General features: G+C 43.7%; 3 protein-coding genes and 2 non-coding genes across 8 annotated transcripts; 3 read left to right on the forward strand and 2 right to left on the reverse strand.

Annotated features, from left to right (window-relative positions):
- The first annotated feature begins 39,824 nt into the window (after positions 1-39,824).
- On the forward strand, positions 39,825-39,906 carry TRNAS-UGA. Its single transcript has one exon. It is a non-coding gene; the product is annotated as a tRNA-Ser (tRNA).
- A 13,681-nt stretch (positions 39,907-53,587) lies between these two features.
- Positions 53,588-88,252, reverse strand: DNAJC12 (DnaJ heat shock protein family (Hsp40) member C12). The gene is made up of 5 exons (XM_029059839.2): positions 88,070-88,252; positions 82,422-82,500; positions 77,303-77,442; positions 64,429-64,627; positions 53,588-54,156 (listed from the first exon to the last, which is right to left on the reverse strand). The coding sequence occupies exons 1-5, from the start codon at positions 88,145-88,147 to the stop codon at positions 54,062-54,064; spliced, it is 591 nt and encodes a 196-aa protein (XP_028915672.1). The 5' UTR covers positions 88,148-88,252; the 3' UTR covers positions 53,588-54,061.
- LOC114810715 lies at positions 79,354-79,492 on the forward strand. The gene has a single exon (XR_003758410.1). It is a non-coding gene; the product is annotated as a small nucleolar RNA SNORA7 (small nucleolar RNA).
- Positions 88,253-113,369: 25,117 nt separating the features above from the next.
- On the forward strand, positions 113,370-148,122 carry SIRT1 (sirtuin 1). The gene is given in 10 exon segments (XM_029059838.1): positions 113,370-113,882; positions 117,128-117,244; positions 122,020-122,132; positions 122,134-122,262; positions 127,269-127,421; positions 136,106-136,253; positions 138,124-138,203; positions 139,373-139,559; positions 141,578-142,162; positions 145,889-148,122. Coding segments are annotated over 10 exon segments (2,328 nt in total). The 5' UTR covers positions 113,370-113,404; the 3' UTR covers positions 146,227-148,122.
- Positions 148,123-152,712: 4,590 nt separating this feature from the next.
- Positions 152,713-241,920, reverse strand: HERC4 (HECT and RLD domain containing E3 ubiquitin protein ligase 4). Of its 4 annotated transcripts, none has more exons than XM_029060286.2 (25): positions 241,755-241,920; positions 227,191-227,498; positions 209,562-209,721; positions 203,150-203,226; positions 197,284-197,505; positions 196,084-196,175; positions 193,628-193,758; positions 191,627-191,787; positions 184,422-184,498; positions 180,528-180,652; positions 179,459-179,518; positions 179,243-179,354; positions 177,846-178,035; positions 176,859-177,031; positions 174,743-174,862; positions 166,731-166,754; positions 166,149-166,247; positions 164,240-164,407; positions 163,281-163,424; positions 162,232-162,398; positions 160,388-160,454; positions 159,672-159,754; positions 158,431-158,614; positions 155,812-155,914; positions 152,713-153,391 (listed from the first exon to the last, which is right to left on the reverse strand). In XM_029060286.2, exons 2-25 carry the CDS (start codon positions 227,414-227,416, stop codon positions 153,183-153,185), a joined length of 3,174 nt encoding a protein of 1,057 aa, XP_028916119.1. In that variant the 5' UTR covers positions 227,417-227,498; positions 241,755-241,920; the 3' UTR covers positions 152,713-153,182. The 4 variants fall into 4 exon arrangements, with proteins under 4 accessions (XP_028916119.1, XP_028916117.1, XP_028916118.1 ...); XM_029060284.2 differs by lacking the exon at positions 241,755-241,920 and adding an exon at positions 230,307-230,434; XM_029060285.2 differs by lacking the exon at positions 241,755-241,920 and adding an exon at positions 230,245-230,434.
- Positions 241,921-242,312: the final 392 nt, after the last annotated feature.

Raw genomic sequence — 242,312 nt, forward strand, 5'->3', positions numbered from 1 at the left:
TGTTTATAGACAGGTGCACATGCAAATGAGTATATATCCATGCATGTGTATGTGTGTGCATGAGTGACTGAGTGAGTGTATTTATTGCCTGACCCTGTGTGCATGTTTGTCTATTTTTCCCTCTTTTCCTCTCTCTCCCTAGTCTCCACCTCCATATCTCTTTGTTGGTTTAACTTTCACCTATTCATTTCTTTCGTATCTATCTGTGCGTAATCAAAGTTCCTTAGTAGTTAACATATTTCCTTTATATTGACATTTGTCAGTTACTGTTTGGGACTTGAAAGACACACATCACATGTATTTTTTTTTCCTAAAGAAAGCAAAATTAACCTCCTTCCACAATAAAGCATAAGTTCTTGCATCTATCGGAGTCCTTAAGCACACTGTTCTAATGGTGTGTGAGGAAAGTGGAATCAGAGAAACTGTACCAAATGGGGTCCCAAGCAGCCAGGATGACATGCTTCTGCCTCTGGGGCTTGTCTTTCCTACATCCAAAGCAGCCTCAATCAATCAGTATATTTATTGAGTGCTTACTGTAAGCAGCGTGGCTCAGTGGAAAGAGCTTGGGCTTCGGAGACAGAGGTCATGGGTTCGACTCCCGGCTCTGCCACTTGTCAGCTGTGTGACTGTGGGCAGGTCACTTCACTTCTCTGTGCTTCAGTTACCTCATCTGTAAAATGGGGATTAAGACTGTGAGCCTCAAGTGGGACAACCTGATTACCCTGTATCTACCCCAGTGCTTAGAACAGTGCTCGGCACATAGTAAGCGCTTAACAAATACCAACATTATTATTACTAAGCCCTTGGGAGAGTTCTCTATCCACAATGAGCTTACAGTCTAGAGAGAGATGTACACATTAATATAAATAAATTACAAGTCAGTACATAAGTGCTGTGGGGCTGAGGGAAGGGTCAATGAATAAAAGGCACAAATCCAAGTGTAAGGGTGACACTGAAGGGAGTGGGAGACGAGGAAATGAGGGTCTAGTCGGGAAGCCCTCTTGGAGGAGATGTGCCTTCAATAAGGTTTTGAAGGCTGGTAGAGTGGTCATCTGTGAGATATGAAGAGAGGACAATTCAGGCCAGAGGCACCATTCATTCATTCAGTAGTATTTATTGAGCACTTATTATGTGCAGAGCACTGTACTAAGTGCTTGGAATGCACCACTGACGAGGGGTCAATGGTGAGATAGATGAGATCAAAGTACAATGAGTGGGTTGGCATTAGGTGTGCTGGCTGGTTTGTAGTAAATCAGGAAGGTATGATTGGAGAGGATAAAGTGATTGAGGGCTTTAAAACTGATAGTAAGGAGTTTCCATTTGAAGTGGAGGTGGATGAGCAACCAATAAGAGGTTCTTGAGGAATGGGGAAACGTGGATTGATTTTTTTTAGAAAAATGGTCTGGGCAACAGAGTGAATTACAGATTGGAGTGGGGAGAGCTCTGTGGAAGCATAATGGTTAAGGTCTTGCATTTACCCCCTTCTCTCTCTCTGAACCTTTTCAACTATAGACCAGCCTCTGATTACCAAGGCAGTCCAGTTCATAACATATCTTCGCTTTGTTCTCCAGCAGTAGCTGAAAACGAGATGTAACTGCTCCTTTAATGGGGTCGAGTGGGTTTAATTACCTTAGAGACAAGGTAGAAAACCCCACCCACGGGGTGTTTGTGCCCATCCTGATGTATTTATCCTGTATTGTACTTTAATTAAATTAGATGTCGTACTGTATAAAAGAAGCTCTGGTTTACTCAAAACAGAGGTGACCTTGAATAGCAGGGGAATCTCTGCCTCTCAACCACCTTTTCCTACTATGGCTGGAAGAAGTGCTAATAGTAATAAACTCGTCCCTGACATATGCCTTTTAAACACAATGCAGAGTTTGTGAAGTTTTTCTTCCACAACAGGAGGCAGGGAGGTCAGTGAGGAGGCTGATGCAGTGATAGAGAGCGGGATAAAATAAATGCTTGGATTAACACGATAGCGGTTTGGAGGGGGCAAATTTCAGTGATGCTAAGAAGGTTGAACACACAGTATTTTGTGGAAGTTGAATATGGGGATTGAATTAGAGAGATGAGTTGAGGGTAATGTTAAGGTTACAGGCTTGTGAGACAAGGAGGATGGTGGTGCTGTTTACAGTCTCCCTGATAGTACCACAGAACTGGACTGGCTCCTGGAAGAGTTGGGGACACTGTGGTTTCCCAGGCAACCACACCATGTCACTGCAACATCACACATGCTTTGGACTCAATCAGTGAATACATAAATGGCATTTATTGAGCACTTACTGGTTGCAGAGAGCTAAGTACTTGGGAGTGTACAATACAGCAGAGTTGGCAAGATACGTTCCCTACTCACAAGGAGATTGCAGTCTAGCGAGGGAGACAGACCTTAACATACATGAATGAATTGCGGATATGCTCGTTAATGCCATGGGGCTGAGGGTAGGGTGAATATCAGTTGCTAAAAAGACATAGATCCAAGTGCATGGGTCACACAGAAGGGAGAGGAAGCTGGGGAAAACAGGGCTAAATCTGGGAAGTCCTCTGAGTTATCAGTTGAAGCTTGCTAGGATACAATGCAAACCAGTTTTTTGTTTCCTAACATGTTTTCCTAACTTGGCCACGATAGGTCTCTGGGTCAGGGGTCAAGGTATCTGTGTAAATTCCTTGTGGGCAAGGAAACATGTCTACAAACTCTGTTGTACTGTACTCTCCTATGCTCTTAGTATAGTGCTCGGCACACAGTAAGTGCTCAATCAGCATCATTGATTAAATTACAGTACTGGCTTTGCCGATGAGCAGCTGTAAAGCCTTGACCCAGAACTGCAGCTGGGCAAGCAAGCAGAGTAGCTGGGACCCAGAATTTCCATTACACAACTTTTCCTTTAGAGGCAAGTGAAGACACAGCTCAATAAAATCTCTCAGAAGTAACAATCAGTTGTGTCACTCTCTGAACAAGGCATAGGCCCCCTCTATTCCTCATTTTCCCTCTCTGGAAAAAATTTAAATGGCATTTGTTAAGCATAAGCACTTACTATGTGCCAAGCACTAGACACAAGATAATCAGAGTGGATACCATCTCTGTCTCATATGGGGTTCACAGTCTAAGTATGGGGAGAACAGGTATTTAATCCCCGTTCTACAGATGAGGAAACTGAGATCCAGAGAAGTGAAGTGATTTGCCCAAGATCACAAAGCAGGCACATGGTAAACCAGAATTAGAACTCAGGTCCTCTAATTCCCAGCCCCATGCCCGTTCCACTAGGCCACACAGCTTCTAGTCATGCTATCTGTAAGAGAGCAGAGAATGTAAGTCAGTCATTCAGTTTATTGAGCACTTATTCTTACAGAGAACTGTACTAAGTGTTTGTACAATATAACAATAAACAGACACATTTCCAGTCTCCCTCTGAGCTTAAAATCTGAGGGGAGACAGACTTTAATATAAATAAATAAATGACAGATAAGTACATAAGTGTTGTGGGGCTGGGCAGGCCAGAATATAGCCCAGTATTATTATTATGGCATTTAATAATTAATAATTATGGTAATAATATAACAATAATTATGGCATTTGTTAAGCTTTCAATGTGTGTCAGGCACTGTACTAAGCACTAGGGTGGGTACAAGCAAATCGGGTTGGACACAATCCCTGTCCCACATGGGGCTCACAGTCTCAATCCCCATTTTACAGGTAATAATAATAATAATAATGGTACTTGTTAAGTACTTACTATGTGCCAAGCACTGTTCTAAGCATTGGGGTAGATACAGGGTAATCAGGTTGTCCACGCAGGGTTCATGGTCTTAATCACCATTTTACAGATGAGGTACCTGAGGCACAGAGAAGTTAAATGAATTGCCCAAAGTCACACAGCTAAGTGGCAGAGCCAGGATCAGAACCTACAACTTCTGACTCTCAAGCCCATGCTCTTTCTGCTAAGATACACTGCTTCAGGGAACTGAGGTCCAGAGAAGCAAAGTGACTTGCCTAAGATCACACAACAGACAAGTGGTGGAGGCAGAATTAGAACCCATGATCTTCTGATTCCCCGGCCCGTGCTTTTTCCGCTTCCCCATGCTGCTTCCCTTGTTAAGCATTTACTACAAGTCAAGCCCTGTTCTAAAATAATAAGTTCAGACACCATCCCTATCCCATATGGGGCTCACAGACTAAGTAGGAGGAAGCACAGGTATTTAATCCCCATTTTACAGATGAGGTAGCTGAGGCACAGAGAAGTGACCTTCCCAGTATTGCATAGCAGGCAATTGGCAGAGTCGGAATTAGAACCCAGGTCCTCTGATTCCCAACCCATGTTCTTTCCCACTAGGCCACACTGCTTCTCAAACACTAAGTTTGGTGAAACACTAAAGGCTTCAACTGTGTTCCAGTATGAATTATTTGGAAGCCTCTAGGTTCCTTCCACCGAGTTTCACTACCGTGCCATACATCACAATGATCAGGAAGGGGAGCAAAAAAGATCTGGAGCAGGTGGAGGCTCAGGTGCAGGTGGAGAATTAGTCAATCAATGGTATTTACTGAGCACTTACTATTTGCAGAGTACTATACTAAGAGTTTGGGAGAGTCATGTCTTGTCTTATGCTGTCGAGTCATCTCTAACAAATAGTGACTCTATAGACCCATCTCTCTCAGAACGCCCCACCTCCATCTGCAATCGTTCTGGTAGTGAACTTTTCTTGGTAAAAATACAGAAGTGGTTTACCTTTGCCTTCTTCCACGCAGTAAACTTGAATCTCTGACCTCGACTCTCTTCCATGCCGACGCTGCTACAAGTTTTGACTTATAGCAGGTGGCCTTCCACTCACTAGCCACTGCCCAAGCTAGGAATGGAATGGGTAGGCCTCTGCTTGACTCCCCCTCCTGTGAAGGCAGCCAGTGTGGAGTGACAACTTGCCTGACAGGGTATGTCTTGATTCCCTGGAAAGTGATAACGATCTTCTCTTGAGGATCTCTGGCTGAGGTCCTCAGCTACAGTAAGGACATTTTTTTTCCTTTCAGGCTTGCCTGTATTGTATACTGGAAAGTGGATTAAAAAGATCTAAAATGCTTTGAAATCTTCCGAGAAAAAATGTCATGCTGAAAGACTTCTTTGAAAGGTATTTCAAACCATCTCTGCAGGATTCACTCCGGAATCCCAAATTGTGGTATAAATGATCAAATTGAACTGGGGAGTCAAATAAGACACTCCATGGCTAATGATTCACATGCTAAACCACGGTTAACTGGTTTTTCTTTAGCTCTTTCAGTTATAGTGCTTAGCTGACCAAAGTCACAGATCACCTAGCTCACATTTTAATGGCTAACTGCAGGGTCGAAAAGCAAACCCAGAAATTCAGCTTTCCCCTGGTTGAGGGCACTAAATGCCCTCTAAAAACTGCCTGGGCCATCCACCTGATTGTCACAGGAATTCCATGTGTCATTTAGTCAAGTATGCTCAAGGTGTGTTCTCCTTCCCTATTTCTGTTTCTTTTTATTTTCTGGGCACGCTTCTCCAAATAGAAAATCCTTCGATGGTGGGAAAGAAAAGGGCATGAAAAAGAAAAACTAATAGCCATTCCACCCTAGAAAACAAAATGTCCTCTGACTTTGGGGACCAAGATTGATTTTAGACAAGGAAAGGCTCCACTTCTTTGTTAGCCAACCCCTAAGTGTGGGGGTGAGAAAAGTCTCCAAAGAGGACATCTAATGAGGTTGGCAGTTTTTCTCCTTTACAATTAAATCCCTATGAGGGTGACACTAAAGCTCTGAGCTAGTTTATTTTTTTAAGCATATTGCTTCAAAGTGTTAGTGATTTTGCAGTTAAATTTCAAGTTGATGCAGTAATAAATATGTGATCTCTTTGCTCAGTAATAGCCTATTTAAAAAATGAGTTTTGGAACCTGAGGAAGATTATTAACATAAATCAAATTTAAGACCAAGGAGGATGGATAGTAAACTAAATCCACTTTTTAGGCTGGACTAAATTGTATGATTTGGTTCATTGATTTCTAATTTTTAAAACCTATATTATTGCTGATCTGAACTGGGTCACAGGTAAATAGAGCTGAGTCTGCATAAGCAAAGTAAAAGAGGCAATTATCAAGATCCATCAGCAGGAAAAAAAACCCTATTCTTGAGGAAAACTGCCCATTTTTCTATGAATTATCCAGATTGTTTATATTGACTGAAATCACCAAATTATTTTTCTCATTTTTCCATTTCATTTTTCCTCTGTAAATCCATTTGGTGACAGGAGAGCAGTATTTTCCTGGCTAGAAAATGTGCTTTGTTATGACATGCATATTATTTCAGACCAAGTTAAAGTATGGGTACACATTTGACTTTATTGGTTTGATGGTTAACGTGGGGATTGCTTAAGAACCTAAACGTTTGTTTTTTGCATTCATTTTTCTCATTTAGTTTACCCGAGGGTGCCAGGTCTTGCTTTGACATTCTATCTTGCCATTAGTCAATAACTTTAAATAAGCTCAGTAATTACAATCAGTCACATCTGCTTTAGGTTCATTGATTATTTTGTAACCTCTTTTTCAACTCTTTAATGAAAATGACCAGCACAGACCCTCTGGGTGACATTTCTGATATTAATTAACTCTATCTTGTCAGGGCTCTGAATATATTAATACAACAAAGTAGCGTATACTGATGACTTTTAAAATTAGTTAAGCCTGGAGTTCTTGAAACCACAATAATTTCCAGAGGTTCGGAGCAACAAGAATTGAACATGCATTCACTGTTGTCTGACGAGTTTATTTTTCATTTCAAAATACAATAACTCATTTCCACATAGTTGAACAACTCAGCAACCCCTCTCTCTCTCCAGAGAGCCTCAGCTTCTCTCACTCCCTCTGATTCAAGGGAGTGGCGCTGAATGAAGTTAAGTTCCCCATACTACTGCCAAACCACCATCTATCTCTCACCTGCACATTTTCAATCAATTCATCCATCATTCAATGTACAGAACTCTGTTCTAAGCACTTGGGAGAGTATGACATACTCATTGGTAGACATGAGCCCTTCCCTCAAGGAGTTTACAATCTATTCATTCAATAGTATTTATTGAGCGCTTATTATGTGCAGAGCACTGTACTAAGCGCTGGGAATGAACAAGTCGGCAACAGATAGAGACAGTCCCTGCTGTATGACGGGCTTACAGTCTAATCGGGGGAGACGGACAGACAAGAACAATGGCAATAAATAGAGTCAAGGGGAAGAACATCTCGTAAAAACAATGGCGACTAAAGAGAATCGAGGCGATGTACAATTCATTAACAAAATAAATAGGGTAATGGAAATATATACAGTTGAGCAGACAAGTACAGTGCTGTGGGGATGGGAAGGGAGAGGTGGAGGAGCAGAGGGAAAAGGGGAAAAAAGAGGGTTTAGCTGCGGAGAGGTAAAGGGGGGGTGGCAGAGGGAGTAGAGGGAGAAGAGGAGCTCAGTGTGGGAAGGCCTCTTGGAGGAGGTGATTTTTAAGTAGGGTTTTGAAGAGGGGAAGAGAATCAGTTTGGCGGAGGTGAGGAGGGAGGGCGTTCCAGGACCGCGGGAGGACGTGACCCGGGGGTCGACGGCGGGATAGGCGAGACCGAGGGACGGTGAGGAGGTGGGCGGCAGAGGAGCGGAGTGTGCGGGGTGGGCGGTAGAAAGAGAGAAGGAAGGAGAGGTAGGAAGGGGCAAGGTGATGGAGAGCCTTGAAGCCTAGAGTGAGGAGTTTTTGTTTGGAGCGGAGGTTGATAGGCAACCACTGGAGTTGTTTAAGAAGGGGAGTGACATGCCCAGATCGTTTCTGCAGGAAGATGAGCCGGGCAGCGGAGTGAAGAATAGACCGGAGCGGGGCGAGAGAGGAGGAAGGGAGGTCAGAGAGAAGGCTGACACAGTAGTCTAGCCGGGATATAACGAGAGCCCGTAATAGTAAGGTAGCCGTTTGGGTGGAGAGGAAAGGGCGGATCTTGGCGATATTGTAGAGGTGAAACCGGCAGGTCTTGGTAACGGATAGGATGTGTGGGGTGAACGAGAGGGACGAGTCAAGGATGACACTGAGATTGCGGGCCTGAGAGACGGGAAGGATGGTCGTGCCATCCACGGTGATAGAGAAGTCTGGGAGAGGACCGGGTTTGGGAGGGAAGATGAGGAGCTCAGTCTTGCTCATGTTGAGTTTTAGGTGGCGGGCCGACATCCAGGTGGAGACGTCCCGGAGGCAGGAGGAGATGCGAGCCTGAAGGGAGGGGGAGAGGACAGGGGCGGAGATGTAGATCTGCGTGTCATCTGCGTAGAGACGGTAGTCAAAGCCGTGAGAGCGAATGAGTTCACCGAGGGAGTGAGTGTAAATGGAGAACAGAAGAGGGCCAAGAACTGACCCTTGAGGAACTCCAACAGTTAAAGGATGGGAGGGGGAGGAGGCGCCAGCGAAGGAGACCGAGAATGACCGGCCAGAGAGGTAAGAGGAGAACCGGGAGAGAACGGAGTCCGTGAAGCCAAGGTGAGATAAGGTATGGAGGAGGAAGGGATGGTCGACAGTGTCAAAGGCAGCAGAGAGGTCAAGGAGGCTCAGAATGGAGTAGGAGCCATTGGATTTGGCAAGAAGGAGGTCACGGGTGACCTTAGAGAGAGCAGTCTCGGTAGAGTGGAGGGGACGGAAGCCAGATTGGAGGAGGTCTAGGAGAGAATGGGAGTTAAGGAATTCTAAGCATAGACAATCTAGACGGGGAGCAGTATGGCCTAGTGGAAAGAGCATGGCCCTGTGATTCGGGGACCTGGGTTTTTATCCTGGATACTCAACTTGTTTGATTTTGTGACCTTGGGCAAGTCACTTTACTTAAAGAAGCAGCATGGCTTAGTTGAAAGAGCATGGGCTTGGAAGTCAGAAGTTATGGGCTCTAATCACAGATCACAATCACAATATATTCAGCACTTATCCTATCCCATCTTGATTACTGCATCAGTCTCCTCACTGACCTCCTTGACTGTCCCCACTCCAGTTCACAGTTTGCCCTGCTGCCTATATCATTTTTCTAAAAAAATATTCAGTCCATGTTTCCCCAATCCTCAAGAACCGCTAGTGGTTGCTCATCCACCTGTCTCATCAAACAGAAACTCCTTACCATAGACTTTAAAGTACTGAATCACCTGGTCCCCTATGCCCCTACATCCCTGCTTTCCTTTCATTCATTCATTCATTCATTCAATTATATTTATTGAGCACTCACTGTGTGCAGAGCATTGTACTAAGTGCTTGGAAAGTACAATTTGACAACAAATACAGAATATAGTTTCCTACTCAAAACTAACCCACAAACTTCACTCCTCTAATGCCAACCTACTCACTGGACTCTGATCTCATCTATTTCACCACTGACTTCTTTACCACATCCTGCTTCTGGCCTGGTACATTCTCCCTCTTCATATCTGACAGACAATCACTCTCCCCACCTTCAAAACCTTATTAAAAGCACCTCTCTTTCAAGAGGTCTTCCCTGACCAAACCTACATTTCCTCTTCTCCCACTCCCTTATATGTCACCCTTGCACTTCAATTTGCACCCTTTATTCACTCCTCTCTTAGCCCCACAGCACAGCACTTATAGATCCATAATTTATTCATTTTTATTAATGTCTGTCTCCTCCTCTAGACTGTAACCTCACTGTGGGCAATAATATTAATAATGTTGGTATTTGTTAAGCGCTTACTATGTGCCGAGCACTGGGGTAGATACAGGGTAATCAGGTTGTCCCACGTGAGGCTCACAGTTAATCCCCATTTTACAGATGAAGTAACTGAGGCCCAGAGAAGTGAAGTGACTTACCCACAGTCACACAGCTGACAAGTGGCAGAGCCGGGATTCAAACTCATGACCTCTGACTCCCAAGCCCGGGCTCTTTCCACTGAGGCAAGGAAAGTGACTCTCAACTCTGTTTTATTGTACTCTCCCAAACACTTAGTATAGTGCTTTGCACACAGTAAGTGCTCAGTAAATACTAATGATTGATTCCTCCCCTATCTCATCTCCTTCCCCTCTGCAGTCTATCCTCACCTTTCTACAAGATCATTCAAATGCAACACTCTCTCCTCAAAACCTCTTTATTGCTCTCTCTCCCTGTTCCTCTGCTTGGCAACATTAATTCCCCATCCTTATTGACTCCCCTGCCCATTGCCCTCACCAGTTGTTTCAGGCATTTAACTCCCTCCTCAAAGTTCCCTAACCCCCAAACCCTGCATCTCTTGCCCCTAATGACCTGGCAATGTAATTTATTGAGAAAATGAAAAATCGAATGGCTACCCATTTCTTTCCACATCAAACAAATTCCTAACCACTGGAACACTGTCAACTCCCTCTGAATGTAAACTCCCTTTGGACAGGGAGTATATCGACCAATTCTATTGTATTGTATGCTCCCAAGAGCTTAGTACAGTGCTCTGAACACCGTAAGTGCTCAGTAAATACCACCGACTGATTGATTTAAGGCTCTATGCCAGTTGTTTTCTTCTTACCTTTCTTTTTCTCCTCCAAGCTCACACTCTTTGCTCCTTTTAAACTATCTTTCTCTTGACTCTCCTGTCTCTCATCCATTACTCACATCTTTCTCACTGCAGTGGAATTCCCTCCTCACTCCAATCTGCTAAAACACATACCTGCCACCTTCAAAGTTCTTCGACAACCAATTCCTCCAGTAGGTACTGATAATAATGGTACTTCTTTTTAAAATAAACTTTAAAAACTTTAGGAAGCATTGTACCCATTTTGTGATACCATTTTCAAAAATTCAAATGTGACAGCAACACTTTGACTTTTGGATTATTGGACAGGAATTTTCCCTAGAAAAAAGGATTTTCCTAAGGTTCTCCACTTGTGTCCCCTTCCTGCCCTACCCCCAACCTCCCTGTACCCTATCAAACAACCGGGAGAGGGAGAAAGGTCAGATGTTGAGCCCCCGGCTGAGTGGGATTAGTCTGCAACTTGCTGCTCTTGCCATATATTTGCCAAACTCTGGCTTGGTTCTCCCCCACTAGACTGTTAGCTCTTTAATAATAATAATAATAATTTTGGTACTTGTTAAGCACTTACTATATGCCAAACACTGTTCTAAGCTCTGGAGTAGATACAAGTTAATCAGGTTGGACACAGTACCTCTCCCCCACAGGGCTCACAGTCTAAGTAGAAGGGAGTAGGATTAATCTCCATTTTACAGATGAGGAAATTGAGCCATAGAGAAGTTAAGTGACTTGTTCAAGGTCACGCAGCAGACACGTGGCAGAGCCGGGATTAGAATCCATGTCCTCTGGCTCCCAGGCCCGTGCTCTTGCACTAGACCATGCTGTTTCCTACTAGGCCATGCTGAGAATGAGCTCATGTGAATGAGCTCACTGTGGGAGGGAACCTGTCTACGATCGCTGTTTTATTTGGACTCTCCCAAGCACTTAGTATAGTACTCTGCACAAGGTAAGCACACAATATATGCAATTGATTGATTGATCGATCCACAGTCTTAAAGCTGGGGGTGACCATTTCCTCAGAATATTTTTTCTTCACTTAACTGAAACTGTTCACTAGTACAGTAGCAAGACAAAAGAGAAACAAGAACACTTGCAGTGAATATGAAAGAAGAGAGATTAGGGTCATTTGGGATGATGAAGTGAATCAAAGTCAAGTGCCTAAAAGCTAATAAGCTATTGGATCAAATGCCAAATATTACATAAAGGCAAAGCATGACTGGGGTATCAAACTTGCAAAATTAGGAAACTTCAGTGAGATGCTTTCAAAGGTTATGACAACTCAGGCAGGGTGCCCACGGCAGTCTCCCATTTATAGTCAGTGACAGTTTGCCACTTAAGTAATAAAATATTCACCAATTCATTTTGCAGAAATGACCAAAAAGCTATTAGGTTATTATAATGCTCCATTGCTGCATACAGCACTTAATTTATTCACATGACCAGAAGTAAAGGAGAGCATTACTATCTGATAGATTTTGAAGTAGTCTAGAATCTCAAAAGCCTTGAGTTTTAGTCCTAGTCCTGATTCTGCTTGAAACCCATTTAGGAACTTGGGCGAGCTGATATTCCTAATTCATTCATCCATTCTGATACTTGTTAAGCACTTACTATGTTTCAAGTATCGTTCTAAATGCTGAGCTAGATACAAGTTAATTAGGTTGGACACAGTCTCTGCCGCTCATGGAGCTCACAGTCTAAATAGGAGAAATCGATCAATCAGTTGTATTTATGGAGCTTTTACTGTGTGCAGTACACTGTACTAAGTGCTTGAGAGAGTAGAATACAACAGAGTTGGTAGACACACTCCCTGACCACAATGAGCTGATGGTCTAGAGGGTTGTAGGATTTAATCCCCATTTTACAGATGAGGTAACTGAGGCCCAGAGAAGTTAAGGGACTTGTCCAAGGTCACACAGCAGGCAGATGGCAAAATTGGGATTAGAACTCAGATTCTCTGACTCCCAAGCCTGTGCATTTTCCACTAGGCCGTGCTGCTTTTCGATCACCTCAGTTAACTACTACCGGAGCCTCACCTGTTAACTGAGGGTTGGTTTCGGAAGGTAAGCAAGTGAAGTAGCTGTCACAGGGTGCATCATAGGGGGTGGGGAGAAGTGGCCAGAAGCAGAAGACGGGGGGATGGCAGCAGACCAGGGGCTATTGAAAATTTTAAAGCATCCCACTGTCAGAAGCAGCATCTGGGAGAAGAAGGACCTGGAGGGGGAATATAATAGCTCCGGAGCAAGAGAGGCAAGTTAGGGTGCCCTCAGAGAAACTCCATTTGGTATCAGCACATCACGCTGCAGCACCTTGACATCTGAAGGTATGGGTAGGTCAGGGCTGCAAAATTTTTCTTGCCTCAGGGGGTGAAATGACTGAAGCCAACCCTGCTGGAAACAGGTGGTAGTCAAGGAGGTCTGGATTAGTGGAAACAGTACAGGTTTGGGATTCAGAGGTCAGGGTTTTAATCCCAGCTCCTCCACTTGCCAGCTGTGTGACCTTGAGCAAATCACTTCTCTGTGCCTCAGTTACCTCATCTGTAAACTGGGGATGAAGACTGTGAGCCCTACGTGGAACGACCTGATTCCCTTGCATCTATCCCAGCACTTAGAACAGTGCACATAGTATGCACTTAACACATACCTACATTATCATTATTATTATTATGAATATTACATCTCAGAAACTAATGTAAGGCAAAGAATGGAGCCTCGTAAAAACCCACCTGTCTGTATTAAAACTTAATAAGATCTCAAATAATAATGATAATTGCGGTATTTGTTAAGCACTTATTACGTGCCAGACACTGTACTAAGCACTGGGATAAATACAAGGTAATTGGATTTGAGAGAGTTCCTACCCCACATAGGGCTCTCAGTTTTAATCTTCATTTTACAGATGAGGTAACTGAAGCACAGAGAAGTTAAATGACTTGCCCAAGATCACACAGCAGATAAGTAGTGGAGCCAGAATTAGAACCCAGTTCCTTCTGACTCCCAGGCCCATGCTCTATCCAAAAGGCCACAGTGCTTTCATACATTCGTTTATTCAATCGTATTTACAGAGCACTTACTGTGTGCAGAGCACTGTACTAAGCTCTTGGGAGAATACGATATAACAATAAAAAGACACATTCTCTGCCCACAGTGAGTTTACAGTGTAGAGGGGGATCAAATTAGGTTCTTTTTCCAGAAAATGCCAAGAAAAGGGGGATGGGAAATGTGTCTTTGGCCGCTAAAATTCAGGAGATAAGAGAGGAGGAGGAACTGGTACAGTATTGTCTTCTGTACTAGCGTGGCCTAGTGGCCAAGAGCATAAGCCTGGGAGTCAGAGGATGTGTGTTCTAATTCTGGCTCTGCCACTGATCTCCTGTGTGACCTTGGGCAAGTCACTTAACTTTTCTCTGCCTCAGTTACCTTGTCTGTAAAATGGGGATTAGAACTGTGAGCTCCGTGTGGGAAAGGGACTATGTACAACCTGATTACCTTGTATCTACCCCAGCTTTGAGAACACTGCTTGGCAGATAGAGTTTAACAAATAACAATAATTATTATTATTATTCCATCACCATTTCCACCAAAGTCACAGTACCAGATCCTAGCATTCATTCATTTATTCAATCGCATTTATTAAGCACTTACTCTGTGCAGAGCACTGTACTAAGCGCTTAGGAAAGTGCAATACAACAATAAACAGTAACATTGCCCGGCCACAACGAGCTCACAAAGTGGGGGGAGACAGACATCGATACGTGTCAGGCGAACTCCAAGGATATCAGGCCCCTGAGCAGCAGAGCTTTGAAGGACAGGGCTTCTCCAGATTGGGAACTTTCCACATATCTGGTGGGTAGGCCTAAGACTGTGCCAAAAGTCCCACCTGAAAACATGGTAATAGTACATGAAATGGCCTGATGCTTTCTGGGGACTACCCTTCTAGAGAGGGGAGGACAAAACTATTTCTTTCCAATCTACTGTCACCAAAAAGAAGATGCTGCTTAATGAATGAATGACTGATGAATCATCATGATGGAAACGATGAGGCTGAAAATGGGATATGGATGAAGATGATGTTGATAGTGATGCTGCTCCTTGACACACCCTTTGGCATCCTTAAAATTTTATAAAGATTTTAAAAAGACAAATAATTTTAGCTATCTGCCTTGTAGAAGAAATGTAACCGAAGGTTGATATTCCAAAAGAAAGACTGTCAAGGCTGAGTGGATTTAATGGGAAATGTAGCTTTGAAAACACATCGGTATTCACTCCTCATATCTTAATGAAATGAAAAAAAAATGATGCCAGAAAAAAGACCTGGAATTGAGTAGTAGAAGTTCTAAAACCTTTATAAATGTTATCATCTTTTTTAAAAAAGAATCAATAACTAATGCCTACATTGTTTTAAAGGAGTTTTTATCTTTTCCCATGTCACATATAAAATACTTGTAAAATCTATTAAATGGTTTCTTGTTTTAATATATAGAAATTATATTTTAGCCATTCTAGGATGACAGAATAATTAAATCCATTCTAAGCATGTCCTAAGTGCTAAGGTTGATTAGAATGACCCAGAAATGTTCTACTGGATCCCAAATGACATTTTATATAGACACATTTTTGGTCAGCAAACTTGGAATTATGAATTTAGAGTGCATTAAACCAAGTTAAACTCATAAAAAAAAATCACTTTCCAGGTCAGTTATTTAACCACCAGCACACCTCAATCTTTAAAGAGAGGTTTTCCCCAGTAACACTTTCTGAAGTGTGAAGGAGGGAATTTCATTGGATTTCAAGAAGCCAAGATGCGGAAGGGATCAAGCTGACCATTAGGCTCAATTAGTTTGTGAAAAGTTTAAAAGGGAAAAGAGAAATGTGCTAGACCTTCAACATACAGCAGAGATTCAGGGTGGGTGAAATATCATTTCTGGTGTGCATAAAAGATAATCTGGGGGAAGTGTGGACTTTTGAGATATAAGCATCCCAAGCACTTAGTACTGTGCTCTGGGCAAAGTAAGTGCTCAATAAATATGATTGGTTGATTTGGGACAAACAGTGGCTCCCACCAGCCTCGCGGATCAGAGGAAAACCCTTCAAGTTCTCCACATATTCTCCTTTAATTCTGGATTTTTAATGCTCCACCCACTTTTTCAAAAGAGGAACTTCCTCCCTCACTCCATGTTGTTGTGAATGAAACTCTCCCATCACACATGAGAAGTTGAATCGTTCTAATCAGAGTGATCCCTCAAGGATTTTGATTTAAGAAATTCTAACTTCATGACTTGAGACTTAGAAAGTAATTGCAAATCACTTACTGCATCTGAATTGAGCTTTCCTGGATAAATACAATGTTTCTGTTAGTGGTACTAGGAAGAGGAAAAGCAAGTCTTTAGGAATCTTAGATAGTCATTCCATTTATTTCAAAAAATATTTCCCCGAACATGAAACTCATACTCTACTCTATTCACATACTCATTCTTTTAATCCTCAAGAGGCTCACACATCTTTTCCAGAAACAGCTACAAGAAGCTGGGCCTCTTTCCACTGATAAGTTTGTGAGTTCCATATTTGTGACATTCCCAGCCAGACGATGTTCCACAACATTGCCTTTTATGGGAAATTGTTAACCCCACTAGAACTTCTTACTGAAGAATATTTTGGAACCATAGGTATTTTTTTTACCTCATTTACTAAATGATTTGCAGAAAATACAGGTAGCTTATTTTTTCATCCCTAGTTTTAAATTTGTCTTTATCCTCATCTGACTCCCTTGCAAGACCTATACTATACTCCTTGATCTTTCAAGTGCAGAATGTAAGTTTTTTTTTGTTTTTTGCCAGGGAGAGGGAGGCATGAGAGGGTTGGGTTTTTTATAGTATTTATTAAGCACTCACTTTCCGGGCACTGTATTAAGCACTGGGGTAGTTACAAGCTAATCAGCTTGGACAAAGTCCCTGTCCCACAAAGGGCTCACAGTCTTAATCCCCATTTCACAGATGGGGAAACTGAGGCACAGAGAACTTAAGTGATTTGCTCAAGGTCACGCAGCAGGCAAGTGGCAGAGCTGGGGTTAGAATCCAGATCCTCTGACCCCCAGGCACATGCTCTTTCCACTAGGCCATGTTGCTTCTGAGTTTTGTTTTAGTTTCCTCATTCAAGTTTCATTTTCTTCAAAGATGATTTGGGATTTGGAAAAGAATATTCCCAGTTCTAACTGCCATTCTTTCTCTGCAGGTATCAGTATAAATGGTTGACTGGTTGTTTGGGTATGAGAATCAAAATTAAATGACTATTAAAACATTGCAAAGTTCAACACATTAACAGAGCTGCTATAAATAACAACATTCTTTCATAGCAGTAGATTCATGCCATAGCAAATGAGAAAATTATCTCCATATTAAACCTACCAGAGATTTGTAAACCATTATAAAGAGAGGAGTGTGTCTGTGTCAGTCAGGTGAACTGGGGACATGTAAGTGCATGCTGCAAAACTTTCAAAAGGGCTTCAAATGCCTTGAAGCCTAAAACCAGCCAGGCTGCTTGCTGCCCCAAATCAAAGGCACACATCAAATTTGTTGGATGAAAATGCCTTGAGAAGAATATTTTAAACACAGAAAATAGTACTGTGGAGAGCAGAGAGTGAAAGCAGCAGACCAGGACTTGACACAGGCTCACTAATGAAAAGTTTAACCATATTAAACAAAAATGTTTTTGGTTTCCTAAAACCTGCAATAACTGGTTTGCTTCTCAGTGGAAACATTCAAGATGCAAGCAGGAATGAGTTGGCTACCAAATGTACATGGGCAAAAGAAAAAAACTCCCACACCAAAGAGTAATGTTAGGAAGACTTTCTATGAAGAGCTTGGAAAAAGTCGTGAAATGTGCTGATGTAACATTTGCCACAAAAATACAAATTGTCAACTCTGTGGTGTTGCCAGTAGCAATGTATGGATCCAAAAGCTGGACAGTGAAAAAATAGGATAGAAAGAACATAGATTCTTTTGAAATGTGGTGTTGGAGAAGGCTTTTGAGAATTCCATGGACGTCCGAAAGACAAACAAATAAATTTTAGAGCAAATTAAACCAACGTGGTCTTTGGAAGGTCAAATGACTCGACTTAGATTAGCATATTTTGGACACATAATCAGGAGGACTAAATCTCTGAAGAAGACACTAATGTTAGGAAAAGTCCAGGGGAAACCTGGAAGAGGTGGACTGGCAGCTAGATGGATAGAGACCATAACAACGATAACGGAAGAACCATTAGAAAAGTTGCGGATTATGGCAGAAGACAGGACGTTCTGGAGAAAGTTTATCCATGGAGTCGCTATGAATCGGAAATGATTCGACGGCACTTAATAATAGCAATTAGAATGGAACCTAGAATTGAGCACTGAGAGGGAATGCTGAGAGGATCTGGAAATGATTTCTACAGTTAATCAGTGGTATTTACTGAATGCTTGCTGTGTGCCGAGCTGTACTAGGCGCTTGGAAGAGAAAAACACAGTGGAGTTGTTATACATGTCCCTTGCCTGCAAGGTGCTCCCAGTACAAGAGCTTGGACTATTCCTGAACTAAAGTGGACTAAATTTACAAGCAGATCCTCGGAAGTTTGCATATCCCTAAATATACCTATTTAAATAAGGCACCAATATACATCTATGTATATCCACATTTCACTTCCAAAGATGTTGCTGCTGACACTGATCTTTTCCGTTCATGCCAGCATGGCCAAAAACGCCAGTGAATGACTCATACTCCCTTCTTCATTTTGTGCGTACGAATCTAGTTCCACCACTCTCCTTCCCCAAAACCCTCCTAAAATCACATCTCCTCCAAGAGGCCTTCCCAGACTAAGCCCTTTATTTCCCCTATCAACCTCCCCTCTGCGTCATTTATGAACTTGGCTGTATACCCCATAAGCACTTTGCATTACTGGCCCACAGTATCTAATGTAAATATTCTTATACTCTTCTATGTCCCCTCTGCCTAATATATCATATTGTAATAATGATAATAAAAATTGTGGTAATCGTTAAGGGCTTACTATATGCCAGGTACTGTACTAAACACTGGGGTAGACACAAGGTAGTCAGGTTGGACACAGTCCCTGTCCCACATAAGGCTCACAGTCTTAATCCCCATTTTACAGTTGAGATAACAGAGGTTTAGAGAAGTTAAAGCAACTTGCCCAGGGTCACATGGCAGACAAGTGGCAGAACTGTGATTAGAACCGAGGCCTTCTGGCTCCCAAGCTTGTACTCTATCCACTAGCCCACATCCGTGGACTATGGATTTTAGACTTCTTCATTCTCTCATTCATTCTTTCAATCATATTTTTTAAGCACTTACTGTGTGTAGAGCACTGTACTAAGCTCTTGGGTTAGTGGAAAAGCAGCATGGTTTAATGGAAAGAGCACAGGTTTGGGAGTCAGAGAATGTGGGTTCTAATCCCCGCTCTGCCACTTGTCTGCTGTGTGACCTAGGTCAAGCCATTTTACTTTTCTGAGCCTCAGTTACCTCACCTGTAAAATGGGGATGAAGACTGAGAGCCCCACGTGGGACAACCTGATTACCTTGTATCTACCCCAGCACTTAGAACAGTACTTGCCCCACGTGTGACAACCTGATTTCCCTGTGTCTACCCCAGCGCTTAGAACAGTGCTCTGCACATAGTAAGAGCTTAACAAATACCAACATTATTATTATTATTACCCAGACCTTCAGAAGGCCTGTGCCCAAGGAGACCCACCCCTCTGCTAACAGCTACCTGCCAAGACAATCCATCTGCTCGGGCTTATCCCCACAACCAACTCCTCTGTCACATTGAGAATGTGCTTCAGTAGATCTCTAAATCATTTATTCTGCTGGCCCAGCTGTGAGTGTTCCCTTTCGGTTTCCAATCCCACAGATACTTGTTGATCCTGCTGTCAGCCGCTCCCATGACAGCTCAGCCAGTGGGGCCAGGTTGCTATCAGCTATAACCGTGAGCTGACGGCGTTCCAGCACCTTGTCCCCTGTGATCTATGCCTGCCATTTGATGCTGAGTGGTTCCTAGGTGATGCTGACGAAACTGCTCAAGAAGTCAGATGTATCCTCTTTCCTGGGACCAGATCTCTCGGCCATACAGAGGGTCGGAGATCTACAAGTTGGCTCGAAGCTTGATGGTCCATGGTCATCCCATTCTAACCATATGCCAAAAATAATAATGAGCGTAGTGTTTGTTAAGCACGTACTATGTGCCAAACCCTGTGATGAGTGCTGGGGTAGATACTAGATCATCAGATCTGTGTCCCTGTCCGACACAGGGCTCATAGGTGTTTAAGCCCCATTTTCAGATAAGAAAACTGAGGTACAGAGAAGCTAAATGTTTTCCTCCAGGTCACATAACATAGTAGGTGAGCGGCAGAGCCAGGATGAGAATCCAGGTCTTTCATTCATTCATTCAATAGTATTTATTGAGCGCTTACTATGTGCAGAGCACTGTACTAAGCGCTTGGGATGAACAAATCAGCAACAGATAGAGACAGTCCCTGCCGTTTGACGGGCTTACAGTCTAATCGGGGGAGACGGACAGACAAGAACAATGGCACTAAACAGCGTCAAGGGGAAGAACATCTCGTAAAAACAATGGCAACTAAATAGAATCAAGGCGATGTACAATTCATTAACAAAATAAATAGGGTAACGAAAATATATACAGTTGAGCGGACGAGTACAGTGCTGTGGGGATGGGAAGGGAGAGGTGGAGGAGCAGAGGGAAAAGGGGAAAATGAGGCTTTAGCTGCGGAGAGGTAAAGGGGGGATGGCAGAGGGAGTAGAGGGGGAAGAGGAGCTCAGTCTGGGAACGCCTCTTGGAGGAGGTGATTTTTAAGTAAGGTTTTGAAGAGGGAAAGAGAATCAGTTTGGCGAAGGTGAGGAGGGAGGGCGTTCCAGGACCGCGGGAGGACGTGACCCAGGGGTCGACGGCGGGATAGGCGAGACCGAGGGACGGCGAGGAGGTGGGCGGCAGAGGAGCGGAGCGTGCGGGGTGGGCGGTAGAAAGAGAGAAGGGAGGAGAGGTAGGAAGGGGCAAGGTGATGGAGAGCCTTGAAGCCTAGAGTGAGGAGTTTTTGTTTGGAGCGGAGGTCGATAGGCAACCACTGGAGTTGTTTAAGAAGGGGAGTGACATGCCCAGATCGTTTCTGCAGGAAGATGAGCCGGGCAGCGGAGTGAAGAATAGACCGGAGCGGGGCAAGAGAGGAGGAAGGGAGGTCAGAGAGAAGGCTGACACAGTAGTCTAGCCGGGATATAACGAGAGCCCGTAATAGTAAGGTAGCCGTTTGGGTGGAGAGGAAAGGGCGGATCTTGGCGATATTGTAGAGGTGAAACTGGCAGGTCTTGGTAACGGATAGGATGTGTGGGGTGAACGAGAGGGATGAGTCAAGGATGACACCGAGATTGCGGGCCTGAGAGACGGGAAGGATGGTCGTGCCATCCACGGTGATGGAGAAGTCTGGGAGCGGACCAGGCTTGGGAGGAAAGATGAGGAGCTCAGTCTTGCTCATGTTGAGTTTTAGGTGGCGGGCCGACATCCAGGTGGAGACGTCCCGGAGGCAGGAGGAGATGCGAGCCTGAAGGGAGGGGGAGAGGACAGGGGCGGAGATGTAGATCTGCGTGTCATCTGCGTAGAGATGGTAGTCAAAGCCGTGAGAGCGGATGAGTTCACCGAGGGAGTGAGTGTAAATGGAGAACAGAAGAGGGCCAAGAACTGACCCTTGAGGAACTCCAACAGTTAAAGGATGGGAGGGGGAGGAGGCTCCAGCGTAGGAGACCGAGAATGATCGGCCAGAGAGGTAAGAGGAGAACCAGGAGAGGACAGAGTCCGTGAAGCCAAGGTGAGATAAGGTATGGAGGAGGAGGGGATGGTCGACAGTGTCAAAGGCAGCAGAGAGGTCAAGGAGGATCAGAATGGAGTAGGAGCCATTGGATTTGGCAAGAAGGAGGTCATGGGTGACCTTAGAGAGAGCAGTCTCGGTAGAGTGGAGGGGACGGAAGCCAGATTGGAGGGGGTCTAGGAGAGAATGGGAGTTAAGGAATTCTAGGCATCGATTGTAGACGACTCGTTCTAAGATTTTGGAAAGGAAGGGTAGTAGGGAGATAGGACGATAACTGGAGGGGGAAGTGGGGTCAAGAGCGGGTTTTTTTAGGATGGGGGAGACGTGGGCATGTTTGAAGGCAGAGGGGAAGGAGCCCTTGGAGATTGAGTGGTTAAAAATAGAAGTTAAGGAAGGGAGGAGGGCAGGGGCGATGGTTTTAAGAAGGTGAGAGGGAATGGGGTCCGAGGCGCAGGTGGAGGGGGTGGCACTTGCGAGGAGGGAGGAGATCTCCTCTGAGGATACTGCAGGGAAGGATGGGAAAGTAGGGGAGGGGGTTGTTGGGGGGAGGTCTTCTTTCCAAGGCCCAGCCTCTTTCCACTTCTCACGCTATCTGGCCATTTTTATTCTGTTTTCTACTTCGTTGTCAATGCATCATTGGCAACTGTACCACCTAGGTAGCGGCACCCAGTGACAGGATGAAGTCCTGTGTCATCAATGAAATCTTTGTGTGCAAATTTTCCTGGGTGAAGGCAGGATTATAATTTAAACTTTCTTCAAACTGTCAGCCCATAGCACTGTGCTATATCTGCAAAGCACTGGATGATTAAGTGCTTAGTACGGTGCTTTGTATACAGTAAATGCTTAATAAACACTATTGAATAAATGATGATTATTTGCACGTCTTTCTGTATAAGTGTCTCAGGAGTAGTCTTCTGCATTCCTTAAAAGCTATGCCAAAGATTTTTGATGATGTTCCCATGTTGCTGAAATGGAAGATTCCAGATTGATCAGAAGATTATTCTCTCTCTGGCATCCAATATCTCATTGTATCTTCAAGCAGGTCAGCTCAGAGCATGATAATAATAATAATGATAATAATAATGGTATTTGTTAAGTACTTGTTATATGCCAAGCAGTGTTCTAAGAGCTGGGATAGATACAAGGTAATCCAGTTAGATACAGGTCCTGTCCCATATGGGGCTCACAGTCTCAATCCCCATTTTACAGATGAAGAAAACGAAGTACAGAGAAGTGAAGTGAGTTGTCCAAGGTCTCACACAGCAGACAAGTGGCAGAGCTGGGATTAGAACCCATGAGCTTCTGACTCCCAGGACAGTGGTCTATCCACTACACCATCTGGAGGCTTCATCACTCTCATTTTTCACTCCGACAGTGTTAGGCAAAGTGTCACAAGTCTTCAACTCTAACTGGACCAACCACACTCTCTTGGAGAAGTCTTGAAGCAGTATCCCCAAGTGGAAAGAGCACTTAGAGTCAGAGGACCTGGGTTTCTAATCCCAGCTCTGCCACTTGTCCACTGTGTGATCTTGAGCAAGTCATAAGACTTCTCTGTGCTTCAGTTACCTTACCTGTAAAATGGAGATTAAAACTGTGAGCCCCATATGGGACAGGGACTGTGTCCAACCGGATTATCTTGTATCTATCCCAGCTTTTAGAACAGTGTCTGGCACATAGTAAGCACAGCGTGGCTCAATGGAAAAAGCCCTGGCTTGGGAGTCAGAGGTCGTGGGTTCTAATCCCAGCTCTACCACCTGTCAGCTGTGTGACCTTGGGCAAGTCAGTCACTTAACTTCTCTGTGCCTCAGTTACCTCATCTGTAAAATGGGGATGAAGACTGTGAGCCCCACGTGGGACATCCCAATTCCCTTGTATCTACCCAACGCATAGAACAGGCTTGGCACATAGTAAGCGCTTAATAAATACCAATAATTTTTGAGAAGCAGCATGGCTCAGTGGAAAGAGCACAGGCTTGGGAATCAGAGGTCATGGGTTCTAATCCCGACACCACCACTTGTCAGTGTGTGACTTTGGGAAAGTCACTTAACTTCTCTCTGCCTCAGTTACCTCATCTGTAAAATGGGGATTGACTGTGAGCCTCATGTGGGACAACTTGATTACCTTGTAATCCCCCAGCATTTAGGACAGTGTTTGGCACATAGCTTGGCATATGCCAACAAATGCCATCATCATCATCACTTAACAAATACCATTTTTAAAAGGTCTTCAGATAATAATAACTGTGGTCTTATTGTTGAGAATGATACTCAGATTACCTTTGCAAGGATTGAATGGGGTTGGGAGAAACAGGAGCAACTCCTATTTTATTAGGAAAAAAACTGGGGAAAAAGAGAAAACCAGAACAAAAATAAAACGGTGACCAACAGTAACAGCAAAAAATAAAAAAGAAACACAGTTGCCCTTCGGACAACGTTCTAGGGAACAGAGAAAATACTGCTGTATAGAGCAGAGTTTTGGGTTTCCTGGGACGCTTGAATGTACTTTTCCCGGTCACGGGCTTTAAATTTGAAGCCTATCTCGGCTTTCTTGGGAGTATTAAAGTCTTCTTTATAGAAATGCTTTGTTCTCAGTAAGCGCTTAACAAACATCATTATAATTATTTAAAAACTTGCATTTCGCAAAAGGTTTAGAGCCCAGAGGATTGGTTTTCGGAAGCACTCTAAGAGTGCAGCACTAGAGGGGGCACTAGTATTGAATTTACTCCATCTGCTTAGAAATAATATTAATGATAATGTTGGTATTTGTTAAGTGCTTACTATGTACAGAGCACTGTTCTAAGCGCTGGGGTAGATACAGGGTAATCAGTTTATCCCACGTGAGGTTCCCAGTCTTCATCCCCATTTTCCAGATGAGGTAACTGAGGCCCAGAGAAGTGAGGTGACTTGCCCACAGTCATACAGCTGCCAAGTGGCAGAGTCAGAATTTGAACCCATGACTTCTGACTCACAAGCCCAGGTTCTTTCCACTGAGCCACACTGCTTCTCTAAGACTAGGAAAGACTAGAAAAAGCAGAAAGTATTTCCAGTATTGAGTGTGATCCCAATATCAGCTCCTAGTGGGGATCATAAAGCGATATTAACTTTATGGTTTGCTTTGTGGTTGGGAAAGACCTACTACTTTTTCAGGGAAACTCTTCCCTTTTAAGAATAAAATCAAGACAACTGCTTCACTGAGGAATATAATAATAATGTTGGTATTTGTTAAGCACTTACTATGTGCAGAGCACTGTTCTAAGTGCTGGGGGAGATGCAGGGTAATCAGGTTGTCCCACGTGAGGCTCCCAGTTAACCCCCATTTTACAAATGAGGTAACTGAGGCACAGAGAAGTGTGTAAGCAAAGGCAGTTGGATAATGAGTGGCGGACCCAGAAGTCGATAATCTTGAGGGGAGGACCCAAGGGAAGACCTCTTTTGCCCAGGAGGAAGCCCCAAGCCACTGAACTGAACCTGGGGGGACATCTGATCCCCGGTTTAGAGGGACTTTCTGGGAAACAGGGAGGTTGTTCTGAACCTCTGATGGAGAAGTGGGAGGCAGATTGGCGTAGTGGATAGAGCACAGGCCTGGGAGTCAGAAGATCATGGGTTCTAGACCCAGCTCCGCCATTGGTCTGCTGTGTGACCTTGAGCAAGTCATTTAACTTCTCTGTGCCTCTGTTACTTCATCTGCAAAAAAAGGATTGAGACTGTAAGCCTCACATAAATGGTGGTATTTGTTAAGCACTTACTATGTGCAAAGCACTGTTCTAAGCTCTGGGAGAAACAAGGTGAACAGGTTGTCCCATGTGGGGCTCACAGTTTTAATCCCCATTTTACAGATGAGGCAACTGAGGCACAGAGAAGTTAAGTGACTTGCCCAAAGTCACACATGGGACAGAGACTATGTCCAACCCGATTTGGTTGTATCCAGCCCAGTGTTTAGTACAGTGCCTGGCACATAGTAAGCACATGCTTAGTACAGTCCTGGCACATAGTAAATGCTTAACAAATACCATAGTTATTATTATTATCATTATTATTATTATTAAGGGAGGTCTCCAAATGGTTCTACAAAAGTCTGGTCAAATTCGCTTCTTGACTTGGGCTCAGCAGGCCACATCTGGGGTTTGCTTGAGACCAGGAAACTCAGCCATTCCCCTCTCCTATCCCTCTCTTTTTTTGAATCTCCAAGGCAACTTTCCTTCTCCATTCCCTGCATCCAATCTCACCCCCAATCCTGCTCCCAAGACCCCCTCTCCCCAGCCAGCACTGCATCCGTATAGTGTTCTTTTTGTAATTTTGTACTTATTTCCTTTAACAGAGGAGTGGTCCTGGGGTGGGGTTGGGGGTTGGGGAGGACTGTTGCTGCCTGCTCTTCATTGTTCTAATCCAACCCCAGCCCCCAATCCTGGACAGCCCCAGAACCAGAGACCTACAAGCTAGAGAAGCGTTCGGGGCAGGGAGGAGGTTGGGTGGAGGTGGAAGTAGCCCTGATGAAGGCCACAGACCAGAGATCAGTGTTTTGTCAATCCTCTGAGAAGCAGCGTAGCCCTGTGGAAAAATACAGGGCTGGGAGTCAGAGGACCTGGGTTCTAATCCTGACTCTTCCTGGTTGCCTGCTCTGTGACCTTCAGCTAGTCATTTACCTTCCCTGGGCCTCGGTTTCCTCGTCTGCACAACGGATACCTGTTCAATACCTGCTCATCCTCCCTCTTATACTGTGAGCCCCATGTGGGACCAGGGCCGTGACCAACCTGATACTCTGGCATCTATTTCACTGCTCAGTACAGTAGTTGGCTCATATTAGGCTCTTAAAAAATACCGTTATTATTCATTCATTCATTCAATAGTATTTATTGAGCACTTACTATGTGCAGAGCACTGTACTAAGCAATTGGAAAATACAATTTGGCAACAGATAGAGACAATCCCTGCCCAATAACAGGCTCACAGTCTAAACTATTACTGTATGATCACTGTAGCCATGTATAGCCATCAGAAGAGTTCTGGACTCATCTTGGAACTAATAAAAAACTCTATATAGCCATATAATCTGAATTGTTTGAGAATAAGTGTGTCCTAACAGAAATAGCAGGGGCCTGAGAGTCAGAGGAACTGTGTTCTAATCCCGACTTTGCCACTTGCCTGCTGTATGACCTTAGACAAGTCACTTAACTTCTCTGTTCCTCAATTACCTCATCTGTAAAATGGAGATTATGACTGTCAGCCCCATGTGGCTCATGGATTGTGTCCAATCTGATGGGCTTATATCTACAACAGAGTTTAGTAACAGTTGCTGGCACATAGTAAATGGTTAACAAATACTATTAATAATTCCATGAAGGGAAAGGGAGAGAAACAGAGTTTTTAAATTCTGGGAGTCACAGTTTTCAGTTACCTTCTATTATTTGCTGTAATTTTTAAAAGATCAGTCACAAAAATTTGGTGCCAGCCAAAATATGTGCCGGGCACAATATCCTGCTGCAGCGAGATTTTGTTTTGAGAATCACTGAACTACAGATGAAATTTCAAATAAATAGAACTGATTCTCTAAGAGCTCAGGGATAAGACCTGTTTAAACTTTGAATGACAAGTAAGATGGTGTCACACTGTCTATACCATTTTATTCCACTCTGGCTTTTTGTGTGTATGAAAGGGCCGTTAGCAAATTTGATGGAATAATAAAGAAAGGGATGTATCAAATCCTGTTATTGCGGGCAACAGCTACCCAGGCCTACAGGGAGAACGTCTGCTCTACCCAGGGGATTGCATTCTCCAAAATGACATGATGAATTTTTCAAATCTCACTTGAAAAATGGTAAGAAAAGGGAAACCATCGCCAAGATTTTTTTTTTAAAGAATAAGCGCATTTCAAAAAGTCTTTTTGGTTCTTTATGAAAAATCTGGGTTAAACAATAAGCAAAATGAATGTGATTTATTTCCCTTCCTCTCCTCCCTCTAGCCCATCCTCTTCCTGGAGGTACTGGAGCTGAGAACCTGGGAGACCCTTACCTACATCCTACCCCCCATTGAAGTTCCTAGCATTATGAGGCAACAACCACTCCCATCCCTAAGAAAAGTGACAATACAATAGTCACCAAAAAAATGGAACTTGCATAAGAAGCAGGGTTGTCTAGTGGAGGGAGCATGAACCTGAGAGTTAGAAGGCCCTGTGCTCTGATCCCGGCTCCATCACATGTCTGCTGTGTGACCTTGGGCAAGTCACTTATCTTTCTGTGCTTCAGTTACCACATCTGCTAAATGGGGATAAAAGTGTGAGCCCCATGTAAGAAAGGGACTGTGTCCAACCTGATTAAGTTGTATCTTGCCCAGTGTTTAGAACAGTGTTTGGCACATAGAAACTGCTTAACAAGTACCATTATTATTATAATAGATATTTTAGTTTATTTTTTAAAGGAAACATATCAAAACCATTTCTTTTAGTGTCATGTTTGTGTCTGTAAAGGCTGATTCTGTAGATCACTCAATTTCCCAGCACTTAGAACAGTGCTCAGTGCTTAGAACAGTGCTTGGCACATAGTAAGTGCTTAACATATACCATAATTACTATTATTATTAATTTAATAATAATGTTGGTATTTGTAAAGCGCTATGTGCCGAGCACTGTTCTAAGCGCTGGGGTAGATACAGGGTAATCAGTTGTCCCACATGAGGCTCACAGTCTTCATTCGCATTTTATAGATGAGGTCACTGAGGCCCCGAGAAGTTAAGTGTCTTGCTCAAAGTCACACAGCTAACAGGTGGCAGAGTCAGGATTAGAACCCATTACCTCTGACTCCTAAGATCTTTCCACTGAGCCACGTTGTTTCTGGGCTCCTTGTCTGAGGGCTCTTCCTTCTCCTTAGGAGCTACTTTGGCCCTCACTGTGTCCAGATGAGCCTGGATAGCTTCAGGATTACTGTCTATTTAGAATTCTAGGAAGAAGATAGCAATTTTTTTATGATGTTTGTTAAATGCTTACTATATGCCAGGCAGAGTACTAAGCACGGGTGTAGATACAAGTGAATCAGGTTGGTCACAGTTCTTGGCCCACAAAGTGCTTATCAGAGGAGGAAACTCAGGCCCAGAGAAGTTAAGTGACTTAGCCAAGGTCACACAGCTGGCAAGTGGCAGAGCTGGGATTGGAACCCAGGTCCTTCTGACTTCCAGCCCCACACTCTATCGACTAAGCCAACCGGCTTCTCGATATTTCTGTTTGCCATTCGCGACATAAAATGACATCCAAAGCAGCTCAAAAAGGAGCAACGCCCCTGCAAATATAGAATACCAAATGTATGTGTGTGATCTTGTTCACCCCACACATCCAATCCGTCACCAAAACCTGCCCATCTTGCCTTCACAACATCGCCAAGATCCACCCTTTCCTCTCCATCCAAACCACTACCTTGTTGATACAGTCTCTCATCATATCCTGACTGGATTATTGCATCAGCCTCCTTTCTGACCTCCCAACCTCCTGTCTCTTCCCACTTCAGTCCATACTTCACTCTGCTGCCTAGATTATCTTTCTACAGAAGCCCTCTGGGCATGTCACTCCCCTCCTCAAAAACCTCCAGTGGTTGCCTATCAACCTCCGCAAGAAACAAAAACTGCTCACTCTTGGAGACATCACCTGGCCCCCTCCTACCTCACCTTCCTTCTCTTCTTCTACAGCTCACCCTGAACACTCCGCTCCTCTGCCGCTCACCTCCTCATGGTCCCTCATTCTTGCCTATCCCGCCGTCGACCTCTGGCCCACATCCTACCGCTATCCTGGAATGCCCCCCCTCCTCACATCTGCCAAACTAGCTCTCTTCCCCTCTTCAAAACCCGAGAGCTCACCTCCTCCAGGAGGCCTTCCCAGACAGATCCGCCCTTTCCCTCTGCTCCTCCTTCCCTCCCCATCACCCCTACTCCCTCCCGTTGCTCTACCCCTTTCCCCCCACAACAGTACTTGTGTATATAGGTACATATTTATGATTCTATTTATTTTATTAATGACGTGTGTATATCTATAATTCTGTTTATCTATTTTGATGCTATTGATGCCTGTCTACTTGTTTTGTTTTGTTGTCTGTCTCCTTCTTCTAGGCTGAGAGGCCGTTTTTGGGTAGGGATTGTCTCTATCTGTTGCCACATTGTACTTTCCAAGCACTTAGTACAGTGTTCTGCACACAGTAAGCACTGAATAAATACGAATGAATGAATGAATGAATGAATGAATGCATGCATGCATGAATCACTATTAGTATTTACAGCAACCCTCCATTGTAGGTAGGAAACGTGTATCAACTCTGATGAACTGTACTCTCCCAAGCACTTAGAAGAGTGGTCTGTACATATAAAGTGCTCAATAAATATGATTGATTGATTATAATGTCCTTTTAGCACATTTTGGTGACAACACTAGAGACTATTCATTCCTTCCAAAGCTCTCAAACATGCATGTGCCCTCTAGGGCAAAAATGGGCCCACTGCCCAGCACCAAAATTCACAGATCCAGCATTTTCTACTGAAGGGAGCTTTTCATGCCTTAAAAAAAAAAGTATAGTGTTTCAGTCATTTGCAGGGGAATCTTGGAAATAAATTAATACGCTTTACATTATTTCTACTGGGCAACTATTCATTAACATTCGTTTAATGTTCTTTTTTCATGGAATAAATTAGGGGTGCTAACTAGGGCTTTTTAGCATTGAAGCCTACTGTGTATAGCACTTTATTAAACACTGGGGAGTGTTCCAGAGATGTAGCTGTAGAAATAGCAGGTATTAAGTGCTTACAGAGAACAGAGCACTGTACTAAAAGCTGGGAAAGAATATAAAGGCGGAAATTAGACCCAGACCTTGTCCAGGGGGTCTCCATCTATCAAGATGGCTGGGGGGGGGAGGGGCGGGGAAGATTAAAGACATTCATTCATTCAATCAGTCGTATTTATTGAACACTTAGTGTGTGCAGAGCTCTGTACTAAAGACTTGGGAAAGTACACTACTACAATTAATAGATACATTGCCTGGCCACAATGAGCTTACAGTCTAGAGGGGAAGACAGACATCATTACAAATAAATTACAGGCATGTACATAAGTGCTGTAGGGCTGGGAGGGGGAAAGAACAAAAGCAGCAGGCCGGGAGACACAGAAGGGAGTGGGAGAAGAGGAAAGGGGGCGCCTAGTCTGAGAAGGCCTCTTGGAGGACATGTGCCTTCAATAAGGCTTTGAAGAAGGGGAGAGTAATTGCCTTTCAGATTTGAAGAGGGAGGTCTTTCCAGGCCAGAGGGAGGACGTGGGCAAGGGGTCGGTGATGAGACATGTGAGGCCGAGGCACAGTGAGAAGATTAGCACTCGAGGAGCAAAGTGTGTGGACTGGATTATAGAAGGTGAGTAGCGAGGTGAGGTAGGAGGGAGCAAGGAGGTGGAGTGCTTCAAAGCCAATAGTGAGGAGTTTTTGTTTGATGTGGAAGAGGATGGGCAACTACTGGAGTCTTTTGAGGAGTGGGGTGACATGTCCCGAACCTTTTTTGTAGAAAAATGATCTGAGCAGGAGAGTGAAGTATGCTCCTCTTCTCCCTCTACTCCCTCTGCCACCCCCCCTTTACCTCTCCGCAGCTAAACCCTCTTTTTCCCCTTTTCCCTCTGCTCCTCCACCTCTCCCTTCCTATCCCCACAGCACTGTACTCGTCCGCTCAACTGTATATATTTCCATTACCCTATTTATTTTGTTAATGAATTGTATTCTATTCATTTGATTCTATTTAGTTGCCATTGTTTTTACGAGATGTTCTTCCCCTTGACTCTATTTATTGCCATTGTTCTTGTCTGTCCGTCTCCCCCGATTAGACTGTAAGCCCGTCAAATGGCAGGGACTGTCTCTATCTGTTGCCGACTTGTTCATTCCAAGCACTTAGTACAGTGCTCTGCACATAGTAAGCGCTCAATAAATACTATTGAATGAATGAATGAATGAATGACTGGAGTGGAGAGAGACAGGAGGCTAGGAGGTCAGCAAGGAGGCTGATGCAGTAATCTAGGTGGGATGGGATGAGTGACTGTATTAACATGTTAGCAGTTTGGATGAAGAGGAAAGGGCAGATTTTAGCAATGTTGAAAGTGAGATCGACAGGATTTAGTGATGGATTGAATATGTGGTTTAATGACAAAAAGGAGTCAAGGATAACACCAAGGTTACGGGCTTGTGAGACAGGAAGGATGGTGGTGCCATCTAGAGTGATAGGAAAGTCAGGGAAAGGACAGGGCTTGGTGGGGAACATAAGGAGCTCTGTTTTGGACATGCTAAGATTGTCGTGACAAGCGGAGGACATCCAAGTAGAGATGTCTTGAAGTCAAGAGGAGATGCGAGGGTGGAGAGAGAGAGAGAGATCAGGGCTGGAGAGGTAGATTTGGGTATCATCCACATAGAGGTGTCTGTTGAAGCCATGGGAGTGAATGAGTTCTCCATGGGAGTGTGTAGATGGAGAATAGAAGGGGACCTAGAACTGAACCTTGAGGGCTTCCCAGCAGTTAGTGGGTGGGAGGCAGAGGAGAAGCCCGTGAAGGAAACTGAGAATGAATGACTAGAGAGATGAGGGAGAACCAGGAAAGGACAGAGTCAGTGAAGCCAAGATTTGAGAACATTTCCAGGAGAAGGGAGTGGTCCACAGTGTCAAAGGCAACTGAAAGGTCAAGGGGATTAGGATGGAGTAGAGGCCATTCATTGGATTTGGCAAGGAGATCATTGGTAACCTTTGTGAGGGCGGTTTCTGTGGAGTGTAGGGGACAGAGGCCAGATTGGAGGGGGTCAAAGAGAGAATTGGAGGAGAGGAATTTGAGGTAGCGGGTGTTCACACCTTACTCAAGTAATTTGAAGAAGAATGGTAGGAGGGAAATAGGGAGATAAATGGAGGGAGCCATGGGAACAAGGGATTTATTTTCAGGATAGGGGAGACATGGGCATGTTTGAAAGAAGTGGGGAAGAGGCCATTGGAGAGTAAACAGTTAAAGCTGGCTGTTAGGGAGGGAAGAAGGGAGGGGGTGAGAGTTTTGATAGATGTATGGGAATAGGGTCAGATGCCCAGGTGGCTTTTGAGAGGAGGCAAGAGATCTCCTCTAAAGTTACTGCTCGGAAGGATGGAAGAGGGGGCCAGAACGGTGTAGTACTGAGGAGGGGCAGGAGTGATTTTAAGGAGCTCATGCCTGATAGTGGCAGTTTTCTTAATAAAGTAGGTAGCCAGGTTATTGGGGGCAAAGGGATGGGGGATGCTGGGGGGCAGGGAGCCTAAGGAGGGAGTTATATGTCTGGAACAACAGGTAAGGATGATGGGCATGGGTGTCAATAAGGATGGAGAAATAGTTTTGTCTGGCAGAGGAGAGGGCAGAGTTAAAGCATGCAAGGGCAGACTAAAAGTAGAAGTTGGCCTGATATTAAGATTTCTGCCAGCAGCGCTCTGCAGCTTGAGCACAAGGCTGAAAGAGGCTGATTATGCAGGTAATCCAAGGTTGTGAGTTAGTGGTACGAGATCAACGAAGGGATAGTGGAGCAAGTGAGTTGAGTTCAGTAGAGAGGATGGGGCTGAAATGTCTACTTGGTCAACAAGGGAGGGTAATTTGGGTATGGAAGCTAAGGCAGACACACTGAGAGCGATGAAACACTAAAATTCTAACACTGCATGAGGGACAAGAACAAATATGTAAATGACACGGTCTTACTCTCCTCCTCCAGAAGGCCTTCCCAGACTGAGCCCCCCTTTTCCTCTGCTCCTCCTCCCCTCCTCATCACCCCCACTCCCTCCATCTGCTCTGCCCCCCTCCCTGCCCCACTGCACTTGTGTATATAGGTACATATTTATTATTCTATTTATTTTATTAATGATGTGTATTCATCTATAATTCTATTTATTTTTATGCTATCGATGCCTGTCTACTTGTTTTGTTTTGTTGTCTGTCTCCCCTCTTCTAGACTATGACCCCGTTGTTGGGTAGGGATTGTCTCTATCTGTTACCAAATTGTACTTTCCACGTGCTTAGTTACAGTGCTCTGCACACAGTAAGTGCTCAATAAATACAACTGAGTGAATGAATGAATAGTTAACAATGTGATTGGGAGTCAGACAAATACAAAATTATTTACAAATAGTGAGGTCAGGCAGAGGAAACGATGGAAGAGGTGCTAATAGAGAAGAGAAAGAGTTAATACAAGATGAAATGGTACAGTCATTTCGGCTACATGTAATAGTTGTGTTTTTTCTTTCAGAACCTCATCTCAAGGGGGAAAGTATGGAATAGCAACCATTCATTCAAATGGGAATTATTGGTTAAAGAAGTAGATGGTTTGAAGATGGTTTGGCTGACATTTGTTTAGTACAAATGCCTAAATTATTATTGTGTCCACCACCACTAAAACGTTCAAACTGTTGCCATTCAATTATTCACTGTTTAAAATACTGCGGAGTTTCAAAAACACAAAGTACTGTAGAGGACAATAAGGCTGAGAAGTGTAGCATCTTCTCCCAAACCCCCAGGGGCCCTGCGCTACCTCGCCAGGATCTTTCCCACTCCCCATCCATCCATCTCCTCCTGGATCCTCACTCCCGGCTGGCCGCGAGCCAGTCTGAAGTGCACCAGCAGAAGCCTGTGAAGCCTTCACGCATCTCTCTCATTCATCCCGCAGACACAATCTGTTGCCAAATCCTATCATTCTCCATACACATCTCCAAAATCTGCCTTTTCCTCTCCACTCAAACTGCCATCACGCTGATCCAAGCACTTACCTTATTCCACCTGCATCAGCCACCTCACTGACCTCCTTACTGAGGACTACTCCTCTAGACTGTAAACTAGTTATGGGCAGGGAGTGTGTCTGCTAATTCTGTTGTATTGTATTCTCCCAAGCGCCTAGTGCAGTGCTCTGCACATAGTAAGTGCTCAGTAAATACCACTGATTGATCGATTAACCTGGAAAAAGTCATGAAATGTGCTGATGTAACGACTGTCACAAAAATACAAATACTCTATGGTATTTCCAGTGACAATGTAAGGATCTGAAAGCTGGATAGTGAAAAAACAAGATAGAAAGAATATCTATTCTTTTGAAATGTAATGTTGGAGAAAGCTTTTGAGAATACCATGGATGCTCGAAAGACAAATGGATTTTGGAGCAAATTAAACCAAAATGGTCTTTGGAAGGCCAAATGACTCGACTTAGATTAGCATATTTTGGACACATAATCAGGAAGACTAATTATCTGGAGAAGACACTAATGCTAGGAAAAGTCCAGGAAAAACCTGGAAGAGGCACACCGGCAGCTAGATGGATAGAGACCATAACAACGATAACGGAAGAACCATTAGAAAGGTTGCGGATTATGGCGGAAGACAGGACGTTCTGGAGAAAGTATATCCATGGAGTAGCTATGAATCGGAAACAACTCGATGGCACTTAATAATAATAACCCCTCCTGTCTTTACTTCACTTTTCTGCCCGGATCTTTTTTCTGAAAACTTTTCAGTCCACATCTCCCCACTCCTCAAAAACCTCTAATAGTTACCAATCCAACTCTGCCCACATCGAACAGAAACTCAGCTCACTCTCTTCTTCCTTACCTCATTATCTCCTAGCACTTAGTACAATTTTTGGAGCCTAATAATTCAATCATATTTATCAATGCAAATAAATAGACATCAGTACAAACAAATAAATTACAGCTATATGCATAAATGCTATAGGGCTGGGAGGGGGAGAAGAGGAAAGGGAGCTAGTCGGGGGATGCAGAAGGGAGTGGGAGATGAGGAAAACTGGGGCTTAGTCTGGGAAGGCCTTTTGGAGAAGATGTGCCTTCAATAAGGCTTTGAAATGCGGGGAGAGTAATTGTTTGAAGAATTTGAGAGGGGAGGGTGTTTCAAGCCGGAGGTAGGACGTGGGCCAGGGGTTGGCGGTGGCACAGACGAGAATGAGGGACCATGAGGAGGTGAGTGGCAGAGGGGTGGGCAGTAGAAAGAGAGAAGGGAGGTGAGGTAGGAGGGGGCAAAGTGATGGAGAGCTTTGAAGCCAAGAGTGAGGAGTTTTTGTTTCGTGCAAAGGTTGATAGGCAACCACTGGAGGTTTTTGAGGAGGGGAGTAACATGCCCGGAGCATTCCTGTAGAATGAAGAATAGACTGGAGCAGGGAGAGACAGGAAGATGGGAGATCGGAGAGGAGGCTGATGCAATAATGCAGTCGGTATATTAGGAGAGATTGCACCAGCAAGGTAGTAGTTTGGATGGAGAGAAAAGGGTGGATCTTGGCGATGTCATGAAGGTGAGACCGGCAGGTTTTGGTGACGGATTGGATGTGTGGGGTGAATGAGAGAGCAGAGTCAAGGATGACACCAAGGCTGTGGGCATGTGAGACGGGAAGGATGGTGGTGCCATCCACAGTGACAGGGAAGTCAGGGAGAGGACAGGGTTTGGGCGGGAAGACAAAGTGCTCAGTCTTGGGCATGTTAAGTTTGAGGTGACGAGAGGACATCCAAGTAGAGTTGTCTTGAAGGCAGGAGGAGAGTGGAAGAGAGATCGGGGAGGAGATGTAGATTTGGATATCATCTGCAGAGATGGTAGTTGAAGCTATGGGAGCAAATGAGCTCTCCAAGGGAATGAGTATAGATGGAGAATAAACGGGGACCCAGAACTGAACCTTGAAAGACCTCCACAGTTAGGGGGTAAAAGGCAGAAGTGGAGCCCGTGAAGGAGACTGAGCACTTAACAAATACCATCATTATTATTGAGGTCAGGGATCTTGACTACTCACTCTACTTACTCACAGGTGCTTAGTATATTCTCTCAGGTGCTTAGTACAGTACTCGACTGTAAGCCCGTCAAACGGCAGGGACTGTTTCTATCTGTTGCCGACTTGTTCATCCCAAGCACTTAGTACATTGCTCTGCACATAGTAAGCGCTCAATAAATACTATTGAATGAAAGAGTAGGCAATCAATAAATATGATTGATTGCCTCATTCTCTCCTCAGCTGCCCCTTTCTAAGAACCCTATTCCAAATTTACTGCTGCGCCCAAAACGGAATGTTGGCAGCTTCAAATGTCAATTCTTTTCTTAAAATTCAATGGGGACAGAAACTCCATAATCTATTTCAGTATCATAGCACCCTGACTGCCAAGAGTTTCCTTGTCCTCCCCAAAATTTCTTCTGCTGCAAGGTAGCTCCATTTTCTCTTGTTGGATTAATCAATCCATCAATCAGTTATATCTATTGAGTATTTACTATGGGGAAGCAGTATCACATACCGGATAGAGCACGGGCCTGGGGTTTACAAGGTTATGGGTTCTAATCTCAGCTTCACCATCTATCTGCTGTGTGGCCTTGGGTAAGTCACTTCCTCCATACCTTATCTCACCTTGGCTTCACGGACTCTGTCCTCTCCTGGTTCTCCTCTTACCTCTCTGGCCGGTCATTCTCGGTCTCCTTCGCTGGAGCCTCCTGCCCCTCCCATCCTTTAACTGTTGGAGTTCCTCAAGGGTCAGTTCTTGGCCCTCTTCTGTTCTCCATTTACACTCACTCCCTCGGTGAACTCATTCGCTCTCACGGCTTTGACTACCATCAATACGCAGATGACACGCAGATCTACATCTCCGCCCCTGTCCTCTCCCCCTCCCTTCAGGCTCGCATCTCCTCCTGCCTCCGGGACGTCTCCACCTGGATGTCGGCCCGCCACCTAAAACTCAACATGAGCAAGACTGAGCTCCTCATCTTCCCTCCCAAACCCGGTCCTCTCCCAGACTTCTCTATCACCGTGGATGGCACGACCATCCTTCCCGTCTCTCAGGCCCGCAATCTCAGTGTCATCCTTGACTCGTCCCTCTCGTTCACCCCACACATCCTATCCGTTACCGAGACCTGCCGGTTTCACCTCTACAATATCGCCAAGATCCGCCCTTTCCTCTCCACCCAAACGGCTACCTTACTATTACGGGCTCTCGTTATATCCCGGCTAGACTACTGTGTCAGCCTTCTCTCTGACCTCCCTTCCTCCTCTCTCGCCCCGCTCCGGTCTATTCTTCACTCCGCTGCCCGGCTCATCTTCCTGCAGAAACGATCTGGGCATGTCACTCCCCTTCTTAAACAACTCCAGTGGTTGCCTATCGACCTCCGCTCCAAACAAAAACTCCTCACTCTAGGCTTCGAGGCTCTCCATCACCTTGCCCCTTCCTACCTCTCCTCCCTTCTCTCTTTCTACCGCCCACCCCGCACGCTCCGCTCCTCCGCCGCCCACCTCCTCACCGTCCCTCGGTCTCGCCTATCCCGCCGTCGACCCCCGGGTCACGTCCTCCCGCGGTCCTGGAACGCCCTCCCTCCTCACCTCCGCCAAACTGATTCTCTTTCCCTCTTCAAAACCCTACTTAAAAATCACCTCCTCCAAGAGGCCTTCCCAGACTGAACTCCTCTTCCCCCTCTACTCCCTCTGCCATCCCCCCTTTACCTCTCCGCAGCTAAAACCTCATTTTCCCCTTTTCCCTCTGCTCCTCCACCTCTCCCTTCCCATCCCCACAGCACTGTACTCGTCCGCTCAACTGTATATATTTTCGTTTTCCTATTTATTTTGTTAATGAATTGTACATCGCCTCGATTCTATTTAGTTGCCATTGTTTTTACGAGATGTTCTTCCCCTTGACGCTGTTTAGTGCCATCGTTCTTGTCTGTCCGTCTCCCCCGATTAGACTGTAAGCCCGTCAAACGGCAGGGACCGTCTCTATCTGTTGCCGACTTGTTCATCCCAAGCGCTTAGTACAGTGCTCTGCACATAGTAAGCGCTCAATAAATACTATTGAATGAATGAATGAATACAATAATGATAATGATGATGGCATCTGTTGAGGTCTTACTATGTGCAAAGTACTACTCTAGGCGCTGGGGAGGATACAATAATAATAATGATGGCATTTGTTGAGTAGTGACTAGTGCAAAGCACTGTTCTAAGCGCTGGGGAGGATACAATAATAATAACGATAGTGGATTCTAATCCCGGCTCCGCCACTTATCAGCTGTGTGACTTTGGGCAAGTCACTTCACTTCTTTGTGCCTCAGTTACCTCATCTGGAAAATGGAGATTAAAACTGTGAGCCCCACGTAGGACAACCTAATAATAATAATAATAATGTTGGTATTTGTTAAGCGCTTACTATGTGCCGAGCACTGTTCTAAGCGCTGGGGTAGACATAGGGGAATCAGGTTGTCCCACGTGGGGCTCACAGTCTTAATCCCCATTTTACAGATGAGGGAACTGAGGCACAGAGAAGTTAAGTGACTTGCCCACAGTCACACAGCCGGCAAGTGGCAGAGCTGGGATTCGAACTCATGAGCCCTGACTCCAAAGCCCGTGCTCTTTCCACTGAGCCACGCTGCTTCTCAACCTGATTGCCTTGTATCTACCTAGTGCTTAGAACAGTAATAATTATTATTATTATTTGTTAAGCGCTTACTACGTGCAAAGCACTGCTCTAAGCGCTGGGGAGGATACAATAATAATAATGATGGCATTTGTTGAGCGCTTACTATGTGCAAAGTACTTTTCTAAGCCCTGGGGAGGATACAGTAAAAATAATGATGCCATTTGTTGAGCGCTTACTATGTGCAAGGCACTTTTCTAAGCACTGGGAGGATACAATAAAAATGATGGCATTTGTTGAGCGCTTACTATGTGCAAAGCACTGTTCTAAGCGCTGGAGTATACAAGGTGATCGGGTTGTCCCAAGTGGGGCTCACAGTCTTATGCCCATTTTTCAGATGAGGTGACCGAGGCCCAGAGAAGTGTCGGCTGTGTGACTGTGGGCAAGTCACTTAACTTCTCTGTGCCTCAGTTCCCTCATCTGTAAAATGGGGATTAAGATTGTGAGCCCCACGTGGGACAACCTGATTCCCCTATGTCTACCCCAGCGCTTAGAACAGTGCTCGGCACATAGTAAGCGCTTAACAAATACCAACATTATTATTATTATTATTAAGTGACTTGCCCAAAGTCACACAGCCGCCAAGCGGCGAAGCGGGGTGGGTCTCGCTGCTGCGGCCTTGCCCCGCAGAGGACGTTCGGCTGGGCTCGTCAGGGCTCGTCTGGGTTCGGCTGGGTTCGGCTGGGTTCGGCTAGACTCGGCTAGACTCGGCTGGGCGCGGCTGGACTCGGCTCGGCTTGGGCTCGGCTGGGATGGACTCCTGGGCTCGGCTGGGCTCGGCTGGGCTCGGCTGGGCTCGGCTGGGCTCGGCTGGGCTCGGCTGGGCTCGGCTGGGCTCGGCTGGGCTCGGCTGGGCTCGGCTGGGCTCGGCTGGGCTCGGCTGGGCTCGGCTCGGCTGGACTCGGCTCGGCTGGACTCGGCTGGGCTCGGCTGGGCTCGGCTGGGGCCCCGCCTCTCCCTTGCCCCAGCGCCCGCCGGATTGGTGCTTCCACAGCGAGTCTGCGCGCACTTCTTACTAGAAGCAGCGATGGCCGAGTGGTTAAGGCGTTGGACTTGAAATCCAATGGGGTCTCCCCGCGCAGGTTCGAACCCTGCTCGCTGCGCTCGGGGGTGGGCAACCCTAATTTTAGGCTTTTGTTCTTCTGTATTTCCCTTAGTTTTAATTTAATTAAATAGTATTCATTTATTGAGCGCTTACTGTGTGCAGGGCACTGTACTAATGTGATAGCTGGATGGCGGATTCGTCCTTCCCTGTCGTTCATTCGATCTCTGTATTTCCCTTAATTTTAATTTAATTCAATAGTATTCATTTATTGAGCGCTTACTGGGTGCAGAGCACTGTACTACTTTGATATCTGGGTGGCGGTTTCGTCCTTCCCTGTCGTTCATTCGATCTCTGTATTTCCCTTAATTTTAATTTAATTCAATAGTATTCATTTATTGAGCGCTTACTGGGTGCAGAGCACTGTACTAATTTGATATCTGGGTGGCGGTTTCGTCCTTCCCTGTCGTTCATTCAGTCGTATTTATTGAGCGCTCACCGTGCGCAGAGCACTGTGCTAAGCGCTTGGACTGTCCAATTCGGCAACCGCTAGAGACCATCCCTGCCCAACAACGGGCTCACAGTTTAAAAGGGGGAGACAGACAGCAAAACAAAACAAGCAGTCAGCCATCAATACCGTCAAGATAAATAGAATCACAGATATATATACACACATCATTAATAAAGCGGAGTAATAAATAATATATACAAATAGGCAAAAGTGCTGTGGGGAGGGAGAAGGGGAATGGGGAGGGGAGGAGGAGCAGAGGGAAAGGGTGGGCTCAGTTTGGGACAACCAGGCTCTGTTCATTCATTAATAATAATAATAATGTTGGTATTTGTTAAGCGCTTACTATGTGCAGAGCACCGTTCTAAGCGCTGGGGTAGACACAAGGGAAACACAGTCTTAATCCCCATTTTACAGATGAGGTAACTGAGGCACAGAGAAGTGAAGTGACTTGCCCACAGTCACACAGCTGACAAGTAGCAGAGTCGGGATTTGAACCCATGACCTCTGACTCCAAAGCCCGTGCTCGTTCCACTGAGCCACGCATTCAATAGTATTTAGTGAGCGCCTACTATGTGCAGAGCACTGGACTAGGCGCTTGGAATGAACAAGTCGGCAACAGATAGAGACAGTCCCTGCCGTTTAACGGGTTTACAGTCTAATCGGGGGAGACGGACAGACAAGAACAATGGCAATAAATAGAGTCGAGGGGAAGAACATCTCGTAAAAACAATGGCAACTAAATAGAATCAAGGCGATGTACATTTCATTAACAAAATAAATAGGGTAATGAAAATATATACAGTTGAGCGCCCGAAACTCTGGGGCGGCCTTCTAAGGAAACTCAAAAAATAAAAATAATAATGTCGGTTTCTGTTAAGCGCTTACTATGTGCGGAGTACTGTTCTAAGCGCTGGAGTAGATACAGGGAAATCAGGTTGACCCACGTGGGGCTCACAGTCTTCATCCCCATTTTACAGATGAGGGAACTGAGACCCAGAGAAGTGAAGTGACTGGCCCACAGTCACACAGCTGACAAGTGGACTGTGGGCAAGTCAGTTAACTTCTTTGGGCCTCAGTTACCTCGTAACACAAATGATTTGCCATGCAGCAACTGAAAGAAAACTTCCTCTTCTAATCCCCAGGGTCGGGGGTTCTTAGTGGAAAAGAGCCTGGGCTTCGGAGTCAGAGGTCATGAGTTCGACTCCCGGCTCTGCCACTTGTCAGCTGTGTGACTGTGGGCAAGTCACTTCACTTCTCTGTGCCTCAGTGACCTCATCTGTAAAATGGGGATTAACTTTGAGCCCCACGTGGGACAACCTGATTCCCCTATGTCTACCCCAGCGCTTAGAACAGTGCTCTGCACATAGTAAGCGCTTAACAAATACCAACATTATTATTATTATTGTCAAATGGGGTATACAGGGCAGATTGGAAAGAGGAAAGGAAAGAAAAAGGAAGGGGTGAGGATGGGTGTCTGTGGGACAACAGACTTGAAACTAAGCGATGAGGCAAATATGGGGCAGCTGACCTCCTCACACCCTCTCACCCAAGGCAGTCCCCGGGGGTGGGCAATCCGGCAATGCCCTAAAATGCTAATAGGATCAGGGCCTACTACACATGGAGGTGATGGGTTTAGTGGAGGCAGACTACTGGTTTGGTTTGGTTTTGTTGTCTGTCTCCCCCGTTTAGACTGTGAGCCTGTTGTTGGGCAGGGATGGGCCCTATCTATTGCCCACTTGTCCATTCCAAGCGCTTAGTACAGTGCTCTGCAAGTGGCTCAGTGCAAAGAGCCCAGGCTTGGGAGTGAGAGGTCACGGGTTCTAATCCCGACTCTGCCACTTGTCAGTTTGTGACTTTGGGCAAGTCACTTCTCTTCTCTGGGCCTCAGTGACCTCATCTGGAAAATGGGGATTAAGACTGTGAGTCCCATATGGGGCAACCTGATTACCTTATATCCCCCAGCGCTTAGAACAGTGCTTGGCACATAGTAAGCGCTTACATCATCATTATAGCAAGCGCTCAATAAATACAATTGAATGAATGAATTAATGAATGAATTAATGAATTAATGAACGAACGCTGCAGATTGACGTTTTGCGCGTGCGCAGAGGCTCGTCAGGCCAGAACCCCGCTCTGGGTTTTGAGCATGCGCAGAGGCTGGAACATTTCTGGCGTCTTGGTAGCGCCACTTTGGGCTTTAGCTCAAACCCCCTGCCTATAGTTTGGGAATATTGAATTTTCTTTTAATTTAAAACTCAAAAAAATCCGACTTTAAAGTAGTGATCTGCATAATTTTAAAAAAATCGAGGTGCGTAAATCCTGCTAATTTTTCCTCCATAATATTTCCTGAATCTGCACTTTCCCTCTTCACTTTTAAATAATAATGTTGGCATTTGTTAAGCGCTTACTATGTGCAGAGCACTGTTCTAAGCGCTGGGGAAGATAGGGGGTAATCAGGTTGTCCCACGTGAGGCTCACAGGCTTAATCCCCATTTTACAGATGAGGGAACTGAGGCACAGAGAAGTTGTGACTTGCCCACAGTCACACAGCTGACAAGTGGCAGAGCCAGGATTCGAACCCATGACCTCTGACTCCCAAGTCCGGGCTCTTCCCACCGAGCCCAGCCACCACCCTGGCTGTACCCCCAGGTTGGATTACTGGATCAACTGCCTTATAATAATAATAATAATGGTATTTGTTAAGCACTTACTATGTGCCAAGCACTGGTCTAAGCGCTGGGGTAGATACAAGGTAATCAGGTTGTCCCACGTAGGGCTCACAATCTTCTTGCCCATTTTACAGATGAGGGAACTGAGGCCCAGAGAAGTGAAGTGTCTTGCCCAAGGTCACACAGCTGACAAGCGGCGGAGCTGGGATTAGAACCCCTGAACTCTGACTCCCAAGCCCGGGCTCTTTCTTCTGAGCCATGATAATTGTGGTCTTTGTTAAGTGCTTAATAATAATGGTATTTGTTTTTAAGTGCTTACTATGTGTAAAGCACTGCTGGGAGTAGATACAAGGTAATCAGGTTGTCCCATGTAGAGCTCACTGTCTTAATCCCCATTTTACAGATGAGGTAACTGAGGTACAGAGAAGTTAAGTGACTTGCCCTAAATCACACACCTTACTGTGTGCCACACACTAATCAGGTTGGACATAGTCCCTATACCAATATCATATAGGGTTGCTGTGAGCTTCACAACCTGTGCACAGTTGTTTCAAAGCCTAACATCTCACATGTCATTTACAAGGCACAGTCATCCTAGAAACTTTCAAGACAGGTCCTTGACAGGACCCCAGTTACCTTATCTATAAAATGGGGATTAAGACTGTGAGCTCCATGTGGGCTGTGTTATCAAACAAAAACTCCTCATTATTGGCTTCAACGGTCTCCATCACCTTGCCCATTCTTACCTCACCTCCATTCTCTCCTTCTGCAGCCCAGACCTCTCACTCTGCTTCTCTGGTGCTAACCTCCTCACTGTACCTCGTTTTCACCTGTCGACCCCTAGTCCACCTCCTACTTCTGGCCTGAAACGCACTCCCTCCTCAAACAATCACGCTTTTCCACCCCCTTCAAAGCCCTACTGAAGGCTCACCTCCTCCAGGAGGCTTTCCCAGAGAAGGCCCCCCCCTTTTCCTCAGCTCCCCTCCACGTCACCTCAGTTCACTCCCTTTGTTCTACCCCCCTCTCCCCACCCCACAGCACCTATGGATATATGTACATATCTATAATTCTATTTATTTATATTGACGTCTGTTTACTTGTTTTGATGTCTGTCTCCCCCCTCCTAGACTGTGAGCGCGGTGTGGGCAGGGATTGTTTCTATTGCTGAATTGTACTTTCCAAGTGCTTAGTACAGTGCTCTGCACACAGAAAGTGCTCAATAAATACGATTGAATGAATGAATGAATGTCATATTGTACTCTCTCAAATGCTTAATACAGTGCTGTGCACAGAGTAAGTGCTCAATAAATACCATTGATTGATTGATTGGTTCTTCAATCCCATCTGAAAGGCTGTTTCATAGTTGTTGGAAATCAAAGACCTTGTAGGAGCCAAGAGCCAGTGAATTTTTCAGCAGAGAGAGCAGCACCCTCACCCACTGCCAAGCATTCGAGCTTGAAAGTCTCAGCCTGCAGTGCTGCAATTCTCAGGCCTCTGTTTGCCAGGGGTGGACTGATAATAATAATGGTATTTGTTAAAACCATCATTATTTTAATGCCAGTACTGTATTAAGCACTGGAGTGGAATACAAGATAATCAGGTCCCACATGGGGTTCACAGTATAGGAAGAACAAGGATTGAATCCCCATTTTGCAGATGAGAGAAGTGAGGCCCTGAAAATCAATCAATTAATGGTATTTATTGAGTACTTACTGTGTGCAGAGCACTGTACAAAGCATTTGAGAGAGTAACAGGGTTGGTAGGCACAGTCCCTGCCCACAATGAGTTTACAATCTATAATGTTCTTTGGAGTATTTGAGTCCTTTAGATGGAGAGAGGAAAGGATGGGAGAGGCTTTATTTTTCAAGTGAGTTGCCCCAGGTCACTCAGCACACAAGTGGTGGTGCAGGGATTAGAACCCAGGTCCTCTAGCTCCTCATCCCATACTCTTTCCATAAAACCACACCACTTCTCACTGAAACTGGACTGAGAGAATTGTCCTTGCCTGAATTTCCAAAGGGAATAAACTGGAACCTCTACTTCCCAGACCGTGCTACCCAGTACTACACCTGAGCGCTTAATACGGTGCTCTGTACACAGTAAGCTCTCCTTCAATACGATTGTTGATTGATGTGATAATAATAATAATGTTGGTATTTGTTAAGTGCTTAATATGTGTCAAGCACTCTTTTAAGCGCTGGGGTAGATGCAAGGTAATCAGGTTGTCCCATGTAGGGCTCACAGTCCTCATCCCCATTTTACAGATGAGGTAACTGAGGCACAGAGAATGAAGTGACTTGCCCAAGGTCACACAGCTGACAGCGGCAGAGTCAGGATTAGAACCCATGACCCCTGACTCCCAATCCCAGGCTATTTCCACTGGGCCACACTGCTTCCCATAGAGAAGCGAAGAGCAATGCTCTCATTCTGATGCTGGGAGATTACACACATTCATTCAATCGTATTTATTGAGCGCTTACTGCGTGGAGAGCATTGTACTAAGCACTTGGGAAAGTCAATACATCAATAAAGAGAGATGATCCCTGCCCACAACGAGCTCACGGTCTAGACGGGGGGAGACAGACATCGTTCCGAGTAAACGGACGTCAATATAAATTAATAAAATGACAGATATATACATAAGCGCTGTGGGGCTGGGAGGGGGTGAAGAGCAAAGGAAGAGAGTCAGGATGATGGGGAAGGGAGTGGGAAGTGAGGAAGAAAAGTGGGGCTTAGTCTGGGAAGGCCTCTTGGAGGAGACAGGCCTTCAGCAGGGCTTTGAAGACGGGGGAGAGTCATTGTTCGACGGATTTGAGGAGGCAGGGCGTGGGCCAGGGGTCAGCGGTGAGACAGGCGAGATGGAGGCCCTGTAAGAAGGTTTAGAGAAGCAGTGTGGCTTAGTGGAAAGAGCATGGGCTTGGGAGTCAGAGGTCGTGAGTTCTAATTCTGACTCTGTCACTTGTCAGCTGTGTGACTTTGGGCAAGTCACTTCACTTCTCTGGGCCTCAGTTCCCTCATCTGTAAAATGGGGATGAAGACCGTGAGCCTCACGTGGGACAACCTGATCACCCTGTATCTACCCCAGCACTTAGAACAGTGCTCTGCACATAGTAAGTGCTTAACAAATACAAACATCATTTTTATTATTATTAAAATGGGGCTTAAGACTATGAGCCCCACGTGGGACAACCTGATTACCTTGTATCTCCCCCAGAGCCTAGAGCAGTGCCTGGCACATAGTAAGCGCTTAACATATACCATCGTTATGATAATAATAATAATGTTGGTATTTATTAAGTGCTTACTATGTGCCAGGCACTGTTCTAAGCGCTGGGGTAGATACAGGGTAATCAGGTTGCCCCACTTGAGGCTCACAGTCTTTCTTAATCCCCATTTTATAGATGAAGTAACTGAGGCATAATAGTATTTGTTTTTATTATGTAAAATTTAGCACCAGAGGAGCGGAATGTTCTGGGGTTGGGTTGGAGAAGGGTTGGGTTGGTCAAGAGGTCCCCGGTTCACAACCGGGTGCCCCCTCGTCTCTCCTTTCCTCCCTCTACCCACTGCTCCTCCCCCTCCCCCTTCCTCTCCCCTCAGCACTGTGCTCATTTGAATATATCATTTATTACCCTATTTATTTTGTTAATGAGGTGTTTATGTCCTTGATTCTATTTATCTTGATAAGGTGGTCTTGTTTTCATCTTGTTCTCTTTTGCTCTGCCGTCTGTCTCCCCCATTAGACTGTGAGCCCGTCAATGGGCAGGAATGGTCTCTATCTGTTGCCCAATTGTCCATTCCAAGCGCTTAGTACAGTGCTCTGCACCTCGTTAGTGCTCAGTAAATACTATTGAATGAATGGTCTCTGTTGACGAGTTGTCCATTCCAAGCGCTTGTTACAGAGTATTGCACCTAGTAACTGCTAAGTAAATAGCGTGGCTCAGTGGAAAGAGCGCGGTCATGGGTTCGAATCCAGACTCTGCCACTTGTCAGTTGTGTGACTGTGAGCAAGTCACTTGAACTCTGTGCCTCAGTTCCCTCATCTGTAAAATGGGGATTAAGACTGTGAGCCCCACGTGGGACAACCTGATTCCCCTGTGTCTACTCCAGCGCTTAGAACAGTGCTCGGCACATAGTAAGTGCTTAACAAATACCAACATTATTATTATTATTATTAAATACCTCTGAATGAATGAATGGTCTCTCTCTGTTGCCGAATTGTCCATTCCAAGCGCTTAGTACGGTGCTCTGCACCTAGTAAGCGCTCAATAAATACTATTGAATGAATGAATAAATACTATTGAATGAATGAATGGTCTCTGTTGCCTAATTGTCCATTTCAAGTGCTTAGTCCAGTGCTCTGCCCATAGTAAGCGCTCAATAAATACGAATGAATGAATGAACATTATTGAAGGAATGAATGAATGGTCTCTGTTGCCTAATTGTCCATTTCAAGCGCTTAGTCCAGTGCTCTGCACATAGTAAGCCTCAATAAATACTAATGAATGAATGAATGAATACTATTGAAGGAATGAATGAATGAATGAATGAATGGTCTCTGTTGCCCAGTTGTCCATTCCAAGCGCTTAGTCCGGTGCTCTGCACATAGTAAGCGCTCAATCAATACTAATGAATGAATGAATGGATGAATGAATGAATGAACATTATTGAATGAATGAATGGTCTCTGTTGCCTAATTGTCCATTTCAAGCGCTTCGTACAGTGCTCTGCACATAGTAAGCGCTCAATAAATATGAATGAATGAATGGATTGATGAATGAATGAATGAATGAATGAGAAGCATGTGTGGGGCTTCTGGAGGGGGGACGAGGTTGGGGGGGTTGGAGAGGGGGAGGGGCTTCCCGGGCCGACGGAGGAAGCGCTCAGTAAATAGGATTGACTGGATGGCGCGCGGGAGCGCGGGCGGGCGGGCCCACGATTCGCCCGACGCTGCTGCCATCGTGCGGCCCTTCCGAGAAACGCACCCCCCCTCGGGCGCCCACGCTCAGGCCGTCAGGCGTTCAATCATTCATTCCTGCATTCAGTCGTATTTCCGGAACGCTTCCTGGGCGCGGAGCACTGTGCTAAGCACTGGGAAAGTACAGCGTGGCTCAGTGGGAAGAGCCCGGGCTTGGGAGTCAGAGGTCCCGGGTTCGAATGCTGACCCTGCCATTTGTCAGCTGGGTGACTGTGGGCCAGTCACTTCTCTGGGCCTCACTGACCTCCTCTGGAAAATGGGGATGAAGACTGGGAGCCCCACGTGGGACAACCTGATTCCCCTGTGTCTCCCCCAGCGCTTAGAACAGTGCTCTGCACAGAGTAGGCAGGCGCTTAACAAATACCAACATTATTATTATTATTATTATTTAATTCAGCAAAATGGAGACCATCCCCAGGCTCATAGTCTAGAAGAGGGGGGAGACAGACAGACAGCAAAACCAAACAAGTAGACAGGCGTGGTTTAAATGAAAGAGCCCGGGTTTGGAAGTCGGAGGTCGTGGGTTCGAATCCCCTCCACGCCATTTGTCAGCTGTGTGACTTGGGGCAAGTCACCTCCCTTCTCTGGGCCTCAGTTCCCTCCTCTGTTTAATGGGGATGAAGACTGTGAGCCCCAGGTGGGATAACATGATTACCTCGTATCTCCCCCAGCGCTTAGATAGGTGCTTCATTCAGTAATAAGTATTTATTGAGCGCTTACTATGTGCAGAGCACTGTACTAAGCGCTTGGAAGGGACAAATCGGCAACAGATAGAGACCATCCCTGCCCAATGACGGGCTTGGCACGTAGTAAGCGCTTAACAAATACTATTAGCATTATTAAGAGAAGCAACGTGATTTAGTGGAACGAGCCCGAGCTTGAGAGTCAGAGGTTGTGGGTTCTAATCCCGCTCCGCCATTTGTCAGCTGTGTGACTTTGGACAGGTCACTTAACTTCTCTGTGCCTCAGTTACCTCATCTGTAAAATGGGGGTTAAGACTGTGAGCCCCATGGAGACAATCTGATTACCCTGTATCTACCCCTGCGCTAAGAACAGTGCCTGGCACATAGTAAGTGCTCATCATCATCAATTGCATCAATATAAATAAGTAGTTTTATAGATCTATACACATCATTAATAAAATAAATAGACATTTATATGTACATATATACACAAGTGCTGTGGGGCAGGGAGAGGGGTAGAGCAGAGGGAGGGAGTCAGGACAAAGGGGATTCAGTGGTAATTATTGAGCCCTTACTGCGTGCAGAGCACTGTACTAAGCGCTTGGAAAGTACAATTCAACAACAGAGACAATCCCTGCCCACAACAAACTCAGTCTTAAAGGGGGGAGACAGACTTCAAAACAAGTAAACAGGCATAAATAGTGTCAATATAAATAAGTAGAATTATAGAAATATACACATCACTGATAAAATAAATAAAATAATATGTGTATATATATATACACAAGTGCTGTGGGGCACGGAGGGGCGTAGAGAAGAGGGAACGAGTGGGGGTGATGGGGAGGACAGGGGGAGCAGAGGAAAAGGGGGTCTTACTAGGAGGGCCTCCTGGAGGAGGTGAGCTTTCAGTCATCATCATCATCCGAAAATGGCTAGCCAACGGGAATGTCATTCATTCATTCATTAATCGTATTTACTGAGCACTTACTGTGTGCAGAGCACTGTACTAAGGGCTTGGGAAAGTCTTGCCTTCCATCACATCTTCATCAAGTATATCTTATTGTACTTATTCATGAGATCTCCCCAGGAACAGTAGGTCACATTTTGTGGCGGGACAGGGACTGGGTCTGATCTGGTAATAATAAATAATAATAATTATAATTAAGATATTTGTTAAGCACTTACTATGTGCACTGTTCTAAGCATTGAGGTAGATACAAGGTAATCAGATAGGACACAGTCCCAGTCCTGCATGGGGATCACAGTCTTAGTCCCCATTTTACAGATGAGGTAACTGAGGCCCAGAGAAGTTAAGTGATTTGCCCAAGGTCACACAGCAGCCAAGTGGAAGAGCCAGGCCTGGAACCCACAACCTCTGACTCCTAAGCTCATGCTCTTGATACTAGGCCCTGCCAAGGCCACACAGCAGATGAGGGGCAAAACAACAGGCAGGTAGTTCCACATCTTACTTGATGGGACCATATCTTCCCCGCCAGCACTTAGCACAGTGCCTAAGCACATAGTAAGTGCTTAACAAATACCATAATTATTAGGTAAGAGTTCCTGTAGACTTACAGTTACCAAAAGAGATTCATTTATTTTAAAAAATTTTAAATAATAAAAGTAAATTCAGATACTGTTTTATTGGACCTACTTAGAATCTTCTTTTTGGAACACAAGTGCCTAAGGACAGTACCTTCTCTGTAGCCTTTTAGCACCTTCATAATATAAAAGTGGATATTCAGTGAATATTAATCGATGGTGAAGGGGTAACAGTAACTGTCAGTCTCTAAAGACTAATGTACAGATAATCATTTGGCATTTCTCTCTCTCTCTCTCTCTCTCTCTCTCTCCTCCCTGTTTATCCTGATTTCCAAGGATATATCCATCAAAATTCTAATCATTAGGACTGTTAGCTTTCTCACTGGAGAAAATCCTCCTGTTTGCAAAGAACGCCTCCAGCCTTTCTCTTAGTCCTCAGGCAGAATAAACTTAAGAAGCATTAATGTCACAACCCTAATAAAGTGGGCTCAAGCACTGAGTTGCATTTGTGATTTATTTTTCATAAAAGTGTATTACGTGACTAATGGCTAATACCGATTCCCTTTGACAGGAATCGGGAACCTAGGGTTTGTGAGCCAAATCTGGGTCCTGGTTCACCAGGACCCAGATGTGTTCTCAGCATAGGTATCCACTCAGTACTCTAAGGGAGAAGCCGTTCTCTTTATGCAGGGAGCCGTTAGGGAAACTTAACGGCTTCTCCCTTAAAGTACTGAGTGGATACCTACGCTGGAGAACCAGTTCGGTTCCCCTAACGGCTCTCTGCACAAGAAGTAGCTGCCAACCTTACCGTTTTGAGCCAGGAAAGGATCAACAGGAGGAGTCAAGATGGCAGCTCCATTTCCTAACCTCTGCCAAGAGGATGCGGCCCTGCCCAGAGCTTGGCGGGGATCTCCCTGTCCCCAACTCCTGGAAGGGAGGGTGAGCTGTTGGACCTCCCCTTCCCCGACCACACCAGTGTGGGCAGCAGCGGCAAGGAAGGAGATTGGACGTCGAGCCCAAAGGCGGTTAGCAGTTGCACGTTGGGCCGGGAAGTGAGGTGGCAAGAGCCAAAAACAGCTCCCTCTCCAAGTGTCGTGCTCCCCACACGTGCTAAAGGAAAAGATTTACCCCCATTGCAAGCTGGACGCAAGCTGGGTCCAGAGTGGCAGCGGGAGTGGTGGTGGAGGAGGAAGAGGAGGTGAGTGAGACACAACAACAGGAACTTTGGTCCCCTGGTACCTTCCCACCCTCTTCCCAGATGAACCAGGCATAAATTTGTTCTCTCTCTCTCTCATAATAGTAGTATTTATTGAACCCCCATTTGTTATGATACATTGCACTCAATATTTCGAAAGTACAGAAAATTAAGTGACATGTTCCCCTCCCTCTCCTTTCCCCATCTTTTTCTTCCCTCCTCTCCTTTATCCTCTACTTCTGTTTAAATAATGGGACTGGCCCTTTGCACACCAACTAAAAATTATGGGATTGGCTCTTTGTGCACCAATTTAGTAATCCTGCCATTCACTTTCTTGGTTCGGTCTCTATTGTTTTTATCTAGTATTCTGCAGCATCCCCAGTATTCTAGGGGTGGACATATCATGGTTTAATAAAGCGGCAAAACGGGTTTGGTTTTGTTTTCAATTGCTATTCTTATTCATTGCCACCCCTATCCTTTGGATCAGTGGTTCAAGGGAAAATTGAACTCAGAGCTCATGTCCCGTTAGCTCTAGTTAAACTAATCACATCCTCAATCCACTGGGAAAACATCCCCTCTTCCCGGGAGAAAGAGCCAAACCTAAAGCACTGAGGCTCAGATAAACAGGGAGGAAGGGACACGGAAAGAGCAAAATACTCACAACAGTGATAGTGAGATGGCACAGTAGCTGAGAAACAGTAATAACATGAAACCCAAAGCCACACCGATGTGTATCGCAGATGCCTGAAATGGTGGAGATTAGAACCTTCTATTGGGAGGCACTTTATCATTTTCTTTGTAATTGCATCAGCTCCTTTCTTGGCTTCTCCTCATTGACAATACGCAGGTGGAGAGTAATGGTGTTTGCCTCCAGGAAATTAAAGACTATCAGTAACTGAATTAGTCATCAGCACTTTCTACTCTTATTGGGCTTGAACTATTATCAGATTTGGGTGGGGGAGGAGATAGAAACGAACCACAGAAAACAATTCTGTGCCTTTCCTAGCTGTCCTTTTCTGTGGTATTTGCAATTTTTAACTTTTTTCTTTTCTTCCGCTGTTGAAATACATTGAACCAGACTTCGACTTGATCATCTGGGTCTAAAACCTCCTGCTTACAAGAGTTTTCTGAATTTCACCCAGCATCTTCCCATGAAGCCCTGAGTTTCTGAAGCAGGGATTGTGAATTGGCTTTACTAGGGCCCTTATATTCAGAAAGATTAGAATTGCTTCAGGGGATAACCCCACCCCTGTATGGAACTCAACAGAACTCCATCTATTTATTGTAATACAAAATAAAAGGTCTTCCATCTTTTCCTACCTCAGTAATATCTCCCTTCTGCCACAGATCATCTATATCATTTTCATTCTAAGCCCCGGTAGAGGAGTGTGCCGTGGCTCGGAGCAAGTCACGAGCACTGTAATCAACTCTGCAAGGTACTTTTTCCAACAGGAACCAATGGGTACCAAAGCTCATCTGTCATTCTCTATGGGACATTCACTCAAATAAGTTACCCTGATATGGGCATGCTCCAAACTTCCACCTCTTAAACTCCCTTCCCTCCTGTACCCTCACCCAGCTCTTGCCATGACAGCTGGGAGAAATGTTCAGTACAGTGTAGTGGATAGAGCACAGGCCTGGGAGTCAGAAGGTCATGGGTTCTAATCTTGACTCCGCTGCTTGTCTGCTGGGTGACCTTGGACAAATCACTTCACTTCTCTGGGCCTCAGTTACCTCATCTGGAAAATGAGGATTAAGACTGTGAGCCCCACACAGGGCAGGGACTGTGTCCAACCTGATTATTTTGTGTCTGCCCCAGTGCTTAGTATAGTGCTCGGCACTCAGTAAGCGCTTAACATATACTATTATTATTATTATGTTCAGCTCACAAAAGTTTGAAAATTTCACAAATGACCTTCCAAGCTAAAATATCACTCTCCCTTGGTTTACCCTGACCCTTAGGAAAGCCAGTCCAAAGAAAATTGCTTCACAGCTTTATCTTTAGGGTTGTTATGTCATGATTTATATAACTTCATCACTTCGGTTTAGAAAAAAAGCAAGCTAGAAAAAGTAAGCATTTCTCTTCAATCCTTTCAGGCGTACAAGATTAAAATTGAATAATTAATTGAATTTAATGAATTTGTGCTATAATTGCACTGAAAACTCATTGCCAACTTTTGAAAATTATTTATTTCATTCACAGGCTCCTGGATACAGAAATTTCCACACATTTTTAGTCAGGACTGACAATACATTCAACGCTAACATTTTATACTCACTGACACAAATACGGTGAATATATTAGCTGGATTTTACAATATAGATCTAAAATGAAAACTTCAGAAAAATGAACAAAAGAGGCTCCTTTAATCTGGCTGCATGAGGCAAACTGAACTCACAGTAATACCGAACGCAGCAAACTCTTACTCTTCCAAAATGTTCTCAACAGGTACGCATATTTGTGGTGACGGCACTAAGGAATTGAGAAACACATCTACTAATGCTCAGCTCTAGCTAAGCCCAAATACAATCACCATGTTTTAAGGACACAGGCCAAGGACTGCAGCAGGCGAGCACAAGAGAGGATGAATCTGCTGGTGCTCTCCCTCTCTGATTCTCTGTGCTCTACTGGAGGTGGGGTTCATATCTCATAGTTTCTGAACTTCCTCAGAAGTTCTGAAGGGGTGTCACCAGACCAGCGGAAACGCAGGTGCCAGCAGTTTACATCTGGAAAGCCTTGGCAAAAGAGAAAAAACGTTGAAATCAGAGATAGGACACAAAAGAGCACAATTCTGAGAGGCACATTAGCTTCACAGAGAAGCAGCGTGGCTCAGGGGAAAGAGCACGGGCTTGGGAGTCAGAGGTCATGGGTTCTAATCCAGGCACCGCCACTTGTCAGCTGTGTGACTTTGGGAAAGTCACTTAACTTCTCTGTGCCTCAGTTACCTCATCTGTAAAATGGAGATTCAGACTATGAGCTCCACATGGGACAACCTGATTAACTTCTATCCCCCTCAGTGCCTAGAACAGTGCTTGGTATATAGTAAGCACTTAACAAATACCATCAGTATTATTATTCATTAGAAAAGTGAAAAACATCCCAACTCTAGGCAAGAATGAACGCTTGTTTTGTCTTATGCCCTCGAGTCATTATCGACCCATAGCGACACCATGGACACATCTCTCCCAGTATGCCCTGCTCTCCATCTGCAATCGTTCTGATAGTGTATCCATAGAGTTTTCTTGGTAAAAATACAGAAGTGGTTTACCATTGCCGCCTTCCGCACTGTAAACTCGAGTCTCCGCCCTCGACTCTCTTCCCTGCAGCTGATGCCCAGCAAAGGTGAGTTTTGACTTGTAGCAGATTGCCTTCCACTGCTAGCTGCTGCCCAAGTTAGGAATGGAATGGGTAGGCCTCTGTTTGACTCTCCCTCCAATAGCTGAGACTGGTAGAGTACTGGAAATTCTCGAGGCGCGACCCTGAGAGGGGAAGAATGACAGCTAGGGCTGCTAAATTCACCTCTCTCTACTTGGCTAGAAGAAATTCACTCCCCCAAGATGAATCGTTATTGTTTTATTGTACTCTCCCAAGGGCTAGTACAGGGCTCTGCACACAGTAAGCACTCAATAAATATGACTGGATGAATGAATGAACGAATGAATCTTCCTCCAGTTATGGAAAAGAAACATGAAGAGCATGCCAAACTGTTGCTTACTAGCTCTTCAGGAGCCCTCAACTCAGAGGTCCATATTCTCATTCCGAATTTTTTGGCATTCCTCATCGGGTCCATTTCAGAATCAGTTCTGTGGACCAACAGAGAATGAGAGGGAGCGAAGGCAAGGAGTGGACAAAGAGGAGCATAGCGAGACAAAGTGCAATAAACTGAGGATTTGGTGGGCTATTTAGTTACCCTACAAATAAGATTTAATCAGCTTGTTGTTGTTTTTTCCCTCTGGAATGAAACTGCTATTGGAGGGCATTTTGATGGCCACTGAGCTTGGCAGAATTGCTAAATTCCCACCACCCATATGCCACCCTCAAAAGCTGGTCTTGTCCCACTAAGCATCACACAAACCCAAGGATATCTGGGCGAAGGACACCTTCAGAGTTACACCTGGTGAAAGAATGGTTCCCGACCTCCCCAGCGTAAAGCTATGGATACACAACAAACTCATTTGGTGCTTGGAAAGGGTTAAAGAAGAAGAAGCTGGAAAGTGATAGACAAGAAATATCTCTGGCCCTTATCAAAAATTATGTGAAAGTGTAAGAAAAAAAGCAGCAAGGTGTAGCGGATAGAGCACGAGGCTGGGAGGCAGAAGGTCATGGATTCTAATCCTGGCTCTACCACTTATCTGCTGTGTGACCCTGGGCAAGTCACTTCACTGGACCTCAAGCCCCTCATTTGTGAAATGGGGATTGAGACTGTGAGCCCGATGTGGGACAGGCACTGCATCCAACCTGATTTGCTTGTAGCCACCCCAGTGCTTAGGAGAGTGTGTGGCATATAGTAAGTGTTTAACAAATACCAAAATTATTATTATTATTATTATAAAACAAAATTACAAATGGTTGCTGTTTTGTTTAAACTATATTAGTCTTCTAAAAAGCATTTGAAAATATATTATTAAGCCTAACCTCTCACAGAATTTCATAATTCCCCTTTATCCTCCTATCTGCTTACCAAAACTGAGAGTGTTTAAACAACCTCGTTCTCCAAAATTCCATCTCTCCATCCATGTGATCAGTTTGTTACACTGTAACCATTTCTAGTTAATAAGACTGATGCAATCAGCCCAAGATTTTTATTTCCCCACAGAATAAAGGGGACAAACATTCCTGAAGTCCCCAGACTAATTACAAAGGAAACCCGTCTACATGTATTCACCCAGTAGATGTTTTAGGTCTGTTTGCAAAAGAGTACCCTGGAACAAGAAGTCTAAACATTTTTACACATTTCTACACAACCTGTGCAAACTCTGTTCAAAGGGCCCAATTCTGACATTGTTACGCCATATCCTGGACGGTCAACAAACATGGCTTTGAAGGCCAGCAAAAGGAAGTAATCATCCTATCAAGGACGTGCTGGTAGGAATGTCCAAAGTTCAGAATCTGAGGTCCACTAAAAGATCAGGTTCAGGTTGGAGACTATCCAAGTCCGCTACACTGTAAGCTTCTAGACTGTAAGCTCATGGTGGACAGGGAATGTAGCTACCAACTCTGTTGGACTCTACTCTTCTAAGTGCTTAGTGCAGTGTTCTGCACACAGTAAGCACTCAATAAATATGATTGATTGATCAATACCCAGGAGAACTGAGAGGCCTGCTAATTTGGGCGCGGGAAGGACTTCGAGATCAGCCTAGCCTCATCTCTCCCCTGCCACTGCAGCTCCCAGAAGAGAAGCAGAACTGCCCACCAGGGATCCCCCATTTTCTTCCCACTCTCATTAGTCACCCGCAGAACATCAAGGTTATTTGCCGGCATCGCTGACCTTTGCTGGAAGGAACTAATCCCATCCACTCCCAATCACTTTCTTCCTCCCTGCCGCTGTCAGCCTGCAGCTAGTGTAGCCTTACCATCTGCTTTCTCTGCTTCCTGACCTCATCCCATGAAACCCTATTCTTTCTCTTGCAGGAGGTGGAAGGCTGAGGTCAGAGAGGGCTACAGAGACTGCAGCAGGAGTTAATCGCCCTAGGCAGAGAAAGGCTGACCACTCAATCTTTCTCCAGCTAACTTTTCACTGGGCCTTACTCTCATCTCTCCCCTACACCAACCTCTTCTCATGCCCTCTCCTACCTACAATGCCCTCCTCTCTCATATCCAACTCACCACAGCGCTACTCATCCATCACCTCCAGGAAGCCTGACCCAATTAATTTCTCTTTTCCTCACTTTAAATCCCCCAACGACCATGGTACCACTTTCACACCACCTAATCAATCCACCATATCAACCTAAGCTCGTTAAGTACTATTATACTCTTGTCTTATGCTGTTGAGTCATCTTCGACCCACAGAAACGCCATGATCACATCTCTCCCAGCACGCCCCACCTCCATCTGCAATCGCTCTGGTAGTGTATCCATAGAATTTTCTTGGTAAAAATATGGAAGTGGTTTACCGTTGCCTCCTGCAATGCAGTAAAGTTAAATCTTTGCCCCTGATTCTCTCCCATGCCGCTACTGTCCAGCACAGGTGAGTTCTGACTTGTAGCAGATTGCATCCACTTGCTAGCCACGGCCCAAGCTAGGAATGGAATGGTTAGGCCTCTGCCTGACTCTCCCTCCTGTAGTCGACACTGGTAGAGCACTGGGAACTCTCCAGGTGTGACCCTGAGGGGGGACTATTATATTCGCAACCCCCCATATCACTTAAATACATATTTTAAATATTCTATTACTTCTTCTATTACTTGTGTAATATTCTATTACTTGTGTCTCTCTCACTTGCTAGATTAAAAGATCAATGAAGTCCAAGATTACATATAATAATAATTATTATTATATTATTATATGTAATTATATAACCCCCTTCCCCGCCCCACAGCACTTGTGTATATATGAACATATTTATTATTATATTTATTTATTAATGATGTGTATATATCTATAATTCTATGTATTTGTTTTGATGCCATTGATGCCTGTCTACTTGTTTTGTTTCATTGTCTGTCTCTCCCCTTCTAGACTGTGAGCCCGTTGTTGGGTGGGGATTGTCTCTATCTGTTGCCGAATTGTACTTTCCAAGTGCTTAGTACAGTGCTCTGCACAGAGTAAGTGCTCAATAAATATGATTGAATCAATGAATGAATAATAATGATGGAAATTGTTAAGTGCTTACTATATGCCAAGCACTATTCTAAGATAATCAGATTGCCCCACGTGGGGCTCACAGACTTAATCCCCATTTTACATATGAGGTAACTGAGGTACAGAGAAGTAAAGTGACTTGCCCAAAGTCACAGAACTGATAAGTGGCAGAGCAGAATTGGAACCCACGATCTCTGACTCCCAAGCCTGGGCTCTTTCCACTAAGCCACACTGCGATAGACATGAAAATCATGTCGAACATAGTTCCTGTCCTACATAGGGCTCCAAGTCTAATTAGGAGGAAGAATGGCATTGAATGGCAGCCTCTAGACTGTAAACTCACTGGGGGCAAGAAATGTATCTGTTATATTGTACTTTCCCAAGCGATTAATACAGTGCTCTGCACACAGTAAATGCACAATAAATATGATAGACTGATTTTACAGATGAGGAAACTAAAGCAGAGAGTTATTAAATTATTTTCCTAAGGTTACTCAGCAGGTGAGTGACAGGAATCCTCTGATTCCTAAGGTCATGTTCTTTACACTATGTCAAACTGATTCTCAGAGAGGAAAATATTTCATAAAATATTAGCTCTTTCTAAAAGTTTCAATTTTTAAAAATCCACTGTACTAATTTATTGTACTCTCTTAAGCACTTAATACAGTGCTCTGCAATCAGAAGGAACTCAATCAATATTGTAAATTTCTTGATTCAGATCTTGGTTCCAGTGAATATTCAGGTAAACAAAGGCCCAGAAAGGTAAAAGATTGAGGAGGAAAGATCCCCAGGGATGATGTTAAATCGCCTATGTTAGAAAGTGGGTAACTTTGCATATGGGAGAGGGAGAGAGGAAAAGAAACAGAGGGAGAGAAGGAGGAAGAAAAAGGAAGACAGAGAGAGGGAGGGAGAGAAATGCAGAGAAAGAAAGATAGAGAGAAAAAGGGAAACAATGTTGCCTAGTGGTCAGATCATAGGACTGGCAGTCAGAAACCCTGGCTTCTAATCCCAGCTCTGCAACTTGCCTGCTGGGTGACAGCGCAAGTTACTTAACTTCTCTGGGCCTCGGTTTCCTCATATGTAAAATGGGGTGTAATAGCTGTTCTCCCTTCCCCTCAGACTGTGAGCCCCATGTGGGACTGAGAAAGCATCCAATTTGATTGTATTGTGCCTACTCCGGTGCTTAGCATAATGCTTAGTACATAGTGTTTAAGCAGTATTAATACTATTTCTGTTATTACAGGGAAAGAGAGGAAGAAAAATGGGGGAAGGGAGAGAAAAAAAGGGAAAGGGGAGGAAGGAAGAGGGGCTCTGTGTGTGTGTGTGTGTGTGTGTGTAAGAAGAGATGACAATAGAAGGCAGAGAATAAAAAGTTAAAAGGAGCAATGTTTTTATGGTATTTGTTAAGCACATGCCAGAAACTATACTAAGAACTGGGGTAGATAAAGCTAATCAGGTTGGATACAGTCCACGTTCCACAGAGGGCTCACAGCCTTAATCCCCATTTTACAGATGAGTAACTGAAGCCCAGAGAAGTTAGGTGACTCACCCAATGTCACACAGTGGACAAGTGGCTGAGCCAGGATTAGAAGGCAGGTCCTTCTGACTCCCAGGTCCGTGGTCTATCTCAATTTTCTTAAATTTTCTTCCTTGCACCTGGCCACTGGGACAAAAAACTACTAAGAGTATGAGAACAGCTTTTGTAATTGAGGTAGGCCTTGGAAAATGCAAGGGACTGGAAGCATTTGCATAAGAGGGCCCTAAGTAAAATAAGATGGAAAACACTGATATTGAGTATGGGGAAAACAGGTTCAAGAAATATAGAGATACCTAAAAAAGTTTAAAAGTATACTCATTAAATGCAAGTCTTGGAACTGTGGACTTTCAAACCCAAACCTGTGAGTCTGAGGACAGAGGAAAGGACCGTGGGAGAGGGAGGTAAGATTCTCAGTTATACTCATCCCTGAGATTAAGGTTTAGAAGTGTTATAGTTTGGTGGTGGGGGCATGTCAGGGTGGCTCTTAAAAAATCTTCTCCCCTAATTTATCAACTCCTTCCTCAGTTGCTCTGGTTCCTACTGTTAACTCTTTACATTTATGGATTATTTACACTGGGTGGTTTTCACAACCCTATTAACCAAGGGACTGTGATGCCATTCTTGAGTGTTCACCCCCAGAAAGATGGATGGATCCTAGTTCCCTGCTGTGGCCCCCAGGTGAGGGGGAGTCTACTGACCGACTATTGGCTTGGTGTCTCGATGAGGTCTGCAAAAGGTGCCTTCTTGAATGTCCCAAGCAGCAGCCATACAGAGGGTTCAGAGGCACACTGTTGTCTTTTCCATGATTTGTCCTACATTAATGATGGTGGAATTTCTTAAGTGCTTACTATATATCAAACACTGTGCCAGACACTGGGGTAAATACAAGATAATTAAGCTGTGTACCTGTCCCTCATCGGACTCACAGTCTAAGCAGCAAGGAGAACAGGCATCGAATTCCCATTTTACAGATGAGATAACTGAAGTAGAGAGAATTTAAGTGATTTGCCCAAGGTCACAGTGGAGGTATGTGGTGGAGCTGGGATTAGAACCCAGGTCCTCTGATTCCCAGGCCCATGGTCTTTCTACAAGGCCATGCTGTTCCTTCTCATATATATACGTACGTAAGTGCTGGGGGCATAAGGGTGGCATGAATAATGGACACTAATCAAATCAATCAATCAATCATATTTATCAATCATCATATGAGCACTTACTGTGTACAGAGCACTGTACTAAGCCCTTGGGAGAGTACAACACAACAATATAACACATACATTCTCTGCCCACAACGAGCTTACAGGCCAGAGGAGGAAACAGACATTAACATAAATAAGTAAATAATTGATGGATATATATATGGATGTATATAAATGCTGTGGGGCTTAGGGTTGGGGTGAATAAAGGGAGCAAGTCAGGGCAACGTAGAAGGGAATGGGAGAAAAGGAAATGAGGGTTAAGTCAGGGAAGGTCTCTTGGAGGAAGTGTGTTTTCAATAAGGCCTTGAAGGTGGGGAGAGTCTGTTGGATATGAAAAGGGAGAGCATTCCAGGCCAGACAGAGGACGTGGGCGAGAGGTCGGTGGCACGATAGATGAGATGGAGATTCAATGAGTAGTTGGCATTAGAGGAGCGAAATGTACAGGCTGGGTTGTAGCGGGAGAGTAGCAAGGTGAGGTAGGAGGGGGCAAGGTGATCCAGTGTTTTAAATCCAACTGTAAAGAGTTTCTGTTTGATGTAGAGGTGAATGGGCAACCACTGGAAGTTCTTGAGGAGTGGGGAAACGTGAACTGAACATTTTTGTAAAAAATGATCTGGGCAGCAGAGTGAAGTATGGATTGGAGTGGGGAAAGACAGGAAGCAGGGAGGTCAGCAAGGAGGCTGATGTAGTAATCAAGATGGGATAGGATAATAGGATAGGATAATACTATATAATTCAAGTGCAAGGGTGATGCAGAAGGGAAAGGGAGTAGAGGAATTGAGGGCTTCATCAGAGAAGGTCTCTTGGAGACGTGATTTAACAACGCTTTGATGTTGGGTAGAGTGATGATCTGTCGAATTTGAAGGGGGAGGGAGTTCCAGGCAAGAGGCAGGACATGGGTGAGGGGTCTGCGGCAAGATAGATGAGGTCAAGGGGTACAGCGAGTAGGCTGACGTTAGACGAGCAAAGGGAGCAAGCAGGGTTGTAGTAGGAAATCAGTGAGGTACCTCCTACTCATTGCAAAAGGCATAGGCGGAGGATTAACTAGTGTGTGTGTATCCTAGATATTTGCATTCTCAAGGAAGTGTGCTGTTGAAGCTGGCAATAGCAACATCAGCAGGGAGCTGCCTCTGGCTCCTCCCTCTTCATTTCCTGCCATTTCCCGCAACCTGCCTGCCAGGGCTCCTGGTCCTACAAAAGAGAATTGTGCACCTATCAGGTGCCACTGCCTCCATCCAACTTCCCAACCATCTGGCAGTGCACTGAGCAGATGCACTGTTCCTTCTTGCTGTCAGCCTCTGGCTCACATCCTCCCTCTCTTTTCTAGAACTACCTCTAGCTTCCAATTTGGCCGACCACCACTCTCTTCAACCTCAAAGTCCTACTAAAATCACATCTCCTCCAGGAAGCCTTACCTGACTAATCGCACAATTCTCCATCCTATTTTCCCTCCCTCCTGTGTCACCTATGCACTTGAGTCCTTACCCCCTAATCACTTGGGTACTTTTCCTATAACACTTATATACTTATCTTTATACTTGGTTGCTTTCCCTACTGTAATTTATTTGAGTGTCTGTCCAACACACTAGACTTTAAACAAATTGAGGACAGGGACTGTCTGTTAACACTATCTTTTCCCAAGTGCTTAGCATGGCACCCTGCACAGAGTAAGTGCTAAATAAATATGATTGATTGATTGAGTGAGTGAGTGATTTCCTATGATGTTTCTTCTAAGAAGACTGGAGCAGAGACCAGAGGAAAGAAGAACTCAAACTGGATTTGCCCTTACCCAATATGGACCAGGAGTGTCGGCTGGGGGTCCCAGTACAGTAGCCCAACCCCGAGGCTCAATCGTATTTACTGAATGCTTACTGTGTGCAGAGCACTGCACTGAGCACTTGCAAAAGTACAACAGAACAGAGTTGGTAGACACTCTCCCTGTTCATAATGAGCTTCTGGTCTAGAGAGGGAGACAGACATTAATATAAATTAATAAATGTAGGATATGTACAAAAGTGCCGTTGGGCCGGGGGAGGGGTAAATAAAATGTGCAAATTCAAGTGCAAGGGTGATGTAGAAGGGAGTGAGATAAGAGGAAATGAGGGCTTAGTCAGGAAAGGCCTCTTAGAGGAGACATGCTTTTAATAAGGCTTTGAAGGTGGGGAGAATGATTGCATGTCGTATATGAAGAGGGAGGGCGTTCCAGGCCAGAGGCAGGAGGTGGGCATGAGGTTGGTGGTGAGATGGATGTGATCGAGTAGGCTGTCATTTGGAGGAGTGACGTATGTGGGTTGGGTTGTAGTGGAAAATCAAAGGGTTAAGGTAGTAGGGGGCAAGGTGATTGAGTGCTTGAAAGCCAACGGTAAAGAGAAAACTGTTCCTCAGAACGGTGGAGGTGGCAGGAGAGGCAACCATGTTTTCTGGGCTCTACCTAATCGGAGCAGCTGCTCATCCCCCTAACAACTCAGTTAGGAGGGCTGCTGCAGGGCTGTTTTAAATGCCAACAAATTACCGTTTTTCCTTTGAGACATGGGAGTTGGGTACTGTTTGGCTACCCAGACCCTCCACTCCTCATTCAGTGGAACTTTTCTTTTTAATTTAATGGTATCTGTTAGGAGCTTACTATGTTCCAGTCACTGTATTAAGCCCTTGAGCAGATATAAGTTAATCAGGTTGGACACAGTCCATGTCTTACATGGGATCACAGTCTCAGTCCCCATTTTACAGATGAGGTAACCGAGGCCCAGAGAAGTGAAGTGACTCACCCAAGGCCACATAGACAGGTGGTACAGCTGGGATTAGAAACCGGGCCCTTCTGGCTCCCAGGCCCATGATCCAGCCACTAAGTAAAGCTGCTTCTAATCAGGCCGTGCTGATTCTCTGTAGCTTCCCTCTGCCAGCTAATCAGAGACCTGGCCATCTATGCCAATCAATCTGAAACTAGGAGAGGTTTATGCCTCTGAAGACTGAAAGTCCTTAATATGGAATAAATAGGTATGTTACCTATGCCCTTCTCTTCCTTCTCCCTATCTTCCCATCCTCCCCCTTATAAGAGGCAATTCAGGAGTTTGTGGTCCTCTGGTAAACAGATATCATCATCAATGATATTCACTGAGCGCTTCTTATGTGCACTTTGGAAAGTACAATACAACAGAGTTGGCAGACACATACCCGGCCCCACCACAAACTTACAGCCTAAAGGGAGAGAGAGACATTAATAAAAATAATTTGTAATGATTCCCCTGCTACAGAAAACACCTCAAAATCTTCCTCAGGAAAAGGCAAATACTATGAGTAGGAAATTGCCTTCTGGTTTCCCTGGAGACAGTAGTTTCAGAATGGTCCCTGAAAATTTAATAAACAAATAAGGAACACAAAGAGATGGCTATGATGATTGGGTGAGTCAGGCCCCTTCCAGATCAGCTCTTGGGCCATTTGGAATCTGAGGAATTAATCACCCGACTTACTTGGGGAATCTGGGTTGTGGGGAGTCAGAGGCTTCTCAAAGGATTCGGATTCTCTCTGCTCCACTCTCTCGGCTTCAAGTCCCTCTTTCTTGTTTGCTCTCGACTGGGCCCAATCCTCATTCACCTGGTTGTCTGTGTTTGCCGAGTCAGATGCTTCCAGCATCCTCTCTTTTTTGCTTCTGATGGCCCAATGCATCGACTAAAAATGTAAAAGCAATAACACATTCCAGAAACAAGAGAATCAGCATATATGCTCCATGCTGTTGCACTTTATATTTAATAAGCAATGAAAACAATGCAGTAGTCTGGTCCAAAACAGCCAAAATCACAGTATAATACCAAACATCAAATATTTGCCAGACAGTACCTAAAAGTGAGGAAGAAGAAAGATATTTCTCCACATCATGGTTTCTGGGGCAGAAAGCATAACAATGGGATTCAGTGGAGAGGAAGAGAGGAGCAAATAAGAAGGGTGAGAATTGAGCCATGCAAGCACACAGAATAAGTCACAAAGGTGCTGAACCATAGTCCCTGACATCATTCATTCACTCAAACGCATTTATTGAGGACTTACTGTTCAGAGCACTGTTCTAAGTGCTTGGAACATACAATTTGGCAACAGATAGAGACAATCCCTGCCCAACAACAGGCTCACAGTCTAAAAGGGGGAGACAGACAGCAAAACAAAATAATCCAAGCATTGGCTGTGAAAAACCAGGGTGCACAGTTTTAGGGGGTAAGGGGGAAATATTTCCTCCCACTGAAGAAAACAGTGGGAAGCAGCAGGGCCTAGTGGAGAGAGCATGGGTGTGGGAATCAGAAGACTCGGGTTTTAATCCTGCCTTGGCCATTTGTCTGCATTGTAACCTTGGGCAAGTCATTTCATTTTTCTGTGCCTCAGTTCCCTCACCTGTAAAATGGGCATTAAGACTATGAGCCTCATGTGAGACATGGACAGTGCCCAACCTGATTAGCTTGTATCTACCCCAGCTCTTGGTACACCTCTTGGCACCTAGAAAGCATTTAACAAATACTATATTTTTTAAAAACTAAAGGATACTTTCAAGAAAAGTGTTAGCACCAAGCTGTGGTAAATGGTGTCAAACTTGCCGAATCCTGGCAGAGGGATCTCTTCCACTTTGTCAAGATATTCCTTCCAAGTTTCATAGATGAAACAGCAAAATTTCTGGTGGTGACAGTCAAAATAATAGTTCCTCAATTATTTGAGAACTTCAGGCAAAAGTGGAAGATGAAGGGAAGAAATTTGGTCTGAATTATCCAGATAACTGCAGCTATGTAAAGAGAGTCTTCGAATGATTTCTTGGCTGCTTGGAGAAATGGAACAAGAGTAATATCTTTTAAAGCCCTTCTTGCTCACATTCCCCCAGCTCCCACCTGGAACTCCCTCACTGTCCCCTCTTCATATCTGATAGACCATCACTCTCCCCATCTTCAAAGTCCTAATAAAATCACATCGCCTCCAGGAAGGCATCTCTGACAAGTCTCTCATCTCTCCACCATATTTTCCCTCCCTTCTACATCACCTATGCATTTGAGTACTTAACCACCCCCCTTAGCACTTATGTTCATATTTGTTCATTCAATTGTATTAATTGAGTGTTTACTGTGTGCAAAGCACTGTACTAAGCTCTTGACAAATCCTAATACTTTGTGTAATTTATTTTAAAATCTGTTACAACAGAATAGAATGTATCCTTGAGGACAGGGATAGTTTCCACTAACTCCACCATATTCTTCCAGCTGTTATGATAATGATGATGATGGCATTTGTTAAGTGCTTCCTATGTGCCAAGCACTGTTCTAAGCACTGGGAGGGATACAAGGTAATCAGGTTGGCTCATTGGAAAGAGCCCGGGCTTTGGAGTCAGATGTCATGATTTCGAATCCCAGCTCTGCCACTTGTCAGCTGTGTGACTTTGGGCAAGTCACTTAACTTCTCTGTGCCTCAGTTACCTCATCTGTAAAATGGGGATTAAAACTGTGAGCCCCATGTGGGACAAGCTGATTCCCCTGTATTTACCCCAGCGCTTAGAACAGTGCTCGGCACATAGTAAGCGCTTAATGAATACCAACATTATTATTATTATTATTGTTCCACGTAGGGCTCACAGTCTTCATCCCTATTTTCCAGATGAGGGAACTGAGGCCCACAGAAGTGAAATGACTTGCCCAAGGTCACACAGCTGACAAGCAGCAAAGCCAAAATTAGAACCCATGACTTCTGATTCCCAAGCCTGGGCTCTTTCCACTGAGCCACGCTGGTCTGCACACAATATGTGTTCAATAGATAGCACTGATTGATTGACTGATCATAAGTCTCCCCATCAGCTCACTAATGAAGACAAAAATATATGAGGAAGTTTTCACTGATTTCTATGTAACCAAATTTGTGATTTGTAATGTGTCAGGTTTTTTTTATGTGCCATTCTTTACTTAAAATTGTTTTTGAAAGCCTATGACAATAGTCAAAAAAGAGGCCATTCACGTTTCCATTAGCATCAGAAGAGATCTGGATCAATGTTTGCAGATTGAAGCAATGTTTACTCAAATTTTGTCACACTGAAAGACAATTCAGTTGTTCAATCACATTTCAGGAGAAGAGAGCAGGAAAATATAAAGAGAAGGCTTAGGGTATCACTTTTGAAATATGAAATATGACATACGAATTAATGTCTGCCCTCCTCCCCTAGACTGTAAGCCCATCGTGGACAGGGAACGTAATTCTGCTAATTCTGTTGTATTGTGCTCTGCACATAGTAAGCTCTCAATAAATTCTACTGATTAATTTATTAAAAAGTGTGGAATCCCTTATCTAGCATATATACCATGATTATCTTGCATGATTGAGATGTCTCATACCTTCTCTTGGCCAGAATTATTTGGGACACATAACTGAATTAGAGTTTATAAAGACGGGGGAGGTCTAGGTGTCTCAGGACACTGGAATACAAACAGTAATCACTAGGGCAGAAAGTGCAAAAGAGGTTAATTATTAAATCTGACTTCAACTGTTACTGAATAGTGAGAAGACACGAAGAACTGAGTATGAATGTATTTCTGCTAGATGAGGACATAATTAACACTGATCTGTATGTTACCCATATATCTGTTTATTATTCTCAAGTAATCTTGATCAGATGCCAGATTCAGGTTGACTGTTTGGAATTTATTTTTATGGAGAGGAATACATTGTTTGTGAATGTTACTTTAATATAGAATAATGTGATTTTGATGGCGGGGACTGGGAAGAAGGAAGTCTGAAATCAGGATTTTATTCTGGGTTTTGCCACTAACTTAATAATAATAATAATAATGTTGGTATTTGTTAAGCGCTTACTATGTGCAGAGCACTGTTCTAAGCACTGGGGTAGACACAGGGGAATCAGGTTGTCCCACGTGGGGCTCACAGTCTTCATCCCCATTTTACAGATGAGGGAACTGAGGCACAGAGAAGTTAAGTGACTTGCCCACAGTCACACAGCTGACAAGTGGCAGAGCTGGGATTTGAACTCATGAGCCCTGACTCCAAAGCCCGTGCTCTTTCCACTGCGCCACGCTGCTTCTCGTAACTTGCTCTGTTACCTTAAGCAAGTCATGTAATCTCATTGTGGAACAATTTCCAAGGTAAAATTGTCATTAGGCAGGCAGAGCTCCTACCCAGGACCCCAGGCAGTTGGGAAGGGGAAATCATTTCTAGGCCACTTCTACCCTGACTTGCGACCATTTCTGCTCACCAAGGTGGCTGGAAGTAGCTTCAACGTAAGACTGTGAATGATGCCATGGCGGGGAGAGTAAATAAGCTCCCTTTACCTCCATCCCTATCAACACCTAGAGAAGGGAAGGGAGGAAATATAAGCCATTCTATGCTCCAGAAATACAAATCGCCTCCTGTCAGTTTTCCCGTCTGTAAAATGAGCTAATGCTATCTGCCTCATCCCATTTATGCACTGATAAAATTGGCTCAGAAAATAGTATATTAATAAAAACTTGCAAGAATACACTGGTTACCATCTATAATGAACTTCATTCTCCTCAAGGAAAAGTAAACTACAAAAAAAGAGGACTTTTAAAATTATATTTGCTTGGGAGAAGTGGTGGTGAGAATTTTTGTTGATCCACTTCATTTCATTGCATAGAGACTCTGACTGTTGACTGGGGGAAAAATAAGACCTGCTCTCTCTCATGAAAATTAATCAATGAATCATTGGTATTTATTGAACACTTACTGTGTGCAGAGCACTGCCCTAAGTATTTAAGGGAAGAACAGACTAGAGGGGGGAGACAGGGAGCAGGATAAGTGTTGTGGAGCTGGGGTGGAGTGAATATCAAAGTGCTTGAGGGGTACAGATCCAAGTGCACACGTGATACAAAAGGAACAAAGAATAGTGAAGGTTTAGTCAGAGAAGGCCTCTTGGAGGGCTTTGAAGATGGGGAAAGTGGTGGTCTTTCAGATAAGAAGCAGCATGGCCTAGTGGAAAGAGCATGGGCCTGGGAGTCAGAAGGTCTTGGGTTCTAATTACAGCTCTGCCAGTTGTCTGCTGTGTGGTCTTGGGCAAGTCACTTAAATTCTCTGTGCCTCAGTTCCCTCATCTCTAAAATGGGGATTAAGAGTGTGAGCTCTCTGTGGGACCAGGACTGTGTCCAACCCAATTATTTTGTATTTACCCCAGCGCTCTGAAAGGTGCCTGGCACATAGTAAGCACTTAACAAATGCCATAATTATTATTGTTGTTATTATTACATGAAGGGGGGGAACGTACCAGGCCAGAGGGAGAATTTGGGCAAGGGGTCGGCGGCAAGACAGACAAGATAGAGGGACAGTGAGTTGGTTGGCTTTGGGGGATCAAACTGTGCAGGTTGGATTGTAATAGATCAGGGAGATAAGGGCAAGTGGGAGAGGACTGACTGATGCGTAATGAAGAAGGCACATGGATGTACTTCCAACACTCCTCCCCCAGTGCAAAGCTTCAAAACGCCATATCCTTGAGCAACATGCCTTGCTGCCTGCCCCTGAAAGGCTTGAGTGCAATTTATAGTTGGGGCCGTTACCTGGGTTCTGGTGGCCACTTTACCACCAATGCTTTCCTTTGGAGACAAGACAGAGGGTGTAGGAGGCTCATGAACCTTAAAGGTAAATTAGAGGGGCTTCTGGGGGCATCCTGGGAAGTTTAGCTCAATCCAGTCCCGACCAGACTGGGCAGTATCCCTGCAAAGCCACTGAGGCACTCTGAGTTGACACAGCGTTTGGGAATCCTGTCTGGTCAGTGAAAGTCCGCAACCACGTTCTAGGTCACAACTGGCACCTAGAGCCCACCTGCGCTTGTAGAGATCCCGCCACTGAAACAGACGTACACCGGTGGACCGGCACCTCTGAAGAACATCCTGCTTCATAGATAGAATGAAGGAGGAGTTTAGCTGTAGCCCCTGGAGTCCCAATGGGGAAAATCAGGGAAAACTCTGAGTATTATTATTAGTAATAATAATAATAAGGCATTTGTTAACTGTTTACTATGTGTCAAGCACTGTTCTAAGAACTGGGGTAGATACAAGCTAAAGAGGTTGGACACTGATCCTCTCTCACAAGGAGCTCGCAGTCTTAATGCCCATTTTACAGATGAGGTCACTGAGGTCCTGAGAAGTTAAGGAACTTGCCCAAGGTCAACACATCAGTCATGTGGTGGAGTCGGAATTAGAACCCAGGTCCTTCTGACACCTAGGCCCATGCTTTTTCCACTAGGCCATGCTGCTTCCTATTAGTGACAGACCTGTCCTCAGTGCTCACCCTAGAGCTCACCCTAGGTGCTCTTCTCCTAGAGGCAGGAGTGGAAGTAAGGTGGAATGGCCCAGAAGGGGCCATGATTATAAGAATAGAAAAACAACACATCTTAGAGGCAAGATCAAAGGTTTGATGGTCAAAGGGCGTGGGTTCTAATCCCGAATCTACTACTTGTCTGCTGTGCGACCTTGGGCAAGCCACTCTACTTCTCTGTGCCTCAGTTACCGCATCTGTCAAATGGGGATTAAGACCATGAGCCCCACTTGGGACAACCTGATTACCTTGTACCTACCCCAGCGTTTAGAATAGTGCCTGGCACATGGTAAGTGCTTAACAAATACCATCATTATTAAGCAGTTAGTACAGTGCTCTGCATAGAGTAAGCACTCAATAAATACAGTTGAAAGAATGAAGGAATAACTGCCCAGGGTGTTTGTTCCAGTTTGAATGATTTCACCGTGTCTGCTATTCTCTTGGTTCACACCTAGCCACCTGGACCAGGGGACTCTCTGTCAGCACAGGGGCTGGGCTTCCTCTCCCGGGAGTATACCCTAAGGAACGGGCTTGGTCCCGACACTGCACCGGCCCCTGCTCTAAGCCAGGCCCAAAACTACAGAGGGCCAAGCAGACACCTGTCTGCTTCTTCTTGGTTGGCTGGCTCCAGGGGTCAGGGGAGGAAGAGGGAGAAAAGGAGGCCTTTGTGGCCGGGTGGTAACGAGGAGTAGCCAGCCCATGCTGCTGCCATTCTTTTTCCATCAGATGAGACCTTTAAATCCCTTGGCCCTGCCCCTCCCGTTCTGATATAAATCGATTTTTACTTTTACCCTGGCATAGAGGGCAGAAATATAATAATAACTGTGGGATTTGTTAAGCACTTACTATGTGCAAGGCACTGTACTAAGCACTAGGGTGATAGAAACAAATCTGGTTGGACACAGTCCCTGTCCCATGTGGAGCTCGCAGTCTTAATCCCCATTTTACAGATGAGGTAACTGAGGCCCAAAGAAGTGAAATGACTTGCTCGAGATCACACAGCAGACAAATGGTGGGAACCAGGATTAGAACCCAGGTTCTTCTGACTCCTAGGCCCATGTTCTCTCTAATAGGCCACGCAGCTTCTCAACTATATATCTCTTCCTCAGACTTGATTTGACAGGACAAAGCTAATCATTATTCTTCTGCTACTAGAAATTCCGGTCAAAGAAGACAAGCAGGGAAAGCATTGAAGCTACCTTTAGCCCACGGAGCAACACCTCTGATGATTTGTGATATCATTAAAGGGCAAACTCTTCCAAATGGAAGAGTACAATCAGACAGTTAGCTTTATCCATATAAATCATCTTTTCAGAGAGCTTGTGTTTCTGCAGAACATCACTGACCTCCACAAAACTGAGAGATGTTAGAATGACTCACCCCTATTCAGTGAGCATCTATAAAAACCACAAAATGAACTTGTCCTTACAAACTAAGAGGAAGAGGAAAAATCAGTCCAGCAAAACAATGAAATACCCAGAGTGGGAAAAGGGTGTCATCTTTTTATTTGAATTAAAATATAATGGGTACCCAGGAGCCTAAAGGACAATGTAATATCCAGATCAATAACTTCTGGGAATATTTTAGCATGTTTTTAACTTTATCTATAAGTGAAATCATTCTTAAACCTTTAGCTAACAAATTATCTAAGATGTGGGAGATGGTGACTTTTTAATGTATTTTTCTGACAATTTTCACCAAGGTGTACTGGCAAATTTACCCTCTTAATATATTCACTAAGCAACTCAAATGTTATTTTACTATCTTTACAAATTGCAAGTTTAAGAGTGTCAGGAAGAAACCCTATTAAAAAACAGCAAGAAAAGGAACAAAGTCCCAAGACATATACTAACATTTGAATTTCATTAATAATAATAATGATGGTATTTGTTAAGCACTATGTGCCAAGCACTATTCTAAGCACTGGGGTAGATACAAGGTAATCAGGTTGTCCCACGTGGGGCTCACAGTCTTAATCCCCATTACACAGATGGGGTAACTGAGGCACAGGGAAGTGAAATGACTTGCCAAAAGTCACACAGCTGATAAGTGGCGGAGCCGGGATTAGAACCCACGACCTCTGACTCCCAAGCATGTGCTCTTTCCAATAACACTGCTTCTCATAACTTAATGAATGGATAGTGGATAGAGGATTTAATTATTAATTTAATTATAAAAAACCCAATCTGGCTTATGTTTCCCCACTCCTCAAGAACCTCCACTGTTTGCCCATCCATCTCTGCATCAAAAGGAAACTCCTTCCATTGGCTTTTAAGCACTCAATCACCTTAACACCTCCTACCTTACCACCATGATTTCCTACTACAATCCATCCCTCATACTTGTTACCCTAATGCTACCCTACTCACTGTACCTCAATCTTCTCTATCTCACCGCCGACCTCTAGCCCATGTCCTCACGTCTCATGTCTCCCCTATATTTAAAAAAATCTTCCATTGAATCCGTGGCTCCCCCTACTACCATTCCTCTCCCAACTCCTTGAGCAAGTTGTCTGCACCTGCTGCCTCCATTTCTTCTCCCATTCTCTCCTTGACCCCCTCCAATCTGGCTTCCTCCCCAAAACCATCCTCTAAAAGGTCAATGGTGATCTCCTTCTTGCCAAATCTAATGGCCTCTACTCCACCTAATCCTCTTTGATCTCTCAACTGCCTTAGACACCGTCAACCACCCCCTTCTCCTGGAAACATTACTATGCCTTGGTTTCCCTGACACTGACCTCTCTTGGTTCTCCTCCTCTCTCTCTGACTGCTCATTCTCAATCTCTTTCTTGGGCTCCTCTTCTGCTTCCACACCCTAACTGTAGGAGTCCCTCAAGGTTCTGGGTCCCCTTCTATTCTCCATCTGCACCCACTCCCTTGGAGAACTCATTTGCTCCCATGGCATCAACTACCACCTTTTTGTGGATGATTCCCAAATCCACATCTCCAGCCCTGCTCTCTCTCCATCGCAGCAGTCTCGCATTTCCTCCTTCCTTCAGGACATCTCTACTTGTCCTTCAGGACATCTCTACATCTCTAGAGAAGCAGCGTGGCTCACTGGAAAGAGCACGGGCTTTGGAGTCAGAGGTCTTGGGTTCGAACCCCAGCTCTGCCACTTGCCAGCTGTGTGACTTTGGGCAAGTCACTTAACTTCTCGGTGCCTCAGTTCCCTCATCTGTAAAATGGGGATTAAGACTGTGAGCCCCACGTGGGACAACCTGATTCCCCTGTGTCTACCCCAGTGCTTAGAACGGTGCTCGGCACATAGTAAGCGCTTAACAAATACCAATATTATTATTATTATTATTACTTGGATGTCCCATCAACACCTCAAACTTAACATGTCCAAAACAGAGCTCCTTATCTTCCCACCCAAACCCTGTCCTCCCCATGACTTTCCTGTCACTGTAGACAGCACCACCAACCTTCCTGTCTCACAAGCCCATGACCTCAGCGTTAGCCTCAACTCATCTCTCTCATTTAACCCACATATTCAATCGGTCACTAAATCCTGCCGGTTAAACCTTTGCAATATTGCTAAAAATCCACCCTTTCCTCTCCATCCAAACTCTACCACATTAATCCAAGCATTTATTCTTTCTCACTTAGATTACTGGGTCAGCCTCCTCACTGCCCTCCCCGCCTCCTCTCCCCACTCCAGTCCACACTTCACTCTGCAGCCTGGATCATTTTTCTGCAAAAGCATTCACTCCATGATTCCCCACTAATCAAGAACCTCCAGTGGTTGCCCATACATCTCCACATCAATCAGAAACTCCTGGCCGTCGGTTTTAAAGCATTCACTCACCTTGCCTCCTACTAACTTACCTCCCTAATTTCCTTCTACAATCCAGCCCACATACTTCATTCCTCTAATGCTAACCTACTCACTGTACCTCGATTTCATCTATCTGGCCGCTGACCTCTTGTCCACATTCTGCTTCTCAACTGGAATGCCCTCCCACTTCCTATCCAAAAGACGATCACTCTCCCCACCTTCAAATCCTTACTGAAGTTACATCTCTTCCAAGAAGCCTTCCCCAACTAGGTCCTCATTTTCTCTTCTTCCACTCTCTTCTGTGTCACCCTTGCACTTAGATTTGAACCTCTTATACACCTCTCCCTCAGTCCCAAAGCACATATGTACATAGCCATAATTTATTTATATTAATGTTTGTTTCACCTTCTAGACTCTAAGCTTGTTGTGGGCAGGGGATGTGCTTACCAACTCTGTTATACTATACCCTCCCAGTGCTTAGTATAGTGCTCTGCACATAGTAACTGCTCAATAAATGTGATTGATTGATTAATTGGTCAAGTTATAATAGAAAATAACGTTTTAGGGTTGGAAAGTGAGAGAAGAAATCTGAAAGGATGCAGAAATTCATTCAGGGGGACATATGGATGACGATTTCAAAATAGCAGATACAAAAGTAAAAATCAGTAAGGCGATATCAGGAAAAAAACCCTGTACATCTAAGAGATCAGTTTGAAACAATTAAGAGGCATGCATTTAATCCTAGCTGAAAAAGTAGCCGAGAAGCAGCATGGCCTACTGGATCGAGTACCAGCCTGGGAGTCAGAAGGACCTGCGTTCTAATCCTGGCTCCGCCGCTTGTCTGCTGTGTACCTTGGGCAAGTCACTTCACTTCTCTGGGCCTCAGTTACCTCATCTGTAAAATGGGGATTAAGATTGTGAGCCCCAGGTGGGACATGGATTTTGTCCAACCTGATTAGCTTGTATCAATGCCTTAGTATGCCTGTAACATACTAAGGACTTAACAAATACTATAAAATAGATAGGATAAAACTTCATTCAAATAAGACCAAGTGCAGGGCTATACTGGGTCAGATTAATGCTCTCTGTAAATCAGTAATGGCCCCATCAGAGTCATCAAAAGGATGCTGTGGAAATGTGGTGGTAGTAATGACTTTGTCCTGAAATAATCTATCAAGGACCCATCATCCGTGTTATCTTCTCAAACCTTAAAATGCCCCATTAGCTTTCCCTTTAGCAACCTATTACGGGACTCTCATTTTGTGAATTTATCCAGGCTCTCTGAACCTGCTGTTATTTTCAGTCTGCGCAATTTCCTGTGTAACAAATTTCATAGGCTTACCACTTTCTGAGTGAAGCAGTAGTTTTTGTTTTAAACTTGCCACGTTTAATCCTCGATGTGGTCTCCTGTATTCCGGTGTTGTGGGATTTGCTTATAAAAACAATCCCATGTTCAACCTGCCCATATTCTTTATGAGTTTGTGGATATTGTCCCCTCTTAGGCTTTGTCTTTCTATACTAAACAGTCCTCATCTCATCAGTCTATCCTCATAATGAAGTTGCTCCAACCCCCTAATGTTTTATGTGTGGAATTCACATGAATGACACTGAAGTAAGACAAGTAGAAGTGAAAAGCAGATATATGTCTTAGTTTTCAATGGGTACAGTTCAGATGGGTGTCACCTGAGTTATTTGTGCAATGACCCACAGTCCCAAAGAAAGTGCCACACATTTGATATGCTCCCTATTAATAAAGAATGAAATGGCAATGCTTTCGATAGCTCCACTTGGAAAAAATCATTTTGATAAATTAGAGATGAAGAAAATATTCTGTGTGCTTTCTGCCTTGCTTTAGTATGGAACACTAGTTCCTAAAACAGCATAGCTTAGTGGAAAGAGCCCGGGCTTGGGAGTCAGAGGTTGTGGGTTCTAATCCCGGCTCTGCCACACTTATCAGCTGTGTGACTTTGGACAACTTCTCTGTGTCTCAGTTACCTCATCTAATAATAATAATAATAATAATAATAATAACGTTGGTATATTTGTTAAGTGCTTACTATGTGCAGAGCACTGTTCTAAGCACTGGAGTAGATACAGGGTAATCAGGTTGTCCCTCGTAGGGCTCACGGTCTTCATCCCCCATTTTACAGATGAGGTAACTGAGGCACAGAGAAGAAGTGAAGTGACTTGCCCACTGTCACACAGCTGACAAGAGGCAGAGCCGGGATTCAAACCCACAACCTCTGACTCCCAAGCCCGGGCTCTTTCCACTGAGCGACGCTTCTTCTAAAAATAAAAATAATCTTCTATAAAATGGGGATTAAGTCTGTGAGCCCCACGTGGGACAACCTCATTACCTTGTACCTACCCCAGCATTTAGAGCAGTGCTTGGCACATAGAAAGTACTTAACAAATACTATCATTATTATTCTGGCTACAGAAGTGGCCTTTTGTTTTGTTATGTTATTACCAGTACGAGCACCACCCATAGGTCTAAAGGAGAAGAGGGACTGAACCAGTGTAGGAAATACTTCCTCTGGCCCTGTGTTAATCAATCAATGCCATTTCCTTTCAACCACTTTCCTTTCGATTTTAACCCTGTCTTCCAAAACAGTGGCAACCCAATCCAATCACATAGCATCCAGTATAATCTTTTACGGGACTGTCAGAAAGGAAAGCGAACAGAAAAGAGTCAGCAGGCTGGGGAGGTGAAGGGGAGGGATGAGTCTGAGTGTTTCCTGAGGTGTGTCTGGGTGAGTGGAGGAGTGTTAGTGAAAGGAAGGGAAATGAAGGGTACGTATGTTTGCATTTGGGTAAGTCTGTGCACTGGCAGGAGTCTGGTGTGTTAGTCTGTGTGGCTGTGTGGATGTGTGCTTTTCAGGGAGTGACTATATAGCTAGAAGGAAATGTGGGTTTGGGGGAAATGCGTAGCAAAAAGATGCATCGCTGAATATGGTTCTGAATAAATTATCTTTTTGTGTGACTGAGGCAAACGTGAAAAGGGACTGATGCATTGTGCTTTGCTGAATTGTGTACGTTGGAGGGTATCCTTGTGTGAAACCTTCCCGAAGCGACGATCATATTGTGCCCACATAGTCACACCCAACAAGAGCATAAGGGGAAAACATTATGTAGAATTCTAGCCTTTCCGTTACCTTCCGGCCTCCCCAGCTCTACCACCCCCCCCAAACCATCCCAAGACTTGGCTCTGCAGCCACCCCAAGCTCCTTGAATGCACCATCAAACCTGGAAAGGGGAGAAACCCACCGTTTTGACCGAGTCACTCAGCACTTCCCACTTCTGGAACGGGATAGGGATTCTGCTCCGTCGCCAGTAGTCATAGCGTCCCCGACTCTCTTCATTAGTCAGAATCTCTTTTGCCTGTTGTAGTCTCTGAAAGTTCTCCACTGAAAAACATAATAATAAAAAACATTTTTTTTCCTCTGTCTTTTAATCCTGAATACGGGTTTTTCTGCCTCTGATGATGAAGCACAGAAGCCCTCTTTGCTTCAGAAAGCCTGCTATACCTTGTTAGGCTCTGAGCTGCAATCTCCCTGGGACTCAGGGAGTATTTTTCAGGATCAGCCAATTTGCTGAATTAGTCCTATCCCTTCATTACACTTCCATTCATCAGGAAGCGAACACCTTCTTGATCATCAACAATGGGGGGCCTGCCATGAAAGCTCCTCCCTTTCACCTATAAGCTCCTTGTCAGCAGGGATTGCAGCTACCAACTCTACGGTGCCTAGCACCTAGTAAGTGCTTAACAAATACCTTTATCATTATTTTCCCAAGCACTTAGTATAGCGACCTGCACACAGTAAGTACTCAATAAATACGAATCATTGATTGATATCCTGGAGGCAAGAGGAAATGTGAGACTGAATAGCAGAATTCTGAGCTAGGGAGGGAGATTTGAAAGCCAACCAATCAATCAATCAATCATATTAATTGAGCACTTACTGTGTGCTGACCACCCAAGGAAGCTTACAATCTAGAGGGGGAGACAGACATTAAAATAAATTATGGATATGTACATAAGTGCTGTGGGGCTGAGGGTCGGGTGAATAAAGGGTACAAATCTAAGTGTATGAATAACACAGATGGAAGAGGAAGGCCTCTTGGAGGAGATGTGAAGATGCGAGGCTTTGAAGCTACAGAGAGTGATGGTCTGTCATATAGGAAGAGAGAGGGCATTCCAGGCCAGAGGCAGGACTTGGGTGAGAGGTCGGTGGCCAGATAGTTGGGATCGAGGTACAGTGAGTAGGTTGTCATTAGAGGAGTGAAGTGTGGGGGCAAGATTGAAATAGGAAATCAGGAAGGTAAGGTAGGGGATTCAAGGTGGTTGAGTGCTTTAAAACCAATTGTAATGGATTTCTGTTTGACGCAGAGCTGGATGGGCAACCACTGGAAGTTCTGGGGACTGAGGAAACATGAACTGAATATTTTTGTAGAGAAATGATCCAGGCGGAAGGAGAAAGATGACACATTCTGTTGTGGATGTGTTACGTTTGAGGTGTCAGCAGAACGTCCAAGTAGAGATGTCCTGAAGGCAAGAAGAATGCAAGACTGCAGAGATGGAGAAAGAGTAGGGCTGGAGTTGTAGATTTGGGACTCAACCACATAGAGATGGTAGTTGAAGCCATGGGGAAATGAGTTCTCCAAGGGAGAGGGTGTAGATGGATAATAGAAAGGGACCCAGAACTGAGCCTTAAGTGACTCCCAAAGTTAGGGGGTGCGAAGAGGAGGAACCCGCAAAAGAGACTGAGAATGAATGGCCAGAGAGATAGGAGGAGAACCAGGAGAGGATAGTGTCAGTGTAACCAAGATAAGATAATGTTTCCAGGCGATGGTACTAGGTGGTAGCTGAAATTCTGATCAGACTAACTCCCCAAGAAATTGAATGCACTAAAGAGTAGAGGGTTGAGAAGTGGAGCCAGTGAATTAAGCTGAGAAAGATAAATTGGAGAGGTTGGAGAACTAGGGTTAGTATCTAGTTGGTGAAATCAAGATCTGATAGAAAAGGGATAGTCAATGGTGACAAAGACGACTGAAAAGTCAGAGTAGAGCCCTTTGGATTTGGTAACTTTGGAAAATGGGAAGCAGCATGGCCTAGTGGAAAGAGCATGGGCCTGGGAGTCAGAGGATGCGGGTTCTAATCCCGCTTCTGCCACTTGCCCACTGAGGGCCCTTGGGCAAATCACTTCACTTTTCTGTGGCTCAGTTACCTCATCTGTAAAGTGGGGATTAAGACTGTGATACCCATGTGGGACACAGACTGCATCCAAACTGATTAGCTTGTACATACCCCAGCACTTCCCCTCTCATGGTCGCACCTGGAGAGTTTCCAAGTACTCTACCAGTCTCTACTACGGGAGGGAGAGTCAAGCAGAGGCATATCCATTCCATTCCTAGCTTGGGTAGTGGCTAGCGAGTGGAAGGCAATCTGCCACAAGACAAAAGTCACCAGTGCCGGGAAGCAGCGGCATGGGAGAGAGTCAAGGGCGGACACTCAAGTTTACCGCACGGAAGGAGGCGATGGTATACCACTTCCGGATTTTTACTAAGAAAACTCTCTGGATACACTACCAGAACGATTGCAGATTGAGGTAGGGAGTACCGGGAGAGCTGTATCCATGGTGTTGTTATGGGTCGGAGATGACTTGAGAGCATAAGACAAGACCACAGCACTCAGTATAATATGTGGCACATATGTAAGACCTTAACAAATGGCATTTTAAAGAATACAGTCTCAGAGGAATGGAGGAGGAAAAAAACCTGACTGCTGTGGGTGAAGGAGAGAGTTGGTGAAAAGGAAGTGAAGGCAGGAAATGTAATGCAACCTATTCGTGGAGTTTGGACAGGTGATACGAATGAGATAGTCTTTTTCTCCACCAAAAGAAAATCTTCACTAAATGGTCACTATGGATGCAATTACCAGTTACTATTTGTGCAGCACTGTGAAGAGTTACGTGTTTCTCTGAGTCAACCTCTGCATTATTCATTACTGTCGTCATTTTTACACAGATTCTCCAGAATGTTTGGAACAGCTCTGATGTCAACCACTGAATAACACTGATAACTATAAATCAAATGATTGATAATGTTCCCTGTTGAGCATTCCCTACCTTCATTACATTTAAAAAAAAAAGTTTTGTTTGATATGTCCTTCAATATGTCAGATAATTAAATGAATCACATAATGCAAACATTCTCCATCCTTGGAAAAATGAAGCTTATTTAATAGCCTGTATAAGCAGATGATGCAGAAAGCCTGTTGTAAAGACACTACTCAGATGACTCACCCTCCCCTCTTTTGATTTGTGAACACAGGGAATTCATTTTTTTAAACTCCCGTTTAATGAAATAAATTATAAATAACAGGGTCGTGCTTGTGTCAGAGATTAGATAACATGGGACAAAGAGTTCGATTTATAGATGCGAAGGTTTTAAAACTGAATACCAGTGATTGCACCAAATTTCCCAGATTCACAGTGCTGCAGAGAATGAAGTAGTTTGCTCAGTCACATGACTTTCACAGTACAAGCTCTCTTTTAGGTGACTGCTTCTGAAAGCTAGAGACAAATAGCCAACATTTTAAATTCCATTTCAACATGAAAGGACTGACCGGGACTAGACTAGATTATGACTAGATCCCCATAATCAAAATTTTTCCATTATATTTTCAACTTCAATCAATCAATTAACAGCATTTACTGAATATCAACTGTGCACAGAGCACTGTATTAAAGCACTTGGGAGGGTACCAAAGAGTAAATAGGTATGATACTCATCTCAGGGACCTTACGCTAAAACAGGAGCAATGGATACTAAAATAATTTCAATGTACACTAAAATACTTTGCAGATAGAAGGAAAGAAAAGAGCATATGTATGCAAGTTAGTGCTTATGTAACAGGATGTGTAAAATATGTTCAAAAATCCTGCAGGCAGTTGTAACACCAAAGTGTAATAATAATAATAGTATCTGTTAAGCGCTTACTATGTGCCAAGCACTGTTCTAAGCACTGGGGTAGATACAAGGTAATCAGGTTGTCCCACTCAGGGCTCACACTCTTCATCCCCATTTTACAGATGAGGTAACCGAGACACAGAGAAGTTAAGTGACTTGCCCGAAGTCACACAGCTGACAAGTGGTAGATCCGGGATTAAAATCCACAACCTCTGACTTCCAAGCCTGTGCTCTTTCCACTAAGCCATGCTGCTTCTCAGGTGTACTGGATAGAGCACGGGTCTGGGAGTCAGAAGGTCATGGGTTCTAATCCCGGCTCCACTACTGGTCTGCTATGTGAACTTGGGCAAGTCACTTAACTTTGGGTGCATACTTAATATTAATTAATGAGTACTCAGGGTACTATCTGGAAGAAGTCAAGACCTTCGTTAATGCAGCCAGTGATTAATAAACATTAACTGTCACAGCAAAGGAGAAACACCTAAGCTAAGACAAGAGGCATAGAAGAATTTTAAGAGCAGCTTGCCCCTGTTAGTTTCCCCTACCTCTAGCTTCCAGAACCAATACTACTGAAGAATTTAATGCCCTTCCCCTACCAAAGCCAGGCTTGGACTAAAGGTTGGCAGTTACAGGACCACTTTTGTAGAAAAAAAAATGCTGATAAGCAGATCCTCCTTTGTAAATAAACAAGTCAACCAGCCAGTTCAACCAACATTGAAATCATGATAGTAATCTTAAAACAACTCTCTTAACTCCACAAAAATATCGAATACTAACTGAAATAGGAAGAGATTTTCATCCCGTTCAAGATGCAACAGGCCAAAAAGCAAAATCTCTAAGTTTTACCTTGATAACAAGAAAATATTTGATGATAAAATCCAACATCTCCAAGACCAAGTATTCAAGTAAGAAATCCCAGGACTCTTCAGGTCTACCACCTCTGTTATACTCTCCCAAGCCCTTAATACAGTGCTCTGCACTCAGTAAGCACTCAAAAAAATACCATTGATTAAATGATTTGTTGAAAGCACCGCAGTAAGGCAATCTTGCCCTAAGTGGTAGTAATAGCATTTACTAAGCATTTACTATGTGCAGGGCACAGTACTAAGTGTTGAGAAAGAAAATTCAAGAGAGAAACAAGGGACCTGGCCCTACCAGGGCTCACAATCTAAAAATAAGGTTGGTAAAGATTTGGTAATAGACACAATAGGAAAGAATTATATAAATACAAAACAACAGAGAAGACAAAGTTCAGGTTCCAAAAGGTCTGCACCTTTAGGGGCCTCCAAGTGTCGCCACACCACAAAATGAAGGATAAAGAAATGCAACTTTACTGAAGACTTTTATATCTCTGAATGAATTTTCTCATTGTGAAAGCAACATCTTGTTGGTTGATTCAAAGTAAGGTACATACCTGCTTTGGGGTTTTCAGGATGTTTGTCAGGGTGACATTCTAGGGCTCTCACCTTAAATTCCGCAAGGATTTGTTCAACCTAAAGAGGACATTAATATTTAACATGAGGAAAAGGTTTTTGTGACAAAAAAAGTGTATTCAAAGCACCTTATAGAAACTGATGTAGAAACAAACCTGACGTGTCTATTTTGTTTTCTCAAAGTTTAACCTTAAATCTTTTCTCCAAGAAATTATTTTCTTCCTCTTGACTTCTGGTGTCTTTAGGTAAAAACCTCTTCTTTAAAGTAATACTCTTTCTATCTATCTTGTTGCCTACTTCAAATGACATGCAAAGGATCTTATTAGCTTAATATAAATATTGTCACTCTCCAGAGCATCAAATGTGCTTCTTGTAGGGATTCCTAAAGGATAATTACACACTCCTGAGCTTTTCCCGAAGAGAACAATAGTCCACTTTAGCTTATCCATGAGCTGATTATTCCAAACACTGATCATTCAGTTCCTCTGTATCTCAACCACCTTTCAGGTGCTGGACTTTATGGCAATTTGGGCTATTTCAGTCAATCAATCACTAGTATTTATTGAGCACTTCTTACTGGGTGCAGAGTACAACAGAGTTAGAAGACATGTTCCCTGACAACAAGGAGCTTACAGTCACTGTTTACTAGTTACTTCACCAGAGACGAAAGCAGCATAACCTAGTGGGAGCCAGGGGACCTGGGTTCTAATATCTGCTCCACTAGTCAGCTGTGTGATATTGGGCAAATCACTTAACTTCTCTGTGACTCAGTTACCTCATCTATAAGATAGGAATTATGACTGTGAGTGCCACATGAGACACGGACTGTGTCCAACATTGTATCTACCCAAGTGCTTAGTATAATGTCCAGCACATAGTAAGCCCCTAATAGATACCATTAAAAAGAAACAAGCTTAAGAAACTGAAGGATATATGCCAAGATTGATAACTTGGCCTGCATTCCAATAAGATCTCTGGTCCAATGTTGATTAGGTTCGTAGTGCAGAACTCCTAAATCTTCTCTCAACCCCTTTAAGCTCTCCTTTTACGGCTGCTATTATCAGGTGGTTTGGACAGATCTCTCAAATTGGCATTTGGAAGGGTCAAGGTTGCTTTACGTAGGTTCTTATTGCTGGGATTCTGTGCTTTATTTCTCATATTTTCCAATGCCAATGTGTCTCCCAAACATGAACCTAAACCAGTACATATTTCCCTTGGGGTTTATTTTAATTAATCAATCAATTACTGAGCACTTAACTAACTGTAGGGCACTGTACTAAGCATTTGGGAGAGTTGTAACACAAAATAGTTGGTATTTTAAAGGACAATTCAGTGATTTATTTTTAAGTTAAAAATTAGGGACTATTTACTAAGAGGAAAGGAAAGAAGACTAATCAGAATAAGAAATTTGCTAGATTTTTTCAAGCACAGATAACTCCTCTAGATGTCCCGTGCCTGGGTTTAAGCAGTACGAAGTAGAAATACATATCACCTCTCAGGCTTCCCCACCCCAACTGTCTATCAAGGCTGCCTTTGGCTCTGGACCTTTTCCTCTGTTATATATATATATACATACACACTCTCTCTATGTACACACATATGTACATATTATATATAATATTATAATATATATGTACATATGTGTGTACATAGAGAGAGTGTGTATATACAGCATATATACACAGTATTTTTATGGTATTTGTTAAGCACTTACTAGACTAAGCCCTGGGGTAGATACAAGCTAATCAGGTTGGTTACAGTCCATATCCCAGATGAAGCTCAGTCTTAATCTCCATTTTACAGATGAGGTAACTGAGGCACAAAGAAGTTAAGTGACTTGCCTAAGGTCACAAGGAAAGACAAGTGGCAAAGCCAGGATGAGAACACAGGTCCTTCTTACTCCCAAGCCCCAGCTCTCATCCTGTGTAAGGGGTGTTGGAGTAAAGACTGGAGGGGGGTGGGAAACGATGCCAGGTAGACTTTATGTTTTAGTTGATGCCCAAGAATGGGTAACGTGAGCTTCATCGAGCTTATCTTACTCTGGAACAAAGCTTTACAATGGTGTTCTCATTATTTAAGAAGCTTTTAAAGTAGTGGGTTTAAATATATATATCTACTTTGGTGGTGTCCCAAAACACTTTATTCTCTCTCAAGAATTCTTCAGGAACAATCAAAAAGATGAACTTTAAGAGCCTCATCTGGAACAGTACCAATCTTCTCTAGGCTATTTTCCCAGGATCACTCCTAAGTCAGAGACAAAGCAGAAATTTATATGCAAACCCCTTGAGTTCCCTGGCTATTGCTTAGCCTACTGAATCAAATGACCTGTTGGTTCTTCCTTCACAACATCTTCAGAATCCTCCCCTTCCTGGCCGACCAAATTGCCACCACACTGTTCCAAGCACTTGTCATATTCCGACTTGATTACTGCACCACTCACTCACTCACTCACTCACTCACTCACTCACCTGTCCACCTCCAGTCTTTCCCTTCTGCAGCCATACTTCACTCTGCTGCCCATAACATTTTTCTACTACATCATTCTGTGTATGTCTCCCTACTCCTCAAAACTCTCCAACTGTTGCCCATTCCTCTCTCCACAACAAGCAGAATCTCCTGATTGCTAGCTTTAAGGCATTCAATCAGCTCTCTCCCCACTCCATACCCTCACTCCTCTTCCACTCTATTCCAGCTCACATTCTTCACCCTCTCAAGCCAAACTATTTTGTTGCTGAATTGGACTTTCCAAGCACTAAGTACAGTGCTCTGAACACAGTAAGTGCTCAATAATACGAATGAATGAATAAATGAATTTCCTGGGCCTCATTCTCATCTTTCTCACCACTGACTTTTTGATCATGTCTCATCAAACTGCCTGGAACTACCTCCCCCGTCACATCTGACAGACCACTGCTCTCCCCATCTTCAAGACCCTTCTGAAATCACACCTCCTCCCAGAGGCTATCCCTGATTAACATTTTATCTCCCCTGTAGTGCCACTTCAGCACTTGGGAACTTACATTCCTCCCATTTCTATTTACTTCCCCCTACCTGTTATTTATTTTCATATATCTTCCCTGCTAGACTGTAAACTCCTTGGAAGCAGGGAATCTTGTCTATTCATTCTACTATATACTCCCAAGTGTTTAGTACAGAACTCTGCACACTAAATAAATATGGCTGATTGAGGACCTCTCATTTTTCACATCTTTTTTTATTTTGTCTGCCACATGACTCGGAGCTCTGTAACATAAGAGTAAATATTAACTTAATCAAGGTTCTTTTCCTGTAGGCCAGGATTGTTCCATGGCCCTGTAGCTTTAACCTTCTCTCTGAATTTAGTGATCCCTTCTACCACAAAGGAGCACAGATTATCTCCCTTTGAATGGACCAAGCCAAAGATATGTCTTTTTTTATGCCGTCAAGTCATCTCCAACCCATAGCCACGCCATGGACACATCTCTCCCAGAACACCCCACCTCCATCTGCAATCGTTCTGGTAGTGACAAAAGTTGAATATGCTAAATGAAAGATTTCTGCAAAGGCAGAGGGCTGGAACTCTTGCTCCAGCTGAGGGTGGTGATATTCAAGGGCAGGTGGAGAGCCTGTTGCTCTAAGCATCCCTTCTATGTTGTAGCACCATACCATCAAATAAGAGTTCTTGTTCAGACGTTTTTTTCCTTTGGCAATTCCATAATTCAAAACTAAGGAAGCTTTGTAGTTAAGAAAGTCTGAATCAGCTACATGATTTGAATAAAATTTTGGATATACCATAGAAAATTGAAGATGAAAATTGAGATACTGTAGTTATTTAAAAGGGGGGAGAAAAAATCTCATTATAAAAAGGCAAGCAGGAAAAGAAAGAGGTACCTATGAGAAGGAAGGATGAGGACAAACATGAGAAAATGGTGATAAGATTCGTGCATATTTCATTTTTAAGGAATATGAGTTTCTTATCTTGATGTAATTTATCATTCAAAATGACTTCAGCCAGATGGAGACAGCATTATCCAGGGGCAGAACACCGGGCAGAAGGCAAAGATGCCCGGGCCTTATTTCCAGAATGTGAGGTTGGAAGGGAGCTCCCTGAAGCTTTTCGTTCTTTGTTTTCCCAAAAAGAAAAGATGTTTATGAGAAGATGTTTGTTTATGAAAAATGTGAGATGATGGGAGAATTACATTTCTATTTTCATTAAACTTACTGCTTTTTGTGTTGTTGATAATCATGATACTAAAGTTATTTATACCATTTCATCTTAAAAAAATGAATCCTTTCCATGAGCCTTACTATGTTGTGAGACTGAACAGGAAATGCTACAAGGAGACAGGTGGAAGAAATAAATAAATAAGGAGATTTAACTATTAAAGATACTTAGTTGAAATTAACCATTCAATGATCCCTTTATAACTGAATTTGGAAAGTTTCTGTTGCATTTTTAAAAGAATATTGGGCAGGCTTATTTTGATTTAAAATGAAATCAACAGCACCATGTTATACTAAATAGCCCCACTTTTCCTCTGCTCCTCCTCCCCTCCCCATTGCCCCTACTCCCTCCCTCTGCTCTACCCGCCCCCGCCCCATAGCACTTGTGTATATATGTACATATTTATTATTCTATTTATTTTATTAATGATAAATATATATCTATAATTCTACTTATTTACATTGATGTTATTGATGCCTGTCTACTTGTTTTGTTTTGTTGTCTGTCTTCCCCCTTCTAGACTGTGAGCCCGTTGTTGGTTAGGGATTGTCTCTGTTACGGAACTGTTCTTTCCAAGTGCTTAGTACAGTGCTCTGCACACAGTAAACCCTTAATAAGGACAAATGAATGAATGATTGAATGAATAGTAGTGACCCAGACAAACATCCTCCTCACTGGACAAACTTTCAGTCACCAGGCAAATGCATCACTGAAAGAATAATATGTTACTTCTTGGATTAAAATATTTAACATAAAGCTAACTGAGATGCAGGGTTAGTTCATGGTTATTTCTAATTTTGAAAACATGAACTATAATGAAACGTTCAACACGATAAAGATAGGAGAGATTTTAACACGTTTAATATAATTGCCTATGCCTCCCAACGTACTTACATCAAAGCTCAGAAAAATTGAATCCTGACTTTGTCATTAGGAAACGTCAGGCAAAATTAGTTTAGAAAGAAGGAAGAGCCTACTTAAACATTTACCCTTTCCTGGATGAGGATGAGCAGATAGTCACAAATGTTTTGTTTCAAGAACCATGAATCTTTAGAACTAAATTATGTGGCAATATGGGGAAATAGTTTTATAAACGATATTTTATTTGTGACGCCAAACACCTCAAACTATTTGAATAAACGTACTTAAAACACAAAAGTCATAATTCCTCATGGAAAATTACAGGAAACAGGCTTCAAGTGTGTATTTTTGGCAGACTGTACAGCACTACATAAAATGATCCGTGCATATTATGTTTATTAGTTAGTTGGGCTCCCTTTTGCAGTATTTAGGAAAGGAATTCCAGATTACATGAAAATTCTTATCAATTTTTAAGTTCATTTTAAAGCGTTAGGGTCATTAGCATTGAGTCCTTAAACTACATCACTGTAATCTCAAAGATAGTAATAACTAATGCTCTCTTACCGAAGACAGTTCATCACATCCCAACAAGTTGTAATAATCTTCTAAGTCTTCCATCCTACAGTTCAATATTGCATCCATTTCAACAGGCAGATTTGAGAACGAGAGATGCCACGGGTTGTTAAGAGCTGCTTCTCACCCAGGGCTGCTCTCCAGGGTGTTTTAATATGGTGAGATGTCATCCGAGTCTCCTGAAAACATCACCTTCCATTGGTTGTTCACCGAAGGACAAGGTTACCACGTGTTTAAACAGTACAATGTTCCCTGGGATTCGTAGTTTTTGAGCTATCGTGATTTTTTTTCTTTTTTACAATTACACCTGTACATTTTGCATGCTATTTTAAAGACAGACTGCCCATTTCTGTGCCCTACAAACCTCCTACTTTATAATAATTATAATAATAATTATGGTATTTGTTAAGCGCTTACTATGTGCCAGGCACTGTTATAGTCACCTAAATTCTAAGAAGAAAAGGGATCTGTCCGTGGGGGCAGATGACCCCAGTGCAGCATGTATTATTCAGGGAAATGTCATATCTCAGTCCTTCCTCTCTCAGAGTTCAACTCTGAGGGTGTGTGCACAGGTTGGATTCTAAACCAAAATCCTTACATTGTCCCCAGAACTACCCTAGTGTCGCCTGGTTCCTATAGATGAGACCCATCAGAAGGGAGTAAACCCCCTGGGCCAAGGTTTCAGCTCTATTTGTCTGCTGTATGACCTTGGGCTAGTCACTTTATTTCTTTGGGCCTCAGTTCCTCATCTTCCAAATGGGGATTGAGACTGTGAGTACCATATGGGACAGGGACTGTGTCCAACCCAATTTGCTGGTACCCACACCAGGGCTTAGTACACTACCTGGCACATAGTAAGCGCTTAACAAATGCCACAATTATTAAGCTTTCAAGAACTGAAGGAGTTAAATGGGTAAACAGATACAAACCTTACAGCAGTTCTACTTAAGTAGCAATCCACACAGAGATTAATTCCCTAAAAGTCATGGATTTAGGTTGCATGGATTTAAGGTTGCCTGATAGAATGAAAAAAAACCAAAGGAGATGATGAGAAAAATATAGTCTGCAGAAATGGTGTCAATATCATATTTTCAATCCTGCTTTCGGGTAGAACTATTCTTCATTTTTTGGAGGCTGTTTCCAAGGAAGAAAAATAAATCGCAGTGATGATGAAATTAGGTTGGAAAAAGTTTTTATGTGTTTGTAATAACTGAAAATCTATTTCACGGCAGAGAAAATTATTTTTAGACTAGAAGTTTTTATTTTTAAATCAGTAAATGGTTAATCACCACATTTCTGAGGGATAGATCAGTATTAGTGACGGGGGAAAAAGTAAATGAGAATAACTTTTTGTCCAATGTAATCTACAAATTAGTGACAGAATATTCTATGGTTTATGGGAAAGAAAAGGTGGGGAGAAAAGATCCTTTTGTCTAAGATTTGTGGGTTGGAATAGCTTCTCTAAACATAGTACTTTTTTGAAAAAAAGGACGATAGGATTTTTTTAGTTTGAAAAATACACCCCTAATCATTAATTTGTATGTGCCTGAGTTTCCCCATCTGTAAAATGGAGATATAATACCTGTTCTCCCTTCTAAGTAGGGAGCTTTCCATTCATTCATTCATTCATTCATTCATTCATTCATTCAATCGTAATTATTAAGCGCTTACTGTGTGCAGAGTCCTGAACTAAGCAACTAGAAATGTACAGTACAACGATAAACAGTGACATTCCCTGCCCACGACGAGCTCACAGGCTTGAGAGGGGGAGATGGACAGCAATACAAATAAAGTACAGATACATGAATAAGTGCTGTGGGGCTGGAGACGGGGAAGGGCAAAGGGAAAAATCAGGACAATGTAGAAGGGCGTGGGAGATGGGGCTTAATCTGGGAAGACCTCTTGGAGGAGATATGTCTTCAATAAGGCTTTGAAGCTTGGGAGAGTAGTTTTTAGAGTTGAGGAGGGAGGGTATTCCAGGCCAGAGGCAGGACTTGGGCCTGGGGTCGGCGGCGAGACAGGCGAGATCGAGGCACAGTGAGAAGGTTGTATCCAGCCTGGTTAACTTGTATCTACACCAGTGCTTAGAACAGTTCTTGACACACAGTAAGTACTTAAATACAATAATAGTGTCTTTCACCAGTTCCCTCTCACCCTCCCTTGGGAGTCAGGGAAGTATCTGTCTAACATTTCTTTGGGTATGAATAACTGCTACCAAGAACTTCTACTATGTGGAATTTTAGGAGGGGTTTGAAGGAGGGGAGAGTTGGGGTCCGTCTGATGTACTTGGAGGGGTGGAAGAGAGATGAGGAAGGGAGAAAAAGTTCCAGACCTAGGGGCCAGAGTTCTAGTGTAGGGAGGGGTGAGACGTAAGAGGGGGGAAAATGAAGAAATAACAATCTTAATGTTGGCAACAAATAACATTTTAAATTGGAAAATGACTGGAAGTAAACTGAACAATTTAGGGAAGCATACCCAGACTATATATGCAAACACACCTTGGGCCCTCCTCACTATTTCACACACTCGGATAAGCAAAGAAAATATTTTTGAAGATCACTATTCCACACAGGATGAAATATACCCCATAAAGCTTTTGACAAAGTTTTACTGAAAGCCTTCTATTTTCTTCCCCCCTACTTTCGCTCTCCCATTAGATATTGTCGAACTGTCACCTGCGTAGTCCTTCTCTATGCTTAGTGTACAGTGCTCTAAATGCAATAATCACTTAAGAAATACTATTACTGTTATCACTCCCAGCACCCCCTCCCACCATGGACCCCTTTCCCACTTTTAAGGACAGCTAAAGATGAAAACAAATTCCAAAGCTTTAAATCAAGCACTTCCCAGAAACTCACGACCCCTAACCTTGAAGGTAATTCCTCCTTCAAAATCCTAGGTTTCGTCGTTGCTTTTTCTATTGCACATCTATGACCTCGAAGGTCATTCCCTGGAGATGGGTTTTGCAACCATTTTAGTGAACGTTTTCTTCTTCTGTTTGAAGTGATCGACATGAAGTGGAAATGTGTTTTTCTTTGACTTTTTTCACTTTTGGTCCAGCACAAGAGGTGGACAAGAGCCTGCCTCCCCCTACCCCGGCCCCAGGCCCCGGATGGCATTCTAGGGGTATCCCCCAAGGCAGAGGAGCCCCCACTCCTCAAAAGTCATGTGGAGGAAAGCAGAAATAGGCATTGAGGGCTCTAAAAGCATCAAATGGAGCCTTCTCCTGGTCTCTTGGTACCCACATCCAGGGGACCCCACCGAGTCTGGCCTGGAGCTCCTCGGCTACTTCGAGAAGCAGCGTGGCTTGGTGGAAAGATCCCGGGCTTGGGAGCCAGAGGACATGGGTTCCAATCCCGGCTCTGCTACTTGTCTGCTGTGACTTTGGGCAAGCCACTTCATTCATTCAATAGTATTTATTGAGCGCTTACTATGTGCAGAGCACTGTACTAAGAGCTTGGAATGTACAATTCGGCAACAGATAGAGACAATCCCTACCCAGTGACAGGCCACTTAACTTCTCTATGTCTCAGTTCCCTCATCTGTAAAATGAGGAGGAAGACTGCGAGCCCCATGTGGGACAACCTGATTACCTTGTATCTACCCCAGCGCTTAGAACAGTGCTTGGCACATAGTAAGCACTTAAATACCATTATTATTATTATTATTCTCTGTGCCTCGGTTCCCTCATCTGTAAAATAGGGATGAAGACTGTGAGCCCCACGTAGGACAACCTGATTATCTTGTATCTACCCCAGCGCTTAGAACAGTGCTTGGCACATAGTAAGAGAAGCAGCATGGCTCAGTGGACAGAGCCCGGGCTTGGGAGTCAGAGGTGATGGGTTCTTGTCAGCTGGGTGACTTGGGGCAATTCACTTCACTTCTCTGGGCCTCAGCTCCCTCATCTGGAAAATGGGGGTGAAGACTGAGAGCCCCACGTGGGACAATCTGATGACCTTGTATCTTCCCTAGCGCTTAGAACAGTCATTATTATTATTATTATTATTATTATTAAGCGCTTAACAAATACCATTATTATTAGTATTCGTTTCGGTCGCCGTGGGAGGGGAGGGCACCGCGAACTACAACTCCCACCATGCATAACAGCAGCCGGATGGAGGAGGAAAGTCGAGCAGCAGCCGGGAGTGGGGCTGGATTGCAGGCCTGTCCAAGGATGACTTCCGGTCTCGAATAGTAATTAATTATTAATGATGGTATTTGTTAACCGCTTATTATAATAATGTTGGTATTTGTTAAGCGCTTACTATATGCAGAGCACTGTTCTAAGCGCTGAGGTAGATACAGGGTATTTCAGGTTGTCCCACGTGAGGCTCCCAGTCTTCATCCCCATTTTCCAGATGAGGCCACTGAGGCCCAGAGAAGTGAAGTGACTTGCCCACAGTCACACAGCTGACAAGGGGCGGAAACGGGATTCGAACCCGTGACCTCTGACTCCCAAGCCCGGGCTCTTTCCACTGAGCTCGCTGCTTCTTGTGCACTGTTCCGAGCGCTGGGGGGGAATACCAGGTCATCAGATTGTCCCACGTGAAACTCACAGTCTTCATCCCCATTTTACAGATGAGGGAACCGAGGCCCAGAGAAGTGGTGACTTGCCTAAAGTCACTCAGCTGATAAGGGGCGGAGCTGGGATTAGAACCCACGACCTGTGACTCCCCAGCCCGGGCTCTTTCCACTAAGCCACGCTATAGTCATTCATTCATTCATTCATTCATTCATTCATTCATTCATTCATTCATTCATTCATTCGTATTTATTGAGCTTTTACTATGTGCAGAGCACTCTACTAAGCATATGAGAAGCAGCGTGGCTCAGGGGGAAAAGCCCAGGCCTGGGAGTCAGAGGTCATGGGTTTGAATCCCAGCTCTGCCGCTCGCCAGCTTTGTGACTTTGGGCAAGTCACTTAACTTCTTTGTGCCTCAGTGACCTCATCTGTAAAATGGGGATTACAACTGTGAGCCCCACGTGGGACAACCTGATCACCTTGAATCCCCCCCAGCGCTTAGAACAATGCTCTGCACATAAGTAAGCGCTTAACAAATACCACCATTATTATTATTACTGAGCGCTTGGAATGTACAACTGGGCAACAGATCGGGACCATTCCTGCCCCAGGACGGGTTCACAGTCTAAGCCGGGGGGACAGACAGCAAAGCAGAACAAAAGAAAACAAGATATCTGCTGTCTCTCATCAGGAGAGGCGCCCTGCCCCACAGGAATACTCAAATCCTCCAAATAATGCAGAAATTTCAATAGAGAAGCAGATAAAGAAGAAGGCAGGATAGGGGTGAGGAAGAGGGAGAAGAGAAGCAGAAAGCCAAAGTAAAGCTACAAACACCAGAAACCTTTGGGAGGGTTTGTCAACGAACACTACGGTCTTGGCCACCAGCCCTATTTCTCCACCCTCCTCTGACAGGGTTTGAGGCCCAGTTGACCCTTTCTTCCCCTCACTGCCTGCCAAACCACCTGAGTCCCACAGACAGGTTCATCATCACAAATAGGAATCCTCTACTTTGTTTGGGAATATTCCTACCGGTTCATGGTTCTTCTGGACTGGTCCTGGTAATTGGGCATCTGGTTTGGGGGGAAATGCATCTTTTTCAGGTTCCTCTCTCTTTTTTTTTCCAACCTCGGTTTCCCCTGTAAATGGACGAAATAATGATGCCCTCCTACCCCTTTTTAAACTCGAGGAGGGGGTGGGAGAATTATCAGTTATCAACTGATAGTATTAATTGAGCACTCCTGCAGAGCACTGACCTAAGCACTTGGGACAGGAAAAGAGATAAACATATTTAAGGATTAATAGAATCATTTATATGACTTACTAACTTTGTTGTTTTATCATGGGCTTGTTGTAGGCAGAAAGTATGTCTGCTAATTCTGTTGTACTGTGCTCTCCCAAGCACTTAGTACAGTGCTCTGCACATAGTAAGCACTCAATACGATTGATTGATTTTGATCCCTTCTCCCTCTTTAGTTACCCACAACTACCTGATTTTTCTTTATTTTTTTGTTGGTTTTTCTTCAGGATCACAGGTCCACTCTAAAAATTGAAAATAACAGCATTGAAAATAATTTCAGTGTTTCCTTGTCACCAACCATAAAAATATACTAGTAGCAAGCTCACCAAGGAGTGAATTTGTCAATGGCTTTCAGGTTTCATGATGTTATGCAAAAAAAGGTAAAGCTTGAGCAGTAACAAAAGGCTTAAATATTAATTTTTCAGGTTTTTTCACCCAAATTCCCTCCAATTAGGCAGCAGAACAGGTAGTATTATATTCAGTTAAAGATAAGAAAGCAGAAAACTGGTCACAGAGAGGCCCCTCCCCTCTCTGAGCAATACTTCATTCTGCTTTCCATCTCAGAAAATATTCTGCACATATCTCCCCATTCCTTGTAAACCTTCACTGGTTTCCCATTCATTTCTGCATCAAGCAGAGAAGCAGTGTGGCCTAGTGGAAAGAGTTCGGGGCTGAGAGTCAGAGGACCCGGGTTCTAATCGAAAGGCAGCATGGTGTAGTGGATGGAGCAAGGGCCTGAGAATCAAAAAGTCATGGGTTCTTATGCTGGCTCCACCACTTTTCTGCTGTGTGACCATGGGTAAGTCACTTCACTTCTCTGCTTCAGTTACCTCGCCTGTAAAATGGGGATTGAGACTACGAGCTCCCAGGGGACAGGGACTGTGTCTGGCTCGATTTGCTTGTATCCACCCAGCGCTTAGTACAGTACCTAGTATATAGTAAGACCTTATATACCACAATTATTATTAATCCTGGCTCCCCAACTAATCTGCTGTGTGACCTTTAGTTACTTCATCTGTAAAATGGGGACTAAGACTGTGAGCCCTATGTGTCCACCCCAATTATTTTTTTCCTACCCAGTACTTAGTACAGTGCCCGGTGCATAGTAATTGCTTAACAAAAACCATAAAAACAGAACAAAACCAAAAAAACTTCACCCTGGCTTTAAGGCACTCATTCAGCTCTCTCCATCTCCCACTAGAACCCAGTCAACATACTTCACTCTATTAATAATGATGCTATTTGTTAAGCACTTACTATGTGCTGAGCACTGTTCTAAGCACTGGAGCAGATACAAGGTCATCAGGTTGTCCCACGTGGGGCTCACAGTCTTAATCCCCATTTTATAGATGAGGCACAGAGAAGTTAAGTGACTTGCTCGAAGTCACAAAGCTGACAAGTGGTGTAGTTGGGATTAGAACCCATGACCTCTGACTCCCAAGCCCATGCACTTTCCACTAAGCCACGTTGCTTCTCAAATACCACTGATTGACTGATTGGTTGATTTAATGGTCATGTGTTCTCAAACTCTACTCAAAGTAGCTTCCAAAATTGTGTATATATATATATATATATGCATATATATATGCATATCTAAGTATATATTACAATAAAAAGTGAATCAGGTAATTATAAATATCCCATTTTAAAACATGAAATAAGAATAAGTGCAATTGAAATACTGTCAAAGAAGTTATGGAAAAATAGTAGTGGTTGTAGTATGAATTTGTACAGGATATCTGTATACTATATTACAATAAGGGTCCAAAATTCACAAAACAAATACAAAAATCCCTATGCAGTCACCTCTATCCACCATCCATCTTAACTGGAGTGAAATTGGCCCGTCACATTAATTTAGTCTGGAAATAATCCCTATAGGGATGAGAAGTTTGCCCGTGTAACTGCCCATTCAGCCTATGACTTCTGTTGTGATTTCCCAAAACCGTGCCAGTTAAAACCAAATTTAATCCTACAGGAATACCAGGAAGCAAATCTGTGGAGACAAATACTTATCAGTTCCTCCCGACTGCTGTGACATATTTGATTCAATGTCCCAGTTGGGGGAAAACTGGACTCGCGCAGTACTCGACCTGAATAGCTAGGGACTTGTCAGAAAGAATGAAAGCCAGGGGCCGCCTAGAACTGGGTCTAGGACAGCATCCTCAGAGCAAACAAAAGTATATTGTTACTATTGGGTTGCAGCAGTGTTTCCTGGCTAAACTAACTGAGGTACCCCACAGAGAGTTTTGCTACTTTTTAAACGCCGGCTAAAAAGGAATAGGTACCAGGATAAACGGGCAGAATCAAAGTTTGTCTATAGAAACTTAACAGAACCACCTATCTCAAACATTCTGCTCCACTGAAAATTTCACCAATAACCTCACTAACACCACTAGAGGGACTATATACAAAGGGATTAACAAACAGCACCAGATGGACAGAAAGTCAGGTTTATTTAGACAGAATCAGACTGTCTACATAAATGAGCAGCTGAAAAAACACCCAACTTCAGAGGCTTCTGGCCCCTGATTTTACTTACCTATCTAATGTAGAAGGTAATAATAATAATAATAATGTTTGTATTTGTTAAGCACTTACTATGTGCAGAGCACTGTTCTAATGGCTAGGGTAGATAAAGGGTAATCAGGTTGTCCCACGTGAGGCTTACAGTTAATCCCCATTTGACAGATGAGGTAACTGAGGCCCAAAGAAGTTAAGTTACTTGCCCACAGTCACACAGCTGACAAGTGGCAGAGTCGGGATACGAACCCATGACCTCTGACTCCCAAGCCCGGGCTCCTTCCACTGAGCCATGCTGGTACAGCTGTGAACCCACTATTAACTCCACAGTAACTGTGAACCATTCATTCAATCCTATTTATCGAACGCTGACTGTGGGCAGAGTAATAATAATAATAATAATGTTGATATTTGTTAAGTGCTTACCACGTGCAGAGCACTGTTCTAAGTGCTGGGGTAGATACAGGATAATCAGGTTGTCCCACATGAAACTCACAGTCTTCATCCCCATTTTATAGATGAGGGAACTGGGAAATGAAGAAGTTAAGTGACTTGCCCACAATCACACAGCTGACAAGTGGCAGAGCAGGGATTCCAACCCATGACCTCTGACTCCCAAGCCCGGGCTCTTTCCACTGAGCCACGCTGCTTCTCTAATGTACTAAGTGTTTGGGAAAGTACAATACAACAATAAGCAGTGACCTTCCCTGCCCACAATGAGCTTATCATTTCAATGCTAGGCACCTCAGTTTTCCTATACGTAAAACAAGTAGAATCTACTCCCACTCTCTTTCTCCAAACCTATTGCAAGAGTAATGAAAAAAAATCAAACATGGTAATACAAGCAGAACTTAAGAACACAAATGAAAACAAGAAGCGAATTTATTGATGAGAATTCTGTTGCCCCCCTAAATAGTGGTTGATACCGCCTAAGGCCCTCACAATTACAAACCAGGTTATTTTATGTCTATAAAATACCCTGCCCTTGCCCCCCACACTGGTGACCAAACACAAGCCCTTCTCTTGCTAGAATTTAACAGCTCAAATTTCAAAACCCCATTCTGTCTACTGAAGAAATTACAGAAGCCAGATGGGAGCCAACTTCATCATTAATCTGCGGTGGCTGAATAATACTAATAATTATGGTATTTGTTAAGCACTTATTATGTGCCAAGCACTGTTCTAAGCCCTGGGATAGATACAAGGTAATCAGGTAGCCCCATGTGGGGCTCACACTTTTAATCCCCATTTTCAAGATGAGGTAACTGAAGCACAGAGATGTTAAGTTACTTGCCCAAGCTCACACAGCAGACAAGAAGCAGAGCCAGGATTAGAATTTACATCCTCCAACTCCCAAGCTCTTGTTCTTTCCACTAAGACACAATGATTCTCTGTCTCTAATAACAATTGTGATATGGCTAAGCACTTACTAGGCACCAAGCACTGTGCTAAGCATCAGGGTGAATGCAAGATGGTCAGCTCAGGCCTAGTCCTGGACACATATGGGACTCTGTCTAAGGAGGAGAAAAAACAGGTATTTTAACTCCCATTTTGCAGATGAGGACATTAAGACATAGAGAAGTTAAGTGATTTGCTCTAGGTCACAAGCAGACTGAAATCTCTATTAATCTGCCTTACCCCTTTTTTGATGAGAACCTATTTTTGAATGATCTCCTTGATACTCTAAGCCCCACTTAATTTGTATCAATGTTTTGCCAAAATAAAACTGGCTGTCACTCTCAGATGCAAATGCTTCTATCTAATATAAATCTTGGGTATTTACACACACACACACCCAAGTAGCTGGTTTTGAGGTGTTGAGATAGTCAGACATTTTAAGATTCTTGTATGGATTGTTTCCCAAAGAAGTGATTTGATTACAGATCTCATTATTGCCGCTCCCAAGTCCTCACAAAGGAGCAGCTAAATGATTGCCATGCTCTATAGTTATTTGGTGGAACCTCTTACAATGAATGAATGAACAATGAACAGATGAGTGAATGAATGAATGAAAGCATGAATGAAGCAGTGTTGTTTGAATGAATCAATAAATGAGGGGGTGAGTGATGGATGCTAGGTGTTCAACAGCATCACAAAAATAATTCAAGTCCCAAAATAGATCAGGCTAGTATATTATTTTCAGGGCTTCACTTCCCAATGTAGTTCAAGCTTCCCAACATTTAAAATCAATTTTTGAATTACTGTTTCTTCATCTTTCTACCTTAGTTCCATTTTAAACATTTTAACAGGTCAGTGCTTATAAGCTTTAGCACTTGACAGGATATGAATCTTTTTCTTCGGTTTGGGCTGTAGTACAAGAGTCATCGTCTGTAAAAATGGGGATTATAAAATGTGAGCCCCTCGTGGGACAATCTGATTTCACTGTATCTACCCCGGCACTTAGAACATGCTCAGCACATAGTAAGCGCTTAACAAATACCATCATTATTATTATTATTATTACAAACATGAGTGTACTGGAGCATAAACATAGTGGGAATCTGTTGGGCTTGACAATATCTTTTAAATATTTCAATGGGAACTGCGCTAATAATAATAATAATGGTACTTGTTAAGCACTTACTATATGCCAAGCACTGTACTAAGTACTGAGGTAGATAAAAAGATAACCAAGCTGGACACAATCCCTTGTCCCACGTGGAGCTCACAGTCTAAGTAGGAGAGAGTAGGATTTACTCCCCATTTTACAGATGAGGAAACTGAGGCCCAGAGAAGTTAAGTGATTTTCATACAGCTCATAGGATAGTATGGGTTTTGCTATGGACCCAAGCCTTAGTTTCAGTATGGTGTTTTAACCTATAGATATAGGTGTCTTTTCTACTCATTGAAGATGCTACTGATAATAAAATTCACCTACATGTGTATGCGTGACTGAAAAGTCCAATGAGGGATTTGTATTCCTCTGTTGTGTTGTCATTTTTGATATTTGCAGAGCCTAATACTGTTTTCTAATTAACCTCCTTTTCTCTCGATCTTTATGAAGCTTGTTTTAAAAAAAAAAAGTTGCTCCTTTCTTTGTGGTGGTACAATCTGAACTGATCTAGCCGTGACAATTGATTCCCATTGCCTGAAGCTTTATTGTACTCTGTCAGTGACTCATTTCCTCTGTGTTTGCTTTTGGTTTCTAAATTTCAGCTCACCATAGAGCAGTTGTTTGGGTATTCTGCTGTAATGTATTCTCCTCCTAAGATCCACCCAGTGAAGCTGTTGTTGACGTGATAATAGCTTCAGAACCAAGAGACTGATTTGTTTCCCAGAACTTCATTGTAACCCTGCCTTGCCCTTCGATATTGATTATGGTTTTTAAATAACAATAATAATGATGGTATTTGTTAGTGCTTACTATGTGCCAGGCACTGTACTAAGTATTGGGGTGGATACAAGCAAATCAAGTTGGACACAGTCCCCGCCCCACATGGTGCTCCTAGTCTCAATCCCCATTTTACAGGTGCTGTAACTGAGGCACAGAGAAGTGAAGCGATTTGCCCAAGGTCACGCAGCAGACAAGTGGAGGAGCGGGGATTAGAACCCATGACTTTCTGACTCCCAGGCCCGTGCTCTATCCACTACACAATGGCACTGATAGAACTGCTCAAGGGGTCAATGATGGTGTGGGATCCAGGTCTCACAGCTGGAAAGAAGGTGAACCAGCACTACAAGTCTGTAGACCTTCAGTCTGATCTGGGCCCTAATACCTCAGTGTTGCCATACTCTATCTCCCAAAGGATGTGGTGACCCTCTGGATTCTATTTTCCACTTTCTCGTCTAGCACTAAGGTATTGGTCAGTGTGCTGCCTAGGAAATGGAAATCTGCGATAGTGTTTAGTTCTGGGTTAACAGTATAAATTTGGGGCATGAGCGTATGACTTCCCTGATACAGACCGATACATCACCTCTGTTTTCACTGGATTTATCATCAGCCTATACCACCTAGCTTATTCATTGAGGCGGATTTTTTGGTTTGTTTTTTTAAATGGTATTTGTTAAATGCTTACTGTGTGCCAGGCATTGTACTAATCACTGGGGTAGATATAAGCTAATCCGGTCGGACACGGTCCATGTTCCACCTGGGGCTCAGAATCTTTGTCCCCATTTTTCAGAGAAGGGAACTGAGGGCCAGAGAAGGTAAGTGACTTGTCCAAGGTCACATAGCAGACAAGTGGTGGAGACGGCATTAGAACCCAGGTCCTTCTGACTCCCAGGCTCAGCCTCTATCCAACCTGCTTCTCGATCACTTGCGTGCCTTCTTGGGTATGGGCTTCCAGGACACAGTCAACTACATCCAGTAATTCTCAAATGATTGCCTTTAGGACTTTGGATGATATTTGCATCTTTTCAAAGAGTTCCCCAGAAGTGTGGATGTGAATCGTAATACTCATATTCAGAACCGCTATTGCATCTTCCAGCATGGCTGCACAGTATAAATTGAACAGAACCAGATCCACTAAGCATCCTTGCTTTAGTTTATTGGTGATGGGGAGTGGATCAGACAGAGCATCAAACAAACAAACAAACACTAACAAAGTGGAAAGACCAGAGTTCATAAATAGCAAGAACATCAGAGAAGGGCACATGCAGGCAGGAGCAATTGTTTTAGAGAGCAAGGGAATGTCATTTGGAAGGTCTGATGCCAAGATAGCCAGACTGTAAAATCACACCTGTCAGCTTCTGTTCTGTTGAGAAAAGACCTCTCTGAATGAAGCAAGGTGTGTCTAGATCCTGTTTCATCATCATCATCATGCTGGCATTTGTTAAGCGCATACTATGTGCCAAGCACTGTTCTAAGCACTGGGGTAGATACAAGGTAATCAGGTTGTCCCACGTGGGGCTCATAGGCTTAATCCCCATTTTACAGATGAGGTAACTGAGGCACAGAGAAGTTAAGTGACTTGCCCAAAGTCATACAGCTGACAAGTGACGGAGCTGGGATAAGAACCTACTACCTCTGAATCCCAAGCCCGTGCTCTTTCCGAATAATGAGACTACCAAAAAATGAAAAGAATATGGGTCCCAGGGCTTTGATTCTCCACCAGTCATCCTTCATCAGGCTGCCCAGGCTTGCCCAGGGCTGTGACATCACTATCTGGTGGGCAGGGAATGTGTCTACCAACTCTATTGTACTTTACTCTCCCAAGCGCTTAGTACAGGGCTCTGCATCCAGTAAGTCCTCAATAAATATCAAACACTACAAGTGACACAGTACTTTCTGGGCAATTAATTTTCATCATCAAGCACTTCCTTTGCAAGAGGGGGCACAGATTATAATATTAATAATAAAGTTGGTATTTGTTAAGCACTTACTATGTGCCAAGCACTGTTCTAAGCACTGGGGGGGATACAAAGTGATCAGGTTGGCCCATGTAGGGCTCACAGTCTCCATCTCCATTTTACAGCTGAGATAACTGATGAGGCCCAGAGAAGTGAAGTGACTTGCCCAAGGTCACACAGCTGACAAGCGGCGGAGCCGGAATTAGAACCCATGACCTCTGACTCCCAAGCCTGAGCTCTTTCCAGTGAGCCACATTGCTTCTGTATATAGAATAAGGAAATGACACTTGTAGATAATGAAAGAGTAGGGTAGAAAAAAGTGAAAAAAAAAACCCCACTCAATGGACCAAGCTAGTGATAAAACAAGGAGTGAGAGAACCATGATTTGCCAGAAGCCCCATTTTCCAGGTCAAGTTTAAGGAAGGAGGCATTAAAAATAAATAAATAGCTTACCCTATCACTAGCTTGGTCCATTGATACAAGGCTGGTGTACTTTTATTTGCAACTCAGACAGGTGTGAAAGTAAAAAAAAAAATTCTGCCTGAAACGCTGCCGTGGTGATGGAGGCACCAGGGCATCGTATACGGGGAGCGAAGAGGGGAGACGGACATGGGATCAACGCCCTGCCAGGGAAGGGCTTGGAGGAGGTTAGCTGAGGTATCTCGAGGGACTGCGCTGGGACACACAAACCCACTCGCTTTCCAGAGGGAAATGAAGATTTTTGAGCCCCTGGGATGGAGTGGTGGTCCTGAGAGCCTGAGCAGTAGAGGAAGCTGGGAATTAGTACTCTGAAAGCCATCTAGAGGCTCTCTGCCCTATTCCTGTTCACCCAGGGGAGCCCACATGGTACCAGCCACAGCGGGCTGACGGCTCAACCTGGGGCCCAGACTTCCTGTTCAGGGCACTGCATGGGGCTAGGGGGTAGTGGGCAGCTGGTCAGACCAGAAGAAGGGTTCAGAATGCCCCACACGGGGGGCTGGAGGCGGGAGAGTGGCCATAGCCCCCTTCCCACAGCCTAGGCCTCCACTGGTGGGAGCACCCTATTAAGCCACTGAAAGAGCTGGTGCCATCACTGCAGCAAAATCATTTTCTCACAGAAAAACCATTCCAGCCCATTCCCATCCCTGGCCTCACCCACTCACCAGCTGGGACACACACTTGATCTCATCATCTCTAGTCAGTGTACAATCTCCACCCACACCAACTCTGAAATCTCTCTATCTGATCACAACCTCTTCACCTGCCTTTGCTCTCCTCCCCCTCTCCCCCTCCCCCCCCGCAAATCCATCCTGTTCCCCCACGGAGACCTCTGATCTTTCGGCCCTATCCAACTTTCCCAAGTCATTTTGCCCCATTTAGTGGATATACCCAAACCACCTGCCCTTAACAACCAACTTGACACCCCCAACACCACCCTCTCGACTGAACTCAACTCACTAGCTCCTCTATCCCTTTGCCGATCTCATACCACTAAAGAAGCAGGGTGGCATAGTGGATAGACTGCAGGTCTGGGAGACAGAAAAACTTGAGTTCTAATCCCAGCTCCACCACTTGTCTGCTGGGTGACCTTGGCAAGTCACTTCACTTCTTTTTGCCTCAGTTACCTCATCTGTAAAATGGGGATTGAAACTGTGAGCCCCACTTGACATAGGGACTGAGTCCGACCTGAGTTGCTTGTACTCACCCCAGTGCTTAGTACAGTGCCTGGCACAAAGTTGAGCACTTAAAAAAATACCACAATCATTATCATTACTATTATCATTTAAAAATATCAGTTAAAAAACAATCCACTTCCTTCACTCCTGTGCAAGAGCCGCAGAGTGCCGCTGGAGGAAATCCAGATATCATGCCAACCTCTTCCATCTCACATTCATCTTTGCCTGTTTTAACTCTGCCCAGCAACATTATTTCTCCATTCTTATTGCCTCCCACACCCATTGTCTTTGCCAGTTATTTCAGACATTTAATTCCCTCCTCAAAACGTCCGTCTCCCTACCTGGAGAAGCATGGAGGAGAGCTTCTCCTGCATGGAGAAGCAGCGTGGCTCAGTGGAAAGAACATGGGCTTTGGAGTCAGGGCTCATGAGTTCGAATCCCAGCTCTGCCACTTGTCTGCTGTGTGACTGTGGGCAAGTCACTTAACTTCTCTGTGCCTCAGTTCCCTCATCTGTAAAATGGGGATTAAGACTGTGAGCCCCACGTGGGACAACCTGATTCCCCTATGTCTACCCCAGCGCTTAGAACAGTGCTTGGCACATAGTAAGCACTTAACAAATACCAACATTATTATTATTATTACCTCCCCCAGCTCTTGCCCCTAATTACCTGGCCACGTACTTCACTGAGAAAATTGAAACCATCAGGTGTGACCCTTCCCCCCACCTCCCCCCGGCCGCCTTTAAAATCTCCCCTGGTCCTCTCTAGTCCCTCCCTCCTCCTGCTCCTTCTTCAACTTTCCCATTTTTCCCAGTAGTATCTCAAGAGGAAATCTCCTGCCTCCTCTCAGAATACACTCCTTCCGCCTGCACCTTTGACCCCATCCTTTCACACCTTATCCCTTCTTCCCTCCTTTACTGGCACCTATAGCTGTTCACTCTACAGTGGCTTCTTCCACACTGGTTTCAAACAAGCTCATGTCTATCTTTAAAAAAACCCCTCACTTGACTCCATGGCTCCTTCCAGTTGTCACCCAATCTCCCTTCTATCATTCCTCTCCAAACTCTTTAAGGGAGTGCTACTGCCCCTGCTTCCTTTCTTCCAATTCTATCCTTGACCCCCTCCAATCTGGCTTCCCCCAACCTTCGGTCCACCAAAACTGCCCTCTCAAAAGTCACCAGTGATCTCCTTTTTGCCAAATTAAATGGCCTATACTTGATACTAATCCTTCTCCACTTCTCAGCTGCCTTTGACACTGTGGGTCACCCCCTTCTGGAAACATTAATCAACCTTGGCTTCACTGACACTGTCCTCTCCTGGGTCTTCTCCTAACTCTCTGAGCCCTTACTTTTAGTCTCTTTCATGGGCTCCTCCTCTCCCTCACACCCTCTAACTGTGGGAGTCCCACAAGGCTCAATTCTGAATCCCCTTCTATTCTCCATCTACACTCAAGCCCTTGGAGAATTCATTCACTCCTATGGCTTCAACTACCACCCCCAAATCTATATCTCCTTCTTCTCTGCAGCTTTGAATTTCCTCTTTCCTTCACGATGTCTCTCGACTTGATCTGCCAACATGTCACACTTAACATGTCCAAAACAGAACTTCTTCCCACTCAAATCTGTCCCATCCCTGACTTTCCCATCACCACAGACAGCACCACCAGCCTCCCTGTCTCACAAGCCTATAACCTTGGCATCATCCTCGACTCATCTCTTTTTTTTTAATGGTATTTGCTAAACACTTACTCTGCGCCAGGCACTATTCTAAATGCTGGGGTAGACGCAAGTTTCCAGTTTGGACACAGTACCACATGAGGCTCACAGTCTTAATCCCCTTTTTACAAATGAGGTAACTGAGGCTCAGAGAAGTTCATTCAGTATTTGAGAGCTTACTATGTGCCGAGCATTGTACTAAGCACTTTGAATGTACATTTTGGCAACTGATAGACACAATCCCTGCCCAATAACAGGCTCACAGTCTAAACGGGGGAGACAGACAGCAAAGCAAAACAAAATAAAACAAGCAGTCTGGCGCAGACATCAAGATAAATAGAATCATAATAATGTTGGTATTTGTTAAGCTCTTACTATGTGCCGAGCACTGTTCTAAGCGCTGGGGAAGATACAGGGTCATCAGGTCATCCCACGTGAGGCTCACAGTTAATCCCCATTTTACAGATGAGGTCACTGAGGCACAGAGAAGTGAAGTGACTTGCCCATAGTCACACAGCTGATGAGTGGCAGAGCTGGGATTCGAACTCATGACCTCTGACTCCAAAGCCCAGGCTCTTTCCACTGAGCCACGCTGCTTCCCTATCATAGAGATATACACTTCATTAACAAAATAAATAGAGTAATAAATAATATATACAAATATGCACAGTGCTGAGGGGAGGGAAAGGGGGAAGAGCAGAGGGTGAGGTGGGGGGGAATAGGAAGGGGAGGAGAAGCAGAGGGAAAGGAGGGCTTAGTCTGGGAAGGCCTCTTGGAGGAGGTGAGCTCTCAGTAGGGCTTTGAAGAGGGGAAGAGAGTTAGTTTGGTGGATGTGAGGAGGGAGGGCATTCCAGGCCAGTGGTAGGACGTGGGCCAGGGTTCGACGGCGGGACAGGAGAGAATGAGGGACCGTGAGGAGGTGAGCGGCAGAGGAGCCGAGTGTATAGGGTGGGCTGTAGAAGGAGAGAAGGGAGGTGAGGTAGGAGGGGGCAAGGTGATGGACAACTTTGAAGCCAAGAGTGAGGAGTTTTTGTTTCGTGCGGAGGTTGATAGGCAACCACTGGAGGTTTTTGAGGAAGGGAGTGACATGCCCAGAACGTTTCTGTAGGAAGATGATCCGGGCAGCGGAATGAAGAATAGACCAGAGTGGGGAGAGACAGGAGGAAGGGAGATCAGAGAGGAGGCTGACACAATAATCCAGTAGGGATATTATGAGAGCTTGTACCAGCACGGTAGCAGTTTGGATGGAGAGGAAAGGGCGGATCTTGGCGACATTGTGAAGGTGAGACCGGCAGGTGTTGGTGACGGATTGGATGCGTGGGGTGAATGAGAGAGTTGAGTCAAGGATGACACGGAGGTTGCGGGCCTGTGAGACGGGAAGGATGGTCGTACCGTCCACAGTGACAAGGAAATCAGAGAGAGGACAGGGTTTGAAGTGAAGATAAGGAGCTCAGTCTTCGACATGTTGAGTTTTAGGTGGCGGGCAGACATCCAGGTGGAGACGTCCTGAAGGCAGGAGGAGAGAAGAGCCTGGAGGGAGGGGGAGAGAACCAAGGAGGAGATGTAGATTTGGGTGTCATCTGCTTAGGGATCATAGTTGAAGCTGTGGAAGCGAATGAGTTCACCAAGGGAGTGGGTATAGATGGAGAACAGAAGAGGGCCAAGAATTGACCCTTGAAGAACCCCTATAATGTTGGTATTTGTTAAGTGCTTACTATGTGCAGAGCACTGTTCTAAGCGCTGGGGTAAATACAGGGTAATCAGGTTGTCCCACGTGAGGCTCACAGTTAATCCCCATTTTACAGATGAGGTAACTGAGGCACAGAGAAGTTAAGTGACTTGCCCACAGTCACACAGCTGACAAGTGGCGGAGCCGGGAGTTGAACCCTGACCTCTGACTCCGAAGCCCAGGCTCTTTTCCACTGAGCCACGTTGCTTCCCATAGTTAGTGCTTCCTTCCTATAGTTAGTGGATGGTAGGAGGAGGAGGAACCTGCGAAGGAGACCGAGAATGAATGGCCAGAGAGATAAGAAGAGAACCAGGAGAGGATGGAGTCCATGAAGCCGAGGTGAGATAAAGTGTGGAGGAGAAGGGGACGGTCGACAGTGTCAGAGGCAGCTGAGAGGTCGAGGAGGATTAGGATAGAGTAGGAGCCATTGGATTTGGCAAGAAGGAGGTCATGGGTGACCTTTGAAAGAGCAGTCTTGGTGGAGTGGAGGGGGCGGAAGCCAGATTGGAGGGAGTCCAGGAGAGTTGGAGTTGAGGAATTCATGGCAGCGAGTGTAGACAATTCGTTCTAGGAGTTTGGCAAGGAAGGGTAGGAGGGAGATAGGACGACAACTGGAAGAGGAAGTGGGGCCAAGAGGGATTTTTTAGGATGGGGGAGACGTGGGCATGGAGACGTGGGCATGTTTGAAGGCAGAGGGGAAGAAGTAGTTGGAGAGTGAGTGGTTAAAGATAGAAGTTAAGGAGGGAAGGGGCGATATTTTTTATAAGGTGAGTGGAAATGGGGTCCGGAAGCACAGGTGGATGGGATGGCACTTGTGAGGAGGGAGGAGATCTCCTCTGAGGATACTGCAGGGAAGGATGGGAAAGTAGGGGAGAAGGCTGGGAGTGCGGGGGTGGGGGTGGGGAAGAAGGGGAGGAGGAAGTTAAGTGACTTATCCAAGATCACTCAGCAGACAAGGAGCAGAGCTGGACTTCTGTCTCTCATTCAACCCACATATTCAATCTGTCACCATATCCTGTCAGTTCAACCATCACGACATTGCTAAAACCTGCCCTTTCCTCTCCATCCAAACAGCTATCACATTAATCCAAGCACTTGTGCTATCCTACCTTGATTACGGCAACAGCCTCCTCGCTGAGCTCCCCCCCCCCCCTCCTGTTTCTCCCCACTCTAGTCCATACTTCGTTCTGATGCCCCGGGGCAATTTTTTACAAAAATATTCAGTCCATTTTTCACCACTCTCAAGAACCTCTGGTGGTTCCCCATCCGCCTCCACATCAAAAAGAAACTCTTTACCACTGGCTTTAAAACACTTCCACCCAGCTACACTTCACTCCTCTAATGCCAACCCACTCCTTCTACCTCAGTCTCATCTATCTCACTGCTGACTTCTTGCTCACGTCCTGCCTCTGACTGGGAATGCCTTCCCTGGTCATTTCGAACAGACAAGCACTCTCCCCAACCTTAAAACCCTATTAAAAGCACATGTCCTCTAAGAGGCTTTCCCCAACAGAGCCTTCGAAACCGGCTCGGCCACTTGTCAGCTGTGTGACTTTGGGCAAGTCACTTAACTTCTCGGTGCCTCAGTTACCTCATCTGTAAAATGGGGATGAAGACTGTGAGCCCCACGTGGGACAACCTGCTTCCCCTGTGTCTACCCCAGCGCTTAGAACAGTGCTCGGCACATAGTAAGCGCTTAACAAATACCAACATTATTATTATTATTATTTCCTCCTCCCCCACTCTCTTCTGGTCACCCTTGCACTCCTCATTCACCCCTCCCTCAGCACCACAGCACTTATGCACATATATATGTTATTTATATCACTGTCTGCTTTCCCCTTTAGACTATAAGCTTGATGTGGGCAGGGAACATGTCTACCAACTCTTTTATATTATGTTCTCCCAAGCACTTAGTACAGAGTACTGCTCAATAAATATTACTGAATAATCGATAGACCGATCGTACCGGTTCCAAAGAACGTTGATGGAAAAAGTCAGAAATCTCAGATGGCCCATCTCCAAATAGGAGGATGGAGGGCATTTTTTTCCCCCTCCAAGCATATCGTTGTGGACAGAATCCCGAACTAGATGAACCACAGGTGGGGTTGAGTCACAGCCAGGTTATTATGCCTGGTGGCTTCCCCATTTGACCCTCTGATAGGGGAAGGAGTGTGTGCCTGTGTGAGAAAAGGAGGGGAGAGGAGTGGCTCAAGGAAAAGTTTCACACAAGGTGTTTACTAGGTGAAAATTGTATAAGTAATTATGGTATTTAAATGCTTACTATGTGTGAAGCCCTGTTTGAAGCGCTGGGCTAGACCCAGGGTAATCAGGTTGGGTTTACACTTTTAATCCCCATTTTACAGATGAGGCACAGAAAAATTGTGACTTGCCCAGGGTCACATGGCAGACAAGGGGTGGAGGTGGGATGAGAACCCACATCCTCTGACTCCCAAACCTGTAATCTTTCCACTAAGCCACGGTGCTGATATATGTACATATGTGTGTATATACTGTATAGTATAGTATAGTATAGTATAGTATAGTATAGTATAGTATAGTATAGTATAGTATAGTATAGTATAGTATAGTATAATCCTGGCTCTGCCACTTTCAGCTGTGAGACTTTGGGCAAATCACTCAATTTGCAAATCACTTAAGAGCACAGGAGTCATGGGTTCTAATTCTGGCTCCACCACCCGTCAGCTGTGGGACTTGGGGCTAGTCACTTCACTTCTCAGTGCCTCAGTTGCCTCATCTGTAAAATGGGGATGCAGACTGTGAGCCCCACGCGGGACAACCTCATTTCCCTGTATCGCCCTCCGGCGCTTAGAACAGTGCTCGGCACACAGGAAGCGCTTAAGAAATACCATCATTATTTCAATGATCATCGGGGGGCGCCGCCGGGAGGGCAGGAAAGGGCTGTGGAGAAGCAGCAGAGAAAGCAGTGGAAAGAGCGCAGGTTCTTATTCATACCACGCTGTTTGTTCTCTACCCAGCGTTTAGAAGAGTGCTCGGCACATAGGAAGCGCTTAGAGAAGCAGCGTGGCTGAGTGGAAAGAGCCCGGGCTTGGGAGTCAGAGGTCACGGGTTCGAATTCCACCTCCGCCACTTGTCAGCTGTGTGACTGTGGGCAAGTCACTTCACTTCCCTGGGCCTCAGTTCCCTCATCTGGAAAAGGGGGATGACGACTGTGAGCTTCACGTGGGACAACCTGATTACCTGTATCTATCCCAGCGCTTAGAACAGTGCTCTGCACATAGTAAGCACTTAAATACTAACATTATCTGTCTCCCCGGATTAGACGGTAAACCCGTCATGGGGCAGGGATTGTTTCTATGTGTTGCCGAATTGTCCATTCCAAGCGCTTAGTACAGTGCTCTGCACATAGTAAGCGCTCAATACATACTAATGAATATTATTATTACCAACAAATCCCGACGTTATGATGAATGAAGCAGCGTGGCTCAGCGTGGCTGGGGAGACCGAGGTCGTGGGTCCTCCCTCCTCACCTCCGCCAAACTAATTCTCTTCCCCTCTTCAAAGCCCTACTGAGAGCTCACCTCCTCCAAGAGGCCTTCCCAGACTGAGCTTCCCCTTTTCCCTCTGCTCCCTCTCTGCCCCCTCTCTGCCCCCCCTTCACCTCCCCTCAGCTAAGCCCCCTTTCCCCCCCCTTTCCCTCTGCTCCTCCCCCTCTCCCTTCCCCTGCCCTCAACACTGTGCTCATCCGCTCATTTGTATATATTTTTATTACCCTATTTATTTTGTTAATGAGATGTACTTCACCTTGATTCTATTGCTATTGCTTTAATGAGCTGCGTGGCTCAGCGAAAAGAGCCCGGTCTTGAGAGTCAGAGGTCATGGGTTCGAATCCCGTCTCTGTGTGTGACTGTGAGCAAGTCACTTCACTTCTCTGGGCCTCAGTTACCTCATCTGTAAAATGGGGATGAACTGTGAGCCTGACGTGGGACAACCCGATGACCCTGTATCTACCCCAGCGCTTAGAACAGTGCTCTGCACATAGTAAGCGCTCAACAAATGCCAGCATTATTATTGATTCTATTTATTGCTATTGTTTTTGTCTGTCTGTCTCCCCCAATTAGACTGTAAGCCCGTCAAAGGGCAGGGACTGTCTCTATCTGTTACCGATTTGTTCATTCAATAGTATTTATTGAGCGCTTACTATGTGCAGAGCACTGGACTAAGCACTTGGGATGAACAAGTCGGCAACAGATAGAGACAGTCCCTGCCGTTGGGACTAATGGAATTTGCCCATTCCAAGCGCTTTGTCCAGTGCTCTGCACATAGTAAGCGCTCAATAAATACTATTGAATGAATGAATGCTCTGCACATTAGTAAAAGCGCTCAACAAATACTATTGAATGGATGAATGAATGAATAATCCCAGCTGGGTGATTTGGGGCCAGCCACTTCACTGCTCCGGGCCTCAGTTCCCTCATCTGTTAAATGGCGAGGAAGACCGTGAGCCCCACGTGGGACAACCTGATCACCTTCTATCTCCCCACAGCGCTTAGAAGGCTGCTTGGTACCTAGTAAGCAGCGTGGCTCAGTGGAAAGAGCCCGGGCTTGGGATCAGAGGTCATGAGTTCGAATCCCGCTCTGCCACTCATCAGCTGTGTGACCGTGGGCAAGTCACTTCATTTCTCTGGGCCTCAGTGGCCTCATCTGGAAAATGGGGATTCATTCATTCAATAGTATTTATTGAGCGCTTACTATGTGCAGAGCACTGGACTAAGCGCTTGGCATGAACAAGTCGGCAACAGATAGGGACAGTCCCTAACGCTTGACGGGTTTACAGTCTAATCGGGGGAGACGGACAGACAAGAACAATGGCAATAAATAGAGTCGAGGGGAAGAACATCTCGTAAAAACAATGACAACTAAATAGAATCGAGGTGATGTACATTTCATTAACAAAATAAATAGGGTAATGATACAGTTGAGCAGACGAGTACGGTGCTGAGGGGATGGGAAGGGAGAGGGGGAGGAGCAGAGGGAGATGGGGGGAAAAGACGGTTAAAACCGCGGAGAGGTGAAGGGGGTAGGGGGAGTAGAGGGAGAAGGGGAGGCCTCTTGGAGGTCTGGGAAGGCCTCTTGGAGGAGGTGAGTTTCCCCCGATTAGACTGTAAGCCCGTCAAACGGCAGGGACTGTCTCTATCTGTTGCCGACTTGTTCATCCCAAGCGCTTAGTCCAGTGCTCTGCACATAGTAAGCGCTCAATAAATACTATTGAATGAAAGTAGGGTTTTGAAGAGGGGAAGAGAATTAGTTTGGCGGAGGTGAGGAAGGAGGGCACTGTGAGTCTCACGTGGGACAACCTGATATCCTGGTATTGCACCACCCCCCCCCCCAGCTCTCGGAACAGTGCTTGGCACAAGAAGCAGCGTGGCTCAGTGGAAAGAGCCCCGGCTTGGGAGTCAGAGGTCACAGGTTCGAATCCCGGTTCCGCCGCTTGTTCACTTCTCTGGGCCTCAGTTCCCTCATCTGTAAAATGGGGATTAACTGTGAGCCTCACGTGGGACAACCTGATGACCCTGTATCTCCCCCAGCGTTTAGAACAGTGCTCTGCCCATAGGAAGCGCTTAACAAATACCAAATGGGGATAAAATGGGGATTATCATTCAATCCCATTATTATCAAATGGGGATTGTCAGTCTGTGCGCCCCAAGTGGGACAACCTGATGACCCTGTATCTCCCCCAGCGCTTAGAACAGTGCTCTGCCCATAGTAAGCGCTTCACAAATGCCAACATTATTATGAGAAGCAGCGTGGCTCAGTGGAAAGAGCCCGGGCTTGGGAGCCAGAGGTCATGGGTTCGAATCTGCCGTCTCTGCCACTTGTCAGCTGAGTGAAGCAGCGTGGCTCAGTTCCCTCATCTGTAAAATGGGGATTAACTGTGAGCCTCACGTGGGACAACCTGATGACCCTGGATCTCCCCCAGCGCTTAGAACAGTGCTCGGCACATAGGAAGCGCTTAACAAATACCAACCAACATTAAAAAATGAGGATTAAGTCTGCGCCCCAAGCGGGACAACCTGATAACCCTGTATCTACCTCAGCGCTTAGAACGGTGCTCTGCCCAGAGTAAGTGCTTAACAAATACCAACCAACATTAAAAAATGGGGATTAAGTCTGTGCACCCCAAAGCGGGACAACTTGATGGCCCTGTTTCTACCCCAGAACAGTGGTCGGCACATATTCTCTTCCCCTCTTCAAAGCCCTACTGAGAGCTCACCTCCTCCAAGAGGCCTTCCCAGACTGAGCTTCCCCTTTTCCCTCTGCTCCCTCTCTGCCCCCCTTCACCTCCCCTCAGCTAAGCCCCCTTTCCTCCCTCCTTTCCCTCTGCTCCTCCCCCTCTCCCTTCCCCTCCCCTCATAGGAAGCGCTGAACTAATGCCAACATTATTATTATTCTTATTATCAACATGATGGTGGCGGTGGGCAGGGCCCGCCCTGCCCGCGTCAGCCGCCAGGGGGCGGCCGAGGGGGCGGGGGGGGCGGTCACGTGACCCCTTTAAATCTCCCGCAGCGAAGGCGGAGGAGGAGGAGAAGGAGGGAGGAGAGGCCGTTGGGAAGATGGCGGACGAGGCGGCTTTGGCCGCCCTTCAGCCCGCAGGGGCCTCCGCGGCGGCGACCGTGGCGGCCGAGGAGGAGGAGGAAGAAGAGGAAGAAGAGAGGCCGGCGCCGCCGCCGCCGCCCCCGTCTTCGTCGCCCCCTCCCCCTCCCCCTCCGGACGGCGGGGAGCCGGACCCCAAGAGGCCGCGAAGGACCGGCCCCCACTGCGGCCTCGGCGCCCCCCGCCAACACCACCACCACGGGCCGGAGGACGGGGAGCAGGGGGAGCAGGAGGAGCAGGAGGAGCAGCGGGAGCAGGGGACCGGGGCCCTGCCGGCGGCCGGACGAGGACGAGGAGGAGGAGGAGGAGGAGACAATGGGGCGGGCCCGCAGGGCCTTCCCCGGCCCGAGCCACCGCCCATGGACGACGACGACGCCTCCGCCGCCGCCGCCTCCGCCTCCGCCGCCGCCTCCGCCGCCGCGGCGCTGGTGTCCCCAGGTGCGCGGGGTGATCCTCCTCATCCTCCTCATCCTAACGGTCGTGGCCTTTGTGAAGCGCGCAGGAATGAGGGTGAGGGGCTTCTGCAGCGCTCGCTAGGTGCCCAGCGCTGTTGGGAGCGCCTGGAAGGTGATGAGGCTGCCCCGCCTGGGGCTCCCCGCCTTCAACCCCCCCCCCCTTTTCCAGAGGAGGGAACTGAGGCCCAGAGTTGAGGGGCTTGCACAGAGTCACCCGGCTGCAATTAGAACCCACGACCTCCTCCTGCCACTAACGTTGGTATTTGTTAAGCGCTTCCTATGTGCCGAGCACTGTTCTAAGCGCTGGGGGAGATACGGGGTCATCAGGTTGTCCCACGTGAGGCTCACAGTTCATCCCCATTTTACAGATGAGGTCACTGAGGCCCAGAGAAGCGAAGGGACTTGCCCACAGTCACACAGCTGACAAGTGGCAGAGCCGGGAATCAAACCCATGACCTCTGACTCCCAAGCCCGGGCGCTTTCCACTGAGCCGGTCTTTTTCCCTAACTGCTTACTATGTGCCAAGCACTGTTCTAAGCGCTAGGAGGGATGCAGGGTGATCCGGTTGTCCCACCTGGAGCTCCCAGTCTTCATCCCCATTTTCCAGAGGAGGGAGACTGAGGCTCGGAGAAGTGAGGTGACATGCCCAGAGTCAGGGGACAAGTGGTGGAGGCAGGATTGGAACCTCCGACTCACAAGCCCGGGCTCTTTCGACAGAGCCATGCTGCTTCCCTAACTATTTACTGTGCTTACTATGTGCCAAGCACTGTTCTAAGCGCTAGGAGGGAATGCAGGGTGATCAGGTTGTCCCACCTGGAGTTCCCAGTCTTCATCCCCATTTTACAGAGGAGGGAACTGAGGCTCAGAGAAGGGAACTGACTTGCCCAGAGTCACACAGGGGACAAGCAGCGTGCCTCAGTGGAAGGAACAGGGGCTGGGGGGTCAGAGGTCATGGGTTCAAATGCCCGACTTTGGGCAAGTCACTTAACATTTCTGGGTCTCAGTTACCTCAACTGTAAAATGGGGATGAAGACCGTGGGTCACCCTGATGACCCTTGTATCTCCCCTCCCCCCAGTGCTTAGAACAGGGCTTGACACATAGTAAGTGCTTAAGAAATGCCATCATTATTATCAAGTGATGGGGGCGGGATTAGAACCCACAACCTCTAACTCCCAGGCCCGGGCTCTTTCTACTGAGCCACGTTGGGATGGGGGCAGCCAAAGCCTCACTTGGCTCTCTCCTCTCGCTCCTCCTTTCTGTGCAGTGTCCCGCCGACCCCCCTTGCAAAAGCTCCTGCCACCCTCTTTTGTATATTTACCTCCTCCTCCTCTTCCTCCTCCCTGTCCAGAAACTTGCTTTTTCTCTCTTCCCTCCTCACCCCTCCCCCTCTTTGCAACTTTCTCTGGCAGCTCATCGTTAGAAAATCATTCCCGCCCGCGTACTCTTCCTCTTGCCTACGTGCCGCTACCTCCACTTCGATAAAGTTCTCCTTTTTTGATAGCCACTCTCTTTCAGGGGCCCTGTTTTAAACTTTTTTTATATTTTCCCTTTGGAGACAGGCATAATTCTTGGAAGCTAAACAGATCCCACCCTGGGAAGGAATAAGCAGGGATAATAAGGAATAAGCCTTTGAACATAATAGTGATATTTGTTTGGCGCTTACTATGTGATAAGCACTATTCATTCATTCGTATTTACTGAGCTCTTACTGTGTGCAGAGCACTGTACTAAGCGCTTGGAATGTACAGTTTGGCAACAGATACAATCCCTGCCCAACAGCGGGCTCACAGTCTGAAAGGGGGAGACAGCAAAACAAAATTGTTCTAAGCGGTGGGGGAGATACAAGGTAATCAGGTTGCCCCACGTGGGGCTCACAGTCTTAATCCCCCTTTTACAGATGAGGGAACTGAGGCACAGAGAAGTGAAGTGACTTGCCCAGAGTCACACAGCTGACAAGCGGTGGAGCTGGGATTAGAACCCACGACCTCTGACTGCCCAACCCGCACTCTTTCCACCAGGCCACACTGCTTCTCATAATATACTAACTGATCCTCACCTGCTCCATTTCCTTTTATACTACAGGCTATCTAGTATTTGAGTGCTGCTATTTTTAAGCGCTTTTTTTTAGTAGCCCTTCTAATGAGTAGTCAGGAACTGCAGTTCTTTGTGGAGCCTCTCCAGTTGTTACTCTCACATAGGTAAAGATCGTTCTTTGAAACGGAACCACCTTCATCGTTTCAGTTACTCTCCCCAACTTTTGGAGCTAGGGTGCTGATAATCTGCTTTCTCTCACTGAGACACCACTGTTTTAAGGAAACTTTAGGGTGATACATCATTTTGGCAGTGACCTCTGGTTGTCTTATGATCAACAGTTTTTTTTGGTCCGGTTTTTGTCAGTGAGAAGTGACTTGTTTTAATCCTTTATCTAGAACATCTTTTTGGAAATCTTGTGAACTAAGGAACTATTTAAGGTTATGTTAACTAGTGAATAGGGATGATGTATTTCAATTTGGTATGTAAAAATGTGGTAGTGAGTTGACAACTTTGTCTTTGAGGAATGCACTTTTACTGTATTTGAAAGTTCATAAAATCCAAATTGCTCATGGTCGACTCCTTCTGAGCACAAAAATGTTGCTTTTCTGAAGCTTCGTCTGTCTTCAGAAGCAGCATGGCTTAATGGAGAGAACCCCGGGCTTTGGGAGTCATGGGTTCTAATCCCGGCCCCGTCAGTTGTCTGCTGTGTGCCCTTGGGCGAGCCGCTTAACTTCTCTGTCTGTTACCTCATCTGTACAGAGTGGATTAAGACTGTGAGCCCCAAGTGGGACAACCTGATTACCTTGTATCTACCCCAGCGCTCAGAACAGTGCTTGGCACATAGTAAGCACTTAACAAATACCGTAATTGTCGTCGTCGTTGTTCAAGGGTGGACCAAATTAAATTATGCTCACTTTGAGTCTGTAGATGCTAAATTGTGTATCTGTTGTGACTTAAACGCACAGATCTGGGTTGGAAAAAAAGTTATTACAGACCAAAACAAATGGAGTATGTTGCTAGCCAAGAGAAAAATCTCCTTAGCCATATTTAGTTCACTGACATATTTTGTTCATTCAGGAGGAGATAGTGGGACTGATTGTAGCAAGTTTTTAATAGAAGTTCTAATCTCCGAGTGTTGCTTGTTTTAAACAGAGGCAGCCTTAAATTGTGTTATTTTTTTATTTTTTTTGCAGATGACCTACTATTTAGTGATGAAGTTATTGCCAATGGTTTTCATTCCTGTGATAGTGATGAGGATGATAGAGCCTCACATGCAAGCTCTAGTGACTGGACTCCAAGACCCCGAATAGGTACAGTTTCCTTAGTTTTAAATCATTATTACTTTCTCCCCTTTATGGTTCACTTGACATTCATTTTTTTTCTCTGCTTACTGCAAAGAACTTCCACTCCATTGTAACACTGTCTTATTTCAACGAGACAGATGTAAAGGTTACCCTATTAGCTGTTCGTCTACTCAGTTTGATATAATTGTTGGAATGATTCTTAACTAGAACTGGCTGGCAGGTCCATATTAAACCGAATTCTTAGATGCTGATCTCTTAATCAGGTTGAATTTGACAACTGGAGGGAATATGGATTTGAGTGACACCTTACCGTGAAGGGGATCCAAGAGCATTTGTGCACGTAGAGGGTTTCTGTTCGTCTGAGCACACTGAGAAGCAGGATGGCCTGGTGGAAAAAAAAAATGGGCCTGGGAGTCAGAGGACCTGGGTTCTAATACCGGCTGTACCGATTGCTTGTTGTGTGACCTTGGGCAGGCCACTACTCTATGCCTCACTTTGCTCAACTGTATAGTGGGCATTACATCCTACTCCCTCCTGCTTAGATTGTGTCCAACCTGATAAATCGTATCAACGCCAGTGCTTAGAAGAGTGCTTGACACAGAGTAAGGGCTTAACAAATACCATAAAAAAGCTAAATTTTACTCTTGCTGACGTCATTAAATGTCAGAGAATATAGAACCCTGCACACAGTAAGCACTCAATTAATACAATCGAATGAATGAATAGAAAAGTGATCCTCTAAGTGTGACTTACAAACTAGCTTATTTTAACAATAACAAAAAAAGCCATTAGATTGAATCAATCAGTCATCATCATCGTCATTGGTATTCATTGAGCGTGTGTGTATGCAAGGCTCTGTATTAAGAGCTTGGGAGAGTACAATAGAGTTGGTTGATACAAACCATGCTGTCATGCTAAGACATCATTTGGAAGCAGACATTTTTAACTGGCCTGAAAAAGCTGATATTGTTTGCTTAGGGATTTAGTGAAATTTAAAAGAGGAGAAAGAGCACCCTAGGTACCCCATCAATAGTATTTATCAAGCATTTAGGGTATGCAGAGCACTTTACTACGCACTTGGAAAAGTACGATACAATGTTGGTAGACAGGTTCCCTAACCACAAGGAACTTACAGTCTATGGGAGGAGACAGACATTAAAATAAATTACAGGTAGGGAAAATACAATATGAAGATATACGTACCTTCATAGTCTATTCATATATGCCTCACAACATCTCTGAAATCCACCCTCTCCTCCATCCAAACTGCTACTGTGCTGATCCAAGCACTTTAGACCCTGAGCCCATCATTGGGCAGGGATTGTCTCTATCTGTTGCCGAATTGTCCATTCCAAGTGCTTAGTACAGTGCTCTGTCCATAGTAAGCGCTCAATAAATACTAATGAATGAATGAACTTAAAACTACTGCACCGGCCTCCTCACTGACCTCCCCTGCCTCCTATCTCTCTGCACTCCAGTACATGCTTTGCTTTCCTGCCTGGATTATTTTTCTGAAAAAAATTATTCAGGCCATGTCTCTCCTCTCATCTCCTCAACCCTTCAGTGACTGCCCACCCCCCTCTGCATCAAATAGGAACTCCTTGCCATAGGCTTTAGAGCACTTCATCAGCTTGCTCCCTCCTATCTTAGTTCACCGATCTACCACGGCCCAGCCCGCCCACTGCTCCTCCAGTGCCAGCTTTCTCATTGTGCCCCAATTTTGTCCGTCTCGCCACCAGCCCCTTTCCCACATCCTTCCTCTGGCCCGGAACCACCACTCTTTGCACCTTCAGACCCTTATTAAGATCACTTCCTCTCTGAGATGGAAGCCGTCTTTTTCCCCAATTCTCTTTTCCTTTTTGCGTCGTCTGTGCACTTGGATCTCTACCCTTTGGACACTTGGTATTCAACTCCTCCCTTGCCCCAGCACTTAATTACGTATCTGTAATTTATTTATTTATGTTAATGGTCATGTCCCCCCTATGGGCTGTAAGCTCTTTGTAGGGAGGGAATGTGTCTTCCAACTCTTTTACTCTCCCAAGGATGTAGTATAGTGCTCTGCAGACCTGTAAGCGCTCAAAAAGTACCATTGATTGACTGCTGAGTGGCTGAGGTGAGTACCAACCATCATGTCTAGAGGTTACATCTTGGGTTGTGGCCCCCACATGGGATAGAGGCTGTCTTCTCTGATTACCATGTGTCTAGTACCCCAGTGCCTGGAACATAGTAAGTACTTAAACACCAGTTATTTAGTTGCTCTAGTCCTCCAGCAAATTCACTGCTTCCAGGGCAGAAGCGCTGACAAATTCACCTTGGACAGGACTGAATATAGTTGGACTATGTTAACTCTAGGATAATAATTGAGGGTGTTCCTTCTTGCCCACAGTGGCGATCCCCAGCACTTGGACACTGCAGGCAGTTTGTCACAGATGAGTTTTGGAAAGGATTATCTGCCAGCTAGTGGACATCAGTGTTCAATCAGTCATATTTATTGAGCATTTAACTGTGTGCAGAGCACCGAACTAAGCACTTGGGATGGTACAGCACAACAATATAACAGACACATTCCCTGCCCACAGTGAGTTTACAATCTAGAGGGAGTTTACACAGAAGTAATGGATTTACTGTGTGAGCCACCCTCTGGATGTACAGTTGGCAGCAGGCAGAAGACAAGGAAGAAGCTAGCTCAAGAGCCAGACAACAAGAGTGTGTGCAAGTCCAAGAGAGCCAGGGTGGCATAGCCTCCCACCCTTTATATCCACAGCTTTTGTTGAACAGGCACACAGCTTTTGTTCACACGTTGTGTCTCTGCCCATCCCAGGTCTCAGGTCTTTCTCATGCAGGTAGGGTCTCAAAGACATTGGGCATTCATTCCCAGCTGTCCCCTGTCGACTCCTAAAGGACTCTACACAGAGTCTTTCACACCCACTACCACCACCATGGAGATGAATAGTCCCGGGCCTTTGTTCAGGACAGAGTCTTTAGGGAGGGGCTCTGTGCCCTATGGAAGAGTAGGGCTTCTTTCAGCATTCTGTGTCATCCCATGAAGGCTTGCCCAGATGTTAGGGGCTTTTGGGGTCTTCATGGGGTTCCCCCTCCCCTTTCCTGGCCAGACCATGGGCACCACACACACACACATACACACACAGTTGCTTTCCCACCCATACCCCAAGGGGACAGCCTACAACTCCTCCTTCTCAGGGTACCCTTTTTAAAAAACAGTTACTCTTTTAAATGAAGATGGGTAGAACTTGGCAAGTTTCTAAATGAACTTAAATGCCTGTAAGCATTTCTACACTTCCCAATGTACATTTGGGTGGAAGGTCATTAATTGCAAGGTCCTGCTAAAACAGAAGTTGTAACAGCTTTCTGGGGGCTTTTTAACAAAGCCATTGAAAATCTGTCACATTAGGCATTACCTAAACTTAGTGAAGGTAAGAGCCCTTTCTCTTCTTCCCTGCTTTCTGTTTTATATCTATGCTAAAAGCTTGCCTAACATAGTGCTTTTGTTCTGTGGAATTGAAATTGCTGTCCATTCTATGTCTTTTATTAGCCCTGTATTTTAATGTTTGGTCTTTAAGCTTCATTTGGTCTCTCGGCTCTCCTATCGCATGTCTTCTAATCCGAAGACTACCCGAGGTCAGTCTTGGGAAAGTCAATGCCGAGTTGCCTTGGGCCAAACCCAGAATGAAGTGGGGAAAGCAGAATCCATGTGAAATGTAGTGCCCTACCATAATCTGCTTTATTGGGGTGTGTACTTTGCCACGATTCAGTTTAGGACCAAAATTTGCCGATTGAGGTTGGGTAGACGCGGACCATTACTTTTCGATTATGCCCTCATTATTGGTCTGGGAGTCTGGCCCATTGTGGGGCTATGTTGGGGTTCTGGCATCTCGGCTCCTCACTTCCCTCTCCTGTCCCTGTGCCTGTACTGGGGACTCCCTGTCTGGGTTGTGTTTTCTGACTAGGGGAAAGGATCCCATTCCCACTCTTGTCTCTGGTTTTCAGCTATCCAACAGATTGTAAGCTCCTCGAGACCAGGGATCACAGTGTCTTTTTTTAGTTTTTGTACATGCCCCAAGTACTCAGAAGTGTGTTCTGCCCACAGTCTAGGGGTCACCTACCACCCCTGCAGCCCTCCAGAAGCAGAAAATGGACAGTACTTTGGTATATCTTTGTAATACTATGTCTTCAGAGCACTTGCCGCATTTCTATATTGGCTTTCATTCTAAGAGCTAGAGGCACTTTACTACTGTACTTTGCATTGTACTATCATACCATGGAATAAGAAAAGACTAAAGGAATCAGAAGGGAATAGAAAGTTAGTGGGAAAAAAAGGGGGATAAAAAGTGAACAGTGGTAAACGCAAGTAGGCAGCACTCGAATCAGTCTTATTTATTGAGCGCTTTCTGGGTGCAGAGCACTGTTCAAACACTTGGGAGAGTATAATATGACCAGTTTGGATATTTTCTCTGCCCAAGTCAAGAGGGAATGAATGAACTTTCAGAGATTTTGAGATAATTACTCTCTCTGGTACCGATGGGAAGTACCGGCAAGAAATTAGCGGTATTGTTAGGTGCTCTCAACTTATTATGAAAAATACCTAATATTTACATCCTTTGCCCAGTTAAGCAGAAACATCTTCTCAATGTATCATCAAAGGTTTTGAAATTTATATTTAATCACTCACAATATTTCAATTCTTTAAAAAAAAGGCTTTTGGAACAAAATGGGGTGATACTTAGAAGTCTGTTTAATTGACGTTGTCTTCTTTGCAACAGGGCCCTATACTTTCGTGCAGCAACATCTCATGATCGGCACAGACCCGCGGACGATCCTTAGAGATTTGTTACCGGAAACCATCCCTCCTCCTGAGCTGGATGATATGACACTGTTGGCAAATCGTTATAAACATTCTTTCGGAGCCTCCAAAAAGGAAAAAGAGAAAAGATATTAACACAATCGAAGATGCAGTGAAACTGTTACAAGAATGCAAAAAAATAATCGTGCTAACTGGAGCTGGGGTATGTGTAACTTATTTGAAGGTTAAGTCTGAAGAGAGCAGTGCACTTGGTATCCATTGTTCCCTTTCTCAAGCCCACAAGCATTACTTTTACACTAAATACTATTCTGCTGCTGTTTAATGGAATTTGAGTGGTCGTGACTATAATGAGGCATGTAAAATGCTCTGACACACAAACCTACAAGAAGCAATTGCCATTTTAATAATGACTGTAATAATGATTGTGGTGTTTAAGTGGTGCCAGGCGCTGTACTAAGCGCTGGGGTGGATACAAGCAAATAGGGATGGACACAGTCCCCCTCCCATGTAGGGCTCGTAGTCTCCATTTGCATTTTACAGATGAGGTAACTGAGGCCCAGAGAAGTGGTTTGCCCAGGGTCACACAGCAGACAAGTGGCAGAGTCAGAGTTAGAACCCATGACCTTTGATTAGACTGTAAGCCTGTCAATGGGCAGAGATTGTCCCTACCTGTTGCCAAATTGTACATTCCAAGTGCTTAGTACGGTGCTCTGCACATAGTAAGCGCTCAGTAAATACTATTGAATGAATGACTCCCAGTTCCGGGCTCTGTGTACTGCACAATGCTGCTCTTCTACTTAGTGACTTTAAAAATCCCCTCAGCCTCTTCTAAGCAACACTCAGAAGGCCCTTCTCTCCTCTTTGTAACAGGGCTGATGCTCCCGAGAGTCAGAACCTTATTCTGGGACCCCTTTTCTGCTTCCAACAGAGGAATAAAAAATTATTTGTCCCTCTCTAAATGGCAGGGTCTTGCCCATCAAGATGCCCATCTGTCTCCTCCTAGTACTACCAGAGTCCCCTGCAACTTGCCTTCCTCCTTGGGGAGCTAACTGAATCCTGGCAGGACCTGCCAAATATAGTAGCTTTATTTTTGGAAAGGAAGAAAAGATCTTTATGCTTAGACTGAAAAGGTCAGGTTAGATCTAAGAAAGCAGTGTGATCTATTGGAGAAGACCATGGTTCTGGGCGTCAGGCTGGGTCCCAGCCCTGCCCGTGAGCTGCTCTGTATGACCTCGGACAAGTCAGTAAACTGCCCCTAAGTCATCTGTAAAACTGGAAAAAGGTGCCAGCTTTTGCTGCTTCTTAGATTGCAAGCCCCATGTGGGACAGGGTTTGCTTCCAATCTGATCATCTTGTCTCTTTCCCAGTGCTTAGTCCAAGGGTTTAACACGTGTGTGCTTAATAAATGCCATTTTTATCATCAGGTAGAGTCTGCAGCCAAATCTGGGTTTTAAGCAGCATAGATTAGATTGCTCTCTTTCTCCAACTGCCCTTAAAGCATCTTGGAAGTGGTCCATGCTGGCTCCAGGTAGAGTGGCCAGCCTGTGGGAGCATTCCCGGCAGGACAGCAGGAAATTCTTTCGATTCCACCTTTACAACATCACTCAAATCCTCCCTCTCCTCTCCATCCAAACCGCTACCATACTAATCCAGTCACTTGTCCTACCCTGCCTTGATCAGCCTCCTTGCCAACTTCCCTGTCCCCTGTCTCTCCCCACTCCAGTCCAAGCTTCATTTTGCTGCCTGGATCATTTTTCTACTGAAATGATCAGACCATGTTGCCCCACTCAAGAAACTCGAGTTGTTGCCCAGCAACCTCCGCATCAAACAAAAACTTCTCACCACTGGCTTTAGGCACTCCACCACTTTTCCTCCTGCTACTTCGCCTTGCTGCCCTCTTCCTACAACCCAGGCCGCATGCTTCACTCATCTCATGCTGATCTCAGTCTCTTCTCTCTCACTGCCGACCTCTTGCCCACATCATACTTCTGGCCTGGAACGCCTGCCCTCCCTCCTCGTATCCAGCAGACAATTACTTACCCCCTCTTCGAAGCCTTATTGAAGGCACATCTCCAAGAGGCCTTCCCTGACTAAGCCCTCCTTTCCTCATCTCCCACTCCTTTCTTTGTCTCCCTGACTTGCTCCCTTCATTCATCCATCCTCCCCTTCCAGCCCCACAGCACTTATATACGTATCTGTAATTTATATTAATATCTGCCTCCCCCTCTAGACCGTAACGTCGTTGTGGGCAGGGAATGTGTCTGTTTATTGTATTCTCCCAAGAACCTAGTACAGTGCTGTGCACACAGTAAGCTCTTGATAAATATGATTGAGTGAATGAATGAATGACAGGCAGGGTTTTGTTTTTTTAAATGGTATTTAAGTGCTTAGTATGTGCCGGGCACCATTCTAGGTGCTGGAGTAGATACAAGATAATCAGGTTGAATGCAGTCCTTGTCCTACATAGGGCTTACAGTCTTAATCCCCATTTTATAAATGAGATAAAGAAGGTCCCAAGAAGTGAAGTGTCTTGCCAAAGGTCACCCAGCAAACAAGTGGCAGAGCCGGGATTAGAACCCAGGCCCGAACTGTATCCACTAGACCACACTGCTGCTCAGCAGTGAGTTTGATGAACTCTGGGAAAACCCTAGTCATCTTGGGCTCAGATCTTCACCTCTTTCTTCTCCCTTTTCTTTTCCTCCATCTGCAATTTCAGGAGAATTGTAAATCACTCGAAGACATGGCATAGCTGGGAAGGGCTCTCCCTTTCAAATGGTACTTTTGTGTCCCCTTGGTGTTTGGCAAATATTAAACGCTTAATATAATTACATTGGAACCATTTGTTTGTATGTGACTAACTGTAGTCCCTTTTTTCTCCTTTTCATTTCCAGATTGTGAGCCCTCTGAGAGGCAGGGATTGTGCTAAATTCCTATCAGTGTATTTTTTCCCCAGTTCTTTGAGTGCTCTACACATCATAAGCGCTTAATGTTATTTACTAATACATCAGGTCACAATTCAGCCTAGTAGGCCTGAAGAACATGTGGGCCATGCAGGCAGAGAGGTTTTTGCTCATGAATTTTGACCTTACATGTGCCTCCTTATTGGCCCACAGAGATGATAGCTGCTGCTTAAGGATCAGTCAGTCATATTTATTGAGTGCTTACTATGTGCAGAGCTCTCTGTACTAAGTGCTTGAGAAAGTACAGTGCAACAGAATTAGCAGACATGTTCCCTGCCCATAATGAGTTTCCAGTCTAGAGGCATGGCAGCTGCTTCCTCCCAAGTTCACAGTGAACTATTGAATAAAACGGTTTGTTTCTAATGTAGTAGAATCCATATGAGTGTAGCATGCTCTGAGGTAGAGATGACAGAATTCTTAATGATGATTTTCATCCCTAGTTAATAAAAGCAGCATAAGAAGCAGCAGGATCTGGTGAAAAGAGCCCAGACCTGGGATCAACTGACCTGGGTTCTAATTCTGACTCCACTACTTGCCTGCTCTGTGACCTTGGGCAGATCGCTTTTCTGTGCCTCAGTTTCCACATCTGTAAACTGGGAATTCAAAACACATTCTCTCCCCCGACCTTAGACTGCGAGCCCCATCTGGGGTAAGGGCCAAATCTGACTTGAGTATACTGTATCTACCTCAGTGCTCAGTAGAGTGCTTGGCACATAGCAATTGCTTAACAAGTAACACAGTTGTTACTATCATCATTTTTATCTATTATTTTTATTAACAGTAGATCATATTTATTGAGCACTTTGTGCCAAACAGTGTACTAAGCGGGAGAGTACAGTACAACAATACATAGACACATTCCCTGCCTACAATGAGCTTACAGTCTAGAGGGGGAGACAGACAATATAAATTACAGTTAAGTACCTAAGTGCTGAGGGACTGGGTTGGATGAATAAAGGGAGCAAGTCAGAGTCAGGGTGATGCAGAAGGGAGTGGAAGAAGAGGAAAGGAGAGTTTAGTTTTGGAAGGCCTCTTGGAGAAGAAGTGCCTTCAGTAAGGCTTGAGGAGACATGGCGGGGTGGGGAGAGAAGTCAATGTCTGTTGGATATGAGGAGGGAGGGCATTCAGTCATATTTATTGAGCATTCTCTGTGTGCAGGGCACTGTACTAAGCGCTTGGGAGAGTACAATATAACAATAAGCAAACATATTCACTGCCTACAATGAGCAAGTGTGCGGGCTGGGTTGTAGTAAAGTAGCAATGTGAGGTAGGAGGGGGGGCAAGATGATTGATGGTTTTAAAGCCAGAGGTGAGGAGTTTGTTGAGAGTAGGTGGGCAACCCCTGGAGTTCCTTGAGAAGCGGGAAAACATGGCCTCAACATCATGGTAGGAAAGTCACCTGTACAGCAGAATGAAGTATGGACTGGAGTGGGGAGAGACAGGAGGCAGGAAGGTCAGCAAAAAGGCTAATAGAGTAATTAAGGCAGGATAGGATAAGTGATTGGATTAGCATGGTAGCTGTTTGGATGGAGAGGAAAAAGTGATTTTTAGCCATGTGGTGAAGGTCAAACTGCCAGGATTTAGCGGTGGATTGAATATGTGGGTTGAATGAGAGAGAGCAGTCAAGGATAATGTCAAGGATACCAGGCTTGTGAGACAGGAAGGATTGTGGTGCCATCTACAGTGATGGGAAAGTCAAGGGGTGGACAGGGTTTGGGTGGCAAGATAAATTCCGTTTTAGGCATAGTATGTTTGCAGTGATGGGAGTACATCCAAGTAGAGGTGTCTTGAAGATAAGAGGAAGTGTGAGACTGCAGAGAAGGAGGGAGATCAGGGCTGGAGATGTAGATTTGGAAGCCATGGGAGCGAATGATTTCTCCAAGGAAGCGGGTGTAAATGGAGAGTAGAACAGGACCCAGAACTGAACCTTAATGTTGTCATGGCTGATAGGAAGTTGCTCCACACTCCTTGCCTGTATATTTAAACATGAACTGCTCTGACCTCGTGGTCAAGTTTTCAAAATGACTGAGTTTGCCCGCCTCAGGCTTACCTTTGGATATCATTGCTTCACTCAGTGCTTTGGTTAACATTTGGAGCATGTATTTCACCCATTTTTGTTTAAAATTACAGAAGTCTCCACCCTTCAGCTCTCAAAGAAATGCTCCAACCAGTACTTATTCATCTTTCTCACTTAACTTGATGATGAGAATTTCATCTAATTATCACATGTATTCTTTACATATTCCAGGTATCTGTTTCCTGTGGAATACCTGACTTCAGATCAAGAGATGGCATATATGCACGGCTTGCAGTAGACTTCCCAGACCTGCCAGATCCTCAAGCAATGTTTGACATTGAGTATTTCAGGAAAGACCCAAGACCTTTTTTCAAGTTTGCAAAGGTATGAACTTTTAGGAGCCTCTTCCTGTGTTTTGAATAACTTTGTCAGTCTGTAATTGACTTTTATTTATGAAATGTCCACAGAGTAATGCATAATAATACAGTGCTTGGCACATAATAAGCACTTAACAAATAACACAATTATAACGGGCTGCCAGTTTGCCTTCAGGGAAGTAAAGAAAACCTGGGTCATTGAAGAGAAATTACCCTTCTGGGGAGCCAAATGTTTTACTGGGAAGTAATACCTATGGCATAGAGGTGCATGTCTTTTCCACACTTTTTCCTCTGAAGATTGAACCTAGTTACTGAATACCATTAAAAGGTGATACTTGATACATTGAAAGGTTGCAGTTGGAAACATCAAAAACTGACTTCTCATGCCTTTTGGAGCCAGGTAATTGTAATGGTCCCAAGATCCAAAGGCTAGTAGCCACTTTATAGATATTTTAGAAAGAGGCAAGCGAATATAATCCGAGACATAGTTTCGAGGTGAAAGGAAGATAGCTCCTCGTCACCATCACTGAAGCTTTGCTCTCTGTTGATGGTACTGATTTTCCTGCATCTCTCACTCTTGTCATCTTGGGGGAAAGCAGGGAGGAATCGCCCTGGTCCTCGCCCCTCAGTGTCACTTTTACACCATCCCACCTCTTCCCTTCTTTTTCTAATTTTAAACCCCTCATTGCCTATCTGAATCATCCTCTCTGCTACTAACTTTATGTCCTGCACTCCTGGTTATGCCTGCATCCCTTAAGGATTTTGATGCTGCTCTCACTCTCTTCTACTATGATCCATGGGGGCTTCATCATCCATGCTGATGATCCCTCTCTCATCCTACTGCTTCCGCTCGCATCTCTGGCACTGCCTAACTCCCCTCCTCAACCACACATCAGAGGTCTGACCTCCCCCTATCCAACCACTTTGGTAAAATAGAAAAAAGTAGTCATCTAAGACTGTGAGCTCGTTGAGGGCAGGGAATGTCACTGCCAATCCGTCTCCTGCTTCCCATTTGTTTCTCAAGTGGCGGGCTTCCTCCTCCTCCTTTAAATCCACTCCCTCCAGCCATGCCCCTCTCCTAAAGCATTTTCATCTCTCCTATCTTCAATCTGTGTCTGATGGCTCTTTCCCATCAGTCCTCAAACAGGCTCAAGATTCATCCAGATTCAAAATGTCCAGTCTTAGTTCCTCTCCCCCCTCCAGCTATCACCCCTTCTTCCTGCTTCCATTCTTACCCATACTCTTGAAATGCTATCTACACCTTCAATTCCTTTCCACCAATTCTCTGTTTGATCCAACCTGCACTTTCTAAGGTGACCAATGACCTCCTTATAGTCAAACCCAAAAAGCTCTATCCTGTACTAATACTTTCTGACCTCTCAGCTACCTCTGACCTTGTCGACCACACCCTCCCCCTCCAAACACTAACAGGGCTTGGTTATGCTAGCATGGTTTTAACCTATCTCTTCACCTGTTTGTTCTCAGTCTTGTTTGCTAGCTTCTCTTCTGCCTCACAGTCCCTCGTTTTCTGTGTCCTGCAAGACTCTTCTTTGTATCCCCTACTCTTGTCTCTCTACACTCATCTTCTCACATGGTTTCAGTGGCCACTTCTCTGTAGATGGCTCCAAATCTACCTCTCCAGCCCAGTGGCTCATCAAAACTGCAGTCTCACCTTTCCTCTTATCTCCCGGATATCGCCACTGGCTATCTGCCATCAGCTCAAACTTAATGTGCCCCAAATTGAGCTACTTATCTTCCTTCCTAAAACTGTCCAATCTCACCCCTGCTTCCCCTATCACTTGCTCTCCACCTTCAAAAGCCCTCCTAAAACCCCATTTCTTCAATAAGACTTCCCCATTAAGGTAGGCTCCTTGTGGGCAGGGAACATGCCTCATACTTTGGTTGTACCTTCTCAAGAACCGTGCATTAGGCCCACCTGGGTGCCAACCTGAAATCTGGTTGGTACATTCCAGCATCCATTATCAACACTTTTATAAGTGAATTTTAAAGAAGGAAGATCACATAGGAAGCCTCAGACTAGATAGAAGTAATGAAAATGTATACGTAAAAATGTAAAGTGCTCCTATATTGAGTGGTCAAAGAATTGTGAAAATGACTGTGAGTACTGCTAGATTGATCTGCACCATTTCAGGTGATTTTTTCAAACAGCCCAGGACTCCGGCAAGAGAAAGATCCCTGAAGCCTGGTTTCATTCAACCGCTTCCATTTCCTCTCTCTGTATCAGTGAACAGGAGCTGTTGGTAGAGAAAAATGCCTTTAAAGATTCTATCACTCACTTTAGGGAAGTTAACAAAGCAGCTATGGTGTAGCAGTGCTCTTTCCCTGTCTGTGGCCAGTGGAGGACAAACGCAGCTTAGGGTCTTGTACCTTCACCACACCTTTCCTTGACAGAATTTGCCGGAACGAGGTGCGGGCACTACTTAATTTCATTCATTCATTCATTCATTCACTAGTATTTATTGAGCGCTTACTATGTGCAGAGCACTGTACTAAGCGCTTGGGATGAACAAGTCGGCAACAGATAGAGACAGTCCCTGCCGTTTGACGGGCTTACAGTCTAATCGGGGGAGACGGACAGACAAGAACAATGGCAATAAACAGCGTCAAGGGGAAGAACATCTTGTAAAAACAATGGCAACTAAATAGAATCAAGGCGATGTACAATTCATTAACAAAATAAATAGGGTAACGAAAATATATACAGTTGAGCGGACGAGTACGGTGCTGTGGGGATGGGAAGGGAGAGGTGGAGGAGCAGAGGGAAAAGGGGAAAATGAGGCTTTAGCTGCGGAGAGGTAAAGGGGGGATGGCAGAGGGAGTAGAGGGGGAAGAGGAGCTCAGTCTGGGAACGCCTCTTGGAGGAGGTGATTTTTAAGTAGGGTTTTGAAGAGGGAAGAGAATCAGTTTGGCGGAGGTGAGGAGGGAGGGCGTTCCGGGACCGCGGGAGGACGTGACCCAGGGGTCGACGGCGGGATAGGCGAGACCGAGGGACGGTGAGGAGGTGGGCGGCAGAAGAGCGGAGCGTGCGGGGTGGGCGGTAGAAAGAAGGGAGGAGAGGTAGGAAGGGGCAAGGTGATGGAGAGCCTTGAAGCCTAGAGTGAGGAGTTTTTGTTTGGAGCGGAGGTCGATAGGCAACCACTGGAGTTGTTTAAGAAGGGGAGTGACATGCCCAGATCGTTTCTGCAGGAAGATGAGCCGGGCAGCGGAGTGAAGAATAGACCGGAGCGGGGCGAGAGAGGAGGAAGGGAGGTCAGAGAGAAGGCTGACACGGTAGTCTAGCCGGGATATAACGAGAGCCCGTAATAGTAAGGTAGCCGTTTGGGTGGAGAGGAAAGGGCGGATCTTGGCGATATTGTAGAGGTGAAACCGGCAGGTCTTGGTAACGGATAGGATGTGTGGGGTGAACGAGAGGGACGAGTCAAGGATGACACCGAGATTGCGGGCCTGAGAGACGGGAAGGATGGTCGTGCCATCCACGGTGATAGAGAAGTCTGGGAGAGGACCGGGTTTGGGAGGGAAGATGAGGAGCTCAGTCTTGCTCATGTTGAGTTTTAGGTGGCGGGCCGACATCCAGGTGGAGACATCCCGGAGGCAGGAGGAGATGCGAGCCTGAAGGGAGGGGGAGAGGACGGGGAGGCAGGAGGAGATGCGAGCCTGAAGGGAGGGGGAGAGGACAGGGGCGGAGATGTAGATCTGCGTGTCATCTGCGTAGAGATGGTAGTCAAAGCCGTGAGAGCGGATGAGTTCACCAAGGGAGTGAGTGTAAATGGAGAACAGAAGAGGGCCAAGAACTGACCCTTGAGGAACTCCAACAGTTAAAGGATGGGAGGGGGAGGAGGCTCCAGCGTAGGAGACCGAGAATGATGGGCCAGAGAGGTAAGAGGAGAACCAGGAGAGGACAGAGTCCGTGAAGCCAAGGTGACATAAGGTATGGAGGAGGAGGGGATGGTCGACAGTGTCAAAGGCAGCAGAGAGGTCAAGGAGGATCAGAATGGAGTAGGAGCCATTGGATTTGGCAAGAAGGAGGTCATGGGTGACCTTAGAGAGAGCAGTCTCCGTAGAGTGGAGGGGACGGAAGCCAGATTGGAGGGGGTCTAGGAGAGAATGGGAGTTAAGGAATTCTAAGCATCGATTGTAGATGACTCGTTCTAGGATTTTGGAAAGGAAGGGTAGTAGGGAGATAGGAGGATAACTGGAGGGGGAAGTGGGGTCAAGAGCGGGTTTTTTTAGGATGGGGGAGACGTGGGCATGTTTGAAGGCAGAGGGGAAGGAGCCCTTGGAGATTGAGTGGTTAAAAATAGAAGTTAAGGAAGGGAGGAGGGCAGTTTAATTTGTTTTCTTTTATCAGGGTTTGACTTGTGTAGCCTTAAAAACTTATTGCACCGCTAGTATGAACTTAATTCCTGGACCTGAACTTTCAGTGAAGGGTGACATCATCCCAAGCAAATTGCTGTTTTGCCTTATTAAAGCACATGGGCAGTTTTGAAATTTAAATCGTTATCTTCACCTCTGGGTGAGCCACCAGACAAATATAAGAACACTAAGCTTTTTAAAAAGGAAGTGAAGGATGTGTTCTGTAATCCTCCAGAACACTGCTTTCATATGAGTCAAAGACTGTGGTCAGGGGTGTCTTAAAACTTTGCCAGTTAGCCTCCAGGTTTTCTTCATCTCATGTCGCTGTCACTCCATTTGAGACTATTTGATGAATGGTCCATGCCTAATTTTAGAGGGCAGTTTTCTTCTGCTGGGTGCCAGTGTGCTTAAAGTTAGGCAAAGAGACGTGTTTTTCAATGGCTTCTGCTGGCTGAGGTTGGAAGAACTAGGGTTGTTTCAACCTTGGATGGAGAAAGAAATGCTAATGTCTAGAATACACAGGAAGGAGTATTTGATACCAGAATTGAGCGGGAGGAGGAGAATTGCTGCTTTCTCTCCAATCCCTATGCAGTCATATGCCATTTTTGAGAGGAATCTTAGATTTTTCCAAAGAGTAATCACCAGATCGGATTGTGGGATGAGCTCTAATGAAGTAAGAGCTAATTTGCAGGTTGGGAGCCCATGTTCTGAGCAATTTTCCTTCTGCATAATAATGCCTGCAGAAAATTTTAAACATGGCATTTGGAAAAAGTAGTTTATTCCTCAAGAGTAATAGTAGTGGTTTTTATTGATCACCCATTGGGTGTAATAATAATAATGATAATAGTGGCATTTTACATGGTTACCATATGCTAACCACTCTGCTAGGTTGTGGGGTAGATATGAGATAATCAGGCCCTCATGGAGTTCCCAATCTTAGTAGGAGGGAGAAAAGTATTGAATCCCCATTTTGCAGATGAGAGGACCGAGACACGGAGAACTGAAGTGACTTACCCAAGGTCACCCAACAGATACATGGCAGAGCCAGGATTAGGGCCCTGGGCCTCTTGACTGCTGGGCCTGTGCTCTTTCCACTAGGCCACGCTGCTTCTCGGGGCAATGTACTGTACTATGCACTTGGAAAGTTTGAAACAAGTGACACATTCCCTGCATAGCCAGCTGCTACTCTAGCGGGGAGATGGATGTATTTTGTTTTAGGTTTGTGGCTCTTCAGTTCATGAGGCTTGGCCATCCCATAATGTGGGGCAGGCTGAACTCAGGCTTACAACACAGAAGGGTGTAAGCAGTCATTATAGTTGAGTAATATAGCTACAGTAATGTATTGAGATTCAGGGGATCGGCAATAGGAGAGCCGACTTTCACTACCTTGGAAGTCAAATGAACCTGTCAACCCTCGCCGGTGACTGTCTGGCGATCGAGTAGCTCCACGCCCATTGCTTTCTCCTGCTCATACCCTTTTGCCAGCCTCCTAAAACTCTCCCCCTCAATCTTGGCTTTTTAAATCATTTCCCAGTTTCCTCAAAGCTGCAGTGCACCCTCCCCTGCTGCTTTGATTATTTTATCAACCTCCTTTCTGACCCCCCTGCCTGCTGTCTCCCCCTACTCCAGTCCATACTTCACTCTGCTGCCCGGATTATTTTTCTACCAAAATGTTCAGCCCATGTTTCCCCACTCCTCAAGAACCTCCAGGGATTGTCCAGCCACCTCTGCATCCAACAAAACTCCTTACCATCGGCTCTAAAGCAGTCAGTCACCTTCCCCCCTCCTACCTCACCCTACTACTACTCCTAATAAAACCCAACCCTCACACTTCACTCCTCTGATGCTAATCTTCTCACTGTACTTCCGTCTCGTCTATCTCACCGCCTACCTCACGCCCATGACCTGCCTCTGGCGTGGAACGCCCTCCCTCCTCGTATCCAACAGATAATTACTCTCCCCCGCCCTTCAAAGCCTTATTGACGGTGCATCTCCTTGAAGAGGCCTTCCCTGACTAAGCCGTCCTTTCCCCTTCTCCCACTCCTTTCTCCGCCGCCTTGACTTATTCCCTCTATTCATCCCTCCTCCCCCACAGTCTGAAGCAGTAATGTACAAATCTATCATTTCATTTATTTATATTAATGCCTGAAAGGTCATTACAAGGTGGGAATATGTCTGCTGTACTCTCCCAAGCGCTTAGTACAGTGCTCTGCAAACAGCACTCCATAAATACGATGGATCAAATGCCCACCACCCCGGAGTTGGTCCCATGAAGAGGGCTAGTGCTGTAAAGTCAAAATCGACGTGTGGAACGCTGAAACGGAGGAATATAAGTGCTATTCATTGTAACTCAAAACGTCTAAGTCCCTCAACAGCCTGTATTTTGGGTTCCAGCCTTTAGAAGATAGATCCTGCCAACCCCTCAGCTGGGTCCCCCATCTCTTTTTGCTGAGAGATGGCTTCTTGGAAGGTGTGTCTGAAGGTCATTGGCATGCTCTGGTACTTTCCCCAAATGGGCTGCCTTTCTGGGTTTTAGAATGAGTCGTAACTGCCACAGTGGCCTATTGTGCCCCAGCATGTAGTGGCAGGGGCCGGATGGGAGGGAGAGATGTGTCTGCTGCAGGATCTGTCCCCGTGAGAGCTGTTCTACCTGTCGTGGGCTTGGTTTTCATTAAGGGTCAATAACGGTTCCAGATCCAGACATGATGATGACGATATTTAAGTGCTTACTGTATGACAAGCACTGTTCTCTAAGTGCCAGGGTAGAAAGAGTTAACCAGGTTGGACATAGTCCCTGTCCTACAAAGGGCTTGCAGCCTTAAGTAGGAGGGTATTGGATCCTCATTTTACAATTGAGGAAACTGAGGCTCAGAGAAGTTGAGAGACTTGACCAAGGTCACACAGCAGGCAAGTGACAGAACTGGGATTAGAATCTATGTCTTCTGACTCCTTGACCTATGCTCTTTCCAGTAAGGCCACACTGCTTCCTGAGACCAGAGAGTTCTTGGGTTTCTTTGTGAACCCCAAGCTACTCAGACCAGTTCTAATACTTTTTTTGTTTTAAGGTGTGCATATCTTTGGGTGGTTTTTCATTTTCCTGGATTCCAGCCTCCAAAGTGCTGAATTCTGAATTTGAATCTAGGGATTGAAACTCAAGTTGGGGGGAGAACGTCTGAATTTCAATAGCACTCTTATTTTTCAAAGATTTCCACAGAGTTTATCTGTCTCATTTCTCCTCATCCCTGTGAGGGAAAGGGACTAGCTCATGTTGCTCTCATACCAAGTGAGGTACAGAAATCCAAGGAAGGATGCATAGTAGGGCACTGGCCAGGAGAAGTAGAATCTAGTTTCCCGATTCCACCTGGGAAACCCTACCCAGATCAAGCTTGGCATCTGGGTCTTGGGTCCATCCAACCCCTCTCTGCTTCTCCTCTTTCCCTCTATCCCAAAATACCTGGCTCATTGAGACTGGGGGAAGAGAAAGGAGGGAGCTGTGGCCGAGCAACTCCGACACCGTTGTGCTAACCCAGTGGCCAGGCAACCGGACAACCCTTCTGGGCACAACAGGATCCAGCCTGGCCTCAGATATTCCTAGGACCTGAGTCTCAGCTGGGGCCCGAACTAAACTCAGGTCTAGATTGGGTTGGGCAAAGTCACTAGACCAGTGTCTCCTGTTAATGTGCAGTGGCTTATTGGTTCAACCCAGCAATCTCCCACGGGCGTCAGAGATTCTGGCCCCCCCGAGTTTGAATTTCAGTTAAAGAAATTGTGCAAGCCCAATTGCTCTCTTCCTCTGAGACATAAAGGAAGATATAAGGAGCTGTTTCTGAATACACTGCACACAATGCCCAGTACTCCACATTCTTGCACCGCAGATGACTAGGGTTGGCGGGTGCCAGAGTTCTGGAGGGACCCAGTCCAGAGGGTTGGCTGAACTTAGACCTTGCAAACTGGGCCTGGCCCCTGCTGGCAACATACTGGCAAGGTGGTAGAGCCCTGAAATCTTTGGCTTTAAATTTCTGCCATTCGAATTTGAGTTTTGACCTTGCCTAAAGCACATGTATTCCCAACAGTGTTGAGCTTACAGTTAGGATGTACATTTTGGGTCCTAAAGTACGATAGGTCTTATCATTTGGGGCTCTGGAATAAAATAAACTGGGTAAGGAAAAACGGGTCAAATTTTGCTTACCAAATTTTACGGAAGAAGGTCGCTGATTACTTTTCTGGGACAAGAAAATTGACATTGTTAAATTTAGCTTCAGACTCTGTAGCTACTTGTTCAAAAGAAACTCTCTCATTTTGCTCTATATTTTCTAGGAAATCTATCCTGGGCAGTTTCAACCATCTCTGTGCCACAAGTTTATCGCCTTGTCGGATAAGGAAGGAAAATTACTTCGCAACTACACTCAGAATATAGATACACTGGAACAAGTTGCAGGGATCCAAAGAATAATTCAGTGTCATGGTTTGTAAACTTTTTGTTTGGGCATTTTAAATGAAAATGTGAAGTTTTTAAATTATATTCGACTCCTTCATTCCTAGTGCATTTAAAAAAAATCACAACCTGGAGGATTAGGCCATCGGGTCGTTTAAGAGTACAAAGGCAGTATACAATGGCTGATCCTTTCTGAAATGGATTCTGTCAGACCTCTAAGCATGGAATGAGATGATGTATCTCCAGTCCAGAGGTTTTCAGTCTGTTTTTTTGAAAGTGTCATTCGGGTAGGACAGAGCCCCCATCTTATTCCAGTGGATGAAAAGCCCTGCAGCCCCCCTGACTTCTCCCTCTTTGCTTGAGAGGCCCAGGTGGAGTCGTGAGGAATGGCCGAAAGACCAAGAAGCATGAAGTAAAACACTTAGAGACAAAGCAAGCTCTAACTGTAAATAACCCCTTTCCTTTCACTATTGGGCAGTTGCCTTAAGCTAGCGGGTCCAACGGTAGTGAAGCCGGTCTGGGTTTGAAAGTCCAAGGGCAGGCGTCTGTCTGTTTCTGCCAGTTCCGGCTGGGCCCGGCTGGCTGCAGGGACACGGATCCAAAGAACTCAGCACTGAACCAGACATGTTCTGGGAATCCCTTTCAGCAGCACCTCCAGGGGCAATCTCACATGCCTCCCAGAAGTGAGTTTCATTCATTCAGTCGTATTTATTGAGCATTCACTGTGTGCAGGGCACTGTACTAAGCACTTGGAAAGTACAATTCGGCAACAGAGACAATCCCTACCCAATAACGGGCTCACAGCCTAGAAGGGAGGAAGTTTCCACCGGCTTCTGATTTGATGCTGAATGTATCAAGTTTAGAGGCCCTGCACTCTCCCACTTGAACAGGTGGTTCCTGGGAGCCGTCTGAACCAGGCTGGGTTTGATTGATGGCTTCATGTGGACACCTATGACTTGACTTTTGAGGCACCTAAATGCCTTCCCGGTTTCTTGCAGGATGTGAAATTGTAGCCCTAGAAGCAGCCTGCTCTCTCTGCCCACCCCCCTCCAAACCTGGGAGAATCGTTTCTGCCAGGGTAATTGGGGACCCAGAAACCTGATGGGAATGAGTCAGACGTCTGCTAAGGCGTTACTGACTATCACGTTCAGCTGAGAACTGTATGACTTGATGCAAGCTGGCCCATTTAGCACTCATTTGTCACCTCCTCTATCCTTTTGTCCTAGTTTTCAGGGAAGGGACCTTGTAAAAACCTTTTACCCCCGGGCTCAGATTCAGAATCCTTAATAAAACACCCACAAAGGTGGATTACATAAAGGACTGGAACAATTTGCCACCCAGTGTACAGTAACATTCCACCATCCAATGCCAATTTTGTTCAGGAAATCAAGTTGGAGGTTAAGGCACTTTATGGAGAAGGCATCATTAAACACACCCGTATCTTAATGTTGTTCCTTGGAGAGATTGATATTTTCATACGAAAACTCAGTTCTCATTCTTCATTTAACAGACTAAACTCCAGGGATAGAATTTGTCAGTTGCCAGCATTCCAAGGGCTTCCTAAAGACGGCATTTAGTGGGCTTCTGGCTTGACTGGAGATGTGGCAGAACATCCAGCCGTGAGATGAGAGGAAACAAGGCGTTTCTGGAATAATTTACACTTGATATACATCTGATGCTTCAGATTTCTAGGGATTTCTGCCAATCCTCCCTTACCTGGAGGCTGGGAATTTGAGTTGTCATTTTTTTCCTCCCACCACCTTATATGAAGTCTGTAAAATCTTTGACTTTCTTATACTATCTTCAGTATAACTAAAGATCTTTGTGGGGCTGTGAGTGCTCCTGCTACCTGAGTAGTAACTGAGCTGTTCACCTCTAATATATCTCTGGCACCTTTCAGGTTCCTTTGCGACAGCTTCATGCCTGATTTGTAAATACAAAGTTGACTGTGAAGCTGTACGAGGAGACATTTTTAATCAGGTAAAATAATCAAAACATGACTTTTTGGGGGTCCTTTTGTGTATCATGGAGAGAGTATCATTTTGGTGGTAGTGGGGTCAGGAGGCAGGGATCCCCTTTAAAACATTCTTCATTTGAAATTCTTTTTTAGTGGAGCTACTGAAGTTTAATGCTGAATATTTCTTAGAGCACCCTCACTTCTTGGTTTTCAGCTTGAGCAGAGTATACTTCTCAAGCACTTCCCTTTTTTCACACTGTTTTCTTCTTCTTCCCCTTCCCCCACCCTTCCTCCATGCTCACCTCATCCTTTGAAGTATATTGACTTGAAATTGAAACCTCTTGTCAATAGCTGTATGTTCTGTTTGACACTGAATTAATAATTTAATATGTAGCCCAAGGTGGGGTGTTTTTTGGGTTTTTTTGCTGAATAGGCTGTGAATGATAACATTTTGAAAATAAAAATATTTTCATATATACCCATAATGTAGTTCAAAATCTTATATTATCGGTGTCTGATTGTTATTTGGTCATGTAACTATATTGTGTGTTTTATTATTGCTATAAATGTATTTATTTTGGTCAGTGTTTTGCATTTTGGGAACACTCAAGGGCTTTCTATTATTTCCTTTGAGAAATCATACTTTGTTCAGTACTCTTTCACTTAGCACTGTATTTTCATGGAATCAATTTATCTAGTAACTACGGAGTCCTTGTTCTTTGCATTGGGCCGAAGACTTGTACATAAGAAACCTGTTAAATCCTTAACAGGGCTAACTTAAATTTTAAATATTTCCCCAAAACCGCTTAGCAACAGTACTCTCTTCAGATAGCTAAACTGCTAGTCTTTGGTCAAGCCCAAGAGTATGAAGCCCCTTGAGGGCAGGGATCATGTCTTTCAAATTTTGTCGTGTCCTTTCAGGCATCTAATACAGTGTTCCCCCAGAGTCAGGGCTCAGATTCCATTGATGAAAAACAAGGGCATAAATTAGTTTGGGGCTTTACCATTTTTCAGATGTCAGCAACAAAAATGAAGAAATTTAGATTTTAATATATTAATCTGAAAATTTTGCTGGACTCCGGGTATTTTGGCACTCTAAGTCCTGAAAAGGTTTGTGAGCCTGAGGCAGGAAAGGAAGACATTTTGTAAATCTGAAGCTGTTAATTTTTTTTCCCTCTTATACCTGGTGCAGGTTGTTCCTAGATGTCCCAGATGCCCAGCTGATGAGCCACTTGCCATCATGAAGCCAGAGATTGTGTTTTTTGGGGAAAATTTACCAGAGCAATTTCATAGGGCCATGAAGTATGACAAAGATGAAGTTGACCTCCTCATTGTTATTGGGTCTTCCCTGAAAGTAAGACCAGTAGCGCTGATTCCGAGTAAGTTGGTGATAGATTTTTGGGGGCAGTGGGAGGTAAATGAGACAGCTTAAAGAAATTGGTATTCAGTATAGTGGTTCCAGTGTCCAACTCGGTTGTTAAAAAGAAAAACAAATACATTTCTTCTGGTCATGTCGTGATTCTTGTTCGTTGAGGTTGGTGTTGTGTTGGGTAAGCCCTAAATGGCTTATAATTTTTTCTTTCCAATGAAAAAGAACTCAACAGAATTTTGTCTTTTAGCATTCAGTGGTCTACACCATTTTGCTTTTAAAATTGCCATCCATGTGATAGTTATAACTTTGTAGACTTGAATTGTCTGACATTTCAGTAGATTAGAGGACTAATATTTTCTAAACCTGACTGATTTCAGAGTTGTTAAATTCAAACGCTTATAGTGCAGAAAGTTTGAATGTGACAGTCTAATAGCAGAGCACATGATTTTGGCCGCAGATCACTTCAGTCTCAGTGGCACGACTGTATCTGTATCCTCACCTATAAAATAGGGGTAAGAATACATATTGCCTCCTGGCTATTAAATGGGGACAGTGGAGGGTAATTGTGAAAGCGTTGGCTCTTGTGAAGTGGATTAAAATATGAGGTTAATTAGGTGTCTTTTGAAGTATGGAATTTTCACGATATTCCAAGAGCTACAGTGCTGGTGATTCTCCTTAGATTAACATTTTGGGTTCATCAGAGATAAAGCTGATAATCAGTGCTCAAAAATATGCACAAAGAGCTGGTTTCAGCCAAATTCTTACTACCTTACTGAGGCAAATTGTGGCCCCAAAAGTTGATGACACAGGTCTAGGCTACGTTTTGCCTCTCCCTCCCTTTCCTCATTCTTCCTCTTCTTCACCAGAGGGAAGCAGGGAGACTCCATCTGGGAAGATCCTTGTTTTGTGGAGCTGAGTTTTCTTCTTACAGTGATGAGGCAGGAGAAGTGAACCTTGCTAGACCTTTTCCCCGGACTGTTCCTCTGCCCCAACAGTTTTCCAAATAGTGAAAGCGCCTTCCTAAACTGCTGAGCCTGGAGTGGTAAATAAATGCGGCTCAAGGAAACCGCTGTTGGTCTGTGCACACGTTTCTGGGATTCTCCTGTCGCATCTTGCCAAATTGTTAGAGAACCTGCACACACAACAGCACAGCAGCCCCCTTCCAGCCTTGTCCCTGGGCAGGTGTTGGCAAATAAGAGCAATTTGAGAAAGTCTATGATATTTAAGAGTTCGTAACTGAGGAATGGAGTCTAGAGCTGCCATTTTAGCATTTTGTTTGATAGCACATTTACTAGGAAGCCCAGAGGAATCTCCACCTTTGAGTTAGCTATGTGAAAACCATTTCTTTGTCAAGGCTCAGCAGAGAGCTCTTTCCCCAGTCCCAAGTTGGTGCCCTGAATAAAAGGAGGGTGGTGGTGCAGTTGGATGTTGGGGAGAGGCATTTGGACTGGCCACTTTCGGGTCAGTGGGGACGAAGAATGAGGATACATTGCCTGAAGGCTGGGTCAAGAGACAATGTTCACAGCTCCAAATTAGTTATATTAATGTATGTCTCCCCCTTAAACTGAAAGCTCATTGTGGGCAGGGAACGTATCTGTTTACCGTTGTATGCTCCCGAGTGCTTAGTACAGTGCTCCGCACACAGTACACACTCAATAAATACGATTAAATGAATGAAGTACTCTTCCAAGCGCTTAGTGCAGTGCTCTGCACACAGTAAGCGCTCAATAAATACCATTGATTGATTGTCCAGGTTTCTGGGGAAAGGGGCTATACCTAGAGAACATCTGGTCTCCTCATATCCAGGAAGCCCATGAAGACCCAGTCACTGCTAGATTAAAGTAATGGTATGGTACTGTAGTCGGGGAGAAGGGGAGATTCTGGACAAGGGCTACAGGGTGTAGATAGGGACTGAACCTTTTTCTCTGTGAAGATCTGATCAGGCTAAGAACTTTCAGGACCTGGCTTCGTGTCAGCATTCCTCCCCCAGCCTTGGCTCCGGTAACACGTTTTTCTCGTTCATAGGTTCCATACCCCACGAAGTGCCTCAGATCTTGATTAATAGGGAACCGTTACCTCATCTGCATTTTGATGTAGAGCTTCTTGGAGACTGCGATGTCATCATTAATGAATTGTGTCAGAGGCTGGGAGGGGAATACACGCAACTCTGCTCCAACCCCGTAAAGCTCTCGGAAATCACGGAAAAGCCTCCACGCACACACAAGGAGCTTGAAGCTCGGTGGGCCGCGCTCCCCCCGACCCCACTCCACGTGTCAGAAGGCTCGAGCTCGCCCGACCGAACCTCGCCGCCAGATGCCTTGGCGGCTCCCGCCCGCCCCGAGCAGATGACTGACAGCCGAGTGGTGCAAGTCGAATCGGGGGCGGAGGCAGGAGGGTGCCCCGGGGGGGCGGCCCCGCAGGCAGGGCAGTCATCTTCCGAAAGCGCCGCCGCTGTGAGCCAGCAGTTGGAGGGTTTGGATCGTACGAAGGACGCCGCTGCCAGCATTGGGGAAAATAAAGAGAGGAATGAAAGAACTTCAGCTGCGGAAACACTGAGAAAATGCTGGGGCAGTAGGCTTGCAAAAGAGCAGATTAGTAAGCGGCTTGATGGTGAGTGGGATGTTTTATCCACTATGAAAACACAATCCTGTGTGAACAGCCTGAACAGAAGAGGCGTTTCGAATGGCTATGGGTCGCGCGCCCGCGCGTGTGTGTGTCTTTTATGGTATTTGTCCAGCACTTAATAAGTGGCAAACACTGTTCTAAGCCCTGGGGCAGATACAAGTTAATGAGGTTGGACACAGTCCCTGCCCTACATGGGAGCTCACAGCCTGAATAGAAGGGAGAATAGGTATCAAACACAAATTTTACAGTTGAGAAAACGGAGGTACCTAGGAGTTAAGTGACTTGCCCAGGGTCATTCGGCAGGCAAGTGGCAGGACTGGGATTAGAACTCAGGTCCTCCTGACTCCCAGGAACGTGCTCTTTCCACTAGGCCATGCTGCTCCTAAAACGATGGAGCTATTTTTGGCAGATGTGTGGGGCCAGTTGGTAGACTGAATTTATAGAAGATACAGAGTTAGCACAGTGACCTAGGGGGACAATATTTCCATAATGGAAAACGCAGGAAAAATGGCATTAGTTTTCAGTATTTGCTTCCTTGCTTGTCTGCCATAAGTGCTAGCTCATTGGAGAAACTTGCTCTCTGACCTTGGTCCAGTTCTTGCTGGCGGTTCAGCTGTAACAGTGCTCCTGGCCTTGCTTCTTCTGAGTAGTCACGGGGATCCACGGCGCGTACATAAAAGCGCTTGGAGAATTTTGATTCCAAGTGATAGGTGGATACCAGGGTCAGTCCATGCTCAGACTTCTTCAAGGGGTTGTCTTCATCTCAGCGTTTCTGCAGTGTTTGCACCAGTTGGCACTTTGGCAGCTCTGCATCCTCATGTGATGGAAAACCATTTACACACACTGCCTTAGAGTTGACACTCAATAAATGCGATTGATGAGAGTTTTAGGTTAGTGTACTGCTTAAGTAAGCTGTACTTTTAGTAGGTCTCTTGGCTGCTCTTAGTACTTGGAATTTCAAGATGTACTGCTTGCTAAATAAAATTCCCATCAGTGAGCTGTTGTACTAGAGCCCCTCTAAAATGCAGGTGCTGACATGATATAATTAGGGTATTTGTTAAATGCTTAGTATGTGCCAAGTACTGTTCTCAGTGATAGGGTAGATACAGGGCAATCAGGTTGTGCCACGTGGGGCTCACAGTCTCAATCCCCATTTTACAGATGAGGTAACTGAGTAGGGGTCCCTTGAGGCCTCCTTCAATATGGTGAGAGGAACGAGAAAAAGGGCCTCTGAGCCTTGGACTGGCAGCTTTTGGGAGGGAGGTTGCCCCTGTGCAGTTGGCATTGAGGGTGATGAGGTTAATGACCTCAGTCCCATAGCACTTAGGTACATACTTGGAATTTCAATATTTCTAGTAATGCCCATCTCCCCCCTCTAGACTGTAAACTCATTGCGGGCAGAGAATGTGCCTGCCAACTCTGTACTCTCCCAAGGGCTTAGTACAGTGCTCTGCACACGTTTTCTCAATAAATGATCGATTGATCCCAGATTTTGTGGTCCAGGAAGGGCAGGTGTAGTCGACCTGCCCCATCCCTTGGAGCTGAAATAATAACAATAATAATGTTGGTATTTGTTAAGTGCTTACTATGTGCAGAGCACTGTTCTAAGCACTGGGGTAGATACAGGGTAATCAGGTTCACCCACGTGGGGCTCACAGTCTTCATCCCCATTTTACAGATGAGGTAACTGAGGCCCAGAGAAGTGAAGTGACTTGCCCATGGTCACACAGCTGACAAGTGGCAGAGCGGGGATTCGAACCCATGACCTCTGACTCCCAAGCCCGGGCTCCTTCCACTGAGCCATGCTGCTTCCCAAAGAGTACAAGATGTAGAAGGAGATGTTGGCTCCACTTTTTGCCCTGAAAGCCCATCTGCTTGACCCCATCTAATCCAGTTATCACATGCCCATCTCCCTGGGGATTGCATCACGGGGGATCTAATAATGTTGGTATTTGTTAAGTGCTTACTATATGCCGAGCACTGTTCTAAGCGCTGGGGTAGACACAGGGGAATCAGGTTGTCCCACGTGGGGCTCACAGTCTTAATCCCCATTTTACAGATGAGGGAATTGAGGCACCGAGAAGTTAAGTGACTTGCCCAAAGTCACACAGCTGGCAAGTGGCAGAGCCGGGGTTTGAACCCATGACCTCTGACTCCAAAGCCCGGGCTCTTTCCAGTGAGCCACGCTGCTGTCGGGGACGGGCTGGGTTGGAACGATGGAGCTCCTGCTGCAGATGCAGACCCCCTCCCCCCGCCACCCCCCTTGGGGCTGTACAACATCGAGGTGGTTGAAGGGCCAGCAGAAAGTGGCTGGAAAGCAGTGCAGTGGCAGGGCAGTCCCCAGTTGGGCATGCTGCAGCACCTCCACAGTTCCTCCTCGGGGGGGCTTTTGGGATGGCGGAGACGGGAACCACAAGCTCTCAGCCCTGATGCATGGCAAGGACCAGAAAGAGTAGTGGAAAAGCAAGCCACTTGGGAGAGTAGCCTTTCTTTTCCCTTCCCCCCCCCTTTCTCCCTCCTGCCAATCTGGAATTTTTTGAGTGCTTACAGTTTGGGGGGCACGGTGTTAAGTACTTGGGAGTGTAACAGATGCACACGATCCCTGTTCTCAAGGAATTGTCTCTTCCTCCCTGCTCCTTCGTAATGCCTGAAAAGAAAAGTGGGGACCTTGCCTTGAGCAGCTACCAGTTCCATCAGAGGGGAGGGAAGGGGTGAGGGCTCTTCGGTCCTCCCCAGGGATGGAGGGAGACGAATCAGTGACCCTTAGAAATCATCACTGTGCAGATCCCCTCACCTTGGGTTTTAGAAGGGGGCAAATGTATTTGTCATACAACAGATTATATAAGTGGCAGAGCTAAAGCACATCGCTGATTACGTGCCTCCCCCTTCCAACCTCCACCCAGTCGGACCCGTGATTGCAGATGTCAGTTGGACTGGAAATCGGGTATCTCCACGATAGGCTGAGGTCCCAGTGCATTTGCCCCCGGTTACTGATAAAAGTACTGTACTGAGGGAGTTGATGGGGCTAAGACAGCTGGACAGCATGGTCAGTCGATCATATTTATTGACCACTTAATGGGTGCAGTTCATTGTATGAGGCACTGAGCAGAGTACATTATGACAGACACATTCCCTGCCCACATTAGGCTTATGGGTCTAGTGGGGGAGACTCTAAATGTGTAGTTGCCCGAGGTTCCTATTCTGGAGAAGCAGGCAGGGATGGAGGAAGGGGACATAAAATGTGTCAATTCTGTAAAAGCTTATGCAGACTTAAGGAATGGGTTTGTCATTTGGAAACCTCAACTTTCACAGTCCATTCAGGGATTCCCTCCGAGATTGGAAGCTCTAAGAGGGCATTTTCCTGTCGGGGAGATGACAGCTGCCAGCACTGTGGGTGTTTTCTGAAACATCTTTCATGCTTGCCTTCCTCGGGCTTCTGGAGAGGTTCTGAGAGTCACTGGGTCTAAGCTAGTCAGGTGACCGCTGAATCTAATCAGTCTTATTTATTGAGCACTTACAGAGTGCAGAGTACTGTACTAAACAGTTGGGAGAGTACAATGTAAGATTTGCTTGTAGAGAATAATTAACAGCCTATAATAAAATTATCTGGCAGCAAACTTGACCAGCCAGAGGTCATCTCATACAGGCTAGACTTTGAGTTCACTGATGAGAATCTTAACTCTCTTCCCTTCCCCACACAATGTGTTTCAGGGAACCAGTACCTGTTTTTACCACCGAATCGCTACATTTTCCACGGGGCTGAAGTATACTCCGACTCTGAAGATGACATCCTGTCCTCCAGCTCTTGTGGAAGTAATAGTGACAGTGGGACCTGCCATAGTCCAAGCTTAGAAGAACCTCTAGAGGATGAAAGTGAGATTGAAGAATTCTATAACGGCTTAGAGGATGACGCTGTCGGTCCTGAGAGAGGAGGAGGAGGAGCAGCAGCTGGATTTGGGGGTGACGATGATGAACAAGAGGCAGTTACCGAAGCCGTGTCTGTGAAAGTCGAGGCAGCAGAAATGGACCATTCATCAAATGGCTTATAATGTAATCATTGCCTGATTACAGGAACTCTTCCACCAGCATTAGAAACTTTGGCATGTCAGAATGAATGTTTACTTCCGAACTCAAAATAGAGCATCAAAAACCGTAAGGTTGTAACATTTGTAAACAGCTAATCCAGACTTTCATGCATAATTTTAACGTTTCAGTAATTCTGTACTTGCACACCAACACTAACTTGTGTTTTTTTAAGAAAGGTACTAAGTATCTTCAGTCAGCTGTTAGTCACTATGTTCACTTTCTTTTAAAGGTTCAGTTCGATAATGCATCCGTATGTATATAGCTTTTTTTTTTGCTTAGTGAATATCAGCATTTTAAAATTTTCAATAAGCCATTGGAATGTTTAATATAAAGGGAACAGCTAATCTAGACCAAAGAATGGTATTTTCACACCTTTTTGCTCTTGCAACATTTTCGGGGGGTAACTTACACCCTCCTCCTGCTTCTGTATATTTTCCGCAGACGTTTCGTTCTCTAGCATAACCTGCCTTTAAACACTGGCATTTTCCAGGACACTTGTGGCAGCTAACTTATGTCTTGAAGACATATTTAATGTGAGTAGGTGGAAGTTGCAGATGCTAAATGGAAGAGCACTTACATGATCTCCTGCTTTCTTGAGACAAAGTGCTGTAGAGAGTATCAGGTACTTTACTGTTCAAATGAATAAGGCTTTCATGCTTCCTGTGGACATGTAGTAATGTCTAGATCAGTCCTTAAAATTAAGACTCTTTCCCCCCCTCCCCCTTGCCCCCCTCCACTAAATAGATGCTTTGGAAATGTTCGTTTCACTGTTTTTAGAAAGAAGGGTGATGGTCTAGCCCTGCCTGGGTTAGCTCCATTCTTCCCATTATTGTGTGAATACCTATCACTGTGGTACAGCTTGCATATGTTCTTTCCCACAGATGTTAAAACTGCCATGATGTGAATATGCAAGGCTTTTCTGAATCTGAAATACTGGTACTTCTAAGGGGGAGTGTGTAATAATAGATTTTGGGCTGGTATTTTTTCCTTCCTATTACCACAAGAGATTGAAAGAAGTTGATGAAAGATCCACAGCAATGTAACATTTAGCCGGTTCAGCTAAGCGGGAAAGTGTCTCTTTCTAAGGTCCTACATATCTATTTGCTGGAGGGTTTGATACATTTGAGTTACCATCTAGTATGGTGGAGACACAACTTGCAATGTGGCAGTAATCAACAGGATCATTAAATTAATACATATTTAAATGCTTAGCCCGCCTTAAACCTAGGCCATTTTTTCAGCTGCAGTGTGTTCCAACACTCTGAAGTTCATATTTTGTAAAATTGCACAGTAAATAATGCATTTATTTTCCAAACCACTTTTTTCAACATGCCCCAAGAAACTATACAGATGTAGATTATTCATACTTTGCTTTAATATTTATTACAATTTTTAGTAAAGAGTTTGAAATATGTATCGTAGCTGTTCTTTAGGCAAAACAGTTAGTCAGGACCTTAAATGCCAGAGAAACTCAAAATTGTTAAATGGCCCTTTCTGTTCATCTTAAAGATGGTGGTAACGTCTAAATTCTAAAAGACAGAGTATATTTGGCTATATTAGAGAACGGAGAATGTTTAGTTTCCATTTGCATGATACAATGTGTTTGTGCTATAGATAATATTTTAAATTGAAAAATTTCTGTTTTAAATTATTTTTACAGTGAGGATTGTTTTCTGCTCTTTTATATTGTATATAATGTCTTTTATGTATTCTACTGGCATATGTTTTGTAGACCGTTTAAAATGACTGGCTCTCTTCCTGCAACTTTTGAAATACAAAACCAGTGTTTTATACTTGTACACTCTGTTCTAAAGTCTATTAAAATGGTCATTTGACTTTCCTTTCTGTTAAACACCGGACCCCCCAACCCCCTCCTTTTTTTTTGTTTTTAAAACTGTCCTTCGACTGAGGAACAGGATGTTTGGAGTTGAGGTTGGCCATACTTGCACTTGGGAAGGTTGAACAAGTATAGACGCTGGCTCTGCTAGACATGCAAGCAGAATCCACGAGTGCTGTCCAGATTTTACATTTGATTTCAAACACAGCTGCCCCAGGCTCAAGCTCCAGGAGGGTCAGAAGTTCCATCCCGCCCTAAGTGCTGTCTTCATGCGCTATGACCTATAATAGTGATATTTTTTAAGCACTTCATAGGTGCTAAACACTGTTCTAAGCATTGCAGTGGATGTTATATCATCAGGTCCCACTTGGGGCTCAGAGTCCCACAGAGGGAGAACAGGTTCCCCATTTTGCAGATGAGCAAACTGAGGCCCGGAGTAAAGTGACTTACCCAAGGTCACACAGCTGGTAAGGAGCAGAGCAGGGATTAGAATCCAGGTTCTCTGACTCCTGAGCCTATTTCTTTCCACTGGCCCATGCTGCTTCTCAAATGTAAAATGGGATTAAATACCCATTCTCCCCTTTAAACTGAGTCCCATGTTGGGCAAGAATTGTCATCTGCTCTGACTGTAGCCTTAAAGGAGCAGCATGGCCTAGTGGAAAGAGCACAGGCCCGAGAGTCAGAGGATGTGAATTTGAATCCCAGCCCTGTCCCGTCTGCTGTGTGACCTTGGGCAAGTCAACTTCTCTGTGCCTGTTTCCTCATCTGCATAATGGGAATTCACCGTCTGTTCCTCCTAAGACTGGAAGCCCTATGTGGGACAGGGACTGTGTCCAAATAGTGGCAAGACCCCAGGTGTGGGAGTGGGTTCTAATTCCACCTCCTCCACTTGTCTGCTCTGTGACTTTGGGCTTCACTTCACTTCTTTGGGCCTCAGTTCCCTCATCTGTAAAATGGGGATTGACTGGGAGCCCCATGTGGGACAACCTGATTACCTTATATCTACCCCAGCACTTGGAACAGTGCTGGGTGCACATAGTAAGCACTTACAAATGCCGTCATTATTATTACTGTTATCTTGTATCTAGCTCTGTGCCTGATCCATAGTAAGTGCTGAAAATGCACCATAATATAACTGTGCCTCCCCTAGGACTTAGCACAGAGCCTGCACGTGCTCAGTACAGATACATACCATTTATTGCTGTTATTTAGAAAAACTACTGTGAGTTGGGCTTGTCCCAAAGGAATCTAATTCTCTTTAGCTGTAAAAAGTGGGTTACGGGGGCTGCCCGTACCACTGAATGTGCACCGTAAGCAGAGAAAACCCGTAGCACTATGCTCCCACCCATTTAATCTCTGCCTCTATTTTACAGTGCCGTGGACTACCTCCAGGGTGTCAGCCCTCAAGCACTGGAGGAAGGTCAACAGCCCTTAGAAAGGCCTAGTCAATAAAACAGAATGGCTTCCCTTCAGTTTAGGAACATCAAGGTGACAATACCTTGTCAGCCCTTTTCCCCCCAACCCCTTTCTAGGAGACAATTCCGCAGTACCTGAAAACACAAAAAAAAGAACTGGAATTGGTGGGGTTTCTTTGGCAAGATGTCACTGCAGTGAAGGTGGTAGTCACCGGCAGCCCTGCTTTGGCTAGTTTAGTGCCTGGTTTAACAATACACAGCTGAGTTCTTGGCTTTTCCCTATGGCTAGTCTTTCTCAGACAGCAAAATGTAAAAGCCAGGCACGTCAAAAGCTAGGACCTCGTGGCCCCCGGCTGCTGGCAAGCCTCCCTGCTTCTACAGTGCAGACCATCCTATGCTTGCAAATGACCACCATCAGATGTTTTTAGTAGTTCTAATAATAATGCTGGTATTCAAGCGCTTACTATGGGCCGAGCACTGTTCTCAGCCCTGGGGTAGGCACAAGGGAATTGGGTTGTCCACGTGGGGCTCAGTCTTCATCCCCCATTTCACAGATGAGGGAACTGAGGCACAGAGAAGTTAAGTGACTTGCCCAAAGTCACACAGCTGACAAGTGGAGCCGGGATTAGAACCGGTGACCTCTGACTCCCAAGCCCGGGCTTTTTCCACTCAGCCATGGAGTTCTAGTGTGAAAGGGGGAGAAGGATGGCTTTCAAGAGTTGTGTTGTTTTCAGAGGAGAGCCGACAAGGAGATTAGATCCAGGGGTGTGTCAGTCTGAGACTTACCTACCTTCTCTGGCTCTTAACATCACTGAACATGGCACTAAGGGGAAAGTGATGCCTTATTACCAAGCAGGAGTTGCAATGGACTCATTTTTTTGCATGGTGGTCTTTTCCTAGAAGCACTCTCCAGGTCTCCAGAACAATAAGACTTCTCGCTCCCCCACAACCGAGAAACAAGTAGTACACTCGGAAAAATGAGATTGTGCTGCTTTCCAAAGTCATCAGATTGACTCTGCAAGAACTACCTCCCAGCTCTCGCTCATATATAATGAGTATATTACATTTCCAGCCCTGACCTCTCTGCTCTCACATTTCCTCCTGCCTTTAGGACATCTCTACCTGGATGGCTCGACGGCACCTCAAACTAAACTTGTCAAACTCAACTCCCTTAATCTTCCCACCCAAACCCTATCCTCTCCCATGTCCTTCCCATCACTGAAGACGACACCACTAGCCCCCCATCTCACAAGCCCGTAACCTCGACATTGTCGACTCAACTCTCCTTCTACTCACGTATTCAGTCGTCACCAAATCCTGTCGGTTCTATCTACGCCATGTTACAAAAATCCATCTCGTCCTCTCCGTCCAAACCGCTACCATGCTGATCCAAGCACTTGTGCCTGTCTTGACTACTGCATCTGCCTCCTCGCTGGCCTCCGGCCTCCTGCCTCTCCCAACTCCAGTCCATGCTTCAATTCTGCTGCCCAGATCATTTTTCCATGTTTCCCCACTCCTCAAGAACCTCCAGTCATTGCCTATCCACATCCACCTCAAACAGGAACTCCTTCCCACTGGCTTTAAAGAACTCAATCAGTTCACCCTCTGGTACCTTACCAATCTACTAAAGTCCAGTCCGCACATTTTGTTCCACTAGCGCCAACTTACTCATTGTGCCCCGCCCTCGTCGCGGCCGACCCCTTCCCCACCTCCTCCCTCTGGCCTGGAACTCCTTCCCCCTCCATATAATTCATTCATTCAATAGTATTTATTGAGCACTTACTATGTGCAGAGTACTGTACTAAGCGCTTAGAATAAACAAGTCGGCAACAGATAGAGACAGTCCCTGCCATTTGATGGGCTTACAGTCTAATCGGGGGAGACAGACAGACAAGAACAATGGCAATAAATAGAGTCAAGGGGAAGAACGTATAGACAGACCACCACTGTCCCAACCTTCAAAGCCCTATTGAGGTCATAGCTCTGCTACGAGGCCTTCCCAATTAAGCCCTATTTTCCCCCAGCTCCCTCTCCCGCGGTATCTGTGCCCTTGGTTCTATAGCCTCGGGGCATTAGATGTTCACCCTACCCTCAACCCTATAAGCACTTAGGTCTGTATCTGTAAATTACATATGATAAATTATATTAATGTCTGTATCTTCCTTTAGCTGTAAGCTCGCTGGGGGCAAGAAACACGTCTGCCACTTCTGGGTACTACACTGTCCCCCAAGTGCTTAGTGCTTAGCACTCAATAAATGCTATTGATGATGATGCCTTCTCAAACACCATTTTAAAGCCTAGGCAATTGGAGGTTGGGAGAATAGTAACTATTCACTGTATTAATTCTTATTGCTATGTTTCAGTGGCACCCAGTTTTGGTTACTTCTTTGAAAAATTCATATCCGAATACAGAAATGTAGTTTTACTGCTTTTGACCGTCAACTTGCACTACTGCAAAAATAAATTCACACCCGACAAAGGTCTTTAAAAAACTTTAGGCTCTCACATGAGTATCACAGTTTAGTTATTAAACCAATATGTTTTTATTCAACTGATATCTTTTAAAAGTTCACCGCATTTTATAAAGTTAAAAAATAAATATCTGTACCAGCTGAAAGCCATACGTACTGCATCATACACATTTCGGTTCTTAACGGCAAGTCTGAAAGGGTTTCACTACGCACACGCAGGATCTGATAGCTCATTAAATTTAAGCAAAAACCAAAAGGAAAACCTATGAAAAAATGGTTTCTAATTAAATGACCCTAATTGCGCTTTGTTTTCCAAGTAAGGAGTCTTTAACTCCTCTACACTGCACCGGCTCATTGTGAACGGCTTCTGTCTCCTGGGAGGATGGGCTGCACAGCACCTATTCTTCCAGTGCTCCTGACGCTTTGATAGTCCAATAGTCAGCCCTGCCTTGTGACACAGACACTATCACAGGCCAAGGAGGAGGTAGAAAAGCAGAAGGCCTCAGAAAAAAAAATAATACCATCTAGAAACCAGTACCAAGAAGCACTAGAAATTCCAGACCAGTGTTCTTTAAAAAAAAAAAAAAACCAAAACAAAGCCATCCACCTTCCCCATTTTTAATATCAAAGGAGAAGGGTGTAGGGGAAAAAAAGAATATTTCAAATGTCACATTTTTAACCCCAGAAGGCATCCCAGTTCAATTTCAACCAAAGAGACTGCACTCATATCAGAATGTAACTATTTTATTACAAAACCTTTTATTATTTACAAATGAAAAATAAATCAAGTGACTATTGCAAATTGAAGTTAAAGTTTTCTCACTCGGTGATTGAAAAAATTAAGCAAGTTTTCCCATGCACACTCTCACACCAGATCATTGTGGTAATATTCAGCCCCTTAAAATCCATGTCTGTGGATCATGAATTTAGTCACAATACTCGCATTTATTGGCAGATGAAAAAAAAAAGCTATGGTTCTGTACAATAAGTTTAGTATTAACACAGTTTGTTGATCTAAGACTTTTGGCTTTGATGAATGGATATTCGTATAATCACTGAACATTTTGCAAAGAAGCCGCTAATTACAGTATATCACCTCTGTCACCTTTGTCCACTGGACTCACCACCACTAAAAAGACACAAAGAACGCATTTAATGCTTTCACATTAAAATGAACAGTTACAATACCTCCAGAGTTATATTAAACTGAACCCTTCATTGTGATCGATAGCCTGGTTGAGTTTGCACCGCAGAGTTTCCTTGTCTGTGTATTTTGGAAGATCCAGAAGATTAAAACAGGTGTGGGACACTGGGAGGTACCCTTCTCCGCCTCCGGTTGGTTGGATAACCAGCTTCAGACTCCTCATGCCGAGAATAGGAATGCGGTCGCTACCTGTCAAAAATACTGTCAGGAAATTGTTTTTTAATGAAAATGTAAAATAACCTTTGCATTTAAAAATGCCGAGCAACATTTAGTAATACTTAGGAGCTTAGTATACATAGATTGAATATACAGCCAGTGGTCATCATCCAAAGCTTCAGCCCCCAACACCAATACAAGTAGTATCTTAAAAAAGGAATAGGACCACTGCCGACTCTTGAAGGAGGCAGACCATTTGAAGTGTGTATACTTGTACCAAAATGATCACCCCCCAAATTGAATATGAGCTTCATCAGCTTTCACGTTGGTTTGACATTTGGAGAGTAGTTTTATTGCTGAACGGGGATCGGGTGGAGGGGGAAAAATGCTTAAGCTCTAATGGGTCCATCTCGATGGGTCTAAGTGAACTAAGCAACACCATTCCACATTTGATGACTGAAACATGCCACTAGTTTCTTGGCAGAAATCACAGTTCTAACATTTCTAAGAACACAACTAGTTCTTCCAGAACATTCATTTTTAGTCTGTATTTTGGACAGAAAGCTTTTAGGGAAATAGGGAATGTTTTTTCAACAGCACGTACCCACGCGGTTGGCAGCTGTGTGACCGTGGGCAAGTCACTTAACTTCTCTGTGCCTCAGTTACCTCATCTGTAAAATGGGATTAACTGTGAGCCTCCCGTGGGACAACCTGATGACCCTGTATCTACCCCAGCGCTTAGAACAGTGCTCTGCACATAGTAAGCGCTTAACAAATGCCAAGATATTATATAACGTTATATGCAGCATTCCCGTACCCTGCACTGGTCTAGATGCACCTTCTGTTCCGTGAGTTTTTCTAATGTAGCAATTAATAATAATAATAATAATGTTGGTATTTGTTAAGCACTTACTATGTGCAGAGCACTGATCTAATTGCCAGGAACGTAACCTCTCTGTTGGAGGGGAGTTGAGATGCAGGTATCAGTCAGTCAGCTATTCTTATTGAGCACTTGCTCCGTGCACAGCACTGTACTAAGAGCTTGGGAGAGTACACTACAACAAACACATTCCCTGCCCACAACGAGCTTACATTCTAGATTCTGCCTAACAGTTGAGATGACTACCACATCTTTAGTTGCACGCATTTGGAAATCAGGCTCGAATCTTATTTTCTATTCATACATATGACCTCCAGTAAAGAAACACTGCATGACTGAAAGACTCAGTTATGCAGACTCGTGGGGTCCACAGGAACAACCGAGAAAAGCTCCAGGTTCCAGGCCCTACTTTTTACTGAACCTACTTCGTTGGCCTTCTGAAGCTGTTCAACAATCAGACAGAACTCAAAGGATGGGTTTCGTCTCAGCGAACATTTCTAATCTCTTCACTGGTTGGATCCAGAGACGGGATAATACTGTTCAGTTACATAGGCTGCCAGTTCAGTCTCTCAAGGGGCTACCTTAAAGAAATCAGATAAAATGCTCCTTCCTTCCCAAGTCTCACTTTAACTGTTTTTGAAAGTTACGATGCTAAAGCAAAGGAGGAAAGCACGAACCTGGACTCCCTAAGCTATGTGTCTGTCCCCTTTCCGCTTGATTCTAACAGGGTCAGTTAATGCACATCAGGGCCTTCAGTAAAGGACTGAAGTAGTTTATTGGGATCCTTCTCTGAAGGTTTCTGGAGGGAGTCCGGTTCTATTCTTTCCTCCTTTACTTGAGTTATCTTGTCTGAGTTGAACCAGTGAGAAATTCATATAATCTTATTAAGTGGCAATTTACGCCTGGCTGAGAAACCAAGGAGGCTGTGCCAGGAAGCCAGCTGCTCAGGATTGGGGCTGCTCATTCATCCATTCAATAGTATTTATTGAGCACTTACTATGTGCGGAGCACTGTACTAAGCACTTGGAATGTACAATTTGGCAACAGATAGAGACAATCCCTGCCCGATGACGGGCTCACAGTCTAATTGGGGGAGACAGATGGCAGAGCCAAACAGAAAGAAACAAAAACAAGACAACATTATCACAATAAATAGAATCAAGGGGATGGACACCTCATTAACAAAATAAATAGGGTAATAAATAATATATACAAATGAACATAGTGCTGAGGTGAGTGCTCCCAACTCAGACCTGTTTAGCCCCAGCGAAGCCGGTGGAAGGAGCTGGCAGTGATGACGGCAGCTGTGGGAGCAGTAAATTGACGGCTGCAATGGGGGAGAGGAGGATCCCCTGGTGATCTAGACCTGCAGGACAAGTGGCCGTCGCCAACCCCGGTCTTGGGGCCCCAGGACGGCATTGCATAACTTCACCAATGGGACCAGCGACCCGAAGAGCAGGGCAACAGTATACAAAATAATACCTAAAGCAGCGAAGGGGGCGGTTAGTCAATCCCATCAGGAAAACCAACGCTTAACAGTCTGATTTACCACCAGAATGATATAGCATTAGTTAGAAATACTTACACAAAAACAGCTTTTTTCTTTCCAAAGGCAATTCGTGAAAAACTTCCCAAAATATTTTTATGGTGGGATGTTCTGCCCAATATTCTCCTTTGTATTCTGTATTCTGAAAAGAACACAGTCATTTATTCAAATTAACAATGTGATAACACTGCTTTGAATGTGGAGTGATCAGGTACGGATCACTGAGTCAACTCTTGTTGTGCCTGAACAACTGCAAGGTGCTAGGTCTCCTGGAATTATCGACTATTTCTACCCACTTTCCCTTCCTACGAACATCCCCCTAAAAATAAGGCCCTCATACTCTCCAAATCTGGGTTTAAACATGGTTGGGATGGGCTGAAACTGCTCAGCCAGGCCCACCATGCCTGAGCCTGAAAGGCAAAGGAGGATTTGGATTTCAGCCTGCCTGAACCGCACACTTTAAAAATTTGTACCAGGGCAAGATGTTTAAATATGGCATTTAGTACCATTCCTCACCTCCCTGTTAGGGCGGTGGACAAGCAAGAGGAAAGCAGATGTATTCAGCTCTGAGCTAATGTTGACATGACGGGCTTTAGTGGCAGAAGCTCTCTGGAAAGAGCCCAGGCTTGGGAGTCAGAGGTCGTGGGTTCTAATCCCGGCTCTGCCACTTGTCAACTGTGTGACTTTAGGCAAGTCACAACTTCTCAGTGCCTCAGTTGCCTCATCTGTAAATTGGGGATTAAGACTGTGAGCCCCATGTGGGACAACCTGGTAACCTTGTATTCACCCCAGCACTTAGAACAGTGCTTGGCATGTAGTAAGCGCTTAACAAATGCCATCATTATTATTATTTAAGAATCCCTTCACTTATCTTTTTTCTTTATTCTTCTGCTGTTGACATTTATTTAGCAGCTACTGGCAATATTTTTCACTTCCTTTATTAACACAGGAATAGCATTCCTACTTAAAATCCCCTTTCTTACTGTGAGACTAAAATTGTTGTATTTGATACAGATCTGGGGCAAAAGTGAAATTTGCTATCTTCTTTTTATTGTGTTGCCTTTTCATTCAGGCCTTTTCTTTAATGGCATTTGTTAAGCACTTACTATGTACTGTTCTATGCACGGAGGTTGATACAAGCCAATCAGGTTGAAGACAGTCCACATTCTAAATAGGGCTCAGAGACTTAAACCCCATTTTATAGATAAGGTAAGTGAAGCATTGAGAAGTTGAGTTACTTGCCCAAGGTCACAAAAGGCAAGTGGTGGCTTTTAGGGAATTTGGGCAGTTTACAAGCTATTAACAGAAATCATTGCCTCAACAATCAGGTATATGGGACACCGAGCAGAAGACACTCAGCAGTTAGTTTGAAATTAACTGTGGGGCTTTATTTTGGAATTTTCAGTTTAAACACTTAATATATTCTCCTTGATGGCAGGGATTTATCATCTGCTGAAAGTACAGGACACTTCTCAGAGTAAGCACTCAGTAAATATTACTACTAAATACTACTGACTGATTTAATCATCATCATCAGTATTTACTGAGCACTTACTGTGTGCAGAACACTGCACTAAGCATTTGGGATAATATAATACAATAGAGTTGGCAGACCTGTTCCCTATCCAGAATGAAAAATAAGTATCTTTCTCCAAAGTGCTCAGACTTCGGATGCTTTAGTTTATTCACATCAATATGACATAATCAATTTAGAGGCAAATACTACTTGTACAGCTCATTCCCAATTTTCTGTAGTATCGTGGGCAAAACAGCATGGATAATTCAAACCACAAATAATCCAAAAAAGTCATTTTAGCCAAAATTTTCACTCTTCTTTTTTTCCCAGGAGCAAAATGAGGGTCACCCCTTGTCCCTGCCAGTCTCCACCTGGAATGAGCAGTGCTAAAGAGCATTGAAATGGATAGAAGGTGGACCAGCTGGAGGGGGAAAAGAGGATGATCCCTGCCCTCCAGAAGTTTACAATCAAGATGGGGGAGACAGACACTGCAGTATATTAGACAGAAGAAAATAACAGAGCATCAGAGAGAAGGATAAAGTATCACATTGGGAAGGAAGATGGAAGTGAAAGTACCAAACGTGCTGAAGTGGTAGTTGGAGGATATAGGGTGAGGGACATGAGAAATTCATGATAGAGGGGGAGTGATTTCAATTAAGTTGGAAGATGTTCTTCATGCAGAATCACTTCTGGCACTGGCAGTGTAGAAGCTCACTGCTCAGCTTTATACCTGCTCAGATTTTTCCAAAGCATTGAAACATCAGGTTTTCACCCTGCCAGGACTTTTCACAACTGCACAGGGGCAGAAGAGAAGCCTATTCAAGCTTCCACAGGGCTTTCTTATACATAGATTGTGTTAAAGGTGTTGCTTTTCACCAGCGTCCTGAGACGCAGAAATGTCAAAACCAAGTAAAACTTATTTTCAAACATGTTTCTTTCACACTCATTCATGGTGGGTAATAGCCCATTTGGGATGCAGGGCCAAGTAATCAAGTGGTGTAATTCTGTGTTATGTGGGTCACTCAAGAGAAGGAGGAATGTTAAGCTTCCTCTATTCCCTTCTAATTCGGCTTGCAAAATTGTAAATTTATATCCCCCGCCCCCAGCACACACCCGCACTTTGGCATTTTGGCTCCTCTTACCTTTTCCAGTTCCTTCCAATCGTAGTTTGTGTTCCCTATGACCATAGCCTGCAGTTCATTGGGATGGAAGAGTTGAAGGACTTTCCCTCCACAGACTTTATGAAAGCCTGCATGGAAGGCATCAAATAAAGAAGCCACCGATTTATTGAATATATAATCCACATAGGCTTCCACGAATTCATGCCTAGAAGACAACAACAAACTTTTAATGATTACAAGATACTAACCCCTGGGGAAAGCGATCAACTTTTAGTACAAAAATAATGGTTTTAATGCTTCTTAATAAATGGTTAATGTTTGCAATTATTCAATGTCATCTCTCCCCAGTTTCAACTCTGTGTCTGCCATTACAGACATACAGACATGGGGGCAAATGGGGACAGCTGCTCCCACAGCTTTTGGAGCTGGATGCCGAGAAAACTTTGGATTTGGCTAGGCACCCCATAAGTACTTTGTTACTGACCGCAGCCCCACAATATTTATGTCCATAGCCTTATATTCTATTATATCCCCTATATGTAATTTATTTTGATGTCTGTCTCTGCACACAGACTTTAATCTCCTCGTGGGCAGGGATCATTCCTACCAACTCTGAGTGCTCAATAAATACCACTGGTTGACTGACTTTCCAACTGAGGCAGAAAGGGCCAAAATGGTGGCTTTTGGAGGTGTTAAGTCTCTGAAGCCTACCCCTTTGCAGCTCTAAGTCTCTTAAAATCCCTGCCCCCTTTCAGGGGAAGCAGTTGAAGTCCATCGACCCAGCTGTAGAATATCTACCCAGCTGTAGAACAGAACAAAGACGTTATAACAAGAGAAGCAATGTGGTCGAGTGGAAAGGGCACAGGCCTAGGAATCAGAGGACTTGGCTTTTTAGTCCTGGTTCTGTCACTTGCCTGCTGTGTGACCTTGGGCGGTTCACTTCTCTGTGCCTCGGGTACCTCATCTGAAAAAATGGGGATTCATTACCTGTTCTTCCTCTTACACTACACGTCTCATGTGGGTCAGGAATTGAGTCCGGCCTGATTAGCTTGTACCTACCCGGGCCTTAGTGCAGGGCTGGGCACAAAGTCAGCGCTTAACAAACACCACAATTATTAGGCAACAGGCAAAAGTACTTGGAAAACTTGCCAAATATCACCAAATCTCAAACATGTTTGCAGCTGATATAAAACTCTAAAAATGAAATAATAAAGAAAATACCAATATTTGAGACATACGCTAACATCTATACTTTAACTTACCGATTTTCTTTGTTTACAGCAATTTCTGCACCATTTACAATCAGCTCTTTCACTTCTGTTGCTCCAAAGTTTTCTACGGTGATCTATACAAAAAGCAGTTCAACAAGTCAAGAGCAGAGCCTTGTTACTTAATTAGAAATATTTCAAAAGTATATACTTGAGCCCAGTGTCCTCATACACAAGTAAAACAAGAAAAAGGGCTCAAAGTTACAACATTTAAAAATCCTGGGGTCAATGAAGCCACCATTCTGGAACCATTCCCAGGCTACCTGTGGAGTTGGAATCCTTACAAGGCTGGGAGCGACCCTCTTCATTTTCTCAGGGTTAAAATGAAATGCTAATGTTTGTTCCCATCCCACAGGCCATAGGGAAGCAACTTGGCCTAACTGGAAAGCGCACAGACCTGGGAGTCAGAGGACCTGAGTTCTAATGCCAGCTGTGCCATTTTGTTGGCTGTGACACCTTGGGCAAGTCATTTGACTTCTCTGTGCCTCAGCTGCCTCATCTGTAAAATGGGGAATAAGACTGTAAACCCTTGTGCAGGGCATGGAGTGAATCCAACCTAATTATGTTGTATCTACTCCAGGGCTTAATACAGTGCCTGGCACATAAACGACATTAAAAAACAATTGGGAAAATATTAAAGAGGTCAAAAATCTCGAAAAGGACAGGCTCAGGCAAAATGATGTCTAATAAAACATCTCAAATGCTTTTACCGTAAAATTAAGACAAAATGTTTCCTCTACATCATCTTCTGGATAATCCAGTAATTGCTGCATGCTCCTGAAAAACAATATATAGCCTTATTACGAAAGTACTTTAAACTGAAAAAAACATTTATTTACTGCTGACATTTCTTAGGAATACTGTATATTTCTGCATAGTGTTCGTCTGAATCAAACAATGGTATTTACTGAGTGCTTAATATGTGCAGAGCACTGTACTGAATTATAGGGAATTCTATAAACTCTTCATCCTTTCATTAGGATGTCTGTGATTCTGTAGTAGAAATCTTCCAGGAAAACATGAGAAAAAGTCTTTTGGTGTATTTACTGCTTCTATTCAATTGAAAGACATTTGTCAAGACTATTTTAAAAATGCGTTTTGGTTCTGATTCATATTTTGCTTTAATATTAGGCAAAATTTAGTGAGCCATTCAAAGGCAAAGACGTTCCCAAAAGTCCTAGTGAGAGTTACCAAAACAACAGCAAAATTACAGTTTTTGCTTTACTGGCCACTTTAACATAAATCATACCATCTCTCATATCAAGGACTATCTTCTCACACGCACTTTCTCTTACTAACATTCTCAGGTCCAAACTGCCAGGAGTCAAATAAGCAAATGTTGCATTTAAATACTTTGGCACATAAGGGACTTCTTCAAATAAATGGCAGTATCTTCAATATTCACGCAGCTACTGCTCAGTGCAGCTCAATGGATGCAGCAAGAAAGCACATGGGGAGCAGTGAATAGGGAGGAGAGGTTCAAAGACTGCCAGGAGGAGAACAGGGAAAAGGGGAGTAAGGTGGATCAAATTAAAAGAAAAAAAAGGACAAGGACAGTCAACATATTTACATGGATAGAGCAGGGAAAGGAGAGAAAGAAAAGAAGAGACGGGGAAGAGGAGGTCAAAAATAAGAGAGTGCCATACATGGACAGAGATGCAAGAAGAGGACAAAGGTCAGCATAACAGAGAAGGCAATGGAGAAGGGGATAACAATAAAGAGGGAGAGAAAAGCATCAGGGAGAGAGGAGAATATCAATTATGCCATAGGTATGGACATTTTGGCTTATTTTATTAAGTATAGCAATGATTTGATGGCCTAACTTCCTCAACTCAAACTTTCTACTTCACAACGATTCATAATTCTCATTTATTCTGATATTTCACACTGGCATATTTGTTCTACTTCCTCTCTGGTGCCTCTTCTTCCTATTACACCCACTGTTCAAAAATATTAGGTGTTTCCTCCATTAGTCTGCAAACTCCTTGGAGACAAGGAATGTGTCTTTTGCTTCTGTTGCACTTTCCCAAGTGCTTAGTACACAGTGCTTTGCATAGAGTAGGGGTTCAAAAATACCATTTCCATTACTATTCCTATGATTCTCCCCCGCTAAACTGTAAGATGGTTGGGGGAAGGGAACATGTCTACCAACTCTGCTGTATCGTACTCTCCCAAGAGTTTAGTGCAGTGCTTTGCACAGAGTAAGCACTCAATAAAAGCACTGATGAAGATGACGACAACTACTATGACAGTTATTACCATACCCCAACCCTGTGGCTTGTAGAGGAGTAACAGGGACTTGAATTTCTCGACCACTTGAGTGTTAAAACTCATTTATTAAAAAAAGGAATGGTGGTTTCTTCCGCATGATAGAGAAATTCAAATGAGGTTCAGTTGATGGGTGAAGTGCTGGATTCCACCAACTGTTGGTTTCTTGAACTTATGCACAATTTTCAAAAACAACCAAAAACACTTGACTCAATTTTTGGTGAAACATTGATATTTCCAGCTGAGAGGAAGTATTGCTTTTTCCTTTTAGGGCATATCCACTAACCTCCCAACATCAGGAATCAATTCTTTCAAATCATCTAGGGAAGGCTTCTTTTTCAACAGCTTCTTATACAAAGCCAAAGGAAAATGGAGGTCTACAATAGTAAAGTTATAAATTGCTAGTCCACAGATAACGCCAATCAGATGGAATAAATCACTGTCTTCAAAGGTCTACAAAATGTTTAAGAAAAAGTTTAATCACCAAAGGCATATTTTGAGGGTTACAAAAAATGAATTTTACACATCTTTTTGGTTGATCTAAAATCCTCAAGTTTTATAAGAAGTATCATTCTGCCCACACCCACAAAATATAGCCAATTTTGACCCACATTTTGAATCTATCCAAAATTAGCATATGATCTGGCTAGGCACTGACTCAGCTGGATTGTTGTATACACCTATAACATCCATGTTTAAACACCCGCACGGGGGTCCAAAGGAGAGAGAACTGCCCTCTCTCTCCTGCTATTAAAAGCCACATGGAGCTGATGGGAGCAGGAATAGGAAGGAGGCTGCCAGTTGTAAGCCCATTTGGAAACCTGGTTCCCTATGCATGAGGCTTTTCTCCCTTTTATTCCAGAGGCTTAAACATTCCTCTGAACACTGAAGCCTGGAATCCAATAAATAGCAGATAAAGACCCATGAATGGGTGTCCATACAAAATACTTTCAACACACGTTAAATCTATTCTTTAATAATAAAATCAGAGGAACATCTCCAAGAGTGTTTAAAATGAACAGGCAATGGCCTTGCTCAACAAAAGGCATAGTTATCTATTTGTATTTTGGCATCAAAATTCAAACCATACCAACAGCAGAAGGGGCAAAGGGCACATTATTCCCTTTAGGATCCACCTGATAAGCCCTTTTCCATATCTGCTAGGAAATTTGCGTGAAAACTGATGGATTTAAATCACAGGTGAGATGACTGGGCAAAGAAGTAATTCTTCAGGCAGAATATGCTTCATGATTAACTCTAGAACTGTCACTCTCTCACCAAGCTACAATTTATCAACATCTACACAGGAAATACAGTACAGAGCCCAAGATTTACCTTATCAGAAAACCAGATGAGTCTGGATTCTTCATAATATCTAAACATGCCATACTTCGGATCCAACAGTTCTCTCATGATAAGTAAAAAGAACTCTTTGCGTACCCCTCCTGCATCAACAGCTTCCTCTCCTACAAAAATAACCTGCAGAGGACACGATTGTTAACACTAGACAATACAATTTGGAAATGAGATACTTGGCATTGAGCTTAGCTCTAAAATGTAAAACAATAATTTTAACTACAAGTAGTAAATCACAGGAAGTTGCCATCCGATAAAATGACATTTATGACATTCGTTAAGTGATTGCTATGTGCCAGATACCACACTAAGTGCTGAAGAAGATTCAAGATAAGAGGGTTGGATACACACTCCCTACCCCTCAGGGGGCTGATGGGCTAAAGGGAGGGAGAACAGGTATTTAATCCCCATTTTACAGGTGGTGAAACTGAAGTACAGAGTTGTTAAAGGACCTGCCCAGAGTCATGCAGCAGGCAAGTGGAGAAACAGCATGCCTAATGGATAGAGCAGGGGCCTGGGAGTCAGAAGGACATCGGTTTTAGTCCCTGCTCCACCACTTGTTTATTGTGTGACCTTGGACACGTCACTTCACTCCTCTGGGCCTCAGTGGCCTCATCTGTAAAATGGGGATTAAGACTGTGAGCCTTCTGTTGGATAGAGAGTGTGTCCAACCCGATTATCTTGTATCCACTGCAGCGCTGAGAACAATACTGGGCACATATTAAGCACTTAAATACCACAGTTAGTATTATTATTATTATTCTTATTTTATTAAGTGGCAGAGTTGGGAATTAGAACCCAGGTTTGCTGGCTCCAAGGCCTTTACTCTTTCCAGAAGGCCACGATGGTTCAGCAGAAAGATTAAAATGCCACATGGCTCCAAACAAAACTGAACAAGCCACAATTATACAATTATGCAAGAGACAAAGTCAAGTTACCTTGAGGGGCTTCTTGTAGTCTACATTCTTTGTTTTCCTTAGGACTTCCATAGCATCACCTACAATATTCTCTCTACGTACTATCAGAATAAGACATGGATTCACAGATTCTATCACTGGGAGAAAAATAGAGGAGACATTCTGTCTGTGGGCCTGGTCAATTGCCATCTGGAAAAAAAAGACTAAAGTTTTAGTAGCAAGCCTACTTTAGAAACTATTGCTTTTGGGTACCCAATATGAATATATTTGAACTCCTCTTTGTAACCAACTTTATATAAGCTTTAATCAAGCATCAGAATGGCTAAATAACACCAGCTTTAGCCGAGGCTGACCAATCTTAGTACCATTTTATTTGGTTCTACAGACATAAATCTGGCTAACTCATCAATGAATAGTCACACCAAAAAAGCTTTGCTCTCATTTTCCCTTGCTGTGGCTTATTTCCATTTTATCAACTTTATCTCTCTCCAACTAAAGACTACTTTTTTACCTGGGTTTCCTCTACCCCTGTTCACCAAATAGCTATCCTGTATTAAAGCACCATGGTGATTGTTTTGCATGGCAGAGCACTTGGAAAAACCGGTTTCCTAGCTAAAAACAGTACAATAAAAAAAGCTATCGTGATGAGAAAAACTCCTGGTAAATGCACATTTCTAAAACACTAGTATTTATTGGGAATTTATAATGTACAGAGCACTGCACTGTTTGGGAGAGTATAGTAGACAAGTTTTCTGCCCTCAAGTGTCTAACAATCTAGTGGGGGAGACAGATGGACATTAAAATAAGTTACATGTAGGGGAAGCAACCATATAAAGCTGTGCACATAAGTGCCTTTCATTATCATTTCCCTTAAAATACCGTAGATGTTACATGATATAATTTACTGAAGACAAAAAACAGGTATATCTCTGTAATGAGTTGGTTTTCCATTATTCAAGGACTTAAAGTATGTAAACTGAGGACTCTGCTCCCTTCATTCCTGCTGGTTGAGGCAACAGCTAGTATTCAACTTACATTTAAATTGAATAGAAGAAATCAAAAAGAGGAAATCAAACAGCTGTCAACATAAACTTGATTCATGATAAAATGGTACAAACCATTAAATTTTCAAAGATGCATCAGGTCTCATCAGCCTCATAAAAAAATGATTGAATCCTTAAACTGAAAGGTCCTTTAAGAACCCATTCCTTAAGCGCAAGATAAAAATTTATCAAAATTATCTTGTACAGAGAGCAAGGTCAGAAAGTTCTGAAAGACCTCCAGGACTTTATTCTTTGAGAACACATTCCAACGTTTAACATTCAGTTAGTCAATCCAACTTACTGAGACTTACTGTGTGTAGAGCACTGTACTAAGCACTGAGATGAATACAACAGCAGCTACATTCCCTGCCTACAACCAACTTTATGAGTGCTTTCTGTGGGCAGAGCACTGTTCTCAGTGTTTGGGAGAGTACAATACAACAGAGTTGGTAGACACATTCTCTACCCTTAAGGAGTTTACAGTCTAAAGGGGAAGACAGACATTAAAGTAGATCAGGACTAGGGTAAATGGCAGAATTAAAAGGATACCCTTCAGTCACGAAGTCCTAATGTCTTACTAAAATCTATCCTGCTTCAATATAAGTCCATTCCTAATAATTTTCAAAATAAAGAATAAAAAGCAAAACTGAAATCAACTTTTAAAAAATGTTTTACAAAATCAAGTGCCCTGGGGCTAAATCTACATATATGTTGTTAGCTATTGTATTTGCAGTTTCATCCTGCTTTAAAGACACTCCCTTTGTGAAAGGTTGGCAAACAGATCCAAATCAAGCTGTGTATTTATTTGTTGAGTCCCTTACATAAACATCTTGCTCTTTTGAAATTCAAAAATGAAACTGCAAAAATACATAAAATGAGATTTTTACCTGCATCTGTAAGACTGCATCGGTCTGTAACAATGTAGTCTTTGCTTGAGCATCAAACACAAATGGATATGTGCAAATTGTAACCGGAATATCTGTTAACTGGAAGTAAACAGTTGATATTAACGTGCAGAATTATCATCCTGGACACAGTACTAACTCCAAAAAGTGACAACATAAAGACTACAATCCTTAGTGACTAGCTTAAGAATAGTCATATTTGTTGGTTTTATTAATGTGTTCAGAAAAGATTATTAGGATTCTAATTTGCCACAAGTTTTCAGAGTTGTTCCGAATGTGGAATGCAGGAGCTCTATGGACAACAACCCAAGAGACAGAGGAAAAAAAAAGATTTCTAATTCCAGGATTAGTCCTCAGAGCTGACAGAATACAAAATCTTAACTGATGAACCAGCTTCCACATGCAGGGTTCATTTCATAAACCCATCATGTTGTCATTTTTGCAGACTCGCTTTTCTGGCAACAGTCTTAGAACGATTCAGTGACTGTTTTTAAGAATCACATGGAAAAGAAAAGTTTGACCGTCCTTTTTAAAAAAAAGTTCCTTTCACTTTGAAAAGCTTACCTCAGTTAATCCATGGTTGATATCCTAAGACAGCAATGCAGAATGTGGCAATAGTGAGGAAACAGCAGTGTGTTAGTGTCTAAATTTAACTATTTTCAAAGTACCATTGAAAAATCGTTTGCTTCAGTATTAAAACTACTGGGGAGAAATATACACTCTAAAATTGTACTTTCTACCTGTTGGTATTTATCAATACACTTTTAGAGCCTTTGGCATAGAAAACCTCATTACCATTTTATTTTGGAGAGGGGGAAAAATAAAGTTGGTTTATTTTCCACTCAAATCAGTAAATTGTGCTAAGAATATATGCAAGTTCAACACACACCTCATTAAAAGCACATTTCAATGACACCCCTATGTAACACAATTGACAGAATGGTACCAAGAAACTGGAAATCCTGTCTCTAACCCTGACTCAGAGTCATGAAGTCATTTTCTTCATAATCTCAATTTCTTCATTTGAAAAATGAAAAGAACACACATCATAGAATTATGTGATAATCTGAAATAAGAGCTTCAATTTGAACAGCAGACAATAACTTTTTAAATAAGCAGTAAATATAATAGACTAAATTAGCCTAAGCAGTTACATTTTGTGAGAAATGAAGAAAATACTGTTAAGAAAAAAGTATTTTCTCTCTCCTCTCGAAAGCACAAAAGCAAAAGCTGTAAAAAGATCAGTTTCCTCAGATCAGAGTTATCAAAAAAGCAACGAAACCCACAAACATACATTCACCAGACGTAAATGTGAGGGGAGATACTGGCTAATGAAAGCTAATGAAAAGGATGATTGAAAAACTGAATGTAAAGTATCAACTGCCTCACAAACACATTTGTGCTTACTTGGGTTTCATTCAGAAAATATCCAGATGTCTATCTTCTTGGGATAGTCTCACCCTAAGAATACCGGGAACCTTCCAAAGTATTACCTATTAGGGCTCTGGTGCCTTATAGGTATCATTGTGGGTTTTAAAAGCAACCTACATATAAAGGCCAAAAGTCAGAACTTTCATGTTCCTTCAGCATTCCTACATAGTATAATACAAAAGGTAAGGGAATGAGGGCCAGGAAAATGTTTCCACAATATATTATTGTCCATAATACACTATGAGCGAATGATATATTTTCTTTCCTTCAAAAAAGAAAAAAAATCCTCCACTATAATGAGTCATTGTTAAAACCCAGAAAGAGGTAATGTGCCTAAAGGGCCTTATAAATATTCTTTGCATGAGATAGGTAAGGAAGGAAACATTACAGGATTAGTCTGTTCAAATGAATTATAACCTAGAGTTTACTCAACTTGAAGGATATTTCAAGATAAAAAGGAATGGCAGGATATCAAAAATGGTATTATGAAAACCAGGTTGCTTTTATGGGTGGATCTTACTAGCCATCAATGATGTTTCATGAGCACTCACTGGGGGAATAATGCTACATTACATAATACGGTGAAGGCAGGGGGTGTCTTACAGTACAAATAGAGATGAGATGACCAACATAAATATGCATACACACACACAATAATCAAATAGTATTTATTCTGGATCCAAAACAAGACTCCACCTCCCCTCCACTTGATTCTTCATAATGAAAAAAGAATTTATCCCTTCTTTCACCTTTCCCCAAAACCTGATCACAGTACTTGTTAAAAAAAAAAAAAAAACCTAATTCTATTTCTTTGTTTACAACAGGCAGATTGGAGATTGCTCCAGGCTGAGTTTAAAGACATTAGACACCAAGGACAAAACAAAAAACACATGCTTCAGGAAAGCAACATAAACACAAACCACATTTTGCTTTTAATTCTACTCTAAAGTGTGGTAAGAAGCTACTCTCTGTACCTAGATCTAATCTACCATTGCTGACCCCTTGCCCACATCCTCCTTCTGGCTTTGAACTCCTTCCCCTTCAAATCTGACAGTCCACCATTCTTCCCACCTTCAAAACCTTCCTAAAAATCACATCTCCTCCGAGACATTTTCTCTGATTAAGCCCCATTTTCCCTTTCCTTTGTTTACTCCTTAATGAACTCATCAATGGTATTTGAGGGTTTACTGTGTGTAGAGCACTGTACCCATTCCCTCCCCACAAGAGTCTTACGCTCTAGAGGGAGTTCCCAGTTTGAAACATCCTCAGAACTACAGTATTTGCGTACCTATCTTTTTACCCTATTATTTCCCCTATCCCTACTTTATTTGAATGCCTGACTCCCCCTCTATACTGTAAGATCCGTGCAGTCTGGGATCATGTCTACCAACTCTACTGTACTGTACATTCCCAAGCACTTAGTACAGTTTTCTGCACAAGTAAGCCCTCAATAAACACTACTGATTAATTGGAAGAGCAGAAGAGCTATGGTGTCACACAAGTTCTGAGATGATAGATGAAAGTTGAGACAGAATCTAATCTTCTAATCCCAGTTCTGGGTTCTAATCCGATCTGCTATCTACCCCAGTGTTTAGCAAATACCAGCTATTATTATTAGGCTGTAATTGAAGCCACGATAGTAGATGAGTTCTCCAAGAAAGTAATTATAAAAAGGAGGGGACCTAGAACAGAACTCTGATGAAAACATACAGTTAAGGGATATGGGCCAGAAAGGGAACCAGCAAATGATAAGAGAAAAAGAGCAGCCAGAGAGCTAGGAGGAAAACTAGATGAGAATTACTTTGGTGAAACCAGGATTCTATAATGTTTCCAGAAGGAGGAAGTGGTCTACAATGTAAATGAGAAGGAGTGTGGCTTAGTGGATAAAGCACAGACTGCATGGACCTGGGGAGCCTGAAGGGCCTGCGTTCTAATTCCAGTTCTACCACTTGTCTATGTGACCTTGGGCACTTCTCTGTGCCTCTGTTGCCTCATCTGTAAAATGGGCATTAAGACTGTGAGCCCCACTTGGGACACAGACTGTGTCCAAACCTGATTATTTTGTATCTACCCCAGCACTTAGAAAAGTGCCCAACACATAATAAGCACTTAACAGATATCACACAAAAAGGGAGACTGAGAGGTCAAGGAGGATGAGAAAGAGTAGCAGTGTGGCCTAGTGGACAGAGCACAGGCTGGGAGTCAGAAGGCTTTTCAATATGGGAGTAACTTGAACATATGTGAGGGGAAGGAGTCATCAGATGGTGAGAGGTTGTTTTTAAGGTAATTAGGGAGGGGAGAAGGGGAGAAGCAAATGTTTTTAGAAGGTGAGCAGGAGATGGGGCCAGAGGTACAAGTAGTACAGGTGGGACGGATGCAGGAAGGAGAGAAAACAGGCATGCAATCTCCCCTGAGAAGATGAGAGTGTGGATGCCTGGGCAGGACAGAGTTGAGGAAGTGAGGGAGATAATTTGGGGAAGCCCACACTTAAAAGTTTCAATTTGGTTAAAACTAGTTGGCACTAGGGACAAGAGAAGTACGAAAGTCAATGGAAAGTAGTGTTGCACAGCTGAATAAAGGGCAGAACCAGTGAGGGTGAATTTACAGTGGCAGAAGTTGACTGACATCTGCATTTCCCACACCCCCATATCAAATCAAAGACGGGGATAAGCTCTAGGACCAGTGCTTTCCGTTTTGATCCCGGGAGGCAGAGGTTCGTGGAGTGGAACTATTGGATAAGGTAGCTTCATTCTTTAAGTCATCTCCTCTTTCTCTTGGGGACCAGGACTGCAACATGCCATTTTGCCTAAGGTGACCCAAGGGTTAAAACCAGCCCTATTTTAGTACTATGGAGTTCCCCCCAATCCTCATATTGGTTTCACAGGAATATGGCATAAGAATATGCATGAACAGTGAGGATTCAAAGATGAAAAATCTGAATGAAGGGAATTGAGTTTCTCCTCGGTTCAAGGAATGAGGATGGCGGGACCGTACCTCTGAACATTCCCCTGAGAAACTCAACACCCCCTGCCTACTGTACCTATGAAATATTTCTGTTTCCTTCTACCTCCAATCTGCAATTTACCCCCCTACCCTCCCACCAGTGTCTCCTCCACTAGTCTTCATGAGGGCAGGGATCATGTCTCGTATAGTTTTCTTTCAAACTTGTAGCGAAGTGCTCTGAACATAGTAGAAGAGAAGCAGCATAGCCTAGTGAATAGAGCATGGGCCTGGGAGTCAGAAGGACCTGGGTTCTAATCCCAGATCTGCCACCTTTCATTCATTCAATAGTATTTATTGAGCGCTTACTATGTGCAGAGCACTGTACTAAGCGCTTGGGATGAACAAGTCGGCAACAGATAGAGACAGTCCCTGCCATTTGATGGGCTTACAGTCTAATCGGGGGAGATGGACAGACAAGAACAATGGCAATGAATAGAGTCAAGGGGAAGAACATCTCGTAAAAACAATGGCAACTAAACAGAATCAAGGCGATGTACAATTCATTAACAAAATAAATAGGGTAACGAAAATATATACAGTTGAGTGGACGAGTACAGTGCTGTGGGGATGGGAAGGGAGAGGTGGAGGAGCAGAGGGAAAAGGGGAAAAAGAGGGTTTAGCTGCGGAGAGGTAAAGGGGGGATGGCAGAGGGAGTAGAGGGAGAAGAGGAGCTCAGTCTGGGAACGCCTCTTGGAGGAGGTGAGTTTTAAGTAGGGTTTTGAAGAGGGAAAGAGAATCAGTTTGGCGGAGGTGAGGAGGGAGGGTGTTCCAGGACCGTGGGAGGACGTGCCCCAGGGGTCAACGGCGGGATAGGCGAGACCGAGGGACGGTGAGGAGGTGGGTGGCGGAGGAGCGGAGCGTGCGGGGTGGGTGGTAGAAAGAGAGAAGGGAGGAGAGGTAGGAAGGGGCAAGGTGATGGAAAGCCTTGAAGCCTAGAGTGAGGAGCACCTGTCTGCTGTGTGACTGGGAAAGTCACACAACTTCTCTGTGCCTCAATTACCTTATCTGTAAAATGCAAATTAAGACTGTGAGCCCCATGTGGGACATGGACCGTGTTGAATCTGATTATCCTGGATCTACCCCGGCGTCTAGGACAGTGCCTGGCACATAGTAAGCGCTTAGTAAACAGCATAAAAAATGAAAATTAAAATAAACACTATTGACTGATGAAAATACAGTAGTGAACCTTTTCAGATCCCTTGCCATTCAAAATGAGCACTGCCCTCTGAGCCTTTGGTATCTGAGTAAAGGAATGTCCCCTTGCTAGCAGGGCATGTTGAGTTGGCGGTGGTGATGATCATTTGCCACGAACCAACCACACGTTCTCACCTAGTCCCTCTATAAACAGCAGTGTGCACTGGGCAGCTGGTAGGGTACAACCTGAGGTCAGAGAAAAGAATATCTCTGCTAGAGGAAACTAAGGGAAGAACGCCCCTGCACAGCACAGACCTGTACTCATTTTTCACTCTGGGTCTGGTGACAGGTTTGGGCAGGGCCTGAAAATGGTGGCTTAGGCATCTGCAAGAGTACAGATGCATTAGGTTATCTGAGAAGCAGCATGGCCTAGTGGATAAATAACAGGCATGGGAGTCAGATGACCTGGATTCTAATTCCTCTTACACCACTTGTCTACTCGGTGACCTTGGGTAAGTCACTTCACTTCTCTGTGCCTCAGTTACCTCATCTGTAAAATGGAGATTGAGACTGTGGCCCCATAGATTCAACTCTATTTGCCTGAATCCACCCCAACGCTTAGTATAGTGCCTGGCACATAGCAAGCACCTAATACCACATTTATTATTATCATCATCTGCACTGAAGTTTGAGCATTTGGACTTGGGAATGGAGTGGGATAGTCTGAAAGCGTGGAAACTATTCAAGAGACTGTGGTAATTCAGGTAAGAGATAGCTCATTTCCAGTCAAGGCATTTAGTAAGACAGGGAGATGGGGAGAGAGAAAAGCAGAGAAGGAAGTTATAGATCTGGGAAATGAAAATGGAAGAAGAGGATATTATTGCTGGCAAATCACTGGAGATGTGGAGATCAAACAATAATGAAAAGAAGAAAACAATGCTGAGGTTCTGGCCCTGGTATCCTGATGAGGAAATTGAGGTGGGGAGCAATTAAATAACTTGCCGAGAGCTATACAACAGCACAGTGCCAAAGTTGGGGCTACAATCCAGGTCCTCTAACTCCCAGTCGCCATGCTCTTTTCCACTATTCCATTTCTCATTCCTTACTTATGGATGCTCAGCAAAGTTCTGTTCTCAGCCTTCTAACTCTCCTCATTCTTCACTCATCCTCTCCGGGAGCTTATCTCCTTACATGGCTTCAGCTACAATCACTGTGCAAATGACTCTCAAATCGACCTTTTTTAAGGTATTTGTTCAGCTCTTATTATGCATTATAGAGAAGCAGCGAAGCTCAGTGGAAAGAGCATGGGCTTGGGAGTCAGAGGTCATGGGTTCGAATCCCGGCTCTGCCACTTGTCAGCTGTGTGACTGTGGGCAAGTCACTTAACTTTTCTTTGCCTCTGTTACCTCATCTGTAAAATGGGGATTAAGACTGTGAGCCTCACGTGGGACAACCTGATTACCCTGTACTATCCCAGCACAGTGCAGTGCTCTGCACATAGTAAATGCTTAACAAATACCAACATTATTATTATGCAGGAAACACTATTCTATGCACTGGGGCAGATACTAGCTAATCAGATTGGACACAGTTCCTGCCCGCATGGGGCTTCACAGTCTAACTAGGAGGGAAGACCACTTTGCCTTCAACTTCTCTGGCTTCGAACTCCAACCTTAACTTTGCATTTCTTCCTGTCTCCAAGTCATCTCATCTCAGATGTCCCACTGGCAACTCAAACTCAATGTCTATAACTGAACTTCTAACCTTCTTTCCAAAACTCTCTCCTCCTAACTTTCCCATCTCTGTCAATATGTCATTTTCTTCCCTGTCCCAGATGGCCACACCTTGGTATCATCCTTGATCCCATGCTCTCTTTCAAGCAATCATATTTTTTGAGCACTTAATGTGTGTAGAGAATAGTACTAAGCGCTTGAGATAATACAATTTCAACCCTCATATCCAATCAATTGCTGAATCCTGCAGATTTTTCCTCTAAAACATTTTCTGGATCTACTCTTTCCTCTCCATCCATACCCTGCTAGATCAGACAAATCTCCTTACTATTAGCTTCAACGCTTTTTCATAAGCTTTCCCCGTCTTACATACCAGTTCTCTGCCTAGGGCAGTAACTATATACTACACTTGCTAATTAACATCTTAAAAACGGTACAGAAGATTGACCACAGGGGGAAGAGAGGAGGAGCTAATACATGTTGAGAAGCAGCGTGGCTCAGTGGAAAGAGCACGGGCTTTGGAGTCAGAGGTCATGGGTTCGAATCCCGGCTCCGCCACTTGTCAGCTGTGTGACTTTGGGCAAGTCACTTAACTTCTCGGTGCCTCAGTTACCTCATCTGTAAAATGGGGATTAAGACTGTGAGCCCCACGTGGGACAACCTGACTCCCCTGTGTCTACCCCAGCGCTTAGAACAGTGCTCGGCACATAGTAAGCGCTTAACAAATACCAACATTATTATTATGTTTAAAATTTTTTTGGAAAAAAAAAATTAAGAAAAAATAAGATTGAAAATGGGAGAAAACTGGAAACTGAGTATGAGATCTCAGAGTTTTGATGCTTCTTAGTTTGAATGCCTTCTGGACCCTCACATGGCAGCTTTTAGGTATTGAGCTTTTTTTTTCTTTTTTTAAATAGCAATGGCTTCTCTCACAATTCCTGGTCCACACAGAACACGCACAGAAAGCTCAAGAGTAAGGACAGCGTATGGAAACTTTATGTGGAAAACAAGAAAGATGCAGATTATGAATGTCAGATTTCCAATTTCTTTAGGACCCAATGTCTAACCACCTGGTTTAATCAGATGAGTTGACATACAGCTCCAAAGATTTTTGTTTGAGATTTAGATATGTATTTTAATATATATGCATATAATATACACATATTTGCATATATACATATATAAATAGGTTTTCTGGTATTTGCATAAAATAACTCCATTTTTAATAAAAAAATTAAAGTGTAGAGAAAATACATCACGGACTCTGAAACATACCATTCCATAAGCTTGCTGTTGAACCCAATTGATGTAGTCATTTCTTATATCTATCAAGTCTTGAACTTCATGAATGTAAAATCTGTCATATTGTATAATTTGCCCCATTTTCTCATTGACCTGTGGAAAGCAAATATTACTACTTCAATCATTTTAATTGGAGGTTGGTATGCTTTTCACATAGGCCAGTACAAAGAACATTTTTGCTAGGCTGTTATATTTCTGGGGGACCTATAATAGGCTAAACCTGTAATCACTGCTCCCCAGGGAAAAAGAACAAATCAGAACAATACAAATTTCATACAAAAGCAGATAAAGTTTCACCTGGGAAGTGATTATGCCAAGGGTTCCAAAAATGCATCAAGAATATAAACAGCAGAATCAAATATGCATTTTGATCCTTGTATTTATAAAAAAGGCTTCCATTTTCTAGAACATATTTCCCTTTTTTATGCGTCTTCCCCTACCTAGACTATGAGCCCTGTGATTTGTTTATCTTGTGTCCTCCAGAGTTTAGCACAGAGCTCTAACAGATACAAAAAGTTTAAGAAATACCATATTTCTTAATATATATGTATAATGTGTATAAATATATATATATAATATATATATTGTAGTTGCATCTCTACGTTGGTATGTGGAAATCTAAGGGGGTCCTGAAATCCAAGAAGTAACTGATTTATCTCATAAAAATGGTCCATGGACCGTTCCACACACTTTGCAAATGGTAAAAGATTTCTGTCTGATTAATAAGCAAAGGATTTGGGATTGTTTTTGATACACATGGAATAAACACTCTAGATCTGCTCGTTACTTATTAAAATACGAATGAGAAACTCTACTAAAATCATTTTGTGAGGGCTCTAAGAATGGTTCAGCAATAAAGTATTCCCCCTCCTTGTAGCATTTCCATCCTTTAACTGTAGCCTGGGGAGTTTACATAAATGGAAAGACATACCAGTTGCAGTCACACTGTCTCCCTTAGCGGGCAACAAAGCATACAAAATTCCTAATAGCTAATTTTACTTGCATAGGAACTGTTTTTTTTACCACTGCTTCTCAGCTAAAATCCAGTGTGAAAGATGATAATAATAATAATAATAATAATAATAATAATAATAATAATGATAACCGTGGTAATTGTTTAAACACATACTGTGTGCCAAGCCCAATATTAAGCACTGGAATAGATACAGGATTAATAGGGTTGGACATAGTCCCTGTCCCAAATGAGCTCACAGCCTAAGTATGAGGGAGAACATTTTTTAACCCTCATTTTACAGCTGAGGAACTTAAGGAACAGACAAGTTAAGTTACTTGCCCAGGGTCACAGAGCAAGTAAGTGAGAGAGCCAGGATTAGAGCCCAGGGCCTCTGGCACCCCAGACCTGTGCTCATTCTATTAGCCATCCTGCTTCTCCAACAAATTTTCGACAGTTAAGAACTATAAATGGCTGATTTTAGGAATGGAAAAATAAATTCCCTGGTCCCAGTCCTAAGAGTCGGGGGAAGAATTTAGATTCTGACAACTGTGTGGAAAATCGGCTAGGACTGCTCGTCAAATGCAGGGAAGATAATGGATATTATGTGTGGGTGGGAGACGCTTGATGATCCAATCATACCTGTTGACTTGAAAATGTAATGAAAGAAGTCTGGTAGGTCAAGTGGACCTTCAGATCCAGCTTCACTGTGGATTACGAAATTAAATTTTGCAATTTTAGAGGGCATATAGTATAAATTTCACCCATAAACAACTTTGTGTGATACTTTTGCCTTAAAACTTAAGCCAGAAAACCTTAATACAAGGTTCCCTCTAGGCTGTAAGCTCGTTGTGGGCAAGGAACATGTTCCAGGTGCTTAGTCCAGTGCTCTGAACACAGTAAGTGCTTATTAAACACAATCTATTGGATAATTATGCCTCAATTTACAATACCCAAGGCCATTTTGAAATAAGACTACAAATAAAAGTCCAGTGGTATTGCTTCAGGGCATGAGTTCGAAAAAGTGCTCTAATTTGGGGGTCTACCTTCTTTCTAAATACAAAATGATTTGGGATAAAATATTACCTGTCAAATTTGCAAGTTAAAACAAATAGTTCTGAAATCACTCAGACATACCCTATGCAATATCTCCAAAACCTTTAGAGCAGTATGAAGAAAGGTGTTGAAAATTCTTCTTTCAGAGGGGGGAATGCCAACCTTGTAGAGTTTCAAAAGATGAACCACAACTTCTTTGAAAAGTTGTACTATCTTGAGGAAGAGTGGAGGTTCAAGTACAGACCACCAGTTTTCTGTTATTAAAGGGTGAACATATAAGTGTCATGCTTACAATCCACAATTCTCAAAATTATAGTTCTTTCTCCTAAAAGCTCAGAAAAATGGAAACAGAATGCAATAGGATTAGTGTCTTGTTGGACAAGTTTTAGCCTTAGCCTGCAGAAGACATATTCAATAGACAGAGAAAACTGGGAGACTCATTTAATCACATTTTCACAGCTGTCAATCACTAGACAACAATGAAAGGATTAAATTTAACTTCAAAGACACAAATGATTTTACAATTTTAATACTACCATCATCTTTTAATCCTTTCATTCTGAGTAACTATACAGCACAGCCCTTCATTTTCAAAGGTGAGGCAGGGCTACCAATTGCTTTATTTTTTAAGGTGTCATCTTTCCACAAACTCTTTGTAAGGATTTGTTAAGAAGGTAACTTGATGAAAATTTATTAGAGGGCTGGATAGGCTTAAAAGGACTCAGCAACTCGGTTCTCAATAAGACTACTCAAAAAACTCTATGATGTGTTTAAAACAATGCTGGGATACAGCAGGGGACCAAAATACCGCTCTACATCTTCTGTAGTTAAAAATCAAATTTTACAAATAGAAAGCTACCTCAAAACTCATTTTGAAGAGACAATGCAAATAAATTCAAGTTAAAACAGTTAATGGAAAAATTCAAGCAACATTTGATCTCAAAGATTTCAATTTATGAGAGTCTCAAGGTACTACCCAACAAAATATTTCTATAATTAACATACATTTGTACCATTTTTCTGCTAAAGGCCCAAAACTCGAATACCAAAAGAGAAACACATTCTTACCGAGTACTTTCAGTGGTGCCTTTTCTAGATTTACAAGAGCCGTTCCAAAAGGAATGGCAATGGTCGTGAAATTGTTTGCATCACTCATCAAAGGGCATTCTGGCAGAGTGAGATAAAACCTCAGTGCTTCCACATCGGGTAAGGAACTAGTCAATTTAGGAATTAGATTCTTTTCCAAACTAGCTGCCACCTAAATAGTCACAAAAATAAAAGCTATTTTATTTTCAAATGAATGTAGTTCAAAAGAGAATCAATTAAGCAAACATGAAAAAAAGAACAACGGGTAATCCTAACCTGTGCATGTCAATTTAGCGATCCCACAAATGCTAAGCATTTTCAAGATCTTATGCTCACCCACATGACCGTAGTGAAAACATTCTTGCAAGGCTCCCCTGTGACCTCAACCTAAAGCATCATTTCCACAGATCTCTAGACTGTAAGCTCGTTGTAGGCAGGGAATGTGTTCTATTTTTATACTGTACTCTCCCAAGCACTTACTGTGCTCTGCACACAGTAAGCGCGCAATAAATACAACCGACTGACAGTCCGACCCAAGCCTGGCCACTGTGGCGGGGAGGCTAGGGATGAAATAGCCCAAAGAAAGGGGATGCCAGGTGGGATCAATGCTTCTCAACTGCCAAACTACCTAAGGCACTCCACAAGGTGTACGAGTCCAGCAGGAACCCTGAAAGACAGCCGGCTAGTGTGGGAGGCAGAAACTATGGTGGCCAGCCTCTTGGTTGTCTACAGCACATTGGCATTGGGCTGCAGTCACTGACTGCAAATGGATTTTGCATATAAAATTCCTGCAAGCAGTTCCCAATAGACTGCACTCCTGCCTGCCCATTCACATGTGGCACCCGTGCCCCGGCAGGAAAATAACCAACAGGGCCAAGAGAGAAAGACTGACACAGCACCATCCATGATCATCACTATCATCCACTGATGATGACAGGTAAGGAGATGCCAACATAACGTGAACAAAAGTACAGCATCAGAAAGACAGGTTTGCAGTTAAACAAAAATCATTTATTCAATTGTATTTATTGAGCACTTACTGTATGCAAAGCACTGTACTAAGCACTTGGGAGAGTACAATATAACAAAGACACAACCCTGCCCACAGCAAGCTCACGCTAAAATAAACAGATGAATAAATAAATTACAGATATATACAGATTTATATATGTGCTGTGGGGATGGGATATGTCCTGACCATATATTTTCCCCGAATTTATTAAATCATGATTACTGAATCTGTGATTCACTGTGACTCACAACTAAAGTTATTTGTTGCTTTGCAATGAAGAGCCAACCTATATAAAGAAAAAAAGATGTCGAGGGAGCCCACTCGACCAAATGATGTAAAAATTTTAAACTGCTTTTTCTTCACAAACCTGTTGAGCTATCTGAGGATGGTCAGGCTGTATGAGTCTGTGGTACAGAAGGCGAGCAGCATTCATATCAACCCCTGAGAACCTGGAGCCAGTTCTATAGTGGTCATCATTGCTAATGAAGAAAATGTTAAAGGTAACAAAATATTGCTTTTTTAACCTTTGAACTTTTTAAAAACTATCAACGAAAACTTCAGTCATTAACACATTTCCACTCACCTCATGGCTAAAAAACTTCCATTTAGACAACCTGCTGAAGAAAAGGTTCCATCTATCTCACTGAAATACAAAAGAAAGATAATATGGTATATTCAGATGCTAATTTTGCTTGATTTCTCAGAACTTCAACAGTTAAAACAACGGCCCTCTTCATTTGATGTCCAATTTTGGAAGCTGTAACCTATGTAAACTAACACCTACATTAAGGTCAGCAGCTCATGACATTGGGAATACTGTGAGTTAACCTAACATCTTTCCAATTATTCTTTCTGTTTCACAGACATTCCCCAAATGAAACAATTTTACTTAAGAGCAAAATGCATTTTTCTATCACCAAATACAGATACTTGAGTTAATCAAGTAGTCACATCTTAGAAATTACTTTACATCACCTCATCTCAAAGTACTTTACTAAAAAAAAAACCCCAAAACACAAAACCTTACTTTGGCTAGAAAGATGCAAGTAAATTTGGAAATTTACTTATGGTATATTCAAATTTCCAACCCAAGAGTCTTCTGATATCTCCGGTCAAAAGAAAGAGGTTACAATTTAGCTAAAAGGAGCATAGCCTAGTGGAAAGAGCACAGGCCTGGGAGTCAAAGGGCCTGAGTTCCAATCCTGGGTCTGCCACTTGTCTGCTGTGTGCCCTTGGGTAAATCACTTAACTTCTCTGGGCCTCAGTTACCTCATCTGAAAAATGGGGACTAGGACTGTGAGTCCTATTTGGGACAGGGACTGTGTCCAACATGATTATCTTGTATCTACCCCTGTGCTAAGTACAGTGCCTAGCACCTAATAAGCATTTAACAAATACCAGCTTAAAAAAAAATGTCTTTTAGGCTAGGTGAAATAAAGAAGCTATTTTTAAAATGTCTTTAAAACCTACTCCATATACATAAAAATACCTGTGGTATAGATTTTTAAAATTCAAGGAGAATGGAAACAATAACAATCTATTTTAATAAACCATTCCTAAACACTTACGTCTTCCTTTGACTAAAAATAATTGTCCCCAAAATAATCTTTATTGATTTTTGAGGGCAACACTTCTGATGGCATTTTCCTTACTTGGCTATCTCCACAGGAAGTCTCCCGGGGGTGTAGCTCAGCCATCTCTGAATCAGAGCTTCATTCACTGTCCAGATCTGCTTCGAAGGATCTGGACACCTAAAGTCATCAGACGGCCCAAGGTTCTGAATTTTTAAGAAGGGAGAAAGAAATCAAAGTAGGTAGAGTGAATATTTTTCCCATTGCTTCAAATCAAAGACGTGCTTTTCAATGACTAAGCACTAGACTCACTCTCATATTCCAAAAGGACTGTTCTTTATCACCAGTTGGTTGTCATGTGACTCACCAGACAGTCTCATCTTACTGTTACTAAAGTGTTACATGACCTGCCAGGTGGGTTCCAATCTCTACGATTTACCACCAGAATTGCTCTGTGGCACTTTACCCCCAGGCCACTCTGAAAGCTATTCAGTACTTTTAGATTCAATGATGTGACCCGAATGCAAAAGTAACTGCGCGTTATCTTTTGACATCCAAAAAAAGGGAAAACTATTAAAATCAAAGCTCCTTGAGGGCATTTATCATTCTACTTTACTGTAGCCTCCAAGTGCTTAGTTCAGGGCTGTGCATACAGGAACAGCTCTACTACAGGTATGGGGGTCAGGGGACATGGGTTCTAATCTCCACTCTGCCACCCTTCTGCTGTGTGACCTGGGGCAGTTAGCTTAACTTCTCTGTGCCTCTGTTACCTCATCTGTAAAATGGGGATTAATACTGTGAGCTCCAAGTAGGACAGGGACTGTGTCCAACCTGATTACCTTGAATCTACCCCAGCACTTAGAACAGCAGTTAACAGTGCATAGTAAGCAAATACCATAACAATAAAAACCACTAATAATTTTTCTTTCACTACAAACATATTTTACATAAAATAAGTTTAGTGACTTATACTGAAACATTACAAACTGTGGCCATTTCAGTCTCTTTCCCTGGTTCAATCAATATACTAATGGTATTTATTGAGCGCTTACTGTGGGCAGAGCATGATGCTAAGCATTTAGGGAGAGAAAAATACAACAGTTAGTAGATGCACTTTCTGCCCACAGTGAGCTCACAGTCTAGAGGGTTTCTCCTCTGCCTCCCACCCTCTAACTATGGGAGTCCCTCAAGGTTCATTTCTGGATCCCCTTCTGTTTTCCATCTAAATCCACTTATCTAGAGAACTCATCTCTTCTCTTAGCTTCGACTAACATCCTTACATGGATGATTCCCAAATCCACCTTTCTCCTTCTCTGTAGTCTCACATTTCCTCCTCCCTTCAGGACATCTCAAATTGGATGTCCTGCCAACACCTCAAAATTAACATGTCCAAAACAGAGCTTCTCATCTTCCCACCCAAACCCTGTCCTCCCGCTGATATTCGCATCACCACTGACACCACCACCATCCTCCATCTCACAAGCCCCGAGAAGCAGCATGGCCTAGTAGGTACAGCATGGGCCTGGGAGTCAGAAGGACCTGTGTTCTCATGCTGGCTCCATCACTTGTCTGCTGTGTGACCTTGGGCAAGTCGCTTCACCCCTCTGGGCCTCAATTCCCTCATTGAGTCTCCCTGGGACTGAGAGCCCCGTGCAAGACGGGGACCGTGTCCAACCTGGTTAACTTGTACCTGGACTAGCACTTGGAACAGTGCCTGGCACATAATAAGCGCTTAACAAATACCACCAAAAAAAAAAGTTCGCTCCACAGCTCCCCACTCCTCACAAACCTCCAGGGGTTGCACATCCACCTCCTTCTCAAACAGAAACTCCATACCACCAACTTTAAGCACTCATTCAGCTCACACCCTCCTACCTCACCTTACTGATATCCCTCTACAACCAAATCCACTCTAACATCAACCTAGTGTCTGTACCGCCATCTTGCCTATCTTGCCACTGACCCTTTGCCCCACACCCTCCCGCTGGCCTGGACTTCCCTCCCCCTTCACATCCAATAGTCCACCACTCTCTCCACCTTCATAACCCCCCTAAAATCACATCTCCTCCAAAACGTCTCCCCCGCCTAAGCCCTCCTTTCCTCTATCTGCCCTCCCCTCAGATGGGATGGACTATGCAAATGGTTGTGTACCCCTTGAGTACTTTGATACTCACCTCAGCCCCACAGCACTTATGTACATATCCTTACACTATACAATTTCCTTACCTGGAATTTATTTTAATACCTATCTTCCCCTATAAAATGTTAGCTGCTTGTGCGCAGAGAAGGTGTCTGCCAATGCTACAAGCACTTAGTACAGTGTCCCGCATAAAGTAAAAGCTCAATAAATACCACTGATTGACTTCCTACCTAATTTCCACAATCCATAGTAGAAGCAATACCAGTAAGAGCATTTACTGAGCACTTACTTTATGTAAAACACTGCTAGGTACTGGGAAACATTACAAGGTGGGAATTACACCTGGTCCCTGGCTCTGAGAGGGCTTACAGCCTAACGGAGGAAGGGAGACTAACAACAAACACATGAAAGTTGAAACAAAACACCAAAATGACAAAGTTGGTAGAAATGGTCCCTGAACAAAAGTCTACGTGTTGGGACGTCAAAATAAATTGTAGATATGGACATAAATGCTGTGGGGCCGAGGGTGGAGTGAATACTGAGTGCTTAGAGCGTACAGATCCAAATGCATAAACAACACTGAAGGGAGAGGGAGAAGGGGAAATGAAAGCTTTGTCACGGAAGGCTTCTTGGAGGAAATGTGATTTTAATAAGGCTTTGAAGGTGGGCGGAATGGTGTTCCGTCATACATGAAGGAGCAGAGAGTTCTAAGCCAGAGGGAGGATGAGAGCAAGTGGTCAGTGACAAAACAGACAACACTGAGATACAGTGGGCAGGTTGGCATTAAAGGAGTGAAGTGTGGGGGCTGGGCTGTAGTAGGAAACCAATGAGGTAAGGTGGGAGAAGCAGAGCTTATTGCTTTCAAGCTGATGGAATGGTTTCTGTTTGAAGCAGTGGTGGATGGGCAACCACAGGAGGTTCTTGAGAAGTGGGGAAACATGGATTGAACTTTTTTTTTTCAGAAAAACGATCCAGGCAGCTGAATAAAGTATGGACTGGAGAGGGAGAGACAACGTGGCGTATGATAAGTGCTTAGACCAGTACAGTAGGAGTTAGGATGGAGAAGGGTAGATTTTAGCCATGCTGTGAAGGTAGATCCAACAGGATTACTACAACTACTATAAATGACAAGTGCATTTTTAGTACTGTACTCAGCCAAAATTTGAATTTAATTTTATGGTACCGTCTAATTGTTTTTCTAAGAAGTGAGAAAATACCTAGTATTTAATTTGAATACTTTGTTTTCTAGAATTATAGCACATAACATTCCTGGCTTCATAATTTCTTCACTGTTCGATTTTTCTCTCCAGTACGAATTTCAAGACATTACTGGTGGAAACTATCACCACTTCCCATTTGCCTTGCCCTGGAAACAACGCCAGCTCTTTTTTTCTGAATTTTGCCAAATTGTGACAGCCTAAAGCTGTCATTTTTGATCATTACATAAACTTAATAAGGCTTAAACTTTTAAAGTATGGTTGGCACTTTAGTATTGATTATGCACAGCAGTAGTCAACATGTTAAAACAAATGGGTGATCATCAAATGGCTTGAAGCAAGACCCTGTAAAGGAAATATCAAAGACGTGTGTTGAGCCCACAAGCAAAGTCAGAGAAAATGCTCCAGAATATGAATTTAGTAAAGTCACAAATCATGTAACCTTCCTTGAAGAACCTGTGGACGAAAAGATATGCCCCCCAAATATAAAGGTTTTTTTAAATGGTCTCCTGTCAAACAAGAACCATAAAGCTACCCTCCATCTCAATCTGACCCAGTTTTATTTCCAAACTCAAATACTTTATATTCTGAAGAAATTACTCACACAATTATCATTACCTGTGGACTACAGTAATGTGAAAAACTTTGATCACCTCCTGAGAAAATTCTTTTTACACAGTAATATTGTTCACCATCTGTAAAGAATAAAATAAGAGTAATTAAAAACTGTCATAGTTAATGTATTTTGGAGCCTGTGCTTGTATTTTCTCAATTACACACTAACAGAATTTACCCTTGCTATACTTCAGAAAGCCTATTTCTTTACAAATAACGTATGTAATGGACTTAACCTTGTTTCTAAAGCTCATCTTATTGAAATTCAAACCTGAATGCTCATAGGCACTAGATACTCAAGTTACCATGTAGGAAGAAAGCAGTGCAAATTCTGTAATTTAATGAACTGAAATAAAGGGAATGAAATTCAGTTTAATGCAGAGAAGACTGGAGTACAAATTTTAAAGAGCTCATGACAGGAGGGTGAATGTACTTGTGTTTGCGTTTTGATACCTTTTTGTTCATCATTTTGGCAGCCTAATTGAGGCAGATCATGTATATTCCTAGAATAAAGTCAACACAGTTTATAACATATTCCTAATTAAAGTTTATCTTCAGCAGGAATTTCACACACCAAAGGGGAACACTGAAGTCAGTCAGTGGTTAACTACTGTAGCTGAGAAACCTACTTTATAATTTCCACCATATGCAAAAAACTTTAGAGGATGTTGCTAAATTAGATTGAGTACAGAATAAATATATGAAGCTCTATTGGCATTTAGAGTTAGGCTGAGAAGAAGTAGGCTATTAGAAGAAGGAGAGTTCTACAAACAGAATCCTGGACTTATAACAAAGAATTGGTTTCTATTTTTTTTGTTTTTAACTTAAATCATGGGAAGCAGTACACCAGACATTTTATTTTGGGGGATCCAAGGAAGCTAGAATAACATTTACCAAGGGCAGAACATATTAACACTTTAAAGGCTTCAGAAGTCAAAAAATTAAAGAAACAGAATGAGATATTCCTGTACCTTAAGAAGAAAATAATAACGCTTACAGAGGCAAAAGAGGAATCAATCGATCATATTTACTTGCTGGGTGCAGAGCACTGTACTAAGCACTTTAGAGAGTACAACATAACGTGGAAAAAAAATTAAATAAGCACTAGCTCATTTATTAATATTTAAGTTTTCCTTACCTATTTCCTATTCCCAGAATTTTGTCATTCCCAGTGGCCCTTATGAATCTTCCCATTCCACTGATTTTTTAAAATGGTATTTGTTAAGCGCTTATTATATTCATTCAATCGTATTTATTGAGCTCGTACTGTGTGCACTGCATTGTACTAAGAGCTGGAGTAGGTACAAGTTAATCAGGTTGGACACAGTCCCTGTCCCACACGGGGCTCATAGGCTTAATCTCCATTTTACAGATGAGGTAACTGAGGCACAGAGAAGTGAAATGACTTGCCCAAGGTCACACAGCAGACAAGTGGTGGAGCTGGGATTAGAAACCAGGTCCTTCTGATTTCCAGTGCTTTAACCACCAAGTCATGCAGCTTAATTTGGGGGCACAACAGATGCTCTGCTAAATCACTAGTTGTGGAGGCTTAGCCCCATCCCTTCCTGGAACTCTCTAGAATATAACATCCAATGTTGCAAAATGTAAAAATCATATCTACAACTTAGATATGATGATGATAATAATGGTATTTGTTAAGCCCTTACTATGTGGCAGGCACTCCCTCCTCAAATCCGCCAAATTAGCACACTTCCCCCCTTCAAAGCCCTACTGAAAGCCCACCTCCTCCAGGAGGCCTTCCCACAGAGTTCCCCTTTTCCTCTACTCTCTTTCCCCTCCCCACTGCCCAGGCTCACTCCCTTTGTTCTAGTGTCCAGCCCCACAGCACTTGTGTATATGTAGACATATTTATAATTAGAATTCTATTTATTTTTATTAATGATGTGTACATATATCTATATCTATAATTCTATTTATTTATAATGATGCTACTGATGCCTGTTTATTTGATTCATGTCTGTCTCCCCCCTTCTAGACTGTGAGCCTGTTGTGGGCAGGGACTGTCTCTGTTTGTTGCTGAATTGTACTTCCCAAGCGCTTAGTACAGTGCTCTGCACACGGTAAGCACTCAACAAACACGTTTGAACGAATGGAGTAGATACAAGCAGATAAGATTGGGCATAGTCCCTGTCCCACTTGGGGCTCAGTCTTAATCTCCATTTTACAGATGAGGTAACTGAGGCACAGAAGTGAAGTGACTTGCCCAAGGTCACACAGAAGACAAGTGACTAGAACCCCTGATCTTCTGACTCCCAGGCACATGCTCTAGCCACTACACCATGCTGGGAACCTGAGAATCAATTCATCAATGGTATTTAAGTGTTCACTATGTGAACAGCACTGTACTAAGCACTTGGGAGAGTACAGTAAAACAGAGTCGGTATACATGTTCCCTGCCATATGGAGTTTACAGTCTAGAGGGGGAGACAGATTATTAAAAAAAATTACGATCTGTATATCAGTGCTGAGAGGCCGATGACGGGGTGAATATCACATGCTTAAAGGGTACAGATCCAAGAGCATATGTAATCAAATCACCTAATCACTCTGAGGCATAAATTCTTCCAATTATGGTTAATTGATATTTACCTGCTTCGGAGACGGGGGTGGTTAGAATTAATGTATGTAAGCATCGGGAATTAATGTATGTAAGCAGATGAAAGACACCTTGTCCAAAAATGAATACTCTGATGCTTAGCAATTATATCATTATACACTGCCACATCCCTTACGTGTAATTTCTTACTCCACTCCTGTGCTCGAGCTGCAGAGCTCTACTGACCAAAAATCCAGATCCCAGGCTGACCTTGTCCACCTCAATTTCATCTTATCTGCTTTAACTCTGACTTCTCTTCTACCCAGCAACATTATTTCCCCATCTTTATTGACACCCATTCCCACTGCCCTTGACAGCTGTTTTCAGTCTAACTCCCTCCTCAAAACCCCTGTCACCCCACATCTCTTGACCTTAATGACCTGGCCACGTACTTTATTGACAAAACAAGTTATCAGGCGTGATCGCCCTAAAGTCTCCCTTGCTCTTCAATCCTTCCTTCCGCCCCATCTTCGACTCTCCCATCTTTCCTAGCAGTATTTCACGAAGAGATCTCCCTCCTCTCAAAACCTACTTTCTCAATCTGCGCATCTAATTCCATCCCCTGCCTCACATATTTTTTAAAAAAATCAATGTTATTTATTGCGCATTTACTTTGTGGAGTGCACTGTACTTGGGAGTTACTTGCTCCCATCCTTCATCCCTCCCTAATCGGCTCCAACTATTCCCTTTCCAATGACTTTTTCCCCACTGCTTTCAAACAAGCTTATGTCTCCCCATCCTAAAAAAAACCCTCCCTTGGCCCCATGCTCCCTCCAATGACCACCCATTTCCCTCCTACTACTCCTCCCCAAATCCCTTGAGTTGTCAGCCCCCACTACTTCCAAGCCCTCTCCTCCCATTCTGTCCCTGCCCTCCTCTAATGTGGTTTCCACCCCCTTCATTCCACAGAAATTGCCCTTAGGTGTCCAATGAATTTACCAAATCCAACTGCTTCTACTCCATCCTAATCCTCCCTCAACCTCTCAGTTGCCTTTGACACTGTGGACCACCCCCTTCTCCTAGAAACATTATCTAACCTTAGCTTCATCAACATTTGTCTCTCCTTGTTTTTCTCCTATCTCTCTGGTCACTCATCTTCAATCTCTTTTGCGAGCGGCTCCTTTGCCTCCCACCTTTTAACTGTGGGAGTCCCCCAAGGCTTTGTTCTGGGTTCCCGTCTATTCTCCATCTATATCCACTCCCTTTGAGAACTCATTAATTCCCACAGCTTTAACTACCTTTTCTATGGGGATGATTCCCAAATCTACTTCTCCAAACTTGACCTCTCTCCTTTGCAGTCTCTCAGTTCCTTCTGCTTTCAAGACATCTCTACTTGGGTGTACACATCTCAAACTTATCATACCCAAAACACAACTCATCTTCCCCCCTAAACCCTGTCCTCCCACTTACTTTCCCATCACTTTAAACAACATCACTAATCCCCCCCACCTCACTAGCCTGATAACCTTGGCATTATCCTTGACTCATCTCTTTCACTCAACTCTCACATTCAATCTGTCACCAAATCTTGTCAGCTCTTCCTTCACAACATGGCTAAAATCCACCTTTTCCTCTCCATCTAAAATACACTATTCTGATCCAAGTACTTATTTTAACCTGCCTTGACTACTGCATCAGCCTGTCTCTCCCCACTCCAGTCCATATTTCATTCATTCATTCATTCAATAGTATTTACTGAGCACTTACTATGTGCAGAGCACTGTACTAAGTGCTTGGAATGTACAAATCGGTAACAGATAGAAACAGTCCCTGCCCTTTGACGGGCTTACAGTCTAATCGGGGGAGACGGACAGACAAGAACAATAGCAATAAATAGAATCAAGACAGCAATAAATAGAATCAAAATAAATACAATCATATTTCACTCTACTACCCTGATCATTTTTCTAAACATCTATTTAGTCCACATCTCCCCACTTCTCAAGAGCCTCCAGTGGCTGCCCAACCACCCCCCAAACAGAAACTCCTCCAAAACACTCAATTCTGCTCACCACCTTCTTTATTAAAAGCATGTTTTCCTCAAAAGGCCTTTCCCAACCTCATTTCCCCTACTTCCTCTCCCTCTGTGTCCCCTTTGCACTTGAATCTATACCCTTTAAGTACATCACCCCCATCCTCAGGCCCAGAGCACTTATGTACATATCCAAAATTTATTTTAATGTGCTTCCCCTTCTAAAGTCCTTACGGGCAGGTATCATATTCACCCAACCACTTAGTACAATGCTCTGTACACAGTGAGAGCTCAATAAATACCAGTGACTGATAATTTAACATCTCTGCCTTCAAGTAGCTTACAGACTGAGGGGAGGCAGATCACATATACCAACTATACTATATTGTACTCTCCCGAGTAGTTAATACAGTGCACTGCACACAGAGAGTACAGAAATACCACCTAATGATTGACTGAAATTCTCAGAGAGAATAATAAAAACACAGAATTGAAGGGTCAGTGGGTGTAAACTGTAGCCCCAAGCAAGTGAATGACTAAGACATCAGGGACTAATGGTCGACTATGCTTTAAGAGTCTCCATAACCTCCCATTACTGCTTGTTCCAGTTTATTACCCTAAGAATAAAACTTTATGAGCATACTCTGTAAAGCAACTACTGGGGAGTTGTGTATGTCTTCGGAGAGAATGGTAAACATGAAAACACTTCAGTTAAAAAAAAAAACAAGCAACCGTGCAGGAGTTTTGCTAAGATTTTTAAAAAAATTATTTACATCAGACCTTATGAATGGAACATAACCATATCTGAAATAGAAGGAAGATATTAGGTACTACAAAGAAAACTCCTTAAAATAAAAACCCCACTAAGAAAAGCTTTTTAAGTCATCATGGTTAAAATACAACATTTAAAGCTACTTTTAAATCTAAGCTCTAAAATTCACACGCTCTTCCTGAAAAAACTCATGGACTAAAGAGAAGAATTATCTCTGGTGAAGGTACTTCCAATTTTCAATTAGCTTATACTCCACTACTATTTCAAACACATTTCAAAAGAGTTCTAAATTCTTTAGTTCAAACAATCTCAAGTTTACGTAGCTCGAATGGTGAGAGGACCCAAAGGTGGTGAACTAGCACTGGCATAAACTTTGGAAAACATTTAATCCAAGCCACATTGGTGCCAACTCCATGGAAGTGAGAGGGGTCAGTGTCCCTGTTGATTTCCAGGTGTCTCTGACAAGATTTTACAGCTTCCATGCAGGGATGATGAAACCCAAGATTGGGTCTGACAACACTGTCTCTTCACAGAACTGGGACTAGAATCCAGGTCTCTGGATTTCCAGAGCAGTTCTCACTCCACAAACCCAAAAACAATGCTTCCAATGATAATTAAATGTACTAGTTATGTGCATAGGTACTTGTGTAAATATCTGTACTTTACTTATTAGAGAAGAGTGTGGTCTAGTGAAAAGAGCACTGGCTTGGGAGTCAGAGGACATGAGTTCTAATCTCAGCTCCGCCACTTGTCTGCTGTGTGACTTTGGGCAAGTCACTTCACTGGGACTCAGTTACCTCATCTGTAAAATGGGGATTAAGATGGTAAGCCCCACGTGGGACAAGCTGATTACCTTGAATCTATCCCTGTGTTTAGAACAGTGCTTGGCACATAGTAAGCACTTAACAAATACCATCATTATCAAAGACTGGCACCCCCAAGCCCTCATCCTGCCTCTTCCCCTCCATAAAAGCAGCAGCCTCTTTCCATCCCCGTATACAAAATGAAAACATGGAACCTATGCAGGGGGCTCAACTAAATGGTGACATATTAGCATGTTGCTGAGGGCCAAGAACCATGATGATGCTATAACAATGAATGTGTCTTTGTGAGACAGAATCTTCTCTGTTAGGTGATGCCATGGGAAATTCAACCTAAGACTAAAGTCCATTATTAAAGGAAAATGATTTTCACAGTATTACTTTCACCTCCAATGGAATACAATTCTTCCTAGACCCACTGAATAAATGCTTCTCACAGCATTTCACATTGGGTTTCCCTTTTCAAATTCAATACATTCAATGAGAAATAAAGGCTAAATTACCCCCCAAAATGTAGGACTTCTGTTTTTTCACAATTACACCAATAACCTAAAAGCCGATGAACTGTTACAGACAAAAGTCACCAGAATACATTCTCTGCTATGGTGTGGATAATGCAACTTCTCATACACAGAAGTTCCAGAGCTCAAGCCTCAGGAAGCTGAAATAAATAGTCTTCATTTCTGTCTCATGTCTCAACACAGAGGGTAAATTCCAGTTACAAGGATTCAAAGACCTAGTGAAAGGAATGAAAAAGTGCGATATGGCATTCCAACTACGACCTGAAAACCACATTCCAGTTCACCATGTTAGAGAAGTAAATGAGATACCAACCAATACTTATATTATCTTTCTAAGTGGGCCTGTGGCTTAAATTGAGAAAGCAAACATCAAAATTACCTAAATGACACACTAAAAGGAAGGAGAAACTCATAGAATCAGCTGAAGCAGCAGGAGAATTGAAAGTAATGACAGCGAATTCACTGATTCCAGATAAAATACAAATTACAATTTTTGGCAACTTACCAATATTTGATGGATCCTGTTCACTGTAAGGGAACCAATTCCCTTTCACTGTGAATGGGCTTTTCCTATTACTTGTTGAACCAGTCCCTAGCTGCCCATTACCGCCGAGACCAAAAGAATAAATTCTTCCCGATGAAGGGACAAAAGCAGAAGTGTGCTGCCTGGAACAAAGAAAGAAAGAAACACAGTTGAAACTTTTTACTGTAGGAATTATCTGCAAGGAAAAAGCTTAACTGCACAATTCATTTGCCCTTGAAAAATTACAAATCTTTTTCCTAGTAAATTTCTGAGGGTCCTAAAATAAATCCCTTTTTACAAGCTGAATTTTTACACAGATCCCTGACAGCTATGTACTCAGGTATTCCCCACAGTAGAACCACTCCAAAATACAGGCAGCCTGGACCCTGCAACACTTGGTAACTTACTCCAGCATATTTAAGGCCACTGCTCCCGACATTATGTCAAGTCACTGCAAATCTATTTCCTCTCCACTTCTTCACCCTCTACACACTACAACCTTGACTCATTTCCTGCATCCCAAACTCAAACTCCCCCATCTACAATAATTTTCTCTTTTTCTCAGTGCTGTCAGCTGAGTATACCAGTGTTCCCCTTTCCCCTTACCACTTGCAATTCTGGCTAGCCAGGCCAGACCAAGCCATGGGAATGAGGACAGAAATAGAGGGCATGCTCCTAGCAGCAGCTGTGAAAATCTTTATTATTTTTTTTTTAAATAAAGAACAATACTGGAGCACCAGAAATGAGTTGAGGGTTTGGGGAGGCAGAGAGGAGGCGAGCAGTAAGAATTCAGGATTCAAGGAAGGGCTTCAAAGAACAGGGGGAGATGGGACGGGGGAGATTTACAGTGTATTTTACTTTATCAGTTATTATTTTATCAGGGCTGGTTCTGGAAGAAAACCTAACTAATGTCAATGGGCAGACATACCCAGTGATACAACTATTCCTGCTATAACCACATATTCAAGGAATCACTGGGCATGCCTTACTTCTCGAATCTTGGCTTACTTCTACAAGGTACTTTGCTACATGAAATGCACTCCTCAAAAAGAGAAATTTCTGAAATCTCAACTCATTTACAATGGATGATCACATGGTGGAGTAAATCATGTAGAGTGAATGCAATTCTTTCAGTTTCTAAGTAATTCCCTAGTAAAACACTAGGTCTTGGACTGTGAGCCCCATGTTGGCCAGAGACTGTGTTCAACCTATCTTTTATCTATTCCCAGTGCTTAATACAGTGTCTGGCACCTAGTAAATGCTTAACATAAACCAGTTATTATAAATAGGCATTTGGGGAAATTCTGAAGCCATTCAAGCACCCAATATTAACTCACTGCTATAGTGAAGCACATGATGGTCTAAATAAAATGTAGCTCCCAAAATATCTCATATATTGAAGTTTAGGGATGATTTTAGGCACTGATATATTGGGCCTTGCTGGAAATATTTTACTTTTTTTCCCCAAGAAATACAATAATGATAATAATGGTATTTGTTAAGCGCTTACTATTTGCAAAGCACTGTTCTAAGCGCTGGGGGGAAACAAGGTGATCAGGTTGTCCCACGTGGGGCTAACAGTCTTCATCCCCATTTTACAGATGAGGTATCTGAGGCACAGAGAAGTTAAGTGATTTGCCCAAAGTCACACAGCTGACAAGTGGAGGAGCCAGGATTAGAACCCGTGACCTCTGACTCCCAAGCCCGTGCTCTTTCCACTGAGCCACGCTGCTTCTCATAAAAGATAAGTGGTCCATACGGGGATCGAACCCGGGACCTTGGTGTTATTAGCACCAATTCCTCCCTATATTTTCTACATTTACATTTACAATTACATGTAATTGTAATTTATACAATTACATGTATAAACGTAATTTATATAAACTGGTCCACATCTTCTTGGACTGGAAAAAAAAGATGTAGAAAATATAGGGAGGAATTGACTTGCAAAAAAAAAAAATTAAGCTATACACAGTACTTTACCTTCCACAAGCAACTTGTGTAACGATGCTTCCCATAAGTTCAAAAACTTTCCGTGGATTTATTTCATGGCTAGTAGAATTATGACCCAATTGACCATACCCTCCAGCTCCGAATGTAAACACCCCACCTTCCTAAATAAAATTTAAAAAACATAAAAAACAAAATACAACAAAAAAACCCCATACATTAGAAAGGTTAAAACTAGTCTGGGGGAAAAAAAATATATTTCAACTCCTTTTCTTTCTATGCTCCCCAGGTAATGGAAAAAACGAGACCAGAAAAAGGATCACATTTGCTCTAAATAATACAGTGCTACGGTCTTGCCATACTCACATACTATACCCAATGAGTTAGTAATTTCTCAACTCTGAATTTTACAGATGCATCCAAAGTCACTTAAAAAGGAAACCAGTATTTCATTTATCTCACTGAATTTTAGCTTTGCTTGCAAAATCCCACTAATTCTACCCAGTCATTTCTCTTCACAAATAATTCAACAAAGCCATTTTAAGCAAATTCATTTGCTTTAAATTCACAAACCTGCTACATAAAATCATTTTCATGCAGTCATCACATAGTCTTTCTGGAAGAACCAGGTTGAAAATTATGCTTAACTTGAACCTTCGCAAAATAAGAAGTTAAACCTTTATCGCCTTTACATCAACAACATTTTCTATTTAGAAAAAATGAAATAAGTCCCTACCAGAGGATGAGAGATTAGAAAAGAAAAGTAAAATGGGTTTCTAGTACTCCAACAAGTGAGGACTTGCTCCATGTGGCCTATTTGAACGAGCCCAGCCCTGGGCATCAGGAGACCTGGACTCTAGTCCCAGCTCTGCTACTTGCCTACTCTGTGACCTTCAGCAAACCATTTAACCACTCTGTGCCTTGGGTTCCTCATCCGTAAAAGGAAAATGGAATACTTGATCTCCTCCTCTCCGATCTGAATATCTTGAATGTACTCCAGGGCTATTCATTAGCACACTGCCCATTAGCACTGAGAAGCAGCGTGGCTTAATGGAAAGAGCACGGGGTCGGAAGTCAGGGATCATGGGTTCTACTCCCAGTCCCACCGCTTGTCAGCTGTGTGACTTTGGGCAAATCACTTAACTTCTCTTTGCCTCAGTTATCTCATCTCTAAAAGGGGGATTAAGACTGTGAGCCCACTTGGGGCAACCTCATCACTTTGTGTCTACTCCACAGTGCTTGGCACATGGTAAGCACTTAAAAAAACATTTATTATTGCTTGGCACATAGTAAGTGCTTATTAAATACCGCAACCATTATTATTATACACCTTTGTGTTATTATTCCCCTGTAGTTTACATTCCTTTGGTTTCCAATAATAGCAAAAGATTACTGAGATCTGATCTAATGAGATTTAATTAGAGTTAGTAAGATTCTAACATGATTGTACTATTCAAACAACATAAAATCTTGTAAGAAAAATTGATCGGCTGTTAGGTGAACTATGCAGAATAGCAGTGTAAAAAAGAGTTAAAATACTATCATTCTGCATTTCTTCCCCTCGTCAGGATATGCTTATTTTTGAGAGTGATTATAATGTTACTTTGTCATTCTAAATGTATTTCCAAAGGAGGAAGAGAAGGAAAGAAAATTCCTATTTCAATTTGAAGTTAGTCTTTCCTGAATGATTCCAAATCACCACACAGAGCAAAAAAGGCAAAAAAAAAAAAAAACAAACAAAAAAACAAAAACCCAAGTCAAAAACACTGATTTCAGTTTGGTCAATGCCAGAACTTGCCAGCAGCCCACTCTGGTCTAGATAACAATCCCAAATAATATCTATGAAAATGTCAGATGGTTTCTCTCCATAGTCTGTTTCAGTTTCAACTGCTGGGCCTCGGGCAGGCCCCCAAGCAGCAGGGATTATTGAATTAGCACTCACCCCAAGAAAGGGTGCTCCTTCCACATCAGGGTTCAAGCCATTGGCAAGACTGGGTGAGGAAAGCTCATATTGTAACTGCTTGCACAGTACTTGGCCTGTGGATAATAGAGGGCTTCAGTTTCCTCTATTGCTAGCTGTAAAATATTTATATGCCAAATGGATGCTAAATTAAACAAGACACAGCTGTACAGTAGAATTCGGAAGTAATTTACCCACATGGCAGGTCAAGACATTCTGAAAAGGAAACATCAGGTTCAAAATCTTTCATTTGAGCAATATCATGTGATGCTTAAATAATCACAAGAGTGTTCACATGCAATGTTTTGTCAAAATTTGAGTTTCCGGATTCAGAGGCCTGGAAATTGTAAAACTCAGGGGAAAAAAAAAATTGAAAAATGACTCTAAGATATTTTAAATAATCAATGTATTTGATTCTTTCACGTGAAATTGGAATGTACACAAATAATGAAATATTCAAGAAACAACACTGATTCAAAAGCCATACCGCATAATCACTGTATGAGAAAAACAAGATATTTACATATACCTTTGTAAGTGCGGCAGTGTGATCTTCTCCACAACAAATATAAACTATTTTCTGAGATCTTAGTGACTTTAGCAAATTAGGGACATACCTATCTGAAAGTTAAAACACCACAAAAAAATTAGTACACAGAGAAGAGGGAAATTCCTTCATAAATTGTTAACTTGGTTTTTTTTGGGCTATCCCCAAGTAGAATCGCACGCTAAATTAAATGAGTTTTACTATGCAATCATTCCCTATATCATTGTGAAATAGTGAGAAGTTAAAAAGAAGAAAACAACTATAGCAGAGTTGATATGCTGTATCAATGCTGCAAATGGAATTCAATCATTTAAGCTTCAGGGAAAAGACAGTATTTAATTCATGGTTAAATTCTCTGCAGCTCTAATGCCACTCCAATGTTAATTTGCACACTCTGTTTTGTGAATCCTTTACAATAAAGGAATTACTCAGAAACAGATCAGAAGATAAATTATCCTCATAGAACTTGAACGATATCCTTTACAAAGCTGAAATCCAGACAGTGATGTAAATCAACACATCTTGTGAGAGATTCATGCAATGCTCTATACTGTTTAAACTGGCAATAATACTCTTAAGAATGGCACTGACTTCCTTAATTATCTCAATATACGATTGCATATTTACCAATGACAAATTTCATCCTTTAATTTAACTGAAATGGGTAGGAGTGTAAATTACCCTGAGAGTAAACTGCTTCTCTGAGTGAAGGGAATTAACTTTTCCTGTCCTTTATCTTCTGACTAGGGAAATTCCCTAATATAGTAAACATAAAGGTATCTGGGATGAATGGCTAATTCCCAGGAGGTTTCTGACTAATCTTTGCTCATTAAAGAATTAGACAAACTATTTTATCCTTAAAACTCCTGGGGAAAAAAGGCCGCAATGTATTTCTTGTCTTCCTTTCTCTCTTCCACCATCCAGTTTGCTTTACGGATTTCTGACATTCAAAATAAGTAAAAATCGAAAATCTGGCTTCTTAAATGGTGATGCCTCTCAGGTTACTTTAAAAAAATCTGGAACAATGAAGACATCATATTTTACTTTCAGCTTGATGCTCTCTTCTGATCTCAAAGAGAAAACTCTGCCTCCCATTGTAGCCTCTGGCTCTGAATTTGAACAAAGGTTCCAAGTTGAAAGACCACGGACACTATCAACATGTAATGATTACTCATTACTCACCATTTTCATCATTGAGACCAAGCTGACCAAATTTGTTGCGTCCCCATCCAAAGATAGCTCCAGAAAGAGTTAGTACAAAACTATGGGCACCCCCTGCTGCAATTTGCATAAAAGGGATTCCAAGTAAAGACTTAATCAACTGTGGTGAAGTCTGCTTTTTAAATTCAAAACCTAAACCCAACTGGCCATATTTATTCTGACCCCAGGAAAAAACTTCACTTCCTGAAAAAGAAAAAAATACAAATTTATACTAAATACAGACTGGTCATAAAATAAGGTATAAACTTGTTTACTAATTCATTAAAATATATTTAAAATATTTACCCATTGGTAGTCAATATCTATCAACAGCAGCATATTAAGAGCAGCATTTACCTTTACCTATTTTCGGTAAGATCGAAGCTGAATCAATCGAGATGGAAATATTCACTACTTCTCTCTCTCTAGTCTATACCTAACTCTGATACTCTTGTCATTGAGCACAAACAAAAACCTGCAACGGCTGCCCATCCATCTCTGAATTCAGCAGAAACTCACCATTTGTTTTAAGGCACTAAATCTGCTCGCTCTCCCCTCTCCTTATCCTCGCTCCTCTCCCACTACAATCCAACCCACATACGTCCCTCCCGTCTGGAACTCCTTCCCCTTTTACATCTGGCAGACCACTACACTCCCCATCATCAAAGACTTTGTCTCGTCTCATGCCATCGAGTCGTCTCTAACCCATTACGACACCATGGACACATGTCTCCCAGATGGCCCCACCTCCATCTGCAATCGTTCTGGTGGTGGATCCATAGAGTTTTCTTGGTAAAAATACAGAAGTGGTTTACCATTACCTCCTTCCGTGCAGTAAACTTGAGTCTCCGTCTTTGACTCTCTCCCAAGCACAGAACAGGTGAGTTCTGACTTGTAGCAGATGGCCTTCCACTCGCTAGCTACTGCCCAAGCTAGGGATGGAATGGACATGCCTCTGTGTGACTCTCCCTCCTGTAGTTGAGACTGGCAGAGTACTGGAAACTCCAGAGAGGGGCTTCACAGCCCTAATGAAACCAAATCTCCTCCAAGAAGTCTTCACTGATTAACCTCTCAACTCCCCATCCTATTTCCCTTCTTACTGCATCACCTCTGCACTGAGTCCTCACCCTCTAAGCAAGTAAGGACTCATTCCACCCTCTTCCCACAGCACTGATACAAACCTTTATACTCAGTTGTTTGCCCTGTGATTTATTTTAGTGTCCGTTTCCCCTGCTAGATTTTAAGTTCAAGTGCAGGTGTCTCCTTTGTACTCTCCCAATACTACTGATTGAGTTCTAACTGCATTTAAATTCTTAGAATTTAATTTACAGACACAGAGCTGTCCTTCACTTTCAAAGTGATGTGATAAACAGTAAGAGGTGCATAGATAGATGCAAGTGAGGCTGAAAAGGATGATGCATGACTAACACTCCTGCACTTGGATGTACTAAAGATAGTTTCTTGCTTTACTACGGTTTGATAATAGGGTGGATAATGAAAACAAAAGAAGAACTGAAGACAATTTTCTAATAAGATTAACATAATTTCCTTCTAATAAGGCTGAGTAAGATGGATAGTTAAGTTACGAAATACCAAGAAACTGAAAGGCAGGCCCACAAAACAGGGATAGTATATTCAGGAAATGGCTTTTTATATCATACATGCAATCGCTGTTAAAGGAGTGGTTTTCACAGTTCAATCATTTTAACCATATTTTCAAATACAAGAGACTACAGAGGTGTCGGGTTTTAATAGGAAATGCAAAAGAAATGAGCCAATAAGAGTTAAAAGAAGTACTTAGTCTGTGTATATAAAGTGGGTGGAGTGGACAGCACACAGTGCTGAGGAACCTAAAGTGACACTTGGGTGATTAAACTTCTTACTCTTTCCATTACTAATCCCTCTGGGGAAAGAAAATCAGAGAAGGCAGTTGCATTGGGCAACTATAAAGCTATATATCAAAATACATGGCTTATTTTCTTTGGAAAAAAAAATGTTCAGCCCACATCTCCCCACACCTCAAAAACCTCCAGTAGATGTCCACTTACCTCCGCATCAAACCATAACTCCTTACCATTGCCTTTAAAACACTCAGTCAACTCACCCCTTTCTACCTTACCTAACTGATTTCCTACTGCAATCCTAATCACACAGTCAGCTCCTTTAATGCTCCTCAACTACCCCGATGCCGACCTCTGCCCACATCCTTCCTCGGGCCTGGAACTCCTTCTCCCTTCAGAGAAGGAGCACGGCATACTGGAAAGATCCGGGGCTTGGGAGTCAGAGGTTGTGGGTTCTAATCCCGGCTCCACCACTGATCAGCTGTGTGACTCTGGGCAAGTCACTTAACTTCTCTGTACCTCAGTTAACTCATCTGTAAAATGGGGATGAAGACTGTGAGCCCCTCGTGGGACAACCTGATTACTTCATATCTACCCCAGCGCTTAGAACAGTGCTCAGCACATAGTAAGCACTTAACAAATGTCATCATTATTAATATTACTATACAACAGACCACCTTCAGAGCTTTATTGGAAGTACATCTCCTCCAAGAGATCTTTCCCGACTAAGCCCTCATTTCCTTTACTTCCTCTGCCTTCATAATATATGTACTTGAATCTGTACCCTTTTAAGTACTCGGCATACACCCCACCCTCAGTCCCACAGCTCTAATCCAGGCTCCACCACTGATCAAGCAAGACTTTGAGCAAGTCTTTTGCCATCTCTGTGCCTCAGTTAACTCATCTGTAAAATGGGGATTAAAACTCTGAGCTCCACTGGGACAATCTGATTACCTTGTATCTAACCCAGTGCTAAGAACAGTTCTCAGCACACAGTAAGCGCTTAATAAATACCATAATTATTATTATTATACATATCCATAATTTAAACTATACCTCAATTCCCCTCTAAACTGGAGAGGGGCAGGGGATAAGTCTATCAAGTGCTATAGTGTACCCTCCCAAGTGTTTAGTACAGTGCTCTACATATGGTAAGCAGTTAAATAACACTGAATGATTACCACTAATTGACATACCTTGAGATATTCATATTTGTACATAGACAGAAGTAGCACGGCATAGTGGATAGAGCACAGGCCTGGGAGTCAGAAGGTCTTGGGTTCTAAACCTGGCTCTGCCACTTGTCTGCTATGTGACCCTGGGCAAGTCACTTAATTTCTCTGTGCCTCAGTTACCTCATCTGGCAAATGGGAAGTTAGACTATGAGCCCCACGTGGGATAGGGACTGCATCTAACCTGATTTGCTTGTATCCACCCCACTGCTTGGTACAGTGCCTGGCTCATAGGCAAATCCCATAATTATATATCATAATTTAACAAATCCCATAATTATCATTATTATTATATTCAGCTTTATATCACACACACACTGAGGAGCACTAGTTTCTTTCTGCTTGGGTTCTCTTTGCCTATCCACGCAAGAGAACTTACATTTCTCTTGAATAGATGCGAGAAATGTCTCCTGTATTTCCTAAAGAGTCAATTACTCAAGTCCCAATCCTTTGGGGATGGCAGCTGTACAAACTGGTGATGTGAGCTCTAAGAATCCATAGAATAACTGTCTTGAATGAGCTGAAATGGTCTAATATCTTTGGAGAAGCTCATCCCATGTTCCGATCCTCGAGTTGTCCTCTTCCCAAAGTCCCACAATCTAATAACAGTATTTATTGAGCACTTAGTCTATGCAGAGCATGATAGTAAGCCCTTAGGAGAGCACAGTAGTAGATACTATCTCTGAACAGTGCTTGGCACATAGTAAGCACTTAACAAATACCATCATCATCATCTTACCTTAAAAGCCTTACTATTTAGAAGGGGAGAAAGTCACCAATATAAATTACATTTAGGGAAAAGTCTCAGAGTTCCAAGATAAGTGTCGTGTGTTGGGGGATAAGTATCCAAATGCTCTGAGGATGAAGTCTCAATCAATCAATTGTATTTATTGAGCACTTACTGTAGGACACTGTATTAAACACTTGGGAGAATACAATGTAAGAGTTGGTAGATATATTCCCCGCTAGACTGCAAACTCCTTGGGGGCAGGGGAAACAGATATTAGTATAAATTACAGATATGTAAGTACCGTGGAGCTAAGGGTGAGAGGAACAGAGAGAGCAGATCCAAGTGCAAGGGTGACGCAGAAGGGAGAGGGAGTAAAGGAAATGAGCGTTTAGTTGGGAAAGGCCTCTTGGAGTAGATGTGCTTCTAATAAAGCTTTGAAGGTGGGGAGGATGATCATCTGTCAAATATAAACAGGGATGGGGGGAGTTTCGGGGCAGAGGCAGGACATGGGCAAGGGGTCGGCGACGAGATAGAAGAGATTGAGGTACAGTGTGGAGGTTGGAGTTAGAGGAGTGAAGCGTTAGAGGAGTAAAGCGGGCTGGGTGGTAGTAAGAGAGTAGTGAGGTGAGGTAGGAGGGGGCAAGGTGACTGAATGCTTTGAAGGGTACAGAGTTTCTGCTTGATGTGAAATGGAAGGGCAACGACTGGAGTTCTTGAAGAGCGGAGAAACACGGACTGAACGGATTTATAGAAAAATGATCCAGGCGGCAGAGTAGGCTCAAGTGGGGAGAGACAGGAAGCAGGGAGGTCGGCAAGGAGCCGGATGCAGTAGTCATAGCAGGATAGAATAAGTACTTGGATCAACATGGTAGCAGTTGGGATGGAGATAAGGATGGATTTTAGTGATGTTGTAAAGGTTGAACCAACAGGATTTGGTAACATTGATTTTATGGGGGTTGAAAGAGATATGTGTCAAGGCTAATGACAAGCTTATGGGCTTACAAAACAGGGAAGATAGTGGTGCCGTCTATAGTGATGGTAATGTCAGGGGAGGGCAGGATGGGGAGTTCTGTTTCAAGTACACAGATAATGAGGAAGTGTTGAAGTAACAGAAAGGGGGAAAGCTGGGTGGAGAAATGAGAGTTACGGAAGACCTGCCTCCTGGAGGTAATGTGATTCAGAAGGGCTTTGACAAGGGGGAACATAGCTGAAGCAATAGTAATAACAGAAATAATAATTATGGTGTTTGCTAAGCACTTACTATGTGCCAGGCACTGTACTAAGAGCTGGGGTAGGTATAAGTTAATCAGGTTGGACACAGTCCCTGCCCCACACGTGGCTCACAGTCTTAATCCCCATTTGACAGTTTACGGAACTGAGGCACAGAGAAGTGAATTGACTTGCCCAAGGTCACTCAGCAGATTAGAACTCAGGTCCTTCTGACTCCCAAGCCCGAGCTCCATCCACTAGGCCACGCTGCTTCCCCAGCTGTCTGCCTGGTATTGGTAAAGACGGGAATATGCTGTCAGGAGGTGGGAACCACACTCTTGGCTCCACAGCGGAGGTACCCATTCACAAGGTACCCATTTTATGAACGAAGATAAAAGTTTGGGACGAGGCAGCTGCGGGAAGCGCAATGACTATATATAGACTGCACGTTCTAAAACTCTGCCTCTATCCTCAGCCTCACCCACCCTTGTCCACTCAAGGGGTAGACAGATGTGCACACTCACGCATTAAGATAGGATGGGGGCTGTTTCCTGTACCCCAATGCTAACCCACCCTCACTTTCCAACTGAGGAGAGAGAGGTGTTTTGTCTGGCGGGAGGATCTTTTCTTCTTTCAATATCCATCAATACCTAGCTAATGTTGCAAATCACACTGTAATATTCTGACTTGGGTTATGCACCAGCTCAAGAAAATCTTCCTGATAAAGATGAGTAGCACTATATTGATGTCATCACCATTAATTAGCATAAGATTTCCTAAAATATGAGTGTGATCACATTCATGTTTGTATTGGTTAAACACAAAAAAAAGCTTACCTTTTGAGAGGGCGAGTGAATGATAGTAACCACAAGAAACTTGCACAATCTGGATGTCTGACAAGCTTTTAATATTTCTAGGGGAAAAAAAAAACAGAAAACTTTGGATCAAAGTAAAATTCTCTCAGAACATTTTTCCATCTTCTCAAATAATCATCAAATGGAACAAAACCTCCTAGAGTTATTACTAGAAACTATGTAGACAAAATACATTAACCTTAAGATAAGAAAATCAGAATCCATCCCAAGAGATGATAAAAAGTCTTTCCAATGACAACAAATTATGTAAAATTATATTGTTATATCTCATTCCCTTTACCCAGTTTCTTCCCTAAACCTATTCAATCTGCATATTATTAAAAACAACCAAAGCCATTGTTCTTACTCTGCCATCATTTTGGTTTTTAATATTCCAAATAACGTTGGGTAAAGAATGCTTTCATTCTAGAATTTAGAAATTCACTTAAAATAAAAATTAGTATCCTATGCTATTTTTCTTGGTTGGATTTTTTTTTTAATAGGATGGGTTTTCCTCATTTTTTCTGGATTACCTTTTCTTGAAATTAGCACGAGTGGATCAAGAGTGTGGGTTGGTTTTTCAGAACTCTTGCATATACTCTACAAGTCTGGCCACAGAGCACAGAGGAGTGCTGGACCATCAGTGAAAACAGTCCACCAAGGTTAACTCCAGGAAAGGGAATGGAAGGGGGAAGAGACTTGATTTTGCATCCTGGTAGTGGGAAATGAGGAAGAAATATACAAGAAGAGCTGGGCTCTCTGCTTGATCAGGTTGCCTGCCATCCATCCTCACTTTTCCCAAGCTTCCCTGGCTTCTTCCATTTCCCCTACTGTGACTGTCGCTAACATCTGAAAGGATTCTGGGCTAGGTTTACATTCCTGAATGATAAATCTATTGTAAATGTTTAAAGTGTGAGTAGAGTTGCTGGTGAACTCTCAGCTGACCTCAACCTACTATTCCCTTAGAGTTAGATGTGAAAATCTATGGGAAAAGATACAAAACGTCACTTGCAAGAAACAAAATGAGGAATAGAAATGGAAAAATACCTAATCGTATGAAAGGCATCTTAAGTAGAAATAAATGTATGTAGTGGAGTTGAAGATGTCAAATTAAAGACCACTCCGATATTTTTTTTTTCATTCCTTGCCGCTTATCTCTTCAAGAAAGGACTATTGGAGCTCAAATTCTGTAACATTATTCCCAATTTAAATCTTGGGCTGATTCAACTAAGTGATTTAAAAACCCAAATGAATTGTTACAGGACTGCTGAACACCATTAAATTCTTTCGAAAGCTAAGTTTAAATGTTCTTACATTAAAATATGCCATTTGACTTAAAAATAAGTTTTTCCACACACAAACCCTGCCAAAATATTTCAATACTAAACTGGGGATGTAAATTTAGTTCTAGTACTTCCCTGCTAGATGTACAAATTCAAACCAGAAACTGGAAGGATGCTTCCTTTTTGTTCGCTGTGATAGTAATGAAGAGTAAATAAAATGTCAAGAAAAACTACTATGCAAGTAGTTGCCAATAAAACAAAGCTACCAAAAACTTTTGCTACAGCAATACTTACATAATGAGATATTTGTTAAACAATAAACCAATTTTCTAATTTTTTTTCAGTCAATTACTAGCAATAATGCTTAAACTGAAATAATTTAGACCTAAAAGGTAAAAGGGTTGAGTATTAAAATTTTCTTCTGGGATGTTTTTCCATAAGCATGAAATACACCCAATTTTTCTATATTGCAGAGGTTGCATTTTTGCAGAACCTCACAAGGAGTAAAATTTGCATTACAGTAACCACACCTTGTCTAACACACACATGCACAAAAACCTCTTATTTTTACACCGCATCACACTGCATCCAGACAGGCTTGCATTGTCAGAAGAATATTCCCTAATTCAGCAGTTGTACTCCAGCCAAAATGTGTAGAGAGATCATGTGTTTTGGCAGAACTGAGTGTAGTCCACAAGTGAAGTTGTGTAAGTTTGAAGTGCTAAAGAAAATGTTCCATTTATATTCAAGTTTAAAATTTCATTACTGCCATCCCAAAAAATCATTTTTTCATCTCTTCTCTGATCCCGTCCGCCCACTGTCTAGCACTGCTCCACCTCATCACTGGAGAGCATAGAAAAAGGAGACACAAAGCAACAGAGGATAGACAAGGGAGGAAGGGCAAAGGTCCTCAGAGAGCTTGTGGCCTCTGAGCCACATCTGGGGAATATTGGTCAAAGAAGCCAGTATTAAGAAGCTCAATTCTCTCAAGTTGCCTTTAACAGTCAATTGGGCATTCTGGAGGAAGCTTTAATTCTTTCTAGGGGACCAGAATCGCTGTCGACGCTGTTCATACACTACTGACTTGCACTAAACAAGTAGCATGGCTCAGTGGAAAGAGCCCGGGCTTGGGAGTCAGAGGTCATGGGTTCAAATACCTACTCTGCCACTTGTCAGCTGTGTGACTGTCAGCAAGTCACTTCACTTCTCTGTGCCTCAGTTACCTCTTGTGTAAAATGGGGATTAAGACTGAGAGACTCACGTGGGACAACCTGATTACTCTGTATCTACCACAGCGCTTAGAACAGTGCTCTGCACATAGTAAGTGCTTAACAAATACCAACATTATTATTATTATGATTATTATTAAACAATTACCTAAAGTCTGAAAAAACTAAAGCTCTTCCGAAAGCGTCTGTTTGCACGAAGAAGAAAACTAAGGCATACAGAGAATTGGGCTCAAGGTGTTTCCCTCACCTTAACACTCAACATATACAGAAAAAATCAACTTTCTGATGGTGTAGGAAAGTATTTAAATTTAATCATATTAAAGAAGATAAAAAGGCTGGTTTTATCTACAGTGAAATGTTTTAGTCTGACATTTTGGAAGTACTTTTGTTTCTTAGCAAAATACTATTTAAAACAACCTTTAGCTTTATTACCAAGTATAATTTTATCTCCACTATTTCTATCATTTTCATTCCATAATTTGTCAGTTCCATTTAAATGGGACTAAAAATTAATGAGTCGATAGCTTCAACATACTGAGCTGCAAAGCTAAACAAGCTGCCTGAGCTAGGCTACTATCAAGAGATCAACAGAGCTCTGGGAATCCTCTTTGTCGCTGAGCTGTTGCTGCAGAACCAACAACCCTCCTTGGTTTACAAGGACTGACCATCTGGTAAGGGTGGATGGATTGAGCATAGACTTAGTTTAATAAAGGAAAAAATGTAAGACCTGCTGCAAGAGAAATAGTCACTAATTTTAAGAATAGTTAAAAATAGGAAATTTGAGTTCAGCTAAATCAATACTTTTTTGCCCTTTCCAATCAGTACCCTACTCTCCTTTCATAAGCTTACTGGGCGGCTAATATAATTAAGGGGGTATCTAATTACATAGCCTGTCAACTCTATCACCGTTTTCCTAACCCTGTTTCTACCTTTGAATATGTAATTTTTTTTGGACTGAAGTATCATTGGAAAACATAAAGTTAAAAGAGAAATGTGCACTAAACTGTTACCCAAACTACACCTGAAATTAATTTCAATTTAGTTTCAATCCACCCTTACCAGATGGTCACTCCCTGTAAACCAAGGAGTGTTGTTGGTTCTGCAACAACAGTTCAATAACACATAGGATTCCCAGAGCTCTGTTGATGTCTCTTGGGACTCCTGCAGCTTGTTTAGCTTTATAGCTCTGTATGATGAAGCTATCAACTCATTAACTGATCCTTTTAACCTGATAACTATTACTAAGCTAGAAGAGTGGAGAAGCACTGTGACCTACCGAATAGGGCATAGGCCTCGGAGTCAGAAGGACCTGGCTTCTAAACCCAGTTCTGCCACTTGTCTTCTGTGTGATCTTGGGCAAGTCACTTCACTTCTCTGTGACTCAGTTCCCTCAACTCTAAAATGGGGATTAAGAACTGTGAGCCCCATGTGGGACATGGACTGTGTCCAACCTTATATTCGTTCAATCGTATTTATTGAACGCTTACCCTCTGCAGAGCACTGTACTAAGCACTCACCTACCCCAGTGCTTAGTACAGTGCCTGGCACATAGTAAGCGCTTAACAGATATCATGAAAAGAAAGTTTCAAAGCAGCAGAATTTCTACCACTGTTGTCTATACTATGTTACTGTCCAAGCAGTTGGAAAAGAACCAGGAAGAGACACTTCCAATTTAAAGTATTCTTATTCTGAAAATATGAATAGCATTTTACTATTGAAATGGACAATGGATATCACCTATAAACTCTGTGATTGTGATTATGGTGCTTATTTTCCTTCATTTTAAGGTCCTATCAACAAGTGAAACATACTAATGCATGAATAAAGAATGGTTCATCTACAGAAGACTCAATAATACTATATAATAGGGAAATAATCCCCAGAACAACTGTGAGTTGAAGAAAAATAAGGATGCACGGGTATTTTATTAATTGGTAAATTTAATATTAAAATTGGGGGGGGGGTCCCTTTTCTTTCAATGAGCAAGCACTGTGCCCTCATGGAAAGAGCACAGACCTCAGAGTCAGAGAACCTGGGTTCTAATCCTGGCTCCACCACTCTCCTGTAGTGTGACCCTGGGCAAGTCACTTAACTTCTCTGAACTTCAGTTACCTCATCCGTAAAATGGGAATTAAATCCCACTTCCGCCTACTTAGATTAAGAGCCTCATGAGGGACAGGGATTGTATCCAACTCAATTATCCTGTATCTACCCTAGTGATTAGTACTGTGGTTGGCATATATGATAATAATGTTGGTATTTGTTAAGCGCTTACTCTGTGCCAAGCACTGTTCTAAGCGCTGGGGTAGATACAGGGTAATCAGGTTGTCCCACATGCGGCTCACAGTCTTAATCCCCATTTTACAGATGAGGGAACTGGGAAATGGAGAAGTTAAGTGGCTTGCCCATAGTCACACAGCTGACAAGTGGCAGAGCCGAGAATCGATATAGGCCACGCTGCATATATCAGTGGTTGAGAAGCAGTGTGGCTTAGTGGAAAGAGCCCGAGCTTGGGAGTGGGTTCGAATCCTGGCTCTGCCACTTGTCAGCTGTGTGACTGTGGGCAAGTCACTTAACTTCTCTGTGCCTCAGATACCTCATCTGTAAAATGGAGATGAAGACTGTGAGCCCCACGTGGGACAACCTGATTACCCTGTATCTATCCCAGCACTTAGAACAGTGCTCTGCACATAGTAAGCACTTAACAAATACCAACATTATTATATAGTGAGCACTTAAAAACTACCATAACTATTGTCAGAATTATTAGAAAAGAAACTTACAATATTCTAAAATTGAAAGCAAAAGGGAGGGTATAGTTGCTCTTTAGCTAAGATTGTTAATTCACTCCCTGCTATCTTGAGTTAGAGTACTGTAACAGACATCCAGGACCCAAGAGTTCAGTTCAGTGCTCTGCACACAATAATCATTCAACAAATACCACTGACTGATTGATCCAGCCCAGTTCCTGACCGCATCCAACACACTGCTGGCTGAGGCAACAGAATGTCAAATCAGAAACGATCCAAAACCCACCTGAGATGGCCCTGTGAGCCCGTTATTGGGCAGGGATTGTCTCCATCTGTTGCCAAATTGTCCATTCCAAGTGTTTAGTATACTGCTCTGCACAAAGTAAGTGCTCGATATATATTATTGAATGAATGGCCCAGAGTTCACCTCCTGGGGATGCTGCAATGCACACGAAGTGGCTCCAAAGTCTGCTTGGCTCAATAACCTAAGGGTAACCTTACACATACCTCAGAGCCAAACTCCAGGAGTTCTGCACTACAGTTGGTTTGGTGGCTCCAAAGCCACAGAATGATTTTCACAGTGGGGAGAGGGAGTTCCAGGCAGGCTAGCTAGGTCCATGCCCAGTCAGGTTGGCTTTCACATCAGCCCAACCTAACTCCCAGGAACTCGAGGTCCTATAGGATGGATGAGCCCACTGGGTCCTCACAGGGCTTGACCTTGACCAAGCGGCTGCAGAAAGTTGGGGATGTATAATCAAGTGGGACATAAACAGTGTGTATTTATAGGGGGTGGGTGGGGAGGTGGGAAGACTGGTAGCTTTGTGCATGTTTGACACGATTTTCCGGATGACTACAGGTAGACCTAGGCCAAACACAGTGGGGATAAACATGTTAGAGCTTTTTGTATCATGCATTCAACACTGTACACTTATTACTTGCTATATTAAGAAGCTATTAACTAAACTGTCAGGAACAATCAAATGAAAGGAAAAAATAATTACAGGTTTCTACAGTCACCATTTATTTTCCTTACAGGATGTGTAGCAAAGGAAGAACAGTTAAAATTGTCATTTTCATATGTCTTACAACAAACATCAATACCGACAGACTTCTTTTTGGTCTCCTTTGTTACCTGGGCACTCTGATACACTCCTCTGTTCCTGGCAGGCCAAGCTGTCCATCAGTATCAAGACCCCATGCATACACCTGACCCTTGTCATTTAATGCTAGCGTATGAGCGTCTCCACATGAAACAGCTACAATATTTTGGGCATCCAGGGCAACAACCTGCTCTACAAAAACCAAGAAGGAAAGAAATTTAAGTTCCAGTTTTGTACTTAAAAGTAAATCAAACCCTCCAATTTAAATCACTTTGAATTAGGCTCAGTGCTTTATGTACGACGAATTCATCCTAAGAAATCACTTTTCAAATCATTTTGAAGACGTATCCCCACTCTGTACATAAGAACACTCCTCTCTCACATAAAATTATCTCATTACATTAATATAGGTTGCATAGGACATCATATCTAGTTAAGACTGCCTAAATAAATACTCTTTATATATGGGGATACAGTCTTATGTGAACATTACATGACTTTTCATCTGACTGAGGAGGGGCATAGTAACACCAAAAAAAATCCATTTGACCTTTATGGAGCAACTATTCATAGTACATCCCGTTAAGAAAAATAACAGGCCTAATACAATCCCCCAATATAGGCCAATCAAAGAAGTTTAAAAACCAGGTGCAACTCTCTAAACTATGGCCATTTTCTTTGGTTCTCTAACAGCATATAAAGCATTCAGAATAAGCAGGGATCTTACTTCATTTTTGACTCACCTTGAGTCAGAAATTGAATACCCCCCGTTTTCCTATAATGACAGTATTGCACTTGTCCCCCACCATTAAGAAAAACTGACATCACCCTTTATACAAATGGATGACCATTCTCCAATTGCCTAATAGGATTCTAAAATCATGTGTTCTGAGAAAATTGATTGCAATCAGTCCATATTCATTCCACTTGGGCAAGCTCCGAGAATTCAATTTGTTAAATGACAAAATCACCAACAACAGATAAGACTGGTTAAATACAAGTGTTTTTAATCATGTCACTGATAAAACAGCAAAGGAGGAGTAATAGCATTTATTAAGCCCTCACTGTGTGCACAGCTCTGGGAAAGAATACCCAAATGGGAATCAAACATGCTCCCCCGTCCCTCGAGGGGCTCACAATCTCAAGATAGAACAGGAAGAATAAACTGCAGTTTAATTTAAAAAGGATTTTTGGTCTTGTCTTTGAATGTTTCCTGGAAATACCCATTTACAAGTTGCTTATTTTTAAAATCATAATGAAATTTTGAAAACAAACTCTTGCAGTCAAACACTGGGTGCGTGAAGGAAAACAAATTGTATGTGCTATATTAGTGCACCTTTTAAAATCAAAACACAATTCTGCTAAAAGTTAACTTCAGAAAGTAGTTTCCAGTAAATAGATATGAATACACCTGATTTTGTCCCAACTCACTGGGTAAACAGAAGAGTGGAAGTGGATTATATAAAAGGAATATTATAAAATGATCCTGTTTTTAACTAAAAAAATGACTACTAGTACAACCTGATGATAAACATAACAGTACTGAATTGTGCCTCGACTGCTTACGAGTGTAATGCTCTTTATGCAATAATAAATTATGATTCATTATATGAAGTTTAAAAACAATGAATTGAATAATGCTGACTTCACAATATATAAATTCACAGTTATTCAAAAGTCATGCATTGGCATTGCAAACACAGAGAAAATATGTGTCACTTACTATTTAATGTTTTTTCTACACTATTAAATATTGAAACACATCATGACCTAGTGGCTAGAGCATTGGCCTGGGAGTTAGAGGACCTGGGTTCTAATCCCAACTCCACCACTTGCCTGCTGTGTGACCACGGACATGTCACTTCACTTCTCTATGCCTCAGTCACCTCATCTGTAAAATGGGGATTAAGAGTCAAACCAGGCAAGCATTTCTAGAACTCAGAGAGAGTCAGTGTCATTCTCCAGTTCTTTTTAAATGAAATTTCTCACATGGAGGGGGTAAAAGATTTTGCAAAATCTGACTGTCATCTGTTTTCAGGTGAAGAGTAAGCAACATAAGTTCCTGGGGAATAAAAATCAAGAAGAAAAAATTCAAAAATGGAGGGCCTTTCATATAGCGTACAATTTAGTAACTCCTAAAAAAAAAATGTATTTACACTACTCAGGCCCTAACCCTGAAAACTAATGGAACAAAGAATTGAAACGCAAGAACTCAGATGGGAATTATAACTGGGGGAACTGTCAAGATGGAGAAATATAAATAGTAGAGTCCCCCAGAATTCTGATTGCTTTGCCAACATTGACTTCACTAACACTGTCCTCTCCCAGTTCTCTTTATCTTTCATTTTCAGTCTTTCTTTGGCCTTTTGTTCTCAGTCTCCTTTGCAGAGTCTTCTGCCTCCCACCCTCTAACAATGGAGGTGTCTCACGGCTCAGTTCTGGGTCCCCTTCTACTCTCCATCTAGACCCACTAACTCCCAAATCAACCCCTCCAACCCCGACCTCTCCTTCTCCGCAAGCTCACATTTCCTCATGCCTTCAACACATCTCTACTTGGATATCCCGCTGACCTCTCCAACTTAACATTTCCAAAACAGAGCTCCTCATCTTCCCACCCAAGCCCTTTCCTCTTCCTGACTTTCCTATCACTGTGGACAACACCATCACCACCTTCGTCTCATAAGCAAATTATCTTGGTACTATCCTTGACTGGTCTCTCAACACGCATGTCAAATTCTATCTTCACAACATCCACCCTTTTCTCTCTAGCCCCACTACTACTATGCTGATATAAACACGAATCATATCCCACCTTGATGACTACACCAGCCTCCTCGCTGACCTCCGTGCCTCATCTCTCCCCAGTTCAGCCTATATTTGACTCTGTTCTCTGGATCGTTGGTTGTTTTTTTCTGAAAAACCATTCAGTCCATATCTCCCCATTCCTCAAAAAACTTCAGAAGTTGCCCATCCACTTCTGCATAAAACTTTCTTTACCATAAGCTTCAGGCCGCTCAATCAGTTCTCTCCTTCTTACTTACTTTCTACCTCGCTGATCTCCTACGACAATCCAATCTGCACATTCTGCTCCTCTAACACCAATGTACTACCGTACCTCTTTCTTGACTATCCCACCATAGATCCTGGGTCCACATTCTCCCTTGGGCTGGAACTTCCTCACCCTTCATATTCCCCCCTTCTAGACTGTGAGCCTGTTGTTGGGTAGGGATTGTCTCTACCTGTTGCCATATTATACTTTTCAAGTGCTTAGTAGAGTGCTCTGTACACAGGAAGTGCTCAATAAATATGACTGAATAAATCTGACAGAACCACCCTCTTCTCATCTGCAAAACCCTTCTAAAATCACATCTCCTCCAAGAGGACTTCCCAGCCTAAATCCCTTTATTTCCCCTACCTTCCCTCCATTTTGTCTCAACTATGCACTTGGCCTTAACCACTTTGATATCCACTCCGGCCCCACGGCACTTATGTACAATTCCTTACCCTCTATTTCCCCTAACTATAATTTATCTTAACATCTGTAGACTATGAGCTCTTTGTGGGCAGGGATCGCATCTAGCAACTCTATTGTATTTTCCCAAATATTTAGTACAGTACCCTGCACACATAAATGTTCAATAAATACCACTGATGATCGTCCCATAAATGATCTGGGAGTGTTCAGGGAAATCTTCCCCAAATTTGCAGATGTCATTAGCTCTTCTGGGAAGTGAAGTGACATGAAAATTAAAATTACTCTAGGAAGACTGAGTGAGTGGGCTGAAAAAGGGCAGATAAACTTCAGTGTGACCAAGTGCGGGAAAGTCGGCTATGGAAAAATATTCCAAATTACACCTCAGAACTATTCCTAGTGGAGCTGTTAATCATGACTCAGTAAACATCTCCAAGCCACTATTGACTGTTTTTTAAGTCATCAAATCAATGTGCTGCAACTATATTGTCAGAAAGTGGACAAGAAACAAAAATAATAAAACAGAAGAGTTGTGCCATCATATAAAATGCTAACAAGTCCACGCCATGAGTATTTCTGCAGTTCTGGCCATCTCATTTTAGGAAGGACATCATATAGCTAGAGAAGACTCAGAGAAAGGTAACCGAGATAATTAGGGGAATACGAGGACAGATTGAAAAAACTAAGGTTCTTCCGTCTCTAAAGATGTAGACTGAGAAAAGACATGACTGAAGTCTACAAAGGTGCCATCAGAGTGAACCTACAATTTGTTCACCAAAACCCACAACCCCTCGGCAGGAGGACGTCAAATGAAACTTAAGGTTGGTAGGGTCAAAAGAAACAGAAGGTAAAACTTCTTCACACAGAAGACGATTAATGTGCAGATTCAGTTCTGACAGGAAACTGTACTTTAAGAAAATATTTGTAGGTTCAGAAGGTTAGCTTAATTCACAGAGGAGCGATCCATAATAGATTACTAGAGGAGAAGTAGGATTGTAGAGAAGAAAAAAGTTAAGAATAATAAATCCCTAATCACAATCTTTTTGACCCGCTTAGAGACAATATACTGAGTGGGATGGAACACCGAACTGACCCAGTAACCTGATGAAAGAAAATAGCAGCTCAGGAAAATACTATCCTCTACAAAACTATGCCTCTTAATGATTCTCAGCTCCTTTAATCTTCACTATTCAAAGACTTGGAAAAAGAATAATTCAGGTTTACAGCATTCCTATCAGACAAGTCATTATTACTACCCCCCTTTTTTTTTTAAACAGATGAATAGAGAAAGTTGCCCAAGACAACTAATGATTCACTTGCAGACCTGAAATTTGAATTCAAAAGTTCCTGACTACTTTAAAAATCAGACCAAGGTTTCCTTTAAAAATAAAAGGACAAAAGCTAGTAGGTGTGAAACCTATAGAGATAATACAATAAGAGCAGCAAAGCCACACGTTCATTTATTCTTGACAGCCTTTAAAAAACAAAGTAAAATATTTGGCCGTGAAAATTCTCTCTCTCCTAAATCCAAGTCTTCACAACCAACAGCGTAATGTATTGAATTTAGTAGTGGCACCTAAACAGCTAACCCAGGCCTTCTCCCCATTCCTCTTCCAGTCTTCTGAGCCCAATTCACCTGCCCTTTTGATAACCCGAAGGAAGAAGTTGAAACATGTTATGTGAACAGGGTGGATAAGAGCAGACCTATTAAGCTCCCTGTTTAACTTCACAAACACCAAATCACACATACCTATTAGTCATCTCCAGCATTTATATATTTATAACCTCTCCTAGCACTTATGCATATATCTGTATGATTGATCGTTCACTCAATTTATTCTGATTACCCTATCTGTAAACATTTTTATGCCTGTCTTCCCCATTACAAGCCAAGCTCCTTGAGGCAGGGAATGGGCCTCATGCTTCCATTGTACTTTCTAAAATACTTACAGTACGTTGCACTCAGTAAGCAAATAACAATAATATTCATAATAACAAAAATAAATAAGTTAAGCACCTACTATGTGCCAAGTATGCAACTAAGCACTGGGGTAGATATGAAATAATTGGGTCGGACAGAGTCCCCTGACCTACACAGGGCTCAACCAATAAACACTTTTAACTAATACTATTACACAATCCTCTTCTTTTTTCCATCAGTGATGGGGACTAGGTCAGACAAGGCACTGTCAAGTTGATGAACGTCTGATAATGGTCAAAACTGGTAGCCACAAGAGTTCAGAGCTCAACCTATACAATGGATAATTCTGAACACCGATCCTTGCATTTCTCCTACATCTGGGGTGTAGCATACGTCATGTCTGCTAAACCATACTGAAGGCTAAAACCACACTATAATTATGGAAGGGCCATTTTTCACACAGATTTCTACCTTGATCGAAGAGTGTATATTTCAACTATGGTTGAAATAGTGTTGTTTTCACCTCAATATCTCCTCATCTGTCTGTGTGGCCACAGAAGGCCCGAACAGCTACTGTACCACAAGCAAAGCCAGCAGAAGATATGGTTTAATGAAACCACACAACCCAACCTTAAACAATGTTGGATGGATGTGCCCTGCTGATAAGTGTGAGGCATATTGTGTAGGAAACACCCACTGGCCATGCCCATTGTCTACATCTGTACACTGTGGAATCCCAAAAACATAATGTAAGTGGTTTCAGATGAAATTAAATAAGGAATGGTTAGGCATGTTTCGTTCAACTAGGCAAGTACAATGTAAAAAATAAAAAAAATCACATATGGGAACCTATTATGTGAGAAATGCCTTACTTTCCTAAACTCGGGGGGCAAATAAATCCCTCCCTAGGAGGCTCAAATTGGAAATAGTGGTTAAAAGAGGATATAATGGAAAGAAGCAGCACTGCCTAGTAGATAGAGCAAAGGCCTGGGAGTCCAAAGGACCTGGGTTCTAATTCTGACTCAGCCACCTGTCTGTTCTGTGACCTTGGGCTAGTCACTTTGCTTCTCTGTGCCTAAATTACCTCATCTGGAAAATGGGGATTAAGACTCTGAGCCCCATGTGGGACAGGTACTGTGTCCAACCAGATAAGCTGGAATCTACCTCTGCTCAGTACAGTGTCTGGCACATAGTAAAGACTTAGATATTTTTTTTAAAAAAAAGCCAGGGTGTTGGGGAAAATGATAACTAGGTGTTAAGGCGGTAGAAAGAGCAATGGTGATATCTACCATGGACTTTGAAGTCTCTGACAAAGGGAACCTTGGGGAGTCTAAATCTAGTGCGGAAGAGAACGTTTAAGTGGCCATTCACATATCTAGCTCCAGTACAGACAAGGCATTTAGAAACGAGGTGTTCCTGGTTGAGCAAAGCCCTCAATTGGACAGTGAGTCAAAGAGGGAGTGTCAAAAAATAAAAAAACAAAGCACCAAACGTTGCAAATGACAGCTGCGGTTGATCTTTTCTGTGCATCACACAGGAGGGGTGTTGTTCCCACAGTTTTCAGAGACCTTACCAAAGCATTCAACACGATCAGCAGATCTGGAATCTGGAAACTACTAAACAAGTTTTGACGGCCCTGAAAAGCACGTTGGATCCAGAGACCGTTTCTGATGACATGGCTTGTGTGTTTAGAGCCCAAGGGCAACCTGTCTGAGCCTCACTGCCAGGGAAGTAAAGCAGGTATGTGTAGTGGGCCCAATCCTGTTCAACTTGTTTTAGGCAGCCACGCTGGGGGATGCAAACAAGAGACCTAGATAAAGGTGTCAGAAGATGCCCTTGTATTCTTGGAAAACTCTCTCAGCAGACTAAAAGCATCATTCATAACCCTCGAAACAGTCATTCCAGAATTACTGTACACAGGTGATTAGATGATTGCACCTTAGAGGCCCACTCCTAGGAAGATATGTAATTGATTGTAAACCAGTTCACCCAATCGACCAGGTGCTATGGGCTGATGATATATTTAAAGAAAACTAGGGTGATGTTTCAGCCTGCACCTGGTGAGTCATTCACACAACTAAAAAGATAAACTGGCAGTACTGAGCTAAAAGCTAAGAGTGAATTCTGCTATCTAGGCAGCACGCAGATCAACGTTGCAATGATATATATAGCATGGCCTAGTGGATAGCACAAGGGTCTGGGAGTCAGAGGACTTGGGTTCTAATTCTGGCTCTTGTCTGCTGCATGACCTTGGGCATGCTACTTCACGGCTCTGGGTCTCAGTTATCTCATCTGTAAAACGGGAATTAAGACTGGGAGTCCCATGTGGGACACGGACTGTGTCCGACCTGATGATCTTGTATCTACCCCAGCACTAAGAACAGTTACTAGCACATAGTAAACACTTAACAAATACCATAAAAAAAAGTAAAGTGAATCAAGAAGGCCAACAGATCCTTTGGGAGACTGTCAAAAGGAGGCAGCATGGATCAGTCTACAGACTGAACTAAAGCTATAGCTGCAGTATCGTCCAACTTTCTCTGTGACTGTGACACCTGGGCCATAGACACAGATGCCACATCTGGCTACTTAAGCAATTCAAACAGGAGCGGTAATAGGCCACATTCAATATCAAAACACAGGACAAGATCACAAACAATGACACTGAGAAGCAGCATGGCCTAGTAATAGTACGGACCTCATAGTGGGAGGAACTGGGTCTAATTATGAACTGTACTAATTACGAGCTTACTGTGTGCAGAGCACTATACTAAACACTTGGGAGAGTACAATATAACCGAGTTGATAGGCAGGGTCCCAGACCACAAGGAGAATCTTGGCTCTGGTACCAGCCTGAGCGACCTTGGGCAAGTCAGGTAGCTTCTCTGGACCTCAGTTTCCTCCTCTGTAAAATGGGACTTATATACATATTTTCCCTCCTTTGACTGTAAGTCTGATGAGGGACAGGGACTATGTCTAAACAAATTATCTTGTATCAACCCCAGTGCTTAGTACTTAGTAAGTGCTTAAGTATGATTTTTGGAAAAAATGAAATTCTGGAACATAGGCCAGTCTCCTAGCATCAAAGCTATACTCACCAGAGTACAGCTTTATTGAGTAAGACATGTGAGCAGAATGAAAAAGTGACAACGGGGTACCCAAACAGATGCTGTTCGAAGAGCAGAAACTGGGAAACGAAAAGCAAGGAGGACAGAGGAAACATGTTACAGACATGATAGAACACATCTAATACTAATTATAGTATTTGTTAAGCGCTTACTATGTGCCAGGCATTGTACTAAGCACCAGAGTGGATACAAGCAAATCGGGTTGGACACAGTCTTTGTCCCATGTGGAGCTCAGTCTCAATCCCCATTTTACAGATGAGGTAACTGCGGCATAGAGAAGTAAAGTGACTTGCCCAAGGTCACACTGCAGAACACTGGTGGAGCCGGAATTAGAACCCAGGGCCTTCTGACTCCCAGGTCTGTGCTCTATCCACTGCGTCATGCCACTTCTCTAGAGGGCAATGCTGCATCCTAGCCGACAATTCAGTCAGTTGCCCAGTACAGACCACTGGGGTGCACTGCCATCAAGGCTCCGAGCCCCATGCAAGATACAAGCTAATTAGGTTGGACCTAACCCAGCGCTTAGAACAGCATTTAACACATTTTAAGGGCTTAACCAATACCATCAAAAAAGAAGAGTCGCTTTTTTAGGGAAAGAGACAAGGAAAAAGAGAAACCAGCAACTGGCACTAAAAACACAATATGGGGCAATCTTTCTGTGAGTCCAATTTGGCCAGGAGAGTGAATTTCACATTAGCCTTTTTGGTGGGACAGGTAAGCTTTACCATCATTTTGTGAAGTTATGTAAATTATGTATGCATACACTCATTTTGCCCTGCGTATTAACACTTGAGGAGGATAGTGTGAAAATCTGCACCAGAGTAAAAAGGGAAGAAAATCAGTGTGCGTTAACTAAAGATTATCAGTAAACGAAAAGCCAGCTCATATCAATGGTATTTACTGAGTGCTGACTGCGTGCGGAGGACCTGAAACAGTACAACAGAGCAGGTAGACATAATCCCTGCCCACAAAGAGCTTACAGCAAACACACATTAAAATCAATTACTTACACGGGAAATGGGATGGTGTAGGGATAAATACTTTGGTTCGCCTTCTAGTTTGGCGTATGTCTAAAACGTCCATGGTGTGACATTTTGACTACACTGTGTCCACAAAAAGGCTGCTCTTTATTTTGCTGTCATTTGTTGTTTGCACACCTAGTGTTATTTTCACTTTAGCCTCCTTGACTCATGCTTCTTACAAAGCTTCTCCTCTAAAGGAGCCATTCCTTCACAGTGGACTACCTGGGGACGGTGACTTCAGTTTTCAGCTGAGATACGGCTCTGAATCACTGTATCCTTAAAACGTTTCTTCTTTCCTCCATGCTTTCCATTTTCCAATTTAAGCTCACCCCAAAGTAGCTGTTTGAATATCCTGCTGTCATCCATTCTCCTTACGTGTCCCACTCAGTCCAGATGTATTAAGGAGCAGACGCTAGGAATGCTAGGAATCTGACTTCATCCTAAAACTTTGGTTTGTGTGATACTGCCTTGCTCTCTGATGCTGAGCATAGCCTCTGACTGACACTGTTGAAACCGCTTACGGAATCAGATTTGGCAACTCTTGGGAATCCAGATCTCGCAGCTGAAGAACTGTGAAGGATTTCAGCACTTCAGCTCTGCAGGCTTGTAGTTTAATCTGAAGATGAATACCATGCTGCTACTAAACAGACTTCCAAAGGATGTACTGGCCTTGATTCAATGTTTTACTCCCTTGCCTGTTGTCAGGCAGTTGGTCAATGTGCTGCAAAGGCAACTAATTTCTGGGGCAACAGTTCAGCTCTGCTTTGCCAATAAGGATTTTTGGAAGTGTTGGGTGGTTACCCTGTTCCCAGCTAATATATTACATCAGTTTTCTCTAGGCTTATTGTCAGCCCAGAATACCTGGCTGATTCAGCAAAGCAGTTCACAATCACTGTATACCTTCTGGGGTGTGTGCAGTCATCTTTAAACAGCAATTCTTGAGTCATTACCTCTAAGACTACGGCTGATGTTCCAAGTCTGTTGAGTTGGAAAAGTATTTGCTCACAGACACAGCCTTTGCTGTAGTGTCACTGCTGCCAGCTCTGTCAAGCTGCTAGGAACAAGCTAAAGGAAGGAGGTGAGGAGTTTAGAGTGAAAGGCTGATCCTAGAGTGGCGCTATCAAACTGCTGGAAAATCCAAGAGAAAATGGACTCCACGATACAACCACTTTTTTGAGGAACATGATCTGGCTAAATTGTGGGGTACACAGTAAAACTGATTCTTCCTCCTATGAACCAAAATCTCCACTATTATGACATGGTATTTGCAAAACAGGGTAGTCAAACTCTCGCTTAATATAATTCACAAAACTGTCTAAAAGGCAGATATGCAAGCAGAAAAATTTAAAACTATGTGGTCTAGAACAAAGTGTGCTAACTGGAAATGAGTCAGGCCCAGAGACAATCAATGAGTGAAAATAGGACTGCTAAAGAATCATATTTAAGGTAGTTAATACCTACCAAAAAGGATACCTAGAAGTATTTTTACCATGTCTACCAACTGTTATATTGTATGCTCCCAAGTGCTTAGTACAGTGCTCTGTACACAATAAGTGCCCAATAAATAATAATAATGGCATTTGTCCAGCGCTTACTATGTGCCAAGCACTATTCTAAGCACTGGTGTAGATTCAAGGTAATCAGGCTGTCCCACGTGGGGCTCATGGTCTTAATCCCCATTTTACAGATGAGGTAACTGAGGTCCAGAGAAGTTAAGTGACTTGCCCAAAGTCACACAATTGACAAGTTGCAGAGGCGGGATTAGAACCCTTGACCTCTGACTCCCAAGCCCGTGCTTTTCCACTAAGCCACACTGCTTCTCCAGTACCATAAATACCATTAATTAACAGAATTCAGAGGTGGGGAAAATGGGCAGAAATGAACACAGCCCTCAAATTTAAAGAAGAAAAGTATAGATAGGAAACTGAAACGGTAGTTTGCTTATCTGGAAACAATACAGAAAGCATTTTAAGGGAAAGCATATGAAGCTGGGTGCATATGTCCGTGAGTTATTTCCAAAAGGCTGGAAGGCTAGAACAAAGGCCTCGAAAACATGTAAAATCCTTCATTTTCTTTGTGTGGTAAGATTAAAAAGAAAAATATGCCTTTGTTTTCCACCATGGAAATCATCCTGTGGAAGCACATTTAAAGTCCAAGTACTTTTCTCCAACATTTTGCCACCTCATTTTACCCTTGTAATCCTGTACTCCTTAACTACTTGGAAAATTTCATCTTTGTATTAAGATAAGACCACACCTATATCTTTGTGCATTTCCTATCACTTCCTCACCAGTGTCAAAATCTGATTTGAGACAATCTTGGATATCTATAGCAAAAGGTGCCTAGCAACCTGAAAAACTCCACAACTTCAGTAGATTTTGGATAGCCCAAGGTCCCAATATTCTCAGTTCCACAGCAAGATACATTTAAATAGTTAGAAAGCTAACTTCTTTTCCCTAAAAGCAATATTTGTTTCACCTCTAAAATTCTTCCAACAAAATTAGTTATCCCTTTTACTCTCAGGCCAATAATCAGAGGTAGAGGAACAGAATGTAGCTAGATGGCAATGAAAAACTGAGGGAAATTATCTACCCAGCCTTCCTCCCTCTCCCCTGCCACCCCACTCCCTTGAAAAAGTATTTTCTTTACTTCTGAAACCCAGATGCTTCTTCATACTGATAAGCTTTTCCCATTGAGTTTGACCTCCTTTTAGAAAAATACTCTTCTCTTTAGTTCTATCCTAAATACTTCTAAATGGGACTGAGAGACTCATTCAAACATATTTATTGAGCGCTTACTGTGTGCAGAGCCCTGTACTAAGCAACTGGAAAGTACAATTCAGCAACAAAGAGAGACAATCCCTACCCAAGAGAGGGTTCACAGTCTAGATGTCCCCAGCCCCCACAACACCATCGTCCAAAACTTGTTTTCAGCCCACCTATTTGCCCCCAATAGCTGGATCAGACCAGAAGAATTGTGTCAATGTAAGTACTGACAGCTTCCATACCCTGTCCCTCCCACTTCTATTTCCTGTAGGGAGGCCAGTCAATCAATAATATTTATTGCACTCATTGTGCAGAGAGCACTGAACTAAGCACTTGGGAGAGTATAACAGAATAGGTAGACATGATCCCTGCCCTTGAGGAGTTTACAACCTAGCCAATAAAAAGGGCAGAGAAAAGCGGAGTTATGAACCAAAGAAAGGACCACAACTGAGCTAAGTAGGCTAGGTTGCTTCTGGCATAATAGTAATTCAACAAGGTGAGTGACCTTACTATAACTGTCATCTTCTACTAAGGTAAGGTTAAGTCATTTAGTTCCACCTCAGTTCAGATCCAATCCTGCCTGGCTCAAAGTTCTGCTTGAAAGTTTTGAGGCCAATCTTTCTGGGGAATCAGCAGGGAAGTCAGATATACCTGGGTTCTAATCCTGACTCCTCCCTTTGTCTCTGTGACTCTGGTCATTTAACTTCTCTGTGCCTGTTACTTCATCTGTGAAATGGAGATAAAGACTGTGAGCCCTATGTAGAACATGGGCTGTGTCCAACCTGATTAGCTTATATCTATCCCAGCACTTAGTACAGTGACTGGCACATAGTAAGCTCTCAACAAATGCCATTTAGAAGGAAAAAAACCCCTAACTTCCCTCTGACCTCCACTGAAGTCAGAACTAACCTGACCAAGTATTTTTTCCTGTGCTCACCATGATCTATCCCTGACCTGACTTACCTAGACTCAAACCAGTCTTTCAGTGAGATCTTTCTAAAGCACTTCCATTTTAATCTCCCTCTACTGATGTCAGAGCAAAGCAGAAGTGAAGGATTTGACTAGCTACTGAAGAACAAGAAACTCCAGAAAGTTTTCACATACATCGACCTCTAGGCCACCAAATCAAATATACAGGTTTTACTATCACTAATCTAGCAGACAAAATTAGTTAACACTAGGCTGGACATAATTCCTGGTTTAGCCTAAAGAGATCTGGGTTTTTGTAAATTGTCCTGGGCAATTACAAAAAATGCAAATGTCCTGGAAGTAGTATTGTCCAGATTAAGTCGGTCAAGCTACTTTGTTCAGAATCACAACTGCTCTTTTTTTACTTTAAATGCTTGGACTTCCACATCCAGGCTGGCACATGATCATTCCAACAGTTTAGGTCCCAAAGAATTCTGGTATTTTTGCAGAATGGACATCACAAAATTCTATGGGCAGCCCACACTCTCTCCCCAGTGGTGGGAAAGGAAAGCTCTCTGAGTTCAGAGTGATGTCCCTGCATCCTGGTTTTCCAATTTTAAAAAGCCATATGCAAATATTATATATGTGCATGTAAATACATATAGAATAATAATAATGGTATTTGTTAAGATCTTACTATGTGCCAGAGACCGTACTAAGCACTGGGGTAGACACAAGCCAATAGGGTTGGACACAGTCCATGTCCCAAATGGGGCTCACAGTCTCAATCACCACTTTACAGATGAAGTAATTGAGGGACAGAATGGTGGAGCAGGAATTAGAAGCCATGGCCTTCTGAGTCCCAGGCCCATGCTCTATCCATTGTGCCATGCTGCTTCTCCAGCGAGTACATGTGTATATATACATATATGTGTATATATACAGTTAATCTTGCTAAAAAAGATAAGGAAGTTGAAAATGGATCCTTATTTAAAAAGGAGATGTAGCAGATATGCAGAAGATGGAAGAAGTTAAGACAGAAACATAACGAGATCATTTTCATGGAATTGGGTTAAGGAATAGATGAGAAGTGAAATAAAATATGTAGCTGAATCAACTCTGATAAACAATTTCACAAAATAGTGCAACTAAATACCATACCTCACTGCCTGGGAAAAAAAATATTTGAGGGCCATTACTGAAGTTAATAAAAATTATTGGAGATCACCAAGCTATCCTGTATTATTTAAATACTGAGTCCAACTTTTCTTCCAGCATATGAGACATTAATAATGGTATTTGTTTAGTGCTTATATGTACCGAGCATAAACTAAGTGCTGAGTTATACAGAATACAAGCAGAAGAGACACAGTTCCACATGGGGCTCACAGGTATTAAATTCCCATTTTAAAGATGAAGAGACTGCGGCACAGAGAAATTAAGTGACTTTACCAAGATGAATCGGTGGTATTTATCATGTGCTTACTGTGTATAGAGCATTGTACTAAGAGCTTGATAGGGTACAAAACAAAAGAGTTGGGAGATAGGTTCCCTGCTCAAATGGAGTTAATCATCCAGAGGGGTAGACGGACATGTAAATAAATTAGATATGTACAAAAATGCTGAGGGACTGAGGGTGGATTGATATTAAGTGTTTAAAGGGTGCAAGTGCAAGGATGCTGCAGAAGAGACAGGGAGTAAAGGAAATGAGGACTTATTTGGAGAAGTCCTCTTGGTGGAAATGTGATTTTAATGCTGTTTTGAAGGTGGGAGAGTGGAGGTCAGGCATAAAGGAAGACGAAGGGAGTTTCAGATCAGAGGGAGGAAGACGTGGGAAAGGGGTCGGCGGCGAGATAGGTGAGTCTGAGGTACAGCGAGTGGGTTGGTGTTAGGGGGGCAAAGTGAGCGGGCTGGGCTGTAGTAGGAAATCAGAGAGGTAAGACAGGAGGGAGCAAGCTGACTGTTTTAAAGTCAATGGTAAGGAGTTTCTCTTCAAATGCGGAAGTGGATGGGCAACCCCGGAGGTTCTGGAGGAGCAGGGAAACATGGACTGAATGTTTTAAGAAAAATGACTCAGAGAGCCGAGTGAAACATGGACTGGATTGGTAACTGAAGGGAGGAAGGGAGGTCAGCAAGGAAGTTGATGCAGTTGTCAAGGACAGAGTAAAGACTTGGCTTAGCAGTTTGGGTGCAGAGGTCAGGGCAGATTTTAGGGATGCTGTGAAGGTAGAATCGACGAGATTTGATGACAGACTGAATGTGTGGGCCAGGATTCAAGGAGTCAAGGATTATGCCAAGGTTAGGGGCTTGTGAGATAGGAAGGATGGTTGTGCTCTCTACAATGATGGGAAAGTCAGGGGGGAGTCACCCAGCAGGCAGTGGCAGAATGGATTAAAATCCTGGTCCTCTAACCCCCAAGCCTGTTCTCTTTCCACTAGACCACATGTGGGGTGGGGGAGGAAGGAGGAGGAGGCACAGTAGAAGGGAGAGAGGGAGAAAACAGGAAGGTCGAACTGCTTTGGGGTGAGATAACTTTGGGGTGAGATAAAAGGGAGGGGGAGGTCCTTCTCCACCTACCTGCCAGCCCAGGATTATTCATCAAGGGGATTATTACTGTGACCAGTGTATTACCTACCCATTTTTGTAACTACTTAGTGGCAAACATAAAAGGGGATGAGTTAAACAGGTTTTAAAATGTGAAATGTTTTCCACAGTTACACTGCGGACGGACCATAGCTACGCCTCCCTATAAATCCAAGATACATTCGATGACCCCCTTCTCATACTATTGTTCTGAGGTTATGACACACTTGGGGGTTGCTGTTGCCAAGGCTTGCTCAGAAATACGTAGGTGTCACCACAAGTAGAGACACATCTTTTATTCATACTGAACGGCCCCAAGCACCTAAAATCATTCAGTCCAAGTCTCTCCACTTCTCAAGAACCTCCAGGGGTTGCCCATTCACTTCTGCATCACAGAAATTCCTTATTATTGGCTTTAAAACACTCAAGTAGCTCACCCCCTTCTACCTTACCTCACCGTTCTTACTACAGCTCAGCCTGCCCACTTTGCTCCTCTAACCCCAGCTTACTCACTGTGCCCTGATCCCACCTAACTCTCCACCAACCCCTTCCCCACCTCCTCCCTCTGGCCTGAAACTCCCTCCCCCGCCATCTCTGCCAGACCACCACTTTTGCCCACCTTCAAAACCTTAATAAGGGTCACATCTCCTCTGAGAGACCTTCCCGATTACGCCCTTTTTTCTCCAACTCAGAATTTCTCCTTACTGTGTCATCTGTGCAACTGAATCTTATGACCTTTGGGCATTTGGTATCCACCCCACCCACAGCACAGCAGTTCCGTATGCATCCGCCAGTTATTTATTTAGACTGTAAGCCTCTTGTGGGCAGGGAACCTCTACCAACTCTGTTGAATCATACTCTATGTACAGTGCTCTGCAAACCATAAGTGCTCAATAAAAACCACTGACTGAGGAATTGACTCAATTGGCATTGTCAGTGCTTCTGATGATGACGAAATCAGCTGGCTCAGAAGCAGACCAGATCAGGCTGGCCTGTATTTTCCTCACCCCTGCTATAAAAGCTCCCAAAGGACTGTACCACTTGGAGAAGAGAGCAGAAAGTACTGTGACAGTGTTTCCCGGCAGTGATGCTTACTGCTATTCTCGCTTCCCCCTACGCCTTGTCAATCATGCCTAAAGAAACATGTGGGGAGGGACAGGAGTAGTTGTAAGCGTAGATTGCTGTCGGTAAGGCAGTAATTCTCCATTTGAAGCTAGCCTCTATCACTTTAACTCAATCTCTGAACCTCAAATTGTTAAGTGCACCTTCACCCTACAACATCCAATTTAACATGCTAGAGAACCATGTTTGTTCCTGACCAGGGTGAATATACATTAAATAAAAATGAAGATTTTTTTTTTTTTGGAAGTACAGAAAACAGCAAAAGGTATTGGGCTATTTCCAAATTATATGAGAGAGGTTTAAGTATCCAATAATCATCAATGGTATTTATTAAGTGCTTACTGAGTGCAGACCCCGAACAAATCACTTGGGAGATTACCATACCACAGAATTGGTAGACACTCTCCCTGCCTGTGACGCGTCTAGATGATTTCTAACACTTAACTAAAAATTGCAGCTGTTTAGCAGGAGCTACAAAAATTTCTTATGATCCAAATGTGTCAAATGTACATCATGATCTTCTTCTGAAAATAAAAGTTTGGTAAGATTTTGTGGTCAATAGTGATCAAGGTAAAAGCTCAAAGCAGATGTGTTAGAAGCTTCATAATTTGGCCATTTACTTATTTTCCACTCTTGAATACTTTAAGTATGATCTTCACTTTGAATTTCCCACCAATATTTAACATTTCAAGTTATTGACCGGTAATAAAAGTACAAGAGCAAGAGCAGTTACCCTTACCTGGTCTTTTTCTTGCTTTTTCGTGCCCAAGTTGTCCCAGGTCATTACAACCACACGTATAGACAGTTCCATCATCCAAGATAAATACAGTGTGCCTGAGTCCACATCCTACATCCCGGACCTTTTTATTTTGGAAAAAGTCACTCTTTCTGGGTTCTAGTACAATTTCTTCATCAATGCCACCCAATCCTAGCTGTCCAAAGGATGCATTTCCCCAGCACAACATGCTTGAATTTCCTTTGCTCTTCCAGTTTCAGTGATCAAAAAAATTCCCTTTTTTGTCCCTGGAAAGTAGGAAGTGTCACTATCTGGGAAGATTAAAAAAAAAAAGTCTTAATACCTCTTCAAAAGTAACAAACGTTCTCATATTATGAACTGTATAAATTCTCAAGCGAGTTTTATAACAACTTCAACAAGTATGATTCATTTATATTAGTCACATACATTTTTTTATTCATCAGAAATATGTGAAGGACACACCCACACCCTCAAAGGCTGACTCCACAACTCTACACACACCATACAGCTGGACAGCCTTGATTTTTCTGCTTTTTCCATCCGGGCTGAATTTTCAGAGAAACTCTCCAAATCAAATATCATTATCTGATAAAAAGAGTTTTATTTGACATTGTTTTCCAAACATACAATCTGGGCTTGGCAGAATGACATCTCCTACCTAAATGTTGTACAGATATTGTTTAATGTGATCATATAAAATGATTGTAATGATAAAAACCCTTAAAAAGAGAGACATTTTCAGAAGGAATTACATGGTCCTCTGATCAATTTTAAATAGAATTCATGCAGTTAGATTATGACAAGTTTTCAGGAAAAGTAAACCTTATTTTATTCTTACTACCCTTTTTTCAGTCACAGGCTAGTCACAGCAGCTGCCTCAGCCACACAGCTCTTCAAACGTAGCCACAAGAACAGCAGCAAGATTCGAACTCCAATCAGAAGGCCAAGGAATAGCACGCAACTGTAGCAACTTAGAACCGGTCATTATTTTTACTAATGAAAAGAAATCTTCCCAATCGGTCATGCCAATTTTACCATCAGCCCTTCCGATCGAAGGGGGGCATCCAGATCCACCCCCAGGATCTGGAATGAACATTTCCACCACCACGCATTTAAAGGACATAAAATAAAATGCTCCCAACCGATTTAGAGATTTCCCCCCTATCACCTACCATGTAATTTAAATTTCTGGCCCTCCTCTGCTAACAGCTATCCTTTTTCTTTGGTACGTATACCTATGCAAACCTGAATCCCTGGGCCTCAGGGGTGGACCTTGAAGGGTAAGACATCAGGGCGTCCTCAGGACAGCTAATTTGGCTGATGGAGATGGGGGTGGGAGGGCTGGGAGGGGGGAGTTCACTCCAGTGGCGAAATCCGTGGAACTTTCCAGCACACTGACTTGGCTGTAAAGTCCCAGATCAAGCCCGAAGAGTCAGACATACCTAAGCCTAGTAATGTTGCTGTTTTTTTTAAAGCTGCTGCGTGACTGAGTCACGCCACCGGCCTAAGTCAGTTTTATTTCTGATGCAAGGGGCCTCCATTCCTCGATCACACGCCCCCCCCCCCCCCCCCCAAGTTTCAGGCCCAATTTCCTTAGCTCCCTAGAGAGAGAAAAAAAGAAAGAGAGGAGATCGCTCTCGGCCCCGACCCAGGGGCTGAGCGACCCTCCACTTTCTGGGGATGTTGTGGTCGCCCGATGGGGAAGCGGGGGTCGACCGGGGGGTCGACCGAGGGAGGGAGGGAAGATACGGAGGGTCCGGGATCCTTTTCTAGCAACAGGTCGCGGGTGGGCGTAGCGGCGATTTTTAAATCCTCCTCCGAAGCGGGGCTCCCTGGGCGAGAAGGTTGGGAGGGGGGAGGGTCGGGAAGGCTCCTACTTCCCCCTTTATTCATTCCACCTCCCCCTTCATTCATTCAACGGTATTTATTGAGCGCTTACTGTGTGCACAGCACTGGACTAAGCGCTTGGAAAGGACAATTCGGCAAGAGAGAGACCATCCCTGCCCAACGACGGGCTCACTGTTCCTGCAGAAACATTCACTCATTCAATCGTATTTATTGAACGCTTACTAGGTGCAGAGCACTGGACTAAGCGCTTGGAAGGGACAATTCGGCAACAGATAGAGACCATCCCTGTCCAAAGACGGGCTCACAGTTCTTGCAGAAACATTCATTCAATAGCATTCATTCAATCGTATTTATTGAACGCTTACTAGGTGCAGAGCACTGGACTAAGCGCTTGGAAGGGACAATTCGGCAACAGAGACCATCCCTGTCCAAAGACGGGCTCACAGTTCTTGCAGAAACATTCACTCAATAGCATTCATTCAATCGTATTTATTGAACGCTTGCTAGGTGCAGAGCACTGGACTAAGCGCTTGGAAGGGACAATTCGGCAACAGACAGAGAGCATCCCTGTCCAAAGACGGGCTCACAGTTCTTGCAGAAACATTCATTCAATAGCATTCATTCAATCGTATTCACTGAACGCTTACTAGGTGCAGAGCACTGGACTAAGCGCTTGGAAGGGACAATCGGGCAATAGAGACAGACCATCCCTGCCCAACGACGGGCTGAGTTCCTGCAGAAACATTCAATCGTATTTAGTGAACGCTTGCTAGGTGCAGAGCACTGGCCTAAGCGCTTGGAAGGGACAATCGGGCAATAGAGAGAGACCATCCCTGCCCAACGACGGGCTGAGTTCCTGCAGAAACATTCAGTCGTATTTACTGAACGCTTGCTAGGTGCAGAGCACTGGACTAAGCGCTTAGAAGGGACAATCGGGCAACAGAGACCGACCATCCCTGCCCATTGACGGGCTCCCAGTCTAATCGACACGCACACGTCCTCAACCTCCTCGGGGCCCAGCAGCAGAGCCGCACACGGACCCGGAGGAGGAGGATGGAGGAGGAGGAGGAGGAGGAGGAAGGACGGGTGGTCCATTCCCTGGTCGCCTTCTCTCGCCTTAAGGGAGGCCTCCCTTCCTCCGCCCCCCCCAGGACCGCCCGCTCCCAACGGGCCGGGCCAACGACTCACCCGGCTCCGGGTGGAGGGGCGGTCCGGGGGCGGCTCCCCTCCTTCCTCCTCTTTCTCCTCACCTTCGTCGTCGTCCTGCCTCTCCTCCTCCTCCTCCCGGGAAACTTTAACCGGCTCCGGCGAAAGGGAGCGGAGGGGAGCGGCCGCCGTCCAGTCCGGAGACGCCCGCCGGAGACCCGGATGTTAAGCCGAAGGGGGCGCGGAGGGAGCCGAAGTCGGCCGAGGGTGGGTCGGAGGGGGGGAGGGGGCGGAGATCGGGAAAAGGGGCGGGGACTTCGGGAGAAGGGGGCGGGGCGAAGGCCGCCGCCGCCGGAAGTGAGGGCCGTGCGCGCGCCCCTCCCCTCCCCTCCCCTCCCCTCCCCTCCCGCCGCGGCCTTCCGGGCCGCCCTTCGCCTCAGCCCCTCATTCACTCACTAGTATTTGCTGAGCGCTTCCTAGGCGCAGAGCGACGTACTGAGCGCTTGGAATGGGCACTTAGCAACAGAGACCGCCCCTGCTCGCAGTCTAAACGGGGGTGACAGGCAACAAAAGAAGTAGTCAGGCGTCAGTACCATCAAGAGAGAATCAGAGATACATTCATTCATTCACTCACTAGTATTTATTGAGCGCTTCCCAGGCGCAGAGCGACGTATTAAGCGCTTGGAATGGGCACTTAGGCAACAGTTAGAGACCGTCCCTTCTCGCAGTCTAAACGGGGGTGACAGGCAACAAAAGAAATTGTGAGGCGTCAGTACCATCAAGATAGAATCAGAGATTCATTCATTCATTCACTAGTATTTATTGAGCGCTTCCTAGGCGCAGAGCAACGTATTATGCGCTTGGAATGGGCACTTAGGCAACAGTTAGAGACCGTCCCTGCTCGCAGTCTAAACGGGGGTGACAGGCAACAAAAGAAATTGTGAGGCGTCAGTACCATCAAGATAGAATCAGAGATTCATTCATTCATTCACTAGTATTTATTGAGCGCTTCCTAGGCGCAGAGCAACGTATTATGCGCTTGGAATGGGCACTTAGGCAACAGTTAGAGACCGTCCCTGCTCGCAGTCTAAACGGGGGTGACAGGCAACAAAAGAAATTGTGAGGCGTCAGTACCATCAAGATAGAATCAGAGATTCATTCATTCATTCACTAGTATTTATTGAGCGCTTCCTAGGCGCAGAGCAACGTATTATGCGCTTGGAATGGGCACTTAGGCAACAGTTAGAGACCGTCCCTGCTCGCAGTCTAAACGGGGGAGACACACAACAAAAGAAGTATTCAGGCGTCAGTACCATCAAGATAGAATCAGAGAGATATTCAACAGTATTTATTGAGCGCTTTCTAGACTCAGAGCACCGTACTAAGCGCTTGGAATGGGCAGTTGGGCAACAGTTAGAAACCATCCCTGCCCAACGATGGGCGCGCAGTCTAAACGAGGAAGACAGGCAACAAAAGAAGTAGTCAGGCGTCAGTACCATCAAGATAGAATCAGAGATATATTCATTCATTCAATAGAATTTATTGAGCGCTTCCTACGAGCAGAGCACTGTACTAAGCGCTTGGAGTGGACAAGTGGGCAACAGTTAGAGACCATCCCCTGCCCAACGACGGGCTCGCAGTCTAAACGGGGGAGACAGACTGCAAAACAAGTAGTCAGGCGTCAGTACCATCAAGATAGAATCAGATATATATTCACTCATTCATTCATTCCATAGGGTTTATTGAGCGCTTACTATGTACAGAGCACTGTACTAAGCGCTTGGATTGGACAACTGGGCAACAGTTAGAGACCATCCCTGCCCAGTGACGGGCTCACAGTCTGAACGGGGGAGCAGACAGCAGAGCAAAATAGAACAAAACAAAAACCAGACCACATCATCAAGATAAATAAAATCAAGGGGATGGACACCTCATTAGCAAAATAAATAGGGTAATAAATAATGTATACAAATGAGCACAGTGTGGAGGGGAAGGGGGGAGAGCAGACAGTGGGGAGGGGGAGCAGAGGGAAAGGGAGGGTTCAGTCTGGGAAGGCCTCCTGGAGGAGGTGGGCTCTCAGTAGGGCTTTGAAGAGGGGAAGAGAGTGAGTTTGATGGAGGTGAGGAGGGAGGGCAATCCAGGACAGCGGGAGGACGTGGCCCAGGGGTCGATGGCGGGTCAGGGGAGAACGGGGGACCCCGAGGAGGTGAGCGGCAGAGAAACGGAGAGTACAGGGTGGGCAGGAGAAAGAGAGAAGGGAGGTGAGGTAAGAGGGGGTAAGGGGATGGACAGCCTTGAAGCCAAGAGTGAGGAGTTTTTGTTTCATGCGAAGGTTGATAGGTAACCACTGGAGGTTTTTGAGGAAGGGAGTGACATGCCCAGAGCGTTCAATCGTATTTATTGAGCGCTTACTATAATAATAATGTTGGTATTTGTTAAGCGCTTACTCTGGGCAGAGCACTGTTCTAAGCGCTGGGGGAGATACAGGGTCATCAGGTGGTCCCACGTGAGGCTCCCAGGCTTCATCCCCATTTTCCAGATGAGAGAACTGAGGCCCAGAGAAGTGAAGTGACTTGCCCCCAGTCACCCAGCTGACAAGTGACAGAGCAGGAATTCGAACCCACGACCTCTGACTCCCCAACCCGGGCTCTTTCCACTGAGCCACGCTGCTTCTCTGTTTACTATGTGCAGAGCGCTGGACTAAGCGCTTGGAATGGACGATTCGGCAACAGATGGAGACCATCCCTGCTCAACGACGAGCTCATGGTCTGGGCTCGCACCGCGCCCGCCGCTCCTTCGCTGCGTATTAATAATAATAATAATAATAATAAAGATGGCCTTTGTTAAGCGTTTACTCTGTGCCAAGCACTGTTCTAGAAACGGCGTGGCTTAGTGGAAAGAGCCCGGCCTGAGGAGTCGTGGGTTCTAATTACACCTCCGCCGCTTGTCAGCTGTGTGACTGTGGGCAAATCACTTCTCTTCTCTGGACCTCAGTGACCTCATCTGGAAAATGGGGATCAAGACTGTGAGCCCTACGTGGGACAACCTGATTGCCTGTAGGCTGTGTGACTTTGGGGAAGTCACTTCAATTCTCGGTGCCTCAGTTCCCTCATCTGGAAAATGGGGATGAAGCCTGGGAGTCCCACGGGGACAACGTGATGACCCTGTATCTTCCCCAGCGCTTAGAACAGTGCTCGGTACATAGTAAGCGCTTAACAAATACCAACATTATTATTATTATTATTGTCAGCTGTGTGACTGGGCAAGTCACTTCACTTCTCTGTGCCTCAGTTACCTCAACTGTAAAATGGGGATTAAGACTGTGAGCCTCATGTGGGACCAACTGATTCCCTTGTATCTACCCCAGCGCTTAGAACAGTGCTCTGCACATAGTAAGCGCTTAACAAATACCAACATTATTATTATTATTGTACCTACCCCAGCGCTTAGAACACACTGCTTGGCACATCGTAAGCGCTTAACAAATACCAACATTATAGAAGATAGGATAGAAGGTGATCAGGTTGTCTCACGTGGGGCTCACAGTCTTCATCCCCATTTTCCAGACGAGGGAATTGAAGCCCAGAGAAGTGAAGTGACTTGCCCAAGGTCACACAGCCGACAAGCGGCAGAATACCCACGACCTCTGACTCCCCAGCCCGGGCTCTTTCCGCTGAGCCACGCTGCTTCTCTATTGAGTATTTTAGACTGTTTTAGACTGTGAGCCCGTTGTTGGGCGGAGATTGTCTCTATCTGTTGCCGAATTGTACATTCCAAGCGCTTAGTACAGCGCTCTGCACATAGTAAGCGCTCAATAAATGCGATTGAATGAATGAGTATTGAGGGGCACAGCGTGTGTGCCCCAGCGAAAACCCTGGGGATTAGCAAAACAAGAAGCAAATTACTTACGCTTTCCTTTTTTCTTAATAATCTTTTTTTTCCCCACCCCGAGGGATTAAAGTCACTTTTTTTTTTTTCCTTCAAACCATAACGCTAAAAGTAAATGTGAAATCCCCAGCCTTCCACGGTATCCTCGGGAGCGGGCGAAGGTTGTGACCATGTGGCTGGACCTCAAAACGGAGAATGACCGAAAAAACTGCATTCATTCTGTCGTAGTTATTGAGCGCCGACTGTGTGCAGAGCACTGTACAAAGCGTTTGGAAAATACAATTCGGCAACAGAGACCATCCCTGCCTAACAACGGACTCACAGTCTAGAAGGGGGAGACAGACAGCAAAACAAAACAGGTAGGCAGGCATCGCTACCATCAAAATAGATAAATGGAACCATAGATAAATGCACAACCGTAGATAAATGCAAAATAAAGTACTCTTTTGCTCCTACAGATTTGCAGGTAGCTAAAGTTGCCACTCGGTAAAGAAAGCAATAGCCAAAATTCCATTTGGGCTTTCCTGCCTGATGGGATTTTAAATTACTGATCCATTTTCCTGATATGAAAATATTGGTTTGTTGTGTTTTTTTAATCTGGACAGCACTGATATGGAAAACTATTTCTCCACCCTAATTGACATTCATGCCCATGGTCCTCGCCAGTTGTTCTGGATGTTTAACTCCCTCCTCAAACCCCTTGTCCTCCCATCATTCCCTTCTCCATTCTCTGCCCCTAATGACTTGGCCACCTATTTTATTGAGAAAATTGTCACTCTCAGGCGTGATCGCCCTAAAATCTCCCCTGCCCCTTCCCACCTCCTGCCCTTTCTTCAACTCTCCCATCTTTCCCAGCAGTATCTCTAGAGGAGATCTCCTGCTTCCTCAAAATCCACTCCCTCCAACTGCAGATCTGACTCTATGTACTTATCTGTAATTTATTTATATTAACGTCTGTCTCCCCCCCCGACTGTAAGCTCACTGTGGGCAGCGAATGCGTCTGTTTATTGTTATATTGTGCTCTCCCTAGTTATTATTAATAATTGTATTTATTGAGCTCTTACTATGTGCAAAACACTGTACTAAGCATTTGAGAGAGTACACTATAACATCAGACAGATTCCCTGCCCACAACAACTAGTGATTAGTACAGTGCTCTGCACACAATAAGTGCTCAAGAAATATGATTGACAGTGGTTTCAGAGAAACATGATTTGATATACAAATAATAATAACAGATGAAAAGCTTGTTATGGACAGGGAATGTGCCAATTCTGTTGTAGTGTACCTTCCCAAGTGCTTAGTACAGTGCTGTTCACATAGTAAGTGCTCAATAAATATGATTGATTAATTGATTGAATGGTATTTGTTAAATGCATCTATACTAAGTGATGGGGTAGATACAAAATAATGGGGTTGGGCAAAGTCCCTGTCCCAAATGAGGCTCACACTCTAAAAGGGAGGGAGAACAGGTATTTAATCTCCACTTTACAGATGAGGAAACCGAGGCCCAGAGAAGTGACATGCTTGAGATCACACAGCAGCCAGCTGGTGAAATCAGGATTATTCTCATGTCTCTGGCTCCCAGGCCCATTCTGTGTCCTCTAGGATACACCACTTCTCATTTACAAACTCTCAGTCAATATCCCAGCCTCACCAGGACTTGAAATGCTCTCCCACCTTCTCCCCTTGCTCTAAGATTTTTTTAAAAAAAAAAGCCACTACTTCTGCACCCAGATGTAAGCTCGTCTTTAGACTGCTGTGGGCAGGGAATGTGTCTATTATTATATTGTATTCTCCCAAGCGCTTAGTACAGTGCTTTGCACATAGTAAGTGCTCAATAAATATGATTGAATGAATGAATGAAAGATGGACAACCGCCCCATGTAGGTTAACAGTGACAGTCAGAAAGACTTGTGGGATAGTCTGGAAATATTTTACATCTGGCACTTTGACATAAGATGTCTCTGCAGTTTCATTTCATAACACTGGGAACTGAATCATGACCCACAGTGTGGATCAGTCTTTCATTTTGCAGAACGGTCACGTCAACTCACACCTACTCTGCCAGAGAGCAGCACAGATGCCCTAGTTGTGAAATTGAGTGTTGAATTTGGAAACTATCCGAGAAATAAGAATTTGTGTTTTCACTGACTACACTGCCTATTTGCCAAGTACTTGTTTAAGGGTTCCTCAGGGGTAAAAATCTACTCTACCTGAACTGGGCACAGGATCTACACACTAAACTTCAAGCCACATCCTGCCAGCTGAAAGAGCGAGAGCAGCGGGAGCACAGACTGACTCTCTCCCTCCTCTCCCACCAAAACATCGTCTCTCGATCTGCCCTGCCCCACCTGGGGCCATGCCAGTTCACTACAGGACCAAACCGGGCTGCTCGTGGCCAACTGGCTTCCTGGCACACCAGCATTTCACATCTCATACTGTGACCTCAACCAAGGGCTGCTTCTTGGCACACACAATCATTCAATTTTATTTATTGTACTAAGAGCTTGGAAGAGTAATAATAATAATCATAATAATTATGGTGTTTGTTAAGCTCTTACTATGTCCCCGGCACTCTAGTGGATACAAGCAAATCAGGTTGGATACAGTCCTTGTCCCACATGGAGCTCAGTCTTAATCCCCATTTTCCAGATGAGGTAACTGAGGCACAGGGATGTTAAGTGTCTTGCCCAAAGTCACACAGCAGACAAGTGGCAGTACTGGGATTAGAACTCATGAACCCCTGACTCCCAGGTCCGTGCTCTATCCACTACACTGTGCTGCTTCCTGGAGTTGGTAGACACATTCCCTGCCCACCAGAAACTTACTGTCTAGAGTGGGAGACAGACATTAATGTAAATAAATAAATTACAGATATGTACACTACTCCAGGGAGGAGTGGGCAGTTCTGCCCCTGTTTTGCTATCAAGTCCCCGATGGCACAGCTTAGCACCAAAAAAACACCCCCAAAACATCCACCTTGAAACAATTCAAACTGGAATAGGCCATCCAGCACTTTTTCTTTCACCCGTGCCCCATTCCAGACCATTTTTCCCTTAAGGAAACCACCTTATCACATAATTTTTAAGCAAGGCAATTTTGTAATAATAGCTGATGCTCTTCTAACAACAATAGCCACTGATGACACTCAAAAATACCAGCGAGACACATGTGATATTCATTCATTAGCACTGAACTAAGCACTTGGGAGAGTACAATATAACAATAAACGGACACATTCCCCCATCACAACGAGCTCCAATGAACTATGCTAGGCATGTGACGAAACATAATGATGTTGTAAGCTCCATAATGTGAAATCATGTCAAGTTTTTCCGAACCTAGAGGGTTTCTGCTGGTGGACATCTCTGGTTCCCCAACTTTGCCCCAGAACCTGTATATTCCCTTCCCAGATCCTTCTGAACACAGATACTGCTTCTAACCACCAAACTCAGTGACAGAAAAGTGACTGAGTTCTGAACATAAAACTATCAGATATAAAAGTGTTCAATGCCACATCCTTGCTTTATAGACAGACCAGCCGAACCGTCCATTTACATGGAATGTGTTTGCCAACTATGTTGTACTGTAGTCTCCCAAATGCTTAGTACAGAGAAGCAGCATGGCTCATTGGAAAGAGCACGGGCTTTGGAGTCAGAGGTCATGAGTTCCAATCCCAGCTCTGCCACGTGTCAGCTGTGTGACTGTGGGCAAGTCACTTAACTTCTCTGTGCCTCAGTTACCTCATCTGTAAAATGGGGATTAAGACTGTGAGCCCCATGTGGGACAACCGGATTCCCCTGTGTCTACCCCAGCGCTTAGAACAGTGCTCTGCACATAGTAAGCGCTTAACAAATACCAACATTATTATTATTATTATTGTTATTACAATATTCTGCACATAGTAAGTGTTCAAATACCATTGATGATGATGATGATGATGATGATCAACTTCCTTATAACAGAATGAATAGCCATCCGACATGACAATATCAAGAGCCATAAAAGAGTAATCTTTAGAAAACAAAATTCCACTGAGTAATCCATGTCTTTGCATGATCATGATGAAAGTGTTAGGGAATGAACTGAGATTATATAGCTCCGTAACACTGGAGAGTTCAATTTGATTTTTGAGTAATCAACTTTGAAAAAGCCAGAAGCTTATGTGAAGAAATCCCCTTCTTAATGAAATCCCCTTGAAAAACTGAAACTCCCTACTTGATCTGCCTGGTATTGTCCTAATGTTTTGCCTTTGGCGAATGAGGTACTGGAATTCACTGATGAAGGAAATTATGGAAGTGGAGGTATTTAAAAATATGATATAAACCTACCTATCGGAGGCATTTAAGGTGCAGTGGTTCAGAAAGTAGAATCCAATTATTTGAAGATATATTCCAATTTTATGAACCCATAATTCTGTCTTAGTAGTAGCAGAAAAAGTAGTCTTAATAGTAGTAAGTAAAGATATTTACTGAGTGCTCGCCAAGTGAAATCCTGTACTAAGCACTTGTAACAGAAGTTAGGAGACATCTTCCATTCCCACACTGAGTTGGGGAGATAGGCAGAAAAGTATTTACAAAGGGAAGGACCAAAATAAATAACTAACTTTACGGTTGATTTTATATACTGTACAGTCATTTGTGTATTTTGGTTCCTCTCTTTTTAAACATATATATGCTAAGAGAAGACAAAATGCTTAAAGTTATAGAGGTGGCTGTCAGAGTGATATGACTTGGAGAGTTGGGAGTTAATTGGAGGTGGCTTTTAGAGGAAGTGGGATTTTAGGTTGGTTTTGGAACACGGAGAGACCTGTGGTCTGTTGGATTTGGCAAGGAAGGAGTTATAGGTCAGGGTCAACAATGTGGTCAAGGGCGATAGAGGTAGGAGAGTCAAGAGCAAGTTTCAGTTTCAAGATTAGGAATGAAGAAAATAAGCTGGAAAGTAGTGGATGTAGAGAAATGATTCAAAAGACGGAGCGTATCGGTGGAAGCTTGAAATCAGTTCTGAGTTTTTCACTGATGCAGAGGGCAATGGGAAATCACTGGAGGTTTTTGAGGAATGGAATAGTGTGTGCTGAGAGACACTTCAAGAAGATGGTCCTTACAATGATAGGCAATATAAAGTGAATGGGGCTAAGGCTGGGGTCAAAAAGACTAGTGAGGAGGTTGAAACAATAGTCTAGCTGCAGAAGACAAGAATTTAGACTAGGGTGGCAGCAATTTGGGTCGAAGGAATGGGTGGGTACGGGAAACGTCGTGTAGGAAGAACAAACATGCTTTAGCAGTAGATTTAACCTGAGAATTAAACGTTCACGCCTATCCCGCCCATGTCCTACCGCTGTCCTGGAATGTCCTCCCTCCTCACCTCCACCAAACTCACTCTCTTCCCCTCTTCAAAGCCCTACTGAGAGCTCACCTCCTCCAAGAGGCCTTCCCAGCCTGAGCTTCCCCTTTTCTCTCTGCTCCCTCTCTGCTCCCCCTCCGCTCTCTGCTCCCTCCTCCTTCCCCCTTCACCTCAGCTAAGCCCCCTTTCCCTATGCTCCTCCCCCTCTCCCTTCCCCTCCCCTCAGCACTGGATCTCATTTGTAGATAATTTTATTACCCTATTTATTTTGTTAATGAGGCATATATCCCCTTGATTCTATTTATCATGATTATGTCGTCTTGTTTTTGTCCGTCTGTCTCCCCCGATTAGACTGTAAGCACGTCAATGGGCAAGGATTGTCTCTATCTGTTGCCGAATTGTACATTCCAAGAGCTTAGTATAGTGCTCTGCACATAGTAAGCGCTCAATAAATACTATTGAATGAATGCATGAATGACAGTGAAGAGTCATGGGTAACACCAAGGTTGCAGGATTATTGAACAGGGAGAAAGTCCTCTGGCAATATCATCAACCACCATTAATTTAGGATCAGATTCATTAACTATCCATCTCTCTAACAAGAGATCTTTATAACCTAAATTTCCAGATTTGGACCAAATCTGGTTCAAAATTTAAATTTCACCTAAATTTAGACCAAGGAAAGTTCCACGTAGGCAGGGAATGTGTCTACTCATTCTGTTGAATCGTAGTTCCCCAACCATTTAGTACACAGTAAGTGCTCAGAAAATATCATTGATCAATTGATTGAAAGATATTATTTATCATCATCATCATTATGAACTGCTGAGCTGAGGTGGATTTTACAAGTTTGATCAGTTGGTCCAGCAGTAAGAATCCATCAATCAATCAATTGTATCTATTGAGTGCTTTCTGTGTGCTGGAGCACTGGCGTAAGCACTTGGGAGATTATGCCATAACAATATAACAGAGGTGGTAGACAGGTTCTCTGCCCACAACAAGCTTACAGCCTAAGGGGGAGACAGACATTGATATAAATAAATTAGGGATGTGTACACAAGTGATGTGGGGCTAAGGGAAGTGTGAATAAAGGGTGCAAATCCAAGTACAAGGGTGATGTGGAAGGGATTGGGAGAAGAAGAAATGAGGGTTTAGTCACAGAAGGCCTCGTGGAGGAGATGTGCCTTCAATAAGGCTTTGAAGGTGGGGAGAGTAATTTTCTGGCAGATGTGAAAAGGGAGGGAGGGCATTCCAGGCAAGAGGCAGGACATGGGTGAGAGGTTGGTGGAGAGATAGACGAGATCAAAGTACAGAGAGTAGGTTAGCATTAGAGGAGCAAAGTGCATGGACTGGGTTGTAGCAGGAGAGCAGCGAGGTGAGGTAGGAAGGGGCAAGGTGATTGAGTTCTTTAAAGCCGACGTTAAGGAGTTTCCGTTTGATGCGGAGGTCAGGGGGCAACCACTGGAGGTTCTTGAGCAGTGGAGAAACATGGTCTGAACGTTTCTGTAGAAAAATGATCTGGGCAGCAGAATGAAGTATGGACTGGAGTGGGGAGAGACAGGAGGTTGGGAGGTCAGCCAGGAGGCTGATCCAGTAATCTAAATTGGAAAGGATAAGTGCCTGGATTAACGTAGTAGCAGTTTGGATGGAGAGAGAGGAAAGAGCAGATTTTAGTGATGTTGTGAAGATCAAAAGGATGGGATTTAGTCATTATTGTGACAGAGAGATAAGCCATAAACGTGGCTCATGTGCATTTTTTTAAATGGTATTTGTTAAGCACATACTATGTGCCAGACACCATACTAAGCACTGAGGTAAATACGAGATAGTCAGTTGGATACGGTCCACGTCCCACATGGGGCTCTCTATCTTAATCCCCATTTTACAGATGAGGTAACAGAGGCACAGAGAAGTTAAGTGACTTGCCCAAAGACACACAGCAGACAATCTCCCGTCTCCCATCCACTGATCTCTCTTTCACCTCTTCGCCATTCCAACCCAATTCTCTTCTCAATCACACTTTCTTTTCTATCCTCTTCCATCTCTTTTTCACTCTCCATTCTCTTTCCCATCTCTTCAGTTCAGATAGTAGTAGCAAGAGTACTAAAGGTGGACATTGAAGCCTCTGAGACTGGCTCTTACTTCTGAACTGGCAACAAATATTGCCAGTTTTATTATATTATTAAATAATAATTATTATTATATTAAAATTATATTAATATAATGAAGTTAGATTTTTGGACTATACTTTTTAAAAGTTCGATGGAAAATATACAGTTCCATCAAAACAATCAACTGGGGCAAAAGGTCAGACTTACCAAGACAGTCTACTCCACGGATTTCATTGTCTTATATTTTTCACTGGGAGAATGAAGAGTGTTGGATGTCATCTAAGCCACAGTAAGGAACAGAGAGCTGGGAGAATCTGGAACCTACTCAGCCTGGAGTCTTCAAGCCACTGGGGACCTGATGGGGCCATCCCAAGAAAGGGAGAAGTTTGCTGCTCTGTTCCTTTTGTTCAGCATCACTGTGTTGTGCTGCGTGCATAGACAGTGTTCTGTATGATGTCATAGGGAAATCCATTTAAATCACCAAACCCAGAGAGTTTCTCCAGGAGAACTGGACACCTCCTACGTGATTTCAGAGTCATTGTCAGTCAGCCAGTCAATCGTATTTATCGAACGCTTACTATCTGCAAAGCGTTATACTAAGTGTTTGGGGAAATCCAACCCAATGATAATATTAATGGTATTTGTTAAGTGCTTACTATATGCCAGGCACTGTACTAAGCATTGAACAATAAACAGACACATTGTGTTCCCTTCCCAAGTCCATGTTCACACAGATGCCACTTGCGACTGATCAGTATTTTTCAT

This window comes from Ornithorhynchus anatinus, chromosome 3 (assembly GCF_004115215.2).
Source record: "Ornithorhynchus anatinus isolate Pmale09 chromosome 3, mOrnAna1.pri.v4, whole genome shotgun sequence".
Taxonomy (NCBI): Eukaryota; Metazoa; Chordata; class Mammalia; order Monotremata; family Ornithorhynchidae; genus Ornithorhynchus; species Ornithorhynchus anatinus.

Coding starts and splice junctions, on each gene's coding strand:
- DNAJC12 (XM_029059839.2), bottom strand. CDS start 88,147: ATGGATGCAATATTGAACTGTAGGATGGAAGACTTAGAAGATTATTAC. Junction 64,628..77,302: donor TGAGTGACTCGGTCAAAACG/GTGGGTTTCTCC, acceptor TTACATTTTTAG/TCGATGCATTGGGCCATCAG. Junction 54,157..64,428: donor CCACAACCCAGATTCCCCAA/GTAAGTCGGGTG, acceptor TCTTTTGCCAAG/GCTTTCCAGATGTAAACTGC.
- HERC4 (XM_029060286.2), bottom strand. CDS start 227,416: ATGTTGTGCTGGGGAAATGCATCCTTTGGACAGCTAGGATTGGGTGGC. Junction 160,455..162,231: donor TTGATTCCTGATGTTGGGAG/GTTAGTGGATAT, acceptor ATTGTTTTTCAG/GAGCATGCAGCAATTACTGG. Junction 153,392..155,811: donor AAGAAAAAAGCTGTTTTTGT/GTAAGTATTTCT, acceptor ATTTCCTGACAG/TATTTTTGACAGGTAGCGAC.